We start from the raw sequence: 242,359 nt of genomic DNA, 5'->3' as shown, positions 1-242,359 counted from the left end.
GTGGGAGAACTTGCAAAATTGCAGGGTGTTCAAATACTTCTGTTCCTCACTGTAAATGGACTGTACTGCATTTCTGCAAAAGCTCCATAAAGCGCTTAGGTGTGAACCTAGGGTAAAGCGGAGTTCCAGACATTTTTGTGTTTATTAAAAAAAACTGTTGCTGCTGACTTTTAATAAACACACACTTACCTGTCCCGAAGTCCAGCGATGTGCTCACCTGCACCATCCCTTCTCCCCTCCACAGCGCTGGCATCTCAACTGTGGGCACCAAGCTGTAACAGCTTGTGGCTTCGCAGCCAGGTGGCCACTGCACATGCGCAAGTAACTCTGCGCCTCCTAATTGGTCTGGCAGTCTCCTGGGACCTGTGAAAGTTCCTAGGAGACTGCGGGAGGGAGGAGGGGGCCGATCTTCCGGCTCACTTCGCCACGGTGAACACGGTACCCTCTCCCCCCCAAAAGGTGCCAAATATGGTAGTGGAAGGGGGGAGGAGGCAAATAAGCAGAGCTTCTGCTTTTGAGTGGAACTCCACTTTAAACGTTTCCCTTTTTTTCCAAAAGTATTAGGACACGCCTCCAAATCATTGGCTTCAGGTGATCCCATCACCTCCATGACCACAGGTGTATAAATTAAGCACCTAGGCATGCAGACTGCTTCTATAAAAAATTTGTGAAAGAGTAGGTCGTTCTCAGTAGCTCAGTGAATTCAAGCGTGGTACCGTGATAGGTTGTCACCTGTCCATCTGTGAAATTTCCTTGCTACTAAATATTCCATGCTCAACAGTTGGTGGTATTATAACAAAATGGAAGCAACTGGGAACAATAGCAACTCAGCCACATAAAATGACAGAACGGGGTCAGCACATTCTGAAGCACACAGTGCACAGAAGTCACCAACTGTCTGCAGAGTTAATACCTAAAGACCTACAAACTTTGTGTGACCTTCATTAGCATAACAGTGCGTAGAGCTTCATGGAATGGGTTTCCTTGGCCGAGCAGCTGCATCCAAGCTTTACATCACCAAGTGCAATGCAAAGCGTCGGATGCAGTGGTGTAAAGCATGCCGCTACTGGACTCTAGAGCAGTGGTGACGTGTTCTCTGGAGTGACCAATCGCGCTTTGGCAATCTGATGGACGTGTCTGGGTTTGGCGGTTGCCAGAAGAGCGGTGCTTGCCTGGCCGCATTGTGCCAAGTGTAAGCTTTGGTGGAGGAGGGATTATGGTGTGGGGTTGTTTTTCAGGGGTTGGGCTTGGCCCCTTAGTTCCAGTGAAGGGAACTTTTAGGCTACGTTCACACTAGCGTTGTGTGCAGGGAGCAGAGAGGCGTTTGGGAAGCGTTTTTACCGTTTCCCAAACGTCTCTGCCAATTCTGCACATTACAGCACATGGTGCTGTTCTTACGAGAGCGTTTGCGTCGCGTTGTGGCAAAACGGACGCCTCTGGTCGAGTCAGGAGGCTTTGAAGCCTCCTTTTCTCGTCTATGGTGCCGCTCCGCAAACCCCCGGCCGGCGTTTGCGACGCGGTTGCGGGGCGTTTGCGGAGCGGTAACACCACTCAAACTGCATTATAGGCATTTGTAGGGCGTTATTAACGCTGGGCAAATGCCTAGCAACCCGCCGCTAAACCGCGCATGCGGTGTTTGCAGAGCGTTAAAAAATGCTCTGCAAACGCCGGACCAACGCTTGCCAAATGCTATAGGGGCGTTTGGCAAGCGTGGGTAAAACAGCCAAGTGTGAACGAGCCCTTAAGGTGCCAGCATTCCAAGACATTTTGGACAATTTCATGCTCCCAACTTTGTAGGAACAGTTTGGGGATGGCCCCTTCCTATTCCATCATGACTGAGCACCAGTGAACAAAGACATGGATGAGTGAGTTTGGGGTGCAGGAACTTGACTGTCCTGATTTCAACCCAATAGAATACCTTTGGGAAGGATTAGAGGGAGGTTGCAGGCCAGGCCTTCTCGTCCAACATCAGTGCCTGACCTCACAAATGCGCTTCTGGAAAAATGGCCAAACGTTCCCAGACACACTGCTAAACCTTGTGAACAGTCTTCCCAGAAGAGTTGAATCTGTTATAGGTGCAAAGGGCGGGCCAACTCAATATTGAACCCTATGGACTAAGACTGGGATGCCATTAAAGTTCATGTGTGTGTAAAGGCAGGCGTCCCAATACGTTTGGCAATATAGTGTTTCTCAGCTTACCAATCATTAGATGTAGTGGCTGCAATAGTTTTCTTCTTTTTTGGGCTCTTTTCCCTCTATTTTCACCTGGTGATCTGGCCAGCAATACACCTCCGGTATTAGTGAGACACAAATCTAGATGAATGAGCACAGGAGGCACAACTAACAGCAGCATTGGCATTCTGGGGGGAGGAGTGGCAAATGTATTAGCAGATTTACATACACTAACAAATTGATGCCAAACTGCAGCTTACACTTTATAATCAGTTACAGCTAATTTTTTTTTAATTTTTTTTGCTTTTGGGATAAAGGTTTTGCATGAATAAATAAACGCTGATCATTTTAATCACCCACGCAAGTGTTAAAGTAGTTTAAAGTCTGAAGGTTTTTTTTACATTCATGCATTATACGCATGACGGTAAAAAAAACCTTCGGTATGCCCCTCCCAGTATTTAGCCCAATCTCAATCCAGTGAACTGCACAAGAGTGGCTGCTGTCTCAGCTCTCTGCCTGCTCATTGGCTCAGAGACAGCAGCAGGAGCCATTGTTGTCAATCACAGCCAGTGAGGAGGGAGCTGGGTGGAGCTAAGCCTCATTCTTTGTGTCTTGCCATAGGGGCACTTGACAGGGGGGAGGAGCCCAGAGCTCTGGCAGGAGATCCAACAGGAAGAGGATCAGGGCTGCTCTGTGCAGAACCCTTGCACAGAGCAGGTAGGTAAAGATATTTGTTATTTAAAAAAATGTAAGCTTTTAGTATCAATTTAGGTGGTTTGACTCATCCATGTAAACTTATACATTCTGCTGGAGAGCCTGAGCTTTTGAAAAACTCACTAAATGAAAATAGAAGAAAAAAAGCATAAAAAAGGAAAACTAATACATCCAGCACATCTAAGAGTTTGCAATATATAAAAATGTTTGCTTTTGGGTTTAATACTGCAAGAAGCTCAAGGACTGAATGAATAGGTACACAGCATTTTGGTACCCTTGGTTCTTTACACGATAGAACGGATGCAGGGTTACTTGGCCTTTTACAGGGCTATGACCAGGGCCCTGACTGCCCGCCCTCCCTATTCCTATTTCCCGTTTAGCTAGATCACCTCCTCTTGTGTTTGTTGTAACTACTTATAGTGTTACTTGAAGTTCAGCATCAATTTGTTAGTCAAGTTCATCTAAATCTGCTAGTCTAAACTTGGCCATACATGGTTCATGGCTACACAGAGAAGCTAAACTGACTCCCCCTATCCACACTACCAAAGTAGCTACTGTAGCTGGGCAATTGTATTCTGAAGGGGGAGGCTTCTACTGTCAGAATACACAGATCAGCACTGCAGCCATTGGTTGTAGCTGCTGATCATAGTTACATAGTTAGTCTGGCTGAAAAAAGACAAAAGTCAATCCAGTTCAACCACAAAAAAAAAGTTATCCTATGCCCACAGTTGATCCAGAGGAAGGCAAAAACCCAGCAAAGCATGATCTAGTTTGCTCCTGCAGGGGAAAAAATTCCCTCCTGATCCCCTGAGAGGCAAGCGTCTATTCCCTGGATCAACTTTGCCTATAAATGTTAGATCGAGCAGCTTTTTTTCAACAGGTCTGTTTAACAGAAGTCAGTCAACTTCTGTTGAGTGGCAGTGGCCACACATGAATTGAAATATGGTTAGTCCCTGCTGAACTGCCCGAATTTCGATCCATCTATGGCCACCTTAACACTAAGCTCTGTCTAGACTGACAGTGCTGCTGTTCAAAGGTTTCTGCTCTACTACCTCATCCAAAATGCAGACACCATATAACAGGAATTGTTTGAGTGGCTGGATCATCAGGTGAAATAAAGGGAAAAAAAGCCTAAAACAAGAAAATGAATGCAACCACCACATCCAAGGATTGGTAAGCTTCAATATATTACATTTTTGTTTTAAGGTTTAATACCTCTTGTTCCTATTGACTATAGTGGTTGCGCTCTAGTGGCCAAGGTGCTCTACCTCATATAAATGCATAAACCTGTATCTCGATGTATTGACCTCTAAAATGTTTTTATTATCCTTCATCTAAGAAGAAGAAAATATGTGCATACTGGGAAACCAGTCTTAATTTTTTTGGACTTTGAGAAAGAAGAACCAGGAAGTCACAATCTTTGGCACAGAAGGACAAAATATGTTCTCATTAGGCAGCATCGCCAGTAAGTTTGGACTTACAACCATCGGCAGCTTAGATTATTTGTTACATTACATGTATTCCGATTGTATGCTTTTATGTCTTTCTTCCTGGTTTCATCCTACTCTCAAGATTTGTTCACACAGTCTGGTTTATTGGAGGATAGGAGAGCTAAGCACATGGTACACACAATAATGTGTAGCAAGAATAGTATGCATTTCTTACATTTAATTCATAGTAAGAAAAATAACTCTTCTTTCATAAGTTCCCATCCTTCGTACAGAGAATGGTGATGACCTGCCTTAAAAAAATATAGTGAGAAACAAAATAAGCTGCCACAGCATCACTACCATTTACGGAACAGATGGTAGTCTGAGGTGCCAAGATCTGGAAGGGCGATAAACCAACTGAAACTCACATTCAATGGCAGCAATTGTATCTTAATCTGTGTGCCTTAACTTTGCCCTTGATATTTAGCCTTAACATTCTGTCAAAGATTGCTTAGGCTAGGATAATATATATTGCAATGATGGTTTGGCCACCTGCAAAGTAATCCACCTTATACTAGCAAACACCTGAATACAGCTGCTACCTATATTGTGATACCAATAGACAGATTGCAAAAGATAGCAGGACCAACCCAAAAAAATTCTTCAATATATTACTAGTAAAAAGGTCCGGTCCGAGCATGTAGGCCCTTTACAAAATAATCTAGGAGTGGGTGACTGGGGACAAAGAGAAGGCAAATTCATTAAATACCTTCTTCAACTCTGTGTATACAAATAAGCATGGGGGAGCTCTTGTCCATAATGGGCATGGTAATGACACAGCTCCAGATGATTCACATTGGCTCACAATTGATATGATCCAAAAAAAAATTAAACAGAAAAAAGGTGAATAAAGCACCTGAACCAGATGGCATATACCCATGGGTCCTTAAAGAATCGAGCTCTGTCATTTCAAAGCCATTGTTTCTAATTTTTAGCGACTCTTTAATGACTGGCATAGTACCACTGGATTGGCGTAAGGCCAATGTGGTGCCTATATTTAAAAAGGGGTCAAAATCTTTACCAAGTAATTATAGACCTGTTAGTTTAACTTCTGTAGTTGGGAAGATACTGGGGAGTTTAATAAAAGACCACATAGATGAGTTCTTGCTGGAAAAAAAAATATTTTAAGCAACAGACAGCATTGATTCATGAAAGACATAAGTTGTCAAACAAATCTGATTTTTTTTTATGAGGAGGTGAGCAAAACCTTGGACAGAGGGGTGGCGGTGGACGTGGTATACTTGGATTTTGCAAAAGTGTTTGACATAGTTCCCCACACACGGCTAATGTGTAAGGTAAAGTCTACAGGCTTGGAAAAATCCATATGTAAATGGCTAAAAACCTGGCTAAAAGATCGTATTCAAAGAGTAGTGGTTAATGATTCATACTCTGAATGGTCTAGGGTTGTCAGTGGTGTACCCCAAGGTTCAGTGTTGGGACCCTTACTTTTTAATATATTTATAAACAATATAGGGTCTGGGATTAAAAAGACCATTTCAGTCTTTGCAGATGACACCAAGCTGTGCAGTAGATCAACGTTCTTACAGGATGTCTTCAACTTACAAGCTAACCTCAATGCACTGTTTAATTGGGCAACTATGTGGCAAATGAGGTTTAATGCTGATAAATGTAAGGTTATGCACTTGGGGGCCAAGAATATGCATTTATCATACATACTGGGGGGGGGGGGTACAGCTGTGGGAATCAATGGTGGAGAAGGATCTGGGGGTTCTGGTAGATCGCAAGCTTAATAATGGCATGCAATGCCAAGCTGCAGTTTCTAAAACGAGCAAAATCCTCTCTTGTATTAACCGCATGCCGCCCAGCCACTGTAGACATACGGCGGCAGGGCGGCACTCGCAGGCAAAACCTTGTTTTAAAATGTGTGTTTTTTAAACAAATAGGGGGCACGCGCGAGGCGCGCCGCTGCCCTATCTGTCCCGCCGATCACCGCCGCATGAGTCGCCGGGTCACAGCCGTTCCTTAGCGGCTGTTTCCCGGAGATCGGCGGCAAACAGTGACAGACAAATCAGCTGCAGTAGCTGTGCTGTCTGTCACTTCCCTGTCAGCTCGAGGATGAGCTGATCGAGAAAGAACAGTTTCTCTTTCTCGATCAGCCTTGTCCTGTCCAGTACACACCCCCGCCCCCTAGTAAAACACTCCCCTCACTCCTATAACCCTTCCCTGCAAAATAAAGTTAACCCCTTCCTCCCCATTGCCATTAGTACAGTGTCAGTGTTTTTTTTTTTTTTGCACTGATCACTGTATTAGTGTTTTTGGGGATGTCAGTGACCCCAAGTCAGTACCCCCCAATGTCAGAATGTCCGCCGCAGTCCCGCCATAAGTCGCTGGCCGCTGCCATAAGTCCCTGATCGCCACCATAATTCGCTGATCGCTGCCATTACTAGTATAAAAAAAAACCTAAAAATCCCAGTATCTTTCCTGCCATTTGTAAATGCTATAACTTTCACGTAAACCAATTAATTTACACGTATTGGGTTTTTTGTTTTTTTTTTAGCAAAGACATGTCGCAGAATGCATTTTGGCAGAAATTTATGACTAAATTTGATTTTTGTTTTTTTTTTACTGGACATGTTTTATAGCAAAAAGTCCAAAATATTGTTTTTTTTTCCTCAAAATTGTCAGCCTTTTTTTTTATAGCGCAAAAAATAAAAACCGCACAGGCGATCAAATACCACCGAAAGAAAGCTCAATTTGTGGGGAAAAAAAGGATGTAAATTTCATTTATGTACCATATTGCATGACCGCGCAATTGTCCGTTAAACTAGCGCAGCGCTGTATAGCAGAAAAATGGCGTAAATTGCAGTATTTATACCATAGTTTGTAGACACTATAACTTCCACACAAAGCAATCAATATACACTTATTGGGATTTTTTTTACCAAAAACATGTAGCAGAATACATTTTGGCCTAAATTTATAACCAACTTTGAGTTTACTATATATTTTTTATAGCTGAAAGTAAAAAATATTGTTTTTCTTCAACATTTTTGGCCTTTTTTTGTTTATAGCGTGAAAAATAAAAAGCGCACAGGTGATCAAATTACACAGAAAGAAAGCTCTATTTGTGTGAAAAAAAGGATGTAAATTTCGTTTGGGTGCAGCATTGCATGACCGCGCAATTATCAGTTGAATTAGTGCAGCGCCGAGTAGCAAAAAGAGGCCTGGTCATTAAGGGGGGGTAAATCCTCTGCAGCTCAAGTGGTTAAAAGAGGTATAGACTCCAGAGAGAGAGAGATAACATTTTACCCCGGTACAAATCATTAGTAATACCTCATATGGAATATGCAGTTCAGTTTTGGGCACCAATTCACAAAAAGAACATTGGGGAACTGGAGAAAGTACAGAGAAGGGCAACCAAACTGATAAGAGGCATGGAGGAGCTCAGCTATGAGGAAAGATTAGAGGAACTGAATGTATTCTCTCTTGAGAAGAGGAGATTAAGGGGGGATATGATCAATATGTATAAAAACATCAGTGGTGCATATAGTGAACTCAGTGTAGAGCTATTCACCCTGAGGTCATCACAGAGGACAAGGGGGGCACTCTTTACGCCTGGAAGAAAAGAAATGTAATCTCCAAACACGGAAAGGTTTCTTCACAATGAGAGCTGTGAAAATGTGGCATAGACTCCCGCAAGAGTTGGTTCTGGCCAGCTCAGTAGATTGCTTTAAAAAAGGCCTGGATTCTTTCTTGGATACACAGAATATAACTGGATACTAACATTTATAGGTAAAGTTGATCCAGGGAATATCTGATTTCCTCTTGGGGGATCAGGCTGGAATTTTTTTCCCTGCAGGAGCAAATTGGATCATGCTGTTCTGGGTTTTTTGCCTTCCTCTAGCTCAGTGGTTCTCAACCTTTCTAATGCCGCAACCCCTTAATACAGTTCCTCATGTTGTGGTGACCCCCAACCATAAAATTATTTTCGTTGCTACTTCATAACTGTAATTTTGCAGTGGGAGGAGTAGTGCCACGTCATTGGTGTCAGTGGGAGGAATAGTGTCCCATCACTGATGTCAATGGGAGGAATAGTACCCCATCATTGGTATCAGTGGTAGGAATAGTGCCGCATCATTGGTGTCAGTGGTAGGAATAGTGCCCCATCATTGGTGTCAGTGGGAGGAATAGTGCCCCATCATTGGTGTCAGTGGGAGGAATAGTGCCCCATCATAGGTGTCAGTGGGAGGAATATTGCCCCATCATTGGTGTCAGTGGGAGGAATAGTGCCCCATCATAGGTGTCAGTGGGAGGAATAGTGCCCCATCATTGGTGTCAGTGGGAGGAATAGTGCCCCATCACTGGTGTCAGTGGGAGGAATAGTGTCCCATCACTGGTGTCAGTGGGAGGAATAGTACCCCATCATTGGTGTCAGTGGGAGGAATAGTGCCCCATCATAGGTGTCAATGGGAGGAAAAGTGCCCCATCATTGGTGTCAGTGGGAGGAATAGTGCCCCATCATTGGTATCAGTGGGAGGAATAGTGCCCCCATCATTGGTGTCGGTGGGAGGAAAAGTGCCCCATCATTGGTGTCGGTGGGAGGAATAGTGCCCCATCATTGGTATCAGGGGGAGCAATAGTGCCCCAACATTGGTGTCAGTGGGAGGAATAGTGCCCCATCGTTGGTGTCAGTGGGAGGAACAGTGCCCCATCGTTGGTGTCAGTGGGGGGAGGAATAGTGCCCCATCGTTGGTGTCAGTGGGGGGAGGAATAGTGCCCCATCGTTGGTGTCAGTGGGGGGAGGAATAGTGCCCCATCGTTGGTGTCAGTGGGGGGAGGAATAGTGCCCCACCGTTGGTGTCAGTGGGGGGAGGAATAGTGCCCCATCATTGGTATTAGTGACACCAATGATGGGGCACTATTCCTCCCACTGACACCAATGATACTTACCTTTCTGACCCCTGCTCCAGCCTGGGCTCGCTCGCTCCCTTCCTCTCCCATGGTACAGACACTTACCGGTCAGATGTCTTCCTTCTCCGGCCGCTCTCCTCCTCCTCACTCACTCGATCTTCGCGGTGCCGCTCGGCTCCTCCTCTCCAAGCTCCACCTCCTCGACGGTGATTGGCCGCCTGTGTGCCTCTCCTGAGCTACAGTTCCGGCGGCCAATCACCGGCGAAGGATTGATCCCGGGGGTGTGTCCAGATGACAGGGACGGCATGTCATCCCGCCCACACCTGGAGACGGATAGAGGAGCGGTGTCTCGGTTCCTAAGGCCATCGGAAATATGTGTTTTCCGATGGTCTTAGGCGACCCCTGTGAAAGTGTTGTTCGACCCCCAGGTATAGAACCGCTGCTGTAGCTCAACTGTGGGTATAGGATTATACTTTTTTTTTTTTTAATGGTTAAACTGGATGAACTTTTTGTCTTTTTCAGCCAGACTAAGTATGTAATAGCTCATAAACATAAAACACTAAAAAGCAAAACTAAATTCACAATATAAATCTACAATGCAGTAGATGTGAATATGGATATTCATAGACTCTGGGTTGTAGGCTGCTACCTTCAGGTGATTGAACACTGGCAAAGCTTCTCTGGGTGCACACCTACAACTCCACCCCACTCTATAAGTCCTCAGTTTTTTTTAGAAACCAATGCAGAGCAGAGGAGGGTGGCCTGTGTACTGTACTGCAAAATATGGAATTTACAGGTAAGCAAAAATTCTTTAATCAGAATCATACAATATTAACCGAATATGCACAGATCCTGGGACGTCCCAAGGCAATGAAGCAGTGGGTGGGCAACAACAAGGCAAATAGAACCATGCAACAGACTCAACAAAAGAAACAAGAGTGCTGCTGAAATAACCTTGCAGCTGACAGCTGCATCCACCTGATGTCAGGAGCTGGATCACCTGCTGGTGGCACTGTGGTCCCCAGAGCTACACGGCGCAGTTCCATTGTCACCCAGGAATATAACGTCTTCCTTGGTTTTCATCAGTGCTTCAGTGTTTTGCCTATTAACCATATACCTGCTCGCTGTATGTTTGATCCTTGCCTTATACTGTACCTTGCATCTAGTATTCTGTTACCCCATCTCTGCTCTCCTTGTTCCCAGTCCTGGTCATACTGTGTTTATGTCAGCTTCCTTACATTTATATATCGTGTATTACATTTAGGTTGTTGGTTTGGTTTTGCTTCACTGTCATGTTTATTTTTCACTTTTGCTTTATGTATGGTTGTTGGTGTTGTGTGCATTAGTAAACTTTCTTTTACTCTGTCTGGTTACAGTTTCCTGTGTACAGCTACACTGAACTGGTCAACCCTGCTGCCGTTGGATGCCTGCCTCTGGTATCCATTGCATAGTAGTGACCATATCAGCTGCACTTTTATGTTAAGATGCATCTTGGGAAGCTATATGTCATGTTAAGTTGGAGGATAAAGAGCTTTGCCACCATATTTTGCAGGATTACACTAGCATGAAGCTGCTGGAGTATAATCAGGTGGTGCATTCCTTAGTCGCAGGGCCGGTTTTTATGAAATACAGCATGTGATTGAAAATTGTTCTGGACTAGTTCTATCTGGTATTCCTCAAGGTCATGATAATTTATCTTCTCCTTTTACTATGTCTTAGACTGAGTCTCTAATGTAGATGCTGGAGGATGACAAATTTTACTAGGGTTAAGCTCTCACCAACTGTTAGGTCTGATACCTGTGAGTCTCCACATTTGTTGCATGTCTGACATGAGTTACCCTTCTGGTTCAAGATTCCTACAGCCACCTTGTCTGAGTTCCTTATGCATTCATTTTCTTCTATTGTGCCAAAGCCTGGTGGTCCAGACACATCCACTCTGAATTTGATAACTACACTCACTACAACATCTTCAGTAGTAGAGGTCTTCTGGGAAAGGACAGAGTTCCATTTTAACTTTTTCCTGATGTAGGCGTCATCTCTGCAACCTTGGTTGGGTAACCAGTGCCTTGGAAAGACTTGGGTGTCTGTTAAAATGCAAAGAAATTTGTTGCAACAAGACTAGTAACTCATATGTGAAATGGCCAATGGTAAAGGGACACCCTGGTGTCAGGATACCTATATGAGTTAAGGACTTCAATTTCAAACCTTCAGATGGCCTGTGGGATCCCAGCATTAGATTATGTGATGCCGCATGGAACTGCAAATTCCAAGTGTCGTGCATGGCACCCAGTCAGTTTCCAGACCCTGGTGGCAAAGTACCTAACCAGTTGTCAGACCCTGGCTGTGGGGTATCCTGCGGGCTGAAGACTATGGCCCAAGGAAATCGGAAAAGTCTTCAGAGATGGCTGATGGGAGATCTTCTCCTTTTTGGACTTATCCAGTGCAAGAGACACGGACTATTATGTTCAAGGCAAAGTGGAATATCTAGAGGCCGTTCCTTAAGAGAGGGAACTGTAAGGATCTGAATCACCTGCTGGTGGCACTGTGGTTTCCGGAGCTGAAGGTTGCAGTTCCAGTGCCCACCAGCAGGCATCTCCCAGCAGGAAGCAGTGCCCAGTAATTGGGCTGCACCTAATGCTGGCTGCTGGGAAGACTTGTAAGCCCCCCCTCCCTTTATTTGCATCAGTGCTTTAGTGTTATGCCTGTTAGCCATATATCTGCTCACTGATTATTCTGATCCCTGCCTTATCCTGTACCTTGCATCCAGTATTGCTACTCGCCTTGTTCCCATTCCTAATCATGCCCTGTTTATGTTAGTTTCCCTCCATTTGTACATATTGCATTACAGTTTGGTTGTTGATTTAATTTGGCATCACTGTCACATTTATTTTTTACTTTTGCTGTGCTTATGGTTTGTTGGTGTTGAATAGTTGTTTTGTGCATTAATAAACTTTAATCATACTCAGTCTGACTCCAGTTTCCTAAGTACAGCTACAGTTAACTGGTCATCCCTCCTGATGTTGGATACTGCATTCGCTACAACTGTTAGAACTTGGAGAAGGTATGAAGAGAAGACCAGATGGAAGCCTTATAGCACTGAGAAACAAAGGCTTGATGTCTAAATGCCCAGAAAACCCCCACTGATCTGGTAAACAAAGCATATAAAAAAAAAAAGGTAATGAAGGTATGTTATCTTTTAAAATTATAAGCTCTAGCAATGCGTTGTCTTATCCCTCTAGTAATTGTGGACTTGAAAGCAGTCCTAGACCCTGTAGGCAAGTTAAAAAGAGAGTCTGTTTTTCTGATAGAGACTGTGCCTTTTGGATAAAGTCTGATAGCTTTGACCACATCCGGACAATGCAATTTCTTTTTGGTACTTAGCCACAGGGCACAAAGAAGGAAGGACAATATCTTTAATGAGGTAGGAGAAAGGAGGACGCAAGACCACCTTATTTTTGTGAAGAATTAAGAAGAGCTTCCTATAAGGGAAATAATATTAATATTTCCGTTGCACACATTCCTGGACCAGGCTCAGAAATAGCAGGTACTGCAGCAACATCTAGCTCCAAACTGGAAACCTCACAAGTCAACATTCATATTTGCTAGCACACCACAGATCCTCAATATGGAAAAAGTGTGACACCCCTTATTGTCAGAGGGCTAGGGGTGTCATCCCTTTTCTTGTGTTTGATTGGTGGATAGCACTATATTTACACACTTCTGTGTCACTATATACATGCCTGACAAAAGGAGTCCTGAGCAGCTCTGAAACGTTGCACCTTGATGTAATCAATCTTAAATAAATAAAAAATCTTTGCGGACTATATTGAGGATCCATGGTGTGCTGGCAAATTTGAATGTTGTCTTACAAACGATAGTCACTAAATATGTCTGACAGATGTGACAGACACCAAGAAGGCTACTTTGCAGGAGAGATCACCCAAGGGAAATTTCCTATTGGTTTTAAAGGGTGGTTTCTGCACAACAGAGAGAACTGAATAAATATAAAAGAGTGAAGGTTAAACCTGAGTCGCTAAACTTTACCTAAAAAGGCATATCAAAGAGAAAAGAATGTTCTAGGAATAGAAGGCAGAGGAGTCATTGTCAACATTCCAACAAGGAATGCAAAAAAAAAAATGTAAGAGAGCAATCAGGGCGGCTAAAATAGACTATGAGACACATATAGCACAGGAGAGTAAAAAGAATCCCAAGAAATTGTTTCTAAAAATTTTGTTCCCCCCCCAAAAGGATGTTGAAGGGAAGCTGGTTACAAATGACAAGGAGAAGGCAACTGTATCGAATACATTCTTCTCCTTTTTACAAAGGAAAGGAGGGGTATAGTAAACAGGATTTTATTATTAGTAACATACCACAGAATGTACCCTTGTGGCTAACAGAAGACAATGTCCAAAAAAGACTAGAAACCCTAAACACAAATAAATCACAAAGACCAGATAGTGTTGTGGGCTTTTGAAATTATGTCTCAAAAACATGATTTTATCAAGACATAATCCTATATAACATCAAGTCAGCATAGCCGGACGTTAAGGGTTATTTGTCTTGGTTGAGAAGTCGAATGACCATCCAGCTAGAGAAATGTAAACGATGGGTGAAGGGATTTTTTTTTCCTCCTAGAGACAATATACTATTCGAATTTCTACAGGTGGTCAAACACCATTATTTAGACTTCAATGGCAGGTAAACATATACAAGGTCTGGACATGACAATAGAGGAACCAAACTGATTGTCTGAGAGCTCACACGGAACTTTGCAAAGTGTAATGAAACTAACAGACCTCTTAAACTATCACAATATGCTATTGTCCACCAAGGTTGAAAGTATAAATGTCTGTTTACCCTGACTCCAACACAATAGCCAGGTAAACAGAGGGCCTTTCCCACCTATGGGAATGTTTGATTCTGAAACAGAAGTTAAATTCAGGACATTTAAGACTAAAAATTGAATGTATCTAACTACAAAGATATTACTACAAAAGCATAGTATCTAGAGATGTTATAAAGTATAGGTTTCACACACCACCAAATATTCAGCAATGGGAATTATATATCACTAACTTGAGTATTGAGATGATGAAAAGTAAGATATATTGTAAGTTAGCCTCAGTTGTATGTCTTACCAGGAAACAGACAAGATGGTATTTCAGGAAGGAATAACTGAATATACACATATATTCCATGGTCCCTATTTAGAATACTATAGGTATGATCACTTATATATCTGGAAAAAGACGTATATTTAATCCCTGAAATTACCTTAAAATTCCACCCGAGGTATGAGTCATCTCAAATACTCAAATTGTTCTATGGTACAAGACTGCCATCTGGCGGGCAGGTGAGAAATAGTTTATGTACACACATTTCTCAACTAGCCAATCAAGAAGCCTGGTGGGAAGGTATCTTAGAACAATGGATTAGTTGGTATAAAAGCCCTTGTACCTTTAAGAAAAAAAAAACTCATCAAAAGAGAAAAAACCTGACTGAAGAAAGACCTCATTGGAAGAAAATCGGAAGACATCTGAAGAGACCTCTCTATAACCCCTCTTCCATCCTTTCAAACTTTCAAACTTTACTAAATTGCTAAACCTCTGTACTCCTAACTTCCTACATTCTCCCATACTAAATCTCTATCACTTGCCCTATAATATCATTTCTAAAGGCGTTCCATTGCCAGCTGATCCACGGGAGAGTTTCATAGTCTGAATTCCGGGTGTGGTGAGACTATTAATTTAATTTTGCATTGCCTATTTCCTCTGTTGTGTAGAGTCATAGAATTACCTTAGCGTATTACAACTATATTGGGTAGTTATATATATGTAAAGAGATCCTGTTTTACTGTTAAAAATTGTTTGGTGCCATATTATAATTTTTTTCATATTTCATAATTTATTAAATATTAATAATTAGAGTATATTTTATCAGAGAATATCTTCTTTCAATCCTATGGCCACGGTTTGTGAGAATATAACCTTTGAGATACTCGAAGTTATTAGTTATTAATAAATTTAATTTTAATCAGATCATTTAGAAATTGTGATATTGATGTAATTAGTTAGAAACCTTATTATTGTGTATTACATTGGTAGGGTATATCTTTGATTGTGTGTACCAATATTCATTTATCACCAGTCTTTTGCGTTTTGTGTTAATATATATATAATTTTTGTACATAAATTTTTATATTTATCTATTATAAGGCAAATTTTGTGTGTATGGTACGAAATCATACTGGCTAAAAGAATTCAAGGTATAATAATAAGTGGTGATCAAATTATCAAGGTGTCCAAATTATTGGTTTACTAAATATTTGCCGTATTTTAACGGCTGGAGGCACTGTAATAGTTCATCTAAGGGAAAGGGACACGCCCTTTATAAGTAGAAGAAATCCTTACATAAACCACCACAGGATAAATTTGGAGGCACTGCTGAGATCCATAGAAATCGTACCATAATACAAAACGCACTGGTGATTGTATATTTGTACACTTGGTCAAACATATATTTTGTATCAAAATGGCATCCAGTAATCACGGATCCACCTCTTCCAAGCATAACGAGGAAAATATGGCGGCTCAAGGTATTGAGGAAGAAACTCCGAAGCCAGCTCGGAAAGCTGCCGGTGCTTGGCAGAAGTATGTTGAATGTGGAGTAATAGATTACCTCCGCAAGAGATTAGGTTTGGGGGGATAGCAATAATGAATTCGTGGATGAAGAGAAAAGGCAGGCTATGAGCACCTTTGAGGACCTGTTCAACCAAAAGGGCCAGGTTGTTGGGTTTTTAATAGCATTTGCTGGAGCAGAGAGTGATAAAAGCCGTGACAGACTTCTCCTAGAAGCTTGGCCCATGTTATGGTTCATGACCGCTGGAGCTGCCCAGCGAACTATAACTTTAAGGGAAGAGTTGTCAGAGGCCCGCTTCTTGTTAGAAAGCAGAAATCAGGACATTGAGTCTTTGAAAGGGAAGCTTGGTCATGCCGGTATTCGTTTAGACGAATCCCAGAAATATTATGATAGATTGGTCAGAGAATTTCGAAGTGCTCAGGACCTGTATGAAAGAAATTTTCAGGAATTAAAACAACTTCAAGAGAAGTATCAGGATTTAAAAGATGAGGTGGAGTACTTCAGATAAGAAAGGTTATCTCCTGTTAAAATTAAAGTTCACCCAGGGGATAAGCATGACCAGTCAGAACTTACCTTGATAAAATCTGAGCAGAAAACTTTGGAGGAGCAGATTATGAGGTTGACGGCCCAAATAAATTCTGGGGTCCAAAACCGGACCAACCCAGTCGAGCAGGAGGCTGTTGAGCGGAGATACCCGCATCACAGTGAAATACCTGATAGTTAGGCAGAGTCAGAATATAGGTTGCCTCCTAGGCTTCTAAGATACACTCCAGAGCGCTCAGAAGAAAAGTATGAGGTTTCATATAGGCAGGAAGGGAAATCCCAGGGGTCATTCAGGAGATATGACACCCCAAAGGTCATTAAGTTCCTGAAGGACACTGTTCCTATGTTTACTAAGAAAGGGTCCCTTGAGATCACCGAACACATGAAAACATATGAACAGACGTTAGAAATTCTGGGCATTAGAGATGACCACACCAAAATAGAATTGCTGCCATGGGTGTTTGAAGAGAAATACCGGCAATTCTTTGATACCTTGAGGGCCTATTCCAATCAGTCCTGGAGAGAGGTTAAACATAAGTGCCACATGGAATTTGGGCCTTATAAAACTGTAACCTCTGCCAAGGCTGCGGCCTACAATTTAAAGTGTGGTCCTCACCAAAGCCCTGCAGAATTTCTGGCTGTCCTCAGAAATGCCTATTTCCTGGCTGAAAAGGATCCCAATCCTAACCAGCCAGAATTCAAGACCCTATTCTATGAAGCATTACCTGCTTACATAAAATTGGGACTTGCAAAGGATTACAGAAAGGGATGCTCTCTTGATTGGTTGGTGAGAGAGAGTGACTATTTATTCTCGATCCAACAGTCCAGTGAGGGCGGGATAAAAAGAGAACCTAAAAATAGCCTCAAGATAGTAGCAGCCACTACCGTTTCCCCTCCAAATCCAAATTTGCAGGCGGAGAAGAAATCATATGCGGAAGTAGTCCGTGGGGGTAAAACCAATGGTTCCCCTAGATTTGTACCTCAAACCCAGCAAGTGAAGGAGGTCCATAACTTTGCACCCCAAAACCAGTGGGTGAGAAAGGATAGATAAAAGCCAGGGAACTACGGTAGTGGAAGTGAGAAGAATAAAAAGTATGGTAAGGGCCAGTACAGTGATGAGAATCAAAGGGGGCCATGGTATCCTCGGAGGTTCTATTATCCTCGCCAAAACCAACATGGGAATTTTTATGGGAACCCCAATTTCAATAGGAACCATAATTACAATAAGAATCCCAATTTTAATAAGAACTCCGACTTCCAAAGATTTCCTCCACGCCAAGAACACCCTCAAGCTCAAAGGGGGGATACAGTACCCCAGGCTCCCCTTAATGACAGGGAGACCCCAAAACCTCAGAGAGAACAATGGCGTCGGGACCAGAGCAGTAGTTCTGACTCTGAGTCTCATTACCAGTCCCGTCCAAAATACAAGCGTAAGTATAGGAAGAGGGAGAATCAACAGAATGACTCCTCTGAGCGTATTGGACAAATAGAGGCACAGGTCAGCAAAATGGCTGAACAAATGGACAGGCTTGTCACTCAATTTTCATCCAATCCTTTTTTAGGAGCAGCTCCTGTGACCAACCAAGGGTCACAGAATTAACAGGCAACCAAGCCTTAAACCAACGGGAGAACACTGAGTCAAATGACAGGAGATGTGTGTCCCGTCCCTGACACGCCTACTAATAGAGAATCTAGTTCTCAGGCAAAGGGGGACCAGTTGTTGGTTATTAACGATTCTCCTATTTTTCAGTGTCCATCTATTGCCCCTAATATAGTCGCAGCATCGGAAGTCGTCGGGATTGACAAGCCAGACAGAGCACCAACTTCTAGTTGTGCTTCTGTCTTGAGACAGTCCAAGAATCCCACCAGGGAGGATAAGGGTGATGTGTCCACCACATGCGGTGAGATAAGAGCCAGTCATATGTCATTAAAGGGCCCACAGATCTTCAACCACACCAATTTCATGTGTGAGCTGACTGAATCTGATGGGAGATACTATGCCACAGTGCAGGTGCAGGATGCCAGTGATCTTTCTATTGTCGGCCTAATAGACACTGGATCCCAAGCAACCATCATGTCACAGGAACATTTTGATAAAGTGGCGAATGTCATGCCCACCAAGCCGAGACTTAAAAGCTTTGACAGCTCATTGATTGGTGTAGGTGGAGACCTTTTACAAGTCATGGGTACCGCCTGGCTTAAACTGAAACTGGGTAATAAGGAACTGAGACACCTCATCATCATTGCCAGCATCTCCCAGCACCACATGATAATTGGGATGGACTTCCTAAAAAGGCTGAACACAATAGTTGACTGTGTGAACCAAGTACTGTGGTCACAGGTAAATACCCCGATTAAATATGGGAAACTTAAAACTCCCCATTCCCGACAACACTGCCACCTGGTGGAAGAAAGGCCTGGATCATTAGAAATCCATTTCAGGAACAGTCAACTTCCTGATGTAACGGTTATCAAACCTGATGACCATAACCCTATCAGAAGAGATGAGGAACACATTTTTAGAATTCCCCAAGATAAAATAAAAGATATTTCCCTCCAAGATGACATCCTTACGATATCTTTTCATCAGGAGGATAAACCAAGAAAAGGGGGAGATCACACCCAATTCTTGACAGGTATTGAAAGGGTTAACAGCGACTTGTTTATCCCCATCCGGATAAATGGTCTTAATAGGTCAAAATATGCCAAACTAGATTTGAGACAGGAACACAGCTTTGTAAGCCATGGGCTGATAAAACACCTGACCGAAATGGAAATGATCCGTTTCTCCACACCTCAGCGTCATTGGATTTCAGACTCCATTGATGACTCTGATGATTACAATTCAATGGCTAGGTGTCTCTTAAACGTCACTGTAGGAAACAAAACAGTCACCCATGTGTTCCTAGTCTTGGATAATCCCCAAACTAAAATTTATTTTGGCAACGATGTATTACATCGCTTTGCAATGCAAGTCGACCTAATTAATGACTGTTTATGGAGTCGACTAAAGGGGGACCCCGAAAAATACCAAAATCTGGACTTAACTTTAAAATCCCAGCAACAGATGCCTTATGCTGTTGAAGTCCAGATAGCCCAAAAGATTACCATCCCTAAGGGCATAAATAATTTCATACTCCCCATCCAAGTTAAAAAGGGACATAGACTGAAGGGGTCAGATGCATTAGTATGCCTCTCCCATAAAATGCAGGGGGAAGGACTGAACATTACACACACGCCCCTAGTCAACACACATCAATCCCCGATGTACATTTACATACATAATCTGTCCAATCAGGACATCGTCTTACCCAAAGAGACCCTTATTGGTCTAGCGGTAGAGACTGAATATTACACCTTTGGGGTCACTAACCAGGTGATTGGACTCATTCCCGATGAATATTTGTCAGAGGAACAATTAATTGAACAAACATTCCATTCATTACCAGAGGGTATTTTCACCATAGAGTCCATTTATCCATTCGATTCTAAAGATGGCACCTGTCGAATCAAAGAGACATCAATTGTCTTTGATCACCCAATCAAAGAACAAGAGTACCCCAAAGAACCTGGATGGCAGGAGAACACACACATCACATACCCAATGACCTCACCACAAAACTTGAAGAGGCATATGAGATAGGTCAGCCGGAAAGCTTTCCTGGATTCAAGGAGTTAGTGGAAGAGATGGTGGCCCTCGCCGACGCGTGTGCCAGTGATCTCGACCGACAATTGCTCCGAGAGCTTCTCCTTGAATTCCAAGAGATCTTTGCCAAGGATTCTTACGATTGTGGGACTACTGACCTACACATCGCTAGGATCCAAACAGATCCAGATGCCCCACCAGTATTCGTAAGACAGTATAGGTTACCATTAGCTTCCTATGAATCTCTAGCTGAGATTATCAGGAAGTTACATGAAAGGGGTATAATTAGGCCCATCCACAGCTCCTATAACCACCCGATCCTGGGTATTTTAAAACCCAATGGACAATGGCGTTTGTGCGCTGACCTCCGTCAGCTGAACAAACGTGTGTACATGTCAGGATGGCCGGTCCCATACATAGACCAATGTCTCGCCCAGATCCAAGGATCCCAAGTTTTTACAGCCTTGGATTGTGCACAGGGGTATTGGACCATTAAGGTGAGTGAGGAAGACCAATACAAACTGGCTTTCAGTTTTGGGAATCGACAATATTGTTGGGTGAGAATGCCTTTCGGATTCATAAATTCCGGACATGAATTTGCTGTGTTCATGCACAAGGCCATGCCAGACGCCTTCGAAAGGGGGACGTTGGCATATGTGGACGATATCCTGATCAAAAGTACTGATATGGCCAAACACATTACAGAACTTTGGCATGTTCTGGGCCAATTAAAAGCAGCAGGAGTAAAACTGTCCTTACAAAAAGCCCAGTGGTGTCGCACGAAGGTAAACTTCCTAGGCCATGAAGTTACTGCTGAAGGTTTGAACCCACAAAAGAAGAAGGTTGAGGCGGTTCTGAACTGTAAAGTCCCTACTAACCTTAAAGAATTGAGATCATTCCTAGGTATGGTAAACTACTCGCGTAAGTTTATTGATAATTACGCCGAGATAAGCAAGCCACTGCTTCACCTACTGAAGAAGGATGTCGAATGGTCGTGGGGTAAGAAACAGGAGGACACCATGAAGGAGTTAAAGGAACGTCTTACACAAGCGCCGTGTCTCGGATATCCCGAAGGGGGTAAAAATTTCTATCTAGAGACAGGGTTTACGCAGGTAAGTATGAATTTAGAAAGGAAGGCCCAGACGATGACTAGACCGGCGATCGGAGGTGTCAATGACCAGACCCTAGAAGGAAGCTATAATGTCCTGTGGGAAAGACCAGATGCCAGAGATCAACCCGGAGACGATAACCTGATGTCCCAGGCCACCAAGGGCCAGTCCAGAGGAAAAGACCCGCCTAGGAGACCGTCTAAGAGACCTGTCATGCGGAGGACCCATGGACCCCAAGGTGGAGGTGCCAGGCCAGGCCGGCCTCATCACAAGACCAGGATCGTCATCAGAAGTGTCCATCTAAAGACGCCGAGTCAAGTTGAGGACCAAACCAGCATCACCGCTGCCATTTTTATTATTAAAAATTTCTTTATTTAATTCACCCATCGGAGAAGACGAACGATCACCCTAGCCAAAAGTCCCACTCATGTTTTGCGACACAGACACCCATCTTTACGTGCCTGTACCCGAAAAAAAGGGGGATTTGTTGTGGGCTTTTGAAATTATGTCTCAAAAACATGATTTTATCAAGACATAATCCTATATAACATCAAGTCAGCATAGCCGGACGTTAAGGGTTAATTTGTCTTGGTTGAGAAGTCGAATGACCATCCAGCTAGAGAAATGTAAACGATGGGTGAAGGGATTTTTTTTTCCTCCTAGAGACAATATACTATTCGAATTTCTACAGGTGGTCAAACACCATTATTTAGACTTCAATGGCAGGTAAACATATACAAGGTCTGGACATGACAATAGAGGAACCAAACTGATTGTCTGAGAGCTCACACGGAACTTTGCAAAGTGTAATGAAACTAACAGACCTCTCAAACTATCACAATATGCTATTGTCCACCAAGGTTGAAAGTATACATGTCTGTTTACCCTGACTCCAACACAATAGCCAGGTAAACAGAGGGCCTTTCCCACCTATGGGAATGTTTGATTCTGAAACAGAAGTTAAATTCAGGACATTTAAGACTAAAAATTGAATGTATCTAACTACAAAGATATTACTACAAAAGCATAGTATCTAGAGATGTTATAAAGTATAGGTTTCACACACCACCAAATATTCAGCAATGGGAATTATATATCACTAACTTGAGTATTGAGATGATGAAAAGTAAGATATATTGTAAGTTAGCCTTAGTTGTATGTCTTACCAGGAAACAGACAAGATGGTATTTCAGGAAGGAATAACTGAATATACACATATATTCCATGGTCCCTATTTAGAATACTATAGGTATGATCACTTATATATCTGGAAAAAGACGTATATTTAATCCCTGAAATTACCTTAAAATTCCACCCGAGGTATGAGTCATCTCAAATACTCAAATTGTTCTATGGTACAAGACTGCCATCTGGCGGGCAGGTGAGAAATAGCTTATGTACACACATTTCTCAACTAGCCAATCAAGAAGCCTGGTGGGAAGGTATCTTAGAACAATGGATTAGTTGGTATAAAAGCCCTTGTACCTTTAAGAAAAAAAAAACTCATCAAAAGAGAAAAAACCTGACTGAAGAAAGACCTCATTGGAAGAAAATCGGAAGACATCTGAAGAGACCTCTCTATAACCCCTCTTCCATCCTTTCAAACTTCCAAACTTTACTAAATTGCTAAACCTCTGTACTCCTAACTTCCTACATTCTCCCATACTAAATCTCTATCACTTGCCCTATAATATCATTTCTAAAGGCGTTCCATTGCCAGCTGATCCACGGGAGAGTTTCATAGTCTGAATTCCGGGTGTGGTGAGACTATTAATTTAATTTTGCATTGCCTATTTCCTCTGTTGTGTAGAGTCATAGAATTACCTTAGCGTATTACAACTATATTGGGTAGTTATTTATATGTAAAGAGATCCTGTTTTACTGTTAAAAATTGTTTGGTGCCATATTATAATTTTTTTCATATTTCATAATTTATTAAATATTAATAATTAGAGTATATTTTATCAGAGAATATCTTCTTTCAATCCTATGGCCACGGTTTGTGAGAATATAACCTTTGAGATACTCGAAGTTATTAGTTATTAATAAATTTAATTTTAATCAGATCATTTAGAAATTGTGATATTGATGTAATTAGTTAGAAACCTTATTATTGTGTATTACATTGGTAGGGTATATCTTTGATTGTGTGTACCAATATTCATTTATCACCAGTCTTTTGCGTTTTGTGTTAATATATATATAATTTTTGTACATAAATAAATTTTTATATTTATCTATTATAAGGCAAATTTTGTGTGTATGGTACGAAATCATACTGGCTAAAAGAATTCAAGGTATAATAATAAGTGGTGATCAAATTATCAAGGTGTCCAAATTATTGGTTTACTAAATATTTGCCGTATTTTAACGGCTGGAGGCACTGTAATAGTTCATCTAAGGGAAAGGGACACGCCCTTTATAAGTAGAAGAAATCCTTACATAAACCACCACAATAGCTTACACCTAAGAGTCCTCAAAGAACTCAGTCAGGTTATAGCCAGACTGCCAAGGGGACGAACGGCCAACGTGGTACCACTATTCAAAAAAAGGGCAGAGACATATACCTGGGAACTACAGACCAGTCTAACATCAATAGTATGTAAACTAATTGAGGGGATGATAAGAGACTATGTAAATGTTCCGCCAGCGTTCAGTCCTGGAAGACCGGAATCAGTTAGTTGCTCATTGCCCTAGTCCAGTTAGCTGCGCTTTAACAAACAGAGATTGCAGCAATTGCTTCAGAAAATGTAAGGCTCTTGCAGAGGAGGACCTTCAAGAAAGCCTTTAAGAGTGCCTCAAATTTTCTATCTTCAATAGAAACAGTAAAATGTTTAACATAGACTGCAAAATCTACTACCAGAACAGTCTACTTTTTTGTGAACTCCCTCTCCACTAGGATGGAGTTCAGCAATGATTCTCAGAATGGTGAAATTATTTTACGACTACCTCAATCATCTTAAATTTCCCATTCTATTTGTCTGTGGATGAGGATGTATTTTTAGACTTCGCAGAAGGGCATGGTGAGAATCAAGTGTGACTATGCCAAGGCGTTTTTTGCACAGCAGAAGTGAGCATATTGACATTGGCAAGCACATTATGTAAGGTCATAGCATCAGGTGTATGAGAGTCTGTGGGTGAGAGAAAATCTGTGGCCTCCTCTAAGACCACCTCCAGGTCCTGTAGTTCTATATATTCTAGAGGAGGTATCTTCACTTTTGACTCGGGTATAGATGAAGATGATGGAGAAGAAGCCTAGCGCTTTTGAGCTCTGGACAGTAATGGATGTATTAAAGCCATTACTTGTACAAGAAAAATCTGACAAATCATGATCGAAGCAAGGGTTTGCCTGAGTTTGTGCCACTGCTGCCCATCCCTTTTCTAAGGGGTACTCACAAAGTAGGGTGCAGAAATGGGGTAATCATGTCCATAGGATACAACAACAACCCAGGTGTCACTTGTTCTTTAGCAAAGTCCTTGTGGCAAAAGGATGGAAGCGCTTGCGTACCTTATAAAAGGCGGCAGCGGCAATAGTGAAATCTGTGGTGTGATGTAACACCTAGTCATCCACCCGAGACTAAGCTCTGAATGGTGGAATTTTTATGGCCAAGTTTGAAATTTAAACACTCAATAAAGTCAAAACACATTCCCAGTTTCTTGATTGTTTTATTGTGAAAACAGACTATTCAGGAAACACTTAAATAATTGTACTACAAGTAATGGAGGTATTGATTCTCACAATTGCTGTGAAGCTGCAGTATTGATTTGATGACAGGGTGAACTTGTCTTACCTTTCCACACAGCTTATCCATGTATGGGTTCAAGCTTTGTCCGTCACTGTGGGTATACCCCTGGAGTGATTTTCAGGGTCTGGGCCCCATAGGAATGGAACACAGTCCTGGACCTGTATAGCCTCTTGCAGCTACACTTATTACCTTCAGTGCCAAGGTAAATGTTCAAACAGGATTCAATGCCCTAAGCAACATTACAGGCTGTCCCCACAAAGCGGAGTCTGGGTACAGTTCTCAAGGTTTTACTGAGGTTACACCAATTCAGATGCACTGCTTCTCCTGTTGTAATAGAGAGCAGTAAAGAGTTAATTGAAGAATTTGAAGTCAAATAATAAACTAGTTAAGTATAGTTTAACTTCTCTGTGAGGGAGAACTGGGGCTCAGAGTGGGGTGGGGTTTTAGGAGTATGCCCAGAAAAGCTTTGCCAGTGTTTAGTCACCTTAAGGTAGCAGCAAAAAACTTGGGTCAATGAATATCCAGCCTGTGCCCTCTATTGTAAATTTAGAAGCAACTAACTTTGCTCTCTCTGCAGTAGTTGAGATAAGCATATTTGTACATTCTTTTATTCTGGGATTTAAAATTATATAGATTTGTTTGATATAGAAGTACAAATACTACAAAAAAAAACAACTTGATTTTAAACTGTGCAAAATTGTTCCATGATGTTCCTTTCAATAAAAAGCACCGACATGTCATTGAAAGATGTGTACAAATGTTAACATGTCCAATGACTAATCAATGCACCATTTCAAGTCTTTTTTTTTTTTCATTAATATTTTATTAAGTTTTTACCATTTATCTTTTTCAACAGTTAAAATTTCAACATGACGTATTCCATTATTTTCACCCCACATACAAAAAATACAAACTCCCCCTTCCCCCCTCCCTATCCCACCCCTTGCCTCTTCCCCCAACCTCAGCCTCTTTTCTCTTTCTTTTGGAGTCCTAGGATATTAAGAGATTTTTCCTTTCCTATACAATTTCAATTAAGTTATCCTTAAACTCCTCTCACTTTTTCCATTTCTCACAAAAACCCTCCATTTTGTCCTACTCTATATGGTATAGTTCTTCCATCCTATATATCTGGTCTACCTTTTTAATCCAGTCCGATATTCTTGGTGCTTCCTGTTCCACCCAAAATTATGTAATCAGACCCTTTGCTGCATTAATATAATGTAGTAACCCAGAATTTTTATACCTTTCAACCGTTAACTCTGTTCCATGTAAGAGACATACCCTGGCTCTTTTAATATTTTTATCCCGGTTATTTCTTGTGTCAAGTGAAGTACTTCTTCCCAATATTTTTGAATTTTGTGACATTTCCACCAAATGTGACCTACTGTGCCCTGTTCCCCACATCCCTTCCAACATAAAGGTGATTTCTCCCTATTTTGTTTGTGTACAATATTTGGTGTCATATACCACCTTGCCAGACATTTATAGTTCATCTCTGCCTCTTTCATACTCACTTTCCCGTGTGTTAACTTAAATCTTTTTTTGTTTGTCCTCTATTTTTATTCCTAGTTCTCTCTCCCATCTCTCCATATATGCCGGTACCGTTCTTGTTGTTAACTTAGTAAGAATTTTATATATCTTTGAAGTTCCATGTTTTCCATCTCCCCATGTACTTAACAAATTTTCAAATGGGTTCCATTGTTCTTTCCTCCTTAGAGGCCTAGAAAGTTTTTCTATGAAATGTTTTATTTGTAGATACCGCCACTCATCTACTTAAACAACTCCCTTTTCTTCTTCAATTCTACTAAGGGGCAGATTTCCTCGCCTTTCATTAGGTCTCTTAATTGGGCATCCCTCTTCCTTATCCATCTCCCTGCAATCTTTTCATTCCCCGGTGGAAAAAAAACTGTGTTTACAATAGGCATCAACATAAGAGTGAAATTCCCATCCCATCTGTCCGTGCATTGTGTCCCAAGCTCTCAACACTATTCTTGTTAATACACTTGTGCTTTCTATCAGTCCACGAAAGTGAGGTGGCAACCATATTATCCTATCCAAATGTATTTTACTTAAAGTGTTTTCTATATTTATCCAACCTTTCCCCTGTGAATTATGTGTCCAATCAAAAATTCATGCTATCAATACTGCATTATAATATCTTTTAAAATCAGGTACACCTAACCCTCCATTTTCTTTGTCTCTAGTTAGAACTTCATAACTTATTCTAGGTTTTTTATTTCTCCATATGAACTTTAGCATAATTTTTTTCATTATCCTAAAATAAAGTCCTGGCAGCTTTATTGGGATCATCTGGAATTTATATAAAACTTTTGGGACGATTACCATTTTGATTAAATTTGTTTATCCTATCTACGATATACCACCTATCCCAAATTTTCTCATTTCATCTTTAATTTCGTTTAATAATGAAATATATTTTACTTTGTATAGATTCTTCATGAAGACTGCCAATTTTATTCCTAAATATTTTAATTCTTTTTTCCTTCCAAGAGAAAGAAAATTCCCTTTGCAAGGCCTCTCTCTCTCTTCTTGAAAGATTTATATTCAAAATTTCTGCTTTAGTTGGGTTGATTTTCAAGTTAGACCACTCCCCATATTCCTTCAATGTTTTCATTAAATTGGGTAATGTTATCCTTTGGTTACCTACATAAAAGAGCATATCATCAGCATACGCCGCAACTTTATGCTCTGTCTCCCCAATCCTAATTCCCTTAATATCTGTATTTTTCCTTATTTTCTCTAAAAGGGAGTCTAAGGACAGGACAAAACAGCAGCGGTGACAAAGGGCATCCCTGACGTGTCCCATTATGCATCTTAAAACTCTCTGATATTTCCACGTTGACTTTTATTGCAGCTGATGGTTGACTACAATTTCTCTATCCAAGATGAATGGATGGATGGATTTCCCCTTCTCACCTCCAGGGGTCTATTCCTCCTTGTATCCACTCCAAGTCTCCACATACATGATACCAAAAGAAAAGCAAAAGATAGTGCCTTATCCTTTAAACACCTTTATTAACATAGCCAGTAATCCCACTCACATATTCAACAAATAAAAAGCGCCTTATCAAACTTTGTGTGTGCTCAGCACAAATCTCGTACTCGCCGCGACAGGCCGACTAAGCGTGATGACGTCAGAGCCCCTCCCCTACGCGTTACGCCACCAGTCACGTGGAATCAATTCCAGCTGATGAAGCCACGTGACCGGGGGTGTAACACGTAGGGGAGGGGCTCTGACGTCATCACGCTTAGTCGGCCTGTCACGGCGAGTACGAGATTTGTGCTGAGCACACACAAAGTTTGATAAGGCACTTTTTATTTGTTGAACATGTGAGTGGGATTACTGGCTATGTTAATAAAGGTGTTTAAAGGATAAGGCACTATCTTTTGCTTTTCTTTTGGTATCATGTATGTGGAGACTTGGAGGGGATACAAGGAGGAATAGACCCCTGGAGGTGAGAAGGGGAAATCCATCCATCCATCCATCTTTATACCACCATAAGAAACCATACACCGGAGAGACATCAGGTGGATAATCAGCAAATTGCAGTGTGGAACCATCTGGGAAAGAGTTCAGGAGTAGCAGTTTTTACATCTATTCTTATAGGACAAACAGCTATTTCAGCCTATAATAAGTAGGCAAATAAGGAGGTAAGCGCATAATAGAGGAACAATTATCCTGAATCCGCCTTATGTGTTGGAACAAATCCATATATTAACATTGCAGAACTATTTATTTAAATATTATTTTGGACAGTGGTTGATGTGATATATTGTTTTTGTTTATGTGATTGGATAATTATATTGTATAGGTCACTAATATACTTCTTTCAACCTACTTGCCAGCACTTTTTCATATAGTTTAGTATCTATGTTTAATAGGGATATCGGCCTATAGCTTGAACACTGTGTTGTCTTTCCCTTCTTTTGGTATTATTGTGATATGGGCCTGAAGGGATTCTTCCCTCATTTCCATCTCCCCTCCCAATGCGTTCATGTATGTAGTTAATTTAGGTATCAGTTGGTCTTTAAATTTCTTATATCTCACAGTATAACCATCCGGTCCTGGACTTTTCCCTACCATAGTACTCTTCAGTGCACTATAAATTTCTTCTTCTGTTAGTTCTCTCTCTAGGGATATTAACTGCTCCTCTCTCAATTTCAGAAACCCCGCCTCTTCTAGGTACATCTATCTTTTTTTACTTCTTTCTTCCTCATCTCTTATGGACTGTTGGGGATTGATATTATATAATTTACTATATACTCTTTAAACACTTTTGCGATATTTTTGGTAGAATATTTTAGTTCTCCTTTATTATCTCTTATTTTCTCTATATAATTCCTATCCTTTTTTCTTTGAGCTCTCATTAGGAATTTTCCATGGCCTATCTTCCCACCGGTATCTTTCACTACTCATCTTATTAAACACTCTCCTTTTTTCTTCCTCCATTACTTTGTTTAGTTCTCGTTTTTCCAATACCTTCTGCTTATTCTTTTTTGTTGTAGTCTTTTTATGCATCCGTTCTAATTCACATAATTCTCTATTAAGTGTATTAATTCTCTCTTTCCTTTCCTTTTTCTTTTTTACCCCAATCGCTATTAAGATTCCTCTAATATATACCTTGTGGGCTTCCCATACAGTCGCCACCGACACCTCAGTCTCATTTCTTTCGAAATATAATTCTATTTCTCTTTTAATTATCTGTTCCATCTCCTGATCTTGAAGAAGTGTCTCATTTAATCTCTATGTATTTACCTTTTTTTGTTCTCTTCTCCATTTTAACCTTATTGTGACAGGTGCATGATTGGATAGCGTTATAGTTTCTATCCTTGCTTTCACCAAAGACTCTATAAATCTATGGTCTAGCAATATATAATCCAATCTTGAATACTTCTCATGTGCATGAGAGTAAAATGTATAATCTCTATCCCTTAGATTTTTAATTCTACAACTATCAACCTACTGACAATATTGTATCATTTTCTTTAGTTCTTTCAAATGTTTGTTCCCCTCTCTCAACACATGAGACGTCAAGTCAAGCTGAGGTTCCATGCAACAGTTAAAATCTCCTGCTACCAATAATTTACCTTTTTTAAAATTAAATAGCTTCCTCAGTATGTTCTTTAGATAGGCCTCTGATTTTTTATTGGGGCAACATATATTTGCCAATGTACATTCTACCTCTTGCAATTTCCCCTTTAAAAATAAAAATCTCCCCTCCGAATCCTCCATTTTATCTTCCAAACAGAACCATACGTTTTTCACAAACCCAATTGCCACCCCTTTAGCACGTTTAATTGGGGAGCCTGCATAGTACCATACTGGGTAGTGTTTAGAATGTAATTTCACATTTGTTTCTTGCATTAGATGCGTCTCCTGTATAAACACCACCTCAAAAAATCTTTTTTGTATTTCTCGATCTTAAATATTTTCTCCCAACTGTTTAGCCCTTTAACATTGTAAGTCATAAGATTAACCTGCTCCATTACTATATATATTTTCCATTCTTTCTTTCCCCAGGATTCTCCTTAATTCTTTTATCTCCTTTCTTTTTGTTGAGTATCCCCCTTGTCCCTTTACCCTTCCCCCCCCCCCAACTCTCCCTTCCCCCTCCTCCCCATCTCTTAGACTACCCTTTGGTCTACGAATCATTTGTGGTCCCTATACCACCCTTGATACAAGTTTAAGGTGTTGCTCTGACCACAGACGGTATACCAGATACCTATCCTCCTCCGTGCCCTGTCCCTCACTATATCTAATGCATCTTTGATGGTCCTTCTATATGGGAGGACTGGGTCTAAAAACAAAAACAGGAGAGGAAAAAAGAAAAAAAAAAACCCTCTCTATTCCTCCTCCCAACCACTTGCCAATTTTCTTTTGCCATAGCCCCCATCTCTCCTTCCTCCTCTTCCCACCCAGGTATCACCATTTTCTCTAATTCAAGTCTCTTACAAAAGTCTCTCATATCTTACGGAAATCTTAGTCTTGCTGTCCTTCCGTTTTTCCATCCAATCAAACACGCCAGGAAGCCCCATCTATATTGCACATTTTGCTTCTTCATCTGCTCTAATAATGGTTTCAGAGATCTCCTTCTTGTCAGTGTCTCTACCACGAAGTCTGAAAAAATCTGTATATTTATTTCTCCATACTTAATCAATGCTTTTCCTGTTATTTTCTTCCATATCTCTTCTTTATTCCCAAGATTATGGGATCGCACAATTATATCTCTTGATTTTTCTTTGTCCCTTTCTTGTTGGAGTTTTCCTGTTCTATACACACTGTCCAATTTAAGCGTCTCTGATAGCGATCTGTCCATTATAGGGTTCAGGATTTTACATATTATTTCCCTTAGGTCTTCACCGTGTGCAATCTCTGGTACTCCTCTTATCCTTAAATTACATCTCCTATCCCTATTTTCATGATCCTCTATCTTATATAGCAGTTTTCTTTGTTCTTTTTTTCATTTCTATTGTCCACTTTTCTAGTTTCAAAATAGTTTGGGCTTGTTCTTCCACTTTTCCCTCTGTTTCTTTCACTCTTGCTATTTGTCCCAAATTTTTCTGTATTATCGCCATCTCTTGTTTTATTGATTTTTCAAGGCATTGAAACATTTCTGCTATTTCTCTTTTATTTGGCATTTGTAGTTCCTTTTCTTGTTCTACCGCCTCCATTCTTTCTCTCCTTTGATTACGATTAGCCATTTCCAGGGATAGTCTAGGACTTTCTTCCAAACTGATTTCCAGTACTCTTTCACTTAGTCCTTGTTGTCTTTCTGGGGTCAGATTCCCCTGTGAGGGCATATATTTTTTTATTGTACCCGTTTAGGAACTCTTGGGTCCACCTCCTTTGACCCCTTTATTTTTCATGCTATCAAATATTTAATTTGCTAATTCAGGCTCTTGGGGGGATTAATCTTTTTACTGTCCTGTATTTTCACTTTAACTTCCCCTCTGTTAGGTTCTACTTCTTCTGGGGACCTGTACTATATTGCTTTATCCTCTTTCTTCTAGAACCCCTGGACACTCTCCCCCCTTACTTTCACCTTACATGTCAGTTCATTACATTCAATACATTATGCCTTGCCTCACTCACCCTCCTGCCACTTCTCTCTTTATTGTGAGGTGGCTTCAGGCTTTTCCTTCTGTGGGCTGCAAGCTGCAAACAGCCCCTCCGTTTAGATTTCTCCTTTTCCTTTTGGGGGAGATTCACCCTAGTGGCTCCAATCCCTGGTGGTACAGGTTCCATGCACTCAGGAGGAGAACCGGCGTTTCCCTTTGCCTGGGAACGCCGGCCGGCTTCTCCTCCTCCCAGTGCTCCTCTGCGGGATGTCATGTGGCCACCTCCGCTTCCTCCAGTATCCAGGCAACCCTTTGCTCCGGACGGAAGCCGCCGCCGTCCCGCTGCAGAGGACGCCCGATGCTCTGTCCTCCTCTCCTCCCGGCCCACCTCGCAACCTCCACTCTCAGGCTCCCACTCCTCCACGGGGACCCCCCCTCTCACAGGTAGGTCCCTGCAGGCACCTCTGATTGCATCACAGGGCAGTTGTTGAGGTGCAGGTGACTGCTAGTAGAGAGCGCTCACAGCACGCTCTCCCTCACTGCCATGATCAGGCTCCTCTCTCTCCCCATTTCAAGTCACTTTTGCACAACTGTATCCACCATTTTGACTGAAGACCTCAGAATGTATCCCAGATCAAGAGTATCTTCAAGTGTTACTAAACCCTGGACCCTGCGCGTTCACTATATCTGGTCTTCCACAGAACATGGAAATGCAATTATTTTAGTAATTATAAACTGCTACATACCTTTTCTCTTTTACCAAAGATTTTATTAAGCATGTTAAAAGAAACATACAAACCATAACAAATCGTATGATACAAAGCGACAACAACACACAAACAGAGATACACATACAAGACCCGTGCTGGGGTCCAGATAACTCTATGGAAGGCAAAGGGCCCCAAGACCACTTTCAGAAATATAAAAGCTACATACAAGAAAGCAACAAAAAGAAAACAGAGAGCCACGCTCTCATGAGGCAATGTTGTCCCTGAGAATCATAGACCTGTAAGATGACAAAAATAAACAAATCGCTCTAATATAAACAAGCCATACGAAAGAAGAGAGGAAGAAAAAAAAAAAACGATCAAACAGAGAAAACAGGAAAACGAAAGAGAGCAGAGAGGGGGAAAAAAAAGAAAAAAAACAGGCCAGCAAAGGAGAAGAGTTTGCCGGGGGGGGGGGGGGGGGAAGACACGATCCCCACATAAGGGGAGTGGAGAGGCGAAACCAAACACATCATAGATTAGTAAATTTCGTAGTAAAACGAGAAACTGGCTGGTAATCCACTCACGGTTGCCAAACCGAGAGAAACTTATGTTTATCCTCTAATAACGCCATCAGTTTTTCGTTGATAAAGAAACTTTGGATTATGGACCTGACCTCCTCAAATTGTAGAGTAGGGGATTTCCAAGAACCGGCAATAGTCTGTTTAGTAGCCATAAAAAAAAATTGACCAGTGAACGTAGTCCACAAGCTAGGCCACGAAGTGGCTTAAAAAGTAAAGCCACAATAGGATCCTTTTTAAGGTTAATGGATATAAATTGAATAAATGAGATTATAAACTCTAGTCCACAAGCGGTGAGCCACTGGACATGTCCACCAAATGTAGAGCATCGTACCCTCTAGAGAGCAGCCTCGAGAACACAGAGTTATCTGGTATAAATTTAGCTAGTCAAGATGGGGTAAAATACCATCTGGAAATCACTTTATAGGAATTCTCTAATGCCGGTATGTTACGAGAGCAGCAGGAAACTCCCTGCCACATAGACCCCCAATCCTCCAGTAGAAATTTACGTTTGAAGCTCCACATTTCATTGCGCACAATTAGTAGGCAGAAGTTCAGCTATATGGTTCCGGATTAATAGATACATTTTTTAGATACATTTGACAAACGAGGACATCGCAAAGCCCGTACAAACTGTAAAATTGGCATTGTAAGATACGGAGTATATGGGGCGGAATCCGAACAGGGAGCACCCGAAAAGGATAAAGTAGCTTGGAGAAGTCATTTTGATCGCTTGGCCCTACAAAATCAGGACAAGGACATGGACTGTCAAGAAGAGAGCAACTGGGTTAGCTGAGAAAGTAGGAGGAAGAATATTTGCCTGCTACAACAAATCATAAAGTGTAAGTTTAACTCCCAAACAAGGAAGAGAGAAGGTCCATTGAAACGTAAATTGAGATTGAAGGTGTGTCACAAGCTGCTGGGGGAGGGAAAAGTTCATAACCATTGATTTAGGATTTACATGTAATCCACAGAGATGAGCGAAATCAGTCAAAAGCGACAAGAGATTGGGGAGAGAAATAAGTGGAGACGACAGATGCATCAGAATATCGTCCGCAAAAAGGGCAATCTTATGATGCAACTCGAGACCCGAAATATCCAGGTGAAGCCGAATGCGGACAGGGAGGGGTTCAAGGGCCATGATAAAAAAAAAGAGGAGACGGGACAACCCAGACGCGTGCCACCCTTAAATTGGAAATCGAGATGATTCAACCCCATGATAACTATAAATCCACTGAAGAAAATAATTTCCCACATCCCACCTCTGCAAGGCTTTCTGTAAATCCAGGAAAGAGTATCAAAGGCCTTGGTCATATCCAAGGACAGAAACACAAGGTCATGAGACCGCATTCGAGCGAAATGACTCATTAAAATAGAGCGCCGAATACTATCAGGTGCTTGGCATTGAGGTACTAAACCCACTTGATCTTTATCAATGAAAGTAGGGATTAACACATTCAAGCGATTGATCAAAGTCTTAGTCCAAATATTCACGTGCACGTTCAGCAAATAGGGCAATAATTCGACCAAGATTGGTGATCTTTCCCCAGTTTAGGAATCATCACAATCTGGGCCTGAAGCACTTTCGAAGTCAGCTGACCATCTCGCTTAAGCGGATTGAATACCTGGGCCAAAACGGGGACTACGACATTGCTAAATTGTTTTGTAGAAGAGAGCCGTAAAACCATCTGGGCCAGCACGCTTATGCACCTTCAAAGATTGAATAGTCTGCCGAAGTTCATCCTGTGAAATATCTGCGCCCAACATGTCCTTTTGATCGTCCGTTATATGGGGTAGAGGAGTCTCCCGAAGGAATGCACCAATGACATCAGCTGGGGCATCCCTCGAGTCAGCTTAACGTTTCGAAATATGAGAAACCTCATCTACTATATGCCTGGGATTAGAGGTTCTCAGACACTTCCTAGTTTTTAGAGTATAATGATGTCGTGAAGGGGGCAAACGATCCCAACTTATTAGCTAAAATAGTCCCAATTTTGTTGTCATTCGCATAAAACTTCTGACAAGACCATCACAAATGGCGCTCAGCCTCGTCAGTCAAACAAAGATTAAGATCCGTTAGAAGGTGATCTACCTTCTGTCGGAGTTCAGCCATTGGAGACCTCTTAAACAGCACCGTAAACCTTTTCAAGCTTACATTCCAAAGTCCGCCGATGTTGGTCTCGTTCCTTACACCGTCTGGAAACCAACTGTATGATATGGCCCCTAATAACCGCCTTATACGCTTCCCAAAGGGTAACAGACGAAGAAACTGTACCCAGATTATTCCGAAAGTAATCCAAGGAGTGGATCCGAACATCCTCAACTACAGGGGAAAAAGAGAGAAGAGAATCATTAAGATACCAGGAGGGAGCTCGTAGACACAGAGGGAACTGAACACTGCGTGTAAATGGGATCATGGTCAGACCATGGCACCGTAGGAATCTTTATCGAAAATAAATGGGAAAGAAAAGGAGTCACAAAAACATGATCAATAGGAGAATGGCTAGAGTGGGGATTGGAGAAAAAGGTATAATCCTTAGAAGTGGGGTATAATTCCCACCAGGCATCAACCAGATTATAAGAAAGAAGAATATGCCCAAACTCGACAGAGCGGAGAGGAGGCCTCTGATGGGTCTGAAGAACTGACAAAAGATGCGTGAAAAAAAAGAGTTGGTCTCCGATTATATAGTATAGTATATAGTATGTACAGATTGTGACCTCTGCATCCTGTAGGATCCCTTATACTATCAAATAATGGCCTTGTGGGTCGACAACTACTTTATGCTCTTGAAAAGGCAAGGATTTACAAATTGCTAAGAGTTCCCCCCTCTTCTTAACTGGGGCTGAGGCGAAAAAGACCTCAGCATAATGACCATCTAAAAAACGGGGATTATAAGAGGAGGTCAGGTGAGTCTCCTGCAGACACACTATATCGATTTTGGAGGAGTGAAGATACTTAAAAACTTTAGTCCGTTTCTGCGGTGAGTTAAAACCTTGAACATTAAGTGACAACCAAGTGAGAGTCATGACAACAGACAAAAATTACTCGACCATGGGGGTGCCCCAAAAAAGCATCCCCCCAAGTCAAGCAGAAAAAAGAAAGCTAAGAAAAGGGTTACCACTAAGATGGAGGGAACCAGAAAAGAAGAGAAAGAACTCCGTAAACTAATGGGAGTGCCATAAATAAGAAAACGGAAACACCCATAGAATGCTGGAAAGAGCAAGAGCAATGCACTACGTGCATCCAATGGAACCCATGGGGCACATAAAACCGTACCCGTAACCATAACCGTACATCAGGGAACTAAAGAGGGTGGCATGTAGCACCCCGGACACACACACCCTCTCCCCGCACATATCAAACTATATATAGAACCCTCAAAAGAAGAGGAAGACAGTCACATACATGGAAACCAGGCATATGAAGGTGAAACAGGGAGACACAATAACATAGTAACAATTGCAACATCATGTCAAAGGGAGACAAAGTGAGCAAGGGGTCAAACCATAGCGCCCATTCACAAACACATATAGCAAACAGTGTGCAGATGAGTGGGTGGGATAATACCCCATATCTCAGCAATGAACGGGAGGAGTTGCCCGCTCCCAGGAGTTGGCGTAACAACAGAGGTAGAGAACTAACTATGCTTCCAGACAGACAGCGAGCCTACCGTCTCACCCAAGGAAGCACGCCATCGGGGGGGCCAAACGTCAACCAAACCATACCAAATTGGGCACAATGTGACCATCAACTTAGAGGCTCCCCAAACAAATAAACCAACATAGCATCACCCGAACCAACCCAATTGAGGGATTTGACCTGAGCAGGGAAAAGGAAAAAAAAAAACCCACAGAAAAACAAAACCTCAGCAAACCACCACGCCCTCCCCCACGCACCCAGCTCGTACATAAAATCAAAGAGAAAGGTCTGCCAAATTTTCAAAAAGAGGCCACTGGGACAGCAAAAAGAAAAAACAAACCAACAGTAAAAGAACATGCAGGTCAGCCCGTTCCAACCAGTTGGAAGTCCTAAGTTCTTTGAGTAAATCTGCTGATAATTTGTGGGAGATCTCACAAAGTTCCTCCCAAACAATCCCTCGAATCTTACCCAACAGAACCTAGGAGTCTCCTAGTGACTGCCTCTTGGTCTTATCGGCAGGGGGGGCCGGCACCGTCTTGGAAGGGGGACCGGCGCTGTGGTTTAAGATCGGTCTGCTGCTTAGACCTAACCAGATCAGGAGGAGCCATGGCCACCAATCGCACCCCCACACCTACCTTCCGACACCTGTAGAGACCAGCGTGGACCTGATGGGTGCTTTCAAGCCGGAGGGAGAGGAAACGGAGTGTCCTGGATGAGCAGAGCTGAATCAAATCGCAGCCATCTTGGTCCGCTCCGCGCATGCAGCCGTAAATACCTTTTCTCATCAGCAGTTAGAGCGGTCTTGTGACTTCAGAAGAGCACTGGATAAAGCTTGTATGAGTTTTCTTTTTTGCTTTAAGAGGATGTGAAATCAGTGACCCTCTGTCTGGATAGTGCTGATCGCATGAACCATGCCAAGAAAAAAAAAAAAAACCTCTAGCAATACACACCAAACTGAGCATGTGACCATGGGTTCAGTCTGTATCAGGTGGTCATTTCAACAAGAGGAAGGGCAGAGAAGAAAGGATCAAACAGCCTTTTTTATGCAGAGGAGTAACCCCTTAGGTTCCATAGTGAGTATAACAAGCATGCTTTACTGCATATAGAGACTGATTTTACTGTTGTGGGTTTAGTAACACTTTCAGCACTTCCAGACTGCCACACTTTTCACAGTACCACATGAAAGGCATACTTTACTAATGTTGCAGTCTCAAAATGTCCTTTGGCTGAGCGTCTCCATGGAAATTCCAACTTATTGAGCTTCAGCCTGGGGCGGAGCTGACAGCCAGTATAAACAAAGATGATTAAACCACTTGTCTACTGAGCACTTTTACCACCTTCGTGCCCAGGCCAATTTTCAGCTTTCAGCTCTCTGACATTTTGAATGACAATTGCATGGTCATGGAAGACTGTACCCATATGAAATTTTTTTCACACAAATACAGCTTTCTTTTGGTGGTATTTAATCGCCACTGGGTGTTTTATTTTTTGCACTATAAACAAAAAAAATAAGCAAAAAAAAAAATAAATTTCTTTGTTTCTATTATAAAATTTTGCATACAGGTAATTTTTCTCCTTCACTGATGTGCGTTGATGAGGCAGCATGGATAGCCAGCACGTATGAGGTGGCACGGATATGCAGCAATGATGGGCAATGACTGGCACAACTACTGCGCACTGATCACTAGTGGGTGGCATTGATTATCAGTGTGGATGTCCTCTGTGACACTTGCCGATTATCGGCAGTATTTTCCTCACGCTGTGACAGCTTGAGCAAAGTACTGCCGATAACCAGCAACTGCATTTACTCAGTGATCTGTTGTGTCATTGGACACAACTGATCATGTGGTAAAAGGCTGCTGTGATTGGCCTTTTACCTCATCATGTGATAAGCTGTATCCGTAGGACACAGCGATCACAGACAGCACATGGGAGGGTGCGTTCTGAAAGGACGTCATATGACACCCTCCCAGAACTTGACAATCAGGCTGTAGCCTTCATTCGTGGAGATTAAAAGGTATTTTTTTTGTTTTTCTTTTTAAACACAGTGGGGCCACAAATCAGAACTAAGCCAAGCTGATTCAACAATTAATCTAGTTCAGATCTATTTTATAAAGACATCTGTAGGAAGAACCTACACATCTAGCTAGATCACCTATTTCTGTGTAGTATAGGATGCCAAAGGTGTACTTTAGGTAACAGATGGAAGGTATGCCAACAATATTTGTATAGCCAGTACAAAGATTTACTTTTTTTTTTTTTTTTTTTGCACCTGGAAGAGGGAATATATAGGCTCCAAAGAATTGGATGATGTATAAGGTATTTTAATCATGTAAGCTCCAGAAGATTTAACCCTTTTCTTGACCAAGCCATTTTTTTTGCCATTTAGCACTGCGCTGCTTTAACTGGTAATTCCACAGTCACGCAACACTGCACCTAAATGACATTTATAGAATTTTCACACACAAATAGAACTCTCTTTTGATCACCACTGGGTTTTTTTTATTTATTATATAAATGAAATAAACATTTTAAAAAAAATTCTGTTATAAAATATATCCAATAAAGAAAAAAAATGTAATTTCTTCATAAATCTAAGCCTTAATGTATTCTGCTACATGTCTGTTAACCACTAGGGGACCGCCCACAGTACATATACTGCAGCAAAGTGGCCCCTGTGCGCAGGATCACATTTATAAACATCATCCTGTTTGCGGGGTAGGGGGTGCGAGTGACAACTCTACCCGCGGCACCGATCACGGCCATCAATCACCGGGTCCCGGCAGGTGATTACCCACCGGAGCCCGGCAATTGCCAGCAAACACTGAGAGGGAGCACACCTGCATTGTTTTCAATGGAGCTCTCCTCCCTGTCAGTTTTCAGCACACTGTTCTGGATTGCTGAGTTCAACTTTCCGGAATAGTGTGTAACAATGAAGTACACCCCTACCCTCTAGTAAAACACTTCCCTCACACAGTTAACCCTTTGATTGTCTTTTAATGTTAACCCCTTCTTCCTTAATGGCACTGGGGAAGATTAATTAATGCTATTAATAGTGTCAGTGCTTTTGTTTTTGCACTGATCACTGTATTGGTGTCACTGGGGATGTCATTGACCCCATGTCAGTTCACCCCCAGTGTAGGAATGTCCGCAGCAGTCCCGCCATAAGTCGCTGATTGCTACTATTAGTATATAAAGAGAAAAAAATCCAGCATCTATAGCAGAATACATTTTGGCCAAAATTTATGACGAAATTAAATTTTTTTATTTTTTTTTACTGGACATGTTTTATAGAAAAAAGTCCAAAATATGTTTTTTCTCAAAATTGTCAGTCTTTTTTTTATAACGCAAAAAAAAAAAATGCACAGGTGATCAAATACCACCGAAAGAAAGCTCAATTCGTGGGGAAAAAGGACGTAAATTTAATTTGGGTGCAGTGTTGCATGACCGCGCAATTGTCAGTTAAAAGTAACGCAGCGCCATAACACAAACGGCTTCCTGACCTCCCTATAGCAGAAATACTGCTACAGGGCAGCACGGGTGTGCAAAAACACATATATACACACACACACACACACATATATATACACACGTGATACGCGCTCCCGTGGTTTTCACTCCCCTCCCAGATAGCGTCTGATTGCCTGTCAGTACACCAGTAATCACATTTAACCCCTTGATTGCCAGGAATACGCTCATACACAATAAACCTCCATAGCTAGTATAGTGTCTGAACAGATCAATATCTTTGGTCAGATCAGCACTATACCAGCGTTCACATTAGTATAGCGTCCCCAAAATGCAGCGTTAGTGGGATCAGCCCCGGCACCTGGCAGCACCTTCATTTAGCCCCTACGCTTACCCCCTTTCTCCCCCAGCAAGTGCAGTGTCAGAGGGTCACTGTTACTTGATACATTGCACAAAAAAACACAGTGTTAGCAGAATCAGGCCTGATCTCTGTTAGCACTTGCCGGAAAATTTTGATGACTCTCATATGCAGCAGAGCGCCAGTACTAGTGCCACGCTACCTTTTGGTGAACTGGCGAGCACCAGCGGCCTAGTACATCCTTGGTCTTTTACATACCAGCACTGCAGCATCAGTTGAATTAGTGCAGTGCCGAGTAGCAAAAAAGAGGCCTAGTCATTAAGGGGGGTAAATCCTCTGGAGGGCAAGTGGTTAATAAACATCCTAATAAATGTACATTAATTGGTTTGCGTGAAAATTATATGGTCTACAAACGATGGGATATATACTGGAATTTTTATTTATTTTTTTTAAACTAGTAATGGTGGTGATCAGCGACTTATAGTGGGACGGGATAGTGCAGAACGCAATCTGATACTGACATCTCCAGTGACACTAACACAGTGATCAAATATAATAACATACACTATCACTGTACTTATGACACTGGCTGGGAAGGGGCTAATATTTAGAGGCAATCATAGGGTTAATGGTGTGCCTAACAATGTTTGCTTTGCAAAAAAAAAAAAAAAAAAAGAAAAGAAGAATAGCACATCACTGCTGTCTGTAGAGAGCCCTTTGTTATTTACCAACACAGGGCTCCCTTCTCATTTGCTCAGCGGGTCCTGGCCATAAATCACTGGCTGGGACTCACTGATCAGCTTGTGCTGTAGCGAATGACAACACAGCCAGGGTGGCGGGCGCGTGCCCCCTAACCGAAAATACCAGAAGTGCAATAAGCACTTCAGTTTGTCACGAACATGTACGTGATCTAGTGCAAGAGAGCTGCTGGCTGGCAGTATAACAGCATGGGCCGGTCGGTAAGCAGTTAATTGGAATTTCCAAAAATACAGTGGGGCAAAAAAGTATTTAATCAGCCACCAATTGTGCAAGTTCTCCCACTTAAAAAGATGAGAGAGGCCTGTAATTGGCATCATAGGTAGACCTCAACTATGAGAGACAAAATGAGAAAAAAAATCCAGACAATCACATTGGCTGATTTGGAAAGAATTTATTTGCAAATTATGGTGGAAAATAAGTATTTGGTCAATATCAAAAGTTCATCTCAATACTTTGTTATATATCCGTTGTTGGCAATGACAGAGGTCAAACGCTTCCTGTAAGTCTTCACAAGGTTGGCAAACACTGTTGCTGGTATGTTGGCCCATTCCTCCATGCAGATCTCCTCTAGAGCAGTGATGTTTTGGGGCTGTCGCTGGGCAACACGGACTTTCAACTCCCTCCAAAGGTTTTCTATGGGGTTGAGATTTGGAGACTGGCTAAGCCACTCCAGGACCTTGAAATGCTTCTTAGGAAGCCACTCCTTCGTTACCTGGGCGGTATGTTTGGGATCATTGTCATGTTGGAAGACCCAGCCACGTTTCATCTTCAATGCCCTTGCTGATGGAAGGAGGTTTGCACTCAAAATCTCACGATACATGGCCCCATTCATTCTGTCCTGTACATGGATCAGTCGTCCTGGTCCCTTTGCGGAGAAACAGCCCCAAAGCATGATGTTGCCACCCCCGTGCTTCACAGTAGGTATGGTGTTCTTTGGATGCAACTCAGCATTCTCTCTCCTCCAAACACGACGAGTTGTGTTTCTACCAAACAGTTCTATTTTGGTTTCATCTGACCATATGACATTCTCCCAATCCTCTTCTGGATCATCCAAATGCTCTCTAGCAAACTTCAGACGGGCCCGGACATGTACTGGCTTAAGCAGGGGGACACGTCTGGCACTGCAGGACCTGAGTCCCTGGCGACGTAGTGTGTTACTGATGGTAGCCTTTGTTACGTTGGTCCCAGCTCCCTGCAGGTCATTCACTAGGTCCCCCCTTGTGATCCTGGGATTTTTGCTTACCGTTCTTGTGATCATTTTGACCCCACGGGATGATATCTTGCGTGGAGCCCCAGATCGAGGGAGATTATCAGTGGTCTTGTATGTCTTCCATTTTCTAATTATTGCTCCCACAGTTGATTTGTTCACACCAAGCTGCTTGCCTATTGCAGATTCAGTCTTCCCAGCCTGGTGCAGGTATACAATTTTGTTTCTGGTGTCCTTCAACAGCTCTTCGGTCTTCACCATAGTGGAGTTTGGAATTTGACTGTTTGAGGTTGTGGACAGGTGTCTTTTATACTGATAAGTTCAAACAGGTGCCATTGATCCAGGTAATGAGTGCAGGACAGAGGAGCCTCTTAAAGAAGAAGGTACAGGTCTGTGAGAGCCAGAAATCTTGCTTGTTTGTAGGTGACCAAATACTTATTTTCCACCATAATTTGCAAATACATTTTTTCCAAATCAGCCAATGTGATTGTCTGGATTTTTTTTCTCATTTTGTCTCTCATAGTTGAGGTCTACCTATGATGCCAATTACAGGCCTCTCTCATCTTTTTAAGTGGGAGAACTAAATATTTTTTTGCCCACTGTGTTTTGTCTGTTCAGAAGCACTCTGTCTTGAGAACTGCAGCTACAGATTTTACTGAAATGCCACGTGGAAATCGTAGTATTTTTGTATAAATGCACTGCTGCACCTAGGAGAGTGCACAGACTAATTACATACACAACATCGGGCACTAGCTCAGCTCGCATGCTGCACGATAGGAAACAATGAAAACTCCGAATGGCTGCACACACACACACAATCCACTTCATTGTCCGTTAAAAATCCATTACCACGATAAAAATCATTACCTCTGATAATGAATAAGCGTTACTGGGAGCGTGAAATGCGTTTACCTTTTTATCCCTAGCTGTGTTTGTTATCTCCTGTTATGTTGGATTTTTAACTTACAATATAGTGGATCGCTGGTGTGCAGCCATCTGGAGTTTTCCTTTTTTCACAGTATTTTTGTGGTTCCATTTCAATGCAACTACAATGGATATAAAAAGTCTACACACCCCTGTTAAAATGTCAGGTTTCTGTGATGTAAAAAAAATGAGACAAAGCTAAAATATATTTCAGAACTTTTTCCACCTTTAATATAACCTATAAACTGTACAACTTGGTTGAACAACAAACTGAAATCTTTTAGGTGGAGGGAAGTAAAAATAAAAAACTAAAATAATATGGTTGCACAAGTGTGCACACCCTTAAAATAATACTTTGTTGACACACCTTTTGATTTTATGATAGCACTCAGTCTTTTTGGGTATGAGTCTTATCAGCATGGGACATCTTGACTTGGCAGTATTTGCCTACTCTTCCTTGCGAAAACACTCAAATCTGTCAGATTGTGAGGGCATCTCCTGTGCACAGCCCTCTTCTGATCACCCCACAAATTTTCGATCGGATTCAGGTCTGGGCTCTTGCTGGCCCATTCCAAAACTTTAATTATCTTTTGTTGAAGCCATTCCTTTGTTGATTTGGATGTTTGCTTTGGGTCATTGTGATGCTGAAAGATGAAGTTCCTCTTAATCAGCTTTCTAACAGAAGCCTGAAGGTTTTGTGCCAATATTGACTGGTATTTGGCACTGTTCAAAATTCCCTCTACCTTGACTAAGACCTCAGTTCCAGCTGAGGAAAAATAGCCCCAAAGCATGATACTGCCACCACCATGCTTCACTGTGGGTATGGTATTCTTTTGGTGATGTGCAGTGTTTTTGCACCAAACATACAGTGAAGGAAATAAGTATTTGATCCCCTGCGGATTTTGAATGTTTGCCCACTCACAAAGAAATGATCAGTCTAAACATCGAATGGTGGGTGTATTGTAACACTGAGAGACAGAAAAGCAACAAAAAATTCAAAAGAAATGCATGTCTAACAAATTATGCACTGATTTGCATGTTCATGAGGGAAATAAATATTTGATCCCCTATCATTCAGCAGGATTTCTGGCTACCAGGTGTCTTTCATACAGGTAACAAGCTAGGATTAGAAGCAGTCTCTTAAAGGGAGTGCTGCTAATCTCATTTTGTTACCTGTATAAAAGACACCTGTCCACAGAAGCAATCAAACAATCAGATTCCAAACTCTCCACCATGGCAAAGACCAAAGAGCTGTCCAAGGATGTCAGGGACAAGATTGTAGACCTACACAAGGCTGGACTGGGCTAACAAACTGTTGCCAAGCAGCTTGGTGAGAAGGTGACAACAGTTGGTGCAATCATTCACAAATGGAAGACACACAAAACAACTGTCAGTCTCCCTAGGTCTGGTGCACCATGCAAGATCTCACCTTGTGGAATGTCAATGATCATGAGAACAGCGAGGAATCATCTCAGAACTACACGTGAGGATCTTTTCAATGATCTCCAGGCAGCGTGGACCAGTGTCACCAAGAAAACAATTGGTAACACTATGCCGACAAGGATTGAAATCCTGCAGTGCCTGCAAGGTCCCTCTGCTCAAGAAAGCACATGTCCAGGCCAGTCTGAAGTTTGCCACTGAACATCTGAATGATGCAGAAGAGGATTGGTTGAAAGTGTTGTGGTCAGATGAGACCAAAATCGAGCTTTGTCATCGACTCAACTTGCCGTGTTTGGAGGAGGAGGAATGCTGCCTATGACTCCAAGAACATCATCCCAACTGTCAAACATGGTAGTAGAAACATTCTGCTTTGGGGGTGTTTTTCTGCTAAGGGGACAGGACAACTGCACCGTATCAAAGGGACAATGGACGGGGCACTGTACCGTCAAATCTTGGCTGAGGTCTTCCCTCAGCCAGGGCATTGAAAATGGGTGTTCTAGCATGACAATGACCCAAAACACATGGCTAAGGCAACAAAGGAGTGGCTCAAGAAGAAGCACATTAAGGTCCTGGAGTGGCCTAGCCAGTCTCCAGACCTTAATCCAGTTGAAAATCTGTGGAGGGAGCTGGAAGTTCGAGTTGCCAAACATCAGCCACCAAACCTTAATGACTTGGAGAGGATCTGCAAAGAGGAGTGGGCCAAAATCCCTCCTTAGATGTGTGCAAACCTGGTGGCCAACTACAGGAAACGTCTGATCTCTGTGATTGCAAACAAGGGATTTGCCACCAAGTACTAAGTCATGTTTTGTGAAGGGGATAAAATGCTTATTTCCCTCATGAACATGCAAATCTGTGCATAATTTGTTATACATGCATTTCTTTTGAATTTTTTGTTGCTATTCTGTCCCTGTGTTACAATACACCTACCGTTCGATTTTTAGACTGATCATTTCTTTGTGAGTGGGCAAACATTAAAAATCAGCAGGGGATCAAATACTTATTTTCTTCACTGTATATCTTTTAGAATTATGGCTAAAAAGTTCAACCATGGTTGCATCAGACCATAAAAAACATTTTGCCACATGCCTTTGGGAGACTTCAGATGTGTTTTTGCAAAATTTAGCAGAGCTTGGTTGTTTTTCTTCCTAAGAAAAGGCTTCCGTCTTGCCACTCTACTCCATAGCACAGACAAATGAAGAATACGGGAGATTGTTGTCACATGTGCCACACAGCCAGTACTTGCCAGATATTCCTGCAGCTCTTTTAATGTTGCTGTAGGCATCTTGGCAGCCTCCAGGACCAGTTTTCTTCTAGTCTTTTCATCAATTTTGGAGGGATGTCCAGTTCTTGGTAATGTCACTGTTGCTCCATATTTTCTCCACTTGATGATGGCTGTCTTCACTGTGTTCCATGGTATATTTAATGCCGTGGAAATTCTTTTGTACCCTTCTCCTGACTGATTCCTTTTAACAGTGAGATCCCTCTGATGCTTTGGAAGCTCTCTGTGAACCATAGCTTTTGCTGTAGGATGTGACTAAGAATGTCTGGAAAGACCTACTAGAACACCTGAACTTTATTTGAGGTTAATAAGAGGGCACTTTAAAATGATGGCAGGTGTGTACTGACTCCTATTTAACTTGATTTTGAATGTGATTGCTTAATTCTGAACACAGCTACATCCCCAGTTATAAGAGGGTGTGCACACTTATGCAACCACATTATTCTAGTTTTTTAATGTTTATTTCCCCAACCCCCTAAAAGATTTCAGTTTGTTTTTCAATTGGGTTATACAGTTTATAGGTCACATTAAAAGGTGGAAAATGTTCTGAAATTATTTCTCTTTGTCTCATTTTTTTACATCACAGAAACCTAGCATTTTACCAGGGGTGTGTAGACTTTTTATATCTACTGTAGAACTTCTTACGGTTTGTCAGATGATACCTATAATAAAAATTTGAAATTTCTAGGTTTCTTGCTAATCCTCATTTAAAGTCTATCTAAAACCAAAATGTTTTTTTTTTTCCATTTGGATAGGGTAGGGAATGTGGCCCATTCAAGAAGCCTAGCTGCACTTTTTGTCCTGAAGACAAAAGGAAGTGAAGGGTAATCTTTACAAAGCGAAGCAAATAACTGTTGAGACAGCTGTGTCTGGAACAAGCGTTCCCATTGGAAGATTTGTTTTATGATCTTGATCCAGTGACAGCTCAATTTTTTTAAATTTTCTTGTACATTCAGTCCTGAGGACAATGGTCACATGAAAAGAAGAGTAAATCTCCATAATTGGGTCACACATAGCAATAAAGACCTGACTGGTTCAACCCCCTCACCAAATAAAAAACATTTTGGCTTTAGATACACAAACTGAGCCACAAAAGTGATCAATCACATTTCATATATATTATGTGACAAACATTTGAAGCAATCACAACAACCTACAGATATCATAGTTACATACCAGCAAACGATAAATGACATTTTAGAATGGGGTTTTATTGAAATGTCACATTTCCTTTTCCCTGACAAAATATATTTGGTATTGCAAAATTGTGCATGCACTGTTAATGCTTTAAAAAATGCAATAGTGCAAGTCATCGATGTAGGAAGAAGATGCAGAGATGATAGAGAAACATGGCTTACATAGAAATTAGACCACAGTACATTCCCACCTGTTATCACATGACCTGCAACTCAGTTCTCTATTTTGACATCAGGCATTAGAGCCATTATTCTACAGGTTCTTCATTTTATTTTATTTTTTTTCTTCATAGGAAAGCTGCATAAATTTGGTACCTACGAAAACATAAACCACACACTTGCCCATAGCATATAAAATACACAAATACTTTCAGATGCGTTCTCCAACCTGCCAAGTGCTTATACAACACAAATGTTTAATCATACAACCCATTATCCATTAACTCATTCTTACAAAGTTTTTTTGCTTTATAAATTAGTAAATAGGATTTCCTCCCAACTGTAGCACACAATGCGAGAGTCACCATTCATTTTGTTCAAAAGTCAAAACAACTGTGAAATAACTTACAACGCATTACATTTTTTTAACCCATACTTATCATTAAACATTAGTCTAAACCAAAATATTATTGAGGCATTTTGTCATATGTAAATACAGTACAATATACAAGTTACAGCACATTCATATACATGGGGTTGCATCACTCATCTTCATTTGAGTTTTCTTGACCTTCTGCACTTTGTTCAGATCGATCTAAGAAAACAAGAGTAGGAAAGTAATGAAATCATACTATATTTTAAAAGTCTTCGTGTTGCAGTTGTTATTTCTAAGACTATGAAAAATGTAGGCAGTGGGGGTCAACCTAAAAATTATAGGAGGACCTCCAGTGTGGTCCCCTGACACTTTTAGAGGGCCACACAACAAGAGCACATTTTTGTGCATTACATCATGTCAGACAGTTCATTCAAATAAATGGGCAGCAACACACCTCAAAGCCTGAAAACTTCAGTACTGATACATTATTTGCACCATACCGCAACGCACACTGAAGAGAAAGTGGGAGTAATATAAACACTCCCAGCATTGCAGTCAATGGACACGCTTAAAGCCCCCAGCAGTGGCATCGTTGAATTGAATACAATAGTAACCCCCAGCATTGGCGCAGGTGGACACAATAGTAATTCCCAGCATTAGTATCAGTGGATGAAATAATAACCCTAGAAACAAAGCATGTTTGATTTTACTGTTTAAAAGAGAAGTAGGGCTTTTTTCCCCCTATTTATATTTACCTATTGCTCCAATGCTGCATCTGTCCCCTGCCAGCTCTAATGGTGAGAACTACGTGATCACATGATCGGGGAGTTCTCACAGCTGTTCTGAGCAGAGAACAGGATTGTCAGTCACCGCTGTCTGCTCAGCTCCCCAGTGTTCACAGAAGCTCTGGGCTGTGGAGGGGGAGGGAGCAGCTGGCTCAGGCTTTCAGCGGTTTGCAGAGAGGCTGAGTCAGGTGTCGCACCAAACTCTGGGGTGGATCCTGACTTTGAAGTCAGCCTGGACAGGCTGAGTTACATCGACAGACAGTGGACTTCAGTCCGCTGTCAGCTGAAAACAAGTCACAGGAGTGCAGAACTAACTATACTCCTGTGATCCACAGGAGAAGTACAGCCAAAAGAGCTTTGCTGAACTTCTCCTTTAAGACCTAATCTTTACCTGTACTGTTGGATGGACAGAGTTTTTATTTCAGTTCCAGGTGCTGGAACAGAGAAAGTTTCAGCGCCCAACACCCTGCAATCATTCTGATTCCCTCTGGTCCCCAAAAGGGGGTGGACCCACCCCAGCCAGCACACAACAGGTCACACATAATAAGCCGGGCAGGTCATGTGTTGGGCACTAGGGGGTTAAGGCCTTTCATTTAGATAAAGATCTGATATTTGTGGGGAAAACTAAAATATAAAGCTTCAATAAAAGGTTTTTTTATTACGGACATGAAAATAGGAAAACAAAGCTGAACTCTAGTCACACAAACACTGGTATACAATTATATATTTGGACACAATTTACATAATTTTATAATATAAATTGGGCACTATTTTCATACTTTTGGCTCTGTATGCCACCAGAATAAATTAAAACAAAACAATCCAAATGAATTTGAAGTGCAGACTTTCAGCTTTAATTCAATGGGTTGAACATAAATATCAAGTAAAAATTTTAGGAACTGCAACCATTATTATACACAGTCCCTCCATTTTCAGGGGCTCAAATGTAATTGGACAAATGAATATAATCATAAATAACGTTCATTTTTAATATTTTGTTGAGTATCCTTTACTGGCAATAACTGCCTGAAGTCTGGAACCCATGGACATTACCAAAGACTGGCTTTCCTGCTTTCTGATGCTTGGCTAGGCTCTAACTGCAGCTGTCTTCAGTTCTTTGTTTGTGGGTCTTTCTGCCTTTAGTTTTTCCTTCAGCAGGTGAAATGCATGCTCAATTGGGTTGCGATCATGTGATTGACTCGACCATTGCAGAATATTCCACTTTTCCTTCAAAAGCTCCTGGGTTGCTTTTGCAGTGTGTTTTAGATTATTGTCCATCTGTACTGTGAAGAACCGTCCAATAAACTGTGCTGCATTTGGCTGAATGTGGGCTGACAGTATATCTCTAAACACTGCAGAATTCATCTGGCTGCTTCTGTCACATAATCAATAAAATGCCAATGACCCAGTGCCACTGGAAGCCATGTATGCCCATGCCATCTCACTGCCTCCACCATGTTTTACAGATGACGTGTGCTATGGATCATGAGCGGTTTCAAGCCTTCTCTACACGTTTGTCTTCCCATCATTCAGGTGCAGATTAATCTTAGTTTCATCCTTCCAAAGAATGCTTTTCCAGAAATGGTCTGGCTTTTTTTTAGATGTTTTTTGGCAAAGTCTAATCTGGCTTTTTTATTCTTCAGGGTTATGAATGGTTTGCACCTTGTGGTGAACCCTCTGTATTTGCTCTCGTGAAGTCTTCTCTTGATTGTAGACTTTGACAATGATACGCTCACCTCCTGGAGAGTGGTCTTCACTTGTCTGGATGTTGTGAATAGTTTTTTTCTTTACCATAGAGAGGATCCTGCAATCATCCACTACTGTTGTCTTCTGTGGACATCCATGCCTTTTTATGTTGCTGAGCTCACCAGTGCGTTCTTCTTTCCTCAGAATGTACCAAACCGTTCATTTGGCCACTCCTAATGTTGCTGCTATCTCTCTGATAGATTTGTTTCATTTTTGAAGGCTCCTTTGAACGCATGATGTAGGTTCACAGCAATAGATTCCAAATGCAAATACCACACTTAGAATAAACTCCAGACCTTTTACTTGCTTAATTGATGAAGAAATAACGAAGGAGTAGCCCACATCTGGCCATTAAAACAGCTTTTGATTCAATTGTCCATTTATTTTTGGTCCCTTTAAAAAGGGGGGTGGCTACTCTTAAGAGCTGGAATTCCTAAACCCTTCCTCCAATTTGGATGTACATACCCTCAAATTAAACCTGAGAGTGTACAATTTCAGCCCATATCCATTATATAGCTATAGCTTGAATATGCTTTGGTAAATACCTGAAAAAATCTAAAATTGTGCCTGTGTCCAAATATATATTGACCTAACTGTATATTGGTTTAAGACCCCCTGGGGCCCTTTTTGGGGCTTATGAAAGTGGTTAATATTTTTGCACACATTAAAATCTGCATTTTTTCCTAGAAAATTACTAAAAACCGCCACGCAAAATATTTTCTGGCAGTTACAATTTTTTATGCCACACCACATTTGCGCAGCTGTTTATCACACACAAATTTTCAGGAAGAAATACACTGAAATTAACTTTGGTGCATACTAACAAAATATTACTCAATTTTTGGTAAAATATAAAAAAGACGATGTTGCATCAAGTAAAAAGATATCAAATATGTCAAAATTTAAAATGGCGCATGAAATTGCAACAAACTTCAGTACCCCAAACTTCAGCCCATAGTTGACACTTTAACTCTAAACTGATAACCTGTACAGGTTTTTAATCAATAATTAGGGCTCGCAGCACCTCACCTTTTATGTGTGGTGCAGTCACCCAACGGACCAATTACAGTGGTCTCCAGTTCTTGGTGGAACAGGAGAGCCCATGAACAATTGTGGGTAGCAGAGGGTGGGAACCTTCAGAAAAGTAAAAAGTGATTGGGTGGCCTGCCATGATCAATTTTACAAGAAAGCTGGTCGGTGGCTGAAAAAAAAGCAGGACACCAACTTGGCCCTATTTAAATGTAAACATTAAGTTAGGCTTTATGTATACTCCCTTGCATTTCTATCAGTAAAAGTGCACATTTTTAGATTGTCTTACAAAAGATTTTTTGGGTCCAGAACCACTTTAAGGTTAGTGGCTCATTAGGCGCTAAATTAAGAATGAGGAGAATATCCCAGGAGCTTACACTCTGTTTAAAATTCTGCGCATCTTACCTGCTCTGATATGATTAAGCGATGCCAACATTCGTAGCATAAAAGAGGCAGGCACAGTTATGGTGTTGCGTGTTTCTTCCAGCATCAATTCATTCCTTGACATAATCTGAAATATTGACAAAAGGTAGAACATATTTAACAAATAGTGAGAATACAGTACGGAACCCATGAAAAACGATGAAAGATGATAAAAAAGAAACTGTGGAATGTCTGTCTTATTCTTCCAGTGGGCAGTAGCCTCGCAAGGCAAGGAGCACATAGTGCACAAACACATGTGTAATAGGACATGTATTTGTGTACAAGTAACACTGTTTTGGGTTCGAGCCTTGCAGTACAAGATATTTCAATGAACAAGGACTGCATAATAAAAAAAAAAATAAAGTCCAGTTTAATCTTGGCATTGAGTGGCACACAAACAGAACCATTTTGATTTGCCAATGTGATCTAAATACACGTTCAATCACAACTAATGAGTTCCTGGTAATATACAATAATTTATGCTGCTCACAGGTGCTCACCTGTGATATGGGTACTGGAGAAGTGTAAAGCAAAGTGTAGATCCCATGAAGCCGCATAACTTTGCAGACCCGCTGGTATTGGAATGTATGGCAGTCTCAACCTGGGCTCCTGCCAGGCCATGCCCCAACACGTTTTACTCTGTTCTCCAGAGCTTAATAATGAAACGCGCTGGAACTGTGGGATCCCAGGATGGGACTGCCATTGCCATTCATTCCAATACCAGTGGGTCTGCATAGATGTGCTGCTTCATGGGATCCATCCTTTTCTTAACAGTTGCTTGGAGCTAAGACAAGCTCCTCTCCTGGCCTGCACTCATTGATGGACACAGGACTGCTTTCCCTTGTAGCTTGAGCAGTACACATTTTCCATTACTGGTTTACTGAAGTGTACTTTTAGTCTATTTTGTCTATGAATATTTTGCTTTGAAAATTATAAAAAGTTTGAATTATTCCTAAATTCTAACTTCAAGGAAAGCCTTTTTTCTGGTTTTGGATGGACTGGAGATGGATTAGAACACCTGTCAGGTTTATATTGATGCCTATGTCCCTGTTAGGGAGACCAGCTGTCTCTATTTGTCCTGTTTACCATTATCACTGATCATGAAAGTGAATAGAAATTGCAAATGTTGGGTTCTCACCAGAACAAAAAAAGAATGTAAATCTTCCACTGGGGGCACTAGTTCTGGTGACCCTGGTAACAAGGGACTCCCTTCACCTCACCATTTAGGCTATGGGACAGGAACTCAGTGAAGCTTATCCCCTACAATCAGTACAAATAAAGACTCCAGTGTGTTTCTTTAGTGCTAGGTTTGTGCGGTTGTATGTCGTAAAATTTTTTAATTGTGCTGATATTATTTAAGAGTCTAGCAACTTTTCCCCAGATGATATCACCCAGCCCTCCTACAACAGCCAAAAAACACGAAACCGGAAAACATAAAATGATATAACTGAGATTTAAACAGCACAAATGTGGCACTAACCAATTAGCCCGATTTTATGCCTTTTGTCTCTTGTAGGGGGGCTTGGTGAGGTTTGGTGACCTTTATTAAATCAATAATAACTGAAAAATAAAAGGAAACAGAATAGACAGTAAAATGGCACAAACATGGCTTTAACCAACCAGCCTGGTTTCATGTCTTTTGGCTTTTGTAGGGGGCTGGGTGATATCATCCAGAAAAAAGAACTAATATCTTAAAAATAAAAGCAGCACAAGTATGATTTTTTTTATGGAGTTTTTATTTCTGCCGATTGTGGGGGTGGGGGGGTGGGGGTAGCTTTTCTGAGCTTAGGACAGGAAGTGGAGGGAAATCTCCCCAATGGGACACAAATGGCAAAGAAATTCAGGTATTATAGCACCCTTTACTCTATCCAAAACATAAAAAAAAAATTCTGCCTTTAGTTCTACTTTGACTACCTCATTACCAGCATGTTACACCTCCTTCCTTTCCAGGCCAGTTTTTAGAATTGTAATAGTGTAACTGACAATATCGTGTACCCCAATATATTTTATGCTATTTTTTAAACAGAGCTTTCTTTTTAGTGGTATATAATAACCACATTTTGTACTATATAAAAACAAAAAAAAACTAAACATTTTGAGAGAAAAAAAAAAAACGTTTCCCTACTTTTGATATAAAAAAATCTTGATTAAAAATGCCAGGGTATTACAAATGACCCTTTTTTGAAAAGTGGAAACCCCATGGGGAATTCATTTTTACTATTTTTGGAGATGAAGAAACATGCTGGTATTGAGGTGGTTAACGTGCATTTAGCGCTTAAAAGTCACCCACTGAAGCAATGTGCAAGACTTCCATTAGTGGAAAGCTCGCTGAAGAATTCAACTGCATTGTGTACAATGGCTAGATGACATTATTAAACATGAAACACTTTTAAACCATCCTAAAACAGTCCCACAATTATTGGTTTTAGTGGCATTTTAAACACCCCCTCCCCAACCCACTATCATTGGCGGCCAGTAGTAATGTAACCCCCTCCAAAACAATCCCACAATCATTGGTGTTAAGTGGCATTTTAAAACCCCTACTCCCACCATTAGCTGTCATGTGCATTTAAATTCCCTCAACACTTGTGGAGGTGAACTCAAATGAATGGGCTGTAAAATTGCACTGCAGTGCCTGCAAACTCCATTCCTGTGCAATTCTGATGTGAACTGATCCTAAATAGCTCATCTCACCTCTTCAGCAAGTGCCCAGTTGAAAGATTTGTCTTCTTCTAGTGGTGACCATATCTTGATATTGTAGTCTATTCCAGATGATGCTAAAACTATATCCAGAATTTTAGTTAGATGTTGCAGACACATGACATCCATATGTTTACATAATATATGTCAAGGAAATTACTTCATTTAACAGCATGATGTGTTACCAGTTTCATAACTGCTAGAAATGACTTTACACTTGACTGATTTTCATGTTGCCAATAACTGGGGGAAAATAACAGTTAATTTATCATACTCATGGAATCCATAAGAAGCCTCTTTAACCCCTTGACGCCGACGTAACACAAATATGCGGCCTCACGGACCTGGGCTTTTTTCCGTGGGGCCGCATATTTGCGTACCTGTCTTTGTGCTGGGAGCGCGCCGCTCGGCGCGCTCCCAGCACCAAGACCGCGGTGTCACTGAGAGCCCCAGGTCCCGTTCTAACGATCGGGACCCGGGACTCCCTATTCCGGGTCACGTGATCGCTGTGATAGTCTCTGATTGGCTATCACAGTGATCAATCACTGTGCAGCCCGGCCCCTTTGTTTTCTCTCTCTCTATGAATGGAGAAGAGAGATACATTGTATCTCTCGAACTCCTGACATAGAGAGAGAAAAAAAAAGTTTGTAAAAAAAAAAAAAAAAGATAAATAAATATTAAAAAATAAAGAAAAATACCTAGATCAAGGTTTGATCTAGTTCAGTACCAGGGTTAGTGTTTGGGTCAAGGTCAGGGTCAAAGGTCAGGGTCAAGGGCAAAGGTCAGGGTCAAAGGTCAGGATTTAAAAAAAAAATTGGTATCAGTGTCAGTTAGTGTTAATGTCAGTGTCAGTGACAGTGTGTTTTATGTAAAAATAAAAAATAAAAAAAAAGACAAAAACAAAATGCGCACTGTTGTTTCTGGGCTGTACTACGGGTACAAACAACAAATAACATACACATATATGGTATCGCTGCAATCGTCAAGAACTGGAGAATGTATTTTGGGTTGTTCTTTGGTGGTAGGTTATGGTCGTAACAAGAAACACACAGTTAAATTTAAAAAAATGATTTTTTTTACTATTTTGGCCCAGTTTTCCTTTAATAATAAAAAAAAATTAGGAGCTATCCATGACCATTTACCACCAAATGAAAGCCCAATTTGTCCTGAAAAAAACAAGGTATAATCCACCTGGATGTACAAAGTAGTTGTGACGATATGTACGGTTTTACTAACACGTCAACGTTGCAGAATTGTGCTTAGGCATTTAGATTTGTTTTACCCTTAGGCATGAAGGGGTTAAAGGAGAACTGTGGAATTGGGGGAAAAAAAACAAAAACATACTCACCTAGATGACTGCAGCATAACCACTCATCCCTCAGTTCTCAGTCTTCACTGAGCAGTCACTGGTTCTGTGCTTTGCCTCTCCAGCACTCACTGTAGCGCTGGGATGAGGAGGGAGCAGTAGTGGCTTGCTCAGGCTGCAGTGTGCTGAGAGGCTAGCTGCCGATCAGGCATGTGGGTGAATCCCGACATTGTCAGGAATCCTGCAGCACCTGGACCAGCTCTGTGACGTCAGCCACCAGTGGACTTTAGCCAGCTGTCAGCTAAATCTGGGTCACAGGAGTGCAGAAATAAGTGTACTCCTGTGACCCAGAAGATATGCATGACCAAAAAGCTTAAGGTTAAATTTTTAAAAAGACAAGGACTAATAGTGGGTGTAGTTGGAGATGCAGTGAGGTTGCATGACAGGAACACAGTGAGGTTGCATGACAGGAACACAAACTATGATGGGGGCAGCTTCATGGAAAAGCCAGGTAACAAAGTGACAGTTGTCTATATAACAAATTCACACTCTAACAAATCAAGATTTACATAGGAAGATCTTTTAAAAATAGTATGGCAAATGTATTCAATGGCATGTCTTTGGATGGTTATGTAGGACCATTTCCTGCATTTGACTTACATGCACAAGGTGGTGGGGCAGTAATCCGCACCTGCTTCAACTTTTTGGAAAAAATAAGCATTATGAAAAAGAAGCAGGCCTCAGTTGCCTAATATTTCAAATATTCATGGAAAGAATATTTCACCAGGACAGCTCCTGGCAACGTTTGATTAGTCACTTGATGTGACCTGTAAAACCGCGGTCAGAACCATTGACACTCCACAACAAGATATTTGTGATGCCAGTGTATGAAGTATAAACTGGTATATCGCCACATTCAAAATGCACGCTAATCTCATTAAAGCAGAAACAGCAGTATTAAATACTCCAGAGAATTTTCTATACAGATAAAAAGACTTTATTTTTCAAAGTAAAAATACAAATGCTACAAAAAGTGACATGAAGGCAAATAGTTGTGTGTTTATTTGCATTAACAGACCTGAGGGTGCACGCAAAGTGGTAGTGTTACACCCTTGGTCCTGTTCAATTGTGTAGTGCTAGTGCTCAGAACTGTTGCCATGGACCACTTGGAAAAGGTAACTCTCACAGCTCACTTCTGGTCTGTTATGGCTTGCTTCAGTGTGAACGCAAACCGCTCCAGAGCGCAGAACTGAGATCACTGAATATAGAAACTAGGATCACTTTAATGCAGACCAACGGGGGAGGTGTGTGTGTGTGTGCGTGGGAGGGGGGGGACCAGGGGTAGGCAACCTGTGGCTTTCTAGATGTTGTGGAACTACATTTCCCATGAGGCATTGCAACATTACAAAACTGACAATTACAGCTATGACATGCAGAGGCATGATGGAACTTGTAGTCCTGCAACAGCTGGAGAGCCGCAGGTTGCCTACCCCTGTGGGTGGTTAAATGTGACCACTGAGTGCACCTTTGAGTTGACACATGGAACATCCTTTTCAGATTTCTGCTAAACAGGGGCAAAGCAGCACAAGGGACAGACCTCACAGAAGATAAGGAATATCTGTTGTGCTTATTATTTTTTTTTAGTTGACTTACGCTTTAATAAATTTAGTGCCATCTGCAGCTCTCAAAATCTATCACAATATGTTACTACGAAAAAGGGGTCTAAGACTCAAATTTGTATTCTGACAGCCAGGAAAAAAAAAACAAAAAAAACACAACTTACTTGGGTCATATGGATGTGGTTGAACACAATTAACTACATGGTTGTCTGCTTCTAAGAGCATTAGATGCTCAGTCGTGTGTCGATCCCAAATGAAGATGTGACCACAGTCTGACCCGCTTATGACAAAGTTTTTACCCCAGAAGCCAGCCTCTTTGATCTGAAAAAAAAAATATTTCAAATGGATAACAGGAATAACAGGTTTTTGGAAAAAAAACAAGGATAAAAGCTTCTGAAAATGCTAGATGACTGGAAGTCATGCTGACTCTTTGTAGACCCAGGACACAGAGTATGCCTGTTTTCTTAGTTTTCTCTGGACTTTCCTGTTGGCCCTGGTGTAAACGTTTGTCTCCCTCCAGCTCCTACCTACTGCACGTGAGTGCAATTTGATTTGTTTTTGTCTCAGCCTAATAAGTGTTTAACACCCCGGTCACATCAAGCTCTACTTTGAATTCGTGCGACTTAAAGTGAACTTGCACAATTTGAAAGTCAGATCACATGCCGATTTCAGGTGCGATTTATCTGATACAGATGTCTATGCACATCACACCAAAAATAGTGCATGTACTACTTTAGAAATCGATGCGGCTCCAAGTCGGAACCACACAGATATAATTACGCTGACTGCGGACACTAGGCTGCGATTTGGCATGTGATTCGCATGGCATGCAAATTGCATACTAATTCGCATCCAGTGTGACTGGGGTCTTCTTGTACCAGATTTTTTAACTTCTCTCTTCCTTTTATATATTTTTCAAGCTTACAAATGGTAACTCCACTTTTGTGGGGAAAAAAAATAGGAAATAAAAGTAATATAGCATATACAGTGCCTTAAAAAATCTTCGCACCCCTTATAATTTTCCACATTTAAAATATTTTAAATATTCACAATAAAATAAATTTACGTTTTTGGTTATATGTGATAGACCAACACAAAGTGGCACATAATTGTGAAGTGGAAGGAAAATGACAAATGGTTTTTCATATTTTTTACAAATAAATATCTGAAAAGTGTGGTGTGCATTTGTATTCAGCCCTCCTGAGTCAATACTTTGCAGAACCACCTTTCACTGCAATTACAGCTGCAAGTCTTTTTGGGGATGTCTCTGCCAGCTTTGCACATCTAGAGAGTGACATTTTTGCCCTTTGTTTGCAAAATAGCTCAAGCTCTGTCAGATTGGATAGAGAGCATCTGTGAACAGCAGTTTTTCAAGTCTTGCCACAGATTCTCAATTGGATTTAGGTCTGGACTTTGACTGGGTCATTCTAAAACATGAATATGCTTTGATCTAAACCATTCCATTGTAGCTCTGGCTGTATATTTAGGGTTGTTATCCTGCTAGAAGATGAACCTCTGCCCCAGTCTCAAGTCTTTTGCAGACTAACAGGTTTTCTTCTAAGATTGTCCTGTGTTTGGCTCCATCCATCTTCCCATCAACTCGGACAGCTTCCCTGTCCCTGATGAAGAAAAGTATCCCCACAACATGCTGCCACCACCATGTTTCACGGTGGGGATGGCGTGTTCAGGGTGATGTGCAGTGTTATATCAATAAAATATTCTTAGGGTAATCCAGAAAACCCAGCAGAATCCCAAAACTGAACAGGGAGCAAAGTTAAAGTCCACTACTACACCAAAATGGGATGTGGGTCACAGTAGCAAAATATAACTAGAAAATACAATAAAGGGAAAGAAGCCCTAAAAAAAGAAGGTAACTGTCGTGATCCAAGTAGTTTGACCAAGTAACACATTTTATTGCAGAACCATGAAAAAAAAAAATCAAAAACATGAAAAAGAATTTAATACAAAAATATACACCTCCACCCATCACCATTAAAAGTTTGACAATGTTGTCAATTAAAACCAAAATCCGGACTGAAAGTGACTTAAGACCGATGTCTGACCCTCAGCTATATCATGTCTTATATCATGAACCTCCGCACAAAAACTGAGCATAAAAAGATTAAACTATCAACTTAAAAGGATGAAAATTATGGGACTTAACACTTAGGATAACAGCGCCTTTGCAACACTGTATAAACCTATCTCACATAGATGCAAAACAGTTGATACAATGTATCCAAACAAGCAAAGGAAAATCTTGCGAATGGCCAAAGCAGGATGAAAAGCTGGATAGAAGCTCGTGACACGCAGCTGCTTGCTGATGGAACTATCAAGCCCACACATATTATGGCAGTTAGCTTAGCCCATATGCAGCTCAGTAAATGGCTTTTATGATATAGAGCACATGCATAGGATGGCCCTTAAATCCAATATGAGGTAAAGACGGTCCTGCTGATGATTTGGAGGTGTCACACTCAACAATATGGACCCAGATGTAGAAAACTAAGAAGAGACTTAATAAGATAATGTACACAATGGCATTCTGATTGCCACACACTGACAGTAAACGAGGCTTAACACTGCCTCCCCGTGAGCATGGAGCAGCTCCTAGACTGTTTAAACTGTACTTATCATCTGTCAGATGTAGCTTTCTGGCATTACAGGATCCGTATCTTCAGCTCTTGTGCAGGTAGCTTCTGTGACCCTAGGTTTGGATACCACTAGGTGGATACAGCATCTCTTCGTGGCCAAACAGAGCTCCGCTCTCCTTCCCAGCCTCACATAGCTTCCTCTGTTGCAGCGTGAGGGTCACACATGCACAGAAAGGGCTTCCCAGTACTCAGCTCCGCTTCACCACCATTCATGACAGTACTCACCAGGCATCTATTCACAATACCAAGGACCCCATGAATGTGGAAGCTACTGTTTTTGTATTAAAAAAATCTTTCATTTTGTTTTTTTTTTTTCACGGTTCTGCAATAAAATTTGTTACTTGGTAACGGTCATGACTTTCTTTTTTAGGGCTTCTTTCCCTTTATTTTGTTTTCCAGTGATGTGCAGTGTTAGTTTTCCTCCACACATTGAGTTTTTCTTTTAGGCCAAAAAGTTAAAATTTTGGTCTAATCTGACCACAGCACCTTCTTCCACATACTAAACAATATGATAGTGTGACAAGAACACACCTATCTGAAAAAGAAGGTTTCTAAAAGATCCACGCGGAGTAATATGAATTCAAATGAATTTAACAATACTTTATTTGATCACATAGATCATAGGGAGGTTAAACATAAGCACGGTGTACATATGAAAAAAATAAAATCATGTTTAAAAACACTTAGCGTCTTCAATTAAGGGTCATCTTAGCCAACAGAGCACCATATAAGGCAGAGTGGTGTAATGATGGAATAGTTATCCTGGATTTCTGTAGGTTTCCTGCTTAGTATTTGTGTGAACCGTATATTCAGTAGGTGTGTTCCCAGTATAGATCAGGGACCTCCTGGAATGTACAAGCTGGAACACAAGAATACATGGTATGTATCTAGCAATATGGAAACCAAATCACATCCAAAATTTACCAGGCCTCCCTCCACAATAGTCAATGGATGCTACTGTTACCTTCTCATAGGTGAGACTATCATACCCGCCTTTCAAATGTAGGGACTTCCTGGATAGCCACCCCAAATGGAACAGGGTCCACAGTACCAAATGATTCTGAGGATATATATAGAAAAAGATAATAAATGTGTAGAACATGGGCATCAGGTAATCCCGAAAACAAAACACACATAAAGATGTGGATATATTACCATCAATAAGGATCAAGAAGACTCCTGTCGACTTGAACTAAGATCAGGTCCTTGATGCTTTTCCAAAAATGCATATGGGGGTGAGGGACCAGGTATACACGATGCGTGAATTTCAAACACATATAGTGTGTATATAGCATATAGCAGGCCGTAGATACCTGAATTTAATATACCCAGTAAAGGGTTTCCAAAAATTGCTCAATTTGAGAAGGTTATTTGCGGTTTAATAAGGATCTAGCTATGTCACAGCAAAAAATACCTGAATAGGATAGCATATGTATATATATATATATATATGTAGATTCTCCTCCTTAGAGGATTTCCAAGAAATTCCCCGAGTATACAGGGTAAATTAGGCCCATACAACATGCCCTATGAACACCATGTAGGCTCTGTAAATCTCAACAGCCGTAAGCTTTTAAATAACTTGCCACCGGTGGAAGATATATTTCCCTGAAGGATTGCCGTTTGCGAACCGCTGTGATAATAGCCCACTGGTAGTTCTCAAAAGGTCTTGGGCCTACCTAGCAGGGAGCTGTGACACCGCCGTTCCTTCCCGCCTCGTGGGCGCCGCACCCTGTGAAGACGCCGAGCGTAGTGACGTCAATACGTTGACGCGTTTCGTCCGCCAATCACCGCAGACTTCGTCAGAACGGTGACGAAGTCTGCGGTGATTGGCGGACGAAACGCGTCAACGTATTGACGTCACTACGCTCGGCGTCTTCACAGGGTGCGGCGCCCACGAGGCGGGAAGGAACGGCGGTGTCACAGCTCCCTGCTAGGTAGGCCCAAGACCTTTTGAGAACTACCAGTGGGCTATTATCACAGCGGTTCGCAAACGGCAATCCTTCAGGGAAATATATCTTCCACCGGTGGCAAGTTATTTAAAAGCTTACGGCTGTTGAGATTTACAGAGCCTACATGGTGTTCATAGGGCATGTTGTATGGGCCTAATTTACCCTGTATACTCGGGGAATTTCTTGGAAATCCTCTAAGGAGGAGAATCTACATATATATATATATATACATATGCTATCCTATTCAGGTATTTTTTGCTGTGACATAGCTAGATCCTTATTAAACCGCAAATAACCTTCTCAAATTGAGCAATTTTTGGAAACCCTTTACTGGGTATATTAAATTCAGGTATCTACGGCCTGCTATATGCTATATACACACTATATGTGTTTGAAATTCACGCATCGTGTATACCTGGTCCCTCACCCCCATATGCATTTTTGGAAAAGCATCAAGGACCTGATCTTAGTTCAAGTCGACAGGAGTCTTCTTGATCCTTATTGATGGTAATATATCCACATCTTTATGTGTGTTTTGTTTTCGGGATTACCTGATGCCCATGTTCTACACATTTATTATCTTTTTCTATATATATCCTCAGAATCATTTGGTACTGTGGACCCTGTTCCATTTGGGGTGGCTATCCAGGAAGTCCCTACATTTGAAAGGCGGGTATGATAGTCTCACCTATGAGAAGGTAACAGTAGCATCCATTGACTATTGTGGAGGGAGGCCTGGTAAATTTTGGATGTGATTTGGTTTCCATATTGCTAGATACATACCATGTATTCTTGTGTTCCAGCTTGTACATTCCAGGAGGTCCCTGATCTATACTGGGAACACACCTACTGAATATACGGTTCACACAAATACTAAGCAGGAAACCTACGGAAATCCAGGATAACTATTCCATCATTACACCACTCTGCCTTATATGGTGCTCTGTTGGCTAAGATGACCCTTAATTGAAGACGCTAAGTGTTTTTAAACATGATTTTATTTTTTTCATATGTACACCGTGCTTATGTTTAACCTCCCTATGATCTATGTGATCAAATAAAGTATTGTTAAATTCATTTGAATTCATATTACTCCGCGTGGATCTTTTAGAAACCTTCTTTTTCAGATAGGTGTGTTCTTGTCACACTATCATATTGTTTAGTATGCTGTCCCCTGGGTTTATGTATCCACACTTGTACAAGTGAGTCGGAGAGGTGTTTATGACATTAACAATTAGTGTCATTTTTGGTGGCTTGCTTTTGCTTTATTGTTGTGACCTTCTTCCACATGTTTGCTGTGTCCCCTACATTTCTTCTCGCAAACAGGACTTCTTATGGCTTTCTTTCAACATTGGCCTTTATGGAAGAGTGACAAGAAGAAAGCCAAATTTGTGAAGTGCACAACTAATGTGGACAGATTCTCCCACCTGAGCTGTGGATCTCTGCAGCTGCTCCAGAGTTACCATGGGCCTCTTGGCTGCTTCTCTGATTAATGCTCTCCTTGCTCGGCCTGTCAGTTTAGGTGGACGGCCATGTCTTGGTAGGTATGCAGTTGTGCCATACTCTTTCCATTTTTGGATGATGGATCGAAAAGTGCTCCGTGAGATGTTCAATGCTTGGGATATTTTTTTCATAAGCTAACCCTGCTTTAACTGCTTACCGTCCGACCTATAGCAGAAATATTGCTACAGGGTGGCACGGATGCACAAAATCAAGTATATATACACGTGATTTTGCAGTTCTGGGTAGGGGGCACACACGAGCCGTGTGTGCCCTGCCCACACCGCCATTAGTGGCCATTTGCTGCATTCACCAACATTGGTGCAAACTGACCTCCTGAAACTTTCCAAACGGTAAATTACAGGTGTAATGTATTCTTGGGCTCTGCTTCAGAGGCTCTCTTATCAACTAATACACATTAGCCTCTTAATTTCCATTCTGAGCTCTTTTGCCACCGATATAGGTTTTTATTTTTTTCTTTGACATTTCTTTTTAGTGCAGATTTATTTGGTACCTGTGCTCTCAGGTTTGTTTATGCTATAGTCACAAAGAGTATATTTGATGTTCTAGACCCAGAAATTAATTGAAATCCATTGACAAACCATATTTAATATAGATTGACTTGTATTATTATCCTGTTTTAGTTGAGGTATTGTCTAGTATTCCATTCATTTCACTGTTCCACATTGTTAAGGCTGGGCTGGAGATTCACCAAGCTAGGGAATTCCTTGGCTGACTAGGCATAACCTGGGTAGGCCGAGAGAAGGTGCCTGCTTGTTCCAAGCCAGCAAACTGTTGGGTTGGAGAGGTCTTGAATTAAATTAGACAAAAAGGGAACAACCTGGATGGAGGCTACCATGAGACCCAGGACACTCCTGGAGAATCTCACAACAGGGAAATCTCTGACCTCAAGTCATGAGCTCTAGGAGAAAACAGTTTCTTATGTGGAAGAAAAACTTTTGCTTGGAATGTATCTAGGATCAGACTAAGTATTCCAGGTGAAAAAAATGTTTTAAATAGGATTCCTGTAAGCTGATCAGGCTGAAACATCTTAATTGTCCTGTGGATTTTTGCAGATAGCTGGGAGGAAGATGAGTCCGCCTGGGTGCCCTGAATTCTTAGTAGGGCAAGAAGTTGTTCAATGACCTTTGTGAAAACCCTGGGAGGAGAGGATAGGCCACATGGCAGTGCAACAAAATTTAATTGATTGTCTCCTGCTGCAAAGTGTAGAAAGTATATATAAACTATTATTCCTGCGCCAAAAGATTCCCACAGGTTCTATACTGCTGCTGTGCACTGTGCAAAAAACACAAACCACAATAAATAAATGAATAAACCAGCGCAAACATAGACCTCTACACACCATCAATACATAAAGTGCATCATAATAATAAAAAAATTAATAATAAAAATAGTGTAAGTCCACAGAAAACACCAAAAAGATTTGTCCGTGAAATATATATATATATATATATATATATATATATATATATATATATATATCTATATCTATATATATCTATCAAGTAAAAAAAATTTTTAATCAAGTGAATTTCTTCTTTCCCAAAGACTCTTCAAATACACCAAAAGAACTTCCACCTTCCACCCGTGAAACCAACATCAAATACACTCACCAGATTTAGGTGAATGAGACACTTTTTAGGAATTTAAGGGATCCTAAGCCCTCTTTGCTGTTCACTCTAAAGGGATCTTCAACGATACAAATAGGCTCCACCGTTCAACCAGGGAGAAAAAAAAAAAAACTTACATAGTGTGATATTGGCACTTAATATCGTTATTCAAACTAAGGATTATTACCACTCACATTATTTTCTCTTTCAAAAGGCATGTTTATTTAAAAACAGCATCTTCCAGACGCGTTTCGCCCCTCCCTCAGGGCGTTTGAGTCTTGAGAACGCCCTGAGGGAGGGGCGAAACGCGTTGACGCATTTCCGGTCTATACCCCATACGTCTGATGTCACTTCCGGTGAGTGGAACGCACGCCGAGCGGTGCGTTCCAGCGGCCATTTTTTGGGATCTGTGGAATGTCTTTCTCTGTATAGCTGCTGCTGTATCCTGGGCTGTGATGTGAGAGTTCTGAGGAGGCAAAAACAGTTTTCACTACTGGTTTGGAAGATGCTGTTTTTAAATAAACATGCCTTTTGAAAGAGAAAAAAATGTGAGTGGTAATAATCCTTAGTTTGAATAACGATATTAAGGAGTGCCCTCACTCCTAAGAGTCTGTGAGTCTGTTATAGTTTGCCTTTCCCAAGACCACAGACATCCCAGACCTGTTGGTTGAATCAGTGGTTTTAAGAGTACAAAATAAAGTTCAAAATTCTACCCCCTCACTGCTTTCTTCTTTCAAATCAACCAGAATCTGCCCAAGGACTGTCAAATTTGCAGAATGCCCTAAACCATTTCTTGTCCCAGAAGTAGTTGTGACAACACTCCTACAGGACAAGTTCAAAGAATTATTTTCAAACATGTTCACGATAGTAAAGCCCAACAGGTATTCGCCTTGTGGCTGGATCTAGGGGGGGGTGCAAGGGGGTGGTGCATCCCCCAAGGTTTCAGTTGTGGCCCACCAAAGCCAGGGTCCAAACCACCTAGGGCATCCTGTCCAAGTGCCCAATGCTGCTTGTCAACAGCACATCGGGATGGTGCTAGGGGGATGCTGAGGTGTGCTAAAGCACTTCCATCTCACAGAGATCACAGCTGCACCTCCTCCCAGTGCTTGCACTGCCCCCACTATTCAGAGAGGATGGCAGAACTTCCTCTTTCAGACCTTCGGCCAGTGTCTGGCCTCCTGGCATTCTCATGTAGCTGCCGGCTGCACGGAGAATAGAAGAAAGAAAGAAGAAAGAATTTATCCTTTTTGTCAATGCTTTCTACAGTTTGCAGCAGCAGACAATCAATTAAACGTTGATGTAGCTGCCGGCTGCACGGAGAATAGAAGAAAGAAAGAAGAAAGAATTTATCCTTTTTGTCAGTGCTTTCTACACTTTAAATAATGAATAAACCAGCGCAAACATAGACATCTACACACCATCTCCTTCATTGGCAAGAGGGCTTTGGGGAAAACTTGGTGGGCTTTGTGGTCAAGTCTTATTCTGAAAGGAAGGGCTAAACTCAACTTTTGAATTTGAAGCATGGGTAAAGCATTGAGGTGCTCTTCATTTTGAAGTAGAGACTTCTGAGGAGGCAGGGTTTAGCATTTTCTGTGGTGGAAAAAGGAACCTTCTCTCCTTTGACATCTTTAATGAATTTGTCAAGAACCTCACCAAAGAGTCATCTTCCTTTAAAGGGCATACGTGTGAGGTGTCTTACAGGCAGCCTTCACTGACCAGGCTTTGAGCCACAAGATACCGCAGATGTAAATCAGAGCTTTTCTTGAAATTTGTGTTATTACTTGTTCTAGGGCAGGGGTGGCCAACCTGCGGCTCTCCAGCTGCTGCAGGACTACAAGTTCCATCATGCCTCTGCAAGTCAGTAACTTCCCATCTTTGCAATGCCTCATGGGAAATGTAGTTCCACAACAGCTGGAGAGCCACAGGTTAGCCACCCCTGTTCTAGGGCATCCAAGCAAAAGAGCAGGACACAAGATAATTGTGGAGTTAAAGCATAAACCCGGAGTACAGGATTGTGTTGGTTGTTCATTCCTTAGTCCAATTAGCTGCAGTTCGACTGACAGAAATTGCAGCAATGGCTGGTTGCAAAGCTAGGCCTGCAAGCGTAAAGTCTTTAGGAGCATTTCAAACTTCCTATATGCAAAATCTTTGAATGAAGGAACATCTTCAGTTGGTACAGTCTCAGGGAGAGTTTTAGGACTGACCGCAAGCTGTATTTCAAGAACAGACTACTTTTGTGAACGCAATGGATACAGCTCAGCAATGATTTTCGGAAGGGTGATGTCCGAAATCTTTTTAGCATTGACCCAATTGTAATAAACTGCTGAGTATTTGTTCATGAACTGGGAAAGTTTTTGGAACTGGGAAGGTCTTTTTGTACCATTTTTGCATGGCAAGACAGGGGAGAGTCAAGTGCAACATTGTCAAGGCTTTTGTGCACAGTAGAAGTGAGAATATCCACATTGGCAAGCATATTGTGTGAAGTTGCAACATCAAGCGTATTGAAGTCTGGGGGTGAGAAAATTTCCAAAATCTAACCTAGCACCGCTTCCAAGTGCTCTTCATTACCTTCTATAGCAGCCTCTTCTAGGCAGGGCATATTGGGATCTGACTCAGGTAGAGACAGTGGAGCTGGAGTAGGAGTCTGGCCTTTTGGAGCCCTGGACAGCGATGGCTGTATTAAAGCCGTTAGTTGACCAAGGAATTGTGACATAGTTGCATAAAAATCTGCCTTAATCAGGGTCTGGGTTTCATTGGTATGGACCACAACCATGAACCTATATAGCATCCTGTGGCTAACAACAGGCATTTCACAAAGTGCCAAGGTGAGCACCCATGCAGGAACCAGTGCCTGAACCAACATTACAGGTCGTCCCCACAACGTGGGGCCCAGGTACAGCTCCCAAGTTTTAGCGAGGATGCACTATTCCAGATGCACTGCCTTTATTGGTGTATTAGACGCCAGCAAATAGTTGATTGAAGAATCCAAGGATAAAATAAAGTAGTTAGTCCAAGAGTGATTTCTCTATATGGAAGAAGAGGTCCATCATGTTAGGACATTTGCAAAAAATGGAGGACTCACAAAAGGGTAAAGTTAAAGGGTATATGCCCAGGGAGCTATGAATACTCAGCCTTTGTCCTGTTCTGCATGATTAAGATATAAACTATTAGCAGCTTGATAAGGCTTACTTTTTTTTGTCTGCTGTCATTTGTAGCGTGGTGTTAAGGTATAACAGTCATCAGCTTGTTAGGAAACCACACAATTATTCTCTCCTGTCACCTTAAATGCTAACACCGGACTAAATCCTATTTTTTTTTAAAGGGCGAGAGGCCAGAGTTGGGCTTTAAAGTGTTGCAAGTTCAAATCTCTGCAGCAGAATTTGATGAGACATTTGTGTGTACAGCCAAGAGCTGCCCAGGCACCAGACTTACAGTCATGGCCGAAATTGTTGGCACCCTTGATATTTTTCCTGAAAATCAAGTATTTCACACAAAAAAGGTATTGCATTAACACATGTTTTGCTATACACATGTTTATTCCCTTTGTATGTATTGGAACAAATATAAAACAGAGGCAGAAAAGCAAATATGACATAATGTCACACAAAACCCCAAAAATGGGCTGGACAAAAGTATTGGCACCCTTAACTTAATATTTGGTTGCACACCCTTTGGAAAACATAACTGAAATCAGTCGCTTCCTATAACCATCAATAAGCTTCTGACACCTCTCACCCGGAATTTTGGACCACTCTTCCTTTGCAAACAGCTCCAGGTCTCTCTTATTGGAAGGACACCTTTTCCCAACAGCAATTTTAAGATCTCTCCACAGGTGTTCAATGGGATTTAGATCTGGGCTCATTGCTGGCCACTTCAGAACTCTCCAGCGCTTCTTTGCCATCCATTTCTGAGTGCTTTTTGACGTATGTTTGGGGTCATTGTCCTGCTGGAAGACCCAGGATCTTGGACGCAAACCCAGCTTTCTGACACTGGGCCCTACAGTGCGACCCAAAATCCTTTGGTAATCCTCAGATTTCATGATGCCTTGCACACAGTCAAGGCACCCAGTGCCAGAGGCAGCAAAACAACCCCAAAACATCATTGAACCTCCACCATATTTTACCGTAGGTACTGTGTTTTGTTCTTTGTAGGCCTCATTCCGTTTTCGGTAAACAGTAGAATGATGTGCTTTACCGAAAAGCTCTATCTTGGTCTCATCTGTCCACAAGACGTTTTCCCAGAAGGCTTTTGGCTTACTCAAGTACATTTTGGCAAACTGTAGTCTTGCTTTTTTATGTCTCTGTGTCAGCAGTGGGGTCCTCCTGGGTCTCCTGCCATAGCGTTTCATTTCATTTAAATGTCGACGGATAGTTCGCGCTGACACTGATGCTCCCTGAGCCTGCAGGACAGCTTGAATGTCTTTGGAACATGTTTGGGGCTGCTTATCCACCATCCGGACTATTCTGCGTTGCAATCTTTCATCAATTTTCCTCATCCGTCCACGACCAGGGAGATTAGCTACAGTGCCATGGGTTGCAAACTTCTTGATAATGTTGCGCACTGTGGACAAAGGCAAATCTAGTTCTCTGGAGATGGACTTGTAACCTTGAGATTGTTGATATTTTGCCACAATTTTGGTTCTCAGGTCCTCAGACAGTTCTCGTCTCCTCTTTCTGTTGTCCATGCTTAGTGTGGCACAGACAGACACACAATGCAAAGGTTAAGTGAACGTCTCTCCTTTTTATCTGCTTTCAGGTGTGATTTCTATATTGCCCACACCTGTTACTTGCCCCAGGTGAGTTTACAGGAGCATCACATGCTTGTAACATTCTTATTTATCCGCAGTTGTGAAAGGGTGCCAATACTTTTGTCCAGCCCATTTTTGGAGGTTTGTGTGACATTATGTCGAATTTGCTTTCTTTCCTCCCTTTTTTTGTTTTGTCCCAATACACACAAAGGGAATAAACATGTGTATAGCAAAACATGTGTTAATGCAATACGTTTCGTGAGAAATACATGATTTCCTGGAGAAATATCAAGGGTGCCAACAATTTCGGCCATGACTGTATATAACTGTGCCAATGAGTCAGCATCTAAGCCAGGAAAGTAGATGCAGGCCCTGGATTATGCTTACTAGATACTAGAAAAAGGCATTGCCGGGGGGGTACTGTGATCTCAGTAAGGAGTAATAAATACAGGTTTGTGTTTCACATGCACATTAGCGAGCATGGTTGCACTTAACATGAGAAAATATCTAATGCTGGGTCCACCTGAATCAAAGCACCACAGATGTCCCATTTATATTGACAGATAGATAACAGAGACAGCTATGATGGTGTGTGCAATAAATGATCACCAGAACATAACACAGGACTTCTCTTCCTGGACATAGTCAGCCTTTGAAAACATCTTCCTACCATAGTCCGGGAATTCCGATGCCCCTTAAACACGATTTTAGAAGATGGTTGACGAACATTTTGCATATCCAATTCTTCCAGTTCCTTTCTCTCTTTCCTTCTTCTAAACAGTTCTTGAATTCGAGCTGCAGCAGATCTCCTACAGAACAAATACATTATTTCAGGAAACTAGTATTCTTCACCACCATAGCTACTGCTGTACTAACTGGAATACACTAATAAAGTAGTGAACTGTAATTGTTTTCAGGCATATTGCTTACATAACAAAAACAAATATCAAACTGCTTCTATTAACCAGTTTGTTGGTTGGTTTCAGTTGGCTATTTAACTGCTTATTAATCTTTAGCTTTCCCTAAGCAGCACTAATTAATTTCCTCCACTTGATTATTTTCCTGTTGATTTTTTTTCCTTTTCTTCATTTTAATTTTTTTAGGTTGAATACAAAATTGAATTTAAAAAAGGCCTTTATTTAACTGGTAAATAACTGCAATAATTTGCATTTTTTTTTCAATTAACAACAATCAAATTAGAAAAAGGTGTTTTGTCAACACATAACCCAGTTTATTTTAATGCAAAAACAAACTCTCTTCTAGATGTTGCACAGAAATGTGCTATGTCCCATTATTTTTGTGTTTTCCCCTGTAAGCATGAGGATGCAAGAGTGTGTGACATGCTGATCACAGGGGGCACCTGTTAAACAAAAATAATGGCACCATTTAAAAACACATCATCGTTATTTGATTACAGAAAGGAGAACTCTCAGAACTTTAAAAACGCTAGCAAAATATAAGATACTTAATGTTTCAATCTAATAACCCAAATCTTCTGTGAAATATTTCAAAGGAAACTACTAGGACAGCAATGTAGGAATAGCCACTACTAACTTCTAAGGCCAACATCAACTACTATCAGTGTTTACTGGTGGTAGACAGTGAAATAACCTATAAACTGCCTAGTGACAGTGATGTGAGAGCAAAGTCACCCTGAATGAGGGATTACCCTCATTAAATGACACAATTTATTTTTTACCAAGAAATGGATTGTCCAGGGCCATAGTTGGCATCATGTTCCCTAGGCAACCTTGCAATGGACGTCCATTTGTACTAGCTGCAGCCCTTGTGTCATATGGTTATTTTTGTAAAAAGTAATGGGAATTAGAATATGCATATACTGGAAACAGCACAGAGTATGTTCTATAAGCAGAGCAGCTTTTAAACTTTACAGACCAAGCAAGAGAAAGCAGAGATGATTTTTATGGTTCCTGAAAAATAAAGAACCTGCTGACTCCTCTAAACATCCCCTTCTGCCAACAGTTCTTTTGCTGAATTTAGTCATCAATGTCCAGAGGTGGACACACTCAAAATAAAAGAAAACAAATATATTTTCTGGAAAGACTAGATATGAAATGTGAAAATAATTTGGCAATTTGTGCAATCTATTTTAGACCACAAACATCAATTTGTGTGGGGATTCTCTCCCAATATCCACATTCAGTGTTAAAAGTGGAACCCAAAAATGTATTTCTGCTAAGATAGTACTTGATGTTTGGGACTGCTAATGCAGCACATCAGTGTTACATTTCCTACCCATATGGGAGTTAGCTCTACTGTATGCGATAATAAGCACCCTTCACCTAACAACAAACTATCATCAGACATCCATGATGATCCCAAGGGCATGTGGACAAAGGAATGTGGTTCACATGGTCATAACTTCGGATACTGTCTTATAACCGAAAAACATCTGGAAATTGGTCTCAATTGAGGTGCACTGTACAAATATCTAAGTCCCTTTGGACCCATTTTGCATGTTAGGCAAACCAAGGATAGCTACCCTCCATAAATCAATGATCTTCCAACCACTTCCTGTCTTCTACAATATCTAACAATACTAATGCCAACTTTTTCAAACTCCCTGGAGGTTTTGAAATCCAGGAGCAAAGAAAAAAAAGTGGCCATAGTTCAAATGGATCAATGAAATGGAAGAACGCCTAAGAAAGCTTGGTGCCAGGAGATGGAAAGTAAAAGCTATCGAGAAGGTAAACGAAAACTCTGCAAAAGCCAAAGGCAATTCAAAGGTTATAGTATGAAAGAGATAACTACAACTGAGATAGTGGGCCACTGCAGACTTGTTTTTGAAGGGGCATGTTCCATGGTTAATAGCTATATTCTTGTATTTGTGACAGTGCCTTGAAAAAGTATTCATACCCCTTGATATTTTCCACATTTTGTCATGTTACAACCAAAAATGGAAATGTTTTTTATTGGGATTTTATGTGATAGACCAAAACACAAAGTGGCACATAATTGTGAAGTGGAAGGAAAATGATCGAGCCCTCTCTGCCATGAGAACACAGTGATTATTGCTAGCGAATAGCAATAAACACTTGTAAAATCCAACAGGCTGGTTGTACCCAAGTTGATCGATCAACTTGGGTACATTCAGCCTGCCCATACATGGTTCGAATCTCGTCCGGCCCCTGCTGAATTGGCTGAGATTTAAACAGTCTATGGCCAGCTTAGGCCTGGCAGCCCTTGAGTTTGTACCTTCAAAAACAAGTCAGCAGTGCCAGTTTCCGCATTTCTATCATAGATTTATTTTAAATGTGTGCTATTTTATCAAAAAATTCAAAGCAGTGTGTTCTTGAAAATTAGTCTGCTACAAGTGTATCCCAGACTCCTCCTTTTGCCACCCTTTGCAGTCACTGCTTTGGTTATATTTTTGTCAGCAGAAAATGCTGGTATTCAAGTAAACAGGAAAATAAATATTGTACAGCAGGTAGCAGGTATGTGGCAACTAAATGAGAGACAAGGATTAATCAATAATGCAAGAGGGGCAGGAGAGATCACTAAAGTGCATTAAAGAACTTTTTAATGGTGTAGAGGATATTTTTGATATTTTTCCACGCTGCTCCTGATAAAAAAGGTAGAAACGGTTTTACTGTAAAATGCTAATCTTTAATGGCTGCCCACAGTAAATGTAAAGAAAAAAGGAAAAAAAAACACACACACCTGCATGTAATAGAGCTCATCTCTATAATACAATACAGTATGTATGAGAATGAAAAAGCACCATTGACCTAAATACCTGAATCTTAAATCAGTTTTTTTGGTTTTTTTTTTTAATTTTAAAGTAGAACTATGGGGGTTATAACCAGACAGATTTTTTTTTCACTTCCTGTCCCATAGCTGAACAGGAAGTGAGCGGAAACCCCTGCTCATTAAGGGAATCCCTTGGGGCCCCCCAGGTCCCCACAACTAGTGTCCCCATTGGCAGATTTCCCCTATTACTTTTCTGGGGACAACCCAAAATTTAGGATTTTTTTTACTTCCACTTTCAATAATACTGTAATGTTAAATAGGGAGGGTGATTCTCCTTAACAGGGGGCACAGACAACAATCAAAACTGACAGGGGTTTGAATCCCTCTCCATTCTATCCAAAACTTAAAAAAAAATGAAAAAAAAAAAAAACCTTTTGCCTTTAGTTATACCTAAATGCATTCTCTGCATTAGGGTAAAAAACCTTCCAAACACTACCTAAACACTTACCTGTCAGCACTCTCGATCCAGAGCTGTCCCTGCCGGCAGCCCCGCTCCTCCTGCATTTACAAGAAATAGAGGCAGCAGTGGGAGCCATTGGCTCCTGCTGCTGTCAGTCAAAATCTGTGAGGAGGCAGTGGGGGCAGGGTCAAGCTATTTATGCCTATGGACATGCACAGCTCAGCTTGTGAGTGAGCCCGCAGGAGTGCCCCATAGCAAGTGGCTTGCTATGGCGGCACACAGAAGAAGAGGAACCAAGAGCACCGGTGAGGGACCCCAGAAGAGGTTCAGGGCTGCTCCGTGCAATACCATCGCACAGAGCAGGTGAAAATAACATGCCTATTATTTTACACAAAAAAAAAAAAAAGCTTTACGATCACTAAATACATAAAAAAAAAAGTTCATAGTCGAGTCACTCCACATATTATAGGAAACAAAAAAATGATTTTATTAAGGTGAATATCCTTAACACATTGAATATATGTGGCTGCTCAAATCCAAGTGAAACTAGACTCCTATTATGACAAAAAAAAAATATTTTTCAGTTCATAATGAATACCCATCAATCCAAAATTTGGGCAGCAACATGGACCTAAGCACTACAAGTTCATCTGCTCCTTAAAGCTAATACCTGACAGTTTTTGAAGAGATCAAATAGGTACAACCCTCTTCTCCATTGTTTTTACTTCCCAACTTACTTTCAATAAGTTTTTCGCATATATTGCATGTTAAAACAGTATAAAAATGAGAGGCTGAATACATATTTAACAATGTACAATTCACGGGAGAGAAACATAGGCATTTTCTCAGAACAGAAGGTATAAAATAATAGGGTCATTTAAGTTCCATTAAGAATTCAAAGAAATCTGGTTTTGTTGCATGGTGTCCCAATCTGGGTGTAACCCAGAAGTTCACTTGAGAAATGTCACCAGCACACCAGGATCGATCTCCAAAAGGGGACCATAGCTTTATTCAACGATCACATCAGAATTACAGAATCAACGTTTCAGTCTCACAGGACCTCTTCCTCAGGCAAGTGAAGTTTCCTTGACCAATTGAGCTCTGGAAGATTTTACCTAGTTCATGACCAGGTATTTTTTTTGCTATATGGCACTGTGCTAATTTAACTGGTAATTGTGCGGTGATACAACGCTATACCCAAACAAAATGTATATAATTTTTTCACACAAACAGAACATTCTTTTAGTGGTATTTGATCATCACTGGGATTTTTTGCAATAAAAAAATGGGAAAAAAAAAAAAGAAACTTTAGGAAAAAAGCATTTTTTACTTTTTACTACAAAACATACCCAAAAAAAATGTAAAAAATAAATTATAAATTATATCGCCTACAACTATGGTATATATAGTGAATTTTTTTTTATACTATGAATGGCAGTGATGAGCCACTTACAATGAGACTGCGATGGGCAATGTGACACGGATGCTGGGGGAACTGACTCACACAGACATTACCAGTGACAATAATACAGTGATCAGGGATAATACTTTACACTGTCACTATACTAAAGATACTGTCTGGAAAGTAGTTCGCATCATGGGAAATCAAGGGGTTAAATGTGTGCCTACGTGTAATATGTGTAAAGTGTTCGGCTTTTGCCAATTTAATAATAGATCTCTTCCTCTGTACAGAGCTCATTCCCTCTGTACAGAGATGTGTGCTGATTGTCAACGAAGAGCTCTGGGCTGTGATTGTACACAGCCGATCAGCAGGTCCCGGGCATGAATCATTGGCGGGGACTTGACAACAGGCTCCCCTGTGTACAATCACAGTGGGTGCCGGCACGGGTGCTGGCGGGGGGCACGCATGTGCATGCCCTAAACCCTGAGGCAGGCAGCAACGTTTAGGTATGTTGCTTTGCTTGTGTGGGTCACTTGTCCGCAGTACACTGTGAGCGGGTGGTCTGTAAGTGGTTAAACACCACCAGGAAAGACCACTAACAGGTTGCTTATTACAGCCCTGTCAGTCCATATTTCATGCGAACCAAAGATTGAAAAATTGAATAAAAATGTGTTTTCCACTTTTAGCAATTTAAAAATCCATTTAACTTGCACTAATCTTTGTCAGGTTTCAGCGCTCTCACAATTTGAATGACAATTGCGCGGTTATACAACACTGTACCCAAACTAAAATTTTATCATTTTCTTCACACAACTAGAGCTTTCTTTTGGTGGTATTTAATCACCGCTGGGGTTTTTATTTTTTGCGAAATTAACAAAAAAAGACCAAAAATTTTGAAAAAAAACCCACATTTTTCTTTGTTTCTGTTATAAAAGTTAACAAATAAATAATTGTTCTTCATAAATTTAGGCCGAGATGTATTCTGCTACATGCCTTTGGTGAAAATAACCCAAATTAGGATGTATTATTTAGTTTGTAGGAAAGTTATAGAGTTCACAAACTATGGTATAGATCTGAATATTGATCAGTCCTGAAGTACTGACAGCCAATCTAATTTCAAGGTCCAAGAATGTCAGAATAGTACAGATATCCCCAAATGACCCCTTTTTGCAGAGTAGACAGTCCGACGTACTTCATAAGAGGCATGGCGAGTTTTTTGAAGTTGTATTTTTTTGTCATAATTTTTCATAATGAAAAAATTAAAAACATTATTTTCACTATTTTTTTTTTTTACATACTGTCACCAGTGCAGTACAGCGTCATCATATAACTGGCATGGCGGTGAACAGGGACACTGACTGGTGACAGTATGAAAAAAAAAATATATATATTTTTTTTATTTTTTTTTATTTTTTTATTATATTTAATTTTTTATTACATTTCTTTTACTTTTTTTTAAGATTTTTTTTTCATATTTTACTATGACCAAAGTAGTACAATGTTACCATAGTAACATTGTACTACTTTGGGGAAGTGATCAGTATTTTTTTTTTATTTATTTTTTTTACACAATTTGCTTATAGCAAAGAATTACTTTGCTATAAGCAAGCATTTACCTGAATGAAATCGATTCATTCAGCTTTTTTTTTTTTTTTTTTGTGCTTAGCTGTGATTTGGTCACAGCTAATCACATGACATGTGCTTAGCTGTGACCATTCACAGCTAGGCACTAGTATACAATGGATGGCATCATGAATGAAGCCATCCATTGTATACAACTGTCATGTGACCTGCTGTGATTGGTCACAGCAGGTCACATGGTACCAGAAATGGGAGCCGGTACTCGGATCTGTCATCGGCCGTGTCCGAGGTGCACGGCCGGTGACAGATCGCACTGCTGCGCCGCTCTGCATTAGCGCAAACGGCGCATGAGCGGGAGCACGCCAAATGGCGTGCACCCGGAATGGAGAGACACTTCTGAAGCCGCCAAACGGCCATTGGCCACGCGGCTAATGGTTAAATAGCAAAAAAAAAAAAAGACCATCACCTAGAAGGATAGTCTAATTTTCTTCCCTCTGAATGCATTACAATTGCCAATTAATTCCAGGCTCATGAATAGGGGGAAAAAAAGACATAAAAGACACTGCATGCTCTAATTTGTAAAAAAAAAAAAAAGATCTGAGTCACATTTCCAGCTGCACACTGTATCATATGGGATGCTGTTTTACAATTTTAGTATGGACAGAGGTACACAACTTCTTTCCCCAAAAAAGAAGCACACACTTGGCACACAACGTGCATTGCACTCTGTTAGTAGAAAGGTAAATCTATGCACATAACTGACCATACAACCAGTACATTATTATATAGGTGGCAGGCATGATACAGCAAGCTGGTTTTACTTTGTCCTGAAACACAGCAATCTAGTATCTGACCTTTCAATTTAGTGAGCAGAAGAAAGTCAAGCTCTCTTCTAAACTCTCATTAAGATGTAATTTTTATCTAGTGGCACTAGCAGGGACAAAAACTCCATTAAACGGCAGATCAATCTTAGACTTCACTTTCACAGATGGGCAAAGCAACTCATGAAAGATGTCAAAGAAAACAGAAGCCTGCCTCAAGTGTTTGGATCCATTTTATGCCCATATCTCATTGCTTGTGCTGAATCTTCTGTGGTTATCAACTCAGGATGTATGCATGATATCCAAATCTCATTTAATTCTGATTGCCTTTTCTGCCCAAACAACTTTCAAACCCAAATTTTAAACCTCAAACTATATAGCCAAAGGTTTGTATACACAACCATTACACTTATGTAAGGCTGTTGGGCATCTCATTCTAAAACCATGGGTATGAATACGGAGTTGCCCACCCTCATTTGCCGCTATACCTGGCTCCACTCTTTAGGAAGGCTTCCCACACTATCTTAGTGTAACTGAAGAAATTTGTACTCAGTCAAAAGAGCATTTGCGAGATCAAGTACTGATGCGGGATGAGAAGACCTGGCTCACAATTAGATTTCTAATGTATCTCAAGTCAGGACTAAAGGGTCAGGTCTCATTAGGGTTGCAGAAAAGACAGTATGCAGGCCATTAGACCTTTTCCACATAAAATTCATTAAACCATGTCTTTATGGACCTGGATTTCTGCAAATATGTTGGTACAATAAAAGGCCTTCCCCAAACTGCTGCCAAATGGATGGAAGCACAAAATGGTGCCCTGTGGTGTAGCATTAAAAGTATGCTGGGACTACCTGAACTCAATAGTTTGGAGAGAATATCCACATACATCTGGCCATATACTGTAGGTATGTGTAAATGGTCTGATTTACATATTTTTGACCATACAGAATATGCCCATCACTTTCATCTCAATAAAACGTTTTTTGCATAAACAAAAAACTTGGGGACACCCCTAGCCCAAAACTATGACAACTTAAAGCAGCTCAAAAGTTGTATGTCCTCAAGACTATTTGATTTTCTGAAACAAAAAACTTTTAGTATCAGACTTTTTTTTTTGTTGTGAACACCACAATGAACAAGCAAAGCACATACTAAGAGAAACAAATATAGCATACATGTCTTCTAGCCCATAAACCAGGAAAAAAAAGTTCACACACTGCAAATCAAACACATCAGCTGTATGGGTATTTCACTAACCTAAAAACTACATTCAGAATGACAGTTACATTACAGACACTAAGGGTTTATTTGATTTCATGCCAGGACAAGTTCTCATCCATGAGGGACATAAAGAAAAACTATGTTAAAGTAGCCCTGCTCACTCATTTTCCAATAAAACCCTGTTGGACTGTTTTCTCAAATAGCTGTTAATATGCACTCAAGTTAGTACATTTCATAGCGGTGTAATTTACAGTTACCTTGTTAACCTATCACTTAGTGATGGACTTCCAACATTAAATCTGTCAAGGTGAGAAAAATACCACAGTTCAATGAAATTGAATGATCAAGGTATATGTCTGACCATAAATAAAAGATGTCCATGATCACATAAAACTATATTACAAGTTTAGAATAAACATTACTGTTGGTACCATTCACACTTAACCACTGCTTTTGGTGTATCCTGTAAAACAATGTTTTATCCTGTTTCAGTATGTTACATAAGCCAATCACTGGCATTGTTACTGGGCCGCCCTACCTGGTTGAGTGTGTAAAATGGAGACATCTCAAGGCTTGGGTTCTGAGGTCTGCATATGTGCCGTACCAATTATGATGAGCGCCCTCTCTCCCTGTTGGATTTTTAATTTATTTTATATTATGGATATTGCAATAGGGGAACTGAAAAACCAGTGTTTGGAATACTCAGAATTTCAAAAGGTGGTCAAAAAGACAGATCGGATCAAAAGGAGGGCAGATATCTTTACTGAAGTCTGTTGGGGCAGAGCCTATGATATCACCGCACTCCCCCGGGATGGGGGGGAAGGAACGCAGACTCTATGACATCAGCGCGCACAACCGGAAGTTGGTGAATGGCAGGTGCAGGAAACATCTTTTTAAGGGGACCTATGCTGTGGTACACTAGAATAGAATGCACTATAAATGTGGGTGTGATTTTTTTTTTTTATACAATAAAAGTGGTTTTAAATAGAGAAGAAAGTATGATGGTTTTTATTTCTTTAAACCACATGCTGTAAAGTATACCATTGGGAGGAAGTTGGTTGCTTTAGCTGGTCTAAGGGACCATATTGGTCGAAAACATGGTGGATATTTTGGAGTTGTCCAGGAGTTACAAAAAAAATAAAAAAAACACCCTGAGATCTATTTTTTCACATGGGTCAATATCGCCAAGTGAGAACATATAGTGACAGGTGCAGCATATGGGGATTCACAGTCATTCCCTGGCACTTGTGATAAGCCAACACTTTGAATTTATGTAGTCTTTTACTTCATTTGTTTTTTTTTGTTTTTTTTATTATACACCATAGGTTAACTTACTGGCACTAACAAATATGTTGGACTTATTTTTTTTTATTAAATTTATTTTGCTTGCTGCTTTTGACTATACACAGTTGTATTATATAAAATTTCCAGCACACAGGATAATTTTTGCAATTTTCATGAATTGTTTTTAGTGCACAGCTGTCTTATATTGCTGATTGACACTTTAATGGTATAAATATTCTTTGAAAGCTGTGGGATACAGTGCGGGCAGCAGCTCATTAATGTTTACACTGGATTTCATTTTTTGCATTTAGTTAATTGTGCAGAGCGGTTTTTTTTTTGAGCATTTGAAAAAACTATGGCTTAATGCCGCACACAATACAAGAGCTCTGGCTCTAAACTCACCTATTTTGAGTCTGAGCTCTTGGAGGCAACCGAACTGTGTTGTCATCGCTGTCAGTTTCCCGATGGCTGGAGCTTTCAGACATGTCAGACTGTGCTGCGTTTTTAGACGTTTCAGGTTGCTCATCCGTACTTGAGCTTGCATTTGGTTGTTCAGAACTCATCTTTGTGCTATTTGGGTCTGTTTCCATGTTGTCGGGAAGTGTGTCTGCATTTTGTTCAGCAGAAATAGAACTGACTATAAAATTAACAAAAGTAGAATATGAATGTCAATAACATAAGGCGCTTCTTTGCCAATTTAAAAATGTAGGTAGACATATTTAACCACTTGCCCTCCTGAGGATTTACCCCCCTTAATGACCAGGCCTCTTTTTGCTACTCGGCGCTGCACTAATTCAACTGATAATTGTGCGGTCATGCAATGCTGCACCCAAACGAAATTTACATCCTTTTTTTCACACAAATAGAGCTTTCTTTCAGTGGTATTTGATCACCTGTGCGCTTTTTATTTTTCATGCTATAAACAAAAAAAGACTGAAAATGTTGAGGAAAAACGATATTTTTTACTTTCAGCTATAAAAAATATATAGTAAACTCAAAGTTAGTTATAAATTTAGGCCAAAATTTATTCTGCTACATGTTTTTGGTAAAAAAAATCCCAGTAAGTGTATATTGATTGCTTTTTGTGAAAGTTATAGCGTCTAAAAACTATGGTATAGACAGGGCTTTTTTTCTCAGAGGAAAGGTGGTGGAACTCCCCCACCCAAACCTGGCCACGCCCCCATCAAACCCTAGGACCACCCCTTTAGAGAACAGGAATGCAAGTAAAATTTGGGAGGGGCTTCCGATGACATCATTTCCCGTACATACCATATAAGGGAAATGATGTCATCGGACCCCCGGCTGCCTCTTGCATGATCTGCATGAAACACATGCATAGATATAAAATGACTAATGTACTGACACCAGAAACACATGCATAGATATAAAATGACTAATGTACTGACACCAGAAACACATGCATAGATATAAAATGAATACCGTACTGACACCAGAAACACACGCATAGATATAAAATCAGTACCGTACTGACACCAGAAACACATGCATAGATATAAAATGACTAATGTACTGACACCAGAAACACATGCATAGATATAAAATCAGTACCGTACTGACACCAGAAACACACGCATAGATATAAAATCAGTACCGTACTGACACCAGAAACACTTGCATAGATATAAAATCAGTACCGTACTGACACCAGAAACACACGCATAGATATAAAATCAGTACCGTACTGACACCAGGAACACATGCATAGATATAAAATCATGGCAGGCCGTTTGTAAACGTCCAGCATAGATATAAAATCAGTCTAGCATGCATGTGTACCCTGTCTGGTAGATGTGCCTGCTCCTACAGGCTCCCCTAGGGTTGCCACCTTTTCCTCCAAAAAATACCGTCCATCACTGAATTTATCTTTCCTGTTCCTCATGCACAGGAGGGGCGCTCTCGATCGGCGCCGCTGAGCGCTGAGCAATTGCGTTCTGAAATAGTTTAGGTGGGCTCAGGTGGGTGAGGATAGTTTAGGTGGGCTCAGATAGTTTAGGTGGGCACAGGTGGTTGGGATAGTTTAGGTGGGCACAGGCTGGGGAGAGAGTAAAAATTTAGAGCAATACATGATACTGCAGTCAGTGACAGGGAGCCGAGCGCAGCTTACCTACTCCAAGCTGTACGGCCCCTGCGTCCACGCTGTCACTGCCGTTGATGTCGCCGCGCCGCCCCCGATGTTTACACGCCGGCGGGGGGGGGCGGTGAAGCGTGCATAGTGTCCTCGCCCATCGTCCGCGCCCCCGATGTTTACACGCTGGCGGTAGAGGGGGGGGGGGGTGAAGCGTGCATGTCCCCGCTCACCGGCTGTGAGCAGCGGCAGTGACAGGTGCCGGGCACGCGCAAGCATGACATAAACAAGCCGCGTCCGGCACCTGTCACTTTCGCTGCTCTGCATAGCTTGTCAGCTCTGCAGAGGCAGTCGGTGAGCGGGGACAAGAAGAAAAAGGTGGCGGAACGCAGTACCGCCGCGTTCCGGCAGAAAGAAAGCCCTGGGTATAGATACTGCAATTTACGCCTTTTTTTGCTATACAGCGCTGCGCTAGTTTAACGGACAACTGCGCAGTCATGCAATACTGTACATAAATGAAATTTATGTCCTTTTTTTCCACACAAATAGAGCTTTCTTTTGGTGGTATTTGATCACCTGTATGCTTTTTATTTTTGGCGCTATAAAACAGAAAAAGTTTTGAAGAAAAACAAAATTGAAAAAAACAATATTTTCTCATTTCAGTCATAAAAAATTTCCAAAAAAACTAAAATTTCGTCATTCTGCTACATGTTTTTGGTTACAAAAACCCCAATAAGTGTATACTGATTGCTTTGTATGAAAGTTATAGTGTCTACAAACTATGGTATAGATAATGGAATTTACACAGCTTTTACTTTCTGACTGCCCATCACATTTCTTGGGGTGCTAAAAATACCAGGATAGTACAAACACCCCAAAATGACCCCTTTTCGGAAAGTAGACACCCTAAGCTATCCACTGAGAGGCATATTGAGTCCATGGAAGATTTATTTTTTATCCCACAAGTTTCTGGAAAATGACAAAAACATTTTTTTTTTTTTTTACACAAAGTTGTCATTTAAATGATTTATTTCTCGCACAAGCCATGGGTATATGTGGAATTACACCACAAAATACATTCTGCTACTTCTACCGAGTATGGGGATGCCACATACAGGAGCCTAGGATTGTTTTTACATGAAAGCCAATCGCCAGCTGAAAAAAACGATACCAGGATGATGCCTGCAGCTGTAGTCATCATCCTGGTATAAACATTCAAAGTCCAGTGATGTACCAGTATGTCGCTGGTCCTTGTTGGGTGTATATGCTATGTTTTTTTTTTGTATGCAGCCTGTGGACTGAATGAAAAAAAGAGAAGAAATCTCTGCCAGAAAAAAAGTGTGTGGTATGCCCACCATTAGAATATACTGCCCTGCATCCACCCACTTCTAGTGGTGGGCACACATTAGGTCACACTTTGCCACATGCGCCAGTTCCAAGATTGTACAAATGTCTAAATCGTGGCACGCTTGAATAAAAATTGTCCATGTATAAGTGGTACCCCATATGGAAAAAGGATGACACCAAGTCCCAAACTATCTTTCCACTGCTCCCCATGTAGTCTGGGCATCCGGGGGGCTCCTCGTGACTATCTTTTCCCTCATAAATCCAAAACTTATAAGTATAGCCTGTTGTCATCTCACAGGTCTTCTACATCTTGACCCCATTACTGGCACGCTTGCTGGCGAAAAATTGTTTGAATGCAAGGCGGCAAGAAAAATGAATGAGGGACTCATCAACGCAGATGTTTTGCTGGGGAGTATAGACATCTGCAAATTTTTGGTTAAGGTGATTCAGGAGGGGCTGAATTTTGTGGCGCCGCTCAAATTCAGGGTTACCCCGAGGATGACAGCGTGTACTGTCGTTGAAATGCATGAAACACATTATACTCTCATATCTATGCCTGGCCATGGCAGCAGACAACACGGGCATATGATGAATCGGGTCTGTGGACCAATACAACCGCAATTTATTTTTTTTAGTAATGCCCATGTTGAGGGTTAGGCCCAAAAAAAAATGTAAATTTGAAAACCATAATGAGTTTCCATGCGCCTGGTCTGACAAGGTTTGAATTTGGGTTGGCGGCAATAAATTGTTGTGCATATAAATTGCTTTGATCCACAATCAACGCATACAGATATTCCATGAAAAACCGCTCCAAAAATCAAAGTAGTTAAATTTGCCATTTCCACCTGAATTCTGGGTTGGGCAGTGAATGGGGGAAGTACGGATGCTGCAGAATTTGTGGGCTGTCAATCGGGATTTGCAAGCACATCCGAAGGATACTAGGAGCTCTACGGGCCTGTGTGCGAATTCTTTGTGGTTGCAGGACAATACTTGTGCTCGCCACCGCACCAGCTTGTACTGCACTTATGGGACTCACCATATCGCCAAGTCATACTGCAGTGCTGGTATTATTATTATTATTATACAGGATTTATGGCGCCAACAGTTTGCTCAGCGCTACAATGTAACGGGAGACAATACAGAACAATACAGTTCAATACAAGAAGGTTAGGAGGGCCTGATCCTGGGAGCTTACAATCTAAGACATATGTGAAAGACCAGGATGTACTAGGCCACTAGTACTTGCCAGTTCACCAAAAGGTAGCATGGCACTAGTACTGGCACTCTGCTGCATATGAGAGTCATCAAAATTTAATGACAAGTGCGAACAGAGATCAGGCCGGTGTTGTGTGTAATATATCAAGTGACAGTGACCTACTGACACTGCACTTGCTGGGGGAGAAGGGGGGGGGTAAGCAAAGGGGCTAAACGCAGGTGCTGGTAGGTGCCGGGGCTGATCCCACTAACGCTGCGTTTTTGGGGACACTATATTAATGTGAACGTTGGTATAGTGCATATCTGATCAAAGATATTGATCCGTTCAGACACTATACTAGCAATGGAGGTTTATTGTGTATGAGCGTGTATCTGGCAATCAAGGGGTTAAATGTGATGACTGGTGTACTGACGGGCAATCTGACGCTATCTGGGAGGGGAGTGAAAACCACGGAAGCGCGACTCACCTGTGTGTGTGTGTGTGTGTGTGTGTGTATGTGTGTATGTATATATATATATATATATATATATATATATATATACACACACACACACATATATATATATATATATATATATATATATATACACACACATACATATACACACACACATATACACACACATATATATATACACACACACACACACACACACACACACACATATATATATATACACACACATACACATATATATATATATACACACACACACATATATATATATATACACACACACACATACACATATATATATACACACACACATACATACACATACATACACACATATACATACATAAATAATGTGATATTGTGCACCCGTGCCGCCCTGTAGCAGTATTTCTGCTATAGGGCGGTCAGGAATCGGTTTGTGTTACGGCGCTGCGTTACTTTAACTGACAATTGCGCGGTCATGCAATACTGCACCCAAATTAAATTTACGTCCTTTTTTCCCGCAAATTGAGCTTTCTTTCGGTGGGTTTTGATCGCCTGTGCGGTTTTTATTTTTTGCGCTATAAAAAAAAAAAAAGGCTAACAAATTTTGAGAAAAATATTTTGTACTTTTTGCTATAAAACATGTCCAGTAAAAAATCAAATTTTGTCAAAAATTTCGGCCAAAATGTATTCTTTGCTAAAAAAAAATTACAATACGTGTAAATTAATTGGTTTACGTGAAAGTTATAGCGTTTACAAATGGTGGTATAGATACTGGATTTTTAATTTTTTTTATAGACTAATAATGGTGGCAATCAGCGACTTATGGCGGTGATCAGCGACTTATGGCGGGACTGCGGCAGACATTCTGACACTGAGGGGGACTGACTTGGGGTCACTGACATCCCCAGTGACACCAATACAGTGATCAGTGCAAAAAAAAAGAAAAGAAAAAAAAGAAAACCACTGACACTGTAATAATGGCACTGGGGAGGAAGGGGGTAACTTTTTTTTAGGCAATGAAAGGGTTAACTGTGTGAGGGGAGTGTTTTACTAGCGGGCGGGGGTGTGTACTTCACAGGAACATGCTGATTCTGAGAGATAAACTCTTCTCTCAGGATCAGCGTGCTCGGAACTGACAGAGAGCAGAGCTGCAGTGTAAACACTGCAGCTGTGCTTCCTGTCAGTGGCTGCCGGTAAATCGCCGAGACCCGGCGGGTAATGACTGGCCAGGACCCGGTGATTGACACCCGCGGCTGCGATCAGCGGCCCAGGTATGGCGGTCGCGCTCCCCCTACCTGTTTTGCAGAATGACGTTTTAAAATGTCATTCTGCGCAGCAGTGCCACCATGCCGCAGTATAAACACTGTGGCTGATTGGCAACCAGTTAACGATCCATATATGGAGGATAACAATGTAAACAACCTATTAAAATTGCAATCTACCCAAACATAATTTCAGCAACAGGTTGAGCCTGATGAACTGAAGGAACTGCTTGGTTCTTATATCTCTGGGGGATGATGGTGGTGATTTTGCCCTATCATATTTTATAGTTTTGCTCCCACTCCTTTGTGTATGTTTTGGGTGTTTCCACTCATCATGTTGTATTCCTAATTATACAAAATAAATTAAAACTATTGGGTGGGCTCACCTTTGTAATGGTGTGGCAGGTATGCACACTGGGGAACTCTAGCACAAAAATCTCACCAAATTATAAGAGCCAGCCACTAACTCAGCTCTCTAAATTCCACTTCAAAAATATCACTTTCAGTCAAAGAAAGCTTTTAGAATAATCTGCAAACACACAGCTTAAAGTATTCAGTAATTTATTTGGCTGCAGCCTAATGTTTTACCTTATGAACCATTTTAGGCTACAAGACGTCCACCAGACGATACATTGCACTGTACTACACAAGTGTCAGTTGAAGCCGTCTGATAAATGTATACACTCATGGCCAAAAATATTGCCCCCCCCCCCCTGCATTTCTGTCAGATAATGCACCACTTCGCCCAGAAAACTTGCAAATACAAATCTTTAGGCATTCTGATGTTTATTTCTTTTGTTTGCATTGGTAAGACACAAGAAAAATGGAGAAACAAAAAGCCAAATCTGAGACATTCCACACAAAATCCCAAAAATGGAGAGGACAAAAATTATCGGAGCCCTCAATTTAACCACTTGCTAACCGGGCTATAGCCAAATGCTGGCTACAGCGTGGTTGTCCAGTCCTGGGAGGACCTCACATGATGTCCTCTTATGCGCCCCCATCAATCTCTGTGATCACGGTGTCCTAAAGCCACAGCTGATCACGTAATAAGGTAAAAGGCCAATCACAGTGGCCTTTTACCATGTGATCAGCTGTGTCCAATGATGCAGCAGATCATGGAGTAAATACAGCTTCCAGTTATCAGAAGCACTTTCCTCACGCTGTCACAGCATGAGGAAAGTACTGCTGATAACCGACAGCTGTCACAGAGGAGATCGGCACTGATCATCCTGGGCAGTGCCCTGCAGAGCCACTCATTAGTGCCCATCAATGCCGCCCAGCAGTGCCACCCACTACTGCCTCCTCATCAGTGCCACCGCATCACTGCCTATCAGTGCAGCCTCATCAACACACATCAGTAGAGAAAAATTACCTGTTTTCAAAATTTTGTAATAGAAAAGAAAAACATTTTTTTTAAAAAATGTGCAAAAAATAAAACCCCAAAGGCGATTAAATACCACCAAAAGAAAGCAATGTTGCATGACTGCGTAATTTTCATTCATAGTGCAACAGCACTGAAAGCTGAAAATTGGCCTGGGCACAAAGGGGGTAAAAGTGCCCGGTAGGCAAGTGGTTAATATTTAATAGTACACCCCTTGGAAAAAATAACTGAAATCAATGGTTTCCTGTAACCATCAATAAGTTTCTTACACATCTCTACTGGAATTTTGGACCTCGCTTCTTTTGCCAACTGCTCCAGGTCTCTCAGATTGGAAGGGTTTTTTTTCCCCCAACTGCCGTTTTGAGATCTCTCCACAGGAACTCTATGGGATTGAGATCTGGACTCATTGCTGGCTAGTTCAGTACTCTCCAGCGCTTTGTCTGAAACCATTTCTGGGTGCTTTTTGACATGTCTTTTGGGTCATTGTCCTGCTGTAGGACCCATGACCTCTGACGGAGACCCAACTTTCTCACACTGGGCCCTACATTGCACCCCAGAATTCTTTGGTAGTCTTCAGATTTCATAATGCCATGCACACGGTCAAGATATCCAGTGCCTGAAGCAGCAAAGCAACCCCAAAACATCAGTGAACCCCCACCATATTTGACTGTAGGGACTATATTCTTTTTTTTAACCACTTGCCTACCAGGCACTTATACCCCCTTCTTTACCAGGCCAATTTTCAGCTTTCAGTGCTGTTGCACTTTGATTGACAATTGTGCGGTCATGCAAGATTGTACCCATATGAAATTTTTTATCATTTTTTTCCTCACAAATAGAGCTTTCTTTTGGTGGTATTTAATCGCTGCTGGGTGTTTTACTTTTTGCGCTATAAACAAAAAAATTGAAAGAAAAAAAAAAAAAAGTTTCTTTGTTTCTATTATAAAATGTTGCAAACAGGTAATTTTTCTCCTTCACTGATGTGCGTTGAGGCAGCACTGATGGTCACTCATAGGCGGCACTCATTGGCAGCACTATTGAGGTGGCACGGATAGGCGGCACTGATGATGTCTACTGATAGACAGCACTGACTGGCGTCACTGCTAGGCATTGACCAGCGCAACTGCTGGGCACTGACCGGCACAACCGCTGGGCACTGACTGGCTGCACTGCTGGGCACAGGTAGGTGGCACTGCTGGGCACAGGTAGGTCACACTGCTGGGCACAGGTGGGTGGCACTGCTGGGCACAGGTGGGTGGCACTGCTGGGCACAGGTGGGTGGCACTGCTGGGCACAGGTGGGTGGCACTGCTGGGCACTTGCGGGCGGCACGGCTGGGCACAGGTGGGAGAAGCTGGTGGATGGCACTGCTGGGCACCGATCATCAGGGCACTGATCATCAGTGCCCTGATGATCGGTGACGATCCCCGCTCTGACAACTGCCGGTTCTCGGCAGTACTTTCCTCACGCTGTGACAGCGTAAGGAAAGTGCAGCCGAGAACCGGCAATTGCATTTTCCTGTGATCAGCGTGTCATTTGACACGGCTGATCACGTGGTAAATGGCCGCTGTGATTGGCCTTGTACCACATCACGTGATCAGCTGTGTCCGTAGGACACAGCGATCACGGATATCGCCGGGGGCGCGCAGGAGAGACCGTTCTGGGAGGACGTCATATGACGCCCACCCAGAACTGGCTGGCTGCAGTGTAGCCGTCATTCGGCTATCTGCAGTCAGCAACTAATTAAAGGCCTCACTTCTTTTTCTGAAAACAGCAGAATGATGGCCTTTCCAAAAAGCTGTAATTTTGTTTTGTCTGTCCACAGCACATTTTCCCAAAAGGATTTTGGCTTCCTCAGGTAAGTTCCAGTCTGACTTTTTTATATTTCTGTGTCAGTAGTGGGGTCCTCCTGGGTCTCCTGCCATACCGTCCCTTTTCATACAGATGGTGAAATATAGTGCGAGCGGACACTGTTGTACCCTGCGCCTAAAGATCAGCTTGAATTTGTATGGAAGTTAAGTTAATCAAAGAAGGTTCTTTATCCACCAAACACTCCTTTGTTGCAATCTTTGATCATTTTTTCTCTTGTCCACATCCAGGGAGATTAGCTACAGTGCCATGGGCTGTAAACTTCTTGACAATTGTACGCAGTGGACACAGAAACATTAAGATCTCTGGAGTTGGACTTGTAACCTTGAGAATTGTCCATGCTTTTCCACAATTTTTGTTCTCAAATCTTTAGACAATTTATTGCTGCTCTTTCTCTTATCCATGATCCATGTGGCTCACAAAGACATACAACAGAAAGGTTAAGTCAATTTTTCACCATTTTGACTGGTTTCCAGTATGATTTCTAGTTTGTCAGCACCTGTTAATTGATACTGGTGAGTTTAATTACAAATTACAGCATCACAAACTTGGAATGCAATTATTTCTTACAATTGGAGAAGGTGCCAATAATTTTTAACAGTCCATTATTGGAGTTTTGGATGCAATGTGTCAGATTTGGCTTTTGGCTCTCCACTTTCTTGTGTCATACCAATACAAACAAAAGAAATAAACATGAGAATGCCTAAACATTTGTAATTGCAACAATTTTCTGGACGAAGGGGTGCATTATCTGACAGAATTGAAGGGGTGCCAATATTTTGGCTATGACTGTATGGGGTATAGAGTCAGTTTATACAACCAGTTACAATAAAATATACTACCTTCCATTTCACTTGGCAAAGCAGGTTCGGGTGTAGCAGCATCATCTGAAGATCCCACTTTTACAGCTACTGAACTTGAGGCAGTGTTGCTCCTAAAACAAATGTAGTTTTAAGTATAAAGTAAAATCATGTGCAAGTTGAAATACATAAACAGTTTACTCAATAAGACCCGTGTATATCTAAATAAGTTTAAAGTGGTTGTAAGCCCCTGACAAAAATATGAACAAAAGCATATCCTTCTATAGTGTGTACTTGTCTCAGTCCAGAGCACTAAGTCTCATTTCTGTTTACTTCCTTGTTCCTCTATCTGCACGAGTCACTTCTGACAAGTTTTACTGACACCAAGAGATAAAAAGGTGACAAAGAAGGGAGCTCCAGCACACACCAGCCTGTGATTGACAGTCTCAGCTCTGTTCCTTTGTGCTGTGTGAAGGGGGGGGGGGTGTCACTTCCCTCCCATCAGCTCTCAGCTCTCCTGACTAAGCTCTGTAGAGTGTAACTTCAGCTCCCTGCTTTCTGCAAGCTCAGACAAGCTGTATAAATTCTGCACTTTTCATGGAGAATTTACAGTGTTTTCCCTATCCAATTGTTGCTTCTGTGACTTAATGTGGTTGTAAACCTTTACACATACCCAGTGAAGTGACTGGCCTCAGGTGATACACAGAGATGAAACAAATCTTCCTGCATTAGTTGTACCGCTTTACCAGAAGACTGCTGGTAAAGCGGTACAACTAATGCAGGAAGATTTGTTTCATCTCTGTGTATCACCTGAGGCCAGTCACTTCACTGGGTATGTGTAAAGGTTTACAACCACATTAAGTCACAGAAGCAACAATTGGATAGGGAAAACACTGTAAATAATTCTTGGCTGCTAAAGTGAACCTGTAGGTTGCCTATGCAGGGCAAAGTAATTCACCAAAAAAATGACAGCTTCTGCAGCAGACTATAATCTTTTCCTTGCTATCCCACCACTCTCGCTGAGTGTAGGAATTTTAACATTCGTACTGCAAACTGACAAATGTATATAATACTGTTAGTAATTTAGGTAGGATAAATTTTAAGCATATCATTGACCTTAGTATCTTATAATGGTAATCATTAAAACGACAACAAAACCTTCATAAAATTGCCATGATCACATTTTCCCAAAAAACAGAAGTCCTTAACTTCCTGACTGTTTTACAATTTCTAATCACACATGGGGACAAAGTGGGTTAAAACAATGCTTGGAATAAGGTCTGTGAGATGGGAGAAAGAAAACCTCCTCTGTTCAGTGATGGACGGTAAAACATATTCTAACACTTGGTCACAGAGAACCTCTGACCAAGCCCCAATGTGTGGGACGAAACATGTCGGGGGGCCTAGCAGTAGCGGCACTGGCTGAGGCAACATGCATCCACATATTCATGCACTGGGATGGGAAGCGGTGCTTTTTCCTTTCTCTGATGATGCTTCTACACTGCTGAATGTTGCATAGGCGCGTGCTCCCTTCACTGCAACTGGTGGGGAGATCTTTACCTCAGCATACAGCAGCATTACAAGTTACCGTTACCTACCATCAAAGAACAACCCAAAAATATATTCTCCTACTCGCAACAATAACAAGTGTATGTTATTTGTTGTTCTTACCTGTATTATGGCCCAGAAGCAATGGTACACTTTTTTTTACATCCTACCTAAAAAACACACTAATACGAATTAAACACTACTTCCAGTCCGGACACTTTTACCCCCTTCCTGTCCAGGCCAATTTTCAGCTTTCAGCACTATCACACTTTGAATGACAATTGCGCGCTCATGCAACACTGTACCCATATGAATTTTTTAGCATTTTTTTGAGACAGATAAAGCTTTATTTTGGTGGTATTTATGCACCGCTGGGATTTTTATTTCTTTTGCTATGTAAATGAAAAAGTCCAAAAAGTTTGAAAAAAAAAAAAGGGTTTTTCTTATAAAAGTTTGCAAATAAATAGTATTTTATCATAAATCTTGGCCAAAATGTATTCCGTTATCTTTTTAGTAAAAAAAAAACCCAAATTAGTTTATAACCAAAAATTATAATTTTTAAACATTTTTGTTTTACATTTTTTTTTAATATTTATTTTTTTCTACATACTGTCACCCTAGCAGTACAGTGTCACCATGGTGACACTGTACTACTTGTGGGGGGTGATGAAGATTTTTTTTTTTTTTTTTTTTACACACAGATTGCTTTTACACCCATAAAGGCTGTAAAAGCAATAATTTCTCCTCCTCTCTGGCTGCATTCTTGCAGCCAATGAGAACTACTCTGTGAGCTGTGATTGGTCACAGCTTGTCACATGGTACAAGGCTGTTGTGAATAGCCTTGTACCATGTGACCTCGGTGATCATTCACAGATTTCACATTTAGTAAGCAATGATGTCAGAAGTGACATCTTGCTTGCTACTCTGCATGTGATCACTGATTGGCCAATTAGTGATCACATGATCGGGACCTCGCACAGAGGTCCCGTCCAACGATCAGTGTTCCACTGTGTCTGGAGGACACTGCGGGCACCAGATTGCGGTGCTGCGCGCTCCCAGGGAGCGCGCACAAGCATGGTGCGGGGAGGCAATTTATAAACGGCCACCCGACCCTGCACTGCCACCGTCCGGCCGTTTAATTACATGGGCCGGACGGGAAGTGGTTAAAAAAAAATTGAAAAAAAAAAAAGTCTTATTTACAAACATACTGACCCTGACTTTTGACCCGGTTATTGACCCTAATTCAGGGTACACACTATAAGAAAATTGGGCGAACATTTCCGTACGAGGAACAATTTTTTCTGATGGAGTGTACACAATTGGAGAAAAATCGGATACGAAAGACTGCGTACGATTGGAAACAAACAATATAATCTACTTACAATAAGTTTCTACACGAAACAAAGACAAAAAAAAAAAAAAGCCTTTGTCGTTCGAGAATTATCGTACAATTAGTACCATTCTTGGGTATGACATGCTGTGAACAATCGAGGAAAACCGGAAGGTCGCTCATCCACTTTTCCTATAGTGTGTACCCTACTTAACTCTAGCCCTTGCACTAACCTAGACCAAACCTTCATCTAGCTATTTTTCCTTTATTTTTTACTCACTTTTGTTTATTTACAATATACTCCTATAGCGAGAAGAAAGATACAATGTATCCTTCTCTCCGCATACACAGTAGGTTTTCCAGTGATTGATTACTGTGATAGTCAATCAGAATAATCAGGTGCCCGGGGAACCTGGTCCCTGTGCTGGGAGTGCACTGTGCAGCGTGCTCCCAGCACCAAGACATGAATGCATATATGCCACCTCATGGAAGAAGACCCACTTCATTGAGGCCACATATGTGTACAGTGAGCGCAAAGGGGCTAAGAAGTGAATGAAATTATGCAAATAGTACATCCTCGAAGGAGGCTACCATGAGGCCTAGAACTCGAATGGAGAATCTCATTGTGGGATGTTGCTTTGAGCTCAATATCTGAGGGTGGGCTCTGAGAGAAAAAAAAATATTCTTCTAGAGAAAACAACCTTTTGCTTGGGATATATCCACGACCAAACCCAAGTATTCCAGGTGAAGAGAAGGCTGGAGAGTAGATTTTTTTTTAACTTTATACTCCTTTAAAACCACAGGTATGATCTGGGACAAAAAAGGGCTGAACATAGTATTGGAGTTGAAGCCTGGTTGCAGCAGTTAGGTGCTCTGATTTTGAGGTAAAGACTCCAGAGGAAGGAGGTTATGAGATCATCGGGTGTGGGAGCATAACCTTCCCTCCTGTGACATATTTGATAAATTAGTCGAGTGCATCTTCAAATAAGCTTTCTACAGAATGATGTTTGATGTAACATGTTTAAAGACTGATGCGGCAGGATCAACCACTGGGATTGACCAATCATCATAGATTACATATTCTATCAGTTCTTGAACAGGGAATATTTTGAAAGTTTTGCAGGTCTCTTTGCACCCAAAGGGGCAAGGTGAGACAGGGAAGAATCAAGCTGCACAATGCCAAGGCTTTTCCAAGTGGTAGCAGTGAGTTTTTCAAGCAAAAATGTAAGATAATGGCACTGCAACCCAATCATACTATCAGGACCAGCAAGTGCTCTGTGTTTCCACTCACTGTTCCTGCTGCTTTCTCCATCCTGCAACACAAACGGTCGTACATGTAGATAAAATCAGCAACCAGGTGAGGATAAAAAAAAAAAAAAAAATAGTTAATGAGTAAGGCCTGGATATGCTGAAATGCGTTAGTGTTGGCTCTGCTTGAAATGTATACTCCTTGGACAAAATAAAGAGAAATTTTATTCATCCTCACCTGGTTGTCAACTTTATCTACATGGAAGCAGTGAGGTGTTCCATGTTAACAAGCATGCTGCGTGAGGCTACTGCTTTAATATAGTGGTAAATTGGGGGAGCAAAATCTTCTGCAGCTTCCTCCAATACTGCCTAAGTGATCCACTTTTATCGGTCTTGTCTAAATATGGCATATCGGGATCCGACTCTGGTAATGAAACAGGAGTAGGAGAAGAGGTGTGGAGTTTTTGAGCCCTGGGCAAAGATGGCTGTATTACGTTTGTCATGGAATTGTAACACGGATGCAAAAAATGTGTTTTATGTTAAATAGGCTGCTTGAGGAGTGTCTGAAATGAATCTAGAATGGTATTGGAGCCGGACTGAGTGTTATGCTTTTGGCAGAGCAGATGTTCATTTGTGGTTTTGTAATGGCTGCCTTTTGCCTGGTCTCTGCCATAGCTAGGTGTGAGGGTAGTCCTCTGTTGGGTACCATAAGTGTATCTAGATGGAGAACACTGCAACAAGGGTATCGATCGTCCTGTAGGGAATCCTTGTGGCAAAAGGGAGGGAGGAAGTACCAGAGTAACCTATAAGGACTTTAAGTGGAAGTGGCGGTAAACTGTTTAACCTTTGGGGTGATGTCACACTTGGTTATCCACCTGAGACCAAGCTCCTTACAGTCGTTCCTTTAAGGCCAGGTTTGTACTGTAGTAATTACCATTCAAATATCACCCTGGTCTTTAACAGTATTAGTCAGAAATGTAAAATGTGACCCTCTTCTGCCTGTCTACAACATTGGACTGTATATAAGGTCCAAACTTTGCCTGTCAGTAAAGGCATACCCCAAACGGGAGTTTATGAACTGAATTTCCTAGGGATAGACCTGGGCCTTGGACCCATAAAGCTCTCTGTGGCTGACTACACTCATTACACTAAATGCAAAGGTGAGCGCCCATGCAGGATTCAGTGACTTCCAGGTATTTCCTGCTTCTATATAAGCCATTGGAAGGCAGTGAGGAGTTGATTGAAGAATTTGAAGATAAAATGATAACAAGTAGAAAGTGGTTAAGCCCAGAGTGATTTCTTTAAAGGAGAAAAATTCCATCACTTTAGAACACTAGCAAAACATTGAGGACTCACGGAGAGGGGTAGGGTTATTGCTTTGCTATAGTATAGAGATGATCCTCCTGTGCTACCTTCCTACCCCAAGTGACCCCAAAAAACAAAGTGGCTGCAGACACCTAAATAGCGACAAAAATCAACGGTGACAGGGGTCTGTGCTACTAAGTGACTGATCTGTGAAAAAATGGATGACATAAGCTAGATATAAATATATCCCTCATCCAGGTGAACATAACAGATGTGTAAGGTGGTGCAAAAAATGCCAAGTGAGGATACCAGCCGCAGGGTATCGACTATGAAGTGCTAGTGACACAGGTGAATAAAACAATGGCTAATATATACAAAGAGTGACTCAATCCCACAATGATCAATCAAAAATAATAATAAGTGACAATACCAGCTGCAGAAAACCGGCTGAGAAGTGCTAGTGACACAAGTGGATAAATCAATGGCTGATGTATACAAAAGGCGACTCAGTCCCAAAATGATCAATCAAAAATAATTGATGTGACTCAATCCAAAAACATCAAAAAGTGACTCAGTCCCAAGAAATATATATGTATAAATCTAAAAATGAAGAAGACAGTCCCAAAAAAAAAAAAAAAAAATCTGAAAAAAACGCAGTGAATTTTCAGAGCATGTCGTGACAGATCCAGTGCTGCAAACATATATGAACAAATCCTCCACCGGCTAGCCTGCGCGCTCACCTTCAAAATTCGACCCACAAGGAACCACAAAGCAAAGAAAGCCTCAAACGTTGATTTCCAAGAAATAGATCCTCAATACAATCAGAGAGCAAAAGGTCATCTCCAATGGCGCCAACAAACACTCATAAGCATGCTCCAGCAATGGCCTCAGACCTCTGTCATCCACAGTGTCTCACATGGAAGATGCAAGCAAGACGACTCCCATAGTGTAATAAGTCACAAACTTTATTTTAAACAACATCTAAGAATCCCTACTCACATTTAAAATAGGTCCGCAGACCAAAAAAGGCAAAATTATTGCAGGAAAAAACTGCAGGAAAGGTATAGGGGTTTTGGGAGTACCAAGAAGGCGGCTGCCGTCCGTACCGGATATGACCTCACCACGCTACTGTCCTACGCGTTACGTCACGGTTCACGTGACTTCCTTAGGTCTCCGGGAGCATTAACTCAACTGGTTGTGTTTGGAGGAAGAAAAATTCTGACTATGAGAACACCATCCGTACAGTCAAGCACGGAGGTGCAAACATTATGCTTTGGGTCTGCTTCTCTGCTAAAAAGGTACAGACCAACTTTGCCACATTGGGGGATCAATGTACGGGGCCATGTATTGTAAAATCTTGGATGAGAACCTTCTTCCCTCAGCCAGAACACTGAAGATAGGTTGTGGATGGGTCTTCCAGCATGACAATGACTCAAAATATACTGCCAAGGCAACAAAAGGAGTGGCTCAAGAAGAAACACATTAAGGTCATGGAGTGGCCTAGCCAGTCTCCAGACCTTAATCCTATAGAAAAGTTATGGAGGGAGATGAAATTTCGAGTTGCCAAGCAACAGCCAAGAAACCTTAGGGATTTAGAGAGTATCTGTAAAGAAGAGTGGACCAAAATCCCTCCTCAAATTTGTGAAAACCTGGTAACCAACTACAAGAAATGTCTTACCTCTGCGCTTGCCAACAAGGGTTTCTCCACCAAGTACCAAGTCGTGTTTTGCTTGCGGATCAAATACTTATTTTACTCACTGAACTAGAGCTCAATTTCTAACATTTGTATCATAGGTTTCTTTCTGGATTTTTGGTTGATATTCTGTCTCTATCATTTAAAATATTCCTATTAATAAAATTATAGACCCTTCATTTCTTTGTATGTGGCAAACTTACAAAACCTGCAGGGGATCAAATAATTTTCCTCACTGTAACCTACAGCACTTTACACAGATCTGCTCACATCAGCCTCTGGTTATACTCTGCAATGTCAATACCACAGTTAAACAATCAGCAGACTGTATAACTCAGATTTTCTAGTGCATGAGCTCAACTAATTTAGCCTAACAGTATGTGTGGAACCCACTTACCATTCATCTGTGAAATCCAGTCTTATAGTACTTGTGGTAGTTCCTTCTGTACTATAATGCAACTGTAGCACTGGTTCACTTGTCTCACTTTCTGGTCTTCGTTTACCACGCTCTGCAAGATAGAAGAAGCAGTCTTTGATTAAACTACAAACAGGCACCCACCCAATTTTTCATAATTAAAGCTTCAAATATCTTCATAGTCCATTTCATGCTACCACAAATGTTGAAAACAAATTCCAGACCCCCCCTCTCAGGTTTTAAGGGGTGGATTGTATAGGAACATTGTTCATTTTGAAAGTTTGATTTTTTTTTTTTTCTCCTCTTCCTCTGTCCTCCCAGAAGGAGTCCATTTAATATTTCTTTAAAATTTTCCTGGTACTCCTCAGGCCCCTTATTTCTCTTTATGTCTTTTCCCCACTTCTCAAGTACAAAAGCTCAGTCCTAAATTGACTTCCAAATTTATGCCCTGGAATGTCAAGGGTCTATACAAATCCAGAAAAGAGATCCTGTGTTTTGAGTGACCTGTAGAGGGAGAGAGTTCAGGTAGCCTTTCACCAAGAGACTCGTTTCCGAACTAGACAGATTTAGCGTATTACTAATTTTCAATACCCTCACGCTTATTACAGTACCTTCCCTAGATCTAGGAGTGTCAACATTATCAACAGACAGGAAATCACTATATCCCTCCCAAGCGATCACCAACCACTTGTTGGAATTCTATAGGGAGCTATATAACTCATTACGTTCTGTGACCTTCCTGCCTCGGGACAGGATGTCTGAAATTTGCCAGTATTTGGCTGACTCTGGGCTGCCCCAAACGTCCCAGTCAGAGCGCCAGGCTCTTAGCTGACCCTCTAACTTCAGAGGTGCCATCTCTGGTTTTGAAAGAATTGAAAACCCACAAAGCTCTTGGTTCAGATTATTTTTTCTTGTTTTACTATACAACCTTTGCACACTTTTTAATCAAGCCACCTTCCTCAGAATACATTACAAGCAACTATATCGGTTATCCCCCAAAAAAGACAAAGATAACGACCAATGCGCAAATTTCCATCCTATTTCATTACTCAAATTAGACTTAAAACTTTTCACTAAGATCCTGGCCATTAAGATGAATCCGTATATCCATTGGCTTATTCACCCCACTCAGGTGGGCTTTGTGCCCGATTGAGAAGCCAAGGATAACACCACCAGAGCTTCAAATGTGATTCATTTAGCATAAGCCACTCACACTCTAAACTGCTATTATCTACGGATACCAAAAAAGCATTTGATTGGGTAGAGCAGACGCTTTAGCATCTGGGCTTTGGAACCCACTTGAGAAGGTGATTTGATGAGCATTTTCCTCAACCAGGGTCAAAGTTAAGGATTATCGATAAAAAATGGGAATCATGGAGGGATTGTAGACATTTATTGCATGATTAACAACATTCCAAGTGAAGGTTGACTGGCATATACTGTTGACAGGTGTATCATTCAGCCTACTTTATTGTCTACATATTTCATGTACTTGCAATCTATTCTTTTCTATTTCCTCTCTTTTTTATGTTAATATACTTTTCTGCATTGTAGCTTTCAAAAGTGCTTTGTTTTTGCTGTGAGAATCATTTGAAAATGTACCTTTGTTTTACAGTTTACTTTTGCAAAATAAAACCGTTTGTAAACAAAAAAAGTTAAGGATTATCAGAAGAATTCATGTGGAGTAAAGGCACTAGACAAGGGTGCCCTCTCCTTTCATTTTTGTCTTCACACTGAACTCCTCCTAGGCCCCATTAGAGCCAATCAAAATATGTTGTATGATAGTACCCAGAGAGAACACAGTCTAAGAACACGCAGATGGTCTGTTATTTTTTGTTACCCAGCCTCTTACCTCCCTTCGAAAACCTCACTGAGAAATTCAGGAAATTCAGGAAGTATAGTGGGCTGTCAAACTTCAAAAAAAACTTCCATAAGTCGAAGGCCTTAAACCTCAATCTTCCACAATATACTGTAAGTGAACTGAAGCCTCCTTTTACATTTAGAATTGTCTCAACATCATATCCCGTATTTGGAAACATTCATGACTTTCTCTGTTCAAGAAATCTTTACAGCAAACTTCTCACCTCTTCTGACCAAGCTCAGACAGGACCTGGTTCACCTGGATTGATTATACTTTTTATTCCAATTATTCTGTGGAACTTGCCACCTCATGGGTGTTCTTGTAACTTAGGGCTGACCTGAAACTGAATTTTTTTGGTGAAATCTGTAAACATGACCAATCACTGTCCATAGTGAGCTGTGACTTTTGACAGCTTATAAATTCGTAATCACAGAGGACTCTAAGAGTTTAACACTACCAGCGTTATTAAAACACCCAGTGTGCATGGAGCCTTTGCATAAACTTAATATAATTGTCAATAAAAGCCTTTGACACTTATGAAATGCTTGCAATTATACTTCAGTATACCATAGTAACATTTACAAAAGATATAAACACACTGAAGCAGCAGACTTTTTGAAAATTACATTTTTGTGCCATTTTCAAAACTTTTGGCCAGGGTTGTACAGTATATTAGAAGTCAATTAGGGTTTATGGGAACTGATCTGTACCAGACAATCCTCTCCCCTCCCATCATAAGCATGTCAATTGTATACTTTTTTCAGGAAAAGTCTTGCCCAGATCCTTCTCTGGCCCTAAAAATTAACATATTTTTGTTTGGGTGCTGACTTGACTTTGTATGCCTTTTTAATATTTCATATGTTTGTCATCTTGTTGGCGTTTATTTTTGTCCTACGTTGCAGCAAACATTTTAAAGAATTAACCTCTTCCCGTCCAGCCCACGTCAATAAACGGCCAGACGGGGTAGACGTTTCTTTTGCTGGAAAAAAAGGAATGTTTTAGCTGTAAAAACGTTCTAACACTGAAAACGCGGCAAAACACGGTAAATCGCGGCAAACTGACATTTTTTTTAACCAAAAAAACCTCGCTAAAAAATGCAAATGAGAAAAAGCGCGACAAAACACAAAGATCACGCAGGGAAAAAGTATTTGAACACATGAACTAAAATGTATTCAATACTCTGTACGCCTCCTGTATGGAGAAGCCAGTTGCATGCATTGCTCAGCTGTGGTTTTGGCACTTTCTTCCACACAGTCTTCAAATCTTGAAGGTTCCGTGGGCCTCTTCTATGAACTCTTTAGTTCTTTCCATAGATTTTCTGCTGGATTCAAGCAAAGTGATTGGCTGGGCCATTCTAGCAACTTTATTTTCTTTTTCTTTAAAACCAATTGACAGTTTCCTTGGATTTGTGTTCATTCTTCCTTCAATGATAATAAGTTTGCCAGTACTGTATGCTGAAAAACAGCCCTACACCATGATGTTCCCCCCCCTCCAAATGTCACTGTTGGTATGGTGTTTTTGGGGTGATGTGCAGTGCCATTTGACCTCCAAACATTGCATGTATATTATGGCATCCAAAGAGTTCAATTTTGGCTTCATTTGACCAGACTATATTCCCCCAGTATTTCACAGGCTTGTCTAAATGCTGTGCAGCAAACTTTAAATGAGCTTCAACATGCTTTTTCTTCAGCAATGGAGTCTTGCGTGGTGAGCGTGCATACAGGCCATGGCAGTTGAGTGCATTACCTGTTGTTTTAATTGAAACTATTGTACCTGCTAATTCCAAGTCTTTCTGAAGCTCTCCACAAGTGGTCCTTGGCTCTTGGACAACCCTTCTGATAATTCTTTTAAACTTCCCAGTCAGAAATCTTGCGAGGAGCACCTGGGTCATGGCCGGTTTAGGGTGAAATTATGTTCTTTCCACTTCCGGATTATGGCCCCAAGAGTGCTCACTGGAACAATCAGAAGTTTAGAAATCCTTCTGTAACCAATGCCATCAGTATGTTTTGCAACAATAAGGTTACAAAGGTCTTGAGAGCTCTTTTCTTTTACCCATCATGAGAAGTTTCTTGTGTGACACTTTTGTAATGAGACCTTTTTATTGGCCATCAGTTGAGACTGAACCAGCTAATATTACTTTGCACTGACAAGGGGCAGGATTGCTTTCTAATTACTGATAGATTTCAGCTGGTATCTTGGTTTTTCATGCCTTTTTGCACCTCCCTTTTTTCATGTTGTTCAATACTTTTTCCCTGTGTCTTTCCATTTTATTACACGCAACTTTTTCTGAACGTATTTGTTTTGGTTTCTCTGTATGTATGGCTTGCATGGGTTGTTACTGTCACGTGGTCAAAATTTAATATCAATAGCACCTTTAGAAATATATTTACCAAGAAAAATGGTGACATGTTCAATACTTATTTTACCCGCTGTATTTGCAAACATAATATAGAACATCAAACAACACTTAGGTCTCCTCTAACAAAACCTGAAACATCAGACAATAGTTTTCTCTTTAACCTCTGAAAACTATGATCCAAAGTGAAAATCCACTAACATCTATAACACAAAGTAATTTCAACACTTCTCTGTCAGTATGGCCCTTTTAACATGGCCTGAGCTAAATTCATGAAAGCTGTGTGCCAGTTTTAAATACCAGTACCGACACATGTGCTACATTCAGAGAGTTTCTACTAACGCCACTTTTAGAATCTGTTGCTATTGCTGTAACAATTCATATAGAAATAACATCAGTTTGCAGACAAGCAAACTTGCCGTAATTAAGACTAACTGAATTGGAATAGAGAGACTCCAGTGCTCAATTGGGCTTTGAGAAGCTGTCATAGTGACAACTTACTACACAGGGCTCATGGTTGCTAAAATGTCAGGGGCACCAGCTTCCTAGCAACCAATAACGCATACCTGACCCCATTCATTTGCTGGTTTATTATTGGGCTGACAAATGGGCTGGGTGCTGGCAATGTTGTACAAATATGGCAAATGCCAGATTTGGAGAATGTTGCTGCCAGCATCCCTGCCACTTTGTTTACATTCAGCTATTGGCCAGGGAATCTCCCAGCTAGCGATTGAATGGAGATGAGCTATCCTTGTTAATAAGGAGCTTATCATGCATTGAGGACAGAGTATCCGCAGTAAAGGTACTCCAACCCCAGTGACACCCCCTTCAATTTCAACACAGTGACATGGCATATGTATTTGCTATATCAGGAACTGTTCCATCATAAAGCAGCAATATTCAGCTATTTAAAAGGAGTTAGGTGTACAATGTTTTTTTTAATACTGTCAAAAACACCAATACATAGGAGTTATTCTACATGGGAAATTGTTGTTTGCAGTGTAATGAAAACAAGTTTTTCCAAATAGACTGTTTAAATGTGCTCATAACTGCTCTCAAGAAGCTATTAAATTCAGCAGAACCAAGAATTAGATCTTCTGCTTCATGTTATGGCATCATAGTACACTTAATGATGGCTTTTAAAAATAAAAAAAATCATAAAATTCTGAACACCTTCACTGCATCAATGCAAAATATAATTGAACGTTAAACTTTAATGGAACGGATGTCCAGTGTATTTTATTGGAGTCGTTTCATATCTTTCATATATTTATTAATTTGGTCCTATTGTTGCAGTCTTAAATGCTGATAGTTTGAAGAAAAAAAAAAAAAAAAAAAAGCTAACGTTTACTGAGATAACATGGAGACTGCCAATGCTGACCTTGCCTTCTTAAAATGATAATTACCTGAACTATAAAGATGGTCCTATGGCTATAACACTTTCCTGGAATATGCATGCACATCAGGAGTTCTGATTTTTCTCTGACTCCCAGTCAACTATTATATTAGGAAGGCATCAATGGTAGCCCCTATTTTCTTTTCGTACAGGTCAAAGAGGAATTGAACTGCAGAGTGCCTGATAACAAACCGCTTGCTATGAGAGCAGTTGGGCGTGCTCGCTGCCGAGCCATCTCTGTGTGCACAGCACAGCACAGCATGCAACCACTTTAAGGAATTCCATCCAAAAGGTAGACTTTTTAGTGTATCATGTAGACACAGTTAGCATTTCTAAATGTTTCCTATAACATAGCAAATTTTTGAGTTCAGATAGATTCTACATGCGCACACATCATGGATTTTCTACTGAAAGGAATAACATATCATTCACAAAGTAGCCAGGTGCAATCAAAATACAGCAAATAAGACATTCTGCCTCAAAATGCATAATATGTACATAAACCTAGATACTTTATATAATTATCATTACTGCCTGACGAAAAAGCAAAAGTGAGACTAACGAGTTCAGCTGTAGACATGCTGTCAGAAAAATATACTGCATTCAGTGTCAGTTCCATGCCAGAAGGAAAAAACTACTATCACATGCACACAAATCTCTGTCAATAACATGGGGAAAATGTCACATCTTCAACCACACGGATAATGCTAGAACTTGGCAGGCAGAGCAGATAATAAATCAGCAGGTAACATTTACTGACAGAAAAGGCTACATACTGTACATTTGCAGACACAGATTGGGATATGGGTACAATAATGTGTAGGCACAAGTAAGCATAATCATCACAAGCATACAAAAAAAAAAAAAAGTGAATGTTTAATTATTAACCCCCAAAGTAGGTGTTATTCTTAAACATATTTTGAAAAAGAATTGTAGAGGGGTAGTTATGAGTACTGACCAGCCCACCTTCCATGGCCAAACCTGACAACAACTTCAAAAGGAGACGGCCAATTCATAGCAGCAGCTTGTCTTGGCTGTGAGCACTTTCCTGAGACAAGCAAATGGCAAGAGGAGGGGGGGAATAAGTCGGCCTCCGTATTCCTCTTGATTGTTCCAGGACAGTGCTCACAGTCAAGACAAGCTACAATGATGAATAAAACACCTTCAAAGCTGTTATCTTATCAGCCATGACAGGAGAGAAGGGGGGCAGGTCAGGTTAGAAAGAAGTGCAAAACATGGGAGAAAGTACATTTACTTTGCCCCATAGGAGACAGAACTGCAAGAAAAAAAAAATTCTAACTATTGATGACCACATTTCACAGTATGTTTCAGGACTCATCCCGGGGTTTGAAAATACAAGTTTATTCCAGTTTCTGAGACATCCACTGACATATCCAAGTATCACTAGTTCCAAACAAAAGCAATCCTGTGGATTAACCACACTATCTCAGACAGCAGGAACAATGATACAAGATATGTGGTTCCAACAAACCATAGTACAAGATGTTCCCACTTGTGTCTCCTCTAGATAGATTTCTCTTCGTTAGAGCATGCCGGTTGCACTCTATCTGCAGGTGTGATATGGTGTCATCCGTACAGAAACCAGGGGAAACCTTCCAACAAAGAGTGAAACAGCCCTTCTCCCCCTGTTTAGAATGGAAACAAGTGTTTTGTTTGGAGTTGGTCTTTAAAAATAACAGAATTGTTTAACTTCCGTACAACCTAACAGGTTTCTCCATTACACCCATCATTTTGAAAGATGTATGCCTTTTCTACATCTGCAAAATAAAATGTGGTGTATCATCAGTGAAGTACTGAAAACTGCAAGGCTTCAAAAGCTTATTGAAACATATGGTCACAAACATTTTCCTCATATACTGCACAGATGTGCTACTTGTCAGAATAGGCCCAGCTACCATAGTAGACTTGAAAGACTTCCTTAATTAGAAGCATCTTTATCAAACTCTTACAGAATTTTATAAGATAACTGATGGCATAATACAATTACCAGACTACATTTAAATGAAAAGGAAAAAGACTAAGTGATTGGACTCTGAAGACAGACAAAACTGTCATGTCGGGAAGCTTCTTAGTTATTCATCAAGCATTTTTTTGTGTTTAAGGATCTAATGTGTGCTTTTTGAGTATAACATGCCTAACTTTAATGATCATTAAAGAATATTGATTTGACGCAATTGAACAGATTAGAAGAAAAAACGCAGACAAAAAAGATACAAAAGCAAAACATGGGCTTTATACATATTCAGGCCAAGGCAACTGGATCAATAATTGTCACAGGACATTCCACAGCCTAATAGCAACCAAAAATGCAAGTGCATTATATACATATACTAGCCATGTACTCCCTTGCATGGTATGTTCATACAAACTGTGCTAGACAACAGTTTTGTGCTCATACCATCATACCAGCCTCTGCCAAGTACATTATACATAACACCTAACAAATCAAAATAAGCATTATTGTCACAGATTACTGTGGCAATTTGTCTCAGAACTTCCCACTCATGGAAATATATTAATATACGCCATACATCCGTACCATAGTCTTCTCTGCATTAAATGAACCTGGAAGAGATGTGTATTATATAACTTTTGGTTCAAAGCTGTCATTGATTAGCTGCAGTCTCCATGTAGGGGACCCTGTCATATGTCTATGCAGATAAAAAAAATATACATTTATTGTTATAAAGTCAAATTAATTAACCCTCCACATCTCCGTGCACATACATGCGAATGCAAAATCGGGGGCAAACATGTGTAAACAACTGTGCTAGACATGTGAGATATTTCTGGGATAAAAAAAAAATGGGGGGGGGGGGGGATAGTGGTGGGGCTGTGCACAACTCACAATTATTTGCAGGTGTTGAGAGGGGTACTTAGAGTGGTCTGCATCTCAACTCTTGGAGGCTAGTGTAGCCTGGTAATCGGAGAAGGTAAAGTCGGTCCAACAGAACCAGCAGTTTCAGAATTGTTCCTCTTTATTGCTCGCAGAAGGAAGCAGCTCCTCCATCAGCTGGATTTCATTAATCATAGCATAAACCCAACGTTGAAAGCAAGGTTTGCTTCCAGCACAAAGGAATGCTTTAGCTGCGATGAGTAAATGGATAAGTAGTGAGCGTTTATATTTCTTAAAAGGACATTGGAGCCAAGTGCAGCAAAAAAGCCGCAGGATCATTCTGCCAGCACATGTGAGGACATTGCAGAAACAGCTTATGCAAAGTCACAGGAACCGTATGCCATCGGTAGAAAATTTTGTATGCAGTTTCCTGGATGGAGCTCCATATGGAGACCCTATGTGTCATCTGGAGAATTCTGTCTGTTTGTCCGTAAACATGACATTAAGGTCATTTTTCTATTTGGTAAGGAAATTCGAGCGGGAGCGACCATGTTGTAAAGGTCCAGTCTCCAAGCATAGGTGCACAAATGCAGTTAGCGAAGGAGGTGGGTAATATTTACTGCGCATAGGAGGTTAGGAAATAGTGTAACTGCAGGGCTTGCCAAAATGGCAGAAGTGGGTTAAATTGGTTTTGCAATTCTGCAAGTGACGGGGCATGGGTACGGATCCCAAACTGATGGAAGCCAAAGGTTCGCTAAGTAAAGTGAGTCCAGGTGGACCCTTCCTGTAAGCCTGGTAAGAATCAGGAGTGACCTATTACGGGGGTCATAGCAGAAAACATGGAGCCGCACAGCACTGGATGCCTTTCTTTCTGAAAAATTTTAAGGGTGGCTTTGATCACTGGGTGCCCAAGCAACACCTTAGGAGTGTCCTGGAAAAACCATGACAAACCCTGCAAAGGAACCTCCATAAAAGCCTGTTCCAACTGCACCCACCGCTTAGCTGACCCGGCCGTACACCATTCCAGAATACAATTTAAATGGTTTGTGATATTTAGACACATTCAGAAGGCGTATACCTCCACAATTTTTTGGGAGCATCAACAATGAGTATTGAATCCTGTATGGCTGACCCGCCCATAGGAACTGACCAAATTCCCTACATACCTGACAGAGAAATAAATAACTTGGGGGTCAATATTGGTAGAGTTTGGTATAAATATAATCTAAATTCATTTTTTTTTAGGTCATAAAAAAAAAAAATACTACAAGAATCAAAAGGAGTCACCCATTAAAGATGTAAAGCCAAAAGTGTTGAGAATTACATAAATATTAATTTTCACAAAGTCTGCTGCTTCAGTGTTTTTAGATCTTTTTGTCAGATGTTACTATGGTATACTTAAGTATAATTACAAGTCATAAGTGTCAAAGGCTGTTTACTGACAAGTACATTACGTTTATGCAAAGAGTCAATATTTGCAGTGTTGACCCTTTTTCAAGACCTTTGCAATTCGCCCTGGCATGCTGTCAATCAACTTTTGAGCCACATACTGACTGATGGCAGCCAATTCTTTTATAATCAATGCTTGGAGTTTGTCGGACTTTGGGGGGGGGGGGGGGTGTTTGTTTACCCGCCTCTTAAGGATGATTATAAGTTCTCAATGGGATTAAGGTCCGGAGAGTTTTCTGGCCATGGATCCAACATTTTGGTGTTTTGTTCCCCAAGCCACTTAGTTATTTTTGCCTTATGGTAAGGTGCGCCATTATGCTGGAAAAGGCATTGTTCGTCACCAAACTGTTCTTGGATGGTTGGGATAAGTTGCTCTTGGAAGATGTTTTTGTACTATTCTTAATCATGGCTGTGTGAGTGAGCCCACCTTCTTGGCTGAGAAGCAACCACACACATGAATGGTCTCAGGATGCTTTACTGTTGGCATGACACAGGACTGATGGCGGCGCTCACCCTTTCTTCTCCAGACAAGGTTTTTTCCTGATATCCCAAACAATTGGAAAGGGGATTCATGAGAGAAAATGACTTTACACCAGTCCTCAGCAGTCCAATCCCTGTACCTTATGCAGAATAGCAATCTGTCACTAATGTTTTCCCTGGAGAGAAGTGGCTTCTTTGCTGCCCTTGACACCAGGCCGTCGTCCAAAAGTCTTCACCTCACTGTGTGTGCAGATGCACTCATGCCTGCCACCATTCCTGAGCAAGCTCTGCATTGGTGCTGCACCAATCCCGCAGCTGAATCAACTTTAGGAGACTGTCCTGGCAATTGCTTGACTTTCTTGGGTGCCCTGAAGCCTTCTTCACAACAACCGAACCTTTCTCCTTGAAGTTCTTGATGATCAGATAAAATGGTTGATTTAGGTATAAACTTAGTAGCGGCAATATTCGCAATGATGACTGCACGGGTTTCCTTGCAAGTAAATTAATATTTGTGTCATTCTCAAAACTTTTGGCCAGGGCTGTACATTGTTAAAACTGCATAATTCATTCCCATTTAGGATCATTTTTCACCTCTAGTAAGTCACCCGTTCCAGATAAGGGACTTGTCTTTTTCTTGCTATATATATTTATTTATTTTTTTAGGTACATACAGAAAACTTACACGAGACATTACATCTGATGCCAAGTACAAACACACATAGCTCCTGAAGTATACTTTGACAAGGCATGCTCAGCTCTGGTGCATTAGTGATTCAATGTTATTCATAAACAATATGCAGTCATTGACTACAAGCATACATTTGGCAACCTAATAAAATTTGACAATAAGCAGCAGTTTATGTTTGAAAAAACAATTTAGAATGTTTACCAAAAAATATTCTATTAATGTTTTTCAGTAATGCAAGTAGACATCTACAGACTTTATAGCAATCTGTCAAACATTTAAGAACAATAATGTTGGTAAAATAGGCATTAGTAATTCTTTGTTGACAATGTTATTACAAAATTAAATTTTTTTTTTTTTAATGTCCCAAACAATGACTGCAGCCATGAAAGCAACAAAAATGCATAGTTCTAGTTGGTTATATGAAGTAGTAAAACCATACTTTAAAACACTGTAAAGCTGCAATCTACAAACTAAAGCAACACTCAAATATATATATCAAAAACCACACATATACTATACTGCTACTTTTGTATACCACGCACCAAGTCCTTCATCAATTGACATGGATCCAAGCTGTTTGCTAATCACAGAAGTAGAATCTGAAACAAGAGTGATATTTCAGCTAGCTTGAAAAGAATTTGAAATTGGGGCACTTTTAAATGACAATCCACTTTTCTTGACACCTGTTTAAAAAATGCTCAATAACAGCATGTGAAGCAGAAGCAGGGGGTATCAGAAACTGCTAAAATAATGAAGTGTCAGATCTTTGCTGAACAGCTGGAATTCAGGTGTAACAGTGGTCCTTGAAGGCAAACCAGCGGCTTACAGGAAAAGATCTGGAGGCTAAACTTTGTCCTAGGTAAAAGCAAGATGTCAGGTATTGATAGCTAAATTATTCTCTGACGCATCTCAGGATTTCATTTCAATAGCTAAAGTGAATATAGACACAACAAAAGATAAAAAATACAGAGTTTGTGTAAAGTTGTTTGTACTGTAATCAAAATTATTGAAGCATATCTTTATGCCTATAAAAAATGGTCTGACAATAGATTAACTGAACCCTATATTCAGTCACAGCATCAACGTCGAAGGCCATTCCCTTAAGGGCTTAATCCAAACTGCCCACAAACTGTATTTATTATTATTATAGCTTGAAACAATGTGGACTGCCAGTTCTGAGACCATATCATCACTGATTTAACACTTTCCAAAACCCAATGATTTGTTCCCGATCATGTAAACATCCCATTATGATTACAAGACAAACCTGTCTGCTCAGCTGCCATTGTGCCTTGAACAGAGAGGCACAATGACAGCTGAAAAGGTGCAAGAGTTACGTTAACTGAAGCATACAGACATCGCTAAATGTGGTCTGGGCATCTAGGTTTCAATGACCTCTGGAAAGGATTAAAATTGACCTATTCTGAACAGTGTATTTGTAGTGTTCATTTAACCTAAAGTGGACGTTTAGCCAAAACCGAATATATCGCTAAACCTACTCCCAGCCCCATTCTAAACCTAATCTATCTAACCCTGTAAAGAAAAAAAAAAATCCTATACTTGCCTATGCTGAAGCCTCTCCGGTCCAGTCTACAGCATCGGCTTCTGAGAGAGAAAGCAGTCAATGGCTGGGAAATGAATAGGAGAGGACATAACCCATAGACTTACTATAGGGCATCCGCTGTCAGCTGCCTTTGCTCCACACAGAAGCTGTTGCTGACAGCTCAGCCTCGGACTGGAGCGGCTTCAGAACTTCCTCCATATTTTTGTTATTACATGAAGGTTTATCAATTGACCACAAGCGGGAGCTATGCATTTGCCGAATTCATTCCTGTTTAACTATTGTTAAGGTATCAGCCCAACAAAGTGCACCGTTTTCAAAACGCAGGTCAACCAAAGACTTATACTGTGAGAAGGAGCAGTAAAACATAACCACTGTCTACCACTTTTGCGAGTTTGCAATGAGCAGATAAGGCTGCCTCCATGAACATACATATTTACAAAAGTATAAACCGATATGTTTTTTTAAAACCCTTAAAGTGGAACTTCAGTCTCTCAACTGACATTTTTAATCCTCATGCCGCTAGCATTAACAGATAGTAAAGTATATATTTACTTGCTTTAAACTGATTTTTTTTTTACAATTCTTCAGTTGCTTCCTGGTTTCCATGCCTAGGCAAATGTCATACATCCCAGGAGTCTTCAGGAAGGGTTTTCTCAGCTAATCACACCCTCCTGTCTGCATGCATGAGCTAAGAGCAGTTGGATTCCAGGAAGTAAATGCTACATGAATCATCTGCCCTTAATCAAAATGGCCACTGCCAGAAATGCTAGGAGGGTGCATTTCAAAGTGATTTCTCAGCAAAATAATTGAGTACTGTCCGTGATACTTTTTTTTGTACTCACTTGTTCAGCAAAGTAAAGAATATAGGCATAGATGGATGGGCGAGTTTGTTTTGAATGATAATAAATAGTGTTTTTGGTTTATGGTGCTTAGAGGCAGTGTAGTTCCACTTTAACACCACTTTTAACTTGATAACATTGTTTACATCACGCTGATCTTTGAAACATACTGGGGTATATTTACTAAAGGCAAATAGACTGCACACTCCACAAGTGCAGTTGCTCCACAGCTTGGTAAATGAGATAACGCTATGCTGACTTCCATCATCCAATCATGTGCAAGCATAAATGCATTTTTTTTTTTTGTTCTTGCATGTGACTGGGTATTCTTGGCACTTGCAAACTCCACAGCCTATTTACCCATTTAGAAAATCCACCCACTGTATTTAAAATGACTATATATTCCCTTGAGCATAAAGGGAAAATAAAAATGTCCTGCTGGTAAGGTCAAATTAAAAGTAATAGAGGGTCCAAAATACCCCTCCTGGAGAGAACATAGTTTGTGGCTTTCATAACCAAAACCTAGACACGGGATTTCTGTTGAAGCCATGTTCAGATAAGTAGATCTCTTCCTTCTGCAGCATTTTCTACAGGACTCCGTACCCTCTGCAGTTTCCTGCAGCCTCACTTCAACGCTGACACACGGTTATGCAGCACACCCCAACTCCACTGAAGTGTATGGATTGGTACCTCACCCCTTTCCCTCTCCGCCAAATAACTGAAAAGGGACTGGCATACATCAAACACAATGAAACTGCCTTGCTACAAGATTCTACAAAAAATTACTTCTCTGTGCAGTCAGGGGTGGAAGAGCAACAACTGTAGCACTACATCAAGGAGATACACACACAATGTGGAAATTTATCAAAAGAAAAATTAACTTTACACCAAAACTATTCACATACAACCAAATGTCAGTACTAATTATTCTTATATAGCCCAAACAGTCAAATTAAGCAGTGTCCTTTTACTATAGTTAAAATTATTCTAGTTTTGGAGTTAGTTACTGGAAGTAAGATCTCAGTCCGGTTGTTAATACTTCTGTCTTACTGGGGAGATTTGCTTTATGGTAATTATACAGAGTCTGACATATTCTAACATACAAGGTGTCATTAGAGCAGCAAGTGAAGGGCATTTTCCCAGTAGGGACACAGCAGAAAAAACTTTAGATGTTTATTACGGTAATTACACTGTATCATTATGTTCTTTTGCATGGTCATGTATTGGAAGACCCATAGTGAAATTTATAAGCAGAAAAATGTAGTACAATGACGAATACCTGAAGGACACTTTGCAGTCTGAATGGAGTAGTATACAGTACCAGATTTGAGAGACTTTTTTTTTTTAAATATTTTATTGATTTCAACATTCTAAAATTACAAAGATATATTATTACATTTCTCATCACTACAAAAAGAAAAACCATTTTCCTTTTCACATTTCCCCCCCACTACCCTCCCCCCTGTCCACCGCTGCTTCTATCAACTCACATTTCTTTTCCCCTCATTTCCCAGTTCCTCCTCTACCCTTATTACTCTCAGGACTTCCTTCTCTTCCTTCCTTTCCTCCTGTCTCTCATTTCCCAGCTTTTTTTAGTCATATTCCCTCTTCTCATCATTCTCTATTCCTACGAATTCAACATATTTATTTGATCTTTTAAACTCACCCTATTTTTTTTTAAATCTCTGCATTTTATCTTCTTCCATGTGGTAAAGTTCCTCCATCCTATAAATGTAGTCTATCTTATTTATCCAATCCTTTATTTTTGGTGCCTTCTGTGCCTGACAAAATTTTATTAATCCCTTTGCTGCATTTACTAAATGAAATATCAAATTCTTATATTTTTCTACTGTAAACTCAGTTTTATGGAATAAGCATATGCCTGGATCTTTCGAGATATTAATCCCCAGAATCTCTTGTATTTGGTGAATTATTTCTTCCCAATACTCCTGTATTTTAGGGCATTCCCACCATATATGTGCCATTGTACCCTTAATCCAACAACCCCTCCAACACATGTGATGCATATGTGCCACACTTGGTGTAATATACCACCTAGTTAAACATTTATAGTTCATTTCCACCTCCTTCATGTCTATAGCCCTGTGCTTTAATCTAAATATTTTCTTTTTTTGTTGCTCATTAAATTATAATTATATAAAAGTTCCCTTTCCCACTTCTCCATATATGGTGGGGAAGTAGATCCTGCGATTGCAGATTTAATAGATACGGGAAGTACCATGTTTCCGTGTCTTACTTGCACTAAACAGTTGTTCGATGGATTCAAATCCTACATTGTCCTTAGCGGCTTTGGTAGCATTGCAACAAAATGTCTATTAAAAATATCACCACTCATCTAACATTAAAAACACCTCTCTTTATTTTTTAACTCCTGAAAAGGAGCATATTTCTCTTCTTTTCATTATATCATTTAACTGTGTATTCCCTTTTCTAATCCATTTACCAGAAATGTTCTCTTTCCCTGGCGGGAAGAAATCTGTTCCCACCAGCGGTATTAACATTGAATTAAACTTCCATCCCATTTGTTTGTGAATTACCTCCCAAATCCTAATTACATTTTGTGTATAAGTGCTTGTGTTTTCAGCCAACTTACGATACTGATGTGGGAACCAAACAGTCCCACTTAATGTGTTTTCTATATTAACCCAACTTTTCCCTGGTGCATTGTATATCCAATCAAAAATATGTGACATTAATACAGAATAATAATAATAATAATAATATTATCTCTTAAAATCCGGTACACCTAAACCCCCAGCACTTCGCAACTTATTCTCGTTTTTTTATTTCCCCAAATATACCTCAATATAATTTTTTTAAATTATTTTACAATAGGATCCCGGAGGATGTATGAGACGCATATGAAATTTATATAATTTAGAATTTTTGGGACAATTATCATTTTTGCCAGATTCATCCGTCCTGTCCTTGAGAATGGTCCTACTGAGTTTCTCCTCAATTCATCCTTTATCTCATTTATTAATGGAATGTAGTTTTTTTTATACAAGTTCTTAGAGGACAAGGTTAATTTTATTCCCAGGTATTTTAGTTATTTTTCCCTCCGTGCAAAGGGGTATTCTCTCTGCAAAACCTTTTTTCCTATTATCAGAAAATAACATTTAAGATCTCCGATTTTGACGAGTTGATTTTTAAATTTGATAAATCTCCATAATGGTTCATTTTTTCTCATTAGATTGGGTAGTGTCAGCCTAGGATTTACCACATAAAAAATCATATCGGCATATGCTGCAACGTTATGTTCTCTCTCCTATCTGTATCCTTTTTACATCCAGACAGTTTGGTACTGTTGCCAAGAGAGGCTTTAAAGATAAGACAACAGGGGCAAAAGCGGACAACCCTGTCTTGTCCCATTATACATTTTAAAAAACTCTGATAACGAGCCATTAACCCTTACAGCCGATGAAGGTTGACTATAAAGCTTTCCTACTCACTCTGTCATTTTGGGGACAATTCCCTAGGCATCCAATGTATCCATCGTAAAGCCCCAATCTAGTTTATCGAAGGCCTTTCTCATCGTCTATTAATAAAATCAAAAAGGGTTTTTTTTTTCTCTTTTTATATGATGAATAATGATCTTAGCCCATTATCTCTTCCCTCCCTCCCAGGGACAAATCCCACTTGATCTAAATTAATCCATTCCAGCATTACGTCTTTCAACCTAGTTGCCACAACTTTCGCATATAGCTTCATATCAATATTTAACAGTGATATAGGCTTGTAGCAAGCACAGTGGGTCCTATCTTTCCCCTCTGTATGATTGTTGTGTGTGTGTGTGTGTGTGTGTTTCTTTCTAAAAATGCTAATCCCACCTCTTAGAAATGTCTGTTTTCCTAGTTATTTCTTCTTCCCCCTCTTAGCATTTTTTAAATACATTAGCAATATCAGTAGTTGAGTATACCATTTTACCATTATCTTTAATTTTCTCCATATAGTTCCTCAATTTCTTAGTGCTCTTAAATATTTACCAGGTCTATTCCCCCATTGATATCTTTCTCTTGCCATCATGTTAAATATTCTCCTCCATTAAGTTACTTAATGAATCTTTTTTTTTTTAATTATTATTTTCTGCTGTATATCATTTACTATTCTCTTTTTATGTGAGATTGTTCCAATGCATATAGTTCCCTTAATAATCTATTAATTTTCTTGTGCCATTTTTCTTTTTTTCTACTCCAATAGCTATCAAAATTCCCCTGATATATGCCTTATGTCCTTCCCACACCATAGCAATTGAGACTCCTTCAGTCTCATTTGTTCTAAAGTATTGTTCTATTTCTTTATTTATTCTCAGTTCCGTCTTGTAATCCTGAAAGAGCATCTCATTTAGTTTCCACATATTTATCTTATTTTCGCTCTTCCCCATAATAACTTCATTGTGACAGGTGCATGGTCCGATATTGTTGTAACCTCTATATTCACTTTAACCAGCGACTCTGAGTCTGTGTCAGGCTCCTCTCCCCCATGACGTGTGAGAGACATTCTTGATTACTGATGTAACTGTTTATTTTAATGGCCACGCACACTATATTGAAGTACATGATCTGTCATGCCAACTCACCATATATAGTTACATAGTTGGTAAGGTTGAATAAGCACACCAGTCCATTCAGTTCAACCTGCATGGGTGTGTGTATATATGGATATTTGCACGCGTTTATGTCACTACCATTCCCCATATCCCTGTATATTGTGGTTTCTAAGAACATCTAATTTATTTTTTTTTTTTAATGTTATAAACTTCCCTCTGACACCATCACCTGTGCACTCCTTAGGCTAGAATCACCACGGAGATATTTGTATATTGTGATCATATCTCCTCTTAAGTGTCTCTTCTTCAGGGAGAAGTTTAATATCTGTAGTCATTCCTCCAAACTGTTGTCCTCCAGCCCCCCTTATTAGCTTTGTTGCCCTTCTCTAGTTTTTCTCCAGTTAATCCTTCCTGAGGATTGGTGACCAGAACAGAAATTTGTAAAATGGCAGAATTATAGTTTTAGCTCTTGAGTAGATACCCTTTTTTAATGCATGCCAACAGTCTGCTAGGTTTGCTTTCTGAAGCTGGGCATTGCATTCTATTGCTGAGCCTGTGATCTACTAGAACCCCCATATAATTTGATAAACCAGAAGAAGTTCCAAATGGACAGTTTCTAAAATTCAGACCAAAAATGTAATAACTTGGAGCGCATGAGTCCTTAGCTGTTGTGATCACATTAGATTTCTCTTTTCAGGCCCAGGCCAAGTACATTTTCTTCTGCTTTCCAAGTATAGAAAAAATTCTGTTGACCCCACCAGAAACACAATATTCTTGTACCTTCCTGGGTACTCAAATCTGAAACAATGTTATCAGCCTTGCCAGCTATCTTCTTTGAACTACAAAACACCTCCCACCTATGAAATGAAGAGAAGGGGAGGTGTTCCATAATTCTGTTCTAGGATGTTCGACACGGTTTCTATATACATATAGTACGGTGAAAAAAGACAAAATATATAAGCACTGGGTTGTGGTACAGATGGATAGCTGCCAGCATAAAAAGAGGAAGAACCTCAGAATCCTCCAATAAAGAATAAATGTGGAAATATGCAGTGCTAAAATACATATGTTTATCAATATTCATATTTACATGCATGATATTGATAATGAAGCAATGTTCCCAACTCAGCGTTTAACAACGCCCAAAGGAGAAGAGACCAGTCATTGGAAAAATTCCATAAGGTGCATATAGTGACAAAAGTGATATAGTCAATATGGTATAAATTGCGACTTCCGTGATTGCTGTGGCTGTGAGAATAGGTATATAATGCACTAACCAGATAGCACAAATGATTGTGCGTTGGAGTATATAAGACCTACTCCTAGGTGCTCAGGGAATGGGAACTCTGCATACGGATGAAGTCGTCAAGGCAGTAACTAACCACCAGGCGTCATCCATCCCGGACAGGTTACCAGTCTCCAGCAATATAGATCTCAGCCATCAGGACAGGTTACCAGCCTCCAGCAATACAGGTTTCAGCCATCAGGGGGATTATGCATATGAGCATAGACCAGGTTGGAAGAGGCACCTTAGGAGAAGGGGGACTCCTTGCTGCTCTTGATTCTTTCACATGTGTGAGCACAATCATTTGTGCTATCTGGTTAGTGCATTATATACCTATTCTCACAGCCACAGCAATCACGGAAGTCGCAATTTATACCATATTGACTATATCACTTTTGTCACTATATGCACCTTATGGAATTTTTCCAATGACTGGTCTCTTCTCCTTTGGGCGTTGTTAAACGCTGAGCTGGGAACATTGCTTTATTATCAATATCATGTTTATCAAATATTCATATTTATATGCATATGTATTTTAGCGTTGCATATTTCCACATTTGTATATAGTACGGTGAGTTCATCAAGCTGCCCGGTTTGCTATAACAAAAATAATTATATGAAAAAAGCAATGCAGCTGTCTGAGATAACCAGATCCCGGCTATTGGCCAGATAGTCTATTCAAAAACGTACCCCTATTCCATTGCTAAGGTTTACTACTTTGCTCAAAGTCCAGGTCATAGACTACGATTAGAATACTTTAATCACAATCCATACGAGTAGCACAACTTATACTCTTCCCTAAAAAATATGTGCAATTTACGTGTTAAACAGCTTCATGCTTTTAGCTGCATTGTAAATGGAAACATGTACATGCACCCTTTGGTAAGAACATTTTCTAGGTAAAGTATGTTAACTGATGCAAGTCCTTTTTTTAAACATATGACAACTGATGCAAAAAATTGGTTAATGCACTTAATTGTGTAGCCTAAACATTTCTCTCAATACAGGTTCCTTTAAGTACAAACATGCATAAAAACTGGTTAAAAAAAAAAAAAAAAAAAACATTTTGAGGAATGTATTATGACCGCAGTGGGTCAGAATCTGGAGCAGCTGTGCATGACAACCAATAAGCTTCTAGCTTTCATTTGTAAAGCCTAACTGAATAAGCGGACATTGGAAGCTGATCGGTTACTATGCGCAACTGCTCCAGAATCTGTTCGCTTAATTTTAGTAAATTCCCCCCACAATATTGGTGTGTTCCTTTAACATTCTGAAGAGAACTACTTAATACAGAAAGATCTACTGTTATAAGAAAAAAAAGGGGACTATCATTACTGACATCCTTCTAAACATGTTAGCTGACTGGCCACAGCAGACTTTAAGGCTTTAGTACTTTCTCATACACTGACCTGGGACACGCATGATCAGGAAAGTTAGCGTAAACTTATATGCATGTTTGCTTCAGGTCAGCAAGAAAGCCAATCAACTAGATATGTATTTCAGGACAGGTCAGCAATTGCTGCCTCCATGTTTTTCTAATGAGAGGGTTACAAGTACTTTGAGCATAAAGAAGCCCAAGACCGGGTTCACACTAATGCAGTGCAGGACACGTGTAATTTGCACAGGAATTGCACCCTGCTCCTGTGCGAATTACATGCAATGTCTGTGCAAAAAGGTGCAGAATCCTTTTCGAACCCACGCCCGAATTGCATTGCATGGGTGTTCTCACCAATGTGATGTGATTTCTGGAAATGAAATCGCACTACATTTTGCAATCTGTTTCGGGGTGTCATTAATTTAACACTGACATCCACACCAGATCGCATGAACACCATGTGATTGCAATGCGGTATGGGAAACGCACAGGATTCACAGCGTTTCCCCACACCTTATCAGTGTGCACCCGGTCTTAACGTGCACCTAGTTATTCAGAGACCAAATCCATCTGTAATTGATAGCTTGTAACAAAAGTGTGTGCATAATAAACATTACAAAATATGTATGTCTTTTGAATGACTAAAACAAGTTCGAGCATCTCTTGCACAGAATTGTTTTCAGTTTGTTGATAATCTATTTCAAAGCAGTGAAAATGGTTGGGTCTCCTTGCTGTTAGACTAGAGCAGAGGTACTCAACCCCTGGGCCCCAGACCAGCAACGGTATTTGGCCCAGTAGTAACCGGGCTGCACAGCAGGAGGTGAGCAGCAGCCGTGATGCAGATCCAGACTGCAGCTGTGCAACTTACCAGCCTGTGTGTCCTCTCCTGGGTTTCCTGCCTGGCTGCCAATGTCATCCTATCAGCAGGGCAGGTGGCAGAATGAGTTGCAGATCTGGACAGAGAGGAGTCTTTTCACATTATTAAGCGGGTAGTCACCCACTTGTTAATATGATATGTTGGGCAGCTCCTGCTCTCCATCCAGATCTGCAGCTCCTCCCACCCCGTCCTGCTGATAGAATGACATTGAAGGCCAGGTGGATACCAATGAGAGGACACACAGGTTGATAAATGACTCTGCCTTGCCAAAGGTAGGACTGTGCAGGGGAGACTGAAAGGGGGACAGTGATGTAAGAGGAAATGGGGTGCCATGACTGCAAGGGGCACTGTAATGGGGGAGCTCTGATAGCGAAGGTCACTGTGATATAATGAAAACTGGACTGTAAAGAGGAACCCATGTAAAGGGGGGGGGGGGGGCTGTAATGTGAAGGTGGACTCACAGAGGTGGCTGGGGAACAAGCACGCATAAGTGCTCCCAGAACAAGCAGCTTGCTCTGAGGGTACTCAGTAGGGGAAGGGTCCAGGAGCGCTGGCGGGGGACCCGAGATGAGGAAGATCAGGGCTGTTCTGTGCAAAACTATTACACAGAGCAGGTAAATATGACATGATTGTTATTTTAAAAAAAAATCTAAACCTTTACAAAACACTTTAAACTGTATGCAGCTGCTGTTCTTAGGTGTGTGTTGAAACAGTGCTAGAAAAAGTCGATAAACAACCTTTTCCCCAACCGGATTACGTTTTTCCTACAGAATCAGTGTGACTGTAAAACCGGTCTATTAATACAACAAAAAAAGTAAGCATTAAAAGTGAGAACTGTATAGTGGTTCTTAGTAAATAAAATTACTGTCATCTGTTAATTACTTGCCGTCGGCCTGCTGTTTATAAACGGCAGGACCGTGGCACTCCAGGGGCGGGTTGCCGTTCATAAACGGCACCCGCCATTTCCAGCTGTGCGTGCTCCCTGGGAGTGCGCAGCACCGCGATCCAGTGCCCGCTGTGTCCTTCGGTCACAGTGAAACACCGAACGTCGGACGGGACCTCTGTACGAGGTCCCGATCATGTGATCGCTGATTGGCCAATCAGCGATCACATGCAAAGTAGTAAGCAAGATGTCACTTGCGACATCATTGCTTACTACATGTGAAATCTGTGAATGATCACCGAGGTCACATAGTACAGGGCTATTCACAACAGCCTTGTACCATGTGACAAGCTGTGACCAATCACAACTCACTCAGTATTTCTCAATGGCTGCAAGAATGCAGACAGAGAGAAGGAGAAATGATTGTTTTTACATCCTATATGGGTGTAAAAGCAATCACTGTAAAAAAAAAAAAAAAAAAAAAAATCTTCATCACCCCCAACAAGTAGTACAGTGTCACCATGGTGACACTGTACTGCTAGGGCGACAGTATGTAAACAAAAAAAACAAATAAAATTAAAATGTAAAAACAAAAGTTTAAAAATTATAATTTTTGGTTATAAACTATAAACTAATTTGGCTTTTTTTTTTACTAAAAAGATAATAGAATACATTTCAGCCAAGATTTATGATAAAAGATTATTTATTTGCAAAATGTTATAAGAAAAACACTTTTTTTCCACATTTTTGGACACTTTAATTTACATAGCAAAAAAATAAAAATCCCAGCAGTGCATAAATACCACCAAAATAAAGCTTTATCTGTCTAAAAAAAAAAATGGTAAAAAATTCATATGGGTACAGTGTTGCATGACCGCGCAATTGTCATTCAAAGTGTGATAGCACTGAAAGCTGAAAATTGGCCTGGACAGGAAGGGGGTGAAAGTGTCCGGACAGGAAGTGGTTAAGACAGTGTATGGACAAGCACACTTTCTCAGCCTGGGTTCCTTATGGAGGTTACTAGGGGTTCCTTGAGCAGTGAGCAATGGTGAATTGATATTTTTCCTAAAATAACTGTCAATGCAGAGATGCATTTCTACAGTAATCAGTAAATGTTAGGGGATAACAATTCTTACTGCCTGCGTTTATATTTGGTTATCAATTTAATTTTAAGATTAGTAAAAACCAAGTTGTCCTGAGTGGGAGAGTGTAACAATTATCCGCCCAGCTTGTCAAATATGCTAGTTATGCCAAATTTAATCTGATTCATAATGCATTCTACAATTTAGTGATCACACTATTGTAAACGGTAGGTATAATTATTCTTAGCAGGGTTTCCTGAAACCTGAAAAATATTTCAAGGGTTATTCGGTGGTAAAAAAGGTTGAGAACAGCTGATCTATGGGTATGACATTAGTAGACACTCCTGACCAACCAGTCTCAAGGCGGAAAAGTCAAATTGCTGGGTTAAAATTTCCCAGTTAATCATTACTGTTGTGTTGGGATAAAGCCTGTGCCCTATAGTGTCTATAAGCTGAAAACTTACTTAAGAGCTCATTCACATGGGTGCCGAGACACCTATACGATGAACTGGTTAATTGTTTATGTGGAGCCACCTGGTACTTTGTGCAGGCAGCCTATTTAAGTCTATGGGGATACAGCAGCTGCATAAACATAGCCACTGATCTTAATTTGACAAGTGTGTAAGGAGAGGCCATGTAAGCAGAAAATGTGAGTGTTTGGGGTTTAGTGCAGTTTTAGCTTAGGGTGGGGGTTGATTTAGTGATAGTGAATATAAAGATAAATCTATACTTTACATATACAAATTTAGGAAAAAATCATCTGAAATGTGGCTATCCATTATATGCCATGGATATATGCCAAGATTGATAAACACGCTTTAAAATGATCTGGATATTCATCAGCCAATATGCAGTCTAATTACGGAGTACAGTAGTATTCAAATATAAAATGTTCTTACCAGAAGGGGAAGTAGGGCTTTCTGATGATGAACTACTCTGTTGATGTGCAGCCTCAACAGCAGACGGTGACGTATGGCTTTCTCCAACATCTGTATTAGGAGGTGCATTCTCATCATGGCCCATCTCTGAACTTGCTTCAGCAGCCTGGGATTCTGTCGGATTTGTACTTGCTGAAGCTGTTGTCTCTGGCTGTGACTCTCCTTTATTATAAAAAGGAATCTAAATTAATCTCTTAATCCCTTATGTTTCCAATTGCCTAAGCACTGTTTAAACTGTCCAAATAAAAAACACAAATACGTGGCACCTTCCCTTCCACCACCTCCAAATACCACAAAAATAGATCCTTGCATCCCTTGATTACCTACAACCACAAATCTCCTCAACCACTGGATGAGGGTGTGCATATAGAAAATAGATAAACTGCAGCACTAACAGAGGAAAGAAAAAAAAAAAAAAAAAGCTACATACCAGTGATGGTGTTGCAGAAAATAGTGGCAGCACTGCCTAAATAGAACAATATCCTCTTTAAAAGGCTTCATACTGCATTATTTCATCACTTAAAACAGTCACTCTCGCTCTCGTTTTTATACCATAACAGAAAAACAGTGTTTTGGGGGGAACCCACTCATGCAGATTACCCCTGGTGGAAGCAAACCCATTAAAAGCTAAACTATGGGTATGTTTATTATTACATAGTTGCATTGGACCAATGTGAGTATACATATTTCATAGCTGTAGGACCACTGTGGAAGCAAAGAGCCACTGAAGTAAATTGCTGCTAGTACAGTGACCATACCGCTCTTCAGTCACAGCGATGTGACTAGACCCTCAGTCCCCCTGTCAAGGACTCCTTAACATCCAGATAAGCTAGTATCTGTAATTGAAGATCCTTCTTTGACAATTTTGGAGGATCCTCCTAACAGAGTCAGATTTCTGAGCCACCAAACCAGGGATATCCAACACAACAAACACTTTACTCCTGCGCTAGGAAAGGACTCAGTAGACCCAATAAGAATGTTCTGGAATTTTCTGGAATATGCACTGCTTGCTGCCTTCAACAGACCGGGGTGGTGCGAATACACTGGATACAAATGGAGAAACAGAAAAAGGGCGCACCGACCTAGTGCATTACCGTTTAAATTAATTTATTAAAGAAACAAAAATAGCTATCATACTCACAATGGACAAAATAACACAGGCATGTCAAACTGAACAAGGTGTATGATCCAAACAACATCTGAGTCCATACGATGGAACCCTGGATGACCAACTGACTAACGCGTTTCGAGACACAACCTCTTCCTCAGATTACATGCAAACATATCATATTTATTATGTTCTTATAATACAGTTCTCTCATTCATCATTTAACTATAATACAGTTTTTAACCATCATTTAATTAATTATATATATACTATTTTTTTTTTTTTTGTCTATTTTGATGCTAACGGGTCATGTGATGTCAGGCTCCACCTTCAGGTGGTTCTGATACAGCCCCTTTGTTACCATTTAGTAACTTATATAAAGAGAAGTGCAGGCTCCTGTAGTGCTGGCTCTGAGGAAGAGGTTTTGTCCTCGAAACGCGTTAGTCAATTGGTCATCTAGGGTTCCATCGTATGGACTCAGATGTTGATTGGATCATACACCTTGTTCAGTTTGACATGCCTGTGTTATTATGTCCATTGTGAGTATGATACCTATTTTTGTTTCTTTAATAAATTATTTTAAACGATAATGCACTAGGTCGGTGCGCCCTTTTTCTGTTTCTCCATTGGTAACCAAACCAGGGATAGCCTGGTGCATGGCTCCAAACAAAATCGGTCCTGCCAGGGACTTTTGTGACCTGTCCCACAATGACAGAATGTTGGATATAAAGAAAATAGAGGGTGCACCGACCTAGTGCATTATCGTAAAAAACATTTATTGGAATGATAAAAAAATAGGTATCGTGCTCACAATTGACATAAATGTCAAAAGAACAGCACTGTCTAATCAACACTACATGTCAATCTGCAATGGGAACCCTGGACTTTCAACAAACTAACACATTTCGAGGGCCTATCTTCTTCCTCAGGGTTCCTATTGCGGATTGACATGTAGTGTGGATTGGACAGTGCTGTTCTTTGTGATGTGCCTTTGACATGTATGTCAGTTGTGAGTACGATACCTATTTTTTATTATGCCAATAAATGTTTTTTACAATAATAATCTAGGCTGGTGCACCCTCTGTTTTCTTTATATCCAGTGCATTTGGACTACCCCGGTCCATTGAGGGCAGCAAGGAGTGCATATTCCAGGACATCAGAGATGTAACCACAGCCCTAGCTAAGTCCATCCCCAAGCGCAGGAGTATTTCAGTTTGCTGTTTTTGTTGGTTGTAGAGGTCTGAAATTGAAATGGGCAAATGGAGCTGCCTCAAGGAGGCTACCATCAGGCCCACACTCATTCAAAAACAGTCAGATTTGAGCTCTCCAGTCCAGGAATCTGAAGTTTCCCTTGTGAAGAAACAGTGATGTACATCCAGGAAAAGGCCTAGATATGCCAAATTAGTTACCGTAGTTCCAGTGATGATTTCTGGAGGTTTAGGATCCACCCTACCCACTCTTGATGACAAAGCCTGTGTCAACTGTCCCCAGAAAAGGAGGTCAAAGTATCCCACAACGAGGATGCCATGAGAGCACAACAAGATCAAATGACAGAATGGGCCAGAACCTCGGTGAACATCCTTGCTAACTAAAGAGCAGGGCCACAAACTGGTAGGGGCCCCACAGCAAAACATAGGGAAGAAGGTATTGAAAAAATTGTGGCATGTAGGTACGGGTCCTTGATGTCCACAGAAGCCAGAAAGTCTCTCTGGTAAAGGGAGGCAATGACAGACCAGGTGCATTCAATGTGGAATTTCTAGATTCGAATGAAGACATTCAGAGCTTTGAGATCCACATATTATATTGTTTTGCATATGATGTCTTTTTTATTTTTAAAATGTAAACATATCTGCTTTAAGTCCAGTAAATATATTTTGAATTTCAATATTTTCAGCTTTAGGCTTTTCTTTATGATTTTCAGTTTCTCCAAATCTTCCATTGTAAAAAAGCCTGTTTGTAGAGGTTTCCATGCATCAAATATTTAAAATACAAAAATTGCATACATGGAGGAAAAAAAAAAAAAAAAAAAAAAGAAGGACATATGCACCCCAATTTTTCCTGTTGTTTCTGTCTCTTATATTTTGCTTTGTACAAAATCTTTGAAAATAAAGAATTAAAGAAAAAAAAAAAAAAGAAGAAGAACACAATAGACATACAGATGAGATACAAAAGAATGCACCTCTGTTTGGAGTCCTTCCTCTTCTCCTGCTGCTTTGAGCAACCTCACTTGCTTCTTCAAACCATCTTGAAAGCATATCAGACATTCTTTGCATGAGTGACGCATTCGTAGCATTGTCACCTAGAAAATAAGTGACATTTACTTTCACAAAATAAAATGGTCATTAAATTTTAGTGAATTTCTATCCTTAATACTTTTGTTAGGGGTAAGGGTCAACACAAGCTGCCTTGCCGTACCCTTAAGAACCTAACGCCTCTGGGAGGAGAGGGAGGAGAAGGAGGAGGGGGGGGGGGGATGGGAACGGCTCCGTCTGACTTTAACTTGTATAAATGTGGCGCAACAAAAACAGGTTTCCAAGGAATGTATGATCACAAGTGTATGGTTTACTGCCACCAGAAAATATGGGAATTGATGACCTATAAAACCAAGATTGGATTTCTGTAAATTATTTTTTTTTTCAAATTGTCAGACAGGCTCAAGCATCTGCATTATCTTACATAGGGGCTATCTGACCCCTAGTCATATCTCTAAATATTGTCCCTCTCAGAGCTCCAGATGTCCAACAGCCTTTGATACTTTCTATTTTATTTATGGTTGACTTGCACAGTGATTAAAGGCTACTGGATCCAAGTGATTAACTTGCCACATGACCAGATGGGCTTGCCCCTGACATTAAACCCTAAAACACTGTATTCTTGGTTTATTCCCAGATCCAAACACTGATAAGTACCTGACCACATGTTCAAAGGAAGCCCTTTTTAGCACCAGGAAAATGATAGCCCGAAAGTGGATACAGGCCCTCCCTCCAACATTCCAGTCATGGGCTATGGAGATTAATACCACACTTCTATATGAGAAATATATATATACTCATAGGAGTTGTCCCACCAAGTACATTAAGATCTGAGACAGGTGGCTGGAGCACACAACCACCTGTGACTCAATCTATTACTTTGCTTATGTTATTGCTATTAGTTTAGTCTAAGATATTCTGGGGTGTGCATACTCTACCCCCCGTCCTCCCGATGGTCCACCCCCATAGTCTTGCAATGTCTGAGGCACTTTTTCATACTAGTGTAACACCACTGCCTGTTCATTTGTTATGCGTTTCCAAGTTGCACTAGGTTTACCATTTGTATGTACACAAGCTTTTAACTATTGAGATTGTAGAATGTATTTGGATCTCTGGGTTTTGTTCATCCCGCTTATGCATACCTTGTAGTCACTGCTTAGCTGTGCAAGGGTGATGTTCTATTGCCATTTTCTAAGATAATCAGATCATAAAACTGCAATCATAAAAATGTGTTTGTAGGTCTACTATTGTTAATATATTAAGATCCATGAGTAAGCTAAGAAAAAAAATTTGTGACATAATTCATAATAATTTAACAGTCCCATGCCACACAATGCTAGACACCTTACCAAACATGCTGCTCTAAACACTACAAACAACTCATTAAAGTGTATCTGAACCCAAAAGCAAAAATATAAAATATTGCAATTTACCAATCCTTAGAGCTGTTGGCTTTATTGGTTTTCATTTTGTTAGGCTTTTGTCCTTTGAACAGCTGCTGATTCTGTCAGTAACACTTCCTGTTTAACCACTTCAATACCGGACACTTTTACCCCCTTTCTGCCCAGGTCAATTTTCATGTTTCAGCGCTCTCACATTTTGAATGACAATTGCGTGGTCATGCAACACTGTACCCAAACTAAACTTTGATTATTTGGTTCACACAACTAGAGCTTTCTTTTGGTGGTATTTAAATCACCGCTGGGGTTTTTATTTTTTGCTAAACAAAAAAAAGACCAAAAATTTTGAAAACAAAAACACGTTTCTTTATTTCTGTTATAAAAGTTTGCAAATAAATAATCATTCTTCATAAACTTAGGCCGAGATGTATTCTGCTACATTTCTTAGGTGTAAATAACCCAAATCAGTGTTTATCTGTAGGAAAGTTAGAGTTCACAAACTATGGTATAGATCTGAATATTGATCAATCCTGAAGTACTGACAGCCAATCTAATTTCTTGAGGCCCAAAAATGTCAGAACAGTACAGATATCCCCCAAATGACCCCTTTTTGCAAAGTAGACAGTCCAACATATTTCATAAGAGAACAAAGAACCAGCAAACACAAATGCTCCTGCGCTTGGGGATGGACTCGATGCAGGCTACAACCACATTAAGAATGTCCTGGAACATGCACACCTTGCTGCCCTCAAATGGACCGGGGAAATCCAAATATACTGAATGAGGAAATACAAAACAGAGGGCGCACAGGCTTAGTGCATTACCATAAAAAATGTTTAATAAAAAATAAAGTAGGTGTTGTACTCACAAACGACAATATAGTCAAGGCACATCATAAAGAACAGCTGGGTCAACACTGCGCTGAGTAACAGTCCACAATAGGGAGTTTAGACATCCAAAAGGCTGACGCGTTTCGAGGACTTGCCTCTTCCTCACAGCCCTCTAAGCTTCCTCTAAGTCTAAACTCCCTATTGTGGACTGTTACTCAGCGCGGTGTTGACCCATCTGTTCTTTTATGATGTGCCTTGACTATATTGTCGTTTGTGAGTACAACACCTACTTTATTTTTTATTAAACATTTTTTATGGTAATGCACTAGGCCTGTGCGCCCTCTGTTTTGTATTTCATAAGAGGCATGGTGAGTTTTTTGAAGTTGTAATTTTTTTCTCATAATATTTTTTAGAAAATGAAATTAAAAAAATTATTTTCACAATTTGCCTTTTTTTTTTACATACTGTCACCAATGCATGCAGTACAACGTCATCATGTAACTGGTGTGGCGGTGTTAAGAGACACTGACTGATGACAGGATGAAAAAAAAAAAAAATTTTTTTAAATTACACTATGACCAAAGTAGTATAATCTTACCATAGTAACATTGTACTACATTGGGGAAGTGATCAGTAGGTTTATTTTTTGTTTGTTTTTTTACACAGTTTGATTGCTTATAGCAAAGAATTTATTTGCTATAAGCAAGCATTTAACTGAATGAAATCAATTCATTCAGGTTTTTTTTGTTGTGATTAGCTGTGATTGGCCAAGGCTAATCACATGACAGATGGGCTGTGATTGGCCCAGCCTGTGCATGTGATCACTGTGACCATTCACAGCTAGACACACTTGTATACAATGGATGGCATGAAAGGAAGCCATCCATTGTATACAATAGTCATGTGACCCTGCTCTGATTGGTCACAGCAGGTCACATGGTACTGGCAATGGGACCGATACACAGATCGGTCATCGGCCGTGTCCGAGGTACACAGTCGGTGATAGATCTCGCCACAGCGTGGCCCTGCGGGCACGTGCAAGGCGTGATCCGGGAAGGACATCATATGATGCCCTACAGGAGGGACGAGAGGTTCACCCGGCCGTCATTTTACTATAGACAGGGTGGGACGTAGTTAAAGGGGGTTGCACTCAGTCCTCTACTATATCTATAGAGAAGTAAAGTAGCCACCCTTGGACTGCAGCATTGAGGGTAGTGTTAGGTTTACTAGTAAAATGAAATAAACTTTACATAAGCGACTAACAAATTAAAACTAAACTCCAGCTTACTTTTAAGCAGTTGCAGAAACAGTTTATTTTTTTTAATAAAAGCTGACCATTGTAAGCACCCCTGCCTGTTTTAAAATGGTTTGTTTCAACCCTCTAGCTAACACTTTTGCTGGACAGCTTGGTCTGTGAATAACAGATGACTTACAAATAATAAAAAATAACAGACTTACTAGCAGAATCAACAGGTGAAGATAAGGGAAAAATATTCAAAACATGAAAATTAATACAGCCAACTCATCTAAGGGTTTGTAAGCTGCAATACAACATTTTTTATTTTGAGTTCAGAAACGCTAAAGTTAAAGTTTTTCACAAAAACAAACCATTAAAATACAATTGCATTCTATAATAAAATGATATACCATCTCTTTCTCGTTCACTTTCAGGCCTTGATCTGGGCCCTGTATCTGACCAATCTCCTCGTAACCTAAGGCGTTTAAGTGGTGGTTGTCGAACCTTCATATAGAAAGAAAAAGTGAACTCAACATCTGTATTCACATTACTGCTGCAATAGTGCATAAAGGGACATTAGTGCCTGCAAAGTTATATGGGCTGCTTATTTTAAATTAATGGAAGGGGATAGATAGATTATATATATATATATATATATATATATATATATATATATATCTTTAGTGGATGTAAAAATTCTACACACCCCTGTTAAAATGTCAGGTTTCTGTGGGTACAAAAGAATTTCCAGGGCACTAGCTATACCATGGAACACAGGGAAGACAGTCATCATCGAGTGGAGAAAATATGGCGCAACAGTGACCAAGAACTGAATGTCTCTCCAAAATTGATGAAAAGATAAGAAAACTGGTCTGGGAGGCTGCCAAGAGGCCTACAGCAACATTAAAAGGAGCAGCAGGAATATCTGCAAGTACTAGCTGTGTGGTACATGTGACAACAATCTCCCGTATTCTTCATATGTCTGGGCTATGGGGTAGAGTGGCAAGATAGAAACCTTTTCTTACGAAGAAAAACATCCAAGCCCGGAAACATTTTGAAAAAACCCATCTGAAGTCTCCCAAAATATGTTATGATGAAACCGAGGTTGAACTTTTTGGCCATAATTTCAAAAGATATGTTTAGCACAAAAACAACACTGCACATCACTAAAAGAACACCATACCCACAGTGAAGCATGGTGGTGGCAGTATCATGCTTTGGGGCTGTTTTTCTTCAGGTGGAACTGGGGCCTTAGTCAAGGTAGAGGGAATTATGAACAGTTCCAAATACCAGTCATTATTGGCACAAAACCTTCAGGCTTCTTCTAAAAAGCTGAACATGAAGAGGAACTTCATCTTTTAGCATGACAACGACCCAAAGCATACATCCAAATCAACAAAGAAATGGCTTCACCAGAAGATGATTATAGTTTTAGAATGGCCCAGCCAGAGCCCAGACCTGAATCAGATGGAAAATCTGTAGGGTGATCTGAAAAGGGCTGTGCACAGGAGATGCCCTCACAATCTGACAGATTTGGAGTGTTTTTGCCAGGAAGAATGGGCAAATGTCAATATGTGCCATGCTGATAGACTCATACCCAAAAAAACTGAGTGCTATAATAAAATCAAAAGGTGCTTCAACAAAGTATTAGTTTAAGGGTGTGCACACTTATGCAACCATAATATTTTATTTTTACTTCCCTCCACCTAAAAGATTTCAGTTTGCTGTTCAACTGAGTTATACAGTTTATAGGTCACATTAAAAGGTGAAAAAACTTCTGAAATGATTCATCTTTGTTTCATTTGTTTACATCACATGAACCTGACATTTTAACAGGGGTGTGTAGACTTTCTATAACCGCTGTGTGTGTATATATATATATTGTATGTAAATAAAAAGCAATGATGTGGGTCAAGTGCACAACGGTAATCACAGTGCATATAGAAAAAAAAGAGGAAGTGGATTGCTGCAGACAAAAACTTTAATATAGAAAAATCACCACACAAAAGAGTTCTGAAAAAAATGGACAAAACCATATACAATAGTGTTCAGCAAACAGTTTCAAGCTATTAATATAACGCCCTTCTTCACATCAGAACACATACTGAAGTAAGAAATACCACAATAATCAGTTTATACAAAAAAATCATAATTGGAATCAATCATATAAATGTATAAATACAGTTGCAAGAAAAAGTATGTGAACCCCTTGGGATTACGTGGAGTTTTGCATGAATTGGGCATAAAATGTGCTCTGAACGTCATCTAAGTCACAATAGAAGAACACAGTCTGCTGAACATAATACTACACAAACATTAGATGTTGCCATGGTTTAATTGCACATAACATGTAAACATTCACAGTGCAGGGAGGAAAAAGTATGTGAACCTTTGGACTTAATAACTGGTTGACCCTCCTTTGGCAGCAATAACCTCAACCAAACGTTTCCTGTAGTTGCAGATCAGACCTGCACAACGATCTGGAGTAATTTTGGACCACTCCTCTTCACAAAACTGTTTCAGTGTAGCAATATTCTTGGGATGTCTGGTGTGAATCATTCTCTTAAGGTCATGCCAAAGCATTTCAATCGGGTTGAGGTCAGGACTCTGACTGGGCCACTCCAGAAGGCGTATTCTGTGCTGTTGCAGCCATTGTTTTGTTGAATTACTTGTATGCTTTGGGTCATTGTCCGGTTGCATCACCCATCCTCTGCGGAGCTTCAGTTGGCGGACAGATGGTCGTACGTTTTCCTGCAAAATGTCTTGATAAACTCTGGAATTCATTTTCCCATCAATGACAACAATCCGTCCAGGCCCTGAGGCAGCGAAGCAGCCCCAAACCATGATGCTCCCTCCGCCATGTTTCACAGTGGGGATGAGGTTTTGATGTTGGTGTGCTGTGCCTTTTTTTCTCCACACATAGTGTTGTGTGTTCTTCCCAAACAACTAAATCTTGGTTTCATCTGTCCACAGTATATTTTGCCAGTAGTGCTGTGGAACATCCAGGTGCTCTTTTGCAAACTTCAAACGTGCTGCAATATTCTTTTTGGACAGCAATGGCTTCCTCCGTGGTGTCCTCCCATGTACTCCATTCTTGTTTAATATTTTCCTTATTGTAGATGTGTCATCAAAAATGTTAGCATGTGCCAGAGATTTCTGTAGGTCTTTAGCGGACACTCTGGGATTCTTCTTTACCTCATGCAGCATTCTGCGCTGTGCTCTTGCAGTCATTTTTATAGGACGACCACGCCTAGGGAGAGTAGCAACAGTGCTAAACTTTCTCCATTTGTAGACAGTCTGTCTTACCGTGGACACATGAACATCAAGGCTTTTGGAGATACTTTTGTAACCCTTTCCAGCTTCATGCAAGTCAACAATTCTTGATCGTAGGTCTTCTGAGAGCTCTTTTCTGCGAGGCATGGTTCACATCAGACAGTGCTTCTTGAACCCAGTAAACCCAAAACAGGTGTGTGTTTTTTAAGGGCAGGACAGCTGTCAGCAACACATCCAATATCATCACACTGATTGGAGTCAAGGTTGGCTCACTCCTGGCTCCAATTAGCTCTGGGAGAAGTCATTAAGCTAGGGCCTCACATACTTTTTCCTCCCTGCACTGTGAATGTTTACATGTTATGTGCAATTAAACCATGGCAACATCTAATGTTTGTGTAGTATTATGTTCAGCAGACTGTGTTCTTCTATTGTTGTGACTTGGATGACGTTCAGAGCACATTTTATGCCCAATTCATGCAAAACTCCACATAATCCCAAGGGGTTCACATACTTTTTCTTGCAACTGTATAGATTTACGTTTTTTTTCTTTTTCCTTTTTTTAAATTAAAATGTAGTTTTTATAAAACGGATACTTAATGTTTGCATTCCACATCTTTGATATGGTGACTTTTCTTCTTAACAGAATTTTCACTCTGAATACAAATCAAGTAAATGTGGTTGTTTCAATTTGTGGTTATTTAGGAGACCGATCCCAAGTATGAGGTTTGTATAAATTGATTATTGTGGTATTTTTTACTGCAATATGTGTTCTGATCTGAAGAAGGGTGTTATCTTAATAGCCCAAAACTGTTTGTTGAACACTATTGTATATGGCTTTGTCAATTTTTCATTACTTTTTTGTATGGTGATTTTTCTATATTAAAAGTTCTTTCATGTGCAGCAATCTATCTCTCTCATGTATAATTTATTTTACTTATTTACTTTCCTTTAAGAATCAACATTTTCAATTTGACACTATACTACAAAATATTCCCACAAGAATTGTTAATTTGCACACACAAAAAAAAGTATTTTTCCTAACAAATTCATTCAAGACCATGTTGCAAAAATGAATACACCCCAATGAAGGCTTTAGGAGCAAAGCTAAAATTTTAGACAACAAAATCCTAATTAACGAAAATTCAACTACAGATGAGTCTAATTATTAAACAGGTGTCCAGCAGACAGTCGATTATAAAAGAGCGTAACTTAAAGAAATCCCTTTCCCATTTCATGCTGTCAGCAATGGGCCTGAGAAAGAAAATAATTTCTTTATACAAGAAAGGTGAAGGCTACAAGATCAGCAAAGCTTTACTTATCAGGTCACAATACTTATCAGTCAGATGGAACTGCAACCATCTCACATAGACGTCCACAGAAGTCAACACCTCGACAAGAGCATTTTCTGATGAGAAGGGCAGGAAAAAAGAAAAAAAATTCACCATGCAAGTTCACTGCAGTTAGCCAAGTAGAAAGCCAAACTGGGGTGATTGTTTCCCATGACACAATATGGCATACACTGCAGAGGAATGGCATGCATGGGTGTCATCCACGAAGGAAGCCTCTCCTAAAACCCATGTACAAAAAAGTCCGCCTAACATTTGCCAGGGCCCATGCTGAAAAAGAAAAAAAAAGGACTACTGGGACTCTGTACTCTGGAGTGATGAGACCAAGATAAATGATTTTGGAACTGATGGCTTAAAAACTGTTTGGCACTGCAAAGGTGAGGAGTACAAAGAAAAATGCATGGTGCATACAGTGAAACCTGGTGGTGGCCGGGTTCTTCTGTGGGGCTGCATGAGTGCTGCTGGTGTCAGGGAGCTGCATTTCATTGATGGGATCATGAATTCACAGATGTACTGCTCTATATTGAAAGGTAAAGATGTTACTATCACTCTGTGCCCTTGGTCGTTGTGCACTTCTGCAACACAACAATGATCCAATACACACATCTAAAGGCCATTGTTGCATTTCTGAAAATGAACAGGATGAAAGTGATTCAGTGCCCAAGTATGTCTCCTGATCTGAACCCAATCAAACACCTATGGGGAATTCTGAAGAGACAAGTTGAGCATCACTCTCCATCCAGCATCCAGGCTCTAAAAGAGGTCGTTCTTGAGGAATGAAAAAAGATAGACAATGCAATATGTCACCAACTTGTTCATTCCATGCCTAGAAGACTTGGTGCTGTCCTTACAAATCATGGCGGTCATGCAAAATGCTAGATGTAGATGCTTTTGTTGTGGGGTGTATTCATTTTTGCATCAACTAATTTGAGTAAAACTGAAGATTTTGTAATGCAAGTTATATTATTAAGCTTACTTTCATGTAATGATCTCTCTCTCTCCCTCCCTCCATGAGTCAGGCCTAGAGGAGAAACCCAGCAAAGGCCGTTTACTGGAATCAATTCAGTGAGAGACAGTGCTGACTTGACTCACTATGATCTGCAGACCAAATACTGCTGCTAAGTGCTTCTTCAAAGTATTTTTCTCTGTCTGCCTTTTTGATGCATGCATGAGTAGAAACACAGAGTGCCTTGAAAAAGTATTCATACCTCTTGAAATTTTCCATATTTGGTCATGTTACAACCAAAAATGTAAATGTATTTTATTGGGATATTATGCGATAGACCAACACAAAGTGGCACACAATTGTGAAGTGGAAAGAAAATAAGTGGTTTTCACATTTAGAAAAAAAAAAAAAAAAAAATATCTTAAAAGTGTGGCATGCTTTTGTATTCAGCCGCCTTTACTCTGATACCCCTAACTAAATCTAGTGGAACCAATTGCCTTTAGAAGTCACGTAATTAGTAAATAGAGCCCACCTGTGCGTAATTTAATCTCAGTATAAATATAGCTGTTCCTAGAAGCCCTCAGAGGTTTGTTAGAGAACATTAGTGAAAAGACAGCATCATTAAGGCCATCACGCACCAGACAAGTCAGGGCTAAAATTGTGGATACGTTTAAAGCAGGGTTAGGTTATAAAAAAATATCCCAAGCTTTGTACATCTCATGGAGCACTCTTCAATCCATCATCCAAAAATGGAAAGAGTATGGCACAACTGAAAACCTACCAAGACACGGCTGTTCACCTAAACTGACAGGCTTGGCAAGGAGAGCATTAATTAGAGAAGCAACCAAGAGTCCCATGGTAAACTCTAGAGGAGCTGCAGAGATCCATAGCTCAGGTGGAAGAATCTGTCCGCAGGACAACTATTAGTAGTGCACTCCACAAATCTGGCCTTTATGGAAGAGAGGCAAGAAGAAAGCCATTGTTGAAAGAAAGCCATAAGAAGTCCCGTTTGCAGTTTGCGAGAAGCCATGTGGGGGACACAGCAAACATGTGGAAGAAGGTGCTCTGGTCAGATGAGACCAAAACTGAACTTTTTGGCCTAAAAGCAAAATGCTATGTGTGGTGGAAAACGAACACTGCACATAACCCTGAACACACCATCCCCACCATGAAACATGGTGGTGGCAGTATCATGTTGTGGGGATGCTTTTCTTCAGCAGGGACAGGGAAGCTTGTCAGAGATGATCAGAAGATGGATGGAGCCAAATACAGGGCAATCTTAGAAGAAAACCTGTTAGTTTGCAAAAGGACTTGAGACTGGGGCAGGGGTTCTCTTTCCAGCAGGACAACGACCCTAAACATACAGCCAGATGTACAATGGAATGTTTAGACTAAAGCATATTCATGTGCTAGAATGGCCCGATCAAAGTCCAGACCTAAATCCAATTGAGAATCTGTGGCAAGACTTGAAAATTGCTGTTCACAGACACTCCCCCATCCAATCTGACAGAGGTTGAGCTAATTTTGCAAAGAAGAATCGGCAAACATGTCACTCTCTAAATGTGCAAAGCTGGTAGAGACACCCAAAAAAACTTGCAGCTGTAATTGCAGCGAAAGGTGGTTCTACAAAAGTATTGACTCAGGGGGGCTGAAGACAAACGCATGCCACGCTTTTCAGATATTTATTTGTCCCTTCTCCATCTACACCTCCTCCCTTGGTCACTTGATAAACTCCCATGGCTTTAAGTACCAACTCTATGCTGATGACACACATATCTCTCTACTCCTCACCTCGCCCATTCAGTCTCCTCTTGCATTACTAACCTACTAAGTGACATATCAGCATGGATGTCACTCCACTTCCTTAAACTAAATCTTTCCAAAATGGTGTTCATACAATTCCCTCCAGCCCGTGCCCCCTCCCCTGACTTCTCCATCAAGATCAATAATACAACCATCAGTCCCTCCCCTCATGCCAGGGTACTATGTGTAACCCTAGACTCCCATCTGTCCTTTCAGCCCCAAATCCAATCACTGTCCAAATCTTGTAGACTTCACCTCTGCAACATCTCCAAGATACGCCCGTTCTTAACCTTAACTAAGCAACTTATTCACTCCCTTGTTATCGCTCACTTTGACTATTGTAACTCCCTCCTCATTGGCCTACCTAATCGCAGGCTATCCCCTCTTCAGTCTATCATGAATGCTGCTGCCAGACTCATCCACCTTACTAACCATTCCATATCTGCCATCCCTCCACTGGCTTCCCATTCCCAGAGGGATGAAGTCATGTGGGCGTGATGTAACGTGTAAGGGGCGTGGCTCTGGGCAGACGTGAATAGTGAGCTCAGCTGATAGGAAGTTCAGCCTGCATCTGATAATTTTACACGCCTTTGGCATTTTATTCATTTGCTACATGTGAGTGTACTACTGCTTCTTAAATAAAATAAATACTTATGCAAGTACATACTGCACCATGGGAGTGTCCTTTGTTCCCTTTTAAGAATAGAAATGTGTAACCTCCATTACCTTTTTAAAAGGGACCAATCCCTAGCTCTGGTTTGGCATTCTATTGAAAGTTCAAAGGTGTCTGATTACTATCACATGGTTGTGTATTGAAAAAGTGAAGAATCCTTCTGTCTACTTGATATTATTAAGCACATTTTCATGTGCTCTGAGGTGAGAGTTCTGTGAGCACTGAGGTGGCACTACTTGTGTAATATACACGGTTTCACTTGATGGTGTTTGGGATATCAGTACAAGAAGAAAAACACATGCATTGTTGAAGAACTTTATCACTAATGAAAATTGATTGATTTCACATATATGACATTTATTCAGTTATGTCCTCATCTTTTTATTTATAGTTACCTTATAGCAGCGCAACATCATTGCTGTATTGTCTCCCTTTATATTGTAAAGCGTTGAGCAAACTGTTGGTGCTATATAAATCCTGTATAATAATAATAAACTATTTTGAAAACCATTTATCATTTTCCTTCCACTTCATAATTTTGTGCCACTTTGTGTTGGTCCATCACATAAAATCCAAATAAAATATATTTACGTTTTTGATTGTAACGTGACAAAATGTGGAAAATTTCAAGGGGTATGAATACTTTTTCAAGGCACTGTAACAAAATGTATGGCGATAAACAGGAGGCAGCATAATACAAATTACACTTGTCCAGAGACACCGAAAAGGAAGGGGAAGGAATCTCATCCTAAGCCTTCTTAAGCACTTAACTGTCATACAGCTGCACAGGTAGTAGTTCAGCTGCCCTAGGTTAGCTCACATCCCCAAGTACTGCAAACAATTCCTATATTTAGTTACTACACTATACACACAATAAGGGCTAAATCACTCCAGCTGCTGCATTACAACACAATGGCTGGATTTGCAGTGTGGTCCAGCAGGATCACCACAGTGCAATACGCCAATCCAAGTGCATTGCACGTCTCACTTTTTTTAAACAAACTTTATTAAAATGTCATAAAAACATTTCATTAGGTTCAATTGGCCACTGCATGGAGCAAGGCAGTGGATTGCCTCACACTGTGCTGCGGTGAGAAAATCATAATGTATGCACCACACACCATCGCAACACAGTGGTGTGAACCAGGTAAACAAGACAAAGACAAGACATTTTGCCTTGGAATAGCCACCCAACACAGTTCCACTGCATCTGGTGTGAATATGTAAGGGTGTGACGCATATAACTGTTCAGTAAACATAATTGTTTTAAAAGAACCGCTGTCTGTGTGGCATCGTGTACCCTCTGAATCTGTGGGCCCAGCCCTCGGTTTTCCTTCAAATATACCCTTCTCTATAACGGAATGGGCGTGTAATATATTATTTGCTGTGGCTTGCTTTGCTATAGCTGATTTTGTTATTGTATATATACATATTTTTGTATTTTGATACTATTTATGTAAGGTTCATCTAGTCTGTTTACTACCCGGTTGCTAACCATCTCACCTGAAGCATGAGCACACGTGTTTGATGCTGCCTTTTTAGGCTAACTTGGGATCAGTCGTGTTCGTAAGAGTCCAGCCATCTTGGCTGAAATGCATTGACAGTCTTTGCTGTGCACATCACTGTTTAAATAAGAGTTGATGTTTTACTGAAATTTACCATGGTGCTGGCCATCTTCATACCCTGAAATATGCCAGTGACTGGCACAGTAACAAATCTTGCAAAGTTTATTCACAATAAAAACGTGAACCTGGAGCACAAGAAACATCAATATGACTGAGACACCGTACAGATGAAATACTACAGACTGCTCTCCAAGTTATTATCATTAGAAAAGGTTCTTACTTCTTCTTGCCTTTGATTAGCTGAAGAAAACTTGAGCTCCTTTGCTTGGTCATCTTTTGGATCAAACAAGTAAATGTAGTCTGATGAGTAGCTCACAAGAAGCTCTTGCCCATCCTCACTGTAGCACAAAGAGGTAACACGGCAGGATTTGTTTACAAGATGTGAGGGGACAAACCGTACACACATCCCTGTAGTTCCACGATTTGAATAATTGGCTGCCAGAAGAGAAAAAGGCACCTATCAATAAAACAATTTGGACAACAGTTTTTGCCATCATACTTTCCCATCCAGCTGGCCTTTACCACCCATGGTCAGCTTTCCAATAGTTAAGTACAGTATATCTAAACCCAAGAACAAAAATGTATTGTTTTAAAGCTTACCAGCCCTTTGTTGTGTTGGCTGCATTAGTTTTCTCTTAATTCTCAATACATTTTCTAAAAATACAGAACGATTCCTGTTGATCCTGTCAACAACCTTGTGTCCTAGTAACTTCCTATGCAATCAGCTGAAGTCTCAAATAAAGTTATCAGCTTTCTCAACCATCTTATGTGAACTGCAGTGCAGCTCAAGCCTATGCACTGGAATGAAGGGAGGGAGTCCAAATAAAAAGAGCAGCCTAGGATGACATTGCTCTGCCTCCATTTATACAGTACAGTGAGTGAGCGTTGTCACCCTAGGACAGAAAGCATTCCATTGGCAAGTTCAATAAGCAAGAATCAAGGAAAAATAAAAGCCTGAAAATTAAAAACTAATGCAGCCATTAAATCTAAGGATTGGCAAACTGCAGTTCAATACATTTTTATTTTTCCATAAAAAAAAACTTACTCTCTCTTGTTCTTAATCAGAAACATTTTGATACATGAAACATTTTGGCTTTAAAAAAAAGAAGGTGCACTGTGGGACTATATTCTTAAAACAGTATGTAAACCTAAGTTTTCTGTAAGCCATTGCCTTGCAATTTGCAGCAGAATTGTCAACCTGCCCTGCATGCTCTTTTATTTGGCCATCAGTTTGCAGGAGGCATGCCAACTAACCACTGATGGAACACACACAGCAAAAACAAAATGATAGATTCTGATTAATACGTTGGGCAAACAGCTAAAATAGAATTTATCTGGTTTTCATGAATTAGCTAATACTCTCAAAGTATAAAGTTATAAAAATTGACCTAGATTATAAAATAGCACTAATCTATGTAAAAATAGATTAAGATTTTAGCCTTTAGATCCAAAGTAATGGTTTGGATCTCAGCCTGGTCCACAATATAAGTATTACTACTATACACACACACACACTATATATATATATATATATATATATATATATATATATATATATATATATGTATGATCCTGTTTCAGTAACTTAGCTAAAAAGTAAGACCTTTAACCAGATGTGATAAAGGCATTTTGGAACCAAATGTGCTTTTGTGCATAATTTTAAATGAAGGCTCACTGAGCTAAAATTAGTGGCTTCCAATCTCTTATAGAAGTGTTCTAGAAGAAAAACACAATTCCATTTCTAGAGTTCAAGGGAATAGTTAGACACCTTTGCACAAAAAGTACTTTAATAATTTAAAGCATAATTAACCTCCAAAAAATAAAAAGCTTACCCATTCTAAGTGGAGGTGGATATATTCGTTTTCCTTTATTATGCTTTTAGCAATTAGTTTTCCTGCCAGGAACACTTCCTGTCCTAGGGTGACAATGCATATCCACCATACTGTATGCGTATATATTTAACCACTTAAGCTCCATAAGGTTTTACCTCCTTCATGGCTAAGGCATTTTTTTTTTGCTATACGGCACTATGCTACTTGAACTGTGTGGTCATGTGACACTGTACCCAAAAAAAATTTATATAATTCTTCCCACAAATAGAGCTTTCTTTTGGTGGTATTTGATCACCACAGGTTTTTTTTTTATTCTGTACTATATAAATGAAAGAATAATGAAAATTTTAAATAAAAAAAACCCACAATATTTTCTGTTATAAAACATATCCAAGAATAAAAAAAATAAATAAATAAAAATAAAATTTCTTCATAAAGTTAGGCCAAAGTGTATTCTGCAACATGTCCTTGGTAAACAAAAATAAGTGTTGGTTTGTGCGAATGTTATAGCATCGACAAACTATGGCATATATACTGGAATTTATGCAGCTATGACGGTAATGGTGGTGATCAGCAACTTAAAGTGGGACTGACAGTGGACGGCAATCTGGTGTTAGTTGACACTGGCTGGGAACAGCACTAACTGGAACCGGCATCAATTCTGACACTAGTACAGTGATCAGTGTGAATACTGTACACTGTCACTGTACTGACACTGGCTATGATGGGGTTAACATCTGGGGCAAAGGGTTAACTGTGTGCCTAGCATCACTGCTCTCTGTACAGAGCTCTCTGTAGTTAGTAAACACATGGCTCTGTGCTGGGATTCGCTAAGCCAGTCAGCAGGTCCCAGCCATAAATCATTGGCTTGGACCTGCTGACCGACTTGTGCTGTACCAAATCACAGCACACATCGGCAGGAGGCGCATGCATCCTTTACCCTGAAATGGTGTGTCATGTATGTGATCCAGTGCAGCAGGGCCACCTGGCCACAGTAAAAAGATTGGGGACGGTCCTTAAGCAGATAGATATATCTATCTATATATATATATGAGAGAGAGAGAGAGAGAGAGCAAGCAGGACTACAGAACACCTCCCTCTCTTAGGGGGGGGGTTAATAAACAAAGACAGCTGAAAATAAATATAAATTGATAAAAGAGTGCAAAACAGACACAAAGCACAGGAAGTCTTCAGCCCATAAGATTTTTGCCCTTATGGAAAGGATAACACACAACCCCTCCAATTATTCATTAAACTTACCAAAAAGGGAACAAACATGAAAAGTTCCTAAATAAATATTCAAAACTATTTCTGAGCATGTTTTCCAATACTGCAAAATAAGACTTAGTGTCTTGGTGGATATCCCCCTCAAAAAACAGAAGATCTGTACTATGAACCTTGCCTTTAGTGAAAGGTCTGCTTCAATTTATTATCTTCATCAGCATTTAATATAAAACAAAAATCTTATATTGGCAGGTGAAAAGAAACTTAAATTTAATATAGCATTAGAATACAAAAAAAATATTAAAATGTAAAACACCTATAACGAAACATACTTGTTGCTCCTGTTCCGAGCATTCGGCGATCGTAGATTCGCACAGAACTATCAGAGCAACCAACTGCAAGGTAAAATGGAGCTGAAGGGCAAATGGCTATTGAGGTAGCAGCACGTCTGCAGTTAATCAAAACATCCTAGGGAAAAAAAACAAAAAACGTAGTAGGTAAGCAAGCACGATTTGACAGAGTATAGGATAGGACAGGACAGGGAACAGTTGCATAATTAGATAACAGTGAGCCTGAATGGAAGTGTTTACTAGGGAAACAGGATAGGAAAATAATGTCATTAAATTAACCTCAAATGTCTGCAAAGTGTTCATTCACTTTTACTGAAAAGGATGCCATCAGTTTGAGATGCTTCATTTGAGAGATCATTAAACAGGTATATAAAACCTACACTTGAGCTACCTCAAGCAGGTTTTGCATGGGCTTGCATGGGAATGCAAGACCCATTTTATATAAAATCCATCAACAAAGATTCTTACGCTTCCTGTGGATCCCGTCACCTGAGACTTTTCACTGAAAATTAGTCTGATCTGCAACAGATGTGATCATACATGATGACTGGAAAATCTGACAGAATAGTGGCAATTTAGGTAAGTGCCAATGGTCCATACTGTTCAGTGCAGAAATGGAACCACTTAGACTGTCTTGCACACACCCCAATGTGGCTCTTAAATGGCTGTACTAAGATAGTTGTTACAAGTGGTGGCTCTTTTACAGGCAGATAATCAGCAAGACGGTCCCTAAGATGCCCTTTTGAGTAGAGAGATAGAGAATCTCAGGAGAAGCTCTCATGGCAATTTTTGTAGACTACAGCTGGCCATAGATGGATCAAAATTTCTCTGGTTTAGCAGGGACTGGCCAGATTTTGATCTTCCTGTTTGAGTGGAGGTCACCTAGTAATCGACTGCTCTTGAGAGGGACTGTTGAAAAATTTGTGTGAGATCATCACATGAGGCCAATCAGCTCGCAATGATCAATGTGTTCTGACAGCGAAAAAGTCCTGCTGTCAGAATACAACACCATGGCAGGGTGTGTGGATGGGGGAATCTTTTTTATCAGCCAGAAAAAAAAAATCCATGTCTGGTTTGCTTAAACAGATGTTATCAACCAGAAAAGTCTAATCAGCTGTAGGTTAACAGATAAGTAGCACTTTGCAGGAATCAGAGTCTCTCAAGCAATGCTGCAAACTTGATTTAGGAGATATTCCTACTGAAGTACTTACACATACTGGATTATTTAAAAGGAAAGAGCAACAGTGAACAGTCATGCAGCTCCTTGCAGAATTATTGGCAGCAGAGCAATACTGCACTCTATTTGCTCTTTACACTTCCTTAATAAATAAGCCAAGATGTATGAAAGGAGTAGTAAAGACTGCAATGTCCATATAATTTTTCATTGACCACAACAAGCTATGTAAATGGGGCTACTGAGAGCTAGCAATGTGTCTCACTTGAGAGGCCCGATTCTATATTTAGAAGCCCTTGAAATACCAGGCTACATACACCATCAAACATTGCTTACAGCTAAGACTCAGATCAGCATGAAACCCAAGTGTAGGAGAAGTGGAATGTAGCTTATAGTAACTGAGTTTAACAACCTAGTAGTATGTGTAAGGACTATTTTTACATAAAAAGGAACATTTATGAAAACTGCAAAATATAGCATGCCCCAAAAAGAAAACAACGTACACAAAGCAACCAGATTCTTTGTTTTATTTTTTCAGAGAATAAAAAGATGAAACCTGATTGGTTACCGCAGGCAAATACTCCATTCTCATGGAGAACTTTCTGCTTTTTTGTTTTTATAAAATATGCCCATAACGGCGTAACGTAGTAAAAAAGTCAAAATGTCAAAAACCGTTGACAGGCAGGGTTTCTAAAACAGAAGAGACCCTAGATGTCTCTTTTCTCATAAATATCCCCCCTGCCTGTTAGCGGTAATGTGATCTGGGCGCATGCGCAGCTCAGACCACATTTATGGCTGCTCTGCGACTCCCGTGTGAGGTGCACACTACTACATTATGACCTAAACCTAGAGGGGTCAATTCTTTTTTTTATTTTTTTTCAGGAGACTTTGCTGCCACTTTAAAGGATAAGTTCACATTTGGGAACATGTTTCACCGTTTTTAGGGTGGGACATGTAACATGTTCCCAAAGCCACAGCCACCAGACCCCCCCCCTGGCCAGATAGTACGGGGAGAAGTTTCCCCATACTATCTATCAAATTCGAAAACCCCGTGGCTGTGACAGCCTTAGCGGCTGTGGGCTTGTAGTTTTCAATGAACTACCACGGCACTGTGGAGCGAGGTGGTAGTTCATTGAAGCTTCCTGTCAGAATATCTGCTTGCTGTATAGGATGTACAAGACCTGCATGGCATCAGTGATCTACTGATGGATAGTGCAATGCTTTCCAGGCTCCTGTAGACAAAAATAATAAATGCTAATTTTTTTACCTGCAAAAAAATGCGAGTTTATTATTTTTGTCTAAAAAGGAGAACTTATCCTTTATTGCAGTAAGCGCCATTTTTCTAGCCGGAATAATTATCTATATATATTCCCCTTAAACACAATATATTATGAACTCTGTGGCAGACAGTAGATAAAAACTATAAAAAGCTATTCACATATGGCTTCCATTTTTTTTTTATTCAATAACAAAAATAAATGAACAAAATAATTAAGCCTACATCTTTACAGTCTTCTTTTGTGCAGCTGGTCTTGGCTCGAACATCAAACCACCGAACAGTGCCATCTTCACCACATGACAGAAATGTGTAGGGATCATTGGGTACAGTCATAATCTGTAAACAGATTTTAGAAGGACCATTCATAAAATTTTTACTTTGCTCAGTATTTGAACATCCTTTGCATATAACAGTTAATAAAACATTATCCTAAATTTGTTAACAGAAATAGTGGTGACTGCGAATATTTATTTCAGATGCACATGTTGAACATTAAGGTTTTTTTACATGTCTTGTACAAAGGTTGTGCTACACTTTGTCCTATACAATTTTTCTACAAAACAGTTATTACCCTCAATACAGAATAACAGTTAACAGGCTTCTTTTAGTAAGTTTTAAGCTTTTAGAAAAAGGTTGTCCTCTATGGAACCCCATATCCCTGCAATGGAATTCATTACCTGCATCCCTACTGCTGAACAATTTTAATGTGCAACCCTGTCCAGCATTACACAGCCTTTCCTTTAAAAAAATAAACAGAAAAAGACCCAGCCACACTATGCTCTATGGTCACGTGCACCACAGTCCCTCTATTAATTTTCATTGATGGCCCTGAACTCCCATGTGATGCCAATCACGAAGCACCAGCACCAACCCTTTTATGCAATAAAAGGGGAGTGAATAAGATGCTCCCCCATACCTGAAATACTAGGTATATTCTTTGCTCTCAGTGGCGAAATGCAGCAATGGGCAAAAGGTGGGTTGTGTCCTGCTGGGGAGGAGGCATTAGGGTCAAAACGGATTCTCTTCCCATGCAGAAAATACTACTGCCCTGCCTTCTTGCTTGTGAGGTTGGCAGTCCCAGCGAACTTCGAACTATCACTCAAGTGACCTCCTACAGCAGGGGTGTCCAACCAGTGTCCCGTGAGTCCCATGCGGCCCCAGACAGTTTAGCATATGGCCCATCTTGAGGGATGCCATGGAAGCAGAGCAAACGAAACAGGAAAAAAAAAAATAATATCTATCTCCAGGGACACTGGGGATGCCGTATAAACAAAAGCTTGGGCAGCCTAAATTGACAAGCTAGGGAAAATGCACGGCTGGATGGATTATTTTTATACAGGATTTATATAGCACCAACAGTTTGCGCAGCGCTTTACAATGTAAGGGAGACAGTACAATTACAATATATTTCAGTACAGAAGGAATATGAGGGCCCTGCTCGTGGAGCTTACAATCTAAAGGAAGGGGGAGGTGATACAAAAGGTGATAGCTGTGGGGGATGATCTGGTGGAGGTGATTCAAGTACAGTTCTTAGGTGGAGGTGGAGGTGGGGTAGGCTTCCCTGAAGAAGTGAGCTCTCAAAGATCGCCTAAAAGCAGACAGGGTGGGGGCTGACTGGACATGCTTTGGTAGGGAGTTCCAGAGGATGGGAGAGGCTCTGGAGAAGACCTGGAGGCGAGCGTGGGAAGAGGTGATAAGGGAGCTAGAGAGGAAGATATCATGGGAGGAGCGGAGTGGGCGATTTGGGCGCCATCTGTGGATGAGGTTGGCGATGTAGCTAGGGGCAGTGTTGTGGATGGCTTTGTAAGCTGTGGTTAGTATTTTGAATTTTATATGTTGGGTTAGTGGAAGCCAGTGAAGGGATTGGCAGATAGGGGCAGCAGTCGCTGATCGGTTGGTAAGGTGTATGAGTTTAGCAGCAGCATTCATAATAGAGTGAAGGGGGGATAGCCTGTGTGACGGTAGACCAGTGATGAGGGAGTTACAGTAATCGAGGCAGGATATAACCAAGGCGTGAATAAGTTGTTTTGTGGTGTCAGTGGTCAGGAAGGGGCGGATTTTGGAAATGTTCCGGAGGTTGAGGCGGCAGGATTTAGCCAGTGAGTGGATGTGAGGCCCAAAGGAGAGGGCAGAGTCTAGAATTACGCCCAGCACCCTGGAATGAGGGAAAGGACCAGTGGTTGTGCTGTTGATTTTAATGGTAAAGTCGTGAGTGGAGGACCGAGGAGGAGGAAAGAGTTTAAGGTAGTGGTGTGACATCCATGCTGATATGTCGCTTAGTAGATTTGTGATACGTGAGGAGGTTGAGGGGGTGAGCTGGGGAGTGGAGAGAGATCTGGGTGTCATCAGCATAGAGGTGGTGTTGGAATCCATGGGAGGTTATCAGTTGGCCCAGGGAGGAGGTATAGAGAGAGAAAAAGAGGGGCCCAAGAACAGAACCTTGGGGTACCCCAACTGAAAGAGGAAGAGGAGCAGAGGAGGAGGACTTGTATGTGACACTGAAAGTGCGCTGAGAAAGGTAAGAGGAGAACCAGGAGAGAGCAGAGTCACGGAGGCCAATGGAGTGGAGTTTACTGAGGCGGAGCGGGTGGTCGACTGTGTCAAAAGCAGCGGAAAGGTCAAGGAGTATGGAGTAATGGCTGTTGGTTTTAGCAGTTAGTAGGGATTCCGGAGATGCTATGTTTGCAAAAGCATTGGCAGCGGGAGTTCAGGGGCACCAGGTAGGTAAATGCTGCATTCTTAGATCTAGGGGGAGGCTGGGGTGGGCTGTGCCCCCCTCCAAAACACACACACTATATTCACACCAGCACTTAGGGTCGTTGCAAATTGTAGTGGCAGTTCCTCCTGAAGCTCTCAGCAGGTAGGTGCTGCCGCCGGCCCCATTCACTGTAATGACAGTTGTCCGGCAGCCATACCTATTCTTGGCCATCTACACAGCGAGTGACTACCTGCAGTGATTACTGCTGGATGCACTTTGTCTGCATCCAGCAGTGATCACCGCAGGTAATCGCTGGCTGTGTAGAGAGCTGCTAATAGGTGCGGCTGCTGGAGACCTGTCATAATGAAAGGTCAAAGGCGGCCACACCTACCCGCTGAGAGCTGCAAGAGGAACTGCTCATCAGCTATCCTTATTGTTAGTGTTTATGTGGGTCCCAAGACAATTGTTATTCTTCCAATGTGGCCCAGGAAGGTCAAAAGGTTGGACACCCCTGCTCTACAGTATATCCTCCTTGCTCCTCCAATTGCTACAAAAAAAGGTTATGTAGGAAGGCGAGGGCAGTGAGGAGATAATAGGTCAACAGAGAATAGACACTCCCAGAAGAAGAGAGGACTTTATTGTGGCAGAAGGGGTGGGGCTGTGCTAGAGAACTGACTAGTCAATTCTTCAAGGCAAATTCAAAAGGCACACTGCAAGTTAACAAAACACAAGTAACCAGTTAAAATGCTTGATTTTTTTATGTTGCTTTTATCTGTATTTTTAAGATAGTCATTAAAACAAAAACACACTGCTGCAGGCATAAAGTACACCAGCTTCTGAAACTTTGGACAAGCACGACCCTGACACTTGTTAGATATCAGAGCTTGCAACTAAGGCAGGCCATAGACGGGCCGTTTATCGGCCAAATTTTCGGCCGATAAACGAAAAAAATCAGTCGGCCCCGTTGCTGATGCTGCCATCCATGTCCACGAAAAACGTCCATTTTTTGCAGATTTTCCAGCGTGACCGATAAAAATAAATGAGGAGATCTGCAAAAAACGGCCGACGGACTGGCCCCACTAACTGCGTAATTATCGACCGATTTTTCGTGCGTATGAAAATTTGGCAGATAAACGACCCGTCTATGGCCTGCATAAGACCCAATCCCCACACATTTCCAACCCATTATTATAGTAGCCTCATTGGCCGAAAGGAATAAACAAGAGGCAGGCCATTTTAAAATGTGGTGCGATATCTGAATGAAGAAACATTGCTGCACAAATTATATTATATTCTATATACACACACAAGATGTATATAAAACAAAGTTGCATCGTATTACAGAGTAGTATAAGCAACTTATAAAACGCTGGTAATAAATATTGAGCTACTGTAAGCCAGACAATAACAGGGTGCCTACCATGCCAACTGTATTTACGTGGTGGTGGACTTTCGACTACTCACCTAAAAATACTTTGGGCATGTGTAGTATATGCTCTGCTCCTCCTCCACTGCAGCTCTGTGGCTGTATTTATGACAGTTAGTTTGTAACACAGGAGCAGCTAATCCTGTGTAGATTGACACTAACGGAACATTGTCTGCATTATCAATAAGGGTCCATTCACATCAGATTGTGTGCAATGGGTGTTATGTAGGGGCAGTGCGATGTGTTGTTACAATGCACTGCAGTGTTTGTGGCAGAAGGGGTAGGGCTGTGCTAAAGAACTTACTAGTCAATTCTTCTTTAACTGTATTGAAAATTACAAAACCGTTTATTCCACTTTATGCACTGTGCAGTTTGAAAATCCATGTACTGTGCTGCTCTATTTAAAAAAAAAACAAAAAAACAAAAACAAACAACACAGACATGCTGTATTTTTAATATAGAAAAAAAAGCATCCAAGAGGTGCTGGGACTTTGATGCGAGCTCAAAGAAGGTAGAGTTAGGAAAAAAACATTTGGAAAGCTCACTGGCTCGAGTAAGGCCGCTCACAACAGACAGGGCAACCCCTCCAGTGGGTATCCAGAAGCTTACCAGAAAAAAGAAAAATAATCTTGGATTGCTCATGCAGATGCTGATGGCTAGTATATTTCCCAGTCCAGCAATTAACTTCCCCACATAGTTTTAATCAGGAATGCCCTATTTTGAGTCCATTTTGAGTTCCTTACTTTAAATGAAGCCCTGATGAAAAGGGGGGGGCTTTTTTGTTCCCCGAAACATGCTAGATGTTCTTTAGAACCAATAAATGAATGTGGTTGGTCTGGCGTTCCTTCTAATGCTGCATTTATATCCAGCTATCACCACCGCACATGTACATCAAGACAGGACATTTAGAAATCAATGTTCACACACAGACACATGTAGCAGGGACACCCAGTAAAGTGAGGACATTTTCTCAGTAGGCAGCAGCTGGCTTCCGTAGTGCCGTTTCCACAAACTATCCTGTGCTGTAAACAACCAGCAAGCCTTTCCAATCTGGAACCTGGAAAGACATTTCCAAGTCCACCCAACCTGCTGTCTCCTCTCTCTTGAATGGGCTCATGCACTGACTGGAAATCTCTGCCACATTGTCTTCCTCTCCTCAGGACACTAGGTGCCACCAGCTCAACCTGGATGAAGCTCCACTTCTCTTTCCATGACTTCACTATGTCATCTGAGGGATGAAACTGACCACACCAGCACAGATCTGTTTCTGCGATTGACATGTTCAGTTTCAAACACCAAAAGGGAACTGGCAGATCACCAAGCAAAAGAAGAACTAAATAAAGAACAGGCTGGAGATACCAAATGACAACATAAAAACACACACAACTATCTGAGATAATTTTTGGGGTAATATACACTTTAATCACTTTGGCTCTCATACCTGTACATCATAGACCAGAATTTTTTTTTAAATTTTTGCTATGGACTGGTTTTGTTTCGGCAAATATTACCGAAGATAAAAGTAATAAAAACATAAATATTTTATTTTCTTATGGATTTGTAAAGACAAAAAGGCTTTTTTTTGTGAGGTCTGAATAAAAAAAATTTTTTATTCAATCCTTAACCACTTGTACCAGTCTGTACTTCTTCATTATCAGCCAATTTTTCAGTTTTTCACCAATGTGATAGTTTGACTACCAATTACTCCATTATGCAACACTCTACCGAGACCGGTTTTATAACTTAACTTTTTTTTTTTTTTTTTTTAGGCAAATCGCATTTCCCTTACATAATGTTAAAATAAAAATGCCAGAATAGTATGAAAATCCCTGAAATTATGCCTTTTTTGGAAAGCAGACTCCCCCAAGGTGATCCAATTTTTTACCACATTTTTTGGAATTGAAGAAACATGCCGGTATTGAGGTGGTTAAACATTGAGCTTGAGAATGGTGCATTAAATACAATAAAGTGGTTCTACAGCCAGTACATTTTTTATCTTAATGCATTTCCTGCATTAACATAAAAATGTCCCAGTAGCAGTATTCACTTCACCCACCCCCCCCATACCTACCTGTGTCCTCACTCGATCCAGCACTGCACCTGTCTAACTGCACTCTCTCCCTGCCATTGGCTCCTGTTACTGTCAATCAAATCCTGGTGAGCAGAGAGTGAGACCGAGCTGTACTGCTGTGTCTATGGATACACACAGCCCAGCTCAGGAACGAGCCCACACATGCGCTCCTATAGCAAGCGGCTTCCTATGGTGGCGCACACGGAAGAGAAAGCACCTAGAATAGAGGAAGCCCAGAAGAGGAGGTTCAGGGCCACTCTGTGCAATACCAGAGCACAAAGCAGGTAAGTATATCATGTCTATTATTTTAAATAAAAAACAAAAAACGTTTTTTCGATATTATAACCACTTTAATGTATTGGTCATACACAGGGGAAGGAAGAATTGAAGGGATACTGGTTGCATCAAGTAGCAGGATGGAGATGAGGGGATTAATATTCAGATGGGCAGGATAAGGGAGGTAAAATTGTTAATATACAGGTCACATAGAGACAACATGGAGCTAGTATGTGTAGGAGAAAAGAGAGGGGACAAAAGGGTTAATAAAAATGATCACTGTGGCACTGAAACACAATGAATGAATTTGCAGCTCATTCCTTCAATCTTCATTCACAAGTACTCGATCTCCATCCTTCCTCTGTTGAAAGGTGAAGGGGAGGGACCAAACATTGTAAACAGTACCAGGTGATTGCTGTGATGACCAAACAGTGATCACAATGTACCCGGCCCCTTGATTTGGCCTGGTACAGAATATCTGGGTACCGAGCTGTCGAACGACAGTTCACTATACAGTTATTACTGGGTGGATTGGCCGCCCAATGGCTATTTATCCAGTGCCATACATAAACAATGGGTAAACAAAGGGCTACTGGTTCACAATTTAAAAAAAAAAAGTCAATTTTATTATGTAATTTTTTTTGTTTACAGAACGCAAAAAATTGTCTTGGGCCCCACATAAAAAACACTAATAAGGATAGCTGATGAGCAGTTCCTCTTGCAGCTCTCAGCGGGTAGGTGTGGCCGCCTTGACCTTTCATTATGACAGGTCTCCAGCAGCCGCACCTATTAGCAGCACAGTGGCTAAATAGTTAGCGCTTCCGCCTGGCAGTACTAGGGTTGTTGGTTCAAATCCCAACCACGGCAACACCTGCCTGGAGTTTGCATGTTCTCCCTGTGCAGGTTTCCTCTGGGTACTCTGGTTTCCTCCCACACTCCAAAAGGCATGCTGGTAGGTGAATTGGATCCTGTCTAAATTGGCCCTAGTATGTGTATGTATGAATGTGAGTTAGGGACCTAAGATTGTACGCCCCTTGAGGGTTAGGGACTGATGTGAATGTACAATATATATGTAAAAGCATTGCATAAAATTGACAGCGCTATATAAGTATCTGAAATAAATACATAAAGAAAATTTTTTATTTGTTAAGTTGTCCTAATGGACATCATTCAAATTCAGGCCCCATTCACCAACACACACACACTCTCAACACTTTAAAGATGTGAAATACAGAATGGGTCCCCGAACGCACACATCATATTGGGACACAGCAGCTGTGTCCCTGCAACTGTGTGTCCCAACAGACACCCAACAGAACACCAGCATGGGGATGCATGCAACACCTGTGCATCCCCGTTCTCAGAATACATGGTCCTACAAGGGGCACATTGCTAATCACCCTGTATGAACAGGGCCTTAAGTTCTTCCCCATCATATGCAGATGAATGAAATGTAGTAACAGTGTTACTTTGTATCTCTGTATTTCGCATCTAAACCGTGTTGATAAATACTCAGCCAGACAGCTGTTTTGAGCTATGCTGGATCTACTATGCTTAATCCATAGAGCTCAGGTCTTTTTTTGGAAATTGAAGCAAATGGGAAAGGGGGCATGGCTGAAGAGTAGAAGGAATGGATATGCTACACATGGTCTGTGTACTTTGATGACATTTTTATGGGCATGTGTAGTATACGCAGTATCAACTCAACCAGGCAGCTCATTCAATTACAGAGTAAGTGAGCTGCCTTACAATGCATGTAATGTGTGGTACTGTGCTTTGCAGGAACACACTCGTTACCACAACAAACAAAAAAGTGTGATTAAGTCCTTTATGTTATTCTTGAAAGTCCTGTGACTCCAGACTGATAGGAACCTTTCACATGGTGCAAGAGGGTGGTTATTAGGTATACAGTTCACTAGAAGGGAATTATTTTTGCCCCTCAGCAAAACTAGAGTGTGTTGGGTCCAAACCTTTCTGAAATAAGTTTAAGCAAAGTATTATACAAAACAGATGAACAGTCTATACTCTGTTAAAATATACTGTATACCCAGTTAAAAACATACTGTACACAAAAGTACCTGAAATAAAACCAAGCACAAAGTATGTAGCCATGATACACTATTAATAGGAAATAAAGCAGGATAAAGTAACATTTTAACAGAAAATATAATTATGTACAGCCATCTGTCATCACACACCTCATATGCTGTTCCATAATGGCATGTAAATTGGCACTGTCTGTTTGTCTCTGTATCTTTTTCAATGTCTGTAAAATAAATGACTCCATCTCCTGAACATGAAATGATGTGCTTATCATTGGTAAGTGGCAGGAACTTCGCGCTAAAAATATTGGCTCTGTGACCTGAGCGGATTCTCGTCAAGACCTGAAAATATGGAAAATTAGATTTGCAACTTAATATAAAAAATGAACAATGCTAGTTTCGAAGCAGAAATAATTAATTTATATAATCATGTCAGTGCATTGCTGTGAAATTGCAGACTCCCAGGCTTAATTTCATATAAAACAACAATGCTACATTTGTAATATTTCCCATTGGGTGAAAAAAAAACAGAAAAGGTAAAAAACGTGACTGGTACCTTTTGAGAGGAAATATGAATTTTGAAAAACCAGATGTCTGATAAACATGAATAGTAAGGAAACAATACAAAAATATATTTTTGTATGCTTATCCTTATGTATTTCTACATTTATATACCAAATCCCACATGCTGTACTGCTAAATCCCTTTGGATCTACGTACCTTTTTATTGTAGGGGTTACAAATGACCAAAGTTGTGTCATCAGACCCAGATAGTATGTATTCCCCTGTACTATTCCAACATATCGAATTTACCTAATAAGGAAAAAGGAAGGATAAAAATCAAAGCAATCATTAATTGCATCAAACAACATCATCAGGCATTTACTCTTGTTATCTAAACTTGCTAAATCACATTGGTCATTAGGTAGTTATTTTAAGGCAATCTGTCGACACACAAATATGAAGAACTGGTATGGTTAACTTGTTTATGAAGATGCATTCTCTGGAGCAGCCAACCTTCTCAGACTCAAGTATTGGAGTGAGTCACTGACCTGGAGCAAGCAAAGCCATATCTGGTGCCCAAACTAAATGATGTATATATGTGTTTTTCCCAGGTCAACGACACCTAATACAGTATATAAAAAGAAAAAAGGATGACAGCACCTAAAAAACTATTGCTAACTTGAGAGTCACCATACTAATGCTTCTCTGAACAGGACCTCAATTGTGGTCAGATCTCTCCTAGTGTGTTCAAACCCACTCTATAGCATTCCATGATATGTTCTAGTATAACTATGCCTTTGGTTGCTACAGGATACAAAAATTTAAAAAAAAAAAACAAAAAAAAATAAAAAACACACACACAGGCAAAAATATTGACACTCCTGCATTCCTGTCAGATAATGCACCATTTTGGCCAGAAAACTGTTGCAATTACAAATGTTTAGACATGATCATGTTCATTTCTTTTGTTTGTATTGGTATGACACAAAAAAGTGGAGAAACAAAAATCGAAATCTGACACATTCCACGCAAAACACCAAAAATGGACTGGACAAAATTAACATAAAGAAAAAATTTTATTCCAAGTTTGTGATGCTCCTGTATTTTGTAATTAAACTCACCTGTATCAACAGGTGCTGACAATATAGAAGTCATACCAGCAACCAGTTAAAAATTGACTGAACCTTTCTGTTGTGTGTCTGTCTGCAACATGGAGCATGGAAAAAAGTAAGAACAGCAAAGTGTGGTCTGAGGATTTGAGAACAAAAATTGTGGAAAATCATGGACAACCTTAGGTTACAAGTCCATATCCAGAGATCTTAATGTTTCTATGTCCACTGTGCACAACAATGTTAATAAGTTTACAGTCCATGGCACTGTAGCTAATCTCCCTGGATGTGGACAAAAGAGAAAAATTGAACAAAGATTGCAACAAAGGGATTGTTCGAATGGCAGATAAAGAACCTCGATCAACTTCCAGACAAACTCAAGCTGACCTTCAGGCACAGGATACTGTGTCAGCTCGCACTATCGGAATGAAAAGGGATGCTATGTTAGAAGACCCAGGAGGACCCCATTGCAGACACAAAAACTCAAAGCCAGATTGGAGTTCGCCAAAAACTTGCCTGAGGAAGCCAAAATTCTTTTGGGAGAATGTGCTGTGGACAGACGAAACAGAATTAAAGCTTTTTGGTAAAGCCCATCATTCTACTGTTTTCAGAAAAAGAAAGAAGGCCTTTAAAAAAAAAAAAAAATACAGTGTCTACAGTCAAATATGGTGGAAGTACACTGATGTTTTGCAACTTCAGGCACTAGATATCTTGACCATGTGCATGGAATTATGAAATCTGAAGACTACCAAAGAATTCTGGAGTGCAATGTAGGGCCCAGTGTGAGAAAGTTGGGTCTCCGTCAGAGGTCATGGGTCTAACAGCAGGGCAATGACCCAAAGAATAGGTCAAAAAGCACCCAGAAATGGTTTCAGATAAAGCGCTGGAGAGTACTGAACTGGCCAGCAATTAGTCCAGATCTCAAACCCATACATAGAGCATCCGTGGAGAGATCTCAAAACAGCAGTTGGGAAAAGGAACCTTTCCAATCTGAGAGGACTGTAGTAGTTGGCAAAAGAAGAGTGGTCCAAAATTCCAGTAGAGATGTGTAAGAAACTCACTGATTGTTGCAGGGAGTGATTGATTTCAGTTATTTTTTTCCAAGGGGCGTGCTACCAAATAATAAATTGAGGGTGACAATTCTGTCCAGTCCATTTTTCGGGGTTTTGCGTGGACTGTGTCAGATTTGGCTTTTTGTTTCTCCATTTTTTACAAAACAAAAGAAATAAAACATGAGAATGCCTAAACACTTGTAATTGCAACAATTTTCTGGGCAAAGTGGTGCATTATCGGACACAAATGCAGGAGAGCCAATATTTTTGGCCATGACTTTATATCAAGGTTTTGGTTTATCTACATGTTGAAACTATGCCCCATCAACATTAGCCCCCTTCCCAATTCAGTTTTAGAATATAAGTACATGTATCTTATACAAATAAGTTTTCTATAAAAGCACATATATTAACCCTTCCACTGCCAGGTCAGTACGTCATACGGACCTGACAGCAGGGAGTTTTATACACAATCTGGTGGCTACAGTCAAACGTACACGTCAGGGCGCCTACGTGTGAAACCGCTGATTGCAATACACGTTACATATCGCCGCACACGCTGGAGTGAAAGCAATAATTCTATTACAAGATCTCCCCTGTAACGCTAAACTGATTACCTACAGGGGTACTGAAGTTTGTCACCATTTCACAGGCGCACACAAAATTTAGCATGTCGAGTATCTATTTATTCAGTGCAAGCTTGTCTTTTATATTTTACCAAACATTTGGGTAATTTATTGTGTTTTAGGAAATTTTGCCTTTCCTAAACCTTTGCAATAATATCATGTGACATAAATTTTTTTTAACTACCACTATTTTATTCTATAGGGTGTCTGCTTTCAGAAAATATGTAACTACAATAAGTGGAAAAGGTAAGCATTAATCCAAAAAAATCTTTTTGTAGCTGCATGCAATGGATAAAGATATGCCACAATATCCTAAAGAATACCATAAACAATATATGCAGAGCTAAGTGCTGCAATTTTTGTTTATTAAAAATGTATAATGTTTTGAGGGTTTTGTCTAATCTTCAGGCCTAAAATTATTTTTTTAAACGTGTGCAAAAAAAATGCAAAAACAGCTCTGGCAGTGAAAAGGGTTAAATGGCATCAATACTTCACGACCACCTGACTTAATTGTTTCAAGCATTTGAAAATATTTAAAATCAGATTATTTGTCAAGAGTAAGGTGGGGAATAAGTACCTTTTTTTAGCTACTTAAATTTTACATAAAACACTCTACGGAAAAAGAAGAAAATACATAAGCAATCTTCCACCTACAAAAAACTGAAAGTTTACAGAATTACATACAAGCAAACCTAGAGCACATCCTGTTACACAATACATACTTCTCTGCACAAAACATTTCTTTGTAACATGTACAGTTGTGGCTGATGCGGTGTCACCTTCGTTGTCTGAAACTTCTGATGGGCGTGAATTTGTTAGAGTAATAAACTCTAATAAATCTAGCATATAAAAAAGCAAGGTAAAAACTTGCCAGAGCAGACACATGCATGCATGAATAGATCAAAGCGAGTTATTTCGTGCTCCAAATCTAGGAAGGGTTTTTATAAAAATACAATGACAACCAGAGTCAAAGACACAGATGCATTGTTGCAGTTTTCTGTGACTAAGTAACAAATGTTAGTCAGTAACAACCAATACCACATTGCTACTAAAAGCACTAGTTTTGGATTAAGTGATATTTAAAGAACAACTCTTCAAACCCATTGTACCCATACTGGCATACCTCTCATAATAAGCCAAAATCTCTTTCCAGCTTAAAGAGGCCAGATCACTTATGGATTTTTTATGAAATTACATATCCGCAGCATCCCTCTGATGTGTATTTTCCACCACAAGTTTTGTTCAAAATCAGTACCAGATCAAACTCTGTGGAGGCCCCTAGGTAGTCAAAACCTAGAGGCCACCCTCACAGATTTCTGAAGGTTTCTGGTGCATGTTCTCTAGCAGGATAACATAGAACCAAGTAGTGGGCATGCTGGCCGCTAGATGGAGATGACCATCACTACTGTATATTCCACTTAAGTAGGTTACAGCAAACATTTTACGAACTTACAAAATGATAGAAAATTAGCTTTTAAGACAAACTAATGGGAACCTGATGTCTATGGTTTATGTACTTTAAGTTGTCATTGGGTATATTACATTAATACAGTATTTTTTCTATGGAGTCTTTAAAGCGGAGTTTCATCCATTTTTACGATTTCCTTTCATCTACATTGCTATATGCAGTGCATTTATAAATGGCTAGACTCTTTTTTTCTTTTTTTTTAATGTCTAAATACCTGATCTAGAGCTGTGTATGTGGCACTTCCAGTCCAGCCACCTAGGCGTCGTTGTCATAAGGAGATTTCCTTGGACTCCTGGGATATCGGCAACATCTATCCCAGGAGTCCATGGGAATTGTCTAATACTGAAATATCATGTTATTTCAAGAGTGGAAATGATGCAATAGGGAGAGATTGCCACAACGGGGTGGGAACTTCCACCGCCACTGCCATTGCTATGGTAACCTGTCATGAAGAAACTGCACCACGCAGTGTCATTACTACGCAGGAGGGAAAGCAGGGGGTGCATGCTGGGTAGCCAGCTGCACAGAATCCCAGAAATAATCACAAGCAGGCTTCAGATGCTTCACAACCTGAATAGACCCTGCCTACTTCTGAGATATGGTAACATTTTTCCTAATTTTAAAGAAAGCAGGAACACATTAACATTATTCAAATCTGAAGTTGAAGTTTTAACAATCACACTTTTATGTAAAGTTTTCATTTCTTTGAGCGGATTTTTTTTTTTCTTTTGTAAACAATTTAGGAAAGCTTCAAATGTAATTTTTGGTTTCAATTCTTTTTATGGTTTTCCGAGAGATAAATAAATAGGCTCGTAGTCTGCCCACGCAGGGGCTCAAATGTATAAGCATATACAAAAACAACTAGCATAAACCATGTAAACAACAGCATTATTCCAAATAACGGAGCAGCAGGCGAGGTCAATGTAGTGGAATCCCTGAGGCTGAAATGCTGCCATCCCAGAGCAGATGTACTTGAAGGCCCTAATGGAAAGAAGCAGAAGGGAGAAGAAAGAGGAAAAATGGGGGAGGGAGAGAAGGAAGGCAAGAAGAGGGGGAAAGGAAACCGGACTTCTCGAACTCTGATACGCCGCAGATAGCAGTTACAGATGGCTAGAGCAGACAGGGTGATTTGTGGGAAACGAGTAAGATCTATGGTTCCCAGATCTTGAGAAATTTGAGGTGTGAATTGTTCAAAATACTGGACATTTGCTTGTTAAGCATCAGAGCAGTCATATATGCCTTCACACCTTCAAAAAGGCAACAGATGGGGTCTTCCAGGCTTGGGCAATGGTCCGCTTGGCTGAGATAAAAAGGTAGGAAACCAATTTTTGTTGATGAGCGTATAGGCAGGGTATGGGACAATGCAGTAGGGCCAATTTGGCATCTTTGGGAACCGTCAGGTGGAATAGGATCTGTAGTAGGCCAAATACCCTGGACCAGAACCCCACCAGTTGCGAATAGGACCACCAGATGTGTAGCACATCTCCCCGCTGGCCACAATTTCTAAAGCATCTGTTGCTACATCCAGAATAGGCTTGCACAACCCAGGCAGGGACCCTAGGTCATTGTCATTTTTTTTTTAGTATCATATCACTATTATTCTGATCAGTTGTCGTGGGGCCCTTAAATGGCGTTGGGCCCATAGGCCAGTGCCTAGTCTGCCTATTTGGTAATTCAGCACTGTTCAAAATTATGAGCCAAGTAGTTGTTTCCTAAATTCATAATTCAAGTACTGAATTTTGGGAAACCTGAAAAAAAAAAGTCCTTTCTTCAGCAGTGTGATTTTAAGAAAAGGAGAGATCAGAAGAGGAGCCTCTACAGTTGCTCCATATAATACAGATATGGATTGATCAAATACTTTTTGTATTTCGGACAACATTCTCTATTCTGTAGTTCAGAAGTATAATATAAGAAAAATATGTATTGGGGGAGCCAAGAGATACAATGTTATTATGGATTATTTCTGGTGAAGCTAGGTAAACTGGCTCTGAAAGTATGACAATGATCTCGCATGCATATTGGCAGAAAGTCCCACAGGCAACTTTTTTAAATTAATTATTGCATTTAATGTTATGCTGTGGCACTGCCAAATGTTTGTGCATTTGGTCACTTTTAATTTTAGGTCTGACTCAATGTAAATAAATAAATAAAAAGCAGGAGAGAAGCCCTGATGAAACCAGTCAGTCGTTCGTACATTCTCAGTCTATGCCATGCATGATTGGTGGGGCAGTGAAGTCAAGACCTACTCAGCTTTGCTGTAGATTACTGTCCAAAAATATAGTGAGTCTGTATGAATTAGCAGACTCTGAGGTGAGGAGAGAAGAGAACAAGAAGGCACTTCTAAGTGCAGTAAATCCAGAACTTTTAATAAAGAATGGTTGCAAACACTTACAAGGGTGATAAAATAATAGCTGCTGCCACAGTGGGCTGACACACAGTGAAAAGAGCCTCGCAGAGACGTACAGTTCTGTTCAAAATAATAGCAGTCAGACATCACTAACCTGATCAATCACTGTTTTTGGTAGAAATTATATTTCTACATGGCAAAAAATTTACTAGCAGGTGTAGTAGAGTAATAGAAATCCAACAGACAAACATAACATGCATGCTGCTGAATCTGTAACTGAATCACTACTTGAAAGGGGCATGTTCAAAATAATAGCAGTGTGGAGTTCTATTAGTGAGGTCATTTGAAAAACAGGTGGCAATTATTGCCCTTATTTAAGGAAGGAAGGCAGCAAATGTTGTACATGCTGGTTACAGTGCATCGCTCTCTGAAATTCTGAGGAAAATGGGTTGTTCCAGACATTGTTCAGAAGAACAGAGTACCTTGATTAAAACGTTGATTGGAGAGGGGAAAACATATAAAGAAGTGCAGAAAATGATAGGCTGCTCAGCTAAAATGATCGCAAATACTTTAAAATGGCAACCAAAACCTGAAAGACGTGGAAGAAAGTGAAAAACTACCATTCGAATGGATAGCAGAATAGCCAAAATGACAAGGACTCAGCCAACAATCAGCTCCAGGAAGATCAAAGAAGGTCTAAAGTTACCTGTGAGTACTGTTACAATTAGAAGACGCCTATGTGAAGCCAAGCTATCTACAAGAAGCCCCCGCAAAGTCCCACTGTTGAAAAAAAGACATGTGTTGAAGAGGTTACAATTTGCCAAAGAGCACATTGACTGGCCTAAAGAGAAATGCCGCTACATTTTGTGGACTGATGAAAGTAAGATTGTTCTTTTTGGGTCTAGTGGCCGGAGACAGTTTGTCAGACAACCCCCAAACACTGAATTCAAGCCACAGTACACTGTGAAGACAGTGAAGCATGGTTGCGCAAGCATCATGATATGGGGATGTTTCTCATACTACGGTGTTGGGCCTATTTATCGCATACCAGGGATCATGGATCTGTTTGAATACATCAGAATACTTGAAGAGGTCATGCTGCCTTATGCTGAAGAGGAAATGCCCTTGAAATGGGTGTTCCAACAAGACAAAGACCCCAACACACCAGTAAACGTGCAACATCTTGGTTCCAGACCAACAAGTTTGATGTTATGGAGTGGCCAGCCCAATCCCCGGATCTTAATCCAATAGAAAACTTGTGGGGTGACATCAAAAATGCAGTTTCTGAGGCAAAACCAAGAAATAGAGAAGAACTGTGGAATGTAGTCCAATCATCCTGGGCTGGAATACCTGTTCACAGGTGCCAGAAGTTGGTTGACTCCATGCAACACAGATGTACAGCAGTTCTCAGAAACAGTGCTTATACAACTAAATATTCATTAAGTGATTCAAAGGAAAGCAAAATCTTCAAACATTTTTCAGTTTATATAGTGAATGTTTGAGTTTGTAAAGAAGAATACAAACACTGCTATTTTTTTGAACCGTCTAATATTCACTTTTCTTAAATTTTTTTAGAGGAACAACACAAATTTGTTATATTTTTGTTCATGTTTTGATTTGGAATAGAATGTGTAGTGTTCCCAATGCATTTGTGTGTATGGAAATAAAAGCTATTAGAAGGATTTTGAGCTTTATTCACTTTTTTCAACACACTATTATTTTTGAACACAACTGTACATCTGAGGATCCTATTATCTTATCACTCTTGTAAGTGTTTGTAACAGTCCTTTATTAAAAGTTCTGGATTTACTGCACTTAGAAGCGCCTTTTTCTTCTCTTCTCTTCTTACAAAATGCAGCAACATCCACACACGTAGGACACCCAGCATGGTTTATTCTTCTAAAGCAAACTACACCTTTGCACACTGGTACTGACTAGTATTCCAATGTCTCTCTCGGTTTCTCTCCTTCACTCAGTGACCCCATTGCGGATAGGCAGGAGTGGAGCAAATAAGGATGCTGTGCAAGAACCCAACATTCTCCTTATCAACCGAAGACATCAATAGTTGTTAGGACACTGTGAGTTGGAAAGCTGTAATGGTGTACACAGGTGAAAACTTGTGTCTCTGTAACCAAAAAGGAAGGCTTGATCCACCCACAGACTTGTATAAAATTTAGGGGCAATTTCTACATTTTGCCAAGGCAAAGTGTCTTCAGTGATTAAAAAATAAACAGACAGTGGGTCATAAATACCTTAGTAGGAAGTAGGTTGATTACACATTCCTGATAGACTGGTTATCAGCCAAGACTCTAAGGCCTCGTTTCAATGAGTTTTATATACCTTGCAGATTCCTGCACAGAAAAAAATCTGCATGTGATACCAGTGTTGTGGTGTGAACAGGGCACATAGAGGACAATTGATTTTGTTCTACTCTTGCAGAACATGTGCAGAAAAACTGATGTCTTTGCACCATTGTGTGAATGTGCACTAAAACGTCAACATGTTTCATAACTTCTGAAATTATGACAGCACAGGCAGAATAAAGTCATATTCATCTTCATCAGTTATTGGGTATCATTTTGAACCCAAACACCCCTATGCTATGAGATACCAGAGTGGATTCGACCTTCACACCCCTCCTATGAGAAGTAAATGTCCGAGAGCGGACATATCCATATCGAAGCCAATTTCATGCTGGAAAATAACCTGCAAGTTAGTCTGTAAATGGTAGGTATTCAGAAATATGAATACTTATATAAAACTGTATTTGGGACTTGGTCATAAACAGGTAACTGTCCAGCAACCACCCCTTAAACTGACTGATTGGTCAGATGGCCTCAACACCCCTTTGATAGCACAGAAAAGGGGAATGCCAGGACACTTTGACAGCTCTCGTTTTAACATCAAATTAAGGAACATCTAACTGGACTTGAGAAAGTCACTGTACTGTTTTTGATCAATTGAACTCTGCTAAAACCAAAGACTTTGCAAGTACAATTGTGCTCAAAAGCTTGCATACCCTGGCAGAAATCGTGACATTTTGGCACTTATATTGAAAATATGACAGATCATGCCAAAAAAACTGTCTTTCATTTAAGGATAGTGATCACATGAAGCCATTTATTATCACATGGTTGTTTGGCTCCTTTTTAGACAATAATGATAAATGAAATCACCCAATGAAAGCACCCTGATCACAAAGTTTACATACCCTGGAATGTTTGGCCTTGGTGCAGACATAAGATGACCCACACAGGTTAAAATGGCAATTAAAGATTAGTTTCTCACATCTGTGGCTTTTTAAATTGCAATTAGTGTATAAACAGTCAATGAGTTTGGTAGCTCTCAGTGGATGCACTGAGCAGGCTAGATACTGAGCCATTGGGAGCAGAAAAGACCTGCTTAACAAGGAAATGGAACTTTATACAGATGGAAAAGAATATAAAAAAATCCAAAGCCTAGAATATGCCAGTCAGTACTGTTCAATCACTTATTAAGAAGTGAAAAGTTTGAGGATCTCTCAAAACCAAGCCAAGGTCAGGTAGACCAAAAAAGATAGCAGCCACAACTGCTATAAGAACTGGTCAGGATACAAAGAAAAACTCACAGGTAACCTCAGGAGAAATACAGGCTGCTCTGGAAAAAGACAAGACTTTTTTTTTGGGGGGGGGGGGGGAAGGGGGGAGAGCACATTACGACAATACTTGAACAAAAATTAGCAGTGTAGTCGAGTTACCACAAAGAAGCTTTTACTGTGCCAATGCCACAAAAGAGCCCAGTGAGGAGTGTCAATGTGTTATCAGGGATATCGGGAATGGCTTTTTTGTGCCATTGGCGCAGTAAAATTTAACATAGCTTAATCTAAATAATCCAAAAAGAGTATAATTTTGGTTCCATGATTTACTTACACAGCCATGATGTATATTTAGAGTTTTTTCCAATTTAAGTTTTTGAACAAATTCTCTTCGTCCTGTTGGAAAATGAAAAACAAGGCTGAAGAAAAAAAAAAAATAACCAATGGAACTTTTATTAAACAGTTTTTCAAAATAAAAGCCACAAATCCCAATGTAACACACACACACACACACACACACACACACTACATGTGTTCATCCCTTGTGATAGTTATAAAGTTGATCCAAAAAAAAAAAAAAAAAAAAAAGTACAAACATCAGAACGAAAGCAATAATTCTAGCACCAGACCTTCTGTTTAACTCTAAACTTGGTAACCCATAAAGGCTTTCAATGTGTTGCCTATGGATAATTTCATGTAAATTATCGCATGACATGTTAGGTATTCATTTACACGACATAACATCCTCTTATTTTTTACCAAAAATTTTGGTATTATATGGTGTTTGTGTGCACTAAAATTCATTAAAGTGTATTTTTCAGCACAGTGGCTAAATGATTAGCGTTTGATAAACCGCTGACCAAAATTGCAAGAACCACCATTTCATTCTCCAGGGCCTCCGCATTCATAAAGTATATGTTTGGGTGTTTTAAGCTATTTTCTAGCAAAAAATGTTGTTTATATGTATGTGAGCAATGGCAGAATTGACCTGGTAGGCAAGTGGTTAAAGATGGACCCTAAAACTTTATTTAGAAAGACACAATAGGTACATCTGAATGCAAACAAACGTGTCTCAGGTGCAGCTGAGGAATACATCGTTTGAGTGCAGGTCCCTAATTGGGAACCTAATTACCACAGATATTACATGCAATACATTTCTGCACCCATTCCCTGTTGATTTTGTTCTGATAAGAGATGAGCTCAGGCGGGATCAGACATGAGTCCGACCCTGCCTGAACTATCCTGCCAGAAAACTGTCATTGCAGACAGCCAAAACATAACTGTTGAAGGCATTCCCCACCCTGTTGTTGCACATATATATGCCCCTTGTATATATGGGGCTGCAGGGCATGGAATGCTTCTGCAACTGATTGGATAGCTGCAGTGACAGCTTCCACAAAGGATAGCTCAGGCAGGTATGAACTTGTGTCCAAACATGCCTGTGCTCATCCCTACTTCTGATAGAAACCTCGCTATTGCCATCCCATAATAAACAGCCATTCTGTGTATCAGGTAAACTCTCAATCTGCCTGTGCCTATGACGTCCAGTGTTAAGGAGGCTAAGGAGAGCCAACCATGGACAGAGGGGTCACTCCGAGAATGAGAAGAATGAAAGAAAAGGCATCAGGGGTGGATAAGCCAAATCAACATAACCCCGCTTTTCCAAGGGTGACTTCAGAACCCACTTGAGGGGATGTACTCTAATTCCAGGCTATCTTTGTAGTAAATTATACAACTGTCATGTTTAGTATGTAAAAAGGGATTGGATCTGTGTAGTTTTAGAATATGTGTACATGCTCATTACATATGCATACTCTGCTTCCAATTTTACAGTGATGAACCAAGACACGGTTTCCTTCTTCTCACAATGCAAGCCTATAGGTTGGCTAAATTAAGCACACCCTGTATTTAAATGCTGCCTAATCATTATTTTGCTATTCAAATAACAAAAATTTAGAAAAGCAAAAACAAACATTTTAAAGTTGCTTTTAACCACTTCCCGACCGGCCGTTGTATATAAACGGCCGGACGGTGGCAGTGCAGGGTCGGGTGGCCGTTTATAAACGGCCTCCCCGCACCCTGCTTGTGTGCGCTCCCTGGAAGCACGCAGCACCGCGATCCGGTGCCCGCTGTGTCCTCCAGACACAGTGAAACACCGATCGGCAGATGGGACCTCTGTATGAGGTCCCGATCATGTGATTGGCCAATCAATGATCACATGCAAAGTACTAAGCAAGATGTCACTTGTGACATCATTGCTTACTACGTGTGAAATCTGTGAATGATCACAGAGGTCACATGGTACAAGGCTATTCACAACAGCCTTGTACCATGTGACAAGCTGTGACCAATCACAGCTCACTCAGTACTTCTCAATGACTGCAAGAATGCAGACAGAGAGAAAGAGAAATGATTGCTTTTACATCCTATACGGGTGTAAAAGCAATCAGTGTAAAAAAAAAAAAAAAATCTTCATCACACTGTACTGCTAGGGTGACAGTATGTAAAACAAAAAAATACAAATAAAAAATATAAAAAATTAAAATAAAAATGTAAAAACAAAAATGTTTAAAAATTATAATTTTTGGTTATAAACTAATTTGGATTTTTTTTACTAAAAAGATAACGGAATACATTTTGGCCAAGATTTATGATGAAAGATTTGCAAAATTTTATTACAAAAAACACTTTTCAAAATTTTTGGACTTTTTCATTTACATAGCAAAAAAAATTAAAATCCCAGCGGTGAATAAATACCACCAAAATAAAGCTTTATCTGTCTTAAAAAAATGGTAAAAAATTCATATGGGTACAATGTTGCATGACCACGCAATTGTCATTCAAAGTGTGATAGCGCTGAAAGCTGAAAATTGTCAGGAAGGGGGTAAAACTGTCCGGTCTGGAAGTGGTTAAGCATTGCAAAAATTACAAATACACTAAGTTTTTTTCAGTACAAATTCAGTAAAATGTTGTTTGGCTTTACATACCCAAATAGTTGATACGGATAACACTGGGTTCATCCAATCCAAGTGCACGTTTTCGTACATCCCACAGGAGGTTAGTACAGCAATGGGACATAGTCCAAGCGCTGTCACGCCTTTAAGATAGCTCTTTCAACTACAAGGAAAAAAAATAAATGGTTGTAACCAGATAAAAACAGATGTGAGCCCTGCTTGTTTTCACTTAAAAAAAAAAAAAAAAAAAAAAACTCTGTAATCCACACGGTGAACTCAAGACAGAAATGCACTTATGTAAACTTTTAAAATTTGCCATATAGCTGCTAACAGTAAAATATTTTAAAATGGACACGATCACCAAAATATGGAAAATACACCATTTCAGATTTATTTAATGTGTAAACCAAGTATTAAAGTTTATTTTGCGCATGTGCTTCCCAATTGTAGAAAACAAAGTCAGGTGTTTCTGGATCTCATCATGTGATAGCCACCAAATCTTCCTCCCACATTTCAATCCCTGTTTATCACTTAGGACTGCAACAAAAGCAACCCACAACAATCCAACTGTGGATAGACATGCAGATGATATCAAACTGCTGATTTTTCTGTTGATAAATATTTCACTCTTTAGTACCAGATTAGCTTTTGGGAGAACAATGGTGATCAGTTGAGAAAATTCAACATAGCATGTCAACAGAACAGAGAGATCCTGCATATGATTTACCAATCCAACAATTACTGCCCGATTAAGCAGAGAAAAATCTAATTTCTGCCGGCAGCTTAATCCTCGCCACACACGAGCCAACAACTACAAGCGTTGCTCCCAATTTCAGCCATCACTTAAAAGCGGTAATAAACTCAAAACCAAAAATGTAATATATTGCAGCTTACCAATCATTAGATGTGGTGGCTGCATCAGTTTTCTTTTCTTTGGCTTTTTTTCCCTCTGTTTTCACCTGGTGATCTGGCCAGTAACACACCTACTGTATTAGTGAGACACCACTTTGGAGGAATGAGCCAGGACACAGCAGACAGCGGCATTATCAGTCTGGGGAGGATGGGAGTGTTAAATGTATTAGCAGATTGGAATACAAATAACAAATTGAAGCCAAACTTCAGGTCACTCTTTATAATCAGTTACAGCAAACATTTTTTTTCCTTTAGGGATAAAGGTTTTACATGAATAAATAAAAGCTGATCATTTTAATCAACCCCTGCCAGTGGTAAATGGATGGTCTCATCCATGTAAACTGATACATTCTGTGGGAGAGCTTGAACTTCTGAAAATCAGCAGACTTCCTGGCTGAATCACCTGATGAAAAAAAAAAAGCCAAAAAAAGGAAACACAACACTTGAAGACCAGGCCTTTTCTGACACTTTGTTTACAAGTAAAAAAAAAATCTATTTTTTGCTAGAAAATTACTTAAAACCCCATATATGACATACTTTTTTCAGCAGAGGCCCTAGAGAGTGAAACGGTGGGTTTTGCAATTTTTTATGTCACAGAGTATTTGCGCAGTGGGTTTTTTTAACACATTATTTTGAAATAAATACTTTAATGAATTTTAAATGCACACAAACACAATATAATATCCAATTCTCTGTACAAATATAAAAGATGGTACGACACTGAGTAAATAGATACCCAACATGTCACACTTTAAAACTGCACTTGCTTGTGGAATGGCGACAAATTACGTCATCATAGGCAACGCTTTAAAAGCCTTTACAGGCTACCAGTTTAGAGCTACAGAAGAAGTCTGGTGTTAGAATTATTTATTTTGTGCCGACATTCACTGCAATACCTCACATCTGGTGTGATCACTGTTTATGTACGTGACTAACGCCTGCGATAGGGTGGGGGGGAGTGCTTTAACTTTTTTTTTTTTTACATTTTTAGACTATTTCTTTACATTTTTTATTTTATCATTTCTACTGCTGTCACCAGAAACATCCATTATGACAAGCAATAGGCAGCGACAGGTACTCGGGTCTATTAGGGGTTGGTGGTCCCTTTCGGCCACCTGTAAAAGCCATTCAGCCATCCCAGTACAACCGCTTACCGCCAAATGATGTACATGTACGTGCTTTGGCGTCAAGTGGCTAATATAGCCATCACATCTAAGAACTGGTAAGCTTCAATATAAGAAAGGTTTGCTTCTGGGTTTAATACCGCTTTAAGGATATTGGGCTTTTTCTAATCTGTAGATTTACCAAATCGTTTCAATGGAAAAGAGTGAAGGACCAGAACTACTAAGCCTGCAAAACAGTCTAAAAACCCACCTTGTTTATCTTGCCAGACATGTGCCATGCCAATCAGAGCAGAGTTACACCACTGCTAATACCCTTACTAAAAGGTTTCGTAGCATGAAATCCACCCTTGTATAAGGGACATCAATTAACCTACTCACTATCTCTGCCCCGCCCTAAGCTGTATACCATCGGTTTCAAGAACCTTCTCCTTGATCAGAGGGTTAGACATTCAAATAATCCAGAAACCTCTGCTATTTTTTACCTTTTCATGACCAAAAGGTCATCGGTGCCTAGATGTTCACACTAAATCCAGCAGAGACAGCAAGCCTTGGTTAGAAGTCAACTCTGACTAATTTGCGAACTTTTTTTTTTTTTTTTTTTTTTTTTTTTAAATGGGACAAAAAAAAAAAAACACAACACTTATTTGGTACTTCTTTTTATCAATATCCTGCTCAGATTTGTTTGTTTTTTTAAGACTGTAAAGTCTTTTATATTTCAATCTGTTTATAGTTTTTTTTGGACAAGATAATACAAGCATATGGAATTGAAATGTCAGAATTAATAATTTATTAATGCCAGAATTTAATAAAGAATTAATTTGTTCTCTGCAGTTGTTTCACTGGAATACTTCGCCATTAAGCCTAGAACACACAATCAGAAAATCATTCCAAAAATACTGCTTTTGAAACGTACGTACCATAATCTGATCGTTAAAAAATACATTACTTTTTAATTTTTATTCTGTCGTTCAAGAATTTTCGTAACTTTAGTAACCTCTTCACATTCGATATGAGACTAGCATGCAACAAAAATTAATTCATCCAATATTCTCACAGTGTGTATGGGGGCTTTACAAATTGCTAACTGCATGTAATGTGCTATGTGATAAAATTTCTGATCATTGGTCAGAAACAATTGAGTACTGATGTGATACTTTTTTTATTTGCACTAACATACAATTTTGAGGACAAGCTTTCGGGGTATGTCCCCTTCTTCAAGGTCCAGGCAGTACTACCCTTGAAGAAGGGGATACTCCCCGAAAGCTTGTCCTCAAAATTGTATGTTAGTGCAAATAAAAAAAGCATCACGTCAGTAATCAGTTGTTTCTGTCGCAAGTGCGCTAATATGGCTACAATCACCTCTGATCAATGGTCAAGATTGATTCCCCACGTTAGGCAGACATTCCATTGCAAAATATTAGTGGGATAGAGCAAGCAAAAAAAAAATAGGAAGGTTATGTTCCCTCTGGGTTTGGATGGGGATCAACCAAGCGAGATAGGGGAAAAAAAAAGGGGGAAAGCAGACGTTTAGTGAAATAGAAGAAAGGGGCCATTCCTTTTTGAGTCAGACTCCATGTTTTTATGTTTTATTGAATTTGTTTTGGGTGTTATGTAGAATGCAGTTTACCATCGTTAACCATTATCCAATTCATCTTGAGCCAGTGGTGTAGCAAGGGTTGTCAACACCTGGGGGAAGGCAAGTAATTTGCGTCCCCTAACCTATGGACTTTTAGCACTTCCTCTATTCCTATCCCCCTTTCTTTTTTATTCCATTACTTCTCATCCCTTTTTGGTTTCTCTCTCCTCGTTTCACTTTTCTTTCTCTATCACTCACTTTTTCTATTTCTCTTTCTTTCTCCCTCATTTTCTTTTTCTCTCTTCTTCCGCGTCTCTTCCACGTATTCTTTTTTTCCCTCACACTTTATCCCTCTATTTCTTGTGCTCTCAGTTCTCTTTTCTTTCCCTATTTCTTGGTTTTTGTTTTTTTTCCCCCACCTATCCTTCTAGCTTTCCCGTTCTCTTTATTTATATTGCTTCTTCATTCTCTCCCTTTTTCTCTGTTCCCCTCCCTCCCCTCCCACCGTTATCTCTGTTCCTCTCTCTTTTTATACCTTCTCTTTCTCCCTCTTGTTTTTATCTCTCCCTATACCTCTTTCTTTCCCTTGTTTCTCTTTCTCTCTGGGAAGTGAATAGCTACATGCTCATTTATCATTGAATGCATAAATTAATAAAGTACCACACAAACACACACACAATATGTGTGTAGGTGTACACATGCACTGTATGTATTTACACCTATATGTATATTGCACCCTATTAATGTTGGTCTTTGAGGGGGATCGCAATGTGGAATGTGCCTTGACCATATTCCCCAACCCCTCACCCTTTGTGTGGGTGTGTGCATAGGCAGCCCCTTCTGTAGGTGCCAGGCTTCTCTCTGTTGGAGGATATGTGAGTGCGTTTTTGCTATATATCTCTGAGTGCATTAAAACAGTGTTGCACTATGGAGGTCTGCTTTTTCTTGCATATGCGCCCTGTGTCTGTGTCCGCATTGTGAGGGGAGTGATTTGAGTGGAACTCATTGCCTGGAGGAGGATTAAGTCGGTGGAGGCAGTGGAGGAGGAAAAACCTGGCAGAGATATATTATATATAAAGCTTTGTGACCCGCAAGGGTCGAATGTGGAAGGTGAGGGGGCACTTTGGCTATTATTGAGTGGAGTCACATCAAGATTATCACGAAGAGCACAATTACAGCATGGAGTGAAGTCATTGAACACTTTTATTATTTTGCACAGTGTGGCATCACTAATTATTTCGAATTGATTTTTCATTTAATTGTTTTTGGATATATGTATCACTTTGCACAGTTCAAAAGGCATTAGTTGATTATCACTATACCACCAGGGGGCGTATAATTTATATGTGGGGATGTTGCACTAGATATTTCGTTTAGATGATTTAGTTTTATATTGGGAATAATTTATTAATATTTAGGTAGGAGATAATTTTCACTTTTATATAAGTTGAGCGCTTCACCATTAATATTATATGTAGGAGGGTGTACCTTTTTTGTTTTCTGCCAAGTAAAATCTGAAAAACACAAACCAGAAGAGTTTTTTTTTCTGCCTCTAAACGCAGAGCTTAAAATATGCCTCTAAATTTCCTGATGTGCATGGACACATAGGATAACAATCAGCTGCTTCTAGAGGCAAAACTGCTGTAGAAACAGCATTTTTAAGCCGGTGTGCATGGACCCCAATATTGGGGAGCAGGACAGCACCTCAAGGTAAGCCCATTAAGTGTGGAGACCCCTTGTTGTGCTTTGTGCTGCTTAAGCCATTTGTGCCGCCAGCAGATATGCAAACAGATTAGGTTATTCTAAGCCTCTCAAAGATATGGGAGTGAATAATGTCTTTGTTGGCACAATACCTCGATACCCCATATTTTGTAAAATATTTTGTTCTGTATATTAAGAAATTCCCATCTATTACTGGTAAAGGAAAGGTCTAGAAAGATACAGCAAGTTGATTTACTAAAGGCAAATAAACTGTTTGCTTCAAAAAGGAAAGTTGCAGTTTGCAAGCAATTGTCCCCAGAGCTTAGTGAATGAGGCGATGCTCTGCTGACTGCTAGCATCCAATCATGCACAAACAAAAATACTTTTTTTTTTTTTTAAATTTTAAAAAATTTCCTTGCAAACTGAAATTTCACCACAGTCACTAAGGTGATCGGATCACCGATCGCAGTAAAGAGCAGATGACGTAGGCTCTATTGTGATCAACTGTGTCCAATCACAGATGATCGCATGTAAATAGAAAATGACGGTTATTGGCAGTCCTCTCCTCACGATGACAGCGCATGAGGAGAGGAGAGCCAATAAGCAGCATTCCTCAGAGGGGGCATGTACACTGATCATCAGGGCACTGATGATCAGTGTGGCCCCATAAGTGCCACATACTAGTGCCCATCAGTACACATCAATGCCACATGTTCGTCAGAGTCGCCCAATCAGTGTTTGTCAGAGCCACCCAATCAGTGCCATATATGAGTGCTGCCTTTCAGTGTCCATCAGTGATGCCTGTCAATGCCCACCACTGCAACCTCATTAGCGCACATCAGTGAAGGAGAACAATTACTTATTTACAAAATTTTATAACAGAAACTAAGAAAAAACATTTTTTCAAATTTTTCAGTCCTTTTTATTTTTATTTAGCAAAAATAAAAACCCCAGTGGTGATTAAATACCACCAAAAGAAAGCTCTGTCTAAAAAAATTATAAAAATATTGCTTGGGTACAGTGTTGCATGACCGCTCTATTGTCATAGAGCACCAGTGCTGAAAGCTGCAAATTGGCCTGGGCAGAAAGGGGGTAAAAGTGCCTGGTAGGCAAGTGGTTAAAACATATTTATTATGCAATGGACAGGAAACAAAATACATGAGCAGTTGTCACTTAGTAACAGCTGTTTACAAACAAAGCCATTGGATCTCAGTGCTGTAGCTGACACAGTGATCACATGGTCAGAACTACACTCACAAGTGTCCACTGTTGATATACATTTCTCCTGCACTGTGCAAGGGAATGCTAAAGTGGTATTAAAGGCAAGTCTAAAAAAAAAAAAAAAAAATCACAGAAGCATGTTATACTTACCAGCTCTATGCAGTTTCACACAGAGAAGCCCCTTTCCTTCTCTTCTTGGGTCCCCCGAGAGTGCTCCTGGCCCCTCCCTCCTGCCAAGTCCCCCAGGAGGAAGCAGCTCTGGGTGCTCCAAAGCCGCTGCTGTGTGTCTATTCACACACACACACACAGCTGTGGCTTGACCCCACCCCCTTTCTCCTCATTGGCTCACTGACTGTGATTGACAGCAGTGGGAGCCAACAGCTCCCACTGATGTCTAAGCCAATGAGAAGTGAGAGTCCCCAAAGACCTGAGGCTCTCATGCACACTGCTGAATCGCAGTGAGGCTCAGGTAAGTATTTGGGGCTACTGCACACAGGAGGTTTTTTACCTTCATGCACAGAATGTAACATCAATGCTCAAGGGTAGTGGTCAGAGATAGAGAAGAGGACTTGTAACAAATTTGCTTGCAACAGCACTGTAAGTGGGTTTGAAACGGATAAAGGAGGAGTGGTTCAAAAATGTACCATTATGTTACTGTATAGTGGAGAATGTAAAGCCTCACTTTAAACTATAGCTTACAAGGTTTGCAATTCTCATCTTCTTCTGTATATAAAAGAAAAAATTAAATGCATCTTCTAGAAAGCCAAGAAAAAAAAAATTAGATATAATAACCCACAATTTTTGTTTGGAGCTCCACACAATGTTCGCTCTTTAGCCATTTCTCTTTAAGGAGAAGTTTACAGTCATTAAATTAAAGAAGGATGAACGCACAGGTACAGGAGAAGTCTCTTAAACTTCTGACCTGCATGTACTCCAATAAAATTCAGCCAACACTCCTCCACCAAGCTAAACACAGGGGTTAGCCTTAGATAATAAAGTCCAGAAAAATCACCTTAAAACTATTCTGTTCCCAATGGGACGATGTAGTGATTTGTCCCATCTTCCTAGGTGCCCTGTTTAACTAGCTGCAATGACAGGGCACTCCTTGGCACACAGCCACCTCACATCGCAGCTAGAAAACAGCTACATTGAAAGCAAGTGCCTGTCTCTGGCTCCTCGAACTTGCTTCAGGAAATCACCAGCAAGAGAAAAGCAGAGGGAAGGGAGTCTGACACACCCCACCCCTTCTGCATTCCTTTTGCAGGTGATTGCTTCAGGCAAGTGCTATCAAAGTAGTGGTTTCTTTGCTAGCTGCAGTGTTGTGAAGCTGTGCAACAAGGTCGTACCCTGTATGACATCACAGATAGTGTTACAAGGGAACATAGGAAGATGGGATAAAGTACTAAATGTACTTTGTCCCACGGGGAACCGAATGTAAAAAAAAACACCTAATCACATTTACCAAGCTGGTAAAATAGTCCATTATTCCATATAGCCAGATCCTAACCTTTGCTTGTGCAAGATCAGCCCTCAAAATTTCCACTTGCCCAAGCGCATTGGGCGAGTGGAAATGACGTGAGGGTGAGCAGCACCGGGACTAGGAATGGGGACAGTTACAAGCACAGATCTTCCTGTATGGCTTTCAATGAAGCAGCTGAAAGCCACAGGAGGGAGAGGAGGAGAATTGGCTTCTAGCTGCTGCATTGAAAGCCATACAGAAAGATCATTGCTTGCAACTGTCCCCACCACTGCACCAACGATCCCTGATCGCTCAATTTCTTTCCAGGTCCCCTGTGTGCTCTTCAGTCCCCAGCCCTCCCCCCCCCCCCATCCTCCGCACTAATAGGGGAGGAGAGGAGAGGAGAGAGGCTGGATCTGCTCTGCCTCCCCCTGTGCCTGTCCACACGCCAGTCCTTCCCGGAGAAGGATGTGCAGGTGGGAAATTGTACACAGAGCAGCTGGCAGCTCTGTGATGCTTCTGACTGAGCATGTGAGTCAGGAACCATCTATGCAAGTCCGACCTTCCTTCCACCCCTCCTGCCCTTCATTTCCTCCCTCCCATCTTCCTTTCCTTCCGCCATCCCTCCCTTATTTCCTCCCTCCCCTCCCTCTCTTTCTTTCCTCTTTCTTCCTTCCCTCATTCCTCCCCTCTCTTTTTCCCTCCCCTTCATTCCTCCTTCCTTGCCTTCCTTCCATTCCTCCCTCCCTTCCTTCCTTTATTCTGCATAAACATTTAACAGTGCCATTTTATAAGATAATTTATGAGGGCATAAATAGGGGCGGGGCAGGGTAGGGATTGGGTGGGGAAATTTGTGGCGAGTAACTCCTAAGTGCTGGCTAGTTGCTCAGGACTTGAAAATTTGAGCCATGTGCTAGATTATAATAGATTTAAAGGTCTGAAACTGGCAGATATTCTGTTGGTCCCAGGCATGGTTAACCAAAGATTTCTTCTGCACAGAGGTACTCTATTCATTTTGGTTTACTGCTGCACAAGCCATGTGGGTGGTAGAGGATGTTCGTATGGGCTCTCATCTGGGGGTTCAATTGTACAGCCATGCCAAGGGGTCTTCTCTCCTATAACTGCACATGTCCATATAGTTTTCTAAAAAACAATAGAGCAAAAATCTGCAGCTTCCTCACCAGCAAACGTACAAAGCCCATACCTTAGGGGAATGATGAGGACACTGTATTCCAACAGCCTACACCCCAGGAAGATGAAAAAGCCATAGCATGCATTGCACAAAGCACACAGGGTAGGGAGACAATGAAAACACACATGCATTCTTATACTGACTAGCTGAATAGGCAGGCCACAGCATGAAATCTCACAGTGCCCTTGCCTGGTACAAAACAACTTGGCTAATAGAAGAATGAGAACTTCCATAACCCAAAGTTTAAGCAGAAAACAAGTTCAATGCATGCAACACCTCTGAATCCATAACCTTGTGGAATGATAATGCCATTGCATGCAGGCTTATAGAGCCCAAAACCTAGCAGGATGATTAGATCATAGCACACAGTCTTATGCAGCCCATATGTGGGCAGGACTATTAGGCTCTAGTATACAGGTGAAACTCGAAAAATTAGAATATCGTGCAAAAGTTCATTTATTTCAGTAATGCAACCTAAAAAGGTGAAACTAATATATGAGATAGACTCATTACATGCAAAGCAAGATAGTTCAAGCCATGATTTGTCATAATTGTGATGATTATGGCTTACAGCTCATGAAAACCCCAAATCCACAATCTCAGAAAATGAGAATATTGTGAAAAGATGCAATATTTTAGGCTCAAAGTGTCCCACTCTAATCAGCTGATTAAGCCATAACACCTGCAAAGGGTTCTTGTGCCTTTAAATGGTCTCTCAGTCTGGTTCAGCAGGAATCACAATCATGGAAAAGACTACTGTCCTGACAGTTGTGCAGAAAACCATCATTGACACCCTCCATAAGGAGGGAAAGCCTCAAAAAGGTAATTGCAAAAGAAGTTGCATGTTCCCAAAGTGCTGTATCAAAGCACATTAATAGAAAGTTATGTGGAAGGGAAAAGTGTGGAAGAAAAAGGTGCACAAGCAGCAGGGATGACCGAAGCCTGGAGAGGATTGTCAGGAAAAGGCCATTCAAAAGTGTTGGGGACTTTCACAAGGAGTGGACTGAGGCTGGAGTCAGTGCATCAAGAGCCACCACACACAGACAGATCCTGGACATGGGCTTCAAATGTCGTATTCCTCTTGTCAAGCTGCTCCTGAACAACAAAACGTCAGAAGCGTCTTACCTGGGCTAAAGAAAAACAGACCTGGTCTGTTGCTCAGTGGTCCAAAGTCCTCTTTTCTGATGAGAGCAACTTTTGCATCTCATTTGGAAACCAAGGACCCACAGTATGGAGGAAGAATGGAGAGGCACACACTGCAAGATGCTTGGAGTCCAGTGAGAAGTTTCCACAGTCTGTGTTGATTTGGGGAGCCATGTCATCTGCTGGTGTTGGTCCACTGTGCTTCATTAAGTCCAGGGTCAACTCAGCCGTCTACCAGGAGATTTTGGAGCACTTCATGCTTCCTTCCGCAGACGAGCTTTATGGGGATGCTGACTTCATTTTCCAGCAGGACTTGGCACCTGCTCACACTGCCAAAAGCACCAAAACCTGGTTCAATGACTGTGGCATTACTGTGCTTGATTGGCCAGCAAACTCGCCTGACCTGAACCCCATAGAGAATCTATGGGGCATTGCCAAGAGAAAGATGAGAGACATGAGACCGAACAATGCAGAAGAGCTGAAGGCCGCTATTGAAGCATCCTGGTCTTCCATAACACCTCAGCAGTGCCACAGGCTGATAGCTTCCATGCCACGCCGCACTGAGGCAGTAATTGCTGCAAAAGGGGCCCAAACCAAGTACTGAGTACATATGCATGCTTATACTTTTCAGAGGTCCGATATTGTTCTATGTACAATCCTTGTTTTATTGATTGCATGTTATATTCTCATTTTCTGAGATTGTGGATTTGGGGATTTCATGAGCTGTAAGCCATAATCATCACAATTATGACAAATCACGGCTTGAATTATCTTGCTTTGCATGTAATGAGTCTCTCTCATATATTAGTTTAACATTTTAAGTTGCATTACTCAAATAAATGAACTTTTGCACGATATTCTAATTTTTCGAGTTTCACCTGTATATCCATATGTAACCTGGTACACACCAATGTGAGCCAGGGGAGAAAACCTACCATTCGATGGGGGCTCCCATGTAACAACACCTCCAAAAAGGTACTGTTTCTTTACTACTAGAATCTCAATGTTATTTTTTTTATCATCTACCAAATACAAGACTTTCAGAAGAAGGGTCTAGCTTCAAGGTTTAACAATAGCCTAAAAAAAACTTGAGCTAGGAGTTAAAAAAAAATAAAATAAAATAAAGAATACACGCTAGCTCCAATGTTTGGTGTCATAATTAAACTTTTCAGTCGCAGAAAAGCAGCAGTGTAACTTGAACAAAAACACATCTGGCCCTTACAAACCATTTTAGTGGCATCTTCCACAAGTGCAGCTGTTGAATATTCAGTGTATACTGCTGAAAGCTCCTTGGTTTAAACAGGTAAGATCCAACTCCTTAATATTAGAAAATTGCTGCCATTTTGTATAAAGAAGTTAAGTTGCCCAAATCATGACATTTACTGATGATAGCCTGTTTTTGAATACCTCAGTATTTCAACTCTATAGAATGGGCATCTACGGCATCTATTGAGCATCTTAACCCCATCTCCCTCAAAATAAGTAATATTCTAGAGGCCTACAAGTGCTTCGATGTAATGACTGCATTAAATTTCCTTTTTGAGGCTTTCCCCATTTATGGTGATGTCACCATTCTGTCTCTCCACCCTATCCATTCAATGGGAAAATGCAAAGTGTTTCCTGAATGGTCCCCACGCACAGCCAGGGACCCAGATGCTAGTGGAGATCAATGTAGCAGTGATGCCTACTACAATTATTTTAAGCTTCCATGGGATCCCACAGGTAAGGCATATACATACTTACACTGGTCAAACCTGGATCAATATTACTATGTGAAAGTTGACATACCTGGAAACAATCTTTAAACAAATTTGACTGAAAATATTAATATTTACTTTAAGTGTATCTAATAGCAAGAGTTTTTTTTTAAAGTTTTGGACAAAGTAGGGAAGGATTAAAACTCCTGTTCATTTTAATTTTTGCTGTCTCCATTTCACTGGAATGACTTCCCTTGACTTCCTGTTCTGGAGACACAACAGGAAATTAAACACTTAAGCTACCCATACACTGTAAGATTTTTCCCATTCAGCTCTGCTAAACAGTATAAATAAATGAATCTTTCATAATATGTTCTGACAGCCAGTACCCCAACTGTTAGATGAACAGGGACTACATCCAATCAGATGTAGTCGCTGATTGGGTATTCTAACAATTTTCTGCCCAGGTTCCTATGGCTTTCAATTCGTGGATGCTTGTCAGGAAGGTGCTGGCAGGTCCAATCACACCTCAGATTTTAGCCAGTTCATCAATATTTCTGTGGCCAACTTTACTTGTTACTAAACAAGTGTCCCCATTTGAAGATTCCCCTTTACGGCTGTTCAAGCAACAACCGGTAAATTTTAGTATCCTTTCACACCAGCGTCATCGGTTCCATCAAAGTGCATGAAAAATTAAACTTTTTACATCACTTTGTACATCTGTCTTCAGCGGAGTTCAAATTATTATACAATACATCCATTTTTCATATATCCATGTTTTTAAGTCGATGAAGAAAATAGTTATGGGTAGACAAAAGTGTAAGTAAAACATAAGATGGCATACATTTATGAAAAAAAGTAAACAGCCAGGCCACACCACACACCAACCGCGGTGTTGCAATGCTGCAGCCAGTGTGAACGAGGCCTCAGAGTTTTACAAGTTGCTGGCAGTGAGGCTGGACAGTGCGCCTGTGCCAAATGCCAGGATCTCATGCACTGGGGCTAAACACCCATTGGGCTTAAGGCCTATGTCCACTAAAACAGAAAAGTCCACAAACATTTTCCTCAGACATTTACCAAGACTGGAGCAGCTAGAATGTAGAGGAGTTGTGCATGGCAACCAATCCGTGCTTTCTTCAGTTTCAAAGCTTGATTTAAACAAAGATTAGAAGCCAATTGGTTACAATACACAGCTGCACCAGATTCTGTCTGCACCACTTTCAATAAATTACCCCAATTGTGGATCTGTCTAAAAAACAGACACATCTAGACTGAATGTTTGTTTGCAAGGGCCTATAGGGTTTCCAATTATTTTCAATCCAGATAACAGGACAACCAAATATTGTGAAGCCACCCAATGGGGGCTTTAAAACCATGTCTGTACAATAAGGTCACGGTGGCTGTCTGTTGACTCTGTGTTCTGATCTCCAACATCCAGTTAAACAAGCAGCACAAAAAAAAAAAAAAAAAAAAAAAAAAAAGTGCATCAAGTGCTTGGGCATTAATTTATTTCAGTGGCCAGAAAAATAATTATTCTGGCCACTGAAATTAACGTGATAACACTTGACATGCTTAGCAATAGAACACATTTTAGACACATTTACAAGCATCAAGTGTTTCCAAAATGCTGCTGCTCCTGGACGTGCTGGCAGTGGCTTTTTTTCTGCCTCTACACACCTATGTGTAACATGGAGGGGGTTTTAGAGGCAAAATAGAAAAAAAAAAAAAAAAAAAATACATGTAGTGTGCACAGATCTTAAAGGTTTATGTTATCCTAAATCCCCCCCCATGAGTGGGTTCACATATGTGTATTTTATAAATCATAGGCTATCATTTTCATGTACTTCTTCCATTTGGCCACACAAAGCACAGAAGCTGTGTGTGGTCAGTTTGTATCCTTTTGCTAGCAATTTAGAGGTACAGGACACTGTGCTGACACAAAGCATGCCTGTATTAGGTAGTCTGTGCAGCCACCCCATGACCAATCCCAGCCTGCCTCTTGTACACGCCCATTGCCCCTATGGTGTTTACAGCATGTTTGAGAAGCATTCAGAAAGCATCACTAGCTGCAATGATAGTACAAAAATCCATACAATAGAAAACACAGAGGAGCGATATTTACCACAATGCAAACACGTGTTAATAGCGCATCTTAATGTAATAGGAGCAATAACGGGTTTCCATTAGATCTAAAATGTTAACAGCTTCCCCGTCGCCGTATAGTAAAACTACTGCTACAGGGTAGCAAAGCTGTGCAAAATCACGTACATATACATGATTTTGTATTTCAGGGTAGGGGGCACCTGCACGCCGCCAATGACGGCTACAACTGTTGATCACAGTGTTCTCACCCAACGATCGCCGAAGAACACTGACAGGGGAGAGGCTCTCCAATGTCAGCACCAGCACGCTGCTTTGTATTGCCTTGCCTAGCAGAGCAATACAAAACAGCATCCCTTCCTAGTAAAACAGTACACAGTAAAAACGCACACAGTTAACCCTTTGATCGCCCCAGATGTATATTTATTTCAGGTACTTATATAGCGCCAACAATTTACATATATATTGTACATTCACATCAGTTAACCCTTTCCTTTCATTAGTATAGTGTCAGTGCTTTTTATTAGCACTGATCACTGTATTAGTGTCACTGGGGATATTAGTGACAGTTAGTTCCCCCCCAGTGTCAGAATGCCCACCACAGTCCCGCTATAAGTCGCTGATCGCCACCATTACCAGTATAAAAAACATTTTTTTTTTTTTTTTTTAAATTCCAGTTCATTTAATGCCATTTGTAGACACTATAACTTTCACATAAAGCTATTAATTTACATGAATTTGGATTTTTTTTTAAGCAAAAACATGTAGCAGAATACATTTTGGCCTAAATTCATGACAAAATTTTTTTTTTAACTATGTTTTATAAGTTATTGTTTTTTTTTTTTTTTCAAAATTGTCGGTCTTTGTTTGGAGCCCAAAAAAAAAAAACCTGCACAGGTGATCAAATACCACTGAAAGAACGTTCCATCTGTGGGGGGGGGGAGGGACATAAATTTCATTTGGGTGCAGGGTTGCATGACCGTGCAATTGTCAGTTAAAATAGCGCAGCGCCGTATTGCAAAAATCCTTTGGAGGGCAAGTGGTTAAAGCACATCTAAATGAGCCAAAATAAAACAAAACAACTTGTCAAAACAAGGGTGCTGTCTTTGTAACATTGTATCATTTCTTTAGCGCAGTTCCCTCTCTGCAGTAGCCAATTCATTGGTGGTGAGCACAGGAATCTCCACACAGTGCAGTGATCTCCCTCATGTTATTTCTTCTGGTGGAACATTTTTAACCTATAGAGTTTGGCAATTTTCTCTACTGGTCCAATGTTCTTTAACTCTTGTAGTCAAATGTTCCTGAAGCTGAAATGTTAGGGAATGTTACATTAGCAAAAGTTAAAAGTGATGCCATGAACCAACACATAGCAATTGCCCTAACACCTGGTAAGGAGTCTATTAAACCCCATGTGATGAAGCTGACTCACCTAAAAAATAAGGCAATTGAATGGTGCGATCCGTGTAAATCATGGCTAATTAGCAGACAACTAGTTCTAAGAAAAGCCCGAAAAGGAGGTTACAAGGCGGACCAAGTGGCTTATATAAAGAAACAGGCTTTATTACAATCAAAGAATACACAAAAAACAAACCCCATACAATATCCCTGAAGAAGCCCAAGATCATTAGGCGAAACATGTAGGAGTGTATGTCACTACGTCTTGACATAGCTGACGTCATCACGGAGACGGTTGTGTCAGCTAGCACACCGTGCACTGGTCTGAGGAGCCTTCATCATCTACAGCCACTGTAGGCTACACCTTGATACGCTTCCCTGTGACCCGTCTAAGGGCAAGATGCTCTAGCGACTGCCATAACGTGGAGAGGAGAAGAGACGCTATGCCCTGGATGGATTGACAGCCGCTATGGATTCTCCAAAGTGGGATGGGTGAGCCTAGATGTATGATACACACTTATTACTATATCGTATGGCCACCTGAACCTTTCCCATGGGGAGCTCACTATCACAGGGAAGAGCAACCTTATCTCAGTGACGGCTCATTTTGCTACTTTGACATTCACCAGACTGGATTGTGCAAAAGAACTTTCACACACAGTTTGTGGTCCTTCACTCTATTCATATACATGTCCACAACTGGACCTAGGACTACCTAAACAGCACTCATACCTCTGGATAGCTGAGGTTGCATTGATGACATGGATCTATTGCTTCATAGTGGTGACTATTCATGGACTTTAGTCCCCCCTGCCTATTACCATTAGTTCAATCTGGATTGTGTGGATGAGTATGGTGTTTGTGTGGTGTGCTGGCTGTACAGCCCTACGCTTTGACTAGACAACTTTATATGGTGTGATGGTAATCTTTTGCCTGTTTCTTTATATAAGCCATTTGGTCCGCCTTGTAACCTCCTTTCGGGCTTTTCTTAGCCCTAGTGGAATGTTACATTAGCCCTAAGACAACAAATGGACACTGACATATATTACAATTATTACATGTATTATTTGTGTTCTGTGCTGACGCAATCACACTTTTTTTTTTAATACGTACATTTTTTTCAGAATGAATTGGGCCTTCCGTTAGTGGTAAATGGTAATGGGCTTCTCCAGTTTTTTTTTTTTTTAAATCAAAGTAAAACTGGCCACATAATCAAAAAGAAGGGCAATCAGCCACAGATCAAGCAACCCCTAGCAACTTCTCAGAACCCTGGGGTTCAGAATGGCTGCTTAGAGAGCAATTTTTTTTAAAGATTCGAACTCTGGAAGCCGGGCAACAAAACGAAAAACAAAGGGCAGACAGCGGTCAAATAACTAGTCCCCAGCCGTGTCCAGTCTCTATGCAGCTGATCTTTCCTTATTTCTGACCGATCATGCCTTGTTCTCCACTGTCTCTATATGGAAGTGGTCATCTTGGTAGATACAGGGCTTTGCTTCCACGTGTCAGAGCCCCCAGCAAAAACAATAGTCAGAAGAACAGTGGTTACATTGCCAAATCTGGCCCTAGATCTTGTGAGACTAGCAGAAGCAGCAGTGCCTTAAAGCGGAGTTCCAATCTCCTTTTATTTTTAAAACAATACAAGCAGTGATTCTCTTTTCTAGCAAAAACTACATTGGATACTGTTATATATGTAATCATTCATGTTGTTAATAAATCAGCAATTACTTACAGTGCCCCAGCTATGCAGGCAGCAGCCATTGGCACTGTGGGTATCTGAAGCCAGCTCGTATATGCTTCCAGGAATTGGTGCAGCTGCGCAGTCAGATCTCGCTGCTGCCGATTCCATCTCTGCCGAAGCTCAATACCCAGTATAATGACAACAATGAGTCCACCATTCAAAAATGGTGCCTAATTCCACCTTTCATCGTGTCGTTTCTGGTTCTGAAATAATGTAATCTCAGAAGCAGAGGATGCCCATTGACTCTTGGGATTGATGATATTCCAGGTGTCATAGGGAGACAAGTTATGATGTACATGGCTGTAGCAACTAGGACCACAAATGGAGGGAATTGTGAATTAAAAAGATACCTAAACAAAACCAAAAAAAATTCCGAAAGATTACAGGGACACGTATCATCTACCGATAGGACCATGGTTGTCAGATTGGGTGGGACATCGCTTTTAATCTCACACTGCAGATATACGGCTATGAGGCTGGAGTACCTAGACCCACCTACATACCTGAAAGTGCACTGCTATTTTTCCAGGAGGAATTCCAGAGAAAGTACATTTTCATGATAATGCTCAAGCACAAAATGATTCTAAATTTTCCCCACAACATAACAAATCTCTACTTGGGTTCAGTTCCACTTTAACACATTTAATTCCCCAGAAATGTCCAAAGAGACCATAAAGGACAGGAGAGATTCAATAGTTTCAGAAATAATCTGAAAATAACTTTCAAATCAATTACATTTTCTTTCAGATACCAAGATGGTCAACATGCCTGTTAAAACTGAAAAGCTCAACTCTGGGAATGAAGATAAAAAAAGCCCCCTAACTGCAAGGGTTAAATGCTCCTCTCGGAGTGGAGGAATAAGGTGCAATACACCAGCATTCTCCAGTCCTCTCTGATGCTCTAGGCCACGTGTCAAACACATGGCCCCCGGGCCATTTCATGTGGCCCTCGCACCTTTACTACAGCACCCCCTCGCCTCCACCCCCACCTCAGCCATTGGCAGCAGAAAGGACAGAACCTCTCTGTGCAACTGCGGTACCCCCTCATATCGGCCTCACACAGTCACAGCATTCAGCAGATTCTGGCAGCTGACTCCAGACCTCCTCCGGACCCAGTACTTTCTGCTTCCCAGAGCCACCCCCAGCTTCTTCTTAGCAGCACAAGGTAAGGGGGTGCACTGTGACGTAAGGAAAGGTGGGGGACTCTTCACTTCCGATCATGAATAAAACTCTTGACATCTGACGTGGGGGGGCAGCTCTGGACATCCATTCTTACAGATACAACTGACCCCTTGAAGGCGACCATAATGATGATGCGGCATGCAAAGACATTGAGTTTATCACCCTTGCTCTAGATTGTGGGCAGGCCCTTGCTGTCCCCACATACTGGGCAGGGCCAATGGCCGTCAGTCAGAATGCCTTAGAGAAAAGGCTCTGGGGATCCGTTGCACAGATCAAGGAAGCCTGCTGGAGCAAGGAATAAGGTACCGGTAGGTATTACTCCTCATTTGTCTGCCCCTTAATTTGAGAATATAACGTTTATCTCCAGGGGAAGAAATAATGCTCCCTAGCCATTGGGTCTCCTCCACCCTGCAAGAGATGAAGTGGTCGTATTGTCAGGACATTTCCTACTCCAATGTATTCCCTACATTAAGGTAAAAATGTCTCACCTACTGTATCCCCCTTCTCACCCCCCTATATACTTACCTAAGTCCTATTTCAATGCAGAACTGTGCCTGTCTGCAGCGGTCTCTCCTCTCTCATCACAGGACATGGAGGCAGCAGCGGCAACCATTGGCTACTGCTGCTGTCAATAAAATCCTGTAGACAGGGAGTGGAGGTAGGGCTGAGCTGCACCATGTGTGTCTATGGATGACCACAGCTCAGGAGAGAGCCCAAAGGTGCTCCTCTATAGAAAGCGGCTTCCTACGGTGGCAAACTGAGAAGAGGGGTCGTGTGTGTGTACATACACACACATATATACATACACACACACACACACACATATATACATACACACACACACACACACATATATACATACACACACACACACAATATATTGTTTACAACCACTTTAAATGCTAGTTTATGTCAAGGGGGCTGTAAAAAGCAGTTTTACTTACCCGATCCCCAGCAGCAGGCTGTTCCTCTGCATCCTCACATCGAATGTAGGGCCTTGGGCTCTGCACTTGCCTTGATGACATCAGAGGACCTGCGGTCACCAGAGAAGAGGCTGCGGGGACCAGTACAGTCTGGAGGGAGGACTGGGTAAGTAAATCTGGCCATAGACCAGTAGAATTTAGTGCGAAGATTTTTGGTTTTGGATTATTCATACAAACTTTTCAGTACAAGGGCCACATCCTACATTTTACAATGATCGGTTTTATCAATTGAATCAAATCTAAATGACTCAGCCCCGGTTCACATACATGTGAATTGGATGCGTTTTGATCTCCTTTCCAACAGAGCCAGTTCACATATGTGCTGGGCGGCCGCAGCGTGTTTTCAAAAAGAGTCTGGTAAGATTCTGAGTCCAGTTCAGGTGTGATTTCTAATGTCCTATACTGCCAATTCACACCTGAACAAAGTCGCACCAGAGGGGACTAAAATAGTGCCGTCACAACCGGCCCGCACATATGTGAACCCAGGCCTAATGACTCTAGCCTCTGACTCACAGCCATTTTTCTTTTCTTTCCCCTATACCTTTCCTACTCCATATTCCTCCCCCTTCTCCCATCATTCTAAAATATAGACCACGACAGGGGGGCATGAACCCACTCTGCTTGTACTTTGTAACATTCCACTGGTACTGCAGATGTCTACTCTGTATTGACGTGTCCTTTACTATTGCCTTGGATATAGCCCTGTTCTCTTACTGTATACAGTTGTATTACAAGCCAGTTTCTATGCCTAGATGTCTAACCCGGTCTTGTGTTGGTCTAAAGAATTAAAAGAAAAAACAACATTTTTAATGATTTCATAAGTTTGATGTGGAGTATTTTGTCATTACCATGATCTGATTTAGAACAATAGAGAAAAACTTCAGTAAAACAAAGAAAAAAAAATCCAAATGAACTTGAGTCCCCCCTTGCATGAGAGTCCCTATTAGTGTCCCCTCTTACATCAGCGTCCAATCAAAATCCCCCATAAATCACAGTTCTCCTTTACATGAGACTCCCCAAAGTTCCCTCATACATAGGCTTCCCTGCCAGAGTCCCACTATCAAAACCCTCTAACATGAGAGCCCCTCCCCCCCTTTACATGAGAGTCCCCATCGGAGTCCCTTCACTTACATAACAGTCTCCATTAGAGTCCTCCCCCCCTTACATGAGAGTCCCCATCGGAACCCCCTCCCTTACATAAGAGTCTTCATCAGAGTCCCACCCATTATGTAAGAGTTCCCATCAGAGTGCCCCCCCATCCTTACGTGAGAGCTCTCATCAAAGTCCCCCCCCTTACAAGAGAGTCCCCAGCAGAGTCCCCTCCCTTACTTAAGGGTCTCCGTCTGAGACCCACCCGTCTTGTGAGCATTCTCATCAGAAACACCCCCCCCACCTTCCATGAGAGTTCCCTCCCTTACAGAAGGGTCCCACCCATTATGTGAGAGTTCCTATCAGAGTTCCCTCCCTTTATGTGACAGTCCCCATCAGAGTCCCACCCAATGTGACAGTCCCCATCAGAGACCCCACATCATGTGAGAGTTCTTATCAGAGTCCCCTCCCTTTATTTGACAGTCCCCATCAGAGTCCCACCCATTATGTAAGAGTTCCCATCAGAGCGCCCCCCAACCTTACACAAGAGTCCTCATCAAAGTCCCCCCCCCTTACATGAGGGTCCCCTTCAGAGTCCCCTCCTTTACATAGGAGTTTCCAATAGAGTCCCACCCATTATGTGAGAGTTCACATCAGAACCCCCCCCCCCTTACATGAGTACCCATCAGAGTCCCCTCATTTGTTTAAGGGTCTACGTCAGAGTCCCAAATGCAAGTATACAATCCAAACGCACACATTCCTGCGTTAAAAATGGCTGTGTGTACAAGTGGGTGCTGCAGCGACCAATATGGGTCCAAAAGTTTTAATGATCACATAGTTACAGCAAGGCAACGTTTCAGCATCTCGCAGGACCCCTTCATCACATTCCTGATGAAGGGGTCCTGAGAGACTTGAAACGTTACCTTGCTGTAACTATGTGATCGCTCATTAAAACTTTTGGACCCATATTGGTGATCCTTGGTGTGCAGGTGACATCCTCCCTTGCTCCGTCAGAGTCCCCTCCCTTACATAAAGTTCCCCATAAGAGACCCACCCATTTTGTGAGAGTTCTTATCAGAACCCCCCCCCCCCCGATCTTACATGAGAATCCCCCTCCCTTACATATGGGCCCCTCATCAGAGTCCCACCCATTATGTTAGAGTTCCTATCAGAGACCCACCCAATGTGACAGTCCCCTCCTTTACATAGGAGTTACCAATAGAATCCCACCCATTACATGAGAGTTCACATCAGAACCCCCCTTACTTGAGGGTCTCCGTCAGAGTCCCCTCCCTTACAGTAGGGTCCCAATCAGAGACCCACCTGTTTTGTGAGAGTTCTCATCAGAAAGCCCCTCCCAACCTTACATGAGAGTCCCCTTCCCTACTAGAGGGTCTCCGTCAGAGTCCCCTTCCCTACTAGAGGGTCTCCGTCAGAGTCCCCTTCCCTACTAGAGGGTCTCCATCAGAGTCCCCTTCCCTACTAGAGGGTCTCCGTCAGAGTCCCCTTCCCTACTAGAGGGTCTCCGTCAGAGTCCCCTTCCCTTACATAAGTATCCCCATCAGTGACCCACCCGTTTTGTGAGAGTTCTCATTAGAAACACCCCCCCCCCACCTTACATAAGAGTCCCCTCCCTTACATAAGGGTCCCCTGTCAGAGTCCCACCCATTATGTGAGTGTTCGAATCAGAGTCTCCTCTCCTTATGTGACAGTCCCCATTACAGTCCCACCTATTATATGAGAGTTCCTATCAGAGTTCCCTCTCTTTATGTGACAGTCACCATCAGAGTCCCCCTCTTCACATGATAGTCCCCTTCTTTACACAAGTCTCCATCTGCAGTCCCACCCATTATGTGAGAGTTCCTATCAGCGTCTCACCTTATGTGACAGTCCCCATCAGAGTGCGCCTCCCTTTATATGATAGTCCCCTTCTTTACATAAGTTTCCATCAGAGTCCCACCCATTATGTGAGAGTTCCCATCAGAGTCCCCTCTCCCTATGTAACAGCCCCCATTACAGTCCCACCCATTATGTGAGAGTTCCCATCAGAGTCCCCTCTCCTTATGTAACAGTCCCCATTACAGTCCCACCCATTATGTGAGAGTTCCTATCAGAGTCCCCTCCCTTTATGTGACAGTCACCATCAGAGTCCCCCTCTTTACATGATAGTCCCTACTTTACACACAAGTCTCCATCTGGAGTCCCACCCATTATGTGAGAGCTCCTATCAGCGTCCCACCTTATGGGACAGTTCCCATCAGAGTGCGCCTCCCTTTACATGATAGTCCCCTTGTTTATATAAGTTTCCATCAGAGTCCCACCCATTATGTGAGAGTTCCCATCAGAGTCCCCTACCTTTATGTGACAGTCACCATCAGAGTCCCCCTCTTTACACGATAGTCCCCTACTTTACACACAAGTCTCCATCCGGAGTCCCACCCATTATGTGAGTTCCTATCAGCGTCCCACCTTATGTGACAGTCCACATCAGAGTCCCCCCCTTCACATGACAGTCCCTTACTTTACACAAGTCTCCATCTGGAGTCCCACCCATTATGTGAGAGTTCCTATCAGCGTCTCACCTATGTGACAGTCCCCATCAGAGTGCGCCTCCCTTTACATGATAGTCCCCTTCTTTACATAAGTTTTTATCGGAGTCCCACCCATTATGTGAGAGTTCCCATCAGAGTCCTCTCTCCTTATGTGACAGTCCCCATTACAGTCCCACCCATTATGTGAGAGCTCCTATCAGAGTCCCCTCCCTTTATGTGACAGTCACCATCAGAGTCCCCCTCTTTACATGATAGTCCCCTACTTTACACACAAGTCTCCATCCGGAGTGCCACCCATTATGTGAGAGTTCCTATCAGCATCCCACCTTATGTGACAGTCCCCATCAGAGTCCCCCCTTTTACATGACAGTCTCCTTCTTTACACAAGTCTCCATCGGAGTCCAACCTATTATGTGAGAGTTCCTATCAGAGATCCCTCCTTATGTGGGAGTCCCCATCAGAGTCCCCCCCTTTTACATGACAGTCTCCTTCTTTACACAAGTCTCCATCAGAGTCCAACCTATTATGTGAGAGTTCCGATCAGAGATCCCTCCTTATGTGGGAGTCCCCATCAGAGTCCCCTCTTCCATCAGGCCAGATGAAATCTTGCAGTGGGCTGTGCACAGACCCCTGATCTAGATAAGGCCCCCCATGCCCAGTGAGGTCTCCATAACTGCTACCCTTGCAGATCTGGCAGATCCGCGGTCTCCTTGCTCAGTGGCCAGCTCCGAGGCTGTCCAAGTTCCAGTGTCACATGTGATGTCACCGATATCCCTGACAGCTGCGGGCAGCAGATGCTCCAAAACAACAACAAAGCAGCAGATAAACAAGGCAAGTGTCAGGCAGCAGTAGTTGGAGTTGTGTGAAGTTGGTAGGTGCCCCCCGTGCCCTCTCACCCTCCGAGCTCCGCTTCCCGGCCGGCACTCCGCCCTCGCACCAGGTCAGTCAGAGCTCCGGGCTGCTGAGGGCTTTGCCAGGTGATTAGAGGCGGCAGCTGAACACAGAGCCAGAAATAGAACAGTGCCTAGGATGGCCATGGAGGGCTGACAATAGACGTCACAGCAGAGCACACAGCTCCGGACACTGCGCCCCGCTCTCCCCTCATACATACACCTCTCCTACCTCCACACTCGTCTCCTCCGTCCTACATGCAGCAAACGAGCCCGTCTCTTCCCTCTCCTCCTCCCCTGTCCTCCCTTCTCTGTCTATGACAACACTCCTCGCCCCTCCCCGCCTTTTTAGCTTTCTCTTCCAAGCTCTATGTAACCTTAGCTCTGCTCTATGCACGGTGCGTGAGGTCACAGTCACGTGGCTGCCGGTGGGCGGGGCCGCCTGTGGCACAGCTATGCAGAGCATTGGGCTCGGTAGAGGGAGATGCTGGGAAGAGGAAGTTTTAGGTGAAGAGGAAGAAGATTCCATCACCTTGTCATCAGCAGCATCAAAGGAAGTCATTGTGTGGATGGAGTTGTAGTGCTTGTGGATGTTTCATCACATCTTCCAAATACTTAGCTGTGGGGTATGTTTAGGCAGGGCTTCTCAGAGAACAGGAGCAGGAGCTCCCCACCCTTTGAGTCACCCCAAGTGGCTGCACCCTACCCACCTCCAAGTACTGTCCCTCGGTTCTGCCCCCTACCCACCTCCCAGTACCGTCCCTTGGTTACGCCCCCTACCCACCTCCCAGTACCGTCCCTTGGTTACATCTCCTACCTACCTCCAAGTACCATCCTTTGGTTGTGCCTCCTACCCACCTCCAAGTACCGTCCCTTGGTTGTGCCCCCTACCCACCTCCGAGTACCGTCCCTTGGTTACTTCTCCTACCCGCCTCCCAGTACCGTCCCTTGGTTACTTCTCCTACCCGCCTCCGAGTACCGTCCCTTGGTTGTGCCCCCTACCCGCCTCCCAGTACCGTCCCTTGGTTACTTCTCCTACCCGCCTCCGAGTACCGTCCCTTGGTTGTGCCCCCTACCCGCCTCCCAGTACCGTCCCTTGGTTACTTCTCCTACCCGCCTCCCAGTACCATCCCTTGGTTGTGCCCCCTACCCGCCTCCCAGTACCGTCCCTTGGTTATGCCCCCTACCCGCCTCCCAGTACCGTCCCTTGGTTACGCCTCCTACCCGCCTCCCAGTACCGTCCCTTGGTTGCGCCCCCTACCCACCTCCCAGTACCGTCCCTTGGTTACTTCTCCTACCCGCCTCCGAGTACCGTCCCTTGGTTGTGCCCCCTACCCACCTCCCAGTACCGTCCCTTGGTTACGCCCCCTACCCGCCTCCCAGTACCATCCCTTGGTTACGCCTCCTACCCACCTCCCAGTACCGTCCCTTGGTTACGTCTCCTACCCGCCTCCCAGTACCGTCCCTTGGTTACGCCTCCTACCCGCCTCCCAGTACCGTCCCTTGGTTACGCCTCCTACCCGCCTCCCAGTACCGTCCCTTGGTTGCGCCCCCTACCCACCTCCCAGTACCGTCCCTTGCTTACTTCTCCTACCCGCCTCCGAGTACCGTCCCTTGGTTGTGCCCCCTACCCACCTCCCAGTACCGTCCCTTGGTTACGCCCCCTACCCGCCTCCCAGTACCATCCCTTGGTTACGCCTCCTACCCGCCTCCCAGTACCGTCCCTTGGTTACGTCTCCTACCCGCCTCCCAGTACCGTCCCTTGGTTACGTCTCCTACCCGCCTCCCAGTACCGTCCCTTGGTTACGTCTCCTACCCGCCTCCCAGTACCGTCCCTTGGTTACGTCTCCTACCCGCCTCCCAGTACCGTCCCTTGGTTACGTCTCCTACCCACCTCCCAGTACCGTCCCTTGGTTACGTCTCCTACCCGCCTCCAAGTACCGTCCCTTGGTTACGCCTCCTACCCACCTCCCAGTACCGTCCCTTGGTTACGTCTCCTACCCACCTCCCAGTACTGTCCTTTGGTTACGTCTCCTACCCACCTCCCAGTAGCATCCCTTGGTTACATCTCCTACCCACCTCCCAGTACCGTCCCTTGGTTGTGCCCCCTACCCACCTCCCAGTACCGTCCCTTGGTTACGTCTCCTACCCACCTCCCAGTACTGTCCTTTGATTACGTCTCCTACCCACCTCCCAGTAGCATCCCTTGGTTACATCTCCTACCCCCTCCGAGTACCGTCCCTTGGTTACTTCTCCTACCCGCCTCCCAGTACCGTCCCTTGGTTACTTCTCCTACCCGCCTCCGAGTACCGTCCCTTGGTTGTGCCCCCTACCCGCCTCCCAGTACCGTCCCTTGGTTACTTCTCCTACCCGCCTCCCAGTACCGTCCCTTGGTTGTGCCCCCTACCCGCCTCCCAGTACCGTCCCTTGGTTATGCCCCCTACCCGCCTCCCAGTACCGTCCCTTGGTTACGCCTCCTACCCGCCTCCCAGTACCGTCCCTTGGTTGCGCCCCCTACCCACCTCCCAGTACCGTCCCTTGGTTACTTCTCCTACCCGCCTCCGAGTACCGTCCCTTGGTTGTGCCCCCTACCCACCTCCCAGTACCGTCCCTTGGTTACGCCCCCTACCCGCCTCCCAGTACCATCCCTTGGTTACACCTCCTACCCACCTCCCAGTACCGTCCCTTGGTTACGTCTCCTACCCGCCTCCCAGTACCGTCCCTTGGTTACGCCTCCTACCCGCCTCCCAGTACCGTCCCTTGGTTGCGCCCCCTACCCACCTCCCAGTACCGTCCCTTGCTTACTTCTCCTACCCGCCTCCGAGTACCGTCCCTTGGTTGTGCCCCCTACCCACCTCCCAGTACCGTCCCTTGGTTACGCCCCCTACCCGCCTCCCAGTACCATCCCTTGGTTACGCCTCCTACCCACCTCCCAGTACCGTCCCTTGGTTACGTCTCCTACCCGCCTCCCAGTACCGTCCCTTGGTTACGTCTCCTACCCACCTCCCAGTACCGTCCCTTGGTTACGTCTCCTACCCGCCTCCAAGTACCGTCCCTTGGTTACGCCTCCTACCCACCTCCCAGTACCGTCCCTTGGTTACGTCTCCTACCCACCTCCCAGTACTGTCCTTTGGTTACGTCTCCTACCCACCTCCCAGTAGCATCCCTTGGTTACATCTCCTACCCACCTCCCAGTACCGTCCCTTGGTTGTGCCCCCTACCCACCTCCCAGTACCGTCCCTTGGTTACGTCTCCTACCCACCTCCCAGTACTGTCCTTTGATTACGTCTCCTACCCACCTCCCAGTAGCATCCCTTGGTTACATCTCCTACCCCCTCCCAGTACCGTCCTTTGGTTACTTCTCCTACCCACCTCCAAGTACCGTCCCTTGGTTACGCCGTCTACCCACCTCCCAGTACCGTCCCTTGGTTACGTCTCCTACCCACCTCCCAGTACCGTCCCTTGGTTACGCCTTCTACCCACCTCCAAGTACCGTCCCTTGGTTACGCCTTCTACCCACCTCCCAGTACCGTCCGTTGGTTACGCCCCCTACCCACCTCCAAGTACCGTCCCTTGGTTACGCCTCCTACCCACCTCCCAGTACCGTCCTTTGGTTACATCTCCTACCCACCTCCAAGTACCGTCCCTTGGTTACGCCCCCTACCCACCTCCCAGTACCGTCCCTTGGGTACGCCCCCTACCCACCTCCAAGTACCGTCCCTTGGTTACGCCCCCTACCCACCTCCCAGTACCGTCCCTTGGTTACGCCTCCTACCCACCTCCCAGTACCGTCCTTTGGTCACGCCTCCTAACCACCTCCCAGTACCATCCCTTGGTTACGCCCCCTACCCACCTCCCAGTACCGTCCCTTGGTTATGCCCCCTACCCACCTCCCAGTACTGTCCCTTGGTTATGTCTCCTACCCACCTCCCAGTACCATCCCTTGGTTACCTCTCCTACCCACCTCCCAGTACCGTCCCTTGGTTGTGCCCCCTACCCACCTCCCAGTCCCTTGATTGCACTTACCTACCTCCCAGTACCGCCCCTTTTATCGAATGCAGAACCAAGTATTATTTTGTGGTGCTAAGTAATTTGTATGGAATGTGTTAATGATAACAAAAAAACAGTAAAATACAGTAGATCCCCTGCAGCCAGCAACAATTGAACCCCCACAAAATAGATCCCCAAGCAACAATAGAACCCCCCCACAACAAAATAACACCCAGTAATTATATACCCCCAGCAGCAACAACAGATCTAGCAGCCAGCATTCATAGGCCATCCAGCATCTAGCAACAGTATGTGTAAATGTAGCCTGCACAGAGGACTAATCAATTAGACTGGCTGCTGCTAGCAAAACCACAAATGTGTAATGGTGAACAGATGTGCAAGTACAAACATAAAAATGGCTGTGCTGCCTCTACTGAAATAATAATAAATAAACTACCCTACTACATATAGGGTCCCCACAACTGTGCATATACTACAATGCCATATGGGCTGACAAATATATCCCTCCTGCCCAGTGACTAAATCATAAATAGGGAACCAATATATATATATATACTCGATGTGCTCAAACAACAATTGTGCTATAAAATAATAGCAAATATACAATACCATCAAACTATATGTACAGTGAACTTTTATGCAAACGACAATATGTATGTATATTAAAGTCTCAAGCAATGTGCAAACATATAAAAGTTCCAGTGTGGAAAAAAATCCCCATCCTCATCCAATGTGATTACTAGGTGATACAATAGTTAATCTTCTTATCCATAGCAATCCTCTATGCGAAATGCTCCAATTAGTGCTCCCCCTCCAGAGCCCCACTAACCACAAATAATTGAACACCTTGGATGGTGTGACCTACCATAGCGCATTGGGTGTTGCAGCACTCTCCTGCGGTAAGTTGGCAGTCTGTATGATCTTGATACCTCTATACGCTGATAACGGACTCCATATGTGAAAACACCTCCAGATCAGTCGCTTGTGAAAACTCCTTCAGAACATCCACAGTACTCCTCTACCACCGTAAAAACTTCAAAGGGAAACTTCCATAGTGTAAAACTGTATTTATTAGGTAAAAAAACACGTAAAAGTGCACTTACATAAAAAAACATGTGTATGGCACTTTAAATGGCAGCACAAAGCAATTCCTTCTCAAAGGACAAGTGTAGTGCTATCAGGCCCCGCCCTATGCATTTTGTCATATGACATCATCAGGAGCGTGGGTCGAGCACCCCACTTGTTGTCCATATATACCAAGAAGTCTGTGAACAGTAGACTCTTCTCTCAAGAGAAGATCCCTCCCTGCATCAACTAACCCCCAAAAATGTAAGACCCCCATGCAAAAATAGATTCCCATCAGTAACAATAGACCTCCCAGCAGCCAGCATCAATAGACCCCTCCCTCAAGAGAAGATCCTCCCAGCAACAACTAATCCCCAGAAATTCAAGACCCCTATGTAAAAACAGATTCCCATCAGTTACAATAGATCCCCCAGCAACCAGCATCAATAGCCCCCATCTCAAGAGAAGATCCCTCCCAGCAACAACTAACCCCCATAAACGTAAGACCCCCATGCAAAAAAATATTCCCTTCAGTTACAATAGATCCACCAGCAACCAGCATCAATAGCCCCCATCTCAAGAGAAGATCCCTTCCAGCAACAACTATCCCCCAGAAACATAAGACCCCCATGAAAAAATAGATTCCCATCAGTGACAATAGATCCCCCAGCAGCCAACATCAATAAACCCCTCCCTCAAGAGAAGATCCCTCCCAGCAGCAACTATCCCCCAGAAACATAAGACCCGCATGCAAAAAAATTATTCCCATCAGTGACAATAGACCTCCCAGCAGCCAGAATCAATAGACCCTACATCACACCCCAGCACCCTTTGCCATTACATACATTCAGTGCTGGAAGTGCCCGAACTGCGTTTCCCCGTGTTCCCAATGAAAAAAAGCCCTATGTCAAGGTCTGTTTTCGAATCACTTTACCTCCGGAAATGAAAGGGGCCATTTTTGCTATTCAGCACTGTGTTACTTTAAACCCAGTGTTACTAAACCCAGGACCCTGCATTTACTATATCTGGTCTCCCACAATACACACAACATGGAAATTCAATTATTTTAGTAAATATAAACTGCTAAATACCTTTTCTCATCAGCAGTTAGAGCAATCTTGTGACTTCTATCAGTCCAGCAGAGCACTGGTTAAAGCTTGTAGGAGGAGTTTTCTTTCTACTCTAGGAGAATGCAGAACCCCTTACCTCTGTCTGGACAGTGCTGATTGGCCCTGTGCTGATCACATGCACTCTGCCAAGAAAAAAAAATCCTCTCTAGCAATACACACCAAACTGGGCATGTGCAGAGTGTGTCCACACAATATGTCTTATCAGGAGATAAGAGGGTGCTCCTGGAAGAAGGGGATGATCAGAGAAATCAGGATCAAGCATCCTTTTTACAAAATGCAGATAATTATCCCCTTAGGTTCCAGTGAGTATAACAGGCATGATTTACTGCATATGCAGACTGATTTTACTGTTGTGGGTTTAGCCACACATTAAGTCCTCATACACACTGGGTGTTTTTACAGCTGCTGTTTTTGGCTTCTGGTGTTTTTTTTTCTATAGCCAGTAAACTCCCTAGCATGTTATGCTTTGTGTTCATGTTTTTTTGACAGTTTTCTGGTTGGAAATAAAATCCAAAACTAGTTAGTTTCAAGAGGAGTTTTTTTAGCTGTAAAAACGCTCTAACGCCGGTAAAATGCGGCAAACCAGTGTTTTTTTCAAGCCAAGTTTTTTTTTGTGTGTAAAAAAAATGCGGCTAAATGCTAATGTGGAAAAAAGCAGCTAAACACTAATGCAAAAACACTAAAAAAAGTGGAAATAAAATGCCCAGTGTGCATAAAGACATAACTGGTAATTATGCAGACATGCAATGCTGTACCCAAATGAAATTTCTATCATTATTTTCACAAAAATAGAGCTTTCTTTTGGTGATATTTGATTACCACTGTTGCAGAAACAAAAAAAGACTAACAAGAAAACATGTTTTTTGAAAAGAAAAACATGTTTTAGTTTCTGTTAGTTTAGTATTTGTTTTGCAAACAAATAATCTTTCTTCATAAATGTAGGCCACAATGTGTTCTGCTATATTTCTGCTGACCAATCAAAAGCCATCTAGCTCATACTGTCATCCCTGCACCAGGAGGAGAGAAAGCTGCGGGAATTTCAAATCCCCAGACCTGTGAAGCGTCTTTCTCTCTCCTAGCAGGGGTGACTGTGAAGCTGTTTTGCCCTTTCTGATGACTTCTGATTTCAAATCTCCAGAACTGTGAAGCGGCTAGATGGCTTCTGATTTAAAATCCCTAGACACGTGAAGCGTCTTTCTCTTCTCTCCTTGCAGGGGTGACTGTGAAGCTGTTTTTCCCTTTCTGATGACTTCTGATTTCAAATCCCCAGACCTGTGAATTGTTTTTTCCTTCTCTGACAGCATGGGATCGCGCAGGGAGGTTTCCTGCACCATTCCTGTGTGAACGCTGATAAGTCTGCATTCACACTAGAGCAGTGGGGAAACCACATACTATTTGGACAGGAATCCTACTACATTGTTGTTCAAATCACATACTATTCTTTGCAGTGCAATCTGTGTCCATACACTTTGTATGGACGCAAATCGCACTGCAAAGTATCGGTTTTGGGTACGGTAGCATTTTCACGAGTACTTTTTAAAATGCTCACTGGGATTTTAAATCCCCAGACCTGTGAAATTGCTTTCTCTCCTCTCCTTGCAGGGGTGACAGTACGGGCTAGACGGCTTCTGATTTCAAATCCCAAGACCTGTGAAGCGTTTTTTCCTTTCCTGACAGCATGGGATTGGTGCAGGGAGGTTTCCCACACTGCCCCTGTATGAACTCTGACAAGTCTGCATTCACACTAGAGAAGTGGGGATTCTGCATGTGATTTGGACAGGAATCTTAAATAAGTGTATAACCTCCTCCACCCCAAAATTCCTCAAAAAGTCATACTTTCTCCCTAGAAAGTGCAATAATCATATATTATAACCTTTTTGTGATAGAATCAAATAAACATAATAATATTCAAATTAAATAATAATATCATAAATACTCAAAAAACATAAAAAGAAAGAGGCAAAAAAAAGTCCAATGAAAAAAAGTGTCCCAATAAAAAACAATGTCCAAATAAAAAAGTCCCAAATTTTCAAACTTTATTATCCAGTAGGAAGAAATCCTATTTCATCCCGTGATACCTCAAAAGAAAGATAAAAAAATAGATACTCTAGTGCATTACCTTTGTAAACAATATATATTCACTCAGTGCAGAAACACAAAAATTGTGCAAAAACTATATATATATATCTCGTGCACATATAAATTAACTGTGACCACTCCGTGAACACTGCAACACTGTGTATCCACCGACACCAATAGTATTACATACTATTACCCTCTGTATCAATATAATCAGCATTCAATCAGAGATCTTCTATTTCCTCTCCAAAGAAATTTTTCCAAGGTCCTCAAAAGACAAGAAGGGTCTCAAGACTCATGTTCAAGGTATAGGTAAAAAGATTTTAATAGCCACTTACATTAAAATTCCACATTTCCAGCTCCAAACATGGTTCCTATGCGAGTTCTGCCAAACAAATGCAGTAAGCCATGTGTGAATAACCAACAAAATGGCCGCGGCGACACTTCCGGTCTGCGTACGTGCGTCTCGACGTCACACCCCTAACGCGTTTCGTCACTTCCGGACTTCGTCTGAAGGGATCTCTTCAGAGGCATTTAGTAAGAGGCATGGCAAATTTCTTGAAGTTGTAATTTTTTTGTCCAAATTTTTGGGAAAATTAAATTAAATACAATTTTTTTATTATTATTTTTTATTTTGTTTATATACTGTAACCAGTGCAGTACAGCGTCTCTATATGACTGGTGTGATGATCAGAAATACTAACTGGTGACAGTATGTTAAAAAAATTAAAAAATAAATGTTTTTTTAATTTATTTTATTAAACAATTTTTCTCTTCTTTTTAAACATTTTTTTCTTGTTTTTACTTTTTTATTTTTTTGTACACACTGTCATCAGAGTAGTTCAGTGTCGTACTACCCTGGGGAGAGATCAATCTTTTTTTTACACTATTATTGCTTATAACAGCAATGATCACTGTTATAAGCAATAGTTAACTGTCATGAATGGCTTTCTGTTCGTGACATCTTGCATTCTGTTGACATGCTGTGATTGGCTACAGCTAAGCAGGGTGTCAGGTACCATGTGATACCTGTGGGTCAATCACAGCTTCACAACAGTAAGCAAACAGTTATGAAAGAAACTAGGCTTAAAAAGTGTTTACCTCTACAGAAAAAATGTGAAGGTGAACAAACACCAAACACAATCTCCCCCCTGGTCCTCACTGTACTTACCTCCAGGGATCTCCAGTACAGTGATCTGGGGATTTGGAAATCTCCGCTCCTCTTCCTCTTCCCTGTACAGCACTTCTGAGATGAAAGGTCCTCTTTTAATTATAAAATGTCAACTGTATTGTTATGATTGGCCAAATGAATGTTGGTGTGGCACTAACAGTGTTACAAAACACCTCTCCCCATATTACCCAGTGCTTCCACAAATAATAACTATCCCCACTACTAAATTACGAAACTCAATAAAGTGCAATAGCCAGTAAAATACAATAAATCTTGCAGCAAATACAATCTCTGTGCAATAAAGTGTGCACCCCCCAACATTCGCTATTACTCAGTGCATCTTCACATACAAATATCCATGAACTCTAACTATGCCCGCTACTAAACTATCAGACTTAATAAAGTGCAATAGCCAATAAAGTGCAACAAAACAGGGCTGTTCTTGATGACATCATTACGACGAAATGCGACGGGCGGGGCTTATTGTGTTACTTCTGCTTCTATACCTCCAGTCCTTGAAGCACAGGAGGCTCCAGGAACTGTTAGGATGCACTTGAGCTTGTGATTTACAAGTAATACATTGGATTAAGTATATTTTAACTGTTTTTAATCTGACTTGTATTTTACTGCTGACTTCTAGGAAAATCAGTGAGTCAATCACACAGGCAAGGAATTAAATTTCTGGGGGGCGTTCTGTACACCATCTGTGTACAGAACATCTTCAGGTATCCATATTGCATTGTATTTTACAGAAAATTACAGCACTGCAATTTGAAAATGGAAGGTAATTTGTATTAACATTCATGACATGTGTCACAATTATATACACTATACTATTTTGTATGTGTTTTTTTCCCCAAAAAATAGAGTTACCCTTTAAGTTTGATAATTAAATAGAGGGGATAGTTATTATTTGTATGAGCACTGGATAATATAGGGGGGCACACCAACATATTTCATTTATTCATAGATATACCACATGTTTAGGGTATAGGCACAGTAGAGGCAGTTGCATTTGCTGAGGAGTCCATAGCGCAGAGTATTGAATTGATATGATTGGCCAAAATCTCAAAACATCAAAGTTGCAAGCAAGTTGCATTGAAGTCTCAAGCAAGTCGCCAAAATAACATAACATAATATCATAATCAATGACTCCAAATTTTTTGAAATACAGTAACTTCCAAAAGTACAAATTGATTTAGAACAACGAATATACGTGTAGCAGGGCCATTGCTGTTTCCCTTTTAAATAACTGTTTCCCTTTTAAGACTGCATGTTGTCAGAAAGGGTTTGATTGGCTCAGCTCTCAGCAGTACTGTAGTGTTTTTGGGAGTTGCAGTTTCATCATTGGGGCAGACAATGTAACTTTATACTGCACAGGACTACAGGACCAGGATGCTTTGCATGGAGGAAGGAGAGAAGAGCCACGTGTGCCTTTGCAGAGAACATGTGAGGGCTAGTCTGCAGCCCCTACTGTTGAAGTACACTGACACTGCTTCCAGAACAGCAGAGGTTGCTAAGGACAACAGTTATCTACAGAAGCTGAAGTCAACAGCAACTGTGATCATTGGTACCAGTCACCCGCGACGCCAGTTACCGACAGCAACAACATCTCCCACCGCAAAGAGAGAGGTCAGAGTGTTGGAAATCGCAGAGGAGGCGTGTGACCATCCCAGGTGAGGCTTCTCAGAGATTGTGCAGCACTGACAATTGACAACAGGAAAAAACTAGCCAGAGAGAGACAGAGCTCCATTCATCATCCCTTCAAGGAGTTAACCAATGGAGACTGTTCTTCTTGGATGTGGTGAGCAACTGCTAACCAGTGACATGTCAGTCCTTAAGAGTGCTCCACCGATTTACTAACACAGGCTTGTGCAACACATAGACTCACACAGTGTTACAATCCTACAGCATACAAGTGAATTTGGGACTGAGCCTAAAGAGATGTTAGTTTAGCTGGTGACATATTGCTGCTATAGTTGCAGGGGGTTAATTCTGATCTATAGCTGTATCGGTATATACATGAATATTGTGTTTATTGATGTTATTGTACTAATTCTAGAAGGTTTGTGTATTCAGTGCATTTAACTGCTATTTTCCCAAGTTAATTTGCAGTCTATTTGCAGAGTTTTACCTGTCTTATTAAACCTGTTATAAAACTTCCCACGAGGTGTACTGGTGTGCTGTGGATCCAATATATATATGGTGCATCACTGAAGTAAGGACAGAAGTGCCCGTTAATTCCAACGGCTCCTTCGGGGGTGAGCGCTACATACGAAACAAATCCGAGTATACAAAATGAATTCTGAAAACGAAGCATTCTACCATAACAAATATAACAAAAATAAATTATTGACTTAACTAAAATGAAACTAAACACGTTTTTTCATTGTGCATATCTCTGATTATAACTAATCGCAAAACTTTTTTTTCATTTTGATTTAGATAGAGTAATGGAGGGTCATAACCCCTGTTGGGTATTTTTTGCCATCTGAGTCAAATAGGAGATGTTTCCCTTCACTTCCTGTCCCATAGCCAAAAGAGGTAGGTAAAGGAAATCTCACCAATGTAAGTCACCATGGTCACCAGAGCTAGGGTCCTATCTGGAAGATTTCCCCTCTATTCTTGTTCTGGTAACAACCCAATATTTGGTATTTTCTTTCACTTACAGTGATAATGTTAAACAGGACAAATACAGGATGTGAATCTCCCTAACAGGGCACAGACAGCAAAAAAAAACCTGACAAGGGATCTTATCCCTCTCCATTCTGTTCAAAATGTAAAAAAAGCCTTAGTTATAATTCCAGGTATGGTTTGTATTGCACTGTTACAATGGTTCAGCTTGGACAAATGTAGGTATGCATAAACCATACCGGTGGGATCCCTCTGGAGACAGATAATCATTCTAGTAATCACCACTACTATATTTATCACCACTTTTTTTGGGTCCTGCACCGAGTGGCTGCCCTGCTGCATAGTGATTTGCTTGGCATTGGCACCATTCACAGAATGTATTTCATGAAGGCAAATAATGCCCTGGTTGGATAAGATGGAGAGGCAGGGGGCTGATGTCACAATCTCCATCTTGTCCAATCAAATAATGCTTTGGATTCACTGAGAAAAATGCAAGGCATTCTGCGAATGGGTCCCACAATGAGCCAGCAGCCCCCTGTGGTTCCTATGTAGAAGGGCCACCACTCGGCTCAGGATCCAGAAGACAGCAGAGCTCACTGTAATAGCAGGAACTACTGCAGTTATTCCCCATTTCCACAGCAGTCCCACACAAATGACACATGCATACGAACATTTGTCCAAGCTGGACTAGAATAACTATGTTATAAAATCCATACCTGGGTTTCAGCTTTAAAGCCCACCTCCGGACAAAAAAAAATACGCCCTTCTGCAGGTCTTCTCTGCTTTCTCCCCACTTTTCCTACAGAGAGCAGTGGGAGCCATTGGCTCTTGCTGCTGTCAGTCAAATCCCGTGAGGAGGGAGGGGGGACTGAGCCGCTCTGTGTATGTCTATGGACATACACAGCCCAGCTCAGGAGTGCATCCACATGTGTCCCACTATAGGAAGATATGAATCGGAGAGTGGGGGCGGGGGATCCCAGGAGAGGAGGTTCGGGCCATTCAGTGCTATATCCTTGCACCCAGCAAGTAAGTATAACATGTTGATTGTTTTATTAAAAAAGAGGGCCTTTACAACCACTTTAAATGATCTTTAAGTCTAGGGGTGCCAGAATTAGGCAAAAGATCTTATTCCATGATCCAGCAAGATCTGTCCTTTAAATTGCTGTCTGCTGTGTTTGTATGCTTGCCCCTTTTTCATACAATGCAGTGTAAATAGGAAACAAACAAAGGCTGGAGCTTCGGGGAGAAGAGGGTAGTGCTATCTTGGGAGTAGGGTAAGTAATACTGCCTTTCATTCTACCCCTAGATATAACAAGCATTTAATCCTTGCAGGAGAGGGGCACTGACTAATTCCCACAGCTGGATTCTAAAGCTCAGCACCAGTCAAATAATATACCTCTTATCCTATGTGTGCTGTCTGCTGGTTACTGCACTAAACATTCCTTCAGTAGAGCTGGATACTACACACCTATGATCTTCTGGTGCTCTGGGGATGGGAGGCAGCAGTTACAACAATGAAGAGATCCCATCATTCACCTCTCCTTCCTACCTTCTCTTCCATTCATAAAGTTCCCTGTATTTTTTTTGCAGAAAGTATCCTGTGAATGGATGAGAGGAGAGGAGGGGAGGATGAATGTCAGCATCTTCCATCATCCATTCACAATTTTTTTCTTTTCTGATATAATTTGGATGTGTTAGAAGTTAGTTGGGATTTTTTTATATCTGTGTTTCTTTTGAGAAAATTCACTCTCATTATTGGTCCAGAGACCATTGTCTCCAGTACAGAAAGTAAATGAAATGGAAAATGTTGTCACAGAAATAGGAGCTGGAGACAGGGAGAAATCTGTTCCGGCGACATTAGATATGAAGGGATATCTCCTTTCTTTGAAGAGATTTCCTCTTCCTTCATGCTATGTCTCGGGGACAGAAAAGAGGAGAGAAATGTCCCTTATAGGACACAAACAGCTCAACAACTGACAAAAGAAAAAGCCATTGCACACTGGATAAATAGCTCACATCCACATTTATTGTATGAGACATCCACAAGCATGGCAAAGGCAGTTCCTGCCCTAGGACCAGACCTGCTAACACGTTCAACCAATAGGTATCAGTCATCTCTAAAAAGTTGTAAGTCAGCCATTTGTAACCCCTTCTACTGTCATAATGCTCCAGTTTTGTGGAAAAGCAGTAGCAGGGGTGGATCACAAACACAGACCTGCTAATTTTCTACCCCTAGTTTGTGCACAACAGACAGGGCTGGAATATGAAGTTTCACTGAAGCCAGTCAGCCACTTTTTGAGCCACAAGACATTCGGATTTTCCCTGATGGTTGACACATGCCACTACTGTGGCGTTGATCAACTTATTCTTGGTTGAATGGTCCCTCAACCAAGTGGTCCAGAATTGAACGGATAATTGAATAACTGTGAGTAGCAATTTGTTGATTAGGATGCAAAACCAATTCTCCTGCACTGTATGGGACTCTTAACTAGCCTATCAGGCTAGTGTCTGTCCTGAGAAACTTTTAGACTGGCAAATGAAAGGATTTCCCTAACTCCAGGGCTGGATTTTTTAGCTAGCAGGATAGGAAGAACTTGGTCCTGGGCATCAGGCAAATACGATTGTTCAGTGATTGTGCTTTCTTGTCCCACACAGACAGTTGACTTGCAATGGTCTGGAGTGGAATTGGGCATACAGAACTGCCTCAAAGGAGGCAATTAACAAATAATTAATAAATATGTGTCGCGCTCCACCTACTGAAAACTAAAAAGATATAAATATTATATTGTAATAATCCTCCCTCTCAAACCTGCATCCGTGCACAAACCTAATATGTGCAAATAATGATAAATACAACTATAGATGAATAAAAAAATTACATAAATAAAAATTAAATAAAATAAATACAAATTAAAATAATAATTAGTGTTGATTAATGATAAATAGTGAATAAATGTGAACACCTAAGTGCTATAATTAATCAATGTGTAATTAAACTAAGTTACTTATAAATTGGTTAAATAGATAATATTAAAAAATCTCTAAAAAATATTTTTTATATAATTCCATAAACATGATATCACTATTATAAATGAATAGTGCAAGTGAAATGAAACACAAACATGATATGGAATTGGCGATATATAAAATATATATGTGATAATAAAAAATGGAAAAAAGTCCTCTTTATAATCTTGCTGTGCTGAGAATTATATATGCTCACCTCACTATAGAGCCCAACTGTTAAGCAAGGCTATATGGGCTTTTTGTCCTTAACTGGACATGATGTGGACATCCATACTATAATCCTGCATATAAATGGTGTTAAAATGGACTGTAATAATATTCTCCTTCCACTGGGAGGCTCCCAATCTCCCTTCTGGGCTGTGAATATAGGATGGATGAGGATTTCTCCCCTCGTCCTGCAGGGGTCTATCTCCTATTTCCTCTTCTTCCCTTTGTTCCTCCAGTTTAATACATGGAAAAGAGAAATTCCCACATAGTGCCTTTTCTTTTTGTAAAATTTTATTAGATCCAAAACAGCGCGCACTCACATTAAATATTAAAATATATAGCGTTTTTGCCTCAGTATGTGCTCGTGCACAGTGACAGTACTTGCCATTCTGCTGGGGAGGGGCTCTGACGTCACGATGCCACCTTCGGCAGAACGGCGAGTACTGTCACTGTGCACGAGCATTGGCAAACAAGGCCTTTGCTGGATGTTCTCTCAGAAGGTAATTCAGGTATTCCACCATGGGGAAGCCTTGTGAACAAAGCAGTGCAAGTTCAGGAGCTAGCACCTTGGAGAAGATCAGAGGTGCAGTGGACAGATCAAGGGGAAGGGTAACAAACTAGTAGTGTTGCAAGTCTACCACAAAACACAGGTAGCGTTGATGTGCTGAAATTATGGGGTTGCATTAGGTATCCTTGATGTCAACAAAAGCAAGAAGACCCTGAGGAGGGAAGCAATGACTGACCTCAAGATTCCATGCATAATTTCTACACTTGAATAAAATCATGAGAGCCTGACAGTTTTTGTACGAATATTGATAGACATGACAACATGATGTGGAGGGGAGGTAGAGCTTGAAAATTCTAGCTTGTAACTCTTGGATACCACATCCTTCGCCAATGTGTCTTTTGGACCAGGTGGATGCCAAAGCTAACAGACATCCCCTCATTGTGATGAGGACCTGTTCCAGGCTTGGAAGCTTTAAAAGTCCATGGCTTTAGGTAGAATTGGGTAAACAGGCTATGGCTTGCTGGGATACAAGACACCCTGTAGCCTCTGCAATGCAGACAAGCTGGAGTGTGCCAGAGACAGGATTTTGGGAAGCATTCTCCATACAGGCAGTCTTCACCCCCTCCAGTGGACATACTCCCTAAAGTAGTGTCTGCAGGATGGTGGTCTTCAAAATTAGCTTTGGAGGTGAAAACTCTGTGATATGCAGTGAGAAAAAGAAAAAAAGAGAAGAGGTGGGAGAGACCCTATGGTGCCAGTGTTATTGGATTTATTTTTTGTTCTGGAAAAATAAGATAAAAACAACCAGGTGTAATTGTAAGTGCAACCATCCAGGTACATGTGTAGAAAATGTGTGGCTACACATACCTTCGCTTCATCAGACAGACAGCAGGCAGCTGATTGATGAGAACAAGGTCCATGTAGCAGCAAAATTCATCCATGCCCCAACAAAGTAATTAATGACCTCTGTGTAGCACTGATAAATCTGATGTCAGGCATGAAAATCATCTTTTGCTATAATAAATAGTTGTTTGCTCACTAACTACAATAACTTTGACCCCTCTAAGTTTACCACCCTACACAAAAAAAGGATTGTTTCCCATACAAGCCTTCAACATTTTATTTCTACCATTAATGACTACTTCTATACTTCTAACGATCGACTTCTATCGAGTGAGAATGGCCATAGATGGATTGAAATTTAGCCTGACACCGCTGAACCATTGAATTTTGATCTAACTATGGGCAGCTTTAAGTGCTTGTTTTGCCTAAATGAATACTGCAAATCCCATTTGCTACCGCAGCAGAAGGTATCACAGATTGCGCTGGCATAAGTGCGATGATGTCACTGTGCTTGCCTCTGTTTACATTTGCCAGTCCCATACCAGAAGATCCAAACCTCTGTATGGACCTGCAGGCAGGAATGTACTGTATACTGTATAATGTAGAAGCCTGTGCATTTCCTCTATGACTCAGTGATCGTTGCTGCAATGCTCTGCAGACTTCAATCCAAAAATATAATGAATGTACCTTTTCTTTTTGATTGATGTTTGATGTAAAGGCAATTTTTTTTTAAAGTGGACTATACTTTTAAATGAAACCGCTTTCAAATGTAATAGAAAACATTTAATGCTTACATGCCTATAAAAACTGATTTCTCATGTCCTAAATTTTTTTTTAAATCTGAAAATCCCCTATTAAAGCTAAACCCTGGTTCTGATAGGGACATATTTCTTCCACTTAGCAGTTAATAAAGACAAACAGCTAGTTGAGAACTAAACATCATACAGTAAAGTAGATTTGCATTGCACAGTCTTGAATGTTGGAGCTCAGAGATTCACATTCGCTATTTGTGTTTACACAGCAGGGAAAGATATGCTTACACCACTGTATAAAAAGCTGTCTTCATCTTTTACAAAATTGAAGACAGTCCTTTTTTTACTCTACTAGCATGTGCATATTTGGAGCTTTTTATGTTTTTTATTCGGAAATAGACTCACTGTTTTGCAGATATAGCAGAACTATTTATTTTTTTCCCAACACTGCCTATATATAATGGTGTGGATTACTGTTTTTTTCCCCTGGAGTGTATCTAAATTAGTATGTGACTGGCAGATTTTTTTGGTACAGAGCCAGAAAGAAAGCCGACTCTGCAGTGCTTGACATACTATATATGAACAGTAAATGCTTCATAAATGTGTGCATGTATTTTTTATTTATACAGAACCTGATGAGGCATAACAATGTGGACAATACCCATCACGCCTTACAATTTAATCTTTGTAACACAGAAATCAAACATTACTATTGTGGCCAAACATGTCACAATCTCATTTCAATGAGTGCTTTCAGATGACTCTTTATAGGTTGAATTAAAAACAGAGGAAATCAGCTTTAATGGGGATGAAGTATGTGTGTATTGTCAAAAAACATTCCTGGTTTAGATCTTATAGAACATAAAACAATAATCAAAGAATTGGAAATGTGTTTGGCATTATGTAGTCACTATACCAGTGTTTCTCAATCTTTTTTCAGTCAAGGCACCCTTTCAAATTATGGAAGGTCTCGAGGCACCCTTTAAAATTATGGACAGTCTTGAGGCACCCTGTTCTAAAATGGGGTGCCTCTAGACTGTCCATAATTTTAAAAGGGCACCCCATTCTAAAATGGGAAAAACTATTCTAATAGTTTTATATAACACAGCAATATCCACACTTGTAGGACCCAACATTATAGGTGGCTTATTCTTCCAGAGAAAATACACTTTTGCACACTGGTACTGATTAATATTCCAGTGTTTCTCTTCTCCCTCAGCTTTTCTCCCTCAGCTTTTCACTGAGCTAATGTGACTCCAGCACTGACGGAGAGGGGCAGGAGAGGGTCAAACTAGGATGCTGTGCAGGCAACCAACATCCTCCTTATCAACTGATGTCATTGGTTGTCAGGATGCCGGCGGCTAGAAGGTCGTAATGGTGCACAATGAAAACATGTGGCTTTGTGCACCTAAAAGGCCAGCTTGTTCCACCCGCTGGCTTGTATGAAAGTTTAGGGTAATTTTTAGACATTTTGTGAAGGCACCCCTGAAGAAACCTCAAGGCACCCTGGCTGAAAAAAGACTGCACTATACTGTAAGGCTGGAGTGTAAGGGTAAGAAGCAGCACAAGGAGCAGATCAGTTCATGTGCTGACAAGGAACCTGGAGATAGGAAGAGAAAGCAAAGTGACAGATAGATGAGCCCATCACTGTAATAGTTCTACCTTTTATGTCCAGTCAAAGGCCGGGATGGGTCTTTTACAAACTGGGCTCAAAGGAAGTGGGTTGAGTAATGCTGGCCATCCGACTAAGGACATCCAGTGGCAGAAAATAAATGCTGTAGGAGACAGCCCTGAATTAAAGGTGACTATTGCAGCAAAAGATGACTTATTTAATTCTATCTTTTAATGAGCTATTAATTTTTATCTGGTTATTTTTATCTGGAGTTCTACTTTAAACATGCAACTATATGTTAATGAAAAGAGAATGTATCCTGCACATGATTTGATGTTTAACCATTTAAAGTGTATGTTACCCTATCATTTCATATTTCTGATATATGTCTGTTGTACCATGTACTTGTATGAAAAAGTATCCTGTTCTGTTTGCATTGCTTCCTTTGTGTAAAATTCCTGGTGATCCTGCCAGTCCCCTTTTACTATTTGTAACTGAACACAAAAGGGCATGGAAGCACATCCATCCCAACTTGGTCAGTTGTCTTCTTTCCATTCTACTTGGGAGCACAGCCTGCCTCTACTCCAGTGGTTAGACTTCTGCTGACATGTCCCTCCTACATAGCTCTTTGCTGTGAATATCAGTTTACTGCTGCTCCCCCCTTATTATTATTATTATTACACAGCATTTATATAGCGCCAACAGTTTGCTCAGTGCTGTGCATTACAATGGGAGACAATACATGAGACAGTACAGTAACAATACAATAAAATACACAGAGGGGTTCGAGGGCCCTGCTCCTTGGAGCTTACAATCTAGGAGGGAGGGGAGAGTGGTACAGGAGGAAAAAGCTGTGGGGGATGGAGTGGTGGGGAGAGCGGAGGAGGTCAGCAGTTAGGTGAGAGCGGGCTTCTCTGAAGAGATGGGTTTTCAGGGTGTGCCTAAAGGTGAGGAGGGTAGGTGACAGTCTGATGGATTGGGGTAGTGAGTTCTAGAGGATGGGGAAGCCCTGGAGAAGTCCTGGAGACGGGCAAGGGAGGAGGAGACCAGGGAGCTGGAGAGTAGGAGGTCTTGTGAGGAGCGGAGAGTGCGTTTTGGGTGGTAGATGGATATCAGGTCGGTGATGTAGTTTGGGGCAGTGTTATGAACAGCTTTCTACGTCAATGTTAGTATTTTGAATTTTATGTGTTGGGCAATCGGAAGCCAGTGGAGGGATTGGCAGAGGGGGGTGGCGAATACTGAGCGGTTGGTAAGGTGGATGAGTCTGGCCGCAGAATTCAGGATAGACTGAAGTGGGGATAGCCTGTGTTGGGGTAGGCCGGCGAGGAGGGAGTTACAGTAGTCAAGTCGTGATATGATGAGGGAGTGAATGAGTTGCTTTGTAGTTTCTGGAGTTAGGAACGTGAGTATTTGGAGATGTTGCGGAGGTGGAGTCTGCATGACTTTGTCAGTGATTGGATCTGGGGCTGGAAAGACAGATTGGAGTCTAGAATGACACCTAGTACTCTGGCTTGCGGGGTGGGGCTGAGGGTGGCGTTGTTGGTCGTGATGGAGAGGTCGAGGGGGGGCGCGGGCTGAGGGGAAAACTAGGAGCTCGGTTTTGGCAAGGTTTAATTTAAGGAAGTGGAGTGACATCCAGTCTGATATGTCATTCAGAAGGCTAGTGATTCGGGCGGAGACTGAAGGGGTGAGGCGAGGGGTAGAGAGATAGATTTGAGTGTCATCGGCATAGAGATGGTAGTTGAAGCCGTGGGAGTGTATCAGTTGACCACGGGAGGAGGTGTAGATGGAGAAGGGGCCCGAGGACAGAGAATCACAAAAACTAATAGGAGTACTGTGAGAGGTACCTGTAATCTTCCTGGAAAACTTAATTCATCTGCCAGGAGACCGAGAGAGACCCTAAAGGTGATTATACATTATTCAATCTGATTGTACAATCTCCTTTAGATCGATCATCAACTATGTAGTGCAGAGGCCTGCCTGATTTCATACAAATGCAACAAATTGTTTAATTTTGTCTTCATGTTATATACTGTAATTTCATTAAAACCCAGGACCCTGTATTCACTATATGTGGTTTCCCACAGTACATAGAACATGGAAATGCAATTATTTTAGTAAATATAAACTGCTAAATACCTTTTCACATCAGGATTTAGAGCAGTCTGTTGACTTTTATCAGTGTCCAGCAGAGCACTGGTTAAAGTTTATAGGGGTTTTAAATCTCCCCTGATTGTCCTATGAGGCTGCAGGACCCCTGATCCTCTGTCTGTTAGCCCTATGCTGATCACATGCACTCTCCCCAGAAAACAAAAATCTGTCAAATAATACACACTAAACTGAGCATGTGCTGATTGCCCCCAAGGCTCTGTTCTATCAGAAGATGAATTGGGAACTGTGGAAGAAGGGACGGATCAGAGAAAACAGGATCAAACATCCTTTTTACACAATGCAGAGGATTAACCCCTTAGGTTCCACAGTGAGTATAACAAGCATGTTTTACTGCATTTACAGACTGATTTTACTGTTTTGGAACAGTTGCATTTACTGAAATTGTACAATGGTACAAACAATCAAGGTACGTGAAACCAAAACAAGTGTGTATTATACATTAAAATAATCAGTATACACTAGTGTTCCAAAACTGAAGAATCTTACAGTATCATCCTGTTAGTATGGTCCAAATGCCAATATCCCACCAGGGGAAGGAATTGAGAGAAATCAAAGAGTGTGAGAAGAATAAGGTGGGAAGGGTAAGGTAGGGGAGGGGGGGAGAAAGAAAATGGGGAAAGAGAAAGGGTAAAAGAGGGAAGAAGACAGCACAAGTAGCAGCATATTGTTCGGGTATTGCAAATATTTGACAACAATTAACTGGAAATGTCATAACCTATATTGTGAGGCCCTGTGCCTCCACCCACCCAGCCCAGATTTTATCAAATTTTGCTGGACAGTTGTGACTCATATACGTAAGCTTATATAGATTGATTGCTGCCGACCCGGCCATCACTACTGCCATGCAGACGACCCTGATGGTATGGAGACAGGCTAGGGTTCAATATGGCATAAATATCACCTACTCCCCTTACACACCGCACTGGGGCAACCCTACACTCCCCCATCTGCACACGATACCAGATCCTGTTGTGTGGGCTCGATATGGCATCAAAATATTGTGACATATCATGCCTCGCAGTGTCTCTTTCTTTCGACGTACTCAAACACAACTATGGTTTGCCTAACTGGATGTTCTTCCGGTTTCTACAACTGTGCCATGTGATTACCGCTCAATTCTCATCTTCCCCTGTCATACAGACTGACCCTTTGGAAAGCTTGTTGATAGAGGAGGACTTGCCTAAACCCTTATCCTCTCTTCACTCCCTGCTATCTCCTCTGTCCAAGAATGCAGTCACTTTATAGTAAATGGCACGCAGACCAAGTGTAAGGTAGATCGGGAAAGTCTAGGGCCCTCCCAACCCAGAGAAACACAGAGACAGTGCCATCCACACAACAGAAAAAGGATGGTGGTATCTGTAATGGAGTTTGGCGGAAAAAATAAAGAAACTTAGGTAAAAAAATAATTTAAAAAAGGTTTACTCGGCCAATGGTACTAATAGGAAGAGAAGGCCAAGCATTACATTTAGTCTGCAGCTGTTGAAAAAGAGGATGAAGATTGTCCTAAAGATATTTAGTCAGGTCACGCTGAACCGCCATGCCCAAGTATTAAAATTTGGAGATCGATTTCATAGGGACAAATGAAATGACAGACAAAGGTCCTGACGCAACAGGAAATAGTATTGACTTTTCACAATTTTTGCGTACTCCAGAGTAATGACAGAAGTGACTGAAAAGTGCTGCTTTAAAAAACAGACCGCAGTCCTTCAGAGTGTTGTCTGCATACAAGGATACTCGATCCTCCCAGTCACCCACAGGAAGCCCTCACAAGGTGTTGTGTTACACTATTTTATTTATTATTATGTCTCTGTGACCATCACTTGTTTATCGTTGCTCTGTGTAAGCTGTCTTCTCCTGTCTAAGCTGAGCTCTTTCTCTCCCCGTACTTGTGTATATCCCTTCCCCCTGCCTCTCTCTGGTAATCATTTCACTGTAGCCAGTCAACCTGAATGCATCTTTCCATGAGGCTTACAACATTAACATTTTTTTATCTATGATTATCCTCCGGTAAACGGTACATTTGAATGGTTTTCCTCATCTGACTTCCTCAACATGTGAGTTTATTCATTGAGTTAAACTGTCTGACCTGATGCAAGAGATAAATTCAACACCATGTCATATAGCTGTATACATCGCTGGAGATAACGTTTATGAATTTGTAGTTGAGTCAGAACAGTAGAAAAATGGAGTTACAGCCTAACTACAAGATTCCTGGGTGACAGTACTGATTTATTGCTCTCATTGCAAAGCAAGAGGATGGCAGGAGCACGTGTGAGATGCTTGTTTATCCCTCAGTCATTATCTGCTTGTGTCAACATGAGTTACTGTGAAAAGATGTCACACACAGCAGACCAAGTCTCTGATCCAGCTGTGTTACCCAAATACTCAGTTAAACCAACTTGGAAAATGATGAAACTTTAAGAACTGAGCTAAAAACTATCCTGAAGTTATTATGGGAAAGGGTTGTTACTCAATCTAACACACTGTCTGTTGTACAGGAGGTACGGCCACTAGAGGGTGCCATCCAACAACTTTCTGCCTTATATGAGCTTTATCAGTTTACGAGCAACAAGTTCAATAATGTTTTACAAAGTATAAACACGGAAGATTCGTTAAAGGAATTAAATAGCTTCCAGGTTCTTAATCTAGAAAGAGACAGTTTTATCCAGCAAACCTGATCAAAGGAAAAAGCAAAGCTGAAACTGCTACAAGACACTGCATCTCACAGATCCATTTCTACAAGACATTCTAAAAGGTCCTCTAAATCCCATAGATCAAGACACTCTACACTCAGTAAACGACTTATTAGTGCTGGCACTGAAGTGGAAGCCAGCAAGGTGCAGGCTGCATATGCAAAAAAGAGAGCAGAGTTGGAAATTCAGTCAGCACGCCAAACAGCAGCAATAGAAATCTTAAACAGTGTAAACATGATACAGCTTTGGCAAAACTAAGGGTCTTAGAACAAGCTATCAATACAGATGGAGGTGCAAGTGAGAAAGAAAGTATTAACCGAAACATAGCTGATATGGAAGATCCCCTCAAACGCACTACAGACTATGTTATAAGCCACTGCATTATACACTCTATCATCTCCAATGCTCCTGACAACATAGAGACTTCTTTTCAGCATCAAGTTAAAGAGCTTCCAGCAACTTCCTGCATGCAAAATCACTCCAACACTTTTTCTACCTTCACATCACAGAGCATCAGAGCAAGCTGCAGCAAGTCATCAATCTCCTGTAATCAGTACAGCCTCAAATAAAGGTACCATTGGAGCAACTAACTTCAAGCAAGAAACTCGCCTGAATGCATCTGCTGCACCATATTGCCCTGTGTCTTATAACAGTGATGTTAAAGATAGAGCAATCAGCAATGTTCAGCCAACATCTTGCATAAAGTCGGAGACAACTGAGACAGCACAGTTTTGAGAGGTACATACTTCGCAGAGAGCTCACAAAAACTGGTCTTACAAGTTTTGATGACCAACCTGAAAATTATAGAAGTTGGAAATGTGCTTTCAGAACTGCAATCAATGATCTTGGTATTACAGCTGCTGAAGAATTGGATCTGCTGATCAGATACAGTAGCTTGGTCCTCTATCTGCTGCACGTGTTAAGCCATTAAGATCAGTTTTCATGGACAATCCTACAGCAGGCCTCGCAGCTGCATGGGATCGATTGCAGCAAAGTTATGGTAGACCAGAAGCTATAGAAAATTCTCTGTTCATGCGTCTGGAAACTTTCCCAAAGATATCTGGTAAGGACAACAAGGAGTTCCAGAGACTGAGTGACCTTCTCCTTGAGCTTCAGCTAGCCACGGCAGACCCAAAACTACCTGGACTCAGTTACCTGGACACTGCTCAAGGGGTAAACCCAATTGTCTCCAAGCGCCCACACTAGGGTCATCATACAAAAAAACAGAACAATGTTTCCTTCCCTCCATTCTCTTTCTTCTGCAAATTCATCAGGAACATTGCAGAGACCAAGTAGTTTTTCCTATGGTGAGTACAGTCTCTTTTCATCCTTTCCTAAGAGTACCAGTTATCAGGCCAAATATAGGAACTGTAGAGGCCCAGTATCCATGAGAAAGACTGACATCCTCCTCACTCCTACCACAGTTGTGGCTGCGAATAAACAGAGTAGGAAGATTGAAAACCCTAACCGAGAGTTTCCCATTCACAAGAAGCCACACCCCCTCAAAAAATTATTTCAGCTTTAGGAAAAGGCCTCTTAAAGAGCATAAGGAGCTTTTAAACACATTCGGGGTATGTTTCAGGTGTTGTGCTTCTTCGAAACATTCGAACATGCTAAGGACTGTAATACAGTGAAGGAAATAAGTATTTGATCCCCTGCTGATTTTGAATGTTTGCCCACTCACAAAGAAATGATCAGTCTAAAAATCGAATGGTAGGTGTATTGTAACACTGAGAGACAGAACAACAACAAGTTCAAAAGAAATGCATGTGTAGCACACCCTTGGGTGGAACTTGGCTAGATATATAGGTTCAGCTCCCACCTGAATCTGGTGACACCTCCGATTATACCCAGAACATTTCGACACTCTGAGAATGTTTTTTATGGGTTTTATTGAAGAAGACAAACCTTGAAAAAGAACTAGCTGAGTTAACACAGATAATGTACATAAAACACAGATACCACTTTGCATAACACAGTTAGTAAGAAGTCACAATTCACTGGCCAAAGACTCCAAAAAGTGACTAGTATCACACTGACTAGGGTGACATATGAGAGTGACATTGACACATGAAACAATAACTGTTAATGAGGTTTAGCAGATTAATGACATTTTCTATAGCAGTGCTATCTAAAGCAGAAATGTCCTACCTAACCACTGGCCAGTGGGATGAAACTTAAAGTCTCTCAACGTTGGGGCCCTTTAATCAATGGGAGAGCGCTCACTCTCTGCATGGGAGAGTATTTGTAATCCAGGGGTAGCAGGATAGCACAGTCTCCTTTAAGCAGAATCTTCCAGTGAACATTGCAATAGAAAAAAACAACACGTCAACAAAATCTTTACCATACAGGTGAAATCCTGATATACTGACACTTGCTCAGTATATTCAAAGCAGCAAGCTTCTGTGGGGATTTGGAACTAAAACACACTCTTCAGCCACAGCACAAGTTTTGAGGAGACAATCACCAGTAATATACAGAGACAGAGTTCTCTCATCAATCAGCAGCAGGAATAGCTAATTCTGAGCAGCTTGGGCTTTCCAAGATCTGTGTCACTCTGAGAATTAGAGAGCAGGCTTTCTCATGACCATTCTCCAGAGATGAACAGCAAATGCAGCACTATCAAAATCCCCTTTCATCACAGAGTACTCACTGTTTCTGGATTGTCCTCTAGATAGCATTAGACAGTAGTAGAAATCCTCTCTCTTTCAGCAGCTCCAGACTTTGAGAGACACATGCACTTGAGTGGCTGTAATCCTGAGTGTCAGGCAGGACAATCCTTGGTTTGCACCCTCTCCTCCTGCAACAATCCCTCTGCTACACACTACCAGCCCAGCCCATGGGCTCTAGCAGCACAGAGAGTGAGACTCTTGTGACTTTACACCAGAAGCCCTTGCTCCATGCGGTCCCCTGTCGAATGTCTCCTTCACCACATGTGCTTCTTCTTCCTTTTTCCTCACTGCTTTCCTCCACAGCCAATCATAAGTTCAGCTGCAACAGTGCTGCTATGGGTGGACCCCTCTCAGCTGTAGCAACAACCAATCAGAGCACAGTCCTGCTTTTCCTGCCTGTCACTCACAAAGAGGGAAAAGAAAAAAAACATCTCTACACATGTCTAACAAATGATGCACTGATTTGCATGTTGATGAGGGCTATAAGTATTTGATCCCCTTCACAAAACATGACTTAGTACTTGGTGGCAAATCCCTTGATGGCAATCACAGAGGTCAGATGTTTCCTGTAGTTGGCCACCAGGTTTGCACACATCTCAGGAGGAAATTTGGCCCACTCCTCTAGGCAGATCCTCTCCAAGTCTTTAAGGTTTGGTGGCTGACATTTGGCGAACTTTCAGCTCCCTCCACAGATTTTCAATCTGATTAAGGTCTGGAGACTGGCTAGGCCACTCCAGGACCTTAATGTGCTTCTTCTTGAGCCACTCCTTTGTTGCCTTGGCCATGTGTTTTGGGTCATTGTCATGCTGGAACACCCATCCACGACCCATTTTCAATGTCCTGGGTGAGGGAAGAAGGTTGTCACCCAAGATTTGATGGTACATTGCCCTGTCCATCATCCCTTTGATGCGGTGCAGTTGTCCTGTCCCTTTAGCAGAAAAACACCCCCAAAGTAGAATGTTTGCACCACCATGTTTGATAGTTGGGATGATGTTCTTGGGTTCATAGGCAGCATTCCTCCTCCTCCAAACACGGCGAGTTGAGTTGATGCCAAAGAGCTTGATTTTGGTCTCATCTGACCACAACACTTTCAACCAGTCCTCCTCTGCATGTTCAGTAGCATACTTCAGACGGGCCTGGACATGTGCTTTCTTGACAGAGGGACTTTGCAGGCACTGCAGGATTTCAATCCTTGTTGGCGTAGTATGTTACCAATTGTTTTCTTGGTGATTGTGGTCCCAGCTGCCTGCAGATCATTGACAAGATCCTCGTGTAGTTCTGGGATGATTTTTCACTGTTCTCATGATTATTGACACTCCGTGAGGTGAGATCTTGCATGGTGCACCAGACCTAGGGAGACTGACAGTTGTTTTGCGTTTCTTCCATTTGCGAATTATTGCACCAGCTGTTGTCACCTTCTCACCAAGCTGCTTGGCTATAGTTTGGTAGCCCAGTCCAGCCTTGTGTAGGTCTACAATCTTGTCCCTGACATCCTTGGACAGCTCTTTAGTCTTTGCCATGGTGGAGAGTTTGGAATCTGATTGATTGCTCCTGTGGACAGGTGTCTTTTATACAGGTAACAAAATGAGATTAGCAGCACTCCCTTTAAGAGACTGCTTCTAATCTCAGCCTGTTACCTGTATGAAAGACACCTGGTTTCCAGAAATCCTGCTGAATAATAGGGGATCAAATACTTATTTCCCTCATGAACATGCAAATCAGTGCATAATTTGTTAGACATGCGTTTCTTTTGAAATCTGTGCTGCTATTCTGTCTCTCAGTGTTACAATACACCTACCATTCGATTTTTAGATTGATCATTTCTTTGTGAGTGGACAAACATTCAAAATCAGCAGGGGAGCAAATACTTATTTCCTTTACTGTATGTCCATCAAGTGCATAAAGTGAGGGTCAGAAGAACATGTGCAAGCCCTCCATCCATTTGAGCCCAGCTCTGCACAACCTGTTAACTCTTCTCCCAGGTCAAGGCAAGGTGGGGAGAATACAGATCAAGTACGTGATTCCACCTTAATTTCTTCATCCTGCACTGAAGTTTGTGGGGAAGACCGCTGTGATAAGTCGTGTGCTAAGATATGCTTGGTGAACATATACCACAAAGATCAACCAGAAAAACTCTAAAGGTGTATGCAATCTTAGATGATCAGAGCAATAGATCACTTGTAAGATCCAAACTGTTTGATCTGTTTGAAATAAAAGGTTAAGCTCATCCTTACACCTTGGGTACTTGTAGTGGAACTATAGAGGTTTTTGGAAGAAGGGCTCATGGACTCACAGTATCTCCTCTCAAAGGTATCCTGCAATTACTCCTACCTACATTGTTGAGTGCAATCAGATACCTGCTAACAGGGAAGAAATCCCAACACCAGCAGCTGCTTTCAATCACTCTCACCTGAAGGTGATAGCAAGTGAGATATCACCACTTGACAAAGATGCTCAGATCTTTCTTCTGTTAGGAAGAAACATTCTAAGGGTTCACAAGGTACACAGACAAGTCAGTGGAGCACCACATGCCCCATTTGCCCAGCGCACAGATCTAGGTTGGGTCATCATAGGCAACGACTGTACAGGCAAAATGAAGAGACCAACCAACATTTCAGCATTAAAGACAAATATTCTGCCAAATGGCCGAAACACTTACTTTGAGCCATGCCCACATCACTACTGGGCGAAAGAGAAGATAGCCAGCTGCAAATGACAACATAGTATCTCAGATAACACAAGCCCATTCTCTCCCCATGACAACGACCTCGGCTCTACAGTGTTTAACCATTAGCCGCCCGGCAAAAATCCTTCAGCGTTCCGGGTGGATGCCATATGGCGTCCTCACGGGCATACGCAGTTTGCGCACCTGCAGAGCCGCGCAGCGGCACGATCTGTCACCGGCCGCGTACCTCGGACACGGCCGATGACAGATCTGAGTACTGGCCCTGTTGCCGGTACCATGTGACCTGCTGTGACCAATCACAGCAGGTCACATGACAGTTGTATACAATGGATGGCTTCATTCATGCCATCCATTGTATACTAGTGTGCCCATCTGTGAATTGTCACAGCGATCACATGCACAAGCTGGGCCAATCACAGCCCAGCTGTGTTATGTGATTAGCGTGGCCAAATCACAGCTAAGCACAAAAAAACCCTGAATGAATCAATGTCATTCAGGTAAATGCTTGCTTATAGCAAAGTAATTTGCTATAAGCAAATTGTGTAAAAAAAAAATAATTACTGATCACTTCCCCAAAGTAGTACAATCTTACTTTGGTAACATTGTACTACTTTGGTCAAAGTGAAATATGAAAAACAAATCTTAAAAAAAAGAAAAAAAATACCAGTTATATGATGACGCTGTACTGCACTGGTGACAGTATGTAAAAAAAAATTGTAAAAATAATTTTTTTCATTTTTTAATTTTCCGAAAAATTATGAAAAAAAAATACAACTTCAAAAAACTCGCCATGCCTCTTATGAAGTACGTCGGACTGTCTACTCTGCAAAAAGGGGTCATTTGGGGGATATCTGTACTGTTCTGACATTCTTGGACCTCAAGAAATTAGATTGGCCGTCAGTACTTCAGGACTGATCAATTTTCAGATCTATACCATAGTTTGTGAACTCTATAACTTTCCTACAAACTAAAAAATACATCCTAATTTGGGTTATTTTCACCAAAGACATGTAGCAGAATACATTTTGGCCTAAATTTATGAAGAACAATTATTTATTTGCAAACTTTTATAACAGAAACAAAGAATAACGTGGTTTTTTTTCAAAATTTTCTGTCTTTTTTTGTTAATTTAGCAAAAAATAAAAACCCCAGTGGTGATTAAATACCACCAAAAGAAAGCTCTAGTTGTGTATAGAAAATGATAAAAAAAAAATTTCCAAGTGACAAAAACAGCATCTATAATCCACTGGGTTTCATTGCTCCAGTTACCATTCAAGGTAAATCCTGCTAAGACAGTTATCTACTGAGAACATAGATTGGGATACTCCTTTACCTAGTGAGAAACAATACAAGTGGGAAAGGTGGAGATATTCTTTGAGGTCATTAGAAAAACTTCAGATTTCACGTTGCTATGTTCCAATTTCCATTTCAACTGCTGACCATACAGAGATTCATATTTTCTCTGATGCATCAGTTGAAGCTATTGCTGCAGTAGCCTATTTAAAGACCTCTGGAATTAATTGAGAATCACACTGTAGTTTTGTTCTAGGCATGGAAGGGAGGGAAGGGTGGAAGGAAGAAAGGAAGGGGTGGTAGGAAGGAATGGAGGGGTAAAAGGGAGGAAGGAAGGGAGGGGTGGAAGGAAGGAAGGGAGGGGTGGAAGGAAGGAGGGGAGGGGTGGATGGAAGGGAGGAATGGGTGGATGGAAGGAAGGAAGGGTAGGTGGAGGGAGGGGTGGGTGGAAGGAAGAAGGGGATGAAAGAAAGGAAGGGGTGGGTGGAAGGAAGGGGTTGGGCGGAAGGGATGGAGGGGTGGGTGGATGGAAGTGAGGAAGGGGTGGAAGGAAGAGAAGGAAAGAAGGGAGAGATGAGTGGAAGGAAGGGAGGGGTGGGTAGAAGGAAGGGAGTTAGGAGTGGAAGGAAGGGAGGGGTGGAAGGAAGGTAGTGGTGAGTGGGTGGAAGGAAGGAAGGGAGGGGTGGAAGGAAGTGGGGGTGGGTGGACGGAATGAGGGGATGAAAGGAAGGGGGGGGTGGATGGAAGGAAGGGAGGGGTGGGTGGAAGGAAAGAAGGGAGGGAGGGGTGGGTGGAAGGAAAGAAGGGTGGGGTGTGTGGAAGGAAGGGGTGGAAGGAATGGAGGAAGGGATGGAAGGAAAGAAGGGGTGGGTGGGTGGAAGGAAGGAAGGGAGGGGTGGGTGGAAGGAATGAAGGAAGGGAGGGTGGAAGGAAGGAAGGGAGGGGTGGGTGGAAGGAAGGAAGGGAGGGTGGAAGGAATGAAGGGAGGGGTGGGTGGAAGGAAGGGAGTTAGGGAAGGGAGAAGGAAGGGGTGGGTGGAAGGAAGGATGGGTGGAAGGAAGGAAGATGCATATGTGGGGACTACAGGATTTGAGAAATTGGAAGACTAAGGAACGCTTCACAGGATGGTTGAGGTCCCGCACATTCCAGGAGATACATTTTAGAACAGGGGATACCATTATATAGATGTTCTAAAACAGATTTACGGCCTCTCAGGCTGAATCCCGAGAAGAAAGCACAGAAATGTAAGTCATGTATCAGAAAAACTTGTATACCAGCTTGATACCATATAGAAATTGGACCACTTGAGATAGTAAATGTACCTCGCAATGTAGAAACAAAAACTATAAACTCCCAAAAAACATACTTCATTTTGGACCTTGTCAGGGCAGGAGCTGTGGAACGGACAGGCAGGCCTAATGGCAGGGTCAGGCACCGACTGAAGACAACCACCACCCACAGACCGGAGTCCCTCAGGGCGCGGAGTCTAAGTCCCAGGCTGCCCTTCACCAGGGCCCCTGATGGTGGGGATGGACTTGACGCAGCCAGGGACCAGGTCACGGCCCCCGAGACACCCTAGCTGCGGTAATGGCCGCCGCCAATGGCGTGTAGCTGGTAGGAACCAGATAAGACAATAGCATAGTCGGGCAGGCCAGGTCGATAACAACGGGACAGACAATGCAGAACGGTAGACAAGAATAACAGGTCACAAGCCGGGTTCAGCAACGGGAGGCTTCAACAGGGATACATGGAAGACATTGGAGATCCGCATCCCAGGAGGAAGTGCAAGGGCATAGGCAACCGGATTCACCTTGCGGAGGATGCGAAAAGGGCCAACAAAATGGGGGGCCAGTTTGGGTGTGGGAACCCGAAGATTGAGGTTGCGAGTAGACAACCACACCCGATCTCCGACCTGGTATGAAAGAGCAGGCAGCCGTCTGCGATCAGCCTGGAACTTCTGGCACCGTGCTTAGTCCTTCAAGGACTTCTGGATCTGCCCCCATGAAGAACGCAGGGCAGCAAGATGGTTCTCCACAGCCGGAATCCTGTTGATCAAGTCTGGCGACTAACATGGGAAGCGAAGGCGTACCTGCACCGTCAGGATTCATGGCATTCGTGTAATGTCAGGGCAGGAGCTGTGGAACGGACAGGCACGCCTAATGGCAGGGTCACAAGCTGGGTTCAGCAACAGGAGGTCAGATAAATGGATAACGCAGAGAATAGTCTAGTCAAAAGCCGAGTCAGTTTCCAGGAGAGCCACGAGAGTAGAAACAGAGCTTGTTGCGGAGTAAGGAAGCGGCTGGAACCGGTGAAGAGGAGCGAGAGCGGCGAAGGAAGACAGCTGATCAGTAAGTGTCTGTGCCATGCGGCCAGGATCTGGGCAGAGCAGATGGTGCTGCTGCAGCCAGGTATGCTGGCTGTGAAATGGAGCAGGGGTCAGCACAACAATGTAAGCATCATTGGTGTCAGTGGGAGTAATAGTGCCCCATCATTAGTGTCAGTGTGGGAGGAATAGTGCCCCATCATTGGTGTCACTGACACCAATGATAGGGCACTATTCCTCCCACTGACAGCAATGATGGGGCACTATTCCTCCCACTGACACCAATGATGGGGCACTATTCCTCTCACTGACACCAATGATGGGGCACTATTCCTCTCATTGATACCAATGATGGGACACTATTCCTGCCACTGACACCATTGATGGGGCACTATTCCTCCCACTGACCCAGTGATGGGGCACTATTCTTCCACTGACACCAATGATGAGGCACTATTCCTCCAAATGACACCGATAATGTAATAAAATAAGAGGTGGAGCTCTAATAGGAAGAGGTGGAGCCTAAAGAGGAAGGGTGGGGTTTACAGATGAAGGGGTTGGACAAATTTAAATGCAGGGGGTCCTCAATTTTAGTCTTGCCTAGGGCAGCACAAAACCAAAATACACCACTGATTGTTACCCCTTTAGATCCTGTGGGCCTATTGGTTTTAGCAGTTTGTGTAGTTTCGGATCATCTACCAGCGGCCAATGGTTTGCCTCTAGTCATCCCCAGGCCTCATCTGCACAGGCAGAGAAATGTGATTACTATAATAAGTGTCACTCAATTCAGCCAGTCGGCCCACATGGCCCTCATATGTGAATGAATAAGTATAAATGAAGCTGTAATTGTGTGTGGGGCAGACGTCTCTTTCTGCGGTCCTCCAAAGCAGCTGTCACCCTATGGAAGGAGGGGAGATTTGGACCGTGGGCACAATTGGTGCCCCTCAATGAGGCTGGAAGTCTCAGGCCACACAGGATCAGTGATACACCAAGACCCCCGACTCGGGACCCGGTATTCTCCCTCCACTGTCCCCACTTGACAGCTGCTGCGAAGGCTGAGGGTGGGCAGGCTCCAGCAGGAGTGTAGCCCCGGCTGAGGAATTGGTTAGGCTGCAGGCACCTCCGGTGTGTAGGCCATGAGTGTCCTGAGCTCCAGAGGCGGTGCAGACAGCCTTGACCCCGCCCCCAGGCAGCAGCAATCCCCAGCAGGACCCCCAGTTTGGTAGGAGCAGCGCTACCCCGCGGGATGGGTGCACAGGCTCCACTGGCATGTAGGCCTCAGCAGCCCATGGGCATCCAGAGCTCCGGATGGTGGTTAGGCAGCTCCTATTTTCCTCCTCCAGGCAGTGAACATATGCATCAGTAGCCCCTGTCTGACAGGGCAGCAGCAACCTGAAATGGGATCCCAGTCCCAGTTGGTGTGGAGGCCACCATAGGAGCTCTGGAGAGGGGTCAGATGGACACGGGTGTTAGGTGTGCTGCTCCCAGGATGTCTGTGGATGCAATCTTGAGGCGACAGAGTTCCTTACTATGCAGCCGCTCCGGTCGCCATCTTGGACATACCCCTTTAGTAACACTTTACACGTAAAGGGGATTCTACAGAGATTGTACAATCAGTTTGTATAGTGTATGGGCAGTTTAAAAATGTTGGATGTCTCACAAGTTTCCTGAGATTTGACAGCTCTGCCATGGCAAATGCAGATATAAATAAAAGCTAAGATGGTCCTGTCTTTACCTGTAAAGGATAGAAGCATTTAGTTCCACTTTAGTTTTTAGGATAATTTTCTGGTATTGACAACAATTGTTACTATGCAGTGCGTTAGTGGGCAGATATCTAATGGGATTCATAGTACTTTCCTTCATCAGTAGAAGTTTATAAATAATGAGAACAACATTGTCTGGAAGCCACAAGAGCAGACTGTTGTCTGAAAGTCTAAACCATTAGGCAGCACTGTTTTTTCTTCTTGGCATATTTCTTACCTTAACATATTCTAAGTTGATCATACATTTTTTTTTTACAAATTATTATTGCATTTTTCTTTTGCCTATAGTTCCTTCAGATGATTGCAGTTATATTTTCAAACACCAGAAGGTGCCAGAGGCTTGTCAGCCATGCCTGTCATCAAGAAGACAAGTTTGAGAATGCATAAGTAAAGAACCAAAATAAAAATACTGTATGTACCCAAAAACAACTAGCTGCCGACTTTTTAAAACAATTCATAGCTGCCTCAGTTTATTGGTAAAGTCACATCAATATCAATTCACTCTCCCTGTAAATATAATCCATGATTTAATATTCTTAGGAATAATGTAACTCATGAATAAATATATTTATGAGGGTAAATATAATAATGCTCAAAAATATAATAAATAAAGTACACAGCTTATATAAATAGAAATGTAAAGTTGAGTCTCTGTGGGGTTGGAGTGATTGCGCTGGCTGATGCTTCATATCCCTATTAGGTGCCCCCAGCCGCCAGAGCTGATTGTGTGCACAGAGCCAAACGGCTCACTATGCATTATCATATTTGTAGAACAATGCATTGATCCCCTCTGCAATATTTGGCAGTACTTGCATTTTGAGAGAGATGCATTATCCAGACAGTAAAAATGTAGTCTGATATACAGTATGGCAGAATGGCTAAGGCTTTAAAGTAAGCTGTTTGTGGAGAGGAGAGAAGTGTTTGGTTAAAAACTGGATTGTGCACTTCTTCAGTATACAGCTTTTTATCAAAAAATGGCAATATGACATTCATATAGATCAGGGGTCACCAAACTTTCTAAACAAAGGGCCAGTTTATTATTCTTCAGACTTTAGAGGGGCCATTCTGTGACCAGTAGGAGAAGAAAATACCTCATCACTGGTGTCAGTGAGACGAATAGTACCCCATCATTGGTGTCAGTGGGAAAAATAGTGTCCCATCACTGGTGTCAGTGGGAGGAACAGTGTCCCACCATTGGTGTCTGTGGGAGGAATAGTGCCCCATCATTGGTGTCAGTGGGAGGAACAGTGCCCCACTATTGATGTCAGTGGCAGGAACTATTCCCCATTGTTAAAGTCAGTGGGAGGAAAGGTGCTCCAAGGGCCAGATAAAGGCAAGCAAAGGGCCGTATCTGGCCCCCAGGCCACAGTTTAGAGACCACTGGTGTAGATTATTAAGGCTAGGTTTAAACTGCTGCACGATTTTGATCCAATTGTCAGTGCAATTATGTAGTGCAATGTGAAGGTGGTTTGCATATTCCATGGGACCCTGCTATCGCACCAAAATAGTACAAGAACCTTTTCCAACATTGCTCTGTGTTGAGTTGCGTTGATGTGAATGGACAACATTAAAAACAATGTGATTTCCATTGTCATGCAATTCTGTGCAACTCAAGTCGCATCTGAAATTTCAATAGTGTCAACAGAGCCTTAGGCTAGGGAAAAATGCTACTTTGCAGTGGGACTGCCCCATTACAAGGGATAAAGTCTTGTTTATGTCTAGGTGGCACAAAATCATGTTTACACATCAGATCCTCTTCTTCCTTGGCAGCCAGCCCTCTCCTCTACTCCCCTACTCTCCAGTAGTGGACTTTCCTTCAGCATCCTCATGTTCAGTGCAGAGCTATGGGCTCTTCATGGGTCTTGATGATGTCAGAGACATCTGACCACAGGAGCATAGGGGAGTAGAGGCTGCTGTGATCAGTTTTACAATTTGAAGGAGCCTAGGGGAGCAGAGGGCCAATAAAAGTAATTTCTGTGGTCCCCCTAAATGAGCACTGTTGCAAGGAAGCAGTTATGTTTTACCCAGAGTTCAGCTTTAATACATAAACCAATGAATTATAGAATTACAGTTGCAAGAAAAAGTATGTGAACCCCTTGGGATTACGTGGAGTTTTGCATGAATTGGGCATAAAATGTGCTCTGAATGTCATCTAAGTCACAACAATAGAAGAACACAGTCTGCTGAACATAATACTACACAAACATTAGATGTTGCCATGGTTTAATTGCACATAATATGTAAACATTCACAGTGCAGGGAGGAAAAAGTATGTGAGGCCCTAGCTTAATGACTTCTCCCAGAGCTAATTGGAGCCAGGAGTGAGCCAACCTTGACTCCAATCAGTGTGATGATATTGGATGTGTTGCTGACAGCTGTCCTGCCCTTAAAAAACACACACCTGTTTTGGGTTTACTGGTTTCAAGAAGCACTCTCTGATGTGAACCATGCCTCGCAGAAAAGAGCTCTCAGAAGACCTACGATCAAGAATTGTTGACTTGCATGAAGCTGGAAAGGGTTACAAAAGTATCTCCAAAAGCCTTGATGTTCATGTGTCCACGGTAAGACAGACTGTCTACAAATGGAGAAAGTTTAGCACTGTTGCTACTCTCCCTAGGCGTGGTCGTCCTGTAAAAATGACTGCAAGAGCACAGCGCAGAATGCTTCATGAGGTTAAGAAGAATCCCAGAGTGTCAGCTAAAGACCTACAGAAATCTCTGGCACATGCTAACATTTTTGTTGACACATCTACAATAAGGAAAACATTAAACAAGAATGGAGTACATGGGAGGACACCACGGAGAAAGCCATTGCTGTCCAAAAAGAAGATTGCAGCACGTTTGAAGTTTGCAAAAGAGCACCTGGATGTTCCACAGCACTACTGGCAAAATATACTGTGGACAGATGAAACCAAGATTGAGTTGTTTGGGAAGAACACACAACACTATGTGTGGAGAAAAAAAGGCACAGCACACCAACATCAAAACCTCATCCCCACTGTAAAACATGGCGGAGGGAGCATCATGGTTTGGGGCTGCTTTGCTGCCTCAGGGCCTGGATGGATTGTTGTCATTGATGGGAAAATGAATTCCAGAGTTTATCAAGACATTTTGCAGGAAAACGTACGACCATCTGTCCGCCAAATGAAGCTCAACAGAGGATGGGTGATGCAACAGGACAATGACCCAAAGCATACAAGTAATTCAACAAAACAATGGCTGCAACAGCACAGAATACGCCTTCTGGAGTGGCCCAGTCAGAGTCCTGACCTCAACCCGATTGAAATGCTGTGGCATGACCTTAAGAGAGCGATTCACACCAGACACCCCAAGAATATTGCTACACTGAAACAGTTTTGTGAAGAGGAGTGATCCAAAATTACTCCAGATCGTTGTGCAGGTCTGATCTGCAACTACAGGAAACGTTTGGTTGAGGTTATTGCTGCCAAAGGAGGGTCAACCAGTTATTAAGTCCAAAGGTTCACATACTTTTTCCTCCCTGCACTGTGAATGTTTACATGTTATGTGCAATTAAACCATGGCAACATCTAATGCTTGTGTAGTATTATGTTCAGCAGACTGTGTTCTTCTATTGTTGTGACTTAGATGTCGTTCAGAGCACATTTTATGCCCAATTCATGCAAAACTCCACGTAATCCCAAGGGGTTCACATACTTTTTCTTGCAACTGTAGGTAGATCACCTGGTGCGGTAAAACATGGTGTCACCAATACTTTTTTCCCATAATCACTGCGTGTAATGGCACTGTCAGTGGCATAGAACTGCAAGTGTATGATTTCATATTGTTGCCCCCTTACTTCAAATGTAAATGACCCAGGCATTGACTGGTGGCATATATATTTTTCAGGCTGGAAAAAAAAATTAAAAACTTTATGGTAACATGAGGAGGGAGAGTGTGTTCAGAGGGAAAGCTCACTTTTTTTATACTGAGATGTATTGCGGCACCACACCAGCAATGTTAGGGCTCATTCACAGTAGTGGTTAGGGGGCTGTAAAACCCTGCCATGAGCTGAATTTTTACCACTCCCAACTGCTACTCCCTTTAGCTGCATAGGCAGTGGCTGGCGGTGTACACATGCTGCAGCCATGATGTTTTGCGCCACAGCAGGAATTATGTCCCATTGCTTTTGGTAGGTGCTGCCACCCACCAAACACAACCCATTCAAGTCACTGGGGCTGGTCTGCAATAGCCCCACAACTGTGTGCAATGCATTCAAGGAGGTAAAGCAAGCGGTGAGGAGGTGATACAACACCCCCTTACCGTCTGTCTAATGCTCTCTGAAAAGCAATCCAAATGTTGATTGCTCTTCAGAGACCAAAGCAATTATAAATGAGCCCTAAGGGTTAAAGATGAAGCAAGCAGAAGGAGGGATGGACAGAACACACAGACATAATGCATTATTCTCTACCTGTCAGAGAGTCTCTGTAGGAAATATGATTTAACCTAGTAGAAAGGAATGTTTGAAGTCTGTGTCCCCTCTGACACTGTCCAAACAGTGAATATCTTCCCAAGGTGCCCAAAGTGGCTGCTGATGGGGGTACTATGAAAAATTTTGGTTGTGTTATACTAGCCCTAAGCACCATCCTGGCATCGCCCCTGTCCCTTTAGTGGGTGTCATCCGTATACGGTCTGCATCCCCATATCAACGCCACTACTCCTGTCTGCCTCAGGAAGAAGCTTCCATAGAGTAGGAGGGTCAGTCACTGAATTATGAATATTTATCTGACTTTATCCAATCCCCGGGAGGGGGGCACCCAGGAGGTGGCTGGGGAGAAGATAAATGTTGGGAGGCCTGTTTAGCTGGGCAATTTTCTTGGGTCTGCTGCCCCTGGGAGGCAGCTGGTGTGCTGCAAAGCTGTTAGGCCTCAGCATGTGCTTGGCTGAGGGCCTGGAAGAACTTGGACAGAAATATATTTGCTGGAAGGGAATCACCTGTGGAAGCTGGCCTGGAGAAGTCTCTTTTTTTCTCACTGAAGACTGTTGCATGAAGGTGGGTACAGATGTCCTTGGACATTGTGAGTAGGACCTTGGTCTAGGACTCCAGGTGTGCCTGTGCTTTGAGTATTAATGCCAAAGGTTGCTGTAAGGACTGAGACTGCACATATAAAGTGTCAGATTATCTGGCTATCCCCTCTACCTCCAATAAAGGCTGCTGTTAAAGGTTTTTCCTTTGTTCAGGAACCTGTCCTCTTGTATCTGGTTTGTGTTTGGAGTATTCTGCACCCTCATCCCTCTCTCCTGTTTGAAGTGCTATAATAAATATTCAAAAGGACATCCTCTAGATTGAGCCTGTGTTTGTCAGTGTGCTTGGAATTGGTGCCTGGGCCTGGCAGCCTCTGAACAGGCAAGGGAAACCTGGGTCATTCCCAGCGGGCCCTTTGGGAGTGAATGCGACATATAATACTTCAGCTTACCATTCTTTAGATTGTGTCTTAGAGGTATCTGCAATAGTTTTCTATTTCAGGATTTTTTCCTTTATTTTCATTATTACTTGTAATCTTGCAAATAAATAAAAATTCCCTCTCCTAGAGTGGCTAGGCTTATTTATTTCTTTGGATTTGTGGAGGGAACCATGGTTTTCACTAGATTGCTTTCTTGATTTGGACTATAAACACGTCTTTCTTTCTTCATCTTCATTACATTGAGAGATGAATATGTAGTTTACAGAAGATACTTGTAAGGAAGATAAGGTTGTTTGTGCTCTCTGTTCAATACATAAATGCACTTAGCTCCTAATTTCCCATTGTGGACTGACAACACATGCTTTATGGAATAAAATCTCAGTAACTGGTGTCAGCCTTGTTAAGTTGTCCCTTGTTAAACTATAGAAGTCCTCCCTTTTCCCTCATCTCCACAACATTGGGGTGAAATCATTTTGTAGTACATAAAAAGAACTGGAAGAACTCCTTTACACAACACATGAAGTGTACACAATATATAGGACAGCTCTGAATTTCTAACAGGATCAACATAATGATTTCAGTAGTATACTTAACCTTTTGATGCTGGTCCCATGCATATGTGCGGCTGCTCGTCGTGTGGGCCTTAACGCAGAGCAGGCACATGTATATGGCCCTGTTAAAACCACTTACCATGCTGTGAGCATGATCCCTGCATGCATCTGGCACGGTAGCCAGCAGTGATTGGTAAGTATGGATCGGGAGCTTTCCAATCATGTAACCACAGTGACAGCCATTTACAGTGGTCACATATGGTCCACCTTCCAGCTTTTAGCACCCTTAAAGGAAGCATGTAAGAGAACTTCATTGTTTGGTTTTACATACACTTTAATAGTATTTATCAAAGATGCACTGGGCACTTTGCAATATACCATTTAGTTGCATGCAATGCTCATCTCTTTAACACATCAGCTTGCTGGTCCCAAGTGTGAGATGTTTGTAGTGGACATTGAACCACAAAGAACACCTGTTACACTGCTGCCACATTTTATTGTCTACTCTTGGGAGAACAGCATCACATCTAGGTACCCTCTAGTGGGAAGATTTTTAGCAACATAGGACCCAGACAGTACAAGTCTTTTGCTGACACCTATACACAATATCCTGTTCATAGAATTTGGAGGAGTGCAGAAGACTGCACATGATTCAGTGTAACATTCTGAGATTCAGCTTAACAATTTTTAAATATTGTTTTATTGAAAAGAAAAAAAATGGTGCAAGAAATATTTACAGAAAAAGATATTACAAATCAGGCATAAGCAACACTAAAAAAAAAGGTTTTAAAAGTGGAAAGTACATAGAATAGAAATACAAGAACTCTCACAAAAATGTTACACTTTTTTCATGATTATTCAGTGGGCCAAGTCATTTTCCACTTGGTACCATTCTGATAAAGCACCTCTTTATTTATGTTAATGCTGACTGCAGCTCCACCCCAGTCTGAAATCCAATTTATGGGCATTCCTGTGGAGGGGGGGGGGGGTGTACAGCCAGCGCTGAGCCTGCACCCTCTGTCCAAGCTGACTATCGTTTTACTAATATGAATGAACAATCAGTGTTGTCAGGGTATGTAAAAGAGCTGTCGGCTGCTAGAAAGTTTACCGGGCACCAGCAATTCTATCACACATGACACAGCTCCATAGTTTCTTTATGACCATAAACAATCACTCAGCCTTGTGGGGCTTTGTAATCTATCTGGGATGGCTGATTAGAGATTGCAGTTGTGTTTCTGCAAGAAGGTTGGCAGCAGTGGTGCTGGGAGGAAAGTGGGCACTGCAGGTGAGTTCTGGTGGGTACCAGAGGACCAGCTGGTGTTTCCATGAGATGCAGTGTGAAGGCCCTTGGCTCCACCTCCTGGAAAGGCACAGCAGGCTAAGCAGTCTTTACCAGGGGCAGACTGACAACTCATGGGGCCCCCGGGCAATAGGGGATCATGGAGCCCCTGTGTCCTTGCCCAAACTCAAAAAAGCCTATGAAAAAGGTACCTGGGGCACCTCATGGGGCCCCCTACTGACCCCGGGCCCTCGGGCAGTGCCCGAGTCTCCAAATGGTCAGTCCGCCTCTGGTCTATACCCCCCATCAGATCCCATTGTAGTGGATGGAGCAGGGGGGATGATGTTTGAATGATCTGGAAGCATGAAATTAAAAAAGAAATCAATCTCAGACTTTCCAGCAAAAAAATGGCAGTGTTTACATCTCTGTAATCATTGAATGGCAGTAGCAGGTGGCATCTCGGGCTTCCTGGGCGATTGCATGGAAAACCCAGCAGCGTCAGTAAGCAGCAGTGGGGGAGGGGGTCCCCTTCCACCAACAGTAAAAGTAATATAGCAGCTGCTTAGCCACTCAGATTACTTTTACTTGAAAGAGAATCGCTGGCTGAAAAGAATTTATAGGTATCACCACTTCCCTACCAGGACATATATATACTATTGCCAGTAGTGAAGCTGTTAACTGGCATCCTTCTGGTGTTTGGCTGACTGCATGGTTCAGGTCACTTGCACAGTAAGTGCAATCTGATATGGCAGAGTCACTAGCCCTCTGAACTGTAATTCTCATTATCCATGGTAGTTTCAATGTCAAACAAGAGCACTACCTGCCAAACTGCAACAGCTTTAATTTGACCCTCCAGAAGCTGTCACAGATCCAATTCCACCCCATCAAGGGGTTCAAGGGGTGAGTTAGAGTATTTAAATATGCTCAGCAAACGCATTCCAACTGTCTTAAATACATTTATATTTCCATCTGACAAAGTTTCACAATCCGACAAACAGCATATTTTTCAGATGTCTAATGTATCTTATTAACCTTCTGGACCGTGTAATATAGGGGCATTTGGTGTCTAGCTGATTGGTATCTTTTATTCATTGTGGCAGCCACTCTTTAGAGAGGTAAACTCCATTACAGTAAGAATTAAGGAGATCGTGTAAAACTTAAATCTGTGCAGTTCAGCTGCAGGTCAGTATCTGAAAAAAAACCCTCTAACTTCACATATGTGTATTCTTGTGTGGTACCCAGACTATTTGTGACTTGGCTATTTATGACAAGGCCTCACTTAGGAGACTTTGAAGACTCTGGGCTAAGTACTGTTTCTGAGTATCTGAATTCCATCTAACTTCTCTGCTTTTTCATCAAATGTGTCTAAGGCTGGCTTAAGTATGGTTGCTGAAACACAGACATGACATTGAAAGCTGACAGTTACCGACTTGCAAATTCTGGGTAAAATGAGGGTGGTATGGTGTTCAGAATAGCTCCGCATTCTCTCTGCATGGTTTTAGGTTCGTCAGACCTAACTATCATCCCACTGAAGAATCCAGAGCTGACAATACCGTCATGTGAGCTAGCATTCCCAGAGGAAGGGAACTGCTATGCTAATACCAGCCCATAGATCCTTCAACATAGGGGGGTGTGCTTTGAGAGACTTTCTCCTGAAAATTAGGGATCCCTCCCAATGCACCTGTGTCTCGATTCTCATGTGCACACAGTTTTTCTGCACCCCTGGTGCACCCAAGAGGTTGTGAGCAAAGTGGGGGGTTTGAAAGGGTTTGCAAGTTAGTGAAAGTTATTAAACCATAATCTATAAAAATTACTTTATTCACCTTTGTTCACAAACGTTTACCTTTCCAGGTTTAAGCTTTGTCTGGAGGTAACTTGGGGTGTGATTACAGTGAAGCACACTGACACTGCCACTAGTAAAGAACTGCCAGCACACAGTTAACCCTTTGATCGCCCCTCATGTTAACCCCTTCCTGCCCAGTGCTATTAGTACAGTGTCAGTGCTTTTTTTTTTTTAGCACTGATCACTGTATTGATATCACTGGGGATGTCAGTGACACCAAGTCAGTTCCCCCCAGTGTCAGAATGCCCACCGCAATCCTGCTATAAGTTGCTGATCGCTGCCATTATTGGTAAAAATGAAATCCCAGTATATATACCGCCATTTGTAAATGCTATAACTTTCACGCAAAACAATTAATTTACACTAATACATAAAAGTGCAGCACTTAAAAAAGTGATAAATAATTATAAAGCAACATTGAAAAGTGTATGAAAAAATTAGTCCATCCAAAAATGAAAGAAAAGTCCCAGAGGTTGTGATGAAACAAAAGAAATTCAAGGACAATTGTTGTGTCACCAAACACTACTGCAGAAAGCTTACCAGAAAGGCATGTTAAAGAGTGGTCAATCGCGCTTTGTTTAAACAATCCAGAAAGCCGGGCACTCAAATCCTCCTCCAGATCTCCAAAAGAGCAAATAAAGATCTTCCAACAATGGACCTTAATTGGGGTAGTTAAACCATTCAGCATGAGACTTGGACTCGTAGTAGAAAACATGCAAAGAAAGAGCGCTCCACATAGTGTAAAACCATAATCACAATATTTGTTTAAAGTAAGCAAACATCATTAAGCATTGATTGGCCGTTCGCGCATGCGCAGTAGCGTGTGCGCGTGGCTCCCCCTACGCATTTTGTCACAGGTAACGTCATCAAGGGCACGCCCACACGCCTAACCACGCTCCTTATATAGGACCTGAAGCCCCAGAGGATCACATTCCATTGGCCACACTTGGCAAATGAAGCAGGAAATACACCTGCAAAGTATTCAGGCTCTGATCAACTGGGAACATTGCCATCTAGTGCCAGAAGATCAGATGGCAGTCCAAAAATTATAAAATTCTATATTAGTCCACCAAAGGTGTGCAAAAATGGAACATAGCTTCACCGTGTGGTAACAATCAAAATTCATTGAAACTTTTATCAATCAATAAACCAGCCTGCTGAAGCTGACTACTAGAGCGCCATCTAATGTTCTAATACAGAACCACAAGAAATTACAATGTTAAAATATAACAAAATAGAATTTAAAAAAATAAAAAATATATATAAATTGAGAAAGATCAACAATATAAATGACCCCTCCTTTCGTAAATGTCCAAGGGCATATATATATCGGAAGATAATCCTCTGTGACTAAAGGATCAAACATATAAACAAAAAAACTTTATACATGAATGTATAGTTAACTGTTATTAATAAAGCAGTTGATATCCCACTCAACGTTAAGACCCCACGGCGAATATCTCTTAAGCCGATAAATCCAACTGGTTTCGGCTTTAGAGATAGTTCTTTTTGCATTACTCCCTCACCAATCCAGAATATATTTCTCCAGAGCAATAAAGGTGGTACCTTTGGGGTTACTGTTATGTTTTAGGGCATAATGCTTGGATACACTGTGTTCCTTGAAACCCTTCTTTATGTTGGCAATGTTTGCTTAAACGAACATGGAGGGCTCGTGTTGTACGCCTCACATATTCTAAACCACATGGGCATTACAACTAGAGATGAGCGAATCGAACCAGGCGAACCGGAATTCGATACGAATTTCAGGAAAAATTCGATTTGCGGCGAATCCGAATATTTGCCTACTTTGGGTGCGCGAATCGGATTTTTCCCGATCAGCCGGCAAAAGTGTCCCTGCAGAGAGCTCCACTATTTCTGACATTTCTCTGACAGTTCCTTCACATGTACAGCGGTTGAAACATTGTATCTATTAGTTTCCATTTAGGATACAGATGTTTCAACCGCTGTACATGTGAAGAAGCTGTCAGAGAACTGTCAGAAATAGAGGAACTCTGCACATACACTTTTTGCCGGTTTGGAATTCTTATTTTCATCCTACTTCTTCTTCTTCTTCTTCTTCATCCTCATCCTCAGAAGAAGAAGAAGAGGATGAGGATGAAGAAGAAGAAGAAGAAGTAGGATGAAAATAAGAATAATTCCAAGCCGGCAAAAAGTGTATCTGCAGAGCTCCTCTAAGTGTATCTGCAGAGCTCCGCAATAGCCTATTTCTGACAGTTCTGGGACATTCACTCCATACAGCGGTTGAAACATTGTATCTATTTTTTTCCATAAATGACATTCTGCAGATACACTTAGAGGAGCTCTGCAGATACACTTTTTGCCGGCTTGGAATTATTCTTATTTTCATCCTACTTCTTCTTCTTCTTCTTCATCCTCATCCTCATCCTCTTCTTCTTCTTCTGAAGATGAGGATGAAGAAGAAGAAGAAGAAGAAGTAGGATGAAAATAAGATTAATTCCAAGCCGGCAAAAAGTGTATCTGCAGAGCTCCTCTAAGTGTATCTGCAGAATGTCATTTATGGAAAAAAATAGATACAAGGTTGAAACCGCTGTATGGAGTGAATGTCACAGAACTGTCAGAAATAGACTATTTCTGACAGTTCTGGGACACTCACTCCATACAGCGGTTGAAACATTGTATCTATTTGTTTCCATAAATGGATCCATTTATGGAAACAAATAGATACAATGTTTCAACCGCTGTATGGAGTGAGTGTCCCAGAACTGTCAGAAATAGCCTATTTCTGACAGTTCTGGGACATTCACTCCATACAGCGGTTGAAACATTGTATCTATTTTTTTCCATAAATGACATTCTGCAGATACACTTAGAGGAGCTCTGCAGATACACTTTTTGCCGGCTTGGAATTATTCTTATTTTCATCCTACTTCTTCTTCTTCTTCATCCTCATCCTCTTCTTCTTCTTCTGAGGATGAGGATGAAGAAGAAGAAGAAGAAGAAGTAGGATGAAAATAAGATTAATTTAAAATAAGATTGAAAATAGAATATTTCTGACAGTTCTGGGACATTCACTCCATACAGCGGTTGAAACATTGTATCTATTTGTTTCCATAAATGGATCCATTTATGGAAACAAATAGATACAATGTTTCAACCGCTGTATGGAGTGAATGTCCCAGAACTGTCAGAAATAGACTATTTCTGACAGTTCTGGGACATTCCCTCCATACAGCGGTTGAAACCGCTGTATGGAGTGAATGTCACAGAACTGTCAGAAATAGACTATTTCTGACAGTTCTGGGACATTCCCTCCATACAGCGGTTGAAACCGCTGTATGGAGTGAATGTCACAGAACTGTCAGAAATAGACTATTTCTGACAGTTCTGGGACATTCACTCCATACAGTGGTTGAAACATTGTATCTATTTGTTTCCATAAATGGATCCATTTATGGAAACAAATAGATACAATGTTTCAACCGCTGTATGGAGTGAATGTCCTAGAACTGTCAGAAATAGACTATTTCTGACAGTTCTGGGACATTCACTCCATACAGCGGTTGAAACATTGTTGCATAAATGGATCCATTTATGGAAACAAATAGATACAATGTTTCAACCGCTGTATGGAGTGAATGTCCCAGAACTGTCAGAAATAGTCAGAAACTGTCACAGAACTGTCCTTCTTCTCATCCTTCTCCTTCTTCTCATCCTTCTTCTCATCCTTCTTCTCATCCTTCTCCTTCTTCTCATCCTTCTCCTTCTTCTCATCCTTCTCCTTCTTCTCATCCTTCTTCTCATCCTTCTCCTACTTCTCATCCTTCTCCTTCTTCTCATCCTTCTTCTCATCCTTCTCCTTCTTCTCATCCTTCTTCTCATCCTTCTTCTCATCCTTCTCCTTCTTCTCATCCTTCTCCTTCTTCTCATCCTTCTCCTTCTTCTCATCCTTCTTCTCATCCTTCTCCTTCTTCTCATCCTTCTCCTTCTTCTCATCCTTCTTCTCATCCTTCTCCTTCTTCTCATCCTTCTTCTCATCCTTCTCCTTCTTCTCATCCTTCTTCTTATCCTTCTCCTTCTTCTCATCCTTCTCCTTCTTCTCATCCTTCTCCTTCTTCTCATCCTTCTCCTTCTCCTTCTTCTCATCCTTCTCCTTCTTCTCATCCTTCTCCTTCTCCATCTTCTCATCCTTCTCCTTCTCCTTCTTCTCATCCTTCTCCTTCTCCTTCTTCTCATCCTTCTCCTTCTTCTCATCCTTCTCCTTCTTCTCATCCTTCTCCTTCTTCTCATCCTTCTCCTTCTTCTCATCCTTCTTCTCATCCTTCTCCTTCTTCTCATCCTTCTTCTCATCCTTCTCCTTCTTCTCATCCTTCTTCTCATCCTTCTCCTTCTTCTCATCCTTCTCCTTCTTCTCATCCTTCTTCTCATCCTTCTCCTTCTTCTCATCCTTCTCCTTCTTCTCATCCTTCTTCTCATCCTTCTTCTCATCCTTCTCCTTCTTCTCATCCTTCTTCTCATCCTTCTCCTTCTTCTCATCCTTCTTCTCATCCTTCTCCTTCTTCTCATCCTTCTCCTTCTCCTTCTTCTCATCGTTCTCCTTCTCCTTCTTCTCATCCTTCTCCTTCTTCTCATCCTTCTCCTTCTTCTCATCCTTCTCCTTCTTCTCATCCTTCTCCTTCTCCTTCTTCTCATCCTTCTCCTTCTTCTCATCCTTCTCCTTCTTCTCATCCTTCTCCTTCTTCTCATCCTTCTCCTTCTTCTTCTTCTCATCCTTCTCCTTCTCCTTCTTCTCATCCTTCTCCTTCTCCATCTTCTCATCCTTCTCCTTCTCCTTCTTCTCATCCTTCTCCTTCTCCTTCTTCTCATCCTTCTCCTTCTTCTCATCCTTCTCCTTCTCCTTCTTCTCATCCTTCTCCTTCTCCTTCTTCTCATCCTTCTCCTTCTCCTTCTTCTCATCCTTCTCCTTCTCCCTCCTCATCTCCAAGGGCATTTAAATTAAAGGTACAGTGTTCTGCACTAATTTAAAGGCTCTCTGAAGCCTAGAAACCCTTTTTATAAGTTAACTTCGTAGCGAATAAATTCGCATTGAATCTAATTTCTTCCTGAAATTCGCTGAATCAGCCGAATCGAATTTTTGAATACTTCGCTCATCTCTAATTACAACATATAAATCACATGTCTAGTAGCACATCATATAAACGATCACATTTTATATGCTGTGCTTGTCAATGTACGAGTAAATTCAGTTACTTTCCTACCCCTAAACGAGTTAACCTGGCAGGCTTTATACTTCCTACAAAGGTGATAGCCCTCTAAATTGGCAAAAAACACAGGTCTAATGGGTGGATCCATCACATTTGGTGCCACTTTATTCCTAAGATTTCCTGCACCCTTAAAATGATAGAGGGACGTTCCAGTAAGATAGGACCCAAAATACTAACCAGTGTTTTCGAATTATGTTCCTAACAACATAATGTTGGCTTGAAAAAAGAGTGAAAAGAGCTTTATGAAATCGATCATCGCCACCCTGAGCAGCAGCTGAGTCTTTGATCAAATTTACACAGTTATATTGATCCACTTCACAGATTAACTTATCCAATACATCCACTTTATAACCTTTATCAAGAAATATTGATTGTAATATCAAGGCTTCTTTCATATTCCTCCTTAAATATACAATTCGCCTTAGGTACTGTCAACAACCAAGAAGGGAGGAATATATCAATTCCTGTCTGTTTTTTTTTAAAAGGTAGAAGTAGTGAGACTACCATTAACTATAGATATACTCAAATCAAGGAAATGAACTGAATCTGAACTGAACTCATGAGTCAAGACTATACCTCTTTTATTGCCATTGAGGAAGGTTAGAAATGAGTCAAGAGATTCAATATCTCCCACCCAAATAAAAAGGATATCGTCGATAAAACGTTTCCAAAATATTAATTCTGGTCTACGATCCTGTAAAACAACATCCTCCTCCCACTTGGCCATGAAGAGGTTGGCCCTGCTGAGTGCATATTTAGCCCTCATGGCTACCCCCTTCCTCTGCAAATATGAACCGCCATACCAACAGTAGTTATGGGTCATACAGAACTGAAGAACATCCATAACAAAATCTCTCTGCAGTTCCGGAATAGATTCATCCTTACTCAGAAATTATTCTACTGTTTCAAGTCCTAATTGATGGGTTATTGATGTGTACAAAGAAGCCATATCTGAGGTTACCAACAGATAATTCGGCTTCCAATTAATGTTCCCTAGTATGCTAATGACATGTTTTGTGTCTTTTAAATATGAAGGGATTTTTACCACCAACCGCTGCAAAAATGTATCAATGTATTTACCAGCTCGAGCTGTAATTGAATTTATGCCGCTGATAATAGGTCTACCTGGAGGGTTATCCATGCTTTTATATATTTTTGGTAAACAATATATTACAGGTAAACTTGGAGAAGAAGGTATAAAGAAATATTTTTCTTTTTATACAAAATACCATACATATATCCCCTCTCAACTATGACTCTAAGCTCTTTTTTGTATTGTAATACAGGGTTTCCCCTAAGACCCATATTGGTGTCCTCATCCGATAACAATCTGGCCAACTCATTATCATATGCAGTTTTATCCAGTATAACAATCACGCCACCTTTGTCAGCGGGACGAATAACTATATCCTTACTTGTACAAAATTTTTCCATTCCCAGACTGATGTCTTTACTCGGTTTGACATTCTTGATTCGTACTGTCTCAAAATCTTTGAGGACTAGGTCCCGAAAAACCGAAATGTTAGAGGGTATATTACCTGGGGGGTTGAACAATGAAGCATTTGCCAAGTTAGAATGAACAAACCATGAAGAGACACAAGACTGATTTCTAACTGGATTAGTAGTTAGATATTTGTTAACATTAAGTCTCCGTGTGTATTTCTGGATATCAATAAAGGTTTGAAACGTATTTAAATTATTGAAGTGGGGCAAATTTTAGGCCCATTGCCAAGGTATTCTCCTCCTCTTTGGTCAATGCTTTAGCACTAAGGTTAATGATACCACTACCGTTTACATTCTCCTTTTT

At 41.4% G+C, this 242,359-nt stretch overlaps 1 protein-coding gene across 7 annotated transcripts; it reads right to left on the bottom strand.

Moving 5' to 3' along the window:
* Nucleotides 1-47,564: 47,564 nt before the first annotated feature.
* Nucleotides 47,565-191,957, bottom strand: DCAF6 (DDB1 and CUL4 associated factor 6). 7 transcript variants are annotated; one of them, XM_089659188.1, is made up of 22 exons: nucleotides 191,806-191,950; nucleotides 168,515-168,671; nucleotides 167,654-167,783; nucleotides 165,001-165,062; nucleotides 154,707-154,799; nucleotides 154,143-154,328; nucleotides 145,696-145,809; nucleotides 143,003-143,138; nucleotides 139,835-140,049; nucleotides 130,359-130,452; nucleotides 126,409-126,528; nucleotides 123,083-123,283; nucleotides 110,251-110,307; nucleotides 98,604-98,715; nucleotides 91,125-91,216; nucleotides 81,080-81,314; nucleotides 79,651-79,692; nucleotides 70,868-71,006; nucleotides 57,878-58,034; nucleotides 54,783-54,871; nucleotides 52,071-52,176; nucleotides 47,565-48,324 (listed from the first exon to the last, which is right to left on the bottom strand). In XM_089659188.1, the coding sequence occupies exons 3-22, from the start codon at nucleotides 167,742-167,744 to the stop codon at nucleotides 48,272-48,274; spliced, it is 2,394 nt and encodes a 797-aa protein (XP_089515314.1). In that variant the 5' UTR covers nucleotides 167,745-167,783; nucleotides 168,515-168,671; nucleotides 191,806-191,950; the 3' UTR covers nucleotides 47,565-48,271. The 7 variants fall into 7 exon arrangements, with proteins under 7 accessions (XP_089515314.1, XP_089515315.1, XP_089515316.1 ...); XM_089659189.1 differs by lacking the exon at nucleotides 191,806-191,950 and adding an exon at nucleotides 191,580-191,702; XM_089659190.1 differs by lacking the exon at nucleotides 168,515-168,671 and having other exon boundaries at nucleotides 191,806-191,957.
* Nucleotides 191,958-242,359: the final 50,402 nt, after the last annotated feature.

Source organism: Staurois parvus, unplaced genomic scaffold (assembly GCF_062004578.1).
Source record: "Staurois parvus isolate SC_StPar_1 unplaced genomic scaffold, SC_StPar_1.0 ptg001134l, whole genome shotgun sequence".
Lineage (NCBI taxonomy): Eukaryota > Metazoa > Chordata > Amphibia > Anura > Ranidae > Staurois > Staurois parvus.
This window is presented reverse-complemented; position numbering and strand designations above follow the sequence as displayed.

Coding starts and splice junctions, on each gene's coding strand:
- DCAF6 (XM_089659190.1), bottom strand. CDS start 167,744: ATGTCCCATTGCTGTACTAACCTCCTGTGGGATGTACGAAAACGTGCA. Junction 123,284..126,408: donor AGGAAGGACTCCAAACAGAG/GTGCATTCTTTT, acceptor TTTATAATAAAG/GAGAGTCACAGCCAGAGACA. Junction 58,035..70,867: donor ATCGGAATTCCCGGACTATG/GTAGGAAGATGT, acceptor TTTTTTTTTCAG/ATCAAAGAGGCTGGCTTCTG.